Here is a 288,358-nt window from a genome sequence, read left to right on the forward strand (position 1 = left end):
GAACTGTTTAAGATGTCTGAATTCTGTTTTTGTCCAAATGAATTGTGAAAAAGTCCTCACTGAATGACAGTCTCTATTCACAGCTATATAAATTGCAAAGATATTCCAGAGTGAATTTCCTTCTTGGAAGATTAAAACTGTGCACCAGACTCGACCCGAACCCACGACATTTCCCATTCATGGGCAAGTACTCTACCAATGGAGCTACCCGAACACAACTCGAGACCCATTCTCATAGCTTTACTTCCTCCCATAATTCATCTCCTATCTTCAAAACTTCACAGAAGTTCTCACGCATAACTTGCAGGACTAGCACTCCTGGAATAAAAGATATTGTAGGGACACGGCTTAGACACAGCCTAGGGCAATTTTTTTGCTTTGCAGCACAGTATATGCTGATGTGAACCTTTCTGGCAGATTAAAACTGTGTGCCGGACTGAAACCCGAAACAAGACCTTTTGTTTTCTGGGCAACTGCTTAACTGACTGGGCTATCTGAGAATGTCTATCAACTGACACACACACACACACACACACACACACACACACACACACACACACACACACACACACACACAGCGAGCATGCCAGTACCTCATTTCATGCCTTCCACACTTCACAGAAGTTCTTCTGAGATACTGACGAAAGTAAAGCTGTGAGAATGGATCATGAATTGTACTTGAGTAGCTTAATTAGCAGAGAACTTGCCTGCAAAAGGTTCTGTGCTCAGGTACGCGTCTGGCACACAGTTTTTATCTGCCAGGAAGTTACAAAGATATTGCTATCAATGTTGTATTTTCAAAAAGAACTATGGTAATTTCTGCAGCTAGTATCATAGTTCTAAAAGAGGAGACTTCACTGGAATTTCATTTTTCAGAATCTGATTATAGTTTCAGGGAAATTACAATACTTAGAACTTGGGATTTATCTGTTTTGAACAAGAAACTGATTGTCATCTTATGTAGAAGATTGTGTTGTTATACAGAATTGTCGCATCAGGCTGATGAGATGCTCCAGCTTGTGTCACAGTTACAGGGGTCTACTTAAAAAGGTGGACTAGTGATGAAAAGATTAATTTAAAATGGTTACTAATCACACTTGACTACAAGTGGCTAGACCAACACACCAACTGCTGGCAAAGAATGTGGCATTTATGAATGATTCACCACTTAACTAGAGTAACAATCCGTGCTTGTTTCTGCCAGAGACTAGAAAGAAACATGCATGTCAAAAATCGAACAATCTGTAAAAACAGGAAACTGAGGTATTTTCGACTGAAAAAAGGTAAATCTACATTTGTACCATTTGTTGATTTAGAGAAATCTTTTGACAATACTGACTGAAATAAACTTTTTGAAATTCTGATATTAATAAAGATAAAATATGGGGAGCAAATGGTTATCTGCAACTTGTACAGAAACCAAACTGCAGCTTTTAAGAGTTCAAGGACAAGAAAGAGAGGCAGTATTTGAAAGAACGTACAGAGACAGGGTTGTAACCTATCTTACATGTTATTCAACTTGTACATTGAGTAAACGTCTGAAACAGAATTAAAGTTCAGGGCGAAGAAATAAAAATTTTGTAAGATACTGATTACATTGTAACTCTTCCAGAGATGGCAAAGGACTCAAATTAAACTCTGAAATGAGACACTAACAGTAGATGACTTTTGCTGTTTGGGCAGCAAAATAACTGATGATTGTGAAAGAAATGGGAATTAAAATCCATACAGACAATAAAAATGAAGTCTTTATGACAAGATAAACATTTCATATCACTTTGCAATATTACACCTAGATATCGAATCAACATACCTGTGTCAAGCAGCACACTACTAATGCCGTATTTGAACATTACGGGACTATTTTTCCTGCTTATCTGCATTATCTGACATTTTTCTACATTTAAAGGTAGCTGCCATTCATCACATCAACTAGAAATTTTGTGTAAGTCATCTGGTGTCATACTACAGTCACTCAGTGACAACACCTTCCCATACACTACAGCATCAACAACAAACAGCCACAGACTGCTGCTCACCCTGTCTATAAGACCATTTATGTATACAGATAACAACAGTGGTCCCATCACACTTTCCTGGGGCACTCTGGATAATACCCTTCTCTCTGATGAATACTCACCAGTGAGGACAACGTACAGGCGAGCCACTCACATATCTGGAAACCTACTCTGTCATATGCTCATACCTTTGTTATCAGACTACAGGAGGCACTGTGTCAAATGCTTTCCAGGAAGCTCAATGGTATCTAATCATTAATGAGTTTCTTCAGCTCAATGTGACATACCTGAAGCAACTGGAGCCACTATCAAAGTAGAGGAGAAAGCAAGGTAATGGCAGTACGTACAAAGACCAACATCAACAAAACAGGGGAGAAAAGCAATGGTTTCATTTCAGGCCTACCATTTGTAAATATACAGGGCATGCCAGGTGGAATGGTCAACATTCAGGGTTACAACGGGAACTAGCATTTGTAGCAAAGACTTGCAAGGCCCACACTGGAGTGCTTGTAGTAGCTGAAGGCTGTGGTAGAATGTAGTAATAAGGGTGAACATATCGTAAAGGCCCACACTAGAGCTCCTATAGTAGCCAACAGCTGTGTCAGAACATAGTAGCAGTATGCATCTCCTCAAGTCCCCTACTAGAGGATTTTTGCAGTAGCGATGTTTGTATCAGGACATAATAGAAATGTACTTCTCCTCAGGGTCCGCAATAGAAAACTTTTAGTAGCTGATGGTTGTGTCAGAACGTAGCAGGAGTGCGCATCTCAGCAACATCTCTATTAGAGGACAGCCAATGGCCATGTCAGAATGCAGGTATGGAAATCAACTCTCAAGGCACCTACTAGAAGACATCTGATGTCTGCATCATAACATAGAAGGCGATAACATCTCAATGGCCTTACTAGACGACTTTTAGTAGCAGACAGCTGGGTCAGAACATACTAGCAGTAGACATCTCCTCAAGATCTCTACTGGAGGATGTCCAGTACTGATGGCTGCATCAGAATGTAGCAGGTGCGAACACCAACTCAAGGTTTCTAATAGAGGACTTCTGGTAGCCAATTTCTACATCAGAATGTAATAGGTATGAACAACTCCAGGCTCCTACTAGAGGACTTCTGATAGCTGTTTCAGGAAAGGAGTAAACACCTCTCAAGGCACAGAGGAGTAGTTGTAGCTGATGGCAGGGTCGGGGATATAGTAGGAGTGTGCGTCTCCTAATGGCCAACTAGTTAAAGATCAAGAGCTGCAGATTGAGTGGATGTGAGAAAGCAAACACTAACAGCTGCACACAAGAACAGTTGTTTCAGTACCTCTAAAATTTATTACGATAGCATAAGGAACTTCAGAAGATGGATGCAAAATTATCTGAAGCTGTTAATTTTTGAAACACAGAACAATAAGTAGTTGCTGTATCATTTTTTCAGTATTATTACCACAGCTGAGCTGTTTGACCTATTCAACTCTGATAAATTCATGTGAATATTGATTTCTGTGTAAAGCAACAGAACCACCACAGTGCAACTGTATTTTGCAAGCATTGCCACCAATAACACGCAAACTCTATTTTTGATCTCGAAATTTATTTACTATATTTTACATGTCCAGGACATTGAATTAATACAATACTGACAGAGCGTTAATAACATACATATTGAGATTGAATACATATAAAAAATCAGTTACAGAGGAAATTCAGTAACATACAAATAGAAATTAATAACAGTAAAAATACAGGGAAAAATATGTACCACAAGTATTGATAAAATATAGACAGGAAGATTTAAAAAAACAGCAAGATAATTCTCTTCAAATTCTGTGGAGAGCTCACTATTTGACAATTTTGGCTGCTTTCTTAGCTGCAGCAAGATCACTTGTAGTAGTGTGTCCAGCAGGTTCCTGTTAACAGACAAATAGATGTTGATGCTCCTGCAGGCCACCACAATGGCAAATTTCATCATCACTGCTGAAGCACTATTTTGTGAAGTTGACTTTGCATTGTGAAACCCCAGTTATCAATCTGTTTAGCATTTTTTCTTATCACATAAGGTAGGTCTGAACCTGCCACTGGTTCTCCTTTGACATTTGTTTCATTTGCTTTGGGTCAAGGATCTTGTCAAAGTTCCACTAGGCGAGCACCAGGAAATGAAGGCATTGCGGTAGTTGTCTGCAGGAAGTTCTTTCACAATTCTGGGACCTGGTCGCCGATGCTCGTGGTCAAATAAGGGATGTCTGGAATCAGTTTTCTGTTTCTTTCTATTAATTTCTGAAGTTGGTTTCATGAGGATACCTGTTGGAGCTGTACCCACAATTTGGTAAAGTTTACTGACAGGAGCTGCCTCCACTCTGAGCAGATCCTTCCACCTCCAGGACCAGGACATCTAAAAAGAAACAGGTTTCTTGTAAAATCGATACCACACTAACATTTATTAACAAAAAATATGATTATATGCGACATCAGAAACAAGGGAGACTGAATTGAGGATTTCTCAGCAAGAAGAACACAGCCTGTTATTTTGGATGCAGAAGTAACTTAGGTGTATGCAAGGGAAAAGTGTTGGGACCTTTGCTTTTCATGTTATATATTTATTACCTGGCAGACAATATTATTAGTAACCTCAGAGTAACCTGCACAAGGTGAAGTTTTGGAACATGAGTTAATGTTTGAACAGGACCTGATGGGAAAAGCATTCACAAGTTCTTCCCCAAATTCCAATTGACAGGCAGCAAGGTTGATGGTCTAGTGGGGAATGATTGGCTCAGGCAAGCTGTGGTTATTCCTGAAAACGTCACAAAGGTTTCTGGGATTACTAAGCAAAATCCAAGGAAACCCATCCGAAGAATTGTAGCAGAGACTGGTCTGAAGCATTCCAGTATGCAGAAAATACTGAGACAGAGCCCAAACATATTTGCATTCAAAATCCAAAGCCAGCAGGACATAAGTATACGAGCTGTGTGACAGACTTTGCAAACCAGATTTTCACAATGATTGATAATGAAGAAGGATTTGATGTTTGCTGCATCTGGTTCACAGATGAAGTGCACTTCCACCAGAATGAAAGTCATGAACAAGGAAAACTTGTTATTTTGGTGTTTCAAAAATTTCAATTTGCATGAAGCAAAACCACTGTATTCTCCCCAAGTTATTGCTTGGGCTGCAGTATGTAGCAGGGGCATTAGTGGCCCATTTTTCATGCAAGAAACGACCACTAGTGAAGGTTACGTTGCAATTCTGGAACAATTAGTCTCTACACAGCTAGTGTTGGGAGTACTGACCAAGCACTGGGCAATCCATGCGAGATGGGGCCACACCACATACCACTGAATGGGTGCTTTGCTTTCTTGATGAATACTTTGGAAACAGAGTCACTGCATTGGATAACTGCAAATTTACTGGTGCAGAGATGGAGTGTCCTCACTCCTTGTGACTACTTTTTGTGGTGCACACTGAAAGAAACTGTCTACTGGACCCATACTACCATGCTAAACAAGTTCGAATTGGCAACCTGTGCAGCATCTGAATCCATTGGCCATTGAGACATGGCAGGATACGATGGCAACTTTTTTTATTATTATTATTTCAATTTATTGGCTTTCGGTTCATGCCCATGTAGCCATCTCAATAATAGAAAGATGATATGACAGCGTATTGGAGACAACACTCTTCTCATTTATGATGATACAAAAATGAGGACAACACAACACCCAGTCCAGGACTCGAGCAATATCTCTGACCTGGCCATGAATTGAACCCAAGCCCTTTCAGTTAGCAGTATGTCTTGCTGATCGCAAAGGTACAGGTACCGAGGCAGATAAATTTCATTGTTCTTTTGCACCACCTCCATACTGCGAGTTGTGGACATTCCATAAATTTACAGTTTGTGAAAAATAGTGATAACCTACATTAGCTAAGACTGGAGATATTCAGTTGAAAAAGTCTCAAAAAATGTTTCCATGCAGGAGTTACTGACATTTTATTATTAATGTGAATTGTGTACACTGTTCAAAGACTTAAGCACACAAATCAATGGCAAAAAATATGAACTTTGTATTAATAATGTACAAATTTTTATATTTTCTTAGCAGTGATGAATATATTTTGTGGCATACCATTGTTTTCCTGTAACTATCACAGCACTACTGTCACTTCTCATATCTCGTCTGCAAAAGCATCTACACACACTTATCATTTGTAGATGTCTTCTTAGTTTTTACGACTCTGTAAAAGTTCTGATAAATATGTGATATCCAATTCAGTGCTGATATGCAGTCTTGTTTCTTCTTTGGGTCAAATGAAAGTGACCCGAAGTACTTCTTTCAAAAACTGGTTAAGATGCTGGAGGACGACCTTGTTTGTTTAAGTTGACTTTCTTCCTATCTTCCCCATTGCACAAATTGCACACATCAGTAAACATACTTCTCAATAACAGCAAAACCTCAATCACTTGGTAACATGGAATGTCCAGAAAGTGGTAAGTGGTACTGAATGGAGGAAAACCTTCCTTTTGCAATTAGCAGCATCCAAACATACACAATGTTGCAGTTTTTGTTTTGCTTGGAGCAGTTGTTTGAAAGTGCAATCAACTTATTCCCTTTTATGTTGTGATCTTCAAAATACTTCAGTAAGCAGCTGTCTAATTCCTCTAAAGCCACTGATGCTACTGTTTCATCCCAAACAAAGAAATTACCGGGTGACAAATTACAGGGATGACTGCTGAAATATACACATATAAAATCTTCATTTTTTACATGTCTTTTTGACAGCTTTCAATTCAATTTCCTTTGAATCACACATTGGGCAAGTAAGTGATTTTGGCAGTTTGAATGAAATGTTGAAATCTTCAATAAAAATGAGATGATACTTATCAAAAGATACAGGCTTTGCTTTGATATCATGACAGTATTCATTTTTATAGTGGTTGTAGTAACTTAGTACAGAATATTGCATCGACACATGAGATTTATGAATATTATCTTTTCTACTGCAATGACTTTTTTATTTCAGAATACTTTCCATATTTTCCTTGACTAATTGCACATCTTCCTCTGAGAAGGCGTGTGGACTATGCTTGTATTTACCTCTTCTATCTTCTCATGGAGTAGTAGCCCCTGTTCGAAATTTTCATTGCATATTTTTTACTCTGCCTCTGTTGTGCTGCAAACCAGGGATGCTTAAAAATGCAACTTTGCAAATTTCAGTGCTTCTGCCATCTTTTAGAGCTCTGTATCACACAGTGTTGTTATGCCTGCTAATTTTGTTGCCTGTACATTTGCTTCTTATGGGTTCTAGCTGCATGGAAAAAAATAAATAAGCATTCTACCTAATGAAGTCCCCTATGTCCCAGAATGGCTGTAGAAATCTCTCCCCAACCCATTCAAAACATATTTAGACATTCACAAGAAGCACCAACTAAATTTCTTACCTCAATCACTGTATCTTTTTAGTAGAGTATTCGAGTCCACTAGTCCTTGCAAGTTTTCTCAGTTGTTGTTTCTTCACTTTGTTTGACATTTTCATTGGGATGTCTTTATTCCCACGATAAATTCTGTTGTGGTAGCACCATCTAAGAATAAAGCCATAAAGCCTCTACATTGTCTTTGGAATCACTCGTCACATAAGTGCTACAGGTCATAACAAACAAAGTGAGATATGCACTGGCAGCAGTTTATCTGTTGTGGTATGTAGATTGTGAACCTAACACAGAGAAGAAATTTGAATTGTTTTATTTAAAGTAGTATTAAAACTATATCATACAGATGCTGTATGCCTGCTTGTAGAGGCTTGGTGGGTTGGTTGGGGGGGGGGGGGGGGCAAGGTCCCATGACCTACAGTGGCAGAAACCAAGGGAGAAACAATGCAAACAGCACATTCCAGACCAGGAAAAATGAAAACAAGCAAACAAACAGGGAAAAGGACCATTGGGGCAACAGGACAAGGAAACAACAGGAAAGTTGGGTGGAGCAGAGGATGGTAGATTCCTACTGAGTGAAAAATGTCACGTGGTGGGAGTCTCCTTGATTGCATGAAGTTTATTGGACAGGGGGTGGAGGTAGCCTCCCAAGAGTTGGCCTGCAACTGAGCAAAAAGGGATTTACCATACTGCTGCAAATCCACCTCTGGTGGTATAATGGGGAATGGTGGGGTAGGTGCCTACTACCCCTAGCCAGATGATCAGCCAGTTCATTACCCAAGACACCTATGTGGCCAGGAACCAAAAGGAAATCAACCAAACAAACAGCATCGCCAAGATCGACAGTATTGTGAATGGCAGAGACCAAGAAGTAGCAGCCAAAACACCAAGTTATAGCCTGAAGGCCACTCATTGAGTACATACATAATAAAACTCGGGTGAACATCATTTAATAAAGCAGAGGGGCCCAATAGATGGCTATCAATTCTGCAGTAAACACACCACACGTGGCAAGAAAGAGATGGTGTTCTGTGCCAACAGAAGACGTGAAGCCACATCCCATGTGATCAGCAGGTTTAGAGCCACTGGTTTAAGAAACAATGGCACCCTGACATTCCCATAGGAACATTCAGAACAAACAACACAATTGGGGGGATGGAGACTTTTGGACCCCGGAAGACATCCATCTGAATCCGGGGCCAAGGAACTAATCTGGGGTGGGGGGTTGGATGGTGGAGAGAACATGGGGGAGAGGCCAAGGAGGAGAGATGGAAATCATGGCAGAGAGAAGCGAGGCACAGCCCAACCAGTAAACACACCCAAGGACAGGTAGTGAGGGCAGGCAACAGCCCAAAGCAGCAAAAAGAATAGAATAGAAGGGGTGAGCAGGAGAAGAGCACGTAATGATGGTGTACAAAACCAGGAGCTCATACCGCCAACGAAAAAAGCCAATATTTAGATGACGGTCATGGAGCAACCAAACAAGCTTGTTGTTAAAAAGGCGCAAGAAACAGAACTGTTGGGTGTCAAGGCAGAGCTCCAGATCAGGCTGGGCCATAGTATGGTGACAGAAATGCACCACCCTTGAGAGAATTGAAAACCGTGCAAGTGTGTCCATGTTGAAGTGTGCCGGATGGACCCCTGGAGTTGTCGTTCCTCAAAGGCCACTGAGTGGGAGCTAGCCCAAATACAGAAAACAGCCACATACAGAATAGGAGTGACAAACGGTCCATCAGAGGCCATAAGACCATTAATAGGGATGAGAGAAAGAAGTACACTAACACAGAGCCCTGTGGAACACCATTCTCCTGGGTCCACAGAGATTCGAGAATGGTGCCAACCTGAACTCTGAACAGCTGTTGGGATAAGAACTGGCAAATAAAAATTGGGAGGGTGCGGCCTCAAAGGCACCACTCATGGAGTGTAAGGACGACGTGATGGCACCAAACTGTGGTGTAGGCCTTACAAAGAGCAAAGAAAACTGCGACAAGAGGGTGGTGCTGAGGAAAGGTCTGCTGAACTGCAGTTACCAATTGAAGCAGATGATTTATCAGACGCCATCCCTCCCAGAAGTTGCACAGGGAAGGACATAAAATATCCAGAGGTTCAAGGATCCAACTTGCAGGGGACACTGATCATGCTGATTGGCCTGTAACTATCAAGGGATGACAGAGCCTCACTGGGCTTACATACAGGACCCACAATACTGTCTTTCCATTGAGAAGGGAAAATGCCTTAAAGACAAATATGGTTAAACACCAGAATATTGGCATTGTGGAGGCATGAGGTGTTGAAGCAATTGATTATGGACAGAATAAGAGCCTGGGGCTGAATTGTGAGAAGAAGAAACGGCCTGAAGAAGCCCCCATTCAGTGAAAGGTTCATTGTAGGTTTCTGCCTGACAAGGAGTAATACATAGGCGGGAAGCTTCAGACTGCTGTTTCCAGAGGAGGAACACAGCAACACCATGCCATAACAAAATGGGTTGTGAGGTGTTCCGTGAGAACTGATGGATCTGTACAAAGGCCACCTGGAAGGAGAAGGCCCAGAATGGAAGATTGCTGCTGACAACCTGGGAGGGTGCGGAGTGTAGTCTACACCCATGACGAATGGACAGAAGAACCTAGAGAAGAGAAATCAATCCCAAACACACACACACAAGTGCTCCTTTTTTTTGTTTTTGTTACGGTTTTAGAGCGCAAAACTGCTACGGTCATTAGCGCGTGGTCTGTGACTTGGGAGGAACAACAAAACTGGAAACCAGCAGCAATGGGAACAAAACTCACAAAACTGGAAAAACTGAAAAGCTTTAAAAAACCACTATAGAATGGGGTTGGTTGTCCCCAAAAAGAGCTTCAAATGACTGACGTCATCTCGCTGGCACTAATAAACTCGAGAACGCGATCGGCTGAGCGCGTGCCATCTGCTAAAATGGAAGATATATCAGGTGACAGCTGTAGACGGGCACATAACGGAGTAAAATAGGGGCACTCAAGTAAAAGGTGTCTTACCGTCCACAGCTGAGAGCAGTGGGGATAGAGTGGGGGAGGATCGCCACTTAAAAGATGTTGATGGCTGAAAAGACAGTGCCCTATCCCGAGTCTAGTTAAAATTACCTCCTCCTGATGACGTGTTTGGGAGGAAGAGGTCCAAGCACAGGAAAGAGCTTTCATGTCCCACAATTTATTATTGGGAAGTGTCGACCAATGTGCGTGCCATTAAAAGACAAAACGACGACATAAAACACTCCGTAGATCAGCAAAAGGAATCATGCGAATAGCTGGCCGAAGAAGAGAGACTGCTGCCTTGGCCGCTATATCGGCTGCCTCATTTCCACGGATACCAACGTGTCCTGGGATCCAGAGGAACGCCACAGAGATGCCCCCCAAGTGGAACAAGTGAAGGCAGTCCTGAATCCGGTGGACCAGAGGGTGGACAGGGTAGAGAGCTTGGAGACTGAGAAGAGAGCTGAGAGAATCTGAACAGATAACGTACTGTATCCGCTGATGGCGACGGATGTATTGGACAGCCTGGAGAACAGTGTAAAGCTCTGCAGTATAAACCGAACACTGGTCGGGAAGCCGAAATCGATTTGGGGTGTCGCCAACAATATAGGCACTCCCAACACCTAACGATGTTTTTGAGCCATCAGTGTAAATAAATGTGGCATCCTTCATTTGTGCGCATAGAGCAGCAAATGCCCGACGATAAACAAGTGAAGGGGTACCATCCTTGGAAAACTGACAAAGGTCACGGAGCAGGCAGGTCCGGGGACGGAGCCAAGGCGGTGCTGTACCCCAAGTTGTCAAGAAAGTTTTAGGAAAGCGGAAGGAAAGAGAATGGAGCAATTGACGGAAGCAGACTCCCTGTGGTAGTAGGGAGGAAGGGCGGCCTGCATACCCTACATCCAAGGAGGCGTTGAAAAAAATGTCACGGACCGGATTTGCAGGCATGGAAGACAGATGGCTAGCTTAACAACTCAGAAGGACAGCTCGCCGATTGGACAACGGAGGTTCAGCAGTCTCAGCATAAAGGCTTTCCACAGGGCTGGTGTAAAAAGCTCCAGACACTAAACGTAATCAACGGTGGTGGATAGAGTCAAGACAACTAAGAATAGACGGCTGAGCAGAGGAGTAAACGATGCTTCCGTAGTCCAATTTTGATCGCACTAAGGCGCGATAGAGGCGGAGAAGTGCCACTCGGTCCACTTCCCAGGAGGTACCATTCATGACATGGAGGGTGCTGAGGGATCGCAGACAGCGAGCCGAAAGATAGGAAACGTGGGAGGACCAGCACAGTTTTCTGTCAAACATAAGACCCAAGAATTTAATGACATCCGAAAACGGAAGGTTGACAGGTCCTAGATGTAAGGAAGGTGGAAGAAACTCAGTACGACGCCAAAAATTAACACAAACAGTCTTACTGGGAGAAAAGCGGAAGCCGGTTTCGATGCTCCAAGAGTGGAGGCGATCAAGACATCCTTGAAGACGTCGTTCAAGAAGGCTGGTCCGTTGAAAGCTGTAGTAGATCGCAAAATCGTCCACAAAAAGGGAGCCCGTGACATCAGGAAGAAGACAATCCATAATAGGATTTATGGCAATGGCAAACAGTACAACACTTAGCACAGAGCCCTGGGGTGCCCCGTTTTCTTGGGAGAAAGTACGGGAGAGAGTAGTGTTCACCCGCACTCTGCCATAAATTTGCGAAGAAAAAGGGGCAGCCGACCTCGAAAGCCCCAACAGAACAGTGTGCGGAGGATGCCTGTCCTCCAACAGGTATCATATGCTCTCTCTAGATCAAAAAATATTGCTACCGTTTGGCGTTTCCGGAGAAAATTGTTCACGATACAAGAGGAGAGGGCAACAAGATGGTCAACTGCAGAACGATGCTTCCGGAAACCGCATTGGGCAGGTGTTAAAAGACTGCGGGACTCCAGCCACCAAGCTAAACGGAAATTCACCATACGCTCCAAAACCTTACATACACTACTCGTGAGAGAAATGGGGCGATAGCTAGAGGGGAGATGTTTGTCCTTTCCAGGTTTCGGAACAGGAACGACGATAGCTTCCCGCCACCGTCTGGGAAAAGTACTGTCGGTTCAAATTCGATTATAAAGGTGAAGGAGGTAACGCAGACTATGGTATGGTAAACGCAGCAACATTTGGATGTGGATACCATCCAGTCCTGGGGCGGAATAGCGAGAAGAAGAGAGTGCATGTTGGAGTTCCCGCATGGAGAAAACAGTGTTGTAGCTTTCACGATTTTGAGAGGAGAAGGCAAGAGGTTGCATTTCCGCAGAGCGTTTCTTCGGGAGAAATGCTGGTGGGTAATTAGAAGAGCTCGAAATCTTAGCAAAGTGTTGACCCAATGAGTTAGAAATGGCGACCGGGTCCACTAATGTATCATGCGCGACAGTGAGCACAGAGACCGGCAAGAAACTAGGCGCGCCAGATAACCGTCGAATCTGACTCCAAACTTCCAAGGAGGGAGTGAAGGTGTTAAATGAGCTAGTAAAGAAGTCCCAGCTTGCCTTCTTGCAATCGCGGCATTGCGCACGGAACTGCTTATAGCAGATACAGTTGGCCAATGTAGGATGGTATCTGAAAACGCGAAGAGCATGCCGCCGCTGACGTGTTGCATCACGGCATGCCTCGTTCCACCAAGGAACTGGGGGGCGCCGGGGCAAGTCGGAGGTGCGAGGTATTGAACATTCCGCAGCTGAAAGAATAACGTCTGTAATATGAGTGACCTCATCATCGACGCTAGGAAAGTGAATGTCATCGAATGTCGCTAGAGACGAAAGAAGTGTACGATCGGCTTTGGCAAACTTCCAGCATCGTGGGCGCATATATGGCAGATGTGGCTGCAATCGAAGGACACATGGAAAGTGATCACTCGAGTGTGTATCAGCAAAGGCGAACCATTCAAAGTGCCGAGCTAGCGGAACAGTACTGACCAAAAGGTCCAAATTAAAGAAATTTGTCATGGAGGCAGACAAAAATGTAGGGTCCCCAGTGTTGAGGCAAACAAGATCCACTTAGTGGAAGACATCTATCAACAGTGAGCCACAGGGACAAGGATGTGGAGATCCCCAAAGCGGGTGGTGGGCATTGAAGTCCCCATCCAGCAAGTAGGGGGGTGGAAGCTGACCAAGAAGATGAAGGAGATCAGCTCGTGCCATTGGTGTGGACAATGGAATGTATACAGTACAAAGAGAGAAGGTGTATCCAGAAAGGGAAAGACAGACAGCGACAGCTTGGAAAGAAGTGTTTAAGGGGATTGGGTGATAATGGAGAGTATCATGGAGAAGAATCGTGAGCCTTCATGTGCTGGAGTGCCTTCAACAGAGGGGAGATTAAATCGGACTGACGGAAAATGGGGGAAAAGAAAGCGGTCGTGGGGACGCAGCTTTGTTTCCTGAATACAGAAGATGACCGGCGAGTAGGATCGTAACAGGATTGACAATTCATCCCGATTGGATCGAATGCCGCGTATATTCCAATGGATAATGGACATAGGGTGGACAGAAAATGGAATAATTTGACCAACGTTGCCCTCAACAGCTCAGAGCTTGCGACTGACAGTGTGGAACGGCAGTCAGCCGAAGGCAGAAGATCCTGATCCATAGGTTGTTCAGCAGCAGCTCCTGCCACCAGCGATCGGCTGGTTGATAGGCTGCCAGCAGTGTGCCTCGGCGACACAGAAGACGGACAAGGGCGGCTACCGCCAGGTGGTGCTGTAGATGAGACACGCCATGGCGGAGAAGGAGAGGAACTGGGTTTCTTATTAGCCTTCTTGGAAACAGGATGTTTAGATGAAGGAGGAACTGATGGTTGTGGATTTGGGGTACGTAAAAAATCTTCGCGTGTAGGCTCTTTTTTGGAGGTCCGGGTGTCTGACTTTTTGGCTCGAGATTTAGCAGAACCCGATGAAGGGTGAGCGTTAGAGTGAGCAGGCGAAAGTGGGGAGGTTGAATGGGCGATCTTTGCGCTGGCCGATCTGACGACTGTGGCACTAAAGGTGAGATCACAAGTCTGCGTGGCCGCCTCCTTTGTTGGCCGAGGAGAGGCAAGGACAGTGCTGTATTTACCTGTCTGAGGCACAGTGGACTTTCAACTGGCGAATAATTTTCGAGCACCAAAGGTCGACACCTTTTCCTTCACTCTGATTTCCTGAATGAGCTTTTCATCTTTAAAAATGGGGCAATCTTGAGAGGAAGCAGCGTGGTCACCCATACAGTTGATGCAACGAGGGGATGGAGGTGGACAAGCACCCTCATGGGCATCCTTGCCACACGAAACACATTTAACCAGATTGGAACAGGACTGGCTTGTATGATTGAACCGCTGACACCGATAGCAACGCGTAGGGTTTGGGGTGTAAGGGCGAACGGAAATTATCTCATAGCCCGCTTTGATGTTCGATGGGAGTTGAACTCTGTCAAATGTCAAGAAGACAGTACAGGTTGGAACGATGTTTGTGTCAACCCTTTTCATGACACTGAACAGCCGTTACACCCTGGTCAGACAGATAGTGTTGAATTTCCTCGTAGGACAATCTTTTGACGGAGCGGGTATAAACAACCCCACGTGAGGAATTTAAAGTGCAGTGCGCTTTCACCCGGACAGGGAAGGTGTGTAGCAGTGAAGTATGCAGCCATTTTTGGGCCTGGAGGGCACTCACTGTTTCCAACAAGATGGTGCCATTTCGTAATCTGAAACAAGCCTTTACAGGACCTGCAATTGCGTCGACACCTTTCTGAATAATGAAAGGGTTGACCGTGGAGAAGTCATGACCTTCGTCAGACCGAGAAACAACAAGGAACTGTGGCAACGATGGAAGAACTGTCTGTGGCTGAGACTCATTGAAATTACGCTTGTGAGGAGACATAGTAGAAGATAAGGAAACCATTGCGGAAGTATCCCCCATGATTACCGGCGTCTCCGATGGCGTGCTCCTCCCTTGTGGGGGCCCTCTCTGAGGGCACTCCCGACTTAGGTGTTGTTCACACCTCAGGCCACACCTCCCGAAAAACGGATGGAGGGACCAATCGGCACTTTCGGAAGGTATCAGCTCAGGTAATCACCCCTCCCTGGGTCTGGCTGTTACCAGGGGGTAACATACGTGTCCTGCCTGTCTACCCGGGGCGGGGAATTACGCGTTACCCCGTCAGTGGCTACGCATGGAAATGCGTGGGTCGGCCTTCAGACACACACAGGGAGGAAAAAAGAGAAAGGGAAAAACAAAGAAAGGGAAAGGAAAGAAGAGAGGTCTCAAACGCCACAGCGGAGGAAAGGGTAAAGGGAAGAGGTAAGGAAAAGGGAAGGACAAAGGAAGGATGAAGACTTGCAGGCAGAGAAAGCGAAGAATGTGTTACATTTTCGAGCGTCCGTCTCCGGACGTAGGCACAAAACATACTCCCAGAGGGGGAGAAAGAGAAGGAAAGAGCTGGAGGTGAGGGGAGGGGAGGCGAAGATTGGAAATAGGGAAGGATGCAGAATAGGAAGGTATGCAGCCCGGAAAGGAAGGAGGGCCACATTAGCTCGGGGTCCCGTGCTCGCTACGCACGTATCCACAAAAGAGTTGTGGACCCCCTGGGGGACACAATTGCTCCGTTTGATTAAGTAATGTACTTTGCACCAAAGACATTTAAGGGTAATAAGACTGGCAGTTAACAGGTGCCGAACAAGATGTTGCAAGTCATGATGACGATCGCAGGTGGTGGTGGCAATGGCTGTGCTCCACCAGGGGACTGGCTGACAGAAAACAGGTCCCATCGAGTGGGGGACAGCAATATTAGCAGTGTCTATTATCTTATTGGACAGATTACATAATGACTTCATCAGTACAATGTGACAAAGTAAACATGACCTGGGAGATGTATAGACACCAATCAGCATGATGAAAAGCCCAGTGGAGTAACCTGGCCATCAAGAGGGGAAGGAGAGAATCAACGGGAAATGGTCACTATGATAGAGGTCATCGCATTGTGAATCACGCAAGAAGAAAGAAGGGGAGGGGGAGGGAGTGAAAGATCAATGGCAGAGAAAGTGCCACATGCAGCACTAAAACTAGTGTGAGAACTCTCATTAAGAAGGCACAAGTTGTGGCCTAAAAGAAATTGGTCAATGAGGAGCCCACAACTAAATGATAAGCACTACTCCACATAGAGTGGTGGGCATTAGAATCACCAACTTGGAGGAGGAGGAGGAGGAGCAGTTAGGGCAACACATGTAGGTGGACTGTTAGGAAGGAGATAAGAGACCACAAACCATGACCGCAGAGTCTGAGTGGATCCGGACGGCAATTGCTCCCAATGTGGACCAAAGGGGGATCCATGTACTAATAACGCCAGCAGATGCCCTTGAAGTGCTGACCCAGTGCTGACAAAGCACAGAACGCACAAACGGTCAGTGAGTGAGCATCATTAAAATGAGATTCTTTGAGAATGACACAAACTGCCAAGTAAAAGGCAATAGGGGATTAAGGCACTGCAACTCCAGGAGGTGATGGTAGTATCCATTACAGTTCGATTGAATAAGCACGGAGTGGGTATCCCAACAGGAGGCAAATGGGCTGGAGCCAATCACCCTGCCAGGTCACCATCTGTCACCGAAGATGATGTGGTGACATCCATACATAAGAGGTCAGAATCAGGTTGCGAGAGGGGAGATGGCATCTCCAGGGGCACCTAAGGGGGGGGAGGTTGAATGTCCTGGGACCTATGTTTCTACTTCTTCTCTTTCAGAGGTCGAGGAGGGCAGGGCACAGACAGAGAGCAGGCTTCTGCAAGGTCTGGCACTAAAAGAGAGGGGGAAATCTTGGGGCACACTGACTGTGTGTTACATGGCTGAGTTGTGGTAAGAGGCCTCTGACCTGAGATGCTGGGGTGAGAGGTCATGGGAGGGCGCCCCATCACCAGCAGATGCTGAAGAAAGGACACACGTCTCCAGCTGGGGAGTATGAGCAGCATCCTGAGGGGAGGTTGTGGGAACCAAAGGGGGGGGGGGGGGGGGGGAGAAGAGGCAGGGATAGGACTTGGGTAAGGAAAAGGGAGGAGTGTGAAAGGACATAACATTGGCAAATGCTGAAGTCATTGACGCAGCGAAACCAATCATTTCTGATGAGCCTCAGTGTAAGATAAACGATTGAGGAACTAATCTCCTGTATCTTCTTTTCCTTCTTATATGCCAGGCAATCTCGTGAGCGTGGAGAGTGACGGTCATGACAATTAACACACATGGACAGCGGCACACAGTGGCTTCCCTCGTGGAGTGGGTGTCCACATTCAGCACAGAGGGTCTCCCACACATTGAGAAGACACGTGCCCAAAACGCAAGCATCAAAAACATCTCTTGGATGGTGGGATGTATGGCTTCACATGACACTGATAACACATAACCTTGATCTCCAGAAAGATCTCTCTCAGAAGCTAGAATTAAGGTGCCAGTGTCCTTACGGTCTTTCTGCACATGCCGAGCAAAATGAATGTCCTGTCATTCAAGATTGGCCCGGAGTTCCTCCTCAATGAGGTCCCAATAAAAAAATGACTCCTTGAACCATGTTAAAAGACTGGTGAGCAGTGAGGGACAGGGGACATTGCCAAGCTGAGCATAATCACAAAGGGCTGCAAACTGGGCACCAGAAGTAGTTGTGATCAACAGTGAACACGACCGCATCTTACCAAGTGACTCCACTTTGCCTAACTTTTCTTTGATATTTTCCACAAAAAAAGTGAACGTGTCCCCATCCATCCTAGTGCAAACCAGGTAGCCCCCAGGGTGTAGCCAGGAAAGGAAGGCTGCAGGGTCATAACAAGCAGCATTCAATGATCCATTACCAACTGAAGAAATGGTCATAGAGGAACAGCCAGTTTTTTGGAGCTTAATAAATTTCATACGCAAAGCATGCTACCTGATACCACCCACTCCAATCAAGGGCTTTCCCCACGGGTGCCACACAGTCACAGCAAGGGCCTTCTGGCTCCATGGCTACTGCCGGGCAGTTCTTATGCTCCCAAATGACAAGCAACACTCCTACACATACATGGGGAGGCAAAAGCTCAGATGTCAGAAGTGTGATCCCTTGCGTTGCCAGGGAGCTTAGTCCAGTTGGGTACATATCAGCCCCACCACACAAACTAGCTACATATGCTTGTTTTGTTTTGTTTTAGGGCGCAAAAACAACCAATGTCATAAGCTCCCATGTCCTAACCCTAGAACATTAATAAGAAAAATAGTTAAAAGTGACTATACGTTAAGCCCAATTGATGGGAGGAAAGAGAGCTAAGAACAAGGACTTCCTTTTGGGGGAAACATCCACAAAATACACTGTAGAGACAGCAGAGGTCCCGAACTAAATTAAATATCCTTCACCATACTGCTACAATGGATAAAAAGTAAAACGTGATCAACAGCCCATGTGCCACTCGCTAAAATGGCCGATAACTCAGATGGCAAACATACACTAGAACATATGTGGTTAAACAAGGGGAATTCGGTCAGGAAATACAGAACCATCAAAGGTCGACAGTAATGAACACAGTGGTGGGGGATCACCACCTTAGAAATGATTATGGCTAAAAAAACAGTGCCCAATAGGCAACCTAGCTAAAATGATCTCCTCTCGGCAAGAGAAGGTCGGCCAAGCTACTGTGAGAGGTTTAATTCCGTGGAGCTTGTTCTCATGAAAACAAGACCAGTGCTGATGCCAAAGTGACACTACATGCCGACAGACGGCAACAATGAGCTCATCAAAAGGAAAGGAAGAACCAGCAAGCTGAGGTAGGAGGACTGCAGCCTTGGCAACAACATCGGCAGCCTCATTTCCTGTCAGACTGGCATGACCAGGAACCCACATAAACATCACAGCGGCTCCCTCAAGAGCAAGAAAGTGAAGGCTTTTTTGGACCCGTTGCACTAAGGGATGGACTGTGTATGACATACAGAGGCTCTGAATAGCACTGAGACAATCTGTGTATGTTGTTGTTGTTGTCTTTAGTCTGAAGACAAGTTTACTCTATCCATGTTACTCAATCCGTGTGAGCCTCTTCATATCCGAATAACTACTGCAACCTACATCTTTCTGAGTCTGCTAACTGTATTCATCTCTGTCTCCCTCTACAATTTTTACCCCCAACACTTCCCTCAAATACTAAATTGGTGAGCCCTTGATGTCTCAGAATGCGGCCTATCAGCCAAGCCCTTCTATTGGCCAAGTTGTGCCACAAATTTCTTGTATTCCTATACTATTCAGTATTTCCTCATTAATTACATGATCGGCCCATCTAATCTTCAGTGTTTTTCTGTAGCACCACTTTTTGAAAGCTATTTTCTTCTTATCTAAATTGTTTATTGTCCATGTTTTATTTCTATATATGGCTACACTATAGACAAATACCTTCAGAAATGACTCCCTAAAGCTTAAATATATATTCAATGTTAACCGATTTCTCTTCTTCAGAAATGCTTGTCTTGTCAGTGGCAGTCTATTTTATATCCTCTCTACTTGTTCCCATGAAAAGAAAACCAGTTATTTTGCTTCCTAAATAGCAAAACTCATCTACTACTCTTAAGTGTCTTGTGTCCTAATCTGATTCCCTTAGTATCACCTGATTTACTCTGACTACATTCCATTATCTTTGTTTTGCTTTTGTTGACGTTCATCTTATATCTCCTTTCAAAACACTGTCCATTCTGTTCAACTGCTCTCCCAAGTCTTTTGCTGCCTCTGACAGAATTACGTCATCAGCAAGCCTCAAAGTTTTTATTTCTTTTACCTGAACTTTAATTCCTACTCCAAATTTTTCTTTGGTTTTGTTTACTGCTTGTTCAATGTGCAGATTAAATAACATCAGGTATAGGCTACAACCCCGTCTCACTCTTTTCTCAACCACTGCTTCCCTTTCATACCCCTTGACTCATAACTGCCATCTGGTTTCTGTAAAAATTGTAAATAGCCTTTTGCTTCCTGTATTTTACCGCTGCTAGCTGCAGAATTTCAAATAGAGTGTTCCAGTCAACACTGAAAATCTTTTCTAAGTCTACAAAAGCTATAACTGCGCCACTGCTGGTCCCAAGCCCGGGGCCTCATCTCACAAATGATGAGGAAGGAGGAGGGGGAGGAGTAACACCTCGTAAAAAAAAAAAAACCTGGGTCCATCTGGCTCCGGATGGTAGCACCCTGTGAGGGCCCCTGTATAGGGTTACATGTGAAGCCCCAAAATCCAGACACGTCTGCGTGGCATCCACCGGTACTCTGGTCAGCGTCTGTTGGCTCTGTTAGCTCGGCTGTAAGTTAATCTTCTGGAACTCAAAACTCCAGTCGAAATTATGTGAGATCCTTCGTGATTTCACCACCAATACCTCAACACAAACCAATAATCATGACAGGACAACAGGAAAGAATCCACAATCCTGGACCCCCGTCAGTAAGACTGGGAAATAGACCTGATCATTGGATTCCAGGGGATCAGGCATGTCATGAAGAGAAGAATCGGAGCCTCTCAAAAACCCTCAAGATGAAGAAAGTATTTTACATGGGAACACTCAACACCAACACACTACTGAGGCCAGGTAAACTGAAACAATTAACAAACGCCATGGATAAATACAACATCAAAGCTATGGCAATACAGGAAACACGATTTGCAGATGAGAACCACTTTGATTCTGAAAATTACAGAATATATAAGGGGAAACCAGCCATAACCATCCCAGGAAGAAATCTCAAACTCTTCGGAACTGGTTTTGTAGTACATAAATCGATACTGGACTCCGTAGTAGATTTCACCTCAAAATCAGAAAAAATGTCGACACTCACGATAAGATCTGGAAACAAAGCCTATACATTAATCAATGGACATGCCCCCACAAACAATTATAACAAGAAGAACCCAGAGATGATTGAGGAATTCTGGGAAGATCTGGAAGAAACTACCAGCAAAATCCCCAAGAATTACATAAAAGTGTTACTAGGAGACTTCAATGCCCAGTTAGGCAAGGAAAGAAAATTCCGAGACACGACAGGGAAACACACGGCCCACATGAGAACAAACAAAAATGGAGAGAACTTGATAAACTTCTGCAGAAATTTTGATCTGAAAATCATGTCAACACAATTCCAGAAACCACACTTGTAACTTGGAAATCCCCCAACCATGCTCTAGGAGAATTTCAGATAGACCACGTAGCAATATCCACAAAAAACACCAGAGAAATAATGAACATAAGAACAAGGAAAGGAGTTTTCGAATTTGATCATCACCTTCTCCAAATTAAAGTAAAATTTATACCCAATAGACAAATCAAGAGAACAAAGAGATCTTTCAGAACAGATCCAGAGCACCTACAAATAAACAAGAAAGAAATAATAGAAGATATTACGAAAATCAATAGCAACAACTGGACAGCACTGTCAGAAAAAATAAAAGAACTGATAAAATTGGGGCAGCCACCGAGAAAAAGGAATCACCGATGGTGGAACATGACATGCGACAGGGCCATAGAAGACAGAATACAAGCCTGGAAAATATTTAACAGCCATAAAACACAAGAAAAATGGGAAGACTTCAACAGGATACAGAAAAACACTTCAAAAATAATCCGAAGGGAAAAAAGAGGTTACGAAAACAGCAGGTTGAAGGAGATACAAGAAGACTTCACCAGAAACAACACACGAATTTTTTACAGAGTATTCCGAGAAAATATGACAGGATATCAGTCACCAAGCTTATGCTTCAAAAGACAAGATGGAACACTGGAGACAAATCCGAAGAAAAACTGTGAAATATTAGCCAGATACTTTGACACATTACTTAACTGTGATAAACCAAAATAGAGACTACAGTTTACAAAACCAGAACCCAACCGGGACTCCAAACCCCCAACATATGAAGAAATCGTGAAAATAATAAAATCCTTGAAAAATAACAGAGCACCAGGAGAAGATGGACTGATTGCAGAAATCTGGAAATTAGACCATGAAAACATTACACCCAAAATTCATAGTATAATCAAAAACATCTGGGAAACAGAAAAGATATCAGAAGAATGGAAGTCAGCCCTAATACACCCCCTCCATAAGAACGGAGACAAAACAGATCCTAATAACTATAGAGGAATTTCGTTACTGCTGGTGGCATACAAAATTCTATCAAAAGCTCTGTTAAATCACCTAGAACCTCAGATAGATCCACAGATCGGAGAATACCAAGGAGGGTTCAGGAAGGGAAGATCATGCAGTGAGCAGATCTGGTGTCTGAGAACATTATTAACAACGAGAAAGTCCAGAAACTCCACAGTAACACTTGTTGATTTCAAGAAGGCCTACGATTCCATAGATAGAGAAACACTTTTTAATACACTAGAAGAAGTGAAGGTAGACAATGAGACCAGAAAACTAATTCAGGAAACAGTAACAAATACATAGTCAAAAGAGAAGTTCATGAGCGAGATCTCAGAATCTTTCGAAATCAAGACAGGAGTGAGACAGAGAGATGGCCTGTCGCCCATTTTATTTAACGCTGTTTTAGAGAAAATAATCAGGACGTGGGACAAAGGAGTCAATGGGGTAAAGATGGGGAGAGAGAAAAATAGAACCGTCAACATAAAATGTCTGGCCTTTGCCGACGATATAGCCATCATTACAAATGACAGAAAAGAATGTTGTGACAGTGCCACGAGATTTAAAAGTGCCGTTACATCAGTACGCGAACACGGCAATAGAGGCACTCCGCAGCTCGGCTGAGCGTGGGAGCGCCACCTAGCTATGAACGGCGCTGGCCGCATGTCACGGCACGGCAGTTGAGTGACATATACGGAGTTGGTAGTATGTAACTCACTATTGTTTCTATGTTTGTACATCCACGCAAATTATTAGTGAATTAAAGGTTATAACACTTTTTGGCGACGAGGTCGGATATTTTTTTTCCTGCGTTGGGGAATTGTGCGTTCGTGTCTGGGCAGACATGGAACAGCTTCTGCAAGCGCTCATTGAACAACAAACGCAGCTGACGGCTGCTATTCAGGCGTTGTCGACGTCGCTTACTCATCGTCTGTCTTCCTCTTCGCCGCCTCCATTCCCTTCTTACGACGAGGCCGTTGAAGACTGGGAGGATTATGAGAAGCGTTTGCGGCAACACTTCTTGGCTTTCGGCGTTGTCAAAAATGGCTCTGAGCACTATGGGACTCAACATCTTAGGTCATAAGTCCCCTAGAACTTAGAACTACTTAAACCTAACTAACCTAAGGACATCACACACACCCATGCCCGAGGCAGGATTCGAACCTGCGACCGTAGCAGTCCCGCGGTTCCGGACTGCAGCGCCAGAACCGCTAGACCACCGCGGCCGGCTTCGGCGTTGTCGACACTCCTATGTGTAAGTCGTTATTTCTATCTTGGATTTCCCCACGGATCTATCAGCTGCTATCTCAGTTAGCCCCTCTGCGGGAACCTGCCTCTCTGTCTTTCAAGAAATGTGTGACTTATTGTCTAACTATTACCGAAAAAACACCCACGTCGTTGCCGCCCACGTGGCGTTCTACCAGTGTCGTAAACAGCCCCATCAATCTTACCGGGCTTGGGCGGCGGAACTACACGGTCTGAGTAGGAAATGTCAGTTTGTCACGGACACTCATCATGAGTCTTATGCTGATTCAATGGTTAGGGATGCTATTCTACGGCTTGCTCCTGATAAAGAAGTTCGACAACGTGCCTTACAACTGCCAAACCCGTCGTTGTCGGAAGTTCTAAGCATCGCTCAATCTTTTGAAGTGTCCCACGCTGCTGGTGCGCAAATAGACGCGTGGTGTGATGTAGGCGCTATACAGACCACTTTCGACACTGACAATTTGCCTGTTTCCCAAGGGACCGACGATGTGGCGGCGGTTCACTCACGTCAACAACGTCGCGTTGGGCCGCCACGCTCGCAGCAAAAACAGTAGCCACAGAAGCAGGTTCGTTCCGCACTTCCTTCTTGTCCACGTTGTTTCGTACAGCATGACAGGGCCGCGTGTCCAGAGCGTTGGGCCACGTGTAATTCATGTAGGAAAAAAGGCCACATTGCTTCTGTGTGTCAGTCCCCTAAAGTTCCTGTCGACGAGGACGAGGCATCGGACATGGATGTTAACTGTGTGCTTTCTCAAACAAGTAAGTTTTTTGTTACTGTTCGTGTTCTGGATAAAGACATTCGCATGCAAGTGGACACTGGCTCTGCAGTAACTCTTATTAATTCTCGCACGTATTTGGAGTTGGGCTCCCCTCCCTTGTCTCCAGTTACGCGAAATCTGAGGACTTATAATAAACAGAAAATTCCTATCGTTGGCCAGTTTGATGCTTCCACTGCCTACAAGTTTGTTGTTCGGCCCCTCACGTTTTATGTGGTGGATCATGCGGGCACCGAAAATCTGATCATGCGGGCACCGAAAATCTGTTCGGTTAGCAGCCACAGAAGCAGGTTCGTTCCGCACTTCCTTCTTGTCCACGTTGTTTCGTATAGCATGACAGGGCCGCGTGTCCAGAGCGTTGGGCCACGTGTAATTCATGTAGGAAAAAAGGCCACATTGCTTCTGTGTGTCAGTCCCCTAAAGTTCCTGTCGACGAGGACGAGGCATCGGACATGGATGTTAACTGTGTGCTTTCTCAAACAAATAAGTTTTTTGTTACTGTTCGTGTTCTGGATAAAGACATTCGCATGCAAGTGGACACTGGCTCTGCAGTAACTCTTATTAATTCTCGCACGTATTTGGAGTTGGGCTCCCCTCCCTTGTCTCCAGTTACGCGAAATCTGAGGACTTATAATAAACAGAAAATTCCTATCGTTGGCCAGTTTGATGCTTCCACTGCCTACAAGTCTGTTGTTCGGCCCCTCACGTTTTATGTGGTGGATCATGCAGGCACCGAAAATCTGTTCGGTTATAATGCTTTCCAGTTGTTTGGGTTCTCCATTGATGATGATGTGCACCTCATATCTGAGGATATTCCGTATCAACAGCTGGATGGATTGTGTTCTGATTTCTCGTCTGTGTTCTCTGCTGGTCTGGGTCATGCCAAGGATTTTGAAGCCCACATTACTCTTAAACCTACAGCTCGCCCTAAGTTTTTCCGGGCACGCCCTATTCCGATGGCGTTGCGTGCACCTGTCAAGGCTGAGATAGACCGGTTAACAGCTTCAGGGATTCTCCTTCCTGTTACCTCCAGCAAATGGGCATCGCCAATCGTGGTGGTTTCTAAACCAAACGGGAGTCTGCGATTGTGTGGCGATTTTAAAGCCACTGTCAACGCTCAGAGCCTCATTGACACTTATCCTCTTCCCCGTCCTGAGGAGTTATTTACCAAGCTCGCTGGGGGCCAGTTCTTTTCCAAACTTGACTTATCGGAGGCGTACCATCAGTTGCCGTTGGATGCGTCTTCCAAGGAATTTCTCGTCATCAACACTCCTTGTGGGTTGTATCAGTACCAGCGGTTACCATTTGGGGTCGCTAGCGCGCCGGCCATTTTTCAGCGGTTTTTGGAACAGCTCACCGCTTCTGTTCCTGGCTGCATCAACTACCTGGATGACATTGTTGTCACGGGGGCCTCCACTGAGGAGCACCTTCGCAATTTGCGTTCATTATTTCGGGTTCTGCATTCGGCTGGGTTGAAGTGCAATCTGGACAAGTCACAGTTCTTCCAACCCTCCATTGTGTATCATTGTTTCCACTTGTCCCGTGAGGGTATACGTCCTCTACTTCAGCACGTTGCGGCCATTACCGCTCTACCCCGGCCGTCTACGGTCAAAGAACTTCAAGCGTTTCTAGGCAAGATTGCTTATTATCACAAATTCATTCCATCTGCGGCGCCGGTGTCTCATCCTCTGCATCAGCTGTTATGCAAAAACGTTCCTTTCTGTTGGTCCGACGAGTGTGAGCAGGCTTTTGTCCGCCTGAAGGCTCATTTGCAGTCGGCGCCTTGTCTTGCCACATTCCGTCTGGGTCAGCACTTGGTTCTGGCGACTGACGCGTCACAGTATGGCCTAGGGGCTGTTCTCGCCCATCGGTATGAGGATGGGTCGGAACGACCCATCGCCTATGCTTCCAAGACCCTCAATGATGCCCAACGGCGTTACTCTCAAATCGAAAAGGAGGCGCTCGCTATCATTTATGCTCTAAAAAAGTTCAGCGTTTTTTTGTATGGTTCTAAGTTTCACCTCATCACCGACCACAAGCCGCTGGTCTCTCTGTTCAGCCCCTCGGCGTCGCTTCCAGATGAGGCAGCTCACCGCCTGCAACGTTGGGCCTTATACTTGTCTCGTTTTCACTATGAGATTCACTATCACCCCACAGCCCAGCACGCCAACGCTGACGCGTTGTCGCGTTTGCCGATGGGCCCCGACCCGGTTTTCGATCGAGATGAACTACTCTGTTTCCACATTGATGAGGAAGAACGTCGTGCGGTCGAGGGTTTTCCGCTTACAGGTTCGCAGGTCGCGTCGGCTACTGCGCGGGACCCGGTCCTGTGTCAGGTGATCGGTTTTGTTCAACGGGGTTGGCCGGACAGGACCAAGGGCTGGGCATCGGATCCCCTCCACAACTACCATGCCTTGCGCCTTCATCTGTCTGTTCATGAGGGTGTTATTCTTCTGGCCACGGATGGCGCATCTCCGCGGGTCGTGGTGCCAGCTTCTCTTCCTAAAGATGTTCTCAAACTACTGCATGAAGGCCATTGGGGGATTTCTCGGACTAAGTCCCTGGCCCGCAGGCATGTTTATTGGCCCGGTATCGATTCGGACATCACCCACATGGTCGCTGCGTGTGGTCAGTGTGCTCAACAACTGACTGCACCCCGTACAATGCCCTCTCCGTGGCCTGATCCGGCGCAGCCATGGGAACGGGTGCACGCTGACTTTGCCGGCCCCTTCCTCGGCACATATTGGCTACTGTTGATTGACGCCTTCTCGAAGTTCCCGTTTGTTGTTCGATGTCCGTCGCCCACCACTGCGGCGACGACGCTGGCTTTGTCCAAAATCTTTGCTCTAGAAGGTCTTCCATCCACAATTGTCACGGACAACGGCCCTCAGTTCTCTTCACAGGACTTCCGTGATTTATGTACTGGACAAGGGATTCATCATGTTACCGCACCGCCCTTCCATCCCCAATCGAATGGGGAGGTCGAGCGCCTTGTCCGCACTTTCAAAAGCCAGATGAAAAAATTCCTTACTGATTTTTCTACCGATGACGCTCTGTTGCACTTTCTGAGTTCTTATCGCTTCACGCCTCTGGGTGATCGCAGCCCTGCTGAACGTTTGCATGGCCGCCAACCGCGCACTCTACTGTACCTGCTTCACCCTGTCAGGCCTAGTACTGTGTCCCCTAGTGCGGGAAAATACTCGGTGGGCGCCGACGTGTGGGCACGAGGTTATGGATCTCGCCCTAAATGGATTCCAGGGGTGGTCAAGTCTCTTCGCGGCCACCGGCTTTGTGAAATACGTACGGACGACGGCATGGTTGTTTGCCATTACGACCAGATGCGCCCACGAGTGGTGGCCACGCCGGTGCCACCGCCCCTTCTTTCGGCTCCACCAGCCCGAGAGGCCAGTCCTGTCACTGCTGCCGATCTCCCGTGCGTGTTGCTGCAGACAACGTCACTGCCGCTTCCGAGTACGCCGAAACCGGCCCCAGTCGCGACGCCGCCTTCTCCGGGACCCATCTCGCTGGAGCACACCCCCAGGTCCACGACACCTATGGATGCTGCTCCGGAGTTTTCACCCATCATCTCGTCCAGGAGGCATGCTCCACACACAAGCTTCCGTCCTGGACATTTTCGACCATATTCTCGTGTTTCTTCGCAGGATCTTCTCTGGGTCTCCCACGAGGCCATGGATGTCTCCGCACTGTCCGTGTCTCCAAGGAAGTGAGTGTCTTTTTTTTTTTCAATGGGGGAAAAGTGTTGTGACAGTGCCACGAGATTTAAAAGTGCCGCTACGTCAGTACGCGAACACGGCGATAGAGGCGCTCCGCAGCTCGGCTGAGCGCGGGAACGCCACCTAGCTATGAACGGCGCCGGCCGCATGTCACGGCACGGCAGTTGAGTGACAGATACGGAGTTGGTAGTATGAAACTCACTATTGTTCCTATGTTTGTATATCCACGCAAATTATTAGTGAATTAAAGGTTATAACAAAGAAGCCAGAGAAGCCCTAGAGATATTGCATGAAATCGCAGCCAGAACAGGACTACAAATATCATATGAAAAAAACCAGTACGTGGACACAAAATCTACAGACAGAAACCCATTGATAACAAAGTATGGAAAGATAACACAAGTAGAAAGTTTCAAATACCTGGGGGAGATTATACAGAAAACAGGACTGAATTCAACAGCCAATGAAGAAAGGGTTACAAAACTACAAAAAGCATACAGACTTACATGGAACCATTACAATAAAAGAAATATTTCCGTCAATGCCAAATTAAGACATTACAAAACAGTAGTCTTACCTGAGGCCTTGTATGCCTCAGAAACAACAGTAATGAGAGGAAGAACTAAAATCAAAGAAATGGAAAAGCAAGAGAGGAAAATTCTGAGAAAGATCTGTGGGCCAGTTCAGAGGCAGGGGATCTGGATAAAGAGACCAACAAAGGAATTGTACAAACAGGCAGAGACAATTACAGACAATATCCAAAAAAGAAGGGCAAAATTCTATGGGCACATTCATAGGATGAATGAAAATAGGCTGACCAAGAAGATTTTTAACATAGTGGTGACGAATAAGGTGAAAACTAACTGGGTAAAGGAAACCATGGAAGACCTCAAAAATCTAAACATCTCCACAGAAGAAATATCAAACAGAGGAAAATACTGAGAACAAATCAACAAACAGAAATTCGAAGAAACACCAAAAGAGAAGAAACCAGGAAAGTGGACAGAAGAGAGGACGAAGAAACACAGTGAATTTATGAAAGGTTTTTGGGAAGAGAAAAGAAAGAGACAGAAAAAAGTGCCATGAATTTGAAATGTACCAATTTATGTACCATGTTGTCATTGTGAATATTGATTGTGTTTTAACGCTCTCCTTAATGGTCAATTAACGATAATAATAATAAAAGCTATAAATGTAGGTTTGCCTTAAATCAACCTCATGTGTTCTTTGATTTATCTGTAATCCCACCTAATCTTCTACCAGTTTTTCCATTCTTCTGTAATGAATTTGTATAAGCGTCTTGCAACCATGACTTATTAAACTGGTAGTTTGGTAATCTTCATACATGTCAACAACTGCTTTCTTTGGAATTGGAATCACCACATTCTTTTTGAAGTCTGAGGGTATTTTGCCTGTCTCATACATCTTGCATGCCAGATGTAAGAGTTTAGTCACGGCTGGGTCCCCAATGCTATCAATAGTTCTGACGGAGGGTCATCTACACCCAGGGTCTTACTTCAACTTAGATCTTTCAGAGCTTTGTTGAAACTCTTACTGCAATATTGTATCTTCCATCTCCAGCCATGTCCACTTCCCTTTCTATAATACTGATTTCAATTTCATCTCCCTCTCTATACTCCTCCTGCCTTTCGGGCTTCCCTTCTTTGCTTGGGACTGGTTTATCAGTCCTACAATGGTAAACGAATCGGAGCATATGACAATTAAAATAATCTGTGTCACTAGATGTACTGTGTGGCCTGATACAGGGTGAAGATCTCTACTGTAAATACTGACCAGTGTTTTGGAAACTGATACTGAAAATAGTCAGTGGCAATGACAAAGGCACACCGGACAAAGGTCAGTCTTAGAGCCATCAGCGTACACAAAGGTGCTATTGCTAATTTTTGTACGTAGTTGGAGCAACTTACAGCGATAGAATCCGGAATACTTTCCTTAGGAAGCAAATAAAGTCAAAGATGAACATGGGTGTGAATCTTTCACAAGCTCGGCTTTCGCGCAAAGCCAAGGTTGAGAAGGTTCACACCCATTGTGAATGTGGTAGGTAGCATGAAGTTAAGCTGCTGGAGCAATAGCCAAAAGCGAACTCTGAGAGGTAACAGAGGAAGACACACCCCATACTGTTGGTAAAGGCGATAGTTTGGCAGCGTGTGCATAGAGACTCAACAGGGCTAGTGTAAAAGGCGCCAGTGACCGAACGGATTCCATTATGCTGGATCATATTAAGATGGCAGATGGATGGACATGAGATGAATTAACGAAACACCCACAGCCTAGTTTTGAACGGACATGGGATCAGTACAAACAGAGGACGGTGGTCTACCTGCTCCCCAGGAAGTACCGCTTAAGACACATGCAACACTGATGGACCGGGTATAGTGGGTGGCCAGGTAAGACACATGGGAGGACCAAGAAAATTTTTTACCAAGCATGAGCCCCAGGAATTTCACAGTTTCAGTGAATGGAAGAGCAACATGCCCAATATGTAAAGAAGGTGGAAGAAGTCCACTGCGCCACCAGAAATTCAAACAAACAGTTTTGTCAGTGGAAAAGTGAATGCCATTGTTGATGCTCCATGTGTAAAGATGATCAAGACATCGCTGCCTCACAAGGAGGCATGTTCATGGAGAACTACAATAGATCACCAAGTTGTCAAAGAAAAGGGAGCGGTAGCTGCCCAGTGAGAGATACTTCCATAATAGGGTTAATGGCTATAGCAAAGAGAACACTGAGGTGAAGCCTTGAGACACTCTGTTCTCCGGCATGAAGGTGTCCAACAATGTCGAATCTGCAAGTACCTTGAAACTTTGGTCTTTTAAAAATTCCTGAAGGAAATGGGGCAGGTGGCCTCAGAAACCCCACGTGTATAGAGTGGGGAGGATACCAGTACTTCAGCAAGTGCTGTAGGCTTTCTCTAAATCAAAAAACATGGCCACAGTCTGGTATTTCCACAGAAAACCATTCATTACATGGGTTGACAAAGTGACGAGATAGTCAATTGCAGAATGGCGTGCTCAAAATCCAAAATGTGCAATGGATAGTAGATTGCAAGATTCAAGCCACCTTACCAGCAGGCCATGAACTATACATTCCATAACCCTGCAAACACAGTTGGTGAGAGAAATGGGGTGGTAGTTAGAATGAAGGCTTTTGTCCTTATCGGGCTTAGGTATGGGTACGACAAGGGCTTCACGCCATGTTCAGGGAAACATGCCATCAGCCCAAATGCAATCATACGTATGAAGCATGATTTAGCTCCTCACAGTAAAGGCAGCATTGTAGCAGTCACGATTCTGAGAGGAGAAGGCTATCATCTGGGCCTTCTGCACTCATCTACAAGGGAGTAAGGTGGGGTGATGGGCAGAGTTCTAAATCTCCACAAAGTAGCGACCTAAGGTGTTAGAGATAGCAACAGGGTCCACAATGACATCACCTGCTATAATTGAGTGGAAATTGCGGACTGGACCTTGATCCCAGAGAGCCAACAGAGGTTACCTCACATGACAGAAGAGGGATTGAAATTGTAAAAAACCCTAGTAAATGAAATTTAGCTAGCTTGTTTGTATCCCAAAGAATGAGATGACACTGCGCATGCATCTGTTATAATGAATACAGTTTTCCATCGTAGGATGACGGTCAAAATATGGGGACCACGACTCCACACGTGACTCACGTCATAGCATACCTCAGTCCACCAAGGGACTGCGACACGGTGCGGTAAAGACAAAATGTGAGGTACAGAACGTACTGCAGCAGTAAGGATAACATTTGTAAGGTACTCAACCTGGTCATCACAACTGGCAAAATGTTGTTTGTCAAAGGTTGTCGAGTATAGCCTTCAGGTGGCCTTAGGAAGCTGCCAGTTGGGTTTAGATGTATGTGGGGTAGGCGTCAGCAACCGCATAGCACACAGGAAATGGTTACTTGTGAACGTGTCAGACAGAACAGAGCACTCGAGATGACAGGCAAGCTAACCAGTGCAGAATGAGAGGTCCAAGTGGGAATAGGTGTGCGAGGAGTCTGAAAGGAACGCGGCTACTCCAGTGTTACAACAAATCAGGTTGAGTTGATGGAGATCAGCCAAGAGGACACCTCTCGGACAGGTTATGGAAGAGCCCCAAAAGAGGATTGATGTGCATTAAAGTCACTGAACAGCAAAAAAGGGACAGAGACCCGAAAAATAAGCTGGAAAAAGCCTGCCCTGGTGACACCAAATGATGGAGGGATATAGGCATTACAAAGAGGAGAGGTGAAGCACGGAACGATTAGGCAGACTGCAAGAGCTTGCAGCCCAAGGTTCAGTGAAATGGTTTGGCTATGATCATCATCCTGTATGAGCAGCAAGATCCCCCCCCCATGAGATGGAATGCCAAGCGGACCATAATGAAATGCAAACACGAGGATGCGATTTTGTTTCTCAGAGGCAGAAAACAAGCAGACACTAAGATTCCAAGAGCAGCTGTAATTCCTCCTTTTTGGATTTAATGCCACAAACATTCCATTGGAGAGTCATAATGGGGAAAGTGGAGGAGGGAACAAATGACAAATGAAGGGTTGTCACCTCAGCAGTCGCCTTTGAAGACTTACTGCTAAAGGGTGCAGAGGCTGAAGGAGCCTGTTCCCTGAGATCTACAGACGCACTGGAATTCTCTCTGGGTCAGCCTGTGGATTCCAGGGTAGAAAAATGGTAGGCAGTGCACACCGGCATAATGGAGGTTGGCCAGTTGAGGGTACCACATGGCGATGCCGTTTTAGAGGATCTTCAAGTCATGGCAGATGAAGATAGAGATGTTTGTTGGTTGGTTGATTGGGGTTGAAGGGACCAAGGAGCAAGGTCATCAGTCCCTTGTTTCAAAGGTGGCCCATTCGGACAGATTTACATCTCAGAAGACTCAAAACGATAAAAGGCAAAAGGCTAAAAAATGTAAAAGTGCAGTCATGTTGTCAACGGTGAAAACAAAAGGAGTGAAGTCAACAAGTAGGCAACACCAAGGCTATGCTAGAGGCAGAAAATATGACACCTCTGATGCAGTACAGGCAAGACCACCTGCTATTCAAAAGCATTCAACTGCTAGAATGTAAAAGTGTGTATTGTAAAAGGAGACTAACCAAATCTAAAAAGTGATAAAAATAGAGTAAAGGGGAGAGAAAAGAGGATCTTGGCCAGGGAGAGGCGTCAGGAATCTCCAAACACAGCTTACAATGGGAGACACCCCAACCCTCACCAACCTGCCCCTACTCCAGAGGGAGATTACAAACCTTAGAACTGAAAATAAAAACCACTTTCACAAAGGAAACAGAGAACCAGTTCAACCATCTGAGAATCGTCTGCCAATATTAAAGGTAAAGTGCGGGGAAGTCTGTACTTAGTACGCAGAGCCAAAAGAAGGGGACATTGCACCAAAATGTGGGCTACTGACTCAAAGGCTCCACAACCACAAAGTTGGGGTGGCTCAATACGCAAAAGAAAACCATGGGTCAGCCTGGTATGGCCGATGCAGAGACGACACAGGATAGTCGAGTCCTTTTGGGAGAGGTGGAAGGAATAACGCCATGGAACAGGTGTCACTTTAAGTGCTCGAAGTTTATTAGACAGGGAGGTAGCCTCCCAAGAGTTGGCCCATGATTGTGCGAAGTGGGATTTGATATGAAGCCGTAAATCTGCCACAGGAGGGGTTACAGAGAAGGGGCTGGGGGTAAGTGTCTACTCCCCCAGCCAAACAATCAGCAAGCTCATTACCTGGGATACCCACAGGGCCAGGGACCCAAAGAAACTCAATGGTACAAGCAGCATGGTGAAGATAAGCGAGACGGTCATGGATGGCCGAGACCAAGGGATGTTGGGAAAAAACACCAGTCAGTAGCTTGAAGGCCACTCATTGAGTCCGTACATAACAAAACGCAGTTGGGTTGGGACTGTTAAATAAAGGTAAGGGCCCGGGAAATTGCCATCAATTTTGCAGTAAATACCCCACATGCAGTTGGCAGGAGATGATTTTCCATGCCAACAGAGGATGTGAAGGCATATCCCATATGATCAGCAGACTTAGAGCCATCGGTGTAAAAAACAACAGCATCCCGAAACCCCCATAAAATTTGGCAGAAAAAACAATGGAACACCATCAGGGAAATGGAATCTTTTGGACCTCGTCGGAGATCCATCTGAATCCTGGGATGAGGAACTAACCGGGGCAGGGGGAGGGAATGTGGGAGACAGGACAAAGAAGGAAGCTGAAAATCGCAGTGAAGAGACCCAAGTTGGAGCCCAACCGGTGATCTTGCCTGAGGGCGGGAATCAAGTGGGTGACGTCCTTGGTCTGGGAACAGAATAGAATAGGAAGGATGAGTGGGAGAGGAATGGACAGTGATTGCATAAGAAACCAGAAGCTGGGACCGCCGAACAGAATGATGGGGTGGGGATCCCAGCTTCATCTAAGAGACTATCAACAGGGCCAGTAGGGAAGACACCAGTGGCCAAACGGATACCACAATGGTGGACCAGATCCAGGAGGCGCAGTGTCGAAGGAGCAGCTGAACCATAAACTTCACAACCATTGTCCAAGCGAGACAGCACTACAGCCCGATAAAGGCAGAGAAGAGTGGAACGATCAACACCCCAAGAGGTGTTGGCGAGAAAGCGAAGGACATAGAGTTTACAGAAACATCCTATCTTCACAAGCCTGATATGAAGCAGCCAAGCCTGCATCTCGTGGTCGTGTGGTAGTGTTCTCGCTTCCCACGCCCGGGTTCCCGGATTCGATTCCTGGCGGGGTCAGGGATTTTCTCTGCCTCGTGATGGCTGGGTGTTGTGTGCTGTCCTTAGGATAGTTAGGTTTAAGTAGTTCTAAGTTCTAGGGGACTTATGACCACAGCAGTTGAGTCCCATAGTGCTCAGAGCCATTTGAATTTTTTTTTTGAAGCAGCCAACTGAGCTTGTTGTCATATAGATGACCCAGGAAATGAAACTGTGGGACCACAGGTAATTGTCGTGCATCGAGTTAGAGCTCCGGATTGGGATGGACCGTAGTACTGTGACAGAAGTGGACCACCCATGATTTTGAAGGAGAGAATTGAAACCCGTGTGAGAGGGTACATGCAGAGGCACGCCGTATAGCAGCACCCTGGAGATGCCGCTCTACAGAGGCCATCGAAGAGGAACTAACCCAAATGCAGAAATCATCCATATATAGAGCAGGGGTGACCAAAGAACCGACAGAGGCCCCAAGTCCATCTATAGCAATGAGGGAAAGAAGTACACTCAATATGGAACCCTGTGGGATGCCATTCTACTGGGTCCATGGAGAACTAAAAACAGTACCAACCGAAACTGAATGACCGAGGGAACAGGCCCTGAAGACCCCACTCATGAAGTGGAAGAAAGATATGATGGCACCAAGCCATATCATAGGCCTCGCGAATGTCACAATATACTGCAACCAAATGGCGACGCTGGGAAAAAGCCTGCCGAACTGTGGATTCCAATCGAAGTAAATGATCAATCTGAGGCCGTCCACTCTCAAAGCCACACTGGTAAGGGGACAATAGATATCAAGATTCGAGGACACAATTGAGCAAACGGGTTACCATCTGTTCAAGTAACTTGCAAACAACGCTTGTCAGAGTAATTGCCCAATAGCTTTCGACAAAGGGGGTTCTTACTAGGCTTAAGAACGGGCACCACGATGCTATCCCTCCATTGAGAAGGGAAGTCACCTTGGATCCAAATACGGTTAAGCACCCGGAGAAGATGTCGTCGTCATGGAACAATTGGTTATGAATGGAGTCTGGACCAGGGCCGTATCATGAGAAGAAGAAAGTGCAGAAAGAAGTTCCCATTCAGTAAAAGGTTTGTTGTAACATTCTGACTGACAAATGGTAAAACATAAGGCGGAAGCATCGGCCCGCTGTTTCTGGTTAAGGACACAGGCGGATAGGAGGTTGATGCTGTTGCAAAATTGGTCGCAAGATGCTCCGTAAGAATCAACAGGTCCGTGCAAAGGCCATCTTGGGGGGGGGGGGGGGGGGGCAAGGCCCGAGAGGGTAGACTGCCGATGGCAACCTTGGAGAGAGCAAAGTGTAGCCCATACCTGTGACATAGGGACAGTAGAACTGAGGAAGAAACAAAGCGTTCCCAATGCACCTGTTTGCTCTGTTTAATTAAGTAATGGCCTTTGGTGCAAAGGCGTTTAAAGGTAATAAGATTGGCAGCGAATGGGTGCCTCTTAAGCTGTTGCAAAGCTTGACGGCAATCATGGATGGCAATGGCCGTACTCCACCATGGGACTTGCCAGCGGCGAAATGGTTCAGATGAGCATGGGACGGCAAGGGTAGCAGTGCGAACAATCGCATCAAACACATCATGTAGGACGTCATCAATACAACCCAACAAAGAGGGAGAAAAAACGACCTGTGCAGTATATAAAGGCCATTTGGCATGTTGGAAAGACCCACAAGGTAACCTGCCCATCACTATCAAAGTTTGTCATGTGGCGACCAGTGTAATGAAGGGAGGAGGGAGGGAGAAGAAAGACAAAGATTAATGGCAGAAAAGGAACCATGACTGGCACTGAAATGGGTAGGTAAGAAGGCACAAGTCGTGGTCTGCAAGAAACTGGTCTATGAGAAGACCCCGACTAGATGGAAATCCACTGCCCCACAAGGGATGATGAGCATTAAAATCCCCAAGAAGGAGGAAGCTGCTGAAGAAATGCAGTTAAGGCAGCAGGTGTGAGAGTCCTGCCAGGGGGGAGATAAAGATTGCGAACTGTGACCCCATAGTCCAGGTGGACCCTAACAGCAACCGCTTCCAGAACCACACAAGCTGCAGAGTAAAATGAAATAAGGGATTTCAACTCCGGAAGGTGACGGTAATATCCATTCGAATTACAATAGATACCCACAGAACGATGATTCAAATGGGGGGGGGGGGGGGGGTCAGACAGGCTAAAGCCAGCCAGTCATGCCACTGGGTCACCATCCATCACCGACAAGGAGGGGAGGCGACATCTATCAACAGCAGGTCAGAGTCAGGTTGCAAAGGTGGGGACGGGACCCCTGGTGACACCAGAGGCTCCTTGTCCTGAGACTTATGCTTCTTCTTCTTCTTCTTCTTCTTCTTCTTCTTCTTTTCTGTTTGAGATCGAAGAGGGCTGTGCTGCAAAAAGGAGCCAGCTGCAGCAAGATCTGGAACAAGAAGAGAGGGTGCAACCTGGGGCCCACAGACTGTGGTTCTTGTGGTTGTTGCATGGCAGCAGACCTTTTGCCTGGAAGGTACTGGGAAGGGGGGTCCCGGGAGGGGCACCCTTGACCGGCAGACGCCAAAGAAGTGGGACACTTCTCCGGCTGGGGAGGGGGAGCGGCACACGGTGGGGAGGGGGGGGGGGGGAGAGGAGAGGGGTTCGGGACTAGGGGGAGGAAGGGGTGAAGATGTAACTAAAGCATAGCTAGACGTCATTGACACAGGATGAAGACATGCATACTTCTTACGAGCCTCAGTGTAGATTAGATGATCAAGGGACTTATACTCCTGTGTCTTCTTTTCCTACTTATAAGCCGGGCAATCCGATGAAAGTGGAGAATGACTGCCATGACAATTAACAGACACAGGAGGGGGACACACAGGAACTCCCCTCATGGAGTGGACGTCCACAGCCACCACAGAGAGGGGTCTGCAAGCAGTGAGGAGATGTGTCCAAAACGCAAGCACTTAAAACATCTCATAGGTGGTGGGATATACGACTTCACCTCACATCGATAAACCATTATCTTGACATTCTCAGGGAGGGTATCCCCTTCAAGGGCCAAGATAAAGGCACCAGTATCAATGTGATAGTCCTACAGGCCATTCTGAACATGCCAACAAAGTGAACACCCCACCGTCCTAGCTTGTCCCCAAGTTCCTCATCAGTTTGAAGGATGAGGTCCCTGTGAAAAATTACACCTTGAACCGTATTCAAAGACTGGTGGGGGTAATGGTCACAGGAATTGTGCCAAGATGGTCACAGGCACAAAGCGCCACAGACTGGGCAGTCGAAGCAGTTTTGATCAATAAAGGACACGACCACATCTTGTTCAGAGAGTCCACTTCACCAAACTAGTCTTCAATGTGTTCCACAAAAAAAAAAACTTTGGTATTGGTGAAAGTATCCCCATCAGTCCTGGTGCAAACCAGATAGAGGGGAAAAGGTTTTGCCCCTAAGCTGACAAGCCTGACCCTCCTCCCAGGGGGTAGCCATGGAAGGGAAGGCCGAAGGGGCACGAGAAGCAGCACTAGAAGAATCATTTTAATTCAAAGAGACGGCCATAGAAGAATGGCCAGCGTTCTGGACCCATATGCATTTCATTTGCGTAGCATTTGCCCTGATAGCACTCACGCTGATCAGGGTCTCTCCATGGGCACCACCCAGCCAAAGCAAAGGTCGTCTGGCATGGCGGCCATTGCCGGGAGTTCTGACGCTCCAAAATGACAAGCAACCACTCCTAGGATTACATGAGGTGGTCACGGCTCAAGTATCAAGTGTGATCCCCGTGTTTCCAGGGGGCTCAACCAAAAGGGTACATACCACATAGTGATTCCACCACACGGGCTGGCTATATACCCTACAATCGGACAACGACTTGAAGGAAAAGATGGAAGGACTAGGAGGGCACATGCTGGAGACGCTAGGTAAGGTGTTCTTCACCAAATGACTCACACTACAGAATAGAAATTTAGTAAACGAGGTCAAACCCCAGAGGGGGACCAAAGAATGCCAAAAGGAAGAAGTAATTAGTCAACAAAACCAACTTGCAAAGCCAACATAACCAGGAGGATAGGAGGGCCAACATAAACTAGGACACCGAAAGAGGGAGAGGAGAGGGTGGAGAGGAAGGAGCAAGGAGGGGCAGGGAAAGGAAAGGAAAGAAAATGCAGCCCAGGAAAGGAAGGAAGGCTGCAATAGCTCGGGGCCCCATACTCACTACGCATGTATTCATGAAAGGACCGTTAGCCCCCTGGGGGAGGGGGGGCAGGGGGGATGTGTGTTGACTGGAGGGACATCATAAGAAGTTTCACGAGTGTTCCATTTGTCCTTTCCGGCCTGCTGTTGGGGCAAAGATTAGGTGGCTTGTTGCGCATCTGGAGGAGGAGGAGGACACTGAAATGATATGATGATACTGGGCTACTTTACAACTGCAGTGCTGAATTTGGAGTTGCAAGCCAGTGGGGCCACGTCCTTCATGGGGCTAGGAGCAAGGAGTAGCAAGAACGGTTGTTGTTGTTGTTGTTGTGGTCTTCAGTCCTGAGACTGGTTTGATGCAGCTCTCCATGCTACTCTATCCTGTGCAAGCTTCTTCATCTTCCAGTACCTACTGCAACCTACATCCTTCTGAATCTGCTTAGTGTATTGAGCTCTTGGTCTCCCTCTACGATTTTTACCCTCCACGCTGCCCTCCAATGCTAAATTTGTGATCCCTTGATGCCTCAAAACATGTCCTACCAACCGATCCCTTCTTCTAGTTAAGTTGTGCCACAAACTTCTCTTCTCCCCAATCCTATTCAATACCTCTTCATTAGTTACGTGATCTACCCACCTTATCTTCAGCATTCTTCTGTAGCACCACATTTCGAAAGCTTCTATTCTCTTCTTGTCCAAACTGGTTATCATCCATGTTTCACTTCCATACATGGCTACACTCCATACAAATACTTTCAGAAACGACTTCCTGACACTTAAATCTATACTCGATGTTAACAAATTTCTCTTCTTCAGAAACGATTTGCTTGCCATTGCCAGTCTACATTTTATATCCTCTCTACTTCGACCATCATCAGTTATTTTACTCCCTAAATAGCAAAACTCCTTTACTACTTTAAGTGTCTCATTTCCTAATCTAATCCCCTCAGCATCACCCGATTTAATTTGACTACATTCCATTATCCTCGTTTTGCTTTTGTTGTTGTTCATCTTATATCCTCCTTTCAAGACACTGTCCATTGCGTTCAACTGCTCTTCCAAGTCCTTTGCTGTGTCTGACAGAATTACAATGTCATCGACAAACCTCAAAGTTTTTATTTCTTCTCCATGAATTTTAATACCTACTCCGAATTTATCTTTTGTTTCCTTTACTGCGTGCTCAATATACAGATTGAATAACATCGGGGAGAGGCTACAACCCTGTCTCACTCCTTTCCCAACCACTGCTTCCCTTTCATGCCCCTCGACTCTTATAACTGCCATCTGGTTTCTGTACAAATTGTAAATAGCCTTTCGCTCCCTGTATTTTACCCCTGCCACCTTCAGAATTTGAAAGAGAGTATTCCAGTTAACGTTGTACCTCATGGTAAAATAGCGGGCTTTCAATTAGCCAACAACTTGCAAGCCAGAGGGTAAGGTACTTTTTCCTTCTCCCAGACCACCAGGATGGCCTGCTCATTGAGATACATGGGACATTCTCGGGGTGAGGCTGGAGGGTCACCACTGCAACTCACATAGCGGGGAGAAGGTGGCAGGCAATAGCCCTCTTGAGTATCCTTCCCAAAAGTAACACATTTGTCCATGTTTTCAATAGGACATGTGAGTGTGGTTCTAACATTGACACTGGTGGCAATGCATTGGGTTTGGAATGTACGGGGTTCGACCATGATGATTTCATAGCCTGCTTTGATCTATGATGGCAGCACTACTTGATCAAATGTGAGAAAAAGACTGTGTTTACGCAGGAAGTGTGCACCAACCTTTTTCATTACCCAATGGACTGCAGTGACACTGTAATGGCTCTTTATTTACGTGAGCATTACGGCACTCTAACCCCAGTTCTTGATACCAATAATGTCTTACTACTTTTCTGCGAAGTAACACACATTTCTGTGACAATATTCACATTTGGTTTTATTAATGTATAGGTACTACGATGTATCGATATATTACAGTGATATGGTTCTTATGTGTATTCATTTCTGTGAGACTGTCATAATCTTTGACTTACTTGTAACCGTTTTGGTGCGAATGCGCACAGAGCAGTTTTTGTTTCACTTTGCAGAAGTTAAGTTGTTATTTCGCTTTGTAAAAGAAGTCAAGTCTTGTGTTTGGTTAAAGTGGAAATTCAATACATGAAGATTGATACAAAACTGTTTTCTTGATGATGTGTAAATTAAGAAGTATATGTGAATTTACAAGAAGTTTAATAAAAATGTGGATCGTGAACACCAAGTCAAAAATTATTTCTACCATACCATTATTCTGATCTGCGATTGTTTGATCATTAAGAATTTCCTGAAAAACACATTTGTTAGGTCTTCAAATATTGCTAAAATACAGATCTGGACCTTCTAGCAGTCAAAGTGGAATCACTCTAGAATCAAAAAGATGAGCCATAACAACTTCGACGAAATCTACGTGGGAATCCACTCAAGATAAGTGCCAGAATTAATGACTTTTTTTACAGTGACTTCATTATTTCCATTCTGACGATACCATCCACAGTCAATAACTTTGTTGTTGCCCGATACACGAACATATGCTGCATGAGCAACATTATTAAATCTTATTTCTAACCTACTTTGCAAGTGGTGGTATTGTTAGAACATTCTGATCAGAGAGGTTAGTTTTGATTTCTCCCTCAGTCAGACCATCAAGCAGCCAAGTGTAAATAGCACCTCACAAAGAATTCAGCACTCAAAGGGCCTCAACGTGAACAGGATAGCCAAGGAGGAGCAGAACTGTAAGCAGTTGTTGGGCTTGAAAAATCACAACTGGACTCCAGAAGCACAGATATATTATGTAAACGAGAGCAGCATGTCACAGGACTGGCAACTGCATGAACAGCGTTCTGAATAATAAATGGATTAACCATAGCAAAGGACTGATCTCCTCCATTATGTGATTCCACAAGGAACTGAAGTGCAGCTGGGAGATTCTTTGAATTTTTAGCCTGATTCCATTTACGTTTAGAAAACACAGACTGAGGCTGAGATGATGACTGGCTCATTGTGAAAAAAAATCCCCACGATTGCTAGTGTCTCCGATGGCCCACTCCTTCCAACTGGCGGCCCCTCACAGATGGGCTAACCTGTCTTAGGTGACTGTTCACACCTCAGGTCACACATCTCGAACTCCTGACAGAGGGCCAAATGGCAATTTGGAAAGGCAACAGCTCAAGCAATCACCCCTCCCTAGGCCTGGCTTGTACCAGGGAGTACGTATGACTCGTACCTGTTACCCCAGGTCTGGGAATTACGCATTACCCAATCACCTGTTACACGTAAAACAGCATGGGCCAGCCTTCAGGAGCGCACAAGGAGGAAGAAGTAATTGAGAGGAACCTCAAACAATGATGCGGGGGAATGGTAGAAGATGAAGAACGAAGAAAGAGAATCTACATGACGGGGTTGTTCTCATGTCATGCTATTAAAACCTCAGAACACATTCCCAAAAATGTTCCAGACGTGTCCCCCCAAGGAAGAGGACGAAGAATACCAGAATGATAAGACATGCAGCAGGGAAGGGGTGCTGCAAATGTTGGGGCCCTGTGGTAGCCGAGCACAAACTTACCAAAAAGTGGTCAGCAACCCCCCCCCCCCCCCCCATGCCATAGGTACTAGGAAAGGAGTTATTCCCCAAATGGCTCACACTATGGAGAAATGGCAGTCAAACTCCAAAGGGGAATCAAAAAGGAAGGTGAAAAAGAAAAGGCATAGGGAACAAAACGAGGTGGATAGCCAGGTCGACATAAGTAAGAACACTAAGAGAGGGGAAGCAGGGGGCAGAGGAGAAGGACTGAGGACAAGGTAGGGAGGGGCATGGGGAAGGGAAATGCAGCCCAGGAAGGAATATAGCCTGTGCCACCATGTGCGCCCCACACAAACTCATGAAAGATCCGTGAGCCCCCGGCAAGGGGAGGGGCCTTGTAAAGGCAATTATAGTACTCAAGAAAGAGTAAGTATATTCCATTTCCCACATGATGAAGATGCAAGGAGAAAATTGGTAAGTGCAGTTCATCACAATAATTTTACTCCTACATATGATTCTGTGGAAAGCAGCGGCTTTAGTAAACAAATACATTAAATATTTTTATTTAGCTCAGGCATTAACTGTAATTTATAAACATAACCTATATATGGGAACTGTTTTGTCACACTAATGCAACCTACTCTATTATTTTCAACAGTTTTGTGATTGGCACTTTCATGCACACGATACAGAAAGAAGTACATCAGCATATGAGGCTAAGACTCGAAAATTTATTACATCACCTCTTGACCATCCACAGCTAAGGAAAGGTTTGTTGGGTGTTTACGGACTGTGTTAGGATATATAATTAGTGAATGAATCTGTTGACCTTACAATGTATAAGGTAAGATAATGGCAGTTAATATATTTATTACAGGTGCAGTACCATCACTACTACTTGGAGGTCTTGGATATTTATCTACACCTTCAACATCAAGAGAATCTCCTGAGGACTGAAGACAGCATATAGAAAATGCTTACATCATTTGTGTTCTAAAGGAAAGTTTGACTAGTCATGAAGAACATATGAAGTCTGTATCCTTCTCAGCCCTGAATGAATCAATTATAAAATTAATACTTTTGATTTGAGGGAGTGGATCTGTGTTGTTAAGAAGACTATTGTACATTTCCTTTTAATTAGTGAAGCGTCATTTCAGAAAGTTTTTGTCATATTAGGGCAAACTTAAATCTCACTGTTCATGTAAATGATCTGCAGACTGATCAAATAGAGAAATTCAAGTTCCCAGTAATTGTAAATAATACAACGCAGTTAACTACTATGCTTAATATGGCGAACTTACAATTTAGCAATAGAGAAGAGTATTCATTTTATATTTAATGTTTTGAACAATTTATTTGAAAAGTTGCCAGATAAACAAGAAATAATTATATTTTTGAAAGAACAGCTTTCAATGCTAAAATGTAAAAAGAATATGGCAAGATATTCATGGTCTATTTTGTTGGTATGGTCATTAGTTCGCTCAATTTCTCCTCACTGTTGTGTGCCTTTAATAATGATGTCTTGTCCAGCTACTCTGACTAGAATATGTATTGGATTTTCTATTAATCCTGTTCTTAGGCAAGTTTCTGCATATTTTCTAGAATACACAGCTAACAAAGTGTCATTTTTGACTGAACAAGATTGAACAGTCCTCATTTTGATGGAAGGCATTTAAAATCACTAATGCATTTCAAAAGGTGTTATATCGTGGGTCAGGCCTAAAGTAGCAGTAGCAGCAGAAGTGAATGTGCATTTACAGCCTATGTATTTATGGTGTGTCATTTGGATACACAGTACAATGATGTAGCTCATGATCTACCTGTCAAAGTCATGCAGGCCCCTGCTGTTTCTACCTTTCTTAAAAAGGTTGTATTGAAATTGCAGAGCATATGCTCTGAGGTTCTTGGTAACGATTATGATAATGATATCAATAATAAGATTGTATCGAACTTCAGTGATCCACCTGAACTTAAAATTAAGTACCCACACCCTTCTCCAGGTGCTGGATGCAGCCTTTGGTATTTTCTGTTTGATAGTGTGCACCTATTAGAATATATACATAACTGGCTAAAACAGAAAGAAGAGATTACAGTTTCCAGATTTTAGCAATGAGGCTGATGGCAATTTTGCATTTTTAAGCAGTTGGAAATCTCTTCACTCACTTGAAAGGGAAAATTTATTGAAATTTGCCAACAAACTGTGTCTTAAATCACAGTATCCATCAAGCACAGAAACGGAGAATGTAAAACTTGGTCTTCATATTTTTCACCACAATGACAGTGCAAGTTTCATTGAGATAATTTGCAAGTGGTGACATGCAGTTAACATTCAAACTTTGTTAAAAGGTCAGAGGTAATTAAATATGTTCCAAGAGCCAATAACCAAGAATTCTAAACACACACTAGAGTTACTACATCAGTTTGCAAATTGGTTAATGATGGAACATTCAGGTCAACCGAAGCATCCAATTCCACTCATCTGCTTTGACCCATGACGTAATGGAGTGGTGTGTGATGTCATTATGGTGTGGAGTATTTGAGTTGGTTGTGTTTGTAGAAGTTGTGTTGTATTTGATGGTGCCCTCTGGTGGTGGATGTGGATGTGCCGAGTTTAACTTGTGGCAATGGGTTCATTTGAGTTTTGGTTGTCATTGTGCTAGCATGGTTTCGAGTTTAGGTACTTGGTGCGGGAACGAGGGTTGTGTACGTGTTTTCAGCGAATGATTATGGTTCTTTTTTGTTTATGTGTTTGGCATTTTTATTAGGCCTGATTAGTTTGGTGTTTGTTTTGCAGAAAGAAGTTAAGTTTTTATTGGTTTCATTTGGTATGGATATTACAGTGAAGTTCATGGGGGTATCATTAGGTTCAGAGATGTGTGACGATACAATGTCTGTCATTCAGTTTGCAGATGTTCGGTCTTATGCTGCATATGTTAGGTATTACATTTGGTGAGAGAGAGAGAACAGTTCCTAACAGGCAAGGTTCAAGCTGATGATCTAGATAGTAGGTTTGGGAAGTATCGTTCATTGAATGGTGGTAATTACCATGTCTCAATCAGAAGATTTTTGAGACAAAGTAAATTAAGGGTACAAAGCTGTGTCATTAATATTAAAGTCACAGAAAAATAAGTGAGGAAGTTTTCAAGAATGATATTTGGTCTAATGAGTGAGATATAAATGACCTTTCACAAGTGACATTTAATTAAGAATTGAATTTAGTTGTAGATGATGCTAACAAACAGAGGTTAGATGAGGACATGCGGCCTGTACTTCATTACATACATGGCTACTGCTCATATTGTCATTAAGAAAAATAAATGTAATTATTGTAAACTGTATCTAATAGCACACGATGAGGATGTGAAAGATAACCAAATCATTAAACAGCTGTTATCAGTAGAGGTGGACTGTTATCCTCGTCAGGATGTTTTAACGTGTAGAATATACATATGTTACTGCACAGAAATTACTTACAAAAAAAGAGTCGTTTCTTCACGAAAGATGCCAAAGAAATGTATTGTTTTGTGCATGTTGTAGCAACTTGCCTGGCGATATATTTGTTGGGTTTGATTGTACTGCAAATTACATAGTACATGAAATCATCGACTATATACTTGGTCCTGAGGTCAATATTCTTTAAAATAATAAGGGGCTTATTTTTTAAGTAATAAGGGTCACTGATACTGTAAATATAGTGTTACGACACTCAAAGAGTATGAGAAAAAATACTGAAAATTTGGTTCTGTGAAGATTTTTGTATTTTTCGGCACAAATAAAAAATAAATAATTGTGTAAATATAAATACTAACTCATTACTTTTCGAATTTCCAAACATTTCATTGATTTCCTGAAACACATATTCGTACAGATAATTCAAAATTTCACTTAACTTCAAATTAAGTTTCAATGCGATCTTGTGAAAAAGAGACAGTGTATCGTATAAATAAGAGAACAAATATTATTTGAAGTATCGGATTATTTTTTTTATTTCAGATAAGAATTTGATGAACGTCAAGATCAATATAGGCTAGCAGCTGAAAGTGTCTCGCGCAGCAGTACGACCACTGGCGATGATGTCATGCACGGTTGTGGACATTTTCCTTTTAGTCAAGCCATATCATTGTATAGAAAGTGCAATTTGAAAAAAGTTCTCTTAAACCAATAACTTCATCAATGACATAGTAACCCAAAAGTACGAGTATGCTCTTTTTTGTTAACAAAGTTGATTCACACAACAGAAAGTAGTTTTATTAAAAGGCGTATTGATTGTATCTTGGTGAAAAGTGCTTGTAAAACAGTTCAATACAAAAATAAAAACACATAGCCTAACCATCCAGCACAAAGGGAATGACATCCAGCAAATAACATGTCAAAACATACCTTACCTCATATGTACTGGAATTAATATTGGTAGAATCTTCCATCACCTGGTTTAAACTGGAATCTGAATCATTAATGTCGGCATTAAAACTGTCGGAATCACCACACAATTCACTTAAAATTGAAGAAACACCACAACTTATGTCACTCCTGTCAGCTATTGCCTCCATTTTGAAGGTATCTGGGTTTTCAGTTTCATTGTCTCTCACCAGAGTGTGTGGGTTCTCATAGAAACGAAACAACATTGTGCTGCTATCTGTCATCAATTAGACAAAGTCGTTGCATCAACTTGTGCACATCGGGGAAGCCTAACACACACATCATTGTGGTCCAAAACCACTCGGAAGTGACGTCAAAATGACGTATAAGCAAACGCGCTGCACACTTGTCGAGTATCGAGATCCGTGGTCGAGTCGAGTTACGTGAAAGTTTTCGGACCACACTGGAGTGTATGTTAAAACGTCGGTGCGTGTCTGCTGAATCGTCCTGAAACGAGTGTGATCCGCTGATATGTGACCGTAATGTGAAAGAAAGGTGGCTGTTATCCACGTACACTGTAACGGAGAAATGGAAATGTATTTATAAATTACGTAGAAGTAAATAAATCGTACGGATTCTCAGCTTATTGGATTTTACCTGTTTCTTGACCATGCTGTGATTGATCTGCTTATTCTATCGAGGACCAAATAGGTAGCATAAAATGTTATACACCGAAATAATAAATGCAGTATTTCCGTTACACATTCCATAAACCATCATGTATAACCGTTGAGAGAAGCTAAACATTGCCATTGCTTACGAGAAATAGCATTTGTTGTCGAGTACGCAGCTCATACTGGGGGAAAAAACAAACTGTTAAGAATAGTGTCGTGACAAGGCTATAAATTTTCGTTTCCTGAGATACGTAAGATTCCAGTGCAGTTATAATGAAATATTGGTTTACCAACAGCTGTTACTTGTGTTAAAAATATATATATATATATGTTTTCTAAATTATGCCTCACAGGAAGTTAATGCCTTTTGCCGTCTTCTCAGTTAATTGTGAAAACAACTTTTCAGAAGAAGCAGGCTTTGTTATACATTTAAGGGGTAGTTGTTTGGCTATACATAGGACAGCCAATCTTTTATATTAATAATAGTTTCTATGATCATACAAATGAATTTTGATCATGCAAAAGCGGCCTCAAAGGATCATGAAAGAAACCTCCAAGGGCAAAAACTACTTCCTGTGTTCATTATACCACAGTTAAATTAGTAAGAATACTTGTGTGTTGTGCCATGCAGTGTCACACAAAAACTATATATGATTTAACGAGAATGGGTAAATAACTTGACTGCATAAGAAACAAGGCAGTTTGCTATGGGGTGCATAGCTCACTCAGCAAGAAAGAAGAGTGAATGACAGGCTGTGTTACAAAGAGTGTTGTCTTAAACCTTTCACATTATTTCCACTTTCCTGGCAATTTAACTATGCACAATTCATAGCTGAATGAAATATTTCATTTTGTATATGAATCCAGGTCATGTGGACTTTCTTCTCATGTGGCTGTGACTTCAGTTTTGGAAAATTTTACTAAAAATTTACAAACAACAGAACGCTATGAAGCTTTCCATAAAGCATTCTTGTAACCATTCTTACTGTGAGAGCATATAAAAATTAGTTCTGCACCCCTCCAGTATCACAGTACATTTACATTTTGCACCACATAATGCATAGTAACTGTAGATTTGATTCAGATGTTCAAATACTGAGAGATGTAAGGTATTTATTGTGCTACACAGTTTTGATTAAGAAATTGTCTCCAGAAAACATTTGTTTTACTAATGCATCTGGTATCCTGTAAATAATGATAAGATAATCTGATACACTACAGTCTGACAAGACGACCAAATTTAAAGAGACTACAGTAACAGCTATGTTACATTAACTGTGATTAGGAAGACAGGCTACTGTTTGCCTTACAGATAACACTGAAAGAAAATAATTTCTGCTGCCATCTGTAAATTAAGTAGCAGTCTGACTTCCTATTGAGATAAAGCCATGTGTTATTTAAACTTGTTGTTGATGCTGTGATACATACAGGTTTTGAATTTTGAAAATTCCAGTAACACTTCAAATTAAAGTAAATGAGACATTGGTAACAAATGCATGTAGTGTTGCAAACTTCTTAAATAGGTGCAGTACTTTGTATCTGTTACTGACAGCTTCAGGTTATCAGGTTCAGTTAACAGTGCAATTGAACATCTGAGACCACTCCCTACAAATAACTTCAGTAAAATGGAAATGACACTTACTTCTCCCTAAGTAGCAGCATCCATCATAAAATCCTTAAAGTATTCTAGTGAAGTTTTTCAAAGTGTATTCATGTGAGTTGAGTTGTACCTCAAATTATTTGTGTAATCAATCTCTTATCAGTGGAACATTTCCAGGCTGGCTGAAATATGCCTAAGTTAAGCCTCTGTACAAGAAGAGCGTTAAAGAGATACTATCAAATTATTGATCATTTTCACTTTTGCTGGCGTCTTCAAAAATATTTGAAAAGGTTGTGTCTAAGCATCTTCTTAAGCATCCGACTGCAAACAATATATCATCCAAGTCACAGTTTGGGTTCCTTATGCTTACTGATATAGAGAAGGGTATTTGCACATACAGTGGGAATAATTCATAAGAAAACAAGTTAGAGGCTACTGGCATTCTCTGTGACCTGTCAAAAGCCCTTGACTATGAATCACAGCTTTCTCTCAAGAGAATTAGAATATTGTGATGTCACTGGCAGTGCTGCAAAATGGTTAGAGTCTGACCTAACTAAAAGGAAACAAGGGTGTCACTGCAAATACATGCAGAGTAAGCAAATAGTCTAAGTCTGATTGGGAAGTAATTACATGTGGTGCTCCTCAAGGTTCCATCTTGAATCTGTTGTTTATTCCTGTCTACAGTAATGACCTCATCTGTTAAATTGCCAGATGCTAAGTTTGTTTTGTTGGCACATGACACAAACATTGTAACAAATAGCAAGTCAAGTACAGATTTAGAAATTGCTACTAATCAAATTTTCACTTACAATAAATGGTTTAGAAGTAATTTACTGTCATTAAACTTTTGGAAAGACCCACTATATGCAGATAAGAACCTGTAAGAAATTTGTTTCCAGGATGTGTATAATGTACGAAGACATGCAGATAGAAGCAGTTGACAGTGTTAAATTTCTCGGGTTACAACTCAGTAATAAATTCAGTTAGGAAGGGTGTGTACCACAAAATTGCTGAAGCACCTAAACAAGTTTGTATTTGCAATGGGAATGATGTCAGATGTAGGAGATAGAAAAAAAAACTTGCTTACTTCATTTGCTTTCATATTTTGAGGTACCTCGTCAAACCGAGCAAAAGTTTTTAGACTGCAGAAGCATGTAATAAGACTCAATTGTGTTGTAAATTCCATATAATCATGTACAAATCTGAGCAAGGAAGTGGGTATTCTAACCAATGCTTCAGTATATTTATCCCTTAAAGAAATTGGTTGCAAATAACGTTTATTTCCAGACAATAGCTCAGCACATAGTAAAATACTAGGAACAATAAGACCTAAAATTGCTTACCTTGGTCCAAAGAGGAGTCCAGTTTACGAGAACACACATTTTCAATAAATTGCCAGCTACCATTAAAAAGTTTGTTTCAGAAACAGCACAGTTTAAACAGAGTTTGAAAGATTTTTAGGCAGGCAGCTCCTCTATAAATGAATATCTTAACAGGGACTGTTAGACCAGCTTAAGTAAAAATGTCTTGGATTTGGTTTTACAACAGTTAAGATTAGGTGTTGTGTGTATGATAAATTTGTTAAAAGTTCATAACTGTTTCATTCTGAGTGTATTAATTCTGTAAACGTTGGCAGTCCCAGTTTATCTGTTATGTATTCACATATCTTTAAAGTATCCTGACATGTGATCAGGGAAGTGTTATATTCAGATGGTCTTTGTTTTTTATGTTGTACTTTGACATATTCCATAGCCAAGAAACCCATCTCATTTTTGGGTCTATAGAATGAGAACTGAATGTAATGTAGTAAAATACATCTGAGGATGTTAAACATGGCTTCAGTTATCAGCATAGATGTGTAGCCATTTCAGTTGCTAAGATGAGTACTTAAAGATACCAGTGATATTTATTATGGGTTTATTATGTTGATCATACCTGTGTACACCCAATTCAATTGATAATCAACTCGTATGGCTATAATTTATATGTAAAATATTGTCAGGATAGAACAATTGTCATATCCAATCGCTCAATGAACACTACTTTTATGTCAGGTCTTTCGTTCCACTGTTGAATCTTCGAATTGTGTGTAATGAACTGGCAAGAGCTACAGACAGTGCCATGATGTACAGCCAAGCATTTTAAATGCATGTTGAATCAGAGCTTGAAGATGATACTCATTAGTTAAAAACCTTTGTTGAATTTGTATACCGTTACTTTAATATTTCCATTCCCCTCAAAACATTGGTAATACAAATCACAGTAAGGATTGTACACTAAATTAATTCCTCTGCAACAGGAACAACACCCCTTTAAACATACATCTGCAAGTCGTGGTTTCACCTTCTACAATACTTCACTCCCGGTCTCACTCCCTTCCCAAGGACTGCACACTTTTCATGTCTTTACACATACTGTTACATCAGTGTGCAAATTTTAGTCTTTGTATTTTATCCTTGCTACCTTCAGAATTTCCTAGCGTATAGTCCAGCTAACAGTGTCAAAAGCTTTCTCTATATCCTCTTGTAAGATTTTTCGTAGGACCAATACTGCCTCATGTGTTGCTACTTTTTCCCAGATACCAAAGTAATGTTTCCTGAGGTCAGTTGGCACCTACCAGTTTGTCCACTATTCTTTACTTAATTTGTGTCAAACTACAACCATGACTTGCCACACTGATAGTTCTGTAATATTTCCAACTTTCAGTGCCTGGTTTTCTTGGAATAGGAATTATTACTTCCTTCTGAAACGTGAAGGTTTTTCACTTGTCTCTTATCTTGCATACCACATGAAATAGTTCGACTTGGCTGTCTGTCTGAAGGATCTCCACAAATGTGAGGGAATGTCTACTCCAGGTGCCTTGTTTGGGTGTAGGTCTTTCATCACCATGTGAAATTATTCTCTTAGTCTATCTCCCACCTAGTCTTCATCTGTCTCTTATAATATTGTACTCTAATTTCTCTTGTTATAGTAAACAGTTTAAGTAAGAGCCCGTATTTACTCTTTTGATGAATTTCATACACAATCTAATGTACCTTAGGTTAAAGGTAAGTTAAACAATCCCCATTCTTCCTGCTACAATAAAAATATTCAGAAAGAATATGTACAATCTGAATGCCTTGACACAGTGTATTTTTTGGAAAGTGGTCCATACATGAAGGTAGTTACCAGTCCTTTGTGTATTTAATAAAGTTTTTTCTGCTCTGTTCATATAACACTAAGGTTCTTGGTTAGTCTATCTCTACAATAGGATGCAGCTGGCTGAAATATCCAGAAAGGATATGGAAATAACTTAATCCAACAAAAGTGACTGCTTATGGCAACCTTTATACTTTTGGGGAACCCTGCCTCCTTTTCACGAGTTTGTAAATGACTTTTTTCTTAATCTTCCTTAATGTGGCACAAATCAACTCTTCCATCATAAGTTACCAGCAACAACAGAGTGAAACTGAAATAAGGTTGTGATACATAAGGAATATCAGTCACACGTTACCTATGTGGATTGCTAGTGTTTGTAACAGAAGCCTCTTTAAGAAATTTAATAAATCTAAAAGGAAAACTTAGCAGCAGAGTGCAAAATCACATGACATTCAAGGCAAAGATTTCTTAGTTGCCTGTGAAACATACCTTGAAGAATATACTTTGCTCCTGCTGATCTAAACCACTTAAAGGGTTCAAAGTTGTACTGAAGTATCACCATTATGTAGTACTACTACTGAATGCAGCCTGTTTTGTCGGCTTTGGTGAATAATAGTCAGTAAAAACCTTACTAATTTATATGAAGCTGGTATCTGTACAGATACCATTGGTGGTCTTGCAGCTCTCTAAGAATGAAATTATAATGAAATCCAGACCTTTAGCTGCTTACAGGTGTTGATAATTAGGTATATTCTGCACACAATTTCTGATCTGTTATTGCCACATTTCCCATGAAATGATAATATCTTACACACACACACACACACACACACACACACACACACACACACACACACACACACACACACACACAACTCAGGTCACCAAGCTACAGAATTATTATACAGAAACAAAAAATATAAATATCAATCTATTTTATTGGGCATTTACATATTATTACACCTTACTACAATCAATGTTAAAAATATTACATGAACATAAATTTTGATACCATTGACATTACAAGTGGAGTTGACGCCATGAACAAGATTGTAAACATTTTTTTTCCTAAAATGGAACACAGATGGGACCTTCAATGGGGCTACTAGGGATATAAGAAATCAATTTCTTCCAAGCCTAATTAGAAAGTACTGTCTGCAGAATTCTGCCATCAAATCATAACAGACATGTTCCACTGTTTTTTCATTTTTTTTTTTTTTTTTGAAAAAAGCAAGTTTGTGAAACATGTCATGCAGTGATACGCACCAGGGAAAGTTGAATTAACTGCAAGATTAGTGAATGTGAAGTTGGACAATGTTTTATATGGAGAGTACAATGTTCAAAGACTAATTATGTTGTAAGCTTTGCTCTACCAAACTGCGCATGTGAAGATTTTGAGATATATAAATACCCATGCAAGCATTTCTGTGCAATCTTTATTTTCTATCCAGAGTGGGGTTTTGATAAAATACCAGAAAGCTGCAGGAACAGCCCATTAATCTGTCTTCACAAGATGTACAGGTTTGGTTTCAGAAGTGTGTCTGCAGTAATTTCACATGAAGACAGTAGCAATGAGGACACAGTTGAGGAAACACATATAGAGCATCACACTGATACCTTAACCATTTCTTTGCAGCAATTTGAAGTGAAGGTGGTGTTCAAACAGGTTTATCATCTCACATACAACTGTATCAACAGTGAAACATTATGAAAAGTACTTGAATCACTCAGCAACTGTGTGCCAGATTTGCAGTTAGCAAACCCTGAAATTTGTGGTCTCCCCACAGCTGTGCCATCAAATTCCCAACAATAATATTAAGTAAGATGCCATTACTTTTACAGGGCCTAGCATAAAGACCCCTCTCATTGTAATGTTCATATATTTGTGCCTTAATGGATAATTAACTACTAAGGAATAGATCACATGGAGGTCATAGCATTCCATTTGAAGGATCAAACAATAAGAGCTACCTAAAAAATACTAATAAGGGAGATCTTTATGCCAAGTTCTGTAAGCAAACTTTGTCACACATTTGAATTTTTAAGTAGCAGTAGTGAAAAATATTTCTCTGTGGAAAGTTAATAAGGTAGTTATATTGACCGTGATTTGTATTTCCTTTACCGAAGCAACAATGTCTACTTCTCATTACAAGAAATCCTTGGACTGTTGAGGAACTGTTCGAAAATTACAATCAAATTGCAAACATTTATGTGCCACAACAAATGGCAGTTTGATACACACGTGAAATACTATATGGATTGTTTTCCTTCAGGAATACTATCAATCTTCCAAGATATCCTTGGAATATAACAGTCTTGATGCAATCTGGTGTGAATTTTCCCATGGACTGAAGGCCAGAAATCCATCATAACTGAACCTAACAAATAAATTAACAACAAGTAATTGAGTTATGCAACATGAAGACAACTGATACACATGTTTTCAAGGCACAATTCCAAAATTTAGTACTCACTTCTTTTGGTGCCCAATGACATTGCTCGCCAGCTGCAATGCCCAGAACTACTTTACAACTGAATTTAATAAACATTACTGGTATTCCAGTAACAGTAATTGCTTCTGTGTGGTATCTGCAGTAACTCTGCAAAGTTATTAAGAACATTAGAACCAGGGTGGTAGATATCCAATATGTAGGTAACTGATACACATTAAGCTTCCAAAGCAAATAAAAAAAGTCAATACTTACTTCATTTGGTCCCAATGACATTGCTGACCAGATACCATATCAAGGAAACACCATACTCTTCTGTCAGAGTGATACTGGGCAATCTCATGTTCATTAACAGGGCAGTATCTTTTTCTCTGTTTCACATGAATCACTAGACATGTTTTGAAGCAAGTGAGAGCAAGTGCATTCTTACTTGGAAAAAGAAATGCAAAATCTTTCCTCCATCAGTCATACGACATCTCAATGCCACTAAGATATATCTTATTTATTTTTTCCACCTTTTCAATTCTCAACATTGTCCCATATTTGAATTAACCTAATTTAAAGTTAAAATCTTTTACTTCATATTTTAAAAAGTTTGCAAGTTCTACACTACCATCTAGTTTAATTCCTCAGAAAAATCTTTTCTCTGATGAACAACGAAAAATCCAGGATGGAATGTAACAATATTATGAAAAGGATAGTTGTTGCTGCTCACCAAATGGTGAAGATGCTGAGTCACAGAAAGGCACAACAAAAAGACTGTTGGACTTATCTTTCGGGCAACAAGGGCCTTTTCAAAAGCGCGCGCGCACACTCGCTCACTCACAAACACACACACAAATGTAGCAACTACCCGTTTTATAATATTTTATCTATTGCTACTTCGAAATTCAAATGTGCAACAAAGTTTAAAAGCAGAGACCAACATAAAGACCTCATAGCATTCCATCTCGAGGATCAGAAATGACGGAGCTTATTTGTATTTTACATAGACAAAGAGCTATCTAAAATTCAAATAAACAGTCATTTCTTACCCTTCAAATGGGATGTTATAATGTGTTTAAGACAGATCTTGTAAGGCTTTTGGCATTGTTCTTCGCTATTGTTTGGAAGTTGATGGCACTGCTAATGGGAGACCACCAACTTCAGGATTTGCTAATTGCAAATCTTGCACACAGTTGCTCAGTGATTCAAGTACTTTTTGTAATGTTTCGCTCTTGCTGCAGTTGTATGTGAGATTATAAATCTGTTTACACAGCTCCCTTGCTTCAAACTGCTGCAAAGGAATATTCTTGGTTTGAACAACACCATCTGTATTTGCTGCCTCGACAGCCTCCTCAACCTCGACAGCCTCCTCAGCTGCTTCAACTGCCTCCTCAACAGCTTCGTCACTACTACTGCCTTCATATGAAATTACTGAAGAGCCACTTCTAAAGCCCACCCCATACATTTCATCAAGACAGATTAATGGACTAGTCATAACTTTCTGGCATTTTATCAAAACCCCACTCTGGGTAAAAAATAAAGATTGCACAGAAATGCTTGCATGAGTATTTATATCTCCGAAAATCTTCACATGTGCAATCTGGTATATCAAAGTTTACTACATAATTACAGTTTTTGGACTTTGCACTCTCCACACAAAATGAACCATCCGATCTCCTACTCACTGATCTTGCAGTTAACTCAACTTTTGCTGATGCATATCGCTGCATGACATGTTTCACAAACTTGTTTGTTTTTTTATGCAAAAACAGTGGAACATCTTTGTTATAAGCTTTGATGGCAGAATTCTGCAGACAGTACTTTCTAATTAGGCTTGGAAGAAACTGGTTTATTATAACCTTAGTAACCCCAGTTAAAGTCCTGTCTGAATTGTGTTTAAGGAAAAAAATGTTTTACAACCTTGTTCATTGCTTCAACTCCATTTGTAGTGTCAATAGTTGCAAATCTGCCCTTGTCCTCATACGCTTTCACCCATCTTTCACATACCGTTAGCCATTGCTGTTGAAAGTATGGCCATGCACGCTCTTTTCTCCGAGAAACCTCATGCGTTCGCAACTCTTCTACACGATCTCTAAATTCTCTCTCTGTTGGTGATTCTGAAATTTCTTGCCACATATCCAGAAATGTCTTCATGTCATTTGGTACACGTAGATTATCCTTTTTTTTTCAACCATCTTCCCCATGCCTGTTTTCGATGGAAAAGGCACAAGTAAACTTTCGTCTGAGGGAATGCTTGCTCAATTGCATTTATCTCTGACTCCGAGAAATCAGTAACCCAATATAGGGGATTCCAATCCTTGTTCCAGTCCTTGAAAATGTCTAGTGCTTTATGAATGGATCTTGCATTTTCAATCTGAATGGAAAAAAAAACCAACAACCGAATAGTCCACATTACTCTTCACAGCTATAAAAAATAAAGGAATATCATATGATGATGTTTTGTATGTTGCATCTAACAAACAACTACCCCCATACTTCTTCAAAAGATCTCTCTGCCAACTGCTCTGATAGCAAAAAAGTAATGGTTTCACTTCTCCATTCGCTCCCGTACAATGTCTATAATAAATCATGTGATTGCTCGAGTCTTTGTGCCACTCATCAACCTGATTCTGCAGTCTAGTCTCGTCAAATAATACTTTATTTGTACCATAAAGGGTCCGATAAATGTGACTAAATAGTTTTCTCTGTGGGGTAAAAGGTAGTATTCATTTGACCTGGTATGTGTGTCCCAGTGAAATTGATTTCAACAAATCTGTCTAGAGCCAACTTAATGACTCTGAGAGATGTCATGCCACTGAGTACTAAGTTTTTGATTTCCTTTACATGTGAAGGATGTATGTACCCACTTGCTTCAACACTTTCAGTAGCATGTGTGTGTGCACTTGCTGGGGAAGCAGTCAAATAATAATGTAGATAGCTCTTAGGCGGGCATGGCAATGCCAAATCTTTCTGTAGACTTGCAAGAACCTGTAAGACAAAAATGTATCAATTATTTAACTAAGAGCATTAAAAACAACAGATTTTAAAGTATACCGTCAACTGATCATGTAAAATTTTCTCCAAGCAGAACCCAAACTGGATACTTACTTTTGCCTTGGTATCCCTGTGTTCATTTGCTGAGTGCATACTGTAATCAGGATACACCCTTATACACTTCATATTTAAAGTTGCTGGGCAGTTGGATTTTCTAGTATCCATGATCCTCAATCTCTTACGAGGAGTCACATGGTCTTCCTAAAGAGGGTAAAGAACTACTATAAAATTTATTTAATAAACTTTCCCTGTAACGAACTTGTTTTATGGAAAGTAAGTATATCTTAACACAGCATGATATTACCAAGTGCTCAGGTACACTAGACTCTTTACTTTTATAGTATTTTGGCCCCAAAACACAGTGCCTCGACCACACACTCTCCACTGCAAATGCACAACCAAAAAAGGGGATAGGGACATGTCCCTGCATTTGCTTGAAGAAATGCTTTGTTTTACATGGAACAGTTAATATATTTCTCACAGACAAAAAACATTGTTATTGTTAAATAATTCACGTATGTTATTGTTAATTAACTAAATACAATGTGAGAAAACATTTCATTCATTTGACAGGTATTGTCAAAGTTCTGAACTGATGGAAGCAGATTGTCTATCTACTTTACATAGTACTGGAGCAAAATTTTACAGGATGTCACACCTATTGTATCTAGCAAATAAATGGAACTGTCTGCCATGTGCAATGAGGATACCATACTGATTTCGGGCAACTGAAGTGTTTTATTGTGGTTCCAATAAATGTGGAATTAATATTCTTTGTAAACAAAGGAGATGTGAAGAACACATATGTAGAAAAATATAATTACTATAAATGTGGAATTACAAAAAATAAACTTAACTAGGAAGACAATAAAGCTAAACATGCCTGTCAATAGGTTCAATGAGCTGACTACTGCTTTACATATCAACACCACAATTATCGAAAACCATAGAAACCATTCAACATGAACACAGCAGTATAGATTCATTAAAATTATTTGTTAGTTGGCATCTGTCACTTGTTGACAAAGTGTTAGCACACCGGCTGCTGCTGTATTATAGGCAACAAACAGAGCAGGTCACTCAGCAAGTGCTGTTCAATTTAATTTTCATGTTAAAAAAAGTAGGTTTAGCTCAGTAGAGGCAGAGCACAGGTTGGGATTACGAAAGGATGGGAGACGTATACATGTAACTCTGTGCAGTGTTGGAAGTGGCCATTATGAAATAACATGAATATGACATGCTCTGCTGACAACTGGTTTTGGAGTGACCAATGGCATAACTGTGGCAGATACGACATTTTATAGCCCAGAATTTAAACTCATTTGATAACCTAACCATAACATGATGTGCAATATATCCTAGAAAATGGCTGTCAGCATTCTACAGAAGAACTGTTAATCATACTTTGTTCACAATTAATACACTGACTACGGGCAGTCGCAGCAGAGCCTCACACCTAACGCTGTTGCCTGGCCTGGCTTGATGGTGAAATATCAAACACTAAGCATGTGGCAGGGAACTAGCTGAAGCTATTCTCTATAGGCAAACTCAAGACAAAAAAAAATTGTATTTCAATGCTAAAAGCAAACTAATTTCTTCCTTTCATTAATTATGGCACCTGAAACTGTCCTCACACAAGCTGCATGGACTGCCAAATTACCAACTAATGAGCAGTCCTGGTTTGTATTCAGTTACAGGTTATAGGTGACAAGCTGATTTCAAATGAAATAATGATATGAAGAAGAAATATAAGGAATTAAAAAGTAAATACAATGTCAAAAATGACACAGCAGAGTGTTAGAAATAAAACTGCATCCAAACCTATTAACTAAATAAAAATAATGAAGTAATTTTGGTATAAAAAATATGAAAGAATCTGTCAAGACTCAAATCCACAAGTTTATATGGATCAGGAATGTTTCTTATCCATTGCACTATGCCACCACTCTACATTACACTAATGTAAGATTATTTGGTCCCAATGATCATGTGCTACCTTCAACCAGATCAGCCTTTCACATTATGTTACGATGTGAAAGCTAGCTCTAGCACCATAAAGATATTGTAAGGATACATAGTTATGCCTACTGTCTGAAAATGTTGATTAAGGCCAATCTTGTTGAAGGCAGCAAATGATTGCATGGTGTTCAAACACATCAAGAAAGGAAGTCAGACAAGAAAATGGAAGTGGATTGATCAGCTGTTGTGGCAGTCAGGAAATGGCGAACAGAGATAGTTTGGACCTGACGCATTCAGCACTCTGGAGGAAACCAGCTCCGACAGGAATTGTCAACCAACTAATAATTTTAATCAGCCTATTATCAAATGCAAGTGTGTAAAAATTACTGAGTGTATGGCTGTGAAAATGGATAAATGACAAACAAGTCAACACAGAGGAAAATAATTAATACAATTCTGCCTTGCATATCACAACAACTATTAACAATAACAAAAACAGTCAATTCCATCAATTGTTAGTGCAGCTTAGAAAGAAATGTCCACTTAAAGTAGCCTATATATACTATCCCTAATTCCAGCAAACTAAGTTCTTCCTTCAAGTATACATATATGAACTAAAATGGTAAACCACAGAAAGTAATTAATGCAGCAGTTCACTTACTTTTCATAACATCTGAAGAAGGCTCTTTAAAACGACTACTTCTCACGCAGTATGAAAACCCCACAGTTTTCAGCTGATCGAGAAGTGTTTCCACCTGAGAATAAAGTGACCAGTAGCATAAACTGAGGGTAACTACACTTAAGGTTAACTGGGAAACATGAATGAAGAGGGAAATTTTAGGCTTTACAAAATTCAGTTATTTAATGTACACAGCCTTTCATCACATCTGATGTTTTTGACAGCTAAAGTAAGTGTTATGTTATTAATCATGGATGAGTTAACAAAATTGGGAGTTCATTTGTTTGCTCTTTTGCTTTTATTCCATTGTTATTCACTGACCACAAATTATGTTACTGTTGACTTCAGTTAAAATTGTGATCATAAAATGTTCTTTCAGTTGTGATTATGATGATGAAAAATATTTTCCAAGTGCACATGAAGTTTAATGACCTAGTTTTGGGGTTAACTGATCAGTGCTTCAGTTAACCTCATTTCAAGCACGCCTTGCCTTATGTCAACAAAAGCTTTATTAAGCATACTATGAATTCCAGGTTGTATATACTAAGAATAAGAATCACCAATCAAAACTATCCAGTACAAAAGTTGAAACTGGTTAATACATCCATGAAAAAGTTTTTGTAAAAATTACAAAATGATTTCTCTCCTACAATTGAAAAATATCAGTTTTCGGCTGTCAAACTCTTAACAAACGTGAAAGAAAGACCTCTGACTACATTACTTCAATACAACATCCATTAAGCTTAATCACAAAATCTGCAAGCATCTTGGCACATTAATTTGCAAAGGGATTGAAATCTGTGACAAAGACCTGGGAAGGAGAGCATGATACGACGAACTGCTCACACAATTCATGAAACTTCCATTACGTACATGAGACACTCCCCTCAAGGACCACAACTTATGATTCTGCATAATCATCATATAAAAAAAACAGCATAATTTTGCATACTCTGCCACATCATACAAGCCATAAGCTTTGACTTCTTGTCTTGAAGTCTTACTTAAGTTATTGTATGATACAGGAAATTATCTAATGACAAATAGAGCAAAATCAATCACGATCTGGGCTGGTTAGCCAGAATTCCTCCTTATCACCAACAGAAATAATACAGCACTTTTAAGGCTTATTTGACTGATACACTCCAAATTTAAAAATAATTTGCCATCTATTTCTACTATTGGTATTCCTGACAAGGTTATAGATGCAGACCTCAACATTTCTCCTCCTCGAGAAGTCAACACTATCCAGTAGAAGAACTGAGATAATATATCCAGAAGACATTTTGCCTCATCCCAAGTCCTATGTTGTGAGACGAAAAACTAAGAAAAATAAATAAATGACTTAATAACTCACTCCCATCATCATTATCTCCCGTAAAAACCAGATCAATAGAAGAAATTAAAATAAAATCTAGCAGGGCAATAAGAAGAGTGTAGATGTAAAAGAACACCTGTAAGAGAAGTTTAACTTTGAGGGCTTCAAAGCGTCATAACGTTCTATACCCTATGAGGACCCATATTCACCAACAAGTATTTCTAAAGACTAAAACAGCTTACATTATCATCAAAATTTCAGTGTGGTGCTGAGAAAATTTTAGATCCTGACAGACTCTGTCTACCAATATAATCCAGGAATCCCAATAGACTTCCAACATTATCCACACATACTTAAGCAGCCACCTAAGCAGTGGTAATAATTGAAACATCGTAACATGTATTAATTAAGCGGACAGTTATTACTGAGCAATGGTATCCTGAACAAAAAGCTCTCACTCAGCATCCATCAACAATACACCTTTGCTCAGAATTCAGTAGGGAGGCCAAATGTGGTCATGTTGCAACATTTGCATAAAGTGGCATTCATTACAGTGCTATTGATGAAAAAAGTTGTTTCATAGTTGATGTCACTGACCTTGCTGAAACTTTGGTGAGAAACTAAGGATCTTACAGTCATTTGAATTACAGAGCTCCATATCCCTGCATAGACAGTTTTCTAGCTAATCTCTGAATTCAGTACCTCAATGAAATTCAGATCAGTGCCAGCACAAAGAAAACAGCAGTAATGGATTTGTGCAATTATGCACTGGAGCTGATAGTGCAATTAGAAAGAACTACGTAAAATTCCTGGGAAAATGCAGGATACATTTATGTGGAATACAGAGCCCACGCTCTGGCAATGACATTAGCTGCAAACATACTGCTTTTTATTTTCCTTTTGCATGATTGTTCCCAGGCCCTGAGTCCCATTTTCATGTGTGTCTTCTAAATTATGCCATTTACTCGAGACGACGTTTGCGCTTGAGCTGCTGCAATGTTCAGTTTCTCTTACTGTAAAACATAGATGACGAACTCACAAACGGCGAATTTTGAAACAAAGTTGCCATTAACTTCCTAAACACCGATCATTAATTACAATATTCCACGTGTATATGTTACAGTAAAGGTAATGTAACAATGCAGCACCTCACAACGAAAACAAAGAAAAAACTGCATAATACATAAAAAAACTCACTTAAAAATTGGAATCAGATCGCGGAAAGCGACATATAAAATTTATTAAAATGAAATCTTAACTGGCAGCAGAAAAAAAGTTATTTTCTAAGGCGCATATTTTTGCCAGCCAATTCTAACATAAAATTATTATTACCTCCTCCAACGAATTACAGTAGCCTGAAATCAGGCAATCCTCCGAAATTCTGAAATCTTTCGCAGCGTCACGAAAGATGTTTTCATACACCTGAGACATTTTGCTCGATAGCGAAAACACAACCACTCAAGATACACGGTCAGTATGACAGTGCAGAAGAAAGCAGACGCTTTTCCCGCTAACTCGATTCGACCACAGATCTCGATCAGTCGACAAGTGTGCAGCGCGTTTGCGTATACGTCATTTTGACGTCACTTCCGAGTGGTTTTGGACCACAATGATGTGTCTGTTAGGCTTCCCGGTTGCGTCCCACTCGTAAACTGAATGCGCGGGAAATATAACTGCGCTATGGGTAGGGATGGGCTAAACTGTGACTGCTCAGTATCAGTGATTGGGCGAATGCTTCTTTCGGTAACTGCAATTCTTAGACAGTTTACAATTACAGTTCATGCACTCTACCAATCCTATTTTCGCGATTTATAACGGTAGATGTGACGGTCACAAATATCTAAGAAGCAGTTTCATGAACACGAATGCTTATTTCCCCGTCCTGTAATACATTCCATTCTAAAGTTATTTGCTGCAATTCGCAGTCAACTAAATGACGACAGAGCTTACAATCAGCCAATAAAAATTGTGATACGAGTGGCGTATTTTGTAGATTATCTTGGTTGACATGGTTCAGATACGGATCAGACGTGTACATCTTTGGGTAGATTTGTGTCCACAATCATAACTTACTATACATGTGCGTTTGCCAAGGCGACAGCAAGGAAGGGAAAAAAACATCAGATTCGTGACAGCTCAAAACACATGAAAACACGCAGGTCTACGAAAGGACATGTAAGGAACGTTTTCAATATAATATGATGGTGTGTTGTAGTGTTGTGGATGTATCTAAGACTATGTATTAGTTTCCTTAAGAACATGCTTAAAATGTATCTCGTTACTTTGTTAATAATGCATTATTTACTTTGCTATATGAAAATGCTTACCACATATCCTATTTCTTTTTTTAAGTGTCGTGCATACAGAGTGTTAAGTTCGTACATTCTCAAAATGGTAGAAGTTAGGATCCCATTTGGAAAATTTACCTGGACAAGGAGTGGTGATAAAACTGGAGTTTGCCTTGGCAGGTAACGAAACGTATTTACAGGTTTTGTTAAGAGTGTACATGACAGGATTTGAGGTGCATGAGAGTTCACTACCTTCGCCATTACGCTATGAAACCAGACTGTTTTAAGTCATTATCATTTTTAAATCTGTTCATCAATACACGAAATTTCGAAATTTTTGGTATTAATGAGTGCCCACCAGGTAGAAAGGCTGGAGGGAGGCTCAATATTGCAAGGGCCTCATGGTAGGAGCACGTAATGCATCCCAACAACAGTGCATAAAATGATAGTTTTGGTGATGCAGTTGTTAAACTGGAGGTGGGCACAATGTTGCAAGGGCAGATTGCCATATGTCAACCTAGCTTAGATCATAAAGTCCCTTACAGATAAGTCGGTCACCTCACAGATAAGTCTGTCATCTCAGCTAGTGTTCCATGGCATTGTGATGGACACTATCACACTCTAGCCATATTTTACAGATTAAAAGAAAGGCTAGAACAGTGTTTGTAAGAACCAGTAGTTAACTGTTTGTTACTTTCATGTAGTTTATTTCACTACATACAGTCTTTAGCTTGTAAAGCTTTCCCCCTTTTGTCAATTAGTATGATATTGACAGCGCATCGCATTCCGCCCATCCCTCCCCTCCTCCTCCTCCTCCCCCCTCCCCCCCCCCCCGCCAAAATTCTTGATTCCGGTATAGCTGTTAGGTTGAGGAATCAAACTTGTGTTCCCGTTATGGTGTAAAGTCTTTGCACAATTATGTGATGCAATTATATTGATTTTAGTTGAGAATTAAATGTATTTTCTTCAGAAAAGCAATTTTACAAAATTGTTTTCGACTATTACTTTATCATAATTGATATTTATATTTTTAGAGTTGCAAGCAGAACTCTGTACATTTCAAAAGGAAGGACATGTATCTTTTGATCGCCATCGATGGCAATGCATTGCAAAGTGCTCCCCTGCTGGCCTCTAGTTTGGTATGTAGTTGTCATGTTACGGCTTTCCATTCACTGGCACAGTTGACAGTTGCAGGATCGTTGTTAGTGCATGTATATGTGCTGCAGTATGTTTCCTCAACACATCCACCTGTGCTAAATGGGAATTAAGATGGAAGTGGGCAGGCCAGACCAATCGACAAATATCTTTTCATTCCGAGATCTCTTGCACCTGTGCTGTTTGATGCAACTATGCATTGTCATCCAGAAAAATGAAGTCAGGGCTGCATACATTTCTGAAAATACAAACAGATTGAAGGAATAGTGTATCACAATGATGCAACATTATGGCTCTCCATACCATAACAACTAGACCACTGAAATGATCATGTTCGACAATGCTCCTGGGTGCATTATGTGAGGCCTCATGGTTGCAGCACTTACTGCACCCCTACAACACTGCCTAACATGATAGTTTTTGTGGTCTAGTTTTTATGCTGGAGGGAGGCACAATGTTGCAGGGGCATACTGCCTTCAGATCTCTGAACACAGTACACTCAACAGTCAACATCATTCTGACAATGTACTCGTTTCCAATGTTTGGTTTCTCACAAGCACATTTGGCCATTTTTATAGATGACCATACGTGACCACATTGAACAGTGGAGCGATCGAGCATGTTGGGAGGTGGGAGGGACACATTGCAGTATGGTCACATGCACCAATGACCATCCAGCTGAGGAGGAATGGAACATCCTATCACAAGAACTCTCTACTAGGCTCGTGACTATGTGGGAGCACATTGTAGATTATGCATTACCATCCTCGGTGATCACACACCCTATTAAGAACTGTTGCGTTTCTTTTGTAATCTCCAGGGAACCATAATAAATGATATCAACTTCAGGGTAATTATTATCTTTGCATGAAAGCATCATTTATGTTTATGTCATACTGTATTTCTTTCAGTTACCTTCAGTACTGTAATCAAGTAGTAATTTATATATATTGTCTCATCGAGCTATCTTACTTGGCATTGACACATAAAGTGAAAGTTACTTTTTCCTTATATTCTTCAAGCCAGTGTAGTATGAATGTATGTGTCTGAATGCTTTTGGGACCCTATTGTTGTTTACTGTGGTGTGAAACTAATATGTGTTGTACAATCTATTGCATGTACAACATGGTCACCATCACAAGATCCTGAAGAGTATGGAGAGCCATGTTCCTATTGCCATCCCCATGCTGTCAACAACTTGTTGCTCTTACTTACCTGCCGCAATTGTTAGCCTGCTGTAGTCATCAACCAGAAGATGCCCTCAAGAGATTGTAATAAATTAGAAATCAAGTGCAAGAGAGATTGCCAGATGTCATCCTGTTGTCAGTTTTCTGAAGGCGACATTTTCCCAATAACCTGTTGACAAAGCCATGTAAAGGTTTGTCCCTCTCACTCCCACAGAAGCCAACTCTGAAGAAATTTCTCACATTTTCCCAGAAAAACAGCTTCTATCAAAATCTGTATTAATTCAAAGTGTGTATTGTATAACCCAACGCTGAGATGCTGTTTGACAACACACTAAGTCACTCCAGTATGAACACTTGAGTTAATTAATACTACGAAATATTAATACCATTTAAAAAAAAGAAGATAATTGGAGATTATTTTGTGTTTGAATTACTCCCTGCTTCAAACAGTTGGTGATTAGACTTATTAGAAACATCATTAATGCTCAAACTATCATGTTTCATGTTTTAATAATGCAAATGGTAAAAGCAAGTTAGTGTCTCATGTAATAATAAAGTAATAAGTAGATTTATGAAAATTGCACAGAGTCTACGATTCATCAGTCTTCTTGTTAATATTATGAATTGACATGTGATTGTTGTATGTAAGTTTATTGGTACAATAAATTGATGAGTCTTGCAAGGAGTGTGAAAATCAGTTTTGGTTGTTTGATAAAAAAGCATTCAAGCTGGTGGTCAACTGTTCTGTTTGTATTAAATAAAGATGCACCACCCTACTGCATTCAGATACAGAGGAATAATCATCCTATAGGTATAAATCAAAGGTGGTGCCCGGTAATAGTTGATATGAATGTAGTAGTAGTAAACATGGGGAATAGTGTTCCACTGATGAGGGGTACCCAACAAAAACATTTTACAACAAAGAATTGTCAATATCTAATCATGAATGGTGCTCATCAGTTATCACATGCCTTCAGTATATTGAGATATAAAGCTAACAATTCCATCAGGTCCTAATAAAGCATTCATGATGGCTTATGATTGTTGCTAAAAGTATTGTGTTTCACTATAGAACAAGTTTATGAAACCAGCACACATCCACTCAAACAGCCCAACAACTGCTCTTATTGGTGTTGAGTACACAATATGCGTTACATATTCCTGCAGTAAAAAGTTACAGATGTGATCAGGAAAACGCAGATGAGGAAGTTGGTGTCTAATACCAGGAGGAAGATGGGCCTGCATTATGAATCAAAAATCCTTACTATTGTACAAAAAGGAGTCCATTACATGAGCTGCAAGGTGTTCAATGCTCTCCCACCATCACTGAAATTACTTATCGATGAGCTTCCCAAATTTAAACAACAGCTCAAACAGTATTTATTAGATAATTCCTTCTGTTCGGTAGAAGAATATTTCAGTAGAGTTAACTGTAATTAATTTTTTCATTTACTAACTTTTTGTGCTATTGTGCCTTACGATACTCACAATCATTGTTAACATTTCTGTGTCTTTCATTTAGCTATTAAGATCTAGCATTTTTTTAATGTAATTTTTTCTATACCTATTAATGTGTATTTTGTCTCATACCAGATATCCTTTTGCAAGAGGTACTTTTATGTATTCCTTTTGTATTCTTTGTAATAATTCTGACACGTCCTACATCCATGCGAATGTCTCGCTGTAATGGATTTATGGGATATAAATAAATCAATAAATAAATAATACTTCTATTTACTCACCAACTGAAAGCAGTACAATACTCGAATTGGAGATTGTGACTGTACAACCATCTTGAATGAAGTATCCAATAAAGAATGTTTTGCAACTGATGACTTATTGAAGCAGCAGTAAGTGGTTGCCACACAAAGCATGTCACTATTTGACATATAGTGTACTGAAAACATTATATCTAAAAGGGACTGCCAGTGACTGTATTTGTCATTGTGGTACTGTTCAATGGAGAGAGACACACATCTAAAGCTACGAATGTGAAGGTGTCACCAACCAAGTAGCAATAGGGAAAGAAAAGTTAAATAATTTTGTCTCTTCCAGATTTGCCTGTTGCATATATTTTTATTAATATTAGTGTTTGTATTATGATTTGAAACAATTAATTGGTAATTACTGTGAAGGTTGTGCATGTGACAGGAACATACAGGTGCGTAGAAGTTCTATACAAGAAGACCATAGCTTCTCATCCAGGTAGTATGTACAGAGCAGTCTGTAGAACTGAAAACGTCCAATGAGTTTACAAGGATAATTTCGAAAGTAGTGTGAATAAACTATATGACTGGCAAATTGTGGTGAATAACATGAAATAGGTAAGTCTGATAAACATCAGCACCACCAATGTGTTTTGGAAAATAATTGTCGAAAATAAACTTGTGAAAAATATGAAAGTTCAGAAGATGCAAAATCATTTGGGGTTCAAAACTACGCAAGTGATCTTACTATAATAAAATGCTAAAGTCCCAAAAGTGGCATCAAATCTAAAGACTAGCACCCAGCGAACGGCATACCCGATGGGAGGCCGTAGTTACACGATGACCAATTTTTTAGCTATTCCATGTAGGATTTTTTCCAGAGAGCTATTATTTTATTTTATGGTCTCCCTTATGATGAATTTCAGCATTGCCATTATCAGATCTGTATAAAAGAGGTACAAATGTTAGAAGTAAATGGTAAAATACGTAAGCTTGAATAGAAAATGACCTACCAGTAATAAATAGAGATTAAATATTGGTACAACGTAGCTCTAGCTCGCCAGTGAGTACCAGTACACAAGTAAGTGCCAACTGAATACCATATCAAGTAATTTCTGAAACAACTGCCCTCCAGATGGTGCTAGTAAAGCAACTCTTAAATAATTGAAACCTTCCTCAAAATACTGTGACTCAAATATGTTTAGTCCCCTCCACAAATGTATTAATTCCACGAATTTTATGTTTGGGATGGTGAATGGAATTTGTATGAAGTTATCTACTGTCCGAGTTAGTTTTCTATAGAGTTTGTGTTCTCAAGCCCCATCAGTTTCTAATTACCATGTAAGGGGCACCAGCTCTTTCATATGGAGGCGCTTACCAAAAACAAATATTGGTGTTACAGTTAGTATAGATGTTAAAAGTTCTTTTTCATAAATTAAATGTTGTAATATCAGTGCTTAAGTATGGATATATTCATTTACAATTTCGTCTGTTACATGTAATTTGACTAGTGAGAAAAAATTTATGCTGGCTCGTGAACATTATAAGAAAAGGTAAATCGTTTTGTAATATGAAATTTCTCAAATTGTGTGTTCCTTCCCATTCAATGATGCTTCCATGTTTTGGTAATTCCGAACGTTAATTATCAATTGTGGTTCGTAACAGACTAGTCTAACATTCATTGTGCATTAAACTGCTTCGCTGTTTATTGATACTTTTTGTTACGTAGCTTCAGTCATTATAGAAATTTTGGTTTGTCATCCAACGTCACTAATAGGAAGAAGTTAATTAGTCTGTTATGTTAATAAGAACATGTTAGCATCCCACATGGCGTATAGGAAGTTATTATTCCAATTACAACTGTTAATTTTTAATTTACAGCAAAAAAATGTCAAATGCACGTACTGAGACCAATTCTGATAATTATTGTTGCTTGGCCTCAGATCTAACTATAAAATAAAAGGTTCAATATCACAGAAACAGTGTTACAAGCTGTACATGCAAAAATAAAATTTGTCTTCTATTTCGTTTTCCATTGTGAACTTTATATTAAAATTAATATACGAGTGTCATTCAAATAAACTTGAACTTTGTTCATCTGACCAATATAGTGACATGAACAGCTAGGTGCACTACAGAACTGCTTTCAAGAGAAAGGAAGGGGGGGGGGGGGGGGGGAGGTAGCCATGCACATGACTTGACACTCACCAAGAGTGATCAGAAGGTCCCACTGCCTGTTTAGAAACACATTATTATTTGTTCTCTCTCCAGCAAAGGTATGAAATCAAGTGACATTTTGGAAGGACTCTAAACATTGTTCATGAACACAAGAAAGCTGTTACCAAAATTTTATCACAAGTGGTGATACGTTTTGGAAGTTCCCATACCATTTTATTGGATATATTAGAACAGAGAAAAATATTGGCAAGGTGGGTTTCACAACCTCCCACTAAGCCACAAAAGGTTGTATGCAAAAATATCTGTCAATTACTTCTGAATCACTATGACAAAGAAGTAAGAGAAGCTTTTCTGTGTCATATCATGACCTGCAATGAGATATGGGTCACTGCTACACCTCAGATAACAAGGGGATGAGTATGGAGTGGAAAAAGTTGGAGACATGCATTGATCAATGTCAAGAATGAACTTTCTGCTAGGCAAGTTTTGGTAGTTTTGTTTTGGGACTCAAAAGGTGTGTATATATGTTTAATTACCTGCATGGGGGAAGGAAAGAGAATGTGGAGTAATATTGCAATCTACTTGTTGATGCTAAGGCTGCCTATTGCAACAAATGATGCCAGCAGCCAATTCTCAATGTCCTCCTCCTGCATGACAACACGTGACATGTACAGCAGCTCTAACGCAAGAACAACTCTTAAAGCTACAAAGGAAACTCTTTAACACTCCCTTGCACCGCAGAATTGTCCCCATTTTAGTACATCTACATCTACATACAAACTCCCCAATCCACCATACGGTACGTGGCGGAGGGTACCTCATACCACATCTAGCATCTTCTCTCCCTGTTCCACTCCCAAACAGAACGAGGGAAAAATGACTGCCTATATGCCTCTGTATGAGCCCTAATCTCTATTATCTTTGTGGTCTTTCCACGAATTGTAAGTTGGCAGCAGTAAAATTGTACTGCAGTCAGCCTCAATTGATGCTTCTCTAAATTTCCTCAGTAGCGATTCACGAAAAGAACGTCTCATTTCCTCTAGAGACTCCCACCCGAGTTCCTTAAGCATTTCCATAACACTCACGTGATGATCAAACCTACCAGTAACAAATCTAGCAGCCCGCCTCTGAATTGCATCTATGTCCTCCCTGAATCCTATCTGATAGGGATCCCAAACGCTTGAGCAGTACTCAAGAATAGGTCGTGTTATTGTTTTATAAGCCGTCTCCTTTACAGATGAACCACATCTTCCCAAAATTCTACCAATGGACCGAAGACGACTATCTGCCTCCACCACAACTGCCATTACATGCTTGTCCCACGTCATATCCCTCTGCAATGTTACACCCAAAAATTTAATCGATGCGACTGTGTCAAGCGCTACACTACTAATAGAGTATTCAAACATTACAGGATTCTTTTTCCTATTCATCTGCATTAATTTACATTTATCTATATTTAGAGTTGGCTGTCATTCTTTACACCAATCACAAATCCTGTCCAAGTCATCTTGTATCCTCCTACAGTCACTCAACGACGACACATTCCCGTACACCACAGCATCATCAGCAAACAGCCGCACACTGCTATCCACCCTATCCAAAAGATCATTTATGTAGATAGAAAACAACAACAGACCTACCACACTTCCCTGGGGCACTCCAGATGATACCCTCACTCCGATGAACACTCAACATCGAGGACAACGTACTGGGTTCTATTACTTAAAAAGTCTTCGAGCCACTCACATACTTGGGAACCAATCCCATATGCTCGTGCCTTAGTTATGAGTCTGCAGTGGGGCACAGAGTCGAATGCTTTCCGGAAATCAAGGAATATAGGATCCGTCTGATACCCTTCATCCATGGTTTGCAAGATATCATGTGAAAGAATGGCAAGTTGCGTTTTGCAGGAGCAATGCTTTCTAAAGCCATGCTGATGCATGTACAGCAACTTCTCTGTCTCAAGGAAATTCATTATATCCTAACTGAGAATATGTTCGGGAATCCTGCAACAAACCGATGTTAAGGATATTGGTCTGTAATTTTGAGGACCCGTCCTTCTACCCTTCTTATATACATATATACGTATATAGTACAAAATATTTAGTCCATTGAGGAAGGAATTATGGTGGGAACACTGGATGATGTCACTGGGGTTGAACAGTATGTGCTCAGGTGGCTACAGGGGTATCCAGTTTTTTGTTCCATGAAAGTATCATGAAAAGCATTGTTATGACCTTCCAATTTAAATTTTAAATGACGCTTGTAATATTTAAGTTCAATAATGGTCTGATCATTATTGTGTTAGGATGGACAGAGAAGTCACAGAAATTCAAAAACAACTTTAAGAGATAGGGAATGAGACTGAAATTAAACAAACTGTTGGCCTTAATGCTAAATAAACCAAACAGTGACAACACTTCTGCAGTACAAGCTACGTAACATGCAGGCATAACTCCACAATCTTAGTCAGCAGTTCGCTGATGTCACAACCCAACGATTGTTTCATTTAGCTGACAGGTATTTCAAACAATTTACATCTATGTGACTCCAATCAGGCAACATAAAAGCCATCAGCAAAATGAAAGGGAAGTGGAATACAAGGAGTACATCATTCCCAAAGTGTGCATAACTACTCACAATACCAATGTATTTCATAACCGCATCAAGTCAGCTACACATCAGCACCCATCAGTGTTTTCTCGACATGCTGATCAAAGTCTGACAAAGTGACTCAAAGGATTTGATCAAGTCACCAAATACAATAGGTGGGGTGATATGATGCATTTGGAAAATGTGTACCTTTACTTGAACAGCAGCAGTTGCAGACCAATAAAGAGAAACTTGATAGCTGCGACAAATTCCAGACTGAACTGAAGAAAGCATCTGGTGACAACCAGCAGCTAGTCCTCTTAGCAGAAGAGCAATTGACGAACATGGTCCAATGTCATAGGGGGGGGGGGGGGGGGGTCAGGGATTTTCTCTGCCTCGTGATGGCTGGGTGTTGTGTGATGTCCTTAGGTTAGTTAGGTTTAATTAGTTCTAAGTTCTAGGGGACTGATGACCATAGATGTTAAGTCCCATAGTGCTCAGAGCCATTTGAACCATTTTTTTGTCATAGGGAAACAACAAAGTTCTACACAGACAGAAGCCTACAAAATGTCACACACGATGAAAGGGTTTGCCGAAGAAAGGCACAAAGCTCTTCTGATAAAGTATGTCACAATAATCAAGGAACTCATCAAATGATGCCAGTATATGGAGGAAATGCAGCAGAAAAGAGTCAGAAGAAAGAAATAGGACCAACTCCTGAATGTGGTCTCTACAGTAGTTGTGTCTCTCATACACCGGACAGTGAGAAGAAGAGATACCTCTTTTACGGCAACCATGGATCACTTATTGTCATGAGCATCCACAACTCATCCCCAAAGGTATACATATAGGGATAGCTGAAGTAGTCCATGGAGGGCAGCTTAGTGCCATAAATGAAGAATCATTCTCTGCTACCACTACAGACAACATAGAAGAGGAAGCCATGTCAGGAAGAACATCTGGGAGTGTTAGCTGATCTGCGCCAGTTTTTGGATGCTTTCAGATACTGGGTGGAGGAAAGACAGACTAAGTGACCCATGGTAAAACATGGTATCAACACTGAGGATCATGCAACAATTAGCCAGCACTCGTTTAGGGTGTCACTGCTTGAATGATGGACAATCAGATAGCGGGCAAAGAAGACACTGCAAGTCAACATTATTGAACCTTCAGAGAGTACTTTGTCCTCTCCTGTGGTCCTTGTGAAGAAGCAGTTGGTGTACGATTGTGTGTGGACTACGGATAACTGAACAAATTCAGAAAAAGTCGACTCCCCTGTACTGGTGACACCCTAGACTGCTTGAAAGGACCAAAGAATTTCTAAACTGTAGACAGACAATAGGAAAATCAAGGTTGCTGGTGCTCAAAGGCAACATACTGCTTTCGTATCATTTACGAGTTCAAAGTTATGCTATTTTGACTATGTAATTTTCCAGCAAACTTTGAACAAATGAGCGAAAAACCTGCTTTAACCCCTTAAATGGGTGACATTCCTTTTCAATGTGAAGGACATTCTCCAGGTTATATTATCTCTCCAGGTTATATTATCTGGGCACCCTACCTTCTGAAGTTTGTAGATTAGGCCATCAGGCCAGATGTGGTCAAATGCTTTTTGTATGTCTACTGCTCCTGTTGCTTCTTTCCGTGCCCTGGCTAGACGAATGTGTTCTACCAAGTGAAGGGATTATTGGATGGTGGAGTCCTCAGCACAGAAACCAAACTATTCAGGCATAAGGATGTTCTATTCAGTCAGAAACTGATGGAGGGGTGAAAGGAGTATTAATTCCTGGATTTTCCCCAGGCCTGTTAGGAGAGAAATGGGCCTTTAGCTTTTGGGAAGTATCAGGTATTTATTGGGTTTTGGTAGGGCGATGACCTTTGCAGTTTTCCACACTGACGGGAAGTATGTAAGTTTCAAGCAAGTATTATAAATGCTTGCCTGGTAGGATATAGCGGGAGGGGGAAGGTGTTTTTGGAGTGTGGTGCAGACGTGGTCAGGGCCAGGAGCTTTGGGGTTACCCTGCCACTTGACGAGTGCACATATTGTGAGCTCGTTAATGGGCTCAAATTCTGTTATTGGGCCTGTATTTCATATCTGAGCCACTCGTACGGTAACTATTCTCTCCTGCCTATCGCTCACCTCATTGTGGATGACGTGAGTCTGGTATTGTGACTCCAGTGATTTTGCCATTATTTCTGCCTTTACTCATTTGTCATATGCAAGACCATTCTTGCTGTGGCATGGCTTGTTTTCTCTGGTGGGGTCTTTCTGCTGCTGGGTTATTTTACAGACGGTTTCTGCAGGTCACTCAGCTCGTCAAGGAACATCGCCGCTTGAGTGCAGGGGGAAGACTGTGGCTCTGTGGTAGCAGTCTCTGTGACCTGGGGTGGGGAGGTCTGTGGTGGTGGGGCACAGGGCGGCCGGGCGACAGCAGCCATCAGGGCACATGGTGGGTGAAGTGATGGGTAGGGTTCTGGCACTGGCATATTCGGTCTGTGGCTTTTGGTGGCAGCTGCACTGGTGCCTGTGGCTGTGGCTGCAGGAGCAGAGCTCATAGTCATTGCCGCAGCTGATGTAGCAGTTCATAAGGACGACCATGTGGGATGGCTAACCATCAGCTTCATTCTTGTAGGGCAGTGGCTGCAGTTTGCTGGATGGCAGTTACTGCAGAGAGCGCATTTTTCTGGCGTGTCCCGTTTCTTGGTACACGTTTTACTGAGATGGGGGCTGCACATTTTACGCGCTTTCTTGGTTAGTTACAGTTTTTGGCACTGTGGAAGAGCTGCTGGAATTGGTGGCATTGTACAGGACCTACAGGCTGCCGATATTTTTTAATTGTGACTCCGCAATGCAGCATGAGCTTTATCACGTGTAGTTCGCAGTTTGTCTGGTCAGGATGGAGAATGACCTTGAAGGACACACGTTTCTTGCAACCTTCTCCTGATCTTGCCAGATCAGAGGCACGTGTTTCTTGTTTGACCTCTATGACCTTGAACCTGGAGAAGAGTTGGGGAGACCTTTTATCACTGCCTTGAATGTGTCTCATTCCAACATCAGATATGTGTGATGGCGGATGTTATGTCTCTGAAAGTAATCTTTTATTGTTCTGTAGTCTCAATGTGCGGACATCTGAAAATTTATTGACGAGACCCTACATGAGGTGTTGAGGCCACCACCTTTTAACATCGGTGCAATCTCCTTGATTACTTTCATAGTGCCAATTTGAATGGTAGCTATGATGGGAGGGATCTTGTCCTCCTCCTGTTTAGGCTGGGTCCCTGATGTGGAGGGATGGTTCTTCTTCACCACAATTTCATCCACTTCTGGCAATGCAATTGGGGCATAGCTATTGGAGGCGGGGATGTTGGTGACTACAGTCTCCTCACTCAGCTCCGTGTCATCTTCGGTGGTGGTACACTCCAAAGCGAGCTGGCTGGGTGCCAGATGCTTTGTCACTGGCATTATGTCCATGTCTGTGTGTTTTCGAGTTTTTCTCTTTGTAACATTTGTGGAGGAATGGCTGGGGGAGCCTAGAGACTGGGCACCACAGTGCGCCCAGTGGACTGGGGCTTTGGATTTACTGAGAGTGTCGGGAGCGGTTTCCAGAGTCAGACTGACACTGCCAAGGGGTGCTTAATGTTCATTTGTTGGCACTGTTAGGTCTCCCTGAACAGCGCCATCCCTAGCATAAACTACACACGGGTATCTGGGTAGTATCATGGGCACTGGTGTAGGAATTTCTCCACTCTTAGAGGAGCAGAGAGGATGCCCGGCGGCAGTTTCTGACTGCGACACACTGATGGCAGATCAGATAACTCAAAACGAGAGCAGTATGATGCCCGCAGCCCCTGCGCTGCCAGTAGACCGGCAGGTGCTGTGCCACAAAGGGACCACACATAGGTATTACCATGACAAAGTAGCTGTGCACAGGCAAAGCATGGGCTTCCGCACATAACAGTTGTGCTGCACTGTGTATACACGACGAATTTTCCTCCACTATGGCAAGTGTAAGCATTCCCCAAGAACAGCAGCCAGCAGCACAGTGACCATTCGCCACAAGTCCTCACCCTCGAACGAAAGACGTGGAAGAAAGATCTTTCCTCACCCTCAAGGAGGCACTAACATCATCTCCATTCATATCATTGTATGATGAGACAGAACTTCACACAAAGAGTAGCAGTTAAGGTACAGGTGGCAGTTAAGGTACAGGTGGCAGTTCTGTAACAAATTCAGAAAGATATAGAAAAGGTGGTAACTTATTCTTCCACAGTACTCTTCAAGTCCATGATGAACTACTGTCAAACAGACTGAGTGCTTTGCAGCTGTTTAAAACAAGTTTTGGCCGTATTTATTTGGTGAACAATTCACTTTTGTGATGGACCACCACTCTCTATGCTGGCTGATGAGCCAGAAGGACCCATCGTGACTAGCTCAGGGAATCTTTAAGTTTCTTGTAGAAGACATCATTTTGAAACACAGAATCCCATGTGATGATCTCTGATCATGGAAAAGTTTTGCAGACCAGTATCAGAAGTAATTTCACACTTCAATATCACCCACAGAATAACAGTTGCCTAACATCTACAAGACGACTGCCCCCCAAGAATGCTTTCATAAGATATTGGCTGATATGCTCTAGATGTATACTGACTTTGAATGCAGAGATTGGGATACAATACTGCCTGTTGTGACAGTCTAATACAACACACTGAAGCAAGACACTGCAGACTTCACACTGTTCATTCTGCTCGACGGTTGCAAGGCCGATGCAGTAATGGATACATTGTTCCCGTTTCAACTCAACGATACTCAGGATGACTACATGGACACCTAATCACCAAGACTGAAGAAGCAAGACAGATGGCTAGTATACAAATTCTGGACACCTAGGAGAAAGACCGAGAGTATTATAACGCCAAGCACCAGCCAGTAAGGTACAGCCTGGGAGAGTTGAGATGGATTTTTGCACTACTGCAGGAAGTGCGACTATCAGAGAAGTTATTAAAGCACTACTTTGCGCTGCATCATATCCTTTATCATTGTCAGATGTCACATATGAAGTCTAAGACAAGAGCGAAGAGATGTGGTCCATATCCTCTTTATGAAGCTGTACTACAGTCCCAAGGTGCATATTGATCATGGGGCTTCTTGTTCAAGGGAAATGAAGGCCCACTTGACAATGAGAAAGCTTCAATGATAATGGTTGTGATTATGATTTTAACAGGACTAAACACCTGGATTATCAGTTCCGCATTGCGCTGGGAATTCACGTGAAATTATATGGAAGGAGAAATGACATCAAGGTTTGTGATCTTGTCAAAATGGTTGAAAATTCACATCACACTAACCTAACTCAGATGGTAAAATATGAGATAAAATTCAGAATGCTAAAAAGTGTAGCTGGTCACTGAAGGATACCCCATGGAGGGCCATCATAGTCAGTACTACGAAAAATGGGTGAGAAAATGAAATCTTTATGAACAACAGAGTCAATTAATGTAAACTATTAAATAAAATACACACAAAAAGTTAAAGAATGCATAACAATGCAGAGGTAGAATGTAGCTGGAGGCCATTCAGGGCACATGTTGCAGTTAGAGATGCTTCCCTTCTCACCCACATCTGGACACCACATCTTTAGATGCATTACATTTTATAATGAAACCAACTTTCCCTCAGGAATTTGTTATCAGGCATCACATCGTCTTCAAGTACCCATGTCAGAGAAGTAGACAGGTTGATGTCCTGTCTCACAGCAATCAGCAGGGCTACCATGAGATGAAAACCATACATTGAGCTTGACACAAAAGGAACCTGTGGATAAGCCTGGAGCAGCCAATACACAGCTGCCACAGTATGATGACATCTTTCAAAGAGCCTTGGAGAGAAGTACTCCATCCCTTGGTGGTCCTCTAGATTGGACTCAGCTTGCTTAGGGCATGGTAGCTTGCCACTGCGTAACGGAGGTTTTCAAAATCAGCTGTTGCATTTGCAGTCGTAGGTTTGTATCTGGTACTCGAAGTTCAAGTTTGTCTATTGTGGTGGCTTCTTTAGCTAATTTGGCAGTGAGTTCATTTTCTAGAATGCCCATGTGGCTTCGTGTCCACATCAATGTTACTTTCATTGTGGAACTGTGAAGGTCAACTAATAGGTATTGGTTGATATTGACCAAAAACTTTTCTGGAGTAGCACTGAGATATGTTTTATAAGTAGCTCAAGGAGTCACTACTAACAAAGATTTCCCTTATGGCGTGAATTGTATGTACTGCAGAGGCCATGATATAGTGCATGCCCTTGTGCCCCTTTGTATGGTAAAAGCGTAACCTACCCTGTGATTGACTTTTGATCCATCTACATCTACATCCATCCTCCGCAAGCTACCTGATGGTGTGTGGCGGAGGGTACCTTGAGTAACTATCGGTTCTCCCTTCTATTCCAGTCTCGTATCGTTCGTGGGAAGAAAGATTTTCGGTATGCCTCTGTGTGGGCTCTAATCTCTCTCATTTTATCCTCATGGTCTCTTTGTGAGATATACGTAGTAGGGAGCAATATACTGCGTGACTCCTCGGTGAATGTATGTTCTCGAAACGTGAACAAAAGCCTGTACCGAGCTACTGAGCGTCTCTCTTGCAGAGTCTTCCACTGCAGTTTATCTGTCATCTCCGTAACAGTTTCACAATTACTAAATGATCCTGTAACGAAGCGCTCTGCTCTCCGTTGGATCTTCTCTATCTCTTCTATCAACCCTATCTGGTATGGATCCCACACCAGTGAGCAGCATTCAAGCAGTGAGAGAACAAGTGTACTGTAACCTAGTTCCTTTGTTTTCGGACTGCGTTTTCTTAGGATTCTTCCAATGAATCTCAGTCTGACATCTGCTGTACCGACGATTACTTTTATATGGTCATTCCATTTTAAATCACTCCTAATTCCTACTCCCAGATAATTTATGGAATTAACTGCTTCCAGTTGCTGACCTGCTATATTGTAGTTAATTGATAAACGACTTTCCTTTCTATGTATTCACAGCACATTACACTTATCTACATTCAGATGCAATTGCCATTCCCTGCACCATGCGTCATTTAGTTGCAGATCCTAATGCATTTCAGTACAATTTTCCATTGTTACAACCTCTCGATATACTACAGCATCATCCGCAAAAAGCCTCAGTGAACTTCTGATGTTATCATCAAAGTCATTTATATATAATGCGAATAGCAACGGTCCTACCACACTCCCCTGCGGCACACCTGAAATCACTCTTACTTCGGAAGACTTCTCTCCATTGAGAATGACATGCTGCGTTCTGTTATCTAGAAACTCTTCAATCCCATCACACAATTGGTCTGATAGTCCGTATGCTCTCACTTTGTTCATTAAACGACTGTGGTGAACTGTTTCAAATGCCATGTGGAAGTCAAGAAACACAACTTCTACCTGGAAACCCGTGTCTCTGGCCCTCACAGTCTTGTTGACAAATAGTGCGACATGATAATCTTTTTAGAAACCCATGCAGATTCCTACAGACTATATTTCTCGGTTGGTTAGTTGGTTTGTGAGATTGAACGGACCAGACTGCTAGGGATATCAGTCCCTTCTTCCATGGACGCGAAACACCCACAAAGAAAAAAAACTAACAATGGAGTTCACAAGAGATGACACAGGACAATGAAAACTCTGACAGAGACCAGACAAAGGGAATTAAAATCATAAAGAGTGTGACAGTGGATGGCCGACCATAGAGACAAAAAAGTAGAAGCCAACCACCAAGAAACACACTAAAAAAAAAAAACAGTCTAAAATCGTAGTCAAAAGGCCACACTAAACACAAAATAAGGACAAACACTTAGATGAAGTAATAAAAGCCCACTGCATGAATAAAATGCAAAACTAAGCCTGCCATGGCAGTGTCATCTATTAGAAGTGCAGGGAGAGGTATCAGGCAGCACAAACGTCTGCCTGAGCGCAGTTAAAAAAGGACAGGTCAATAAAATGTGGACCACCGTCAAAGCTGACGCGGAGCGACATGGAGGTGGGTCCTCACGGCGCAATAAATTGCTGTGCGTCAGACGAGTGTGGCCAATGCGCAGCTGGCACAGAGAACAACAGACTCCTTGCGAGGGACCGCAAGGAAGTGCAGAATGCACCAGTAGCATCCCTGATGGCCCAAAGTTTATTGGGTGAAGGAAGGGTGCGCCACTCTTCACACCAGGTGTGAAGTACCTTCTGATGCAAAACTGACCTGAGGCCACCCTCCGGAAGGCCAATAGCCCAGGCTTGTGCAACGACAGCGTGTTTGGCCAGCATGTCAACTCGTTCATTTCCTGGTATGCCAAAATGACCCAGGGTCCACAAAAAGACCACAGAGCAGCCGCAACAGGCAAGATTATGGAGGGAATCTTGGATAGCCATCACCAGACGAGAGCAAGGGAAACACTGGTTGATAGCTCATTAATCGCTCAAGGAGTCTCTACAGATAACGAAGGATTCATCTGAGCAGGAACGGATATAGTCTAAGGCGCAAAAGATGGCGACAAGCTCGGCAGTGAAAACGCTGCAGCCAGCCAGCAATGAGTGTTGTTCATAATGATACCCTGGAGTAAGAGCATAACTGACACAGTTAGCAACCATTGAACCGTCAGTATAGTCTACGTCAGAGCCTTCAAAGCTGCAAGGAATGAAAGAAAATGGCGGCGGAGTACCTCAGGAGGGACTGAGTCCTTCGGGCCCTGTGCCAAATCGAGCCAAATCCATGGGTGGGGCACACACCAGGGGGTGTACACAGAGGGGCCCGGACAAGAGGTGGAAGAGGGAAAACCTCAAGCCCAGAGAGAAGAGCTCTGACGAGAACTGCGATTGCACAACCCAACCGGGGCCGCCGTTCTGGAAGATAGACGACAGACTGAGGGAACAGGAGACAGTAATTGCCATGCCCGGGGAAGCAACAAACGTGTGTAGCATAAGCAGCCACTAATCGTTGGTGCCAGAACCGCAATGGAGAGACACCTGCCTCCACAAGTATGCTGTTGACAGGGATTGTCCGGAAAGTTCCAGTGGCGTGTCGGATCCTGCTGTTAAGGATAGGGTCCAGCAACTTCAATGCGGGAGGGTATGCCAAAGCATAAGCCATACTCCCATAATCTAGTCGAGACTGAATTAATGCCTGGTACAGCCGTGGAAGGGTAGACTGATCGGCACCCCAGCTGGTGTGGCTTAAGCAAGAAATGGCGTTAAGATGCCGCCAGCACGTCTGTTTAAGCTGCCGAATATGCTTCAGCCAAGTCAACTGGGTATCGAAAACCAATCCCAAAAACCGTCGTGTCTCTACCACAGCAAGAGGTTTGCCGTCAAGTTAAAGCCGTGGCTCAGGGTGAACAGTGCGCCACCAGCAGAAATGCATAACGCAGGTCTTGGCAGCTGAAAACTGGAAGCCATGCGCTACAGCCCAAGACTGTGCCTTGCGGATAGCGCCCTGCAGCTGCCGTTCAGCAGCTGCAATGCCAGTAGAGCTATAGCATAGGCAAAAGTCATCAGCATACAAGGAAGCTGAGGCAGACGTTCCCACCACCGCAGCGGGCCCATTAATTGCAATAAAAAAGAAGCAGACACTCAAGACATAAACTTGCAGTACCCACTCTCCTGAACATGGGAAGAACTATGGGAGCCCACAACTTGCATGTGAAAGGTACGAAGCGACAGAAAATTTTGTATGAAAATCGGCAGCGGACCCCGAAGACCCCATCCATGAAGCTTAGAGAGGATTTCTTATCATATTGTATGCCGTCTGCATGTCAAAAAAGACGGCAACCAGTTGCCGACGGCAGCCAAAGGCCGTACGGATGGCGGACTCCAGGCTCACCAGATTATCGGCGGCAGAGTGGCCCTTAAGGAACCTGCCCTGAGGCGGAGCCAGAAGGCCCCATTACTCGAGTAGACAACTCAACTGCCGGCTCACCATGCGTTCGAGCAACTTGCAAAGAACGTTGGTGAGGCTAATGGGGTGGTAGCTGCCTACCTCCAGTGGGTTCTTGCCAGGTTTCAAAATGGGGATTCTGATGTTTTCCCGCCATTGCGACAGGAACTCACCCTCAACCCAGATGCCGTTGGAAAGGTCTAAAAGGCGTCGTTGGCAGTCAACCGAGAGGTGTTTGAGCATCTGACAGTGGATGTGATCTGGCGCGGGAGCCGTATCAGGGCAAGCGGCTAGGGCAGTTCAGAATTCCCACTCACTGAACAGAGCACTGTAAGATTCAGGGTGGCGTGTGTGAAATGAACGGCTCCGACGTTCCAACCACTCTTTCAGCGAATGAAAGGCCAGTGGGTAATTTTCAGAAGCTGAACTCTGAGCAAAATGCTCCGCTAAGTGGTTGGCAAATGTGGCGGAGTCAGTACAGACCGCTCCATTCAGCGAAAGCGCAGGGACACTGACGGGGGTCCAATAGCTATAATTTCGCTTTATCTTGGCCCAAACCTGCGATGGAGAGGTACGGAGGCCAATGGTGGAGATATACCTTTCCCAACACTCCTGCTTGCATTGGAGAATGAGGCAGCGAGCTCATGCACGGAGCCGTTTAAAGGTGATGACGTGTTCCAATGAGGGATGCTGCTTCTGATGCTGGAGGGGCCACCTGCGATCTTTAATCGCCTCAGCGATCTTAGGCGACCACCAAAGCATAGCCCTCCACTGAGGGGACCCAGGAGAACAGGAACAGGAAATGGCAGATTCTGCAGCAGTAACGATGCTGGTGGTAACCGAGTGGACCACCCCATCAATGGAATCATTGGGAAAAGGCTCAATAGTGGCAATGGAGGTGGAAAAGGCTTAATAGTGGCAATGGAGGTGGAAAAGGCTCAATAGTGGCAATGGAGGTGAAAAAGTCCCAGTCAGCTTTATTTATAGCCAATCTGCAGGGGTGCCCAAAAGAGTGACACTGTGGGAGTGACAAAGATCGGAAAGCGGTCACTACCGCACAAGTCGTGCACACTCCATTGGACAGATGGTAATAAGCTAGGGCTGAAGATCGAAAGGTCCATGGCTGAGTATGTGCCATGCACCACAATAAAATGTGGGGGAAGATAGAGACTGCAGACAGTAACAGCCTGAGGCATCCACACCCGAACAGCGACAGCCTCTAAAGGTGTTTGTAGAGGGACAGACTCGCTGCGAAGAAAGTGAAGGACAAAGATGCAGATGCCATCAGATACCCTCTCGTAAGCTCCCCGGTTATTATAACAACTCCAATAGCTACAGAGGGCGGGAGTTCACATTTCTGGAAACCAAGTTTGCTGAAGAGCAATGCAGAGGGAAGGGTGAAAGCTGAGAAGTTGTCAGAGTGCAGCAAGATGGTGGAAGAAACCACTACAGTTCCACTGGATGATGACATTGTACATGGCTAAGGAAGGCGTGAAGTGACAGAGGAGGCACATTAAGCCACTGGGTCACCTGCCACCACCAACTGAGTACCCATGCAAGTGACATCCATTGCGTCTGATGGTGGTGGTGGTTGTTAGTATTTAACGTCCCATCGACAACGAGGTCATTAGAGACTGAGCGCAAGCTCGGCTTAGGGAAGGATTGGGAAGGAAATCGGCAGTGCCCTTTCAAAGGAACCATCCCGGCATTTGCCTGAAACGATTTAGGGAAATCACGGAAAACCTAAATCAGGATGGCTGGAGACGGGATTGAACCGTCGTCCTCCCGAATGCGAGTCCAGTGTGCTAACCACTGCGCCACCTCGCTCGGTGCGTCTGATGGTCCGGCGAGATCTAGGTCCTCAGCGGATACCAGTATCTCCACCTCATCCTCAGACGCAGAGCTTTAAGGTTGTGGAGGGGTGGATGCCAACCCAAGTTCGCTGGTCTTAGAGGTCTTCTTCTTGGACTTATCTCGCTGCTCCTTGCATATCACTGGCTGGGAGGGATTCACAGATTCAGCTCCGGGACAAGCGCTATCATACCAGCCAGGCACAGATCACACATTCCATCACCTTGCTAACACAGCTGGTGACAACTGGAACAGCAACTAGAAGGAAGGTGTTTGTCCTCATCAGTCTTAGGTACAGGTACGGCAGTGGCTTCTTGCCAGCAACTGAGAAAGGTGCCATGTATGCAGATGCGACTGAATGTATGAAGAAGAAAGTACTTGCCTACAAGAGAAAGGTCCTGCCAAATCTGAATGTTAACATTGTCCGGTCCTGGGGTGGAAGATCAGGATGAAGTGAGAGCATGATCTAGCTCCATCAGAGTAAAGGTGGCACTATAACATTCACTACTGAGAGGAGAAGGCTATCATCTGAGCTTCCTCCACTCATTTCTGATGGGGAAAGGCAGGTTGATAGTGAATAGACCTAGAAATATCTGCAAAATAGCAGCCTAAGGTGTTGGAGATAGAAGTTGAGTCCCATAGTGCTCAGAGCCATTTGAACCATTTTTTGTTGCAGATAGCAATGGGGTCCAGAATGACATCATCTGCTATGGTTGGGCAACAAACTTAGGACTGGACATTGGTCCCATAGAGCCGCTGGAGGTTGGCCCACATGATGGAAAAGAGAGTGGAACTGTTGAAAGTACTAGCAAATGAAATTAAGCTAGACATTTTGCTATCCTGAAGAACGTGACAACTCTGTGCATTCAAATGTTTGTAACGAATACAGTTTGCCATCATAGGATGACAATTTAAAACATGAAGAGCACATCTCTGTGTGTGAATCACATCATGGCATGCCTCAGTTTATTAAAGGGCTGGGACACAGTGTGGTAAAGATGAAGTGTGATGAATGGATGTTCTGTTGCAGCAAGGATAAAGTCTGTAAGGTATTCTACCTGATCATCACATCTGAGAAAATGTTGTTCAGCAAAGTTCATCGGGGAGGAGTAAAGCCTCCAGTGAGCCTTATAAAGCTGCCAATTGGATTTACAAGCAGGTGGGTCAGGAGTCAGCAAATGGGCAGCACATCGGAAATGGTCGCTCGAGTACATGTTAGAACGGACCACTCAATATGACAGGTAATCTGGGCAGTGCAGAACAAGAGGATGAAATGGGAATAGGTGTGTGTGGAGTCTGAAAGGAATTCGGGTGCTCCAGCATTGAGGCAGATAAGGTTGAGGTGGTCAGCCAAGAGAGCACCTCTCTAACAGCTTCTGGAAAATCCAGAAAAAGGATGGTATACATTAAAGTCACTGAGCGGCAGAGCGGGGTGAGGGAGTTGACCAATAAGCTGGAGGAAGTCTGCCCTGGTGAAATTGAATGACCAATAGGGATGGAGATGTTACAAGGAGAAAATATGAAGCGAGGAAGGAAAATGTGGACTGCAGCAGTTTGTAGAAGGGTGCTCAGTGAGATTGTTTGACTATTATCATCATCATGCTGAATCAGCTGCATGATTCCCACACAAGATGGAATGTCATATGCCATCCTTGTGGGACTGTCTAAGCGGATTAGAAAGAAATGCGAGAGGTCAGATCAGTTGCAAGGGCACAAATGCTGTGATTCCAAGAGCAATTGTAACTCCTCCATGTCTGATCTAAGGCTGCAAATGTTCCACTGGAGGAGAGTCATATTGGGGAACCAGGAAGAGGGGAAAAAATGAAAGGTTGTGATTTCAGTGGCTGAAGAGGATCTACAAATCAGCGAAGGGGAAGACCAATCATCTTTGTTTGGGGCTCCTCTTATCCCTACTGGCCTGCTGGTTGTGAAGCATGGGATTTTGTCACTGGGGCAAAGAAGTGGTGGCTTGGTGTCCAGCTGGAAGATAAGGCTAGAGGGATGCTACTGCGATACTGGGTGATTTGATAATTACAATGCTGAATTTGAGGTCGCAAGTCTGCGTGGTCTTGTCCTTCATAGAGTGAGGTGTAACAAGTACAGAACTGTAATTCCCGGATGGTACAACTCAAGGGTTTGGACTAGCCAATAACTCGCGAGCAACAGGGTAAGGTACTTTTTCCTTCATCTGGATCTCCTGGACAGCCCCTCATCAAGATACATTAGACATTCCTGGGATGAGGCACCACAGTCTACGTTACTACTGATACAACATGGAGCAGGAGGCACGCAATAGCCCTCGAGAGCATCCCTGCCACATGTAACATCGGGCAGTGTTTTCTACAGGACATTTGAGTGTGGTTGTAATGTTGCCATTGGTAGCAATGAATTGTGTTTGGAATGTATGGTCAGAATTTGACAACTTCATAGCCTGCTTTGATCTTTGATGGCACCACTAGCCGATCGAAACTGAGAAAAAGTGTGCCCATAGGAACTGAGGGGTGGCATCAACTGTTTTCATTACCTGATGCACTGCACTGACACCCTGATCAGAGAGGTAAGTTTGGCTTTTTCCCTTGGTCAGATAATAAAGCAGCTGAGTATAAATAACCACATGCAAAAAATTCAATGTTTGATGGGCCTTGACACAAACAGGTTAACTATGGAGGAGAGAAGCTGTAAGCAGTTGCCAGGCTTCAAAATCACTATTGGTTGCAAAAAGCAAAGCCCCATTATGCAGACAAGATCAAGGTTTCACAGAGCCAGCAAGTGCATCTACGCCTTTCTGAAGAATAACCTGATTTACAGTAGCAAAGGACTGACCTCCTTCAGTATGTGATACCACAACAAACCAAGATGTGACTGGAAGAGTTTTTAAATCTTTATCCCCATTCCATTTACATTTAGCAGACACAGACTGTGCTGAAGGCGAGTGGCTCACCGTGAGAAAATTCCCCCATAGTTGCCAAAATTTCCAATGAAGCACTCCTTCCAACTGGGGGGACCCTCTGAGGGGGGCTCTCCTGCCTTAGCTGACTGTTCACACCTCAGGTCACACCTCCGAAACTACTGACAGAGACCAATTGGCTATTTGGGAAGGTCAAACTCAGGCAATCAGAGGGTACATGTGAACCCAACCAGTTGCCCCAGGGCTGGGAATTGTGTGTTATTAAGTTACCTGTTGCACATCAAGTGCATGGGCTGGCCTTCACGAGTGCACAGGAAGGAAGAAAAATAAAGGAACCTCAAACACCGAAGTGGAGGACAGGTATGAGACAGAGAATGAAGAAAGGAAGAAAACAAATGAGGGACTGTTCTAATGCTTGCCTACTGAAAAATAAGAATAAATTCCCAAAAATATCCCAGACATGGTCCCCAAACAGAAAGACAAACATGCAAACGGAAAGGGAAGGGATATGGCAAAGGCTAGGGCCTCGTGGTAGCCAAGTACAAACTCACCAAAGAGTTGTGAGCCCCCTGAAGGAAGGGGGGCAGGGGCAAGGAAGTGACAGGACCATCAGAAACTGGTCACTGTCACAATGATCTTCAAGTGGCAGCCATGATAGTGAAGCCACAAAATGGGGAAAGAGAGAGAATTAGGTCAATATCTGAAAATGTGCCTTATCTGGCACTGGAGTGGGTAAAAGTACTATCATTGACGAGATGCATATCAATGATCGAAAAGAAGCTGGTCAATAAGGCCTCTACCGGACAAAGGGTACTTCCCTATAGCAGGTGGCATGCATTGAAATCTGCATGTTGCAAAAAATGGAGAGGCAACAGAGTTATTGGGTTAAGGTGGTCACCTCAATGTAAATAAATGGTCTGCCTGGAGATTGATAAACATTACAAATGGTTTTCACTGGGACCTTTTGCACCCATATTGCTATTGCTTCCAATGTGGTAGAGAAGGGAATTCATTCACGGATGACGTATGTGCAAACCAATAGAAAGATACCTTCACATGCCCTCTAGGGGCCACACAGTTCTGAGAGAATGTGAAGTAACCTTGAAGCATTGGAGAGTGGTGAAGTGTGTTTCTTGGAGAGCAACAAGGACCAAATAAAAAAAGGAAATTGTTGTAGTTCTACTGTGACTGTAATATCCATTACAATTTCATTGGGTCATTGTGTTATGGGTGTCCTTGTTAGGTGTGAAGAGGCCAGGAGGACGAGTCATGGCCCAGCATTACTGCCCATCACAAGTAGAGATGGAACAACATCTACTACCACTACTAGTCATTTCCTTTCCTGTTCCACTGACAAATACGGCGGAAGGAGGGGGGGGGGGGGGGACGCCTATCTATATGCCTCTATATGAGCCCTAATTTCTCTTATCTTAGTTTCATGGTCCTTATGCACAATGTTAGTGGCATACAGCTTAAAATGCCAGTTCTCTACATTTTCTCAATAATGTTTCTCAGTAAGAATGTGACCTTCCCTCCAGGGATTCCCATTTGAACTCCTAAAACATCTCCATAGCACTAATGTGTTGTTTGAACCCACGAGTAGCAAATCTAGCAGCCTGCCTATGAATTGCATCAATGACTCCTTTCAATCCGACCAGGTACTGATCCCAAACACTCTAGCACTATGCAAAAATAGGTCACTCCTCTGAAGTTGAACCACTCTTTCGTAAGATTCTCCCAATAAACCAAAGCTGACCATTCACCTTGCCTACTACAGTACTCGCATGCTTGTTCCATTTCATATCGCTTTGCAACGTTACGCCCAGATATTTAAATGACTTAACCATGTCAAGCAGGACAGTAGTAATACTATGTCTGAATGTTACAGTTATGTTCTTCCTAATCATCCTCATTAACTTAAATTTTTCCATATTTAGAGCTAGCTGCCATTCATCACACCAACTAGAAATTTTGTCTAAGTCATCTAGTATCTTCCAACAGTCACTCAACTTCAACACCTCACTTACACCACAGTATCCTCAGCAAACAACTTCAGATTGCTGCACACCCTGTCCATCAAATCATTTATGTATACAGAGGACAAAAGCCATCCTTTCACACTTTGCTGTGGCACTTCTGATGATACCCTCGACTCTTCTATTACTTAAGAAGTCTTTGAACCACTTACGTATCTGTGAACTTATTCCGTATGGCTGCACCTCTGTTAACAGCCTGCAGTGTGGCACTCAGTCAAATGCCTTCGGGAAAAATAGAAATATGGCATCTGCCTGTTGCCCTTCATCCACAGTTTGCAGTATGCCATGTGAGAAAAGGGCAAGCCGACTTTCGCATGCGCAATGCTTTCTAAAACCATGCTGATTCATGGAAATGAGCTTCTCAGTCTCAAGAAAGTTTATTACATTCAAACAAAGAATATTTTCAATAATACTTCAGAAAACCAAGGTTAGGGATACTGATCTGTAATTTTTCAGATCCATTCTCCTACCCTTCTTATAAACCGGAGTCATCTGTGCTTTTTTTCCAGTCATTTGGGACTTTGTGCTGGGTGAAAGACTCACGATAAATGCAAGCTAGGTAAGGTGCTAATGCCATAGAGTACTCTTTGTAAAAACAAATTGGGATTCCATCTGGACCTGGTTATCTATTTGCTTTCAATTCTTTCAGTTGTTTCTCTATGCCAAGGATGCATATTGCTACGTTGTCCACATAGGAGTCTGTCCAATGGTGAACTGATGGTATGTTTGATTCTGTGTGAATGGTTTTATGAATGTGAAATTTAGAATTTCAGCTTTCATTTTGCTCAACATTACATTACAACATAAATACTCAATGCTTTGCTGTATTTGGAAATCTAAACATGGAAAATACGAAGAGATGAATCACAAAAGATAATACAAAACCACAGACAGAAGTAAAAATGGCATACAAAAATTGATACATAAACCAAGCTACAGCCAGTCTTTGACACTTATTAAGACATGTAAAGAGCTTACAGTGTGCTAGGAAGTGAAACAAAACCTTAATTTTATTAAAATTAAATTTTGGGTTCCTGTTACATCTCTGAAGACAGTATAGTTCCACATCAGGTTCTTATAGGAAAGAGGCAATGCCAGGAAAAGATGGGAAGAAATATAGGGAGGCAAATGAGGTCAGTAACAGTTTTAATGAACACAGTGTTTAGGTACAGGCAAAACTTGAAGATACCATTACACCAAAACCTTTGTTTTAAATAAAAGAAACAACGTGAGAGAAAAAGTATGATGATCATTTCCAGTATCACAGAATGTGTTTTTCTGCTGCCAACAAATGTATCAGAGATAGCAAAAATGATACGCAGTCTAGTGCCCAGAAACACAGAGGGTCTTGATGCAATGCACTGCTTGGTTAAACAGACACACAAAATGATTACTATTACATAAAATGGCTATGATATTTATCTGCATCTACAATTTTACTCTGCAAAACAACAAAGTGCACAGTGGAGGTACTTACCATTGTATCACTCAGGGCTCCTTTCTGTTCCTTTGCTATACAGAGCATGCAAAGTAAGATTTCTTAAATGCACTCAGTATGCACTGTAATTAGTACAACTTTGTCTTTGCAGTCCCTACTGAAGTATACACAGCGTGCTGTGGTATAGTTCTAAATTTATCATTTAGTAATTGGTTGGTTTTGGGGTTTGATGGGGAGCTAAACATTGACGTCATCAGTCCCCTGTTCCAAACAGACATACTTGTAAAAGGCCTACACAGTAAAATGGAACCTCTGCACCCAGAGGGAGGGAACACCAAGGGGTACAGAGCTAAAATGAACACTGCAATAACACAGAACAGAGGACATTTAAAAGGAGCAGAGCAAATAGTTGACTAGAGTAAAACAGACTTCAGTGGTTGATGGATTAGGTAAAAGGTCAACCTCTCAACTACAAATGAAGAACCTCCAGCTGGAAAGCGTTGATAGAGGTACCAACACAACTTGCCGGCCGAAGTGGCCGAACGGTTCTAGGCGCTACAGTCTGGAACCGCGCGACCGCTACGGTCGCAGGTTCGAATCCTGCCTCTGGCATGGATATATGTGATGTCCTTACGTTAGTTAGGTTTAAGTAGTTCTAAGTTCTAGGGGACTGATGACCTCGGTAGTTAAGTCCCATAGTTCTCAGAGCCATTTGAACCAACACAACTTGTTACCATGAAAGGCCATATTTTGCTATCCAGGTCACAATTAGAAGTCGCTGGAGTGGGTGTGGCCTGAGAAATCACGCGAGAGCGCCCACACTAGAGCGAGTGATAAAACGCAGCTGCACAGATAAAACGTAAAACTGAGTCAGCTATAGAGGCATTGTCACCTAGAATTAAAATAAGTGCAACTGCTAAGTTAAAGGACTGCCGCAAAGGGGCTAAAAGGGGGAACTCCATCAGAAGATGGACCACTGTCAGCACTGCATCAAAGCGACACTTGGGCGGGTTCTCACAGCGAAGGAGGTAACTGTGGGTGAACCACCTATGTCCAATTCGGAGATGGCAGAGAACAACTGAGTCCCTACGCGTGCACCTCAAGGATGAGTTCCATATGGCTGTGGATGACTTTACCATGCGGAGCTTATTTGGCGTGTTCAAGACAGACCATTCAGAGGTCCAGACATCGCGGACCTTGCGATGTAGGGCTGACCGGAGGTCTCTTTCCACGAGACCAAGCTCTAGGGGTGGCATAGTGGTGGCCTGCTTGGCCAACCTATCAACACCTTCCTTTCCTGGAATGCCGATGTGGTCCGGGAGACACACACACGTTGCTGAACGACCACACTCTGCAAGAGCAAAAACAGCATCTTGAATACTGTGCACCAAAGGGTCCCGAGGAAAACACTGGCCGAGTGCTTGCAATCCACTCAGGGAGTTACTGCATATGACAAATTTTTTTTTTTTTTTTGTGGTTTTCGGGCGCACAACTTCAATGGTCATTAGCGCCCTGACTACTCTAAGAATGCACCGCGAGGCACAAGTTGACAACAACAACTAAAATGGAAAACACAATAAAAGACAGACTGACAGGCATAGGATTAAAAAACATCGCAAATGTCCTTAGCGAGGTTTGTCAAATTGATAAAACAAAGAACACGAGCAGCTGCTCGTGGGTCATCCGCTAAAATGGCATCTAAAGTAGTAGGCAGGTGAAGATCGAGGCGCAGTGTGGACAGGACATTAAAATGTGACGAACCGTCAGCAAGTGCCCACATGGGCAGAACGGCGCCGGCGCCGGCGCAGCCGTCAGCAGATGGCGATGGCTGAACCGGCAATGTCCAATTCTTAACCTTGCTAAAACGACCTCCTCCCGCCGAGAAGGGCGTGAGGAGGACGTCCAAGCCACGGGAAGAGGTTTTAAGGCCCGAAGCTTGTTGTCGGTAAGTGCAGCCCAAGCGGCATGCCACAGCGACACAACGCGCCGACAAATGACCCTGCTAAAATCGGACGAAGGGACACAACAAGAAGCTGTCCGAGGCTGGAGGACCGCAGCCTTGGCCGCGGCATCTGCAGCTTCGTTCCCAGGGATACCGACATGGCCAGGAACCCACATAAAGCTAACCGGCGTACCGACGTCCACCAGCTGCTGAAGAGAGCGTTGGATCCGGTGTACGAAAGGGTGAACCGGGTACGGATCACTGAGGCTCTGGATGGCGCTCAGGGAATCTGAGCAGATGACATAAGCAGAATGTCGGTGGCGGCAGATGTACAGAACAGCCTGGTAGAGGGCAAAGAGCTCAGCTGTGAAGACCGAACAATGGCCATGGAGCCGGTATTGGAAACTTTGTGCCCCGACAATAAACGAACACCCGACCCCGTCATTGGTCTTAGAGCCATCTGTATAAATGAAAGTCATGTTGTTGAACTTCGAACGAAGTTCCAAAAAACGGGAGTGGTAGACCGAACCGGGGGTGACCTCTTTTGGGAGCGAGCTGAGGTCGAGGTGAACGCGGACCTGAGCCTGGAGCCAAGGTGGCGTGCGGCTCTCGCCCACTCGAAAGGTTGCAGGGAGTGAAAAATGAAGGTGTTGAAGGAGGCGACGAAAGCGAACTCCAGGGGGTAGCAAGGCAGAGACATACAACCCGTATTGAAGGTCAAGAGAGTCGTCAAAAAAGGAACGATAAGAAGGATGGTCGGGCATTGACAGTAGCCGACAGGCATACCGACAAAGCAGTATATCGCGCCGGTAGGTGGGTGGCAATTCGCCAGCGTCAGCATGAAGACTCTCTACGGGACTGGTATAAAATGCTCCGATCGCAAGTCGTAAACCCCGATGTTGTATGGAGTTGAGGCGGCGTAAGATGGATGGCCGTGCAGAGGAGTATACGAAGCTCCCATAATCCAGCTTGGAGCGGACGATCGACCGATATAGACGAAGTAGGACGGTTCGATCCGCTCCCCACGACATACCACTGAGAACACGGAGGACATTTAAAGAACGGGTACAACGGGCGGCCAAATATGACACATGTGGAGACCAGCTAAGTTTCCTGTCAAAGGTAAGGCCTAAAAATTTGATTGTCTCCACGAGTGGGAGAGCAACGGGACCGAGTCGTAAGGACGGTGGGAGAAACTCTTTGTAGCGCCAGAAGTTAATACAGACCGTCTTCTCGGCAGAAAAACGGAAGCCATTGGCGACACTCCAGGAGTAAAGACGGTCAAGAGAACGCTGAAGACAGCGCTCCAAGACACGTGGACACTGCGCGCTGCAATAGATGGTAAAATCGTCCACGAAAAGGGAGCCTGATACATCAGCTGGGAGGCAATCCATTATTGGATTGATCGCGATGGCGAAGAGAGCGACGCTCAAAACTGAGCCCTGTGGCACCCCATTCTCCTGGCGAAAGGTGTCGGACAGGACAGAACCCACACGTACCCGAAACTGTCGATCCATTAAAAAGGAACGAATAAAAAGAGGGAGGCGACCGCGAAAGCCCCACGTATGCATGGTGCGGAGAATGCCCGCCCTCCAACAGGTGTCGTAAGCCTTCTCCAAATCAAAGAACACAGCCGCGGTCGGGCACTTCCGCAAGAAGTTATTCATGATGAAGGTCGACAAGGTAACCAGATGGTCGACAGCAGAGCGGCGCCTTCGAAATCCACATTGTACATTGGTAAGTAGGCGGCGAGACTCGAGCAGCCAAACCAATCGAGAGTTAACCATTCGCTCCATCACTTTACAGACACAGCTGGTAAGCGAGATAGGTCGATAACTGGAAGGCAAGTGCTTGTCCTTCCCCGGCTTAGGAATCGGGACAACAATAGACTCGCGCCAGCATGCGGGAACTTGTCCCTCAATCCAGATGCGATTGTATGTACGAAGAAGAAAACCTTTACCCGCAGGAGAAAGGTTCTTCAGCATCTGAATATGAATAGAATCAGGCCCTGGAGCGGAGGACCGTGATCGGCCAAGTGCGGTTTCGAGTTCCCGCATGGTGAATGCGGCATTATAACTTTCACAATTCGAGGAGCGGAAGTCACGTGGCCTAGCCTCCTCGGCCTGTTTGCGGGGGAGGAAGGCAGGGTGGTAATGAGCGGAGCTCGAAACCTCGGCGAAAAAGCGGCCGAAGGCATTGGAGACAGCCTCAGGGGCCACAAGGACTTCATTCGCGACCTTCAAGCCAGAAATTGGGGAGTGGACCTTAGTGCCAGATAGCCGGCGCAGGCTACCCCAGACAACAGAAGAAGGAGTAGAACTGTTGAAGGTGCTGGTGAAAGCAGCCCAGCTGGCTTTCTTGCTTTCTTTAATAATACGACGACACTGAGCACGTAATCGTTTATAATTAATACAATTCGCCACTGTAGGGTGGCGTTTAAAGGTGCGTAAAGCACGTCGACGAGCACGTATAGCGTCCCTACATGCTGCGGTCCACCAGGGGACCGGTACGCGACGTGGAGAAGAGGTAGGGTGAGGGATGGAATATTCAGCAGCAGCGAGAATGACTTCCGTGAGGTGTGCGACCTGACTATCGCAGCTTGGGAATGTTTGATCCTGAAAGGTCGCCCTGGAAGAGAAGAGCCCCCAGTCTGCCTTGGAGATGGTCCAACGAGAGGAGCACGGAGAGGGAGTATGCTGCAGGAGATGGATAATACACGGGAAGTGGTCGCTCGAATATGTATCAGCAAGGGCATACCACTCAAACCGGCGTGCAAGTTGGGGAGTACATATAGAGAGGTCTAAATGGGAATAGGTATGAGATGTGTCCGAAAGAAAAGTAGGGGCGCCAGTATTGAGGCAGACAAGATTGAGCTGGTTGAAAAGGTCGGCTAACAGGGAGACCCTCAGGCAGGATGCTGGAGAGCCCCAAAGGGGATGGTGGGCATTGAAGTCTCCAGTTAACAAAAATGGTGCAGGTAGCTGAGCAATAAGCTGCATCATGTCTGCCCTTGGGAACAGCAGATGACGAGGGAGTGTAAACGGTACAAATGGAAAATGTAAAAGTGGGGAGAGTAATTCGGATGGCAACTGCCTCCAGGCCGGTGTGCAATGTGATGGGATCGTAGTAAATATCATCCCGGACCAGCAACATAACCCCTCCATGAGCTGGGATACCTACCACAGGGGGTAGGTCAAAACGCACAGAGGTGTAGTGTGCCAAGGCAATTTGATCGCATGGGCGTAGCTTCGTTTCCTGGAGGGCTACGACGAGCGGACGATGCGAGCGGAGCAGCAACTTCAAGTCCTCTCGGTTGGAGCGAACGCTGCGAATATTCCAGTTAATAAGTGCCATCGGAAGAAAAGGAAGATGAGAGAAGGGGTCACCTCGAAGGCCGCTGAGGGCCTGGCTTCGAGCGAGCACTGCCGCCGCTATCAGTAGGCGGACAGTCATCGTCCATTGGTTCTATAGGTTCATCGGCCATCTTGGGAAGATGGCCGGGAGGGGGAGCTTCCTCCGCCGGTGAACGCCCAGATGTTCGGCTACCAGCGGTGCGGCCAGGCGAAAGGGATGACGGCCTGGGGCGGCAACCGCTGGGTGGCGCAGGAGAAGAAATGCGCCGTGGCGGAGAAGGAGAACTGTGCTTCCTATTAGCCTTCTTGGATGGTCGTTTGGTGGAAGTACCGGACGAAGGCTGGGAGGTCGAGGTACGTAGGAAGTCTGCACGGGACGGTTCCTTCTTGAAGGCCCGTGCATCTGACTTCTGGGTCTTCATCTTAGCAGAAGCTGATGAAGGGGCTGGTGTCTGTGGGGTGGTGGGACGAAGAGGAGACGTCGACCGCGCGATCTTAGCACTGGCCGAACGGACGACCGTGGTGCTGAAGGTCAGATCGCATGTCTGGGTTGCTACCTCCCGGGTAGTCCGAGGAGAGGCGAGGACAGTGCTGTATTTCCCCGCTGGGAGCAGCGTGGGCTTCCTACTAGCCAATAGCTTGCGAGCAGCCGAGGTGGACACTTTCTCTTTGACTCGAATTTCCTGGATACAGCGTTCTTCCTTATAGACAGGACAGTCGCGGGAGGATGCGGCATGGTCACCCTGACAGTTCACACAACGAGGAGACGGAGGTGGACAGTCACCCTCATGGGCATCCCTGCCACAAGTGACACATTTAGCCGCATTGGAACAAGACTATCGAGTGTGATTGAAACGCTGACACTGGTAGCAGCGCGTAGGTGTCGGGACATAGGGGCGAACAGAAATAACCTCGTAGCCCGCCTTAATGCGCGATGGCAGCTTAACACTATCGAAGGTTAAGAAAAGTGTCCGGGTCGGTAAAAGGTCATTGTTGACCTTTTTCATGACCCGATGGACAGCCGTCACGCCCTGCTCAGCGAGGAAAGATTGAAGCTCCTCGTCAGTCAATCCGTCGAGAGAGCTACTATAGACTACACCACGAGACGAATTCAAAGTGCGGTGGGCCTCCACCCGGACAGGGAACGTGTACAAGAGTGTGGCCCGAAGCAGTTTTTGTGCCTGAAAGGCACTCTCAGTTTCTAGTAATAAGGTACCGTTACGCAACCTGGTACAAGATTTGACAGATCCGGCTATGGCATCTACGCCCTTCTGGATAACGAAAGGGTTGACAGAGGAAAAATCCTTTCCGTCCTCAGATCGAGAAACTACGAGGAACTGTGGGGCAGGCGGTAGTATTTTTGTCACTGTTGGCTGGTCACGTTTCCGTTTGTGGGTCGAAGTCGAAAGCGATGGAGTAGAATCCATTGCGGAGGAATCCCCCATGATTGCCAGCGTCTCCGATGGCGCGCTCCTTCCTTGTGGGGACCCTCTCAGAGGGCACTCCCGCCTTAGGTGAATGTTTACACCTCAGGTCACACCTCCCGAGAAACAGACGGAGGGACCAATCGGCATGGTCAGAAGGTATCAGCTCAGGCAATCACCCCTCCCCGGGCCTGGCCTTTACCAGGGGGTACGCGCGTGCCTTACATGTCTACCCAGGGCGGGGACTTACGCGTTACCCCGTCACCGGCTACACGTGCGAACGCGTGGGTCGGCCTTCAGACACGCACAGGGAGGAAGGAAGAAGAGGAAAAAGAAGAGAGAGGGAGAAAGAGGACAGACTGTCTCAAACGCCGAGGCGGAGACCAGAGAAGGCAAGGAGAAGAAGGCAATGAGAAAGCAAGGAGAAGGAGGCAAGGAGAAGGCAAGGAGAAGAAGGCAATGAGAAGGCAAGGAGGAGTCAAGGGAAAGAGTAAGGAAGACAGTGAAGTGGAGAAGAGCAAAGAAAGGAACCAACAAAAGGAAGGAAGAAACGAGAAGTGAAAAACCAAAAAGACCACGATTATAGGTCGTGAAACCGTCCGTCTCCGGACGCAGGCGCTAACTACCCCCGTGAGGGGGATGGACTCCTTTTAGTCGCCTCTTACGACAGGCAGGAATACCTCGGGCCTATTCTAATCCCCGGACCCGCAGGGGGGGCATATGACAAATGACTCCCCAGGGCAGGAGGAAAGGTGAGCGAGTGCACGATAAAGAGCAACCAGTTCCGCAGTGAAAACACTGCTCCCACAAGGCAGGGAATACTGCTCCCACAAGGCAGGGAATACTGCTCAATGTAGTCGCTGTCGATTAAAGCAAACCCAGTGCGTCCATCGACCACAGAACCATCGGTGTAGACTACATCTGCATCGCGAAATGAGGCAAGAAGAGCGATGAATTGTTGACGAAGACTGGCAGGTGGAACGTAGGACTTGGAGTCACAGCACAAATCCAAGCAAAGCCGCAAGCGAGGGAGGTACCAAGGAGGACTAGAAGAAAAGGGCAGGAAGGATGGAGGAAGGCGAAAGGACTAGTGACGAGAGAAGGGAATGAATGCAGACCGCAATCGGGAGACCCGACCTAGGCCGCTATCGTTGGGAGGGGACTGCAGAAGATGGAAATAGGAGCCTGCAGTTTGGGTGGTCAGGCGAGGCATGGACGCGAGTGATGTGAGACACAAGCAACTGTTGTCAGCAGAATCGTAGGGGAGGGATTCCAGCTTCTACAAGAAGGCTAGCCACCGGATTAGTGCAGAAGGCACCTGTCGCCAGTCTGACGCCACAATGGAGAATCAGGTTGAGGATCTGCAACGTTGAAAGTGCTGCTGAGTAGTACACCACGCTCCCGTAGTCGAGACAGGACTGGACTAAGGCCTTGTAGAGCTGTAGGAGGGTTGTTCGTGCAGCCCTCCAAACAGTGTGGCTGAGGCAGCGAAGGATGTTGAGGTGCTGCCAGCACTGTTGTTTAAGCTCGCAAAGATCAGATGTCCAAGTGAGCTGAGCATCAAACAGCATTCCAAGAAAATGATGCATCTCCACAATATGTAGGAGTTCATTGGCAAGGTAGAGCTCTGGATGGAGGTGGACCATTCAACGGCGACAGAAATGCATCACTCGGGTCTTGGAGGCTGAGAACTGAAAACCATGGTTAGATGCCCAAAAATGTGCCTTATGGATGGCTCCCTGCAGCCACCGTTCAGAGACACTGATGCTTGGGGAACTGTAATAAAGACGTAAGTCATCAGCATATAGAGGAACAGACCGAAGAGCCGACTGCAGCCTCAAGGCCGTTAATGCCATCAAAAATAGGGGAACAATGAGAACCGAGCCCTGTGGGACACCGTTCTCCTGAATATGAGCAGAGCTAAAATAAGTGCCAACTCTAACCCGAAAAGAGCGATTGGAGAGAAAATTCCGTAGAAAACTCTGAAGTGGACCCTGTAAGCCCTACCCGTGCAGCATAGCAAGGATATGATGGCGCCAGGTGGTATCGTATGCCTTCTTAAGATCAAAGAAAACAGCAACTACATGTTCTCGCCGGGTAAAAGCTGTGCGAATAGCCGACTCTAGCGAGACTAAAATGTCGATCGCAGAGCGGCCCTGATCAAAGCCCCCCTGTTGCTGGGCCAGGAGGCCCCGAGCTTTGAGGATCGCCTCCGCATCATCCCTTCCAGGAGTTTGCACATAACGTTGGTAAGGCTGATAGGGTGATAGCTATCAACCACCAGCGGATCTGCACCAGGTTTCAGCACCGGGATGGTAACGCTATCCTGCAAACGAGTTGGGAAAATGCCCTCGGTCCAGATGCGGTTAAACAGGGCGAGTATTTCACCCTGACAGTGCTCTGAGAGATGGCGAAGAAATTGGTGGTGAATTCCATCTGGACCTGGAGAGGTATCAGGGCAAGGTGTAAGTGCACTTTGGAACTCCCATTCACTAAACGGGCTAATGTATCATTCTCAATGGTGCGTGTGAAACTACAACTGCGTATGCTCAGCGTGCTCTTTAATGGTGCGGAATTCTGCACCGTAGCCTGCTGTCGCGGAAATACGAGCAAAGTACTCTGCCCTATGTTCAGCGATGGCGATTGGGTCAGTAAAAAGTGTACCCCGAAGAGAAAGGCAAAGGACAGATGCATTAGGGCGAAACCCAAAAATGCACCGAACCCGCGACCACACCTGAGATGGGGAGGTGCGAGAACTTATGGTGGCAACATATCGTTCTCAGCAGTCCTGTTTGCACCGCCGGATTAACCGCCGAGCCCAGGCCCGCAGCCGTTTAAATGCATCCAGATTCTTTAGCGGAGGATGACGCCGGTGTCGTTGCCGGGCTCGCCGGCGGTCCCAGATAGCTTCTGCAATCTCTGGTGTCCACCAATGGACTGACATACACCTTAGGGTACTTGACAAATAGGGGACAGTTGCGTCGGCAGCAGAAACAATGGCCATAGTGACCTCGTCCACTGCCAAATCAATGTCAACAGGAAGTGAACCAATGGCCACAGTTGCTGAGGTATAGCCTGGCCAATCGGCTCCATGAAGACACCATCGTGGCAGCTGGTCAAGGGGTTGGAAGTGAAGAAGAAAAACCAGGATAGGAAAGTGGTCGCTACCACAGATCGTCGTGGACCCTCCAACTGAGGTATGGAAAAAGACCTGGGCTACTAAGAGAGAGATCAATGGCCGAGTATGTGCCATAAGTCAAGCTAAAATATCTGGCAGCACCAGTGTTAAGGAGGGAAATGTCCTGCTGTGCCAAGAGAGCCTCAATGTTCCTACCCTGGCCCGAGATCTGGGCCCCACCCCATAGAGGGTGGTGGGCATTAAAGTCCCCCAAAAGGAGGAATGGCGGGGGGAGCTGGGCAAACAAGACAGCTAGGTCAGCAAGAGGGACAACCTCATCTGGGGGAAGGTAGAGGGAACAGATGGTAAGCTCCATTCCTGCCCGGATTCTAACAGACACAGCTTCGAGAGCCGTGTCAAGTGGCACTGGGGCACTACAAACAGTGGCAAGAACATAAACACAGACACTGCCACACACCACGTCGTATTCTACGCAATTCTTATAGTAATCCCGGTAGCCACAGAGGAAGGCGGTCCGCCGAACAGGAAACCAGTTTTCCTGTAGGGCCGACAAGTGGCAGGGAAGCGACACAAAAGCTGCTTCAACTCAGCAAGGTGGTGGAAAAAACCACAGCAATTCCATTGAAGGATAAGGGTATCTGACTATGGAGACATGAAAGAACCTGAGGGGGGCGGAGGGGAGGGGATAGGTCACGCCTTAGAAGTGCTCGCCGCCACCGATTGTGAAGTAGCCTGATCAACTTCCATAGGAGCTGTGAGTCGAGCAACATCTAGTTCCTGAGTGGACGCTAAACACTCCACATCAACTTCAGGTGCAGTGGTGAACTCCTTTTCTGTCTCTATCTCCTCCTTTTGCTTTTTCTTCTTTTTGGTAGGGTTCTGTTTGTCCCTCGGTTTATCAGGCTGGGTGTGCTTTTCTGATCCAGTCTCATGGACCGAGGAAGATCTGGAAGCCCTACGGCCCTCAGCCACTGGCTGACATCTGGAGGGGCAGTAACCGTGGAAGGGAGGGCACCAAGGGGATCCAGAGGAGGCGGGCACTTCTCCGGCGCAGAGGTGGTGACTGAAGCCCCAAAGAAGGAGGGGTTGTTACTCTTGATGTTGAAAACAGGGGAGCAACGGAAGAGGGTGTTCCCCAACTACCAGGGGGGCAGGAATAGACAGCCGGGGTGGATGACCCACGAAAGGTTGCTGAGCTTGGGGGCTCATCACCAGGGATAGTGACATCGAAGCTTCTGCAGCGTAAGTCGATGAAATGCGCACAGGGTGAAGTCGATCGTACTTGCATTTAGCCTCTGTGTAAGTGACCCTGTCCAAGGTCTTATACTCCATAATCTTCCGTTCTTTTTGATAAACTATGCAGTCTGACGAGAAAGGTGAATGTTTCTGTCCACAGTTGACACAAACAGGGGGCAGCAAACATGGGACGTTTGGGTGGGAGGCACGTCCACAATCCCGACAGGTAGGGTTGGCATCACATCTCTATGACATATGGCCAAACCTCCAGCAGTTGAAGCAGCACATGGGAGGAGGGACGTAATGCTTAACATCACATCGATGTATCACCACCTTGACCTTCTCGGGCAGAGTGTCACCCTCAAAAGCCAAGATTAAGTCACTGGTGGTGACCCTACTATCTTTACGTCCCCTGAAGACACGTCGTACAAAGTGGACACTGTGGCGTTCCAGATTTGCACGGAGCTCGTTATCAGACTGCAACAACAGGTCATGATGAAAAATAAGTCCCTGAACCATATTGAGGCTCTTATGAGGCGTAATGGAGACTGCAACATCACCGAGCTTGCCACAAGCGAACAATGCCTCTGACTGTGCTGGGGATGCTGTCTGTATGAGGACTGCTCCAGACCTCTAAATTTTCCACAAAAAACTGAGGCTTAGTGGTCAGAAATGTGTGCCCATCTGTTCGGCTGCAAACCAGAAATCAAGGTGAGTGCTTTCACTTCACTGAGTATCTTGTCACTGAAAATTCTCTAGTTCTGTAAAGTTCATTGCATACACAAGTCAATTTCCGCAAACAGTGCTGAAGAGGTGTTTTGAGATATCTCTCTTCCTTGAATGAAATAAGCTGAGAAGGGGGCCTGCAGATACTGTACACAAGGATGGGTTTAGAATTCGTCACAGGTACTGTTCCATTTCTGAAATTCCTGTTCATCCAACTGAGCCTAGCAGAAGCTTTTTAGTGAAACACAAACTCCTCAAAGTGACTGCTACCTTACCGATGACAACATCTTAGGTGGAGTGATCTTTCTCTACCCTGAACAGAAACTTTTCTGCAAAGTACTATGAGTCAAGAGTAGCTAATAGCACTAGCAGTGTTTTACATCGAAATGGGCTTTGTATGCAGCATCACCAACTTCAATGAATGCACTATTGACAGCTTTGCTGCTTTTAAGGAGAGGAGATTGGATTCTTCATATGTTCATCTAAGGCAAGTGTATTTTCACACAGCATTTCTTTTGTTATTCATTTTTAGCTTTGTTATATTAGTTATTCGAAACTGTAGTCCATTTTCCAGTGAATCCCCTTGAAAAAGCTCCACTAACTGCTACTGTAGTAAACTAACACACAGGACAAAATGTATAAAGAATATATCTGTATTCAGAAATAAGTTAAGAGGTTACTTAGTCTAAACTTTTCTATACAGCCTAAATCAATACCTTGGAGTCAAACACTAATAATAATGAGCTTGCTGCTGCTCTTCTGGATTTTCTAGGTACCTTTGGACACACACTATTCTGCACAAGTGAAGATGCCATAGAGCAGAATTCTGAAGATGAATTAATGAAGTACTGAAGGCATCCAAGTTTGGTTTAATTGTAATTTTTACCCTCCTTTGGTTATGTCTGCAAAACCTTGAATTGAATTTTTTATAAACGTAGGAGTGATTTAGTTTTGTTTCAACTGATATGTTTGTGAAATTGTCGATGGTCTGAATCAGAGTTAACACCAATTCTGCAGGCTGCAGATTCCTTGACCAGCATCATGTGGTGGAGGTATCAGGGTCTTAATATTTCCTAGGTCCTCTACACACCTTTCTGCAATTGACCATGTCATCTTTATGGTGAGGAGAGTGTTTCATAATATTGTTAATAATTGGTTCCTTTTACTGACCACTGACAAAGACAATGTAGTTGCTGATAGGTTCAAGAAAAATCTGAGTTTCATCTCTATTAGAGATGCAACTCACACAATTATAGCAGGTGGTGGCTTAAGTCTACTATCGGTATGCTGTCAAAATACATGTTTCAAGGAAATGGTAGGCACAAAACATTTTATGAAATTTCTGAAAATTGATTTCAGCAGGTAGTTTGGATGCCCACACCAAGTGCAAAAGGTTGTGATAACATACTAGAGCTCTTAGTGACATACAATCCTTAGGTAACTGAGAACCTCTTGACACAGGAATCAGTAAAATGCAGGAAGATCTGCTGATGATTGATGCTTGGTGCAGGGAGTGGTAACTGACCTCAACATAAACAAATGAAACATATTGTTAATGCAGAGAAATAAACCTTATTTTATGACTACACATCTACACAACAATAACTGGAAGCCATTACTCCCACAAAATATCTAAAAGTATGCTTACACTGTGATCTGAAGTGGAACAACCACATAAAATTAATCACAGTAAGGCAGATGCCACACACATTCATTGGAAAAACCATCAGGAAATGGAGTCAATCAACAAAGAAAGTAGCTTACAAAACATTTGTTCAATCAATGCTTGAATACCGATCATCATCTGGGATCCACATCAGATATGATTGATTGAGAAAACAGAAGAGACACAGAAGAGCACAGGTTACAGGTTCATTTAGTAAGCATGAAAGTGTCATGGAGACTCCAGTCAGAGACCCTGCAAGATAAAATTCCAAGAATGTACCATTCCTAGAGGAGTCAATCAATATACTGCTTCCTCCCATATTTGTCTCACAAAAAGACCACCAAGATATAATTAGAGAGATTTGATTCCACACAGAGGCTTAACAGCAATTGTTCTTCCCGTGAATCATACGCAACTCGAGTAGAAAAAGTAGGAAGTGACAGTTGTACACAAACCACTTTGATCATAATGGCTTGCAGAGCATAGATGTAGTTGTGACCACAAGATCACTGCAGTGAAACTGAACACCATAACATTTAAATCCACCAAAACTAAATACAAAATACATCTAAATTAGGAAAAATTCAATTGATGCCTTCCTGAGAAAAAAATACCCAACCTTTCCAAAATAACAATGCACTGAAACTTCTTGGCAGATTAAAACTGTGTGTGCCGGACCGAGACTCGAACTCGGGACCTCTGCCTTTCGTGGGCAAGTGCTCTACCAACTGAGGCACCCAAGCGCGACTCACGCCCCGTCCTCACAGCTTTACTTACGCCAGTACCTCACCTCCTACCTTCCAAACTTTACAGAAGCTCTCCCACGAACCTTGCAGAACTAGCACTCCTGAAAGAAAGGATATAGCGGAGACATGGCTCAGCCACAGCCTGGGGGATGTTTCCAGAGTGAGATTTTCACTCTGCAGTGGAGTGTGCACTGATATGAAACTTCCTAGCAGTGCATTGATTGGTTTGATCGTGAGGCACCAAAGAGTCACGAGTCTGACACTGGACGAGTCTGTGGGTGATAAAAATTATATTGGGACACCAAGGCTAGACTACATTAACCATTTTAAAATGGATGTAGGCGGCAGTAGTTACATAGATATATAGAGGCTTGCACAGAACACGCTAGCAAGGAAAGCCGCATTATAGTGTTCAGACTGAAGACCACAAGAACGACATCGTAACATTCTTATGACATACTTGCCAATGTTTTTGGAGCTAGGTGACAAGTATCTTTGAAGTTCCTCCTGGAAAAGTATGTGCAAATTGTACTACTGTAGAAATGGAAAACTATCAGCACCTTAACAGGAACCTAACTACAAATTAACATATAGACACGGCATGTCAGTTTCCGTAAGAATGAGCTTTTCTGATATCACAGTGTTAAAGAACTCGAATAAAGACCAAGAATATTGTTTGAATCAGACGCTATTTGTTATACTGCATATGTGAGCAGTACCTTCCACTTTCAATCGATTAAGCAACCAAAACACAATACATAAATGTATCTATTTTGTATACTTTTGCCAGTAAATTTTCCTCAATAAGACCTCAGATTTGAACCCATAGTACATTTTGCGATGTATACACAGGTTTAGCAAGTTTTCTACAACATTTGTAGTTTTATCTATTACGTTTAAGAAACATTAAAACATGATAGATGCAACAGAGACTACAGTATCTAATTTTGAGTAGTTAGTTAAGTATGGGAGCTGTTTTTCGCACTGATCGGGTGCTCATACGTTCACAGAAAAATTAATGGCCTTCCTAAAGTTCTGCCAAACAATCATTACATCTCACTTATATTAACATGATAAAAACTTCTACCACAAGCTCATCATATTGACTGAAAAATATTAATTTACCGTCTATAATTCAATAAATTTGGTAATTTGTGCCATACTACTCACTGAACACAATGCCTCTCCACACACAGCCTAAAAGAGAACCAGCCAGAACAAACAGCAACACCAAACTGAACCCAATACACCACGCAACACGGAAGCCCTGAACACACCACCAGAGGGCACCACGTACAGCAAGGTTTACCTCTGTCAGAAGATTCGATTGAAAAACTTTCCTTCGATCCGTAATTAACGACCTTGGGGCACCGTGTTTTAATACATTGTCTTCCACTATGAATTTAGCTACCTCGGATGCTTTGGCTGTTTTCACGGCTTTTGTAATGACGTAGCGTGCCAGATAATCAGTGCAAACAATAATCCGACTATTGTCACTAGCAGACGTAGGAAATCGTCCAAGGAGGTCAATCCCAAAACGCTGGAAAGGCGTTTCGGCTGGTGGAATTTGTATAAGTTGGCCAAGTGGTTTCTGATCAGCTGCCTTTTTCCTCTGTCACTCTCGACAGTGCGACACAATGACGGACACTCCTAAATAAACCTGGCCAGAAAAATCTCTGGTGGATTCTATGCTATGTGTTAATAAATCCTGAATGTCTGGCCTCAGGTGTGTCATTGAATTTCTGTAGAACGTATAAGCGAATGTGTTTAGGAATCACTGGTAGCCACCTCTTTCCAAACGGATCCAAATAATCCATTAACTATCTTTAATTGTCCTTTCACATCCTCTAACCGATTTAAGGCAAGCATAATTTTACATATCTTGGCGTCCTTCTTCTGCTCAGCAGAGAGATCCTGGAGTGCAGCCACACAGTCACTATCTTCATCAAAGTCTTGATGGTCTTGCACAGGATTTCTTGAGAAACAGCTGGCAGCTTGGTGGTTTCTTCCCCTTTTGTACATTCTGGTAATATCACACTGTTTATGATGTAGCGCCCACCTTATGAGTCGTCCTGTTGCATCCCTAAGATCTGTCAACACACAAAGTGAATGATGGTCTGTAACAACTGTGAATGGCCTTCCACAGAGCTACTGTCGAAATTTGCAAATGGGCCAGCTGTACCTCCACCAAAATAATGTCACGTAGAGGAAGGTCTAATTAGACGAATGGAGTTTTCTCACGATCAGCCTCATCTACTTCGATTCGCCAGTATCCCGAGTACATGTCCATAGCTGAGAAAAACTTACCCCCCATTCAGGCAATCTAGTGTATCCTCAATTCGTGGAAGAGGGTAAATGACCTTTTTAGTTATTCTATTAAGCTTCCTGTAATCAGCACAATTGCGTCAACTTCCATGCTTTTCCTGATGAGAACCACTGGTGACGACCATGGGCTGTGCGAAGGCAACAGGATGTCATTCTTCATCATTTTCTCTACCTTGTCGCCAATTATTTGAAGTTCCGTTGCTGACACATGGTATGCTTTCTGGCTTGTTAATTGATGGTCTCCAGTGGTAATCCGGTGCTTCACCGTCGATTTGTCTAATCTGCTCTTCACCTGTGGATTGATGCATTCAGAGAACTCTTGAAGAATGGCAAGTAGCTTCTTCTGCTGTTCCTTAGTGAGATCTGGCGATAGTCGAGCTAGAAGATCTTGTCTCTTGGTGGTAGTGCTAATGCTAATTTCGCTCATAGACTCGGCATGGGAGGTTTCTATGACGGTGAGCTGTTCTTCAATTAATGGCTCAGCATTTGCTACACACATGCGTCTTCGATGATTCTTGGCGACAGTTAGCTATCCACAGTTCACCGAACCCGCTCTTAAATGAGACAACAGAGGCTGGGATGACTTAGTTATTCACTGGTATACTTCTCTTACATTCCTCTACAAGATCCATGGATTGATGCATGGCATGACACATGACATTTACCTTTCTAGCGCTGACTGCAGGAATGAACACTTCATCCAGCACACATATTCTCCACACACTCTGATGTACATATGCCTGTCCACAGTATCTCATCTCATCTAGCATAATCTTCAAGTGACCACAATCTATAATTGCCTGAAAAGCCTTCAGAAAGTCCCATCCGAGAATGACGTCATGACTACACTCTTGGAAGATGTTGAATTCTCAGGGTTGTGTATGGCCACTTATACCCACACAAATGGTACATCTTCCTGTAGGTTTCCCATTTGCCACCCTCAGCAGAGACGTTTTTTGCATCGGTTATCTGCAAACTGGCGACAGTGATTTTCGGAAATGACTGAATATGATGCACCAGAGTTCACAAGAGCTTGGGCTGGTCGGATATTCAAGAGGATATCTATGTAGTTTCCTATCATTTTTGTAGTGATCGACAGTGAAGAATCTCTCTCTTCGGCGGCCTCACCTCCAAGGAAGGTCGCACCCTTTGGTTTTCCAGGTTGCGGCGGCTAGGTGATCGGCTGGAGCTTCTAAACGGCGATGGAGACCTTGATCTGCGTGTTGGGGAGCGTCCTCTCCAGTGGCTAGTCTGCGGCGGTGGTGACCTACGACGTCCTCCACCCACTACTTGTTGTTCATCTTCGTCGTCCCGGGGTTGGCGTCGGCTAAGATCTGTCTGTTGTCTTCTGGTGGAGGCGCCGGGTATTGGAACTTGTGATAGCGCACATCATCAACGACACAGTGGCTCCCATCAGGCCACAACAAAGCCGCCGTTTACGTGGCGAGAAACCAGAGTTCGAGCCATATTCAATAGATAGGAGACAGAAGAAGAAGAAGAAGAGGACGTTATGGCGACAGCAACTGTCGCCCCCACATGAGACTTCCTTCCGGGTTCTCTGTGACGATGGTCAAGATCCAAACAAGTGGCTGAAGGTATATGAACGTATAGCCAAATTTAACAAATGGGGTGACACCGTGTGTTTGGCTTACGTATTTTTGTACTTGGAGGGCACTGAGGAGCACTGGTATGAGAACAACGAGGAGAAATTCACTAGCTGGCGGAACTGCGCTAGTATTTCGGCGACACACAACGAAGTCATGGTATGACAGTGTAGAGGATTAACTGGGGGCGCGGGAACAGGAGCATTGACTGTCTGCTTGTTCCTGTTCCTCTTCTGTAATGATTTCGCTAGGCAGTGGCCTCTCAGCGATTGCACGCAGTTCTAGGTCTCGGTCAATCTGTGAGACATCAAAACCAGATCGAGCTATAGACCTCCCACCTAAATTTTTAAAATATTGTAAACATACAACGAAAATATGCATCGTCACTAGTTTTTAGTTAAAATCTTCAATGATCGGTGGAAAGGAGTCAAATATTTAAATGCATATGCAACATGCAAATGCATATAATTGCAGTCTCTAAATTATAACCAAACGGAAGAAATAAAATGAGCAGAACATACAGTGAGCACATATACGTATAATGTAGATAAAAATGGATGAAAGGTAGATGGAGAGAAACAGTTCATCATATTCCAACCTTGCTTAGATTCAGTATTATGGGACAGAGCACTCATGCGTGGCCTCATCCTCTGAAAAAATTGACATGTCCATCCTCACTGTCCAACCTTGCCTGTAAGGAGAGGTTCCCACCAGTGGGACAGACTTTTTGAAACAATCTATGCAGTGATTCAGGTAAAGGTCCAAGGAAATCACACCCTGCAACCATTCACCCTGGTGGGCCCTCATTTGCGAGTAATGGACGAAATAAAGATTCAGAATTTCGTGTCATGATCTATACATTTAAAAATGAAAGCACTTCACATAGTGGTTGCATAGTGTAATGGTGAAGGTATCGACCTCACGTACAGTGTGTTGTTGGTTTGAATCTCGGCAGATGTACTTAATTTATTTCTATTTTAAACCTTCATCGAAATGACTTTGATCATTATTTTTATTCAGTTAATTGGTGTAAATGTAATTTTTCTATTCATTGGTCACATTATTTTAACAACGTTTTAATTTCATTTGCTCTTATTTTTTCTTCCTTTCGTTTTTTGCACTTGGAATCTTCGTGCATGTGAATCTAGTTAATTTTATGTATATATCATTATGTTTTAACATTTGAAGATGACGATCTGTGGGTTAAAAGCAGAAAGCAAATGATGAAATAATCTGTAAACGTAGTCTTCCCCGGCCGTTGTCACAGTCAATAAAATTCTTCAGAGTTTGAGGCCGCATTGTCATCTGTAAATTTAGCAATACACCCTGAGAAAGGCGCTTTGCAACAGTCGTCGAAACGTCGGAATTTTACAGATGACAATGGGGCCTCAAACCCAGAAGAACTTTATTGACGATGAAATAATCTATTTATATGACTGTGCAATGGATTGAAGAATGTATATTTCGTTAAAAGATTTACATCTATTTGGATGGCTATCGTCATAGAAACATTCAAAATATACATTCTTATTGCGCTATTTACAAATTAACATAGATAATGATTTAAACGAAAGCAGGGATTATAAGTAAAACGAAATTCAGGCAAAATGAGAGACATAAATGATGAATGCAATAACACTGATGAGAAGTCAGATGACAAAATGAAAGTAATTAAATCGAAATTAATAATACCAATAATCAAAATCACATGAACTATGATTCCAAATGAAAAAGGCGAATAGGTAGAAATATGAGTGCAAATGATGAACCTTATACGATGATAAATATGACTGGCAAATGATAAAAAATACATTTAAACCAATTAATTGAATAAAAATAATGATCAAACTCATTTCGATAGAGATCTAATAATAAATAAGTGTATATCACGAGATTTGAACTGCATGGGATGTCAGTACCTTCGCCATTACGCTATGTAACCGGACTGTAGGCCCTCATCGCTATTAAATCTTTACACCAATATGCGAAATATTTATTAATATTTACTTTCAAATCAGTGCACACCAGGATGAAAGACAATACGGCACCTCCATCCCTTACGGATAGATTTGAAGAGTCGATTCTCCACTATCTACGACATTATGTTAAATTCAATGTTGCGGGACGGACCACGTATCTGCGGTCACGTCCTCCAAAAATTGATATCACGAACTCTGATTCCCTACCCTAATAGCTTGCAACAGATTTGTTGGCCACAAATATTATATGTTACTACAAATGTTGTTGGGTGCGTATTACGCATGTCAGAAACAGTTATGTTCCACGGGAGCTTATAGCTATTTTGTTAGCAAAACTGAAAACCTTGTAGCTATAGAGACTTATTACTGTCACTTCTTCCTTGAAAAACTTCTGTTTGCTGTATGAAATCAACTTGCTATGAGCACTGCCTCAGGCGGCACGTGATACTTAGGTAGCGTTGTCGGTAGATGGCAGCTCGCACGTTACCTCTTAGCGAGACGGGGGAGCGTCCCACACGTAAACTGAATGCGCGGGAAATAGAACTTCGCTATGTGTAGGGATGGGCTAAACTGTGACTTTTCAGTATCAGTGATTTCTGCGAGTGCTTCTTCCGGTAACTGCAATTCTTAGACGCAGCTTAAAATTACAGTTAACGCACTCTACCAACGCTATTTTCGCGATTTATAACCGTAGATGTGAAAGTCTCAAGTAAGAACTAAAGCTGGGTTTAGACTAGCAAGACGCTTGCAGAAGTTATTGCTGCAAGTTATTGCTAGCCGCTTGCAGCTGTGTTTACACAGCAGCTCAAGAATTAAGCAAGATTCTTCCGCAAGTTCTTTGGCAAGAAACTTGCGTCAATAAGTTGCTGATACTGTTTACATATGCTTTCAGTACCACTACGAGTGTCAGCCAAAGTGTAAAATGACAAGTAGGCGGGTGAGATATGCTGCAGCTCTTGTAATGCAAAACGTGAAAAAGAGAAGTATTTGGGTGAGAGAGTGGATAATGAGAAGATCGCAAAATGGTGCCTGTAATAACCCTTTGCAAGAACTTAGTATCGAGCGCATGTATACTTTTGAAAACTTTTGCAGAATGTCCTCAAACGATCTGGAGTATTTGTTGATGTTAATCAAACTTCGGTCATGCTATTTCAGCAAAGGAACGTTTGCTACTCACTCTGATTTATAGCTACCGGTGAGCTAGGAATAAAATAGGCATTTCATTTATTTATGTGAAACATACAACCAAAAAAAGTTTGAATTTTGGAATCTTTTCTTTGTAGGAGACTCATACAAGTCCCTAATGTACTTGTTTCATATCCCCGTCAGCGCGATTTCTCTGATCGTACCCGATGTATGTAGAGCCATTTTTAACGTTTTGAAAAGGGAAAATTATTTGAAGGTATGTGAAAACACAACAATGAAATTAAATTTTTATTGAAATAAACTGCATTTTACAGAATGATATGCTTATAAAAATGTTTTTTTTTCTAATGCTCATAAAATGGAAGGTGATAAGCTAAGTAAATAGAACATGTAATAATTACACATCATCTTTTTCTAGACTCCTAAAACAACAAGCGAGTGGATGCAGGTGGCAAAGGGGTTGTGTCTTCAAGTTATGCTACTTTCTATGTACTTCTTTTATAGATGTGTCGAATATCGACGAGATTTCACTTAATGCGCTCATCTTCTTCACTCTATCCTTAAAGTCTCGGTTATGCACGTTCTGTATTTCGGGGTAGCTCTCCACGGCTTCAGTAAAATGTTCTGCATCATGTTTCATCCATTCCCGTTTCTCCTCCATTTCTGAAATTTGTTTGCATATAATACATAAGATTGTTGCATAGAATTAAGTCACCACATTAAGTAAAATGTTAAATATGAGTGTTATCCAGATGAGATACATACTATAACTTGCGCTTCCTACTTGCAGGAAATAGAAATAAATCCTAAAAGCTGCAAGTTACTTGCAGATACTTCTTGCGTGGCGTTCACACTGGAAGCGGAAAACGTACAGCAAGTCACTTCTGCAATAAATTGCTACGGTCGCAAGTCGACTTGGCGATATGTTTACACTCGCAAATCGCACGGCAAGTTCCTCCGCGCAAGTAAATTGCTGCAATAACTTGCTGGTGTAAAACGAGCATAAGAAGCAGTTTCATATACAGGAATGCTCATTTCCCCGACCTATAGCTTCGAAGAGTCGATTCTCCACTTTCTACGACATTATGTTAAATTCAATGTTGCGGGACGGACCACATATCTGCGGTCACGTCCTCCAAAAATTGATGTCTTGAAATCTGATTCCCTAGCCTAATAGCTTCCAACAGATTTGTTGGCCAGAAATATTATACGTTACTACAAATGTTGTTGGGTGCGTATTACGCATGTCAGAAACAGTTAAGTTCCACGGGAGCTTATAGCTATTTTGTTAGCAAAATTGGAAAGGTCGTTGTTGTGGAGGTTTGTTATAGTCATTTCTTCCTTGCGAAACTTCTGTTTTCTATTTGAAATCGACTCGTTACGAGCGCTGCACGCGGTACTTGTTCAGCGTCGTCGGTAGATGGCAGCTCGCACGTTACCTCTTAGCGAGACAGGGTTGCGTCCCACTCGTAAACTGAATGCGCGGGAAATAGAACTTCGCTATGTGTAGGGATGGGCTAAACTGTGACTGCTCAGTATCAGTGATTTCTGCGAGTGCTTCTTCCGGTAACTGCAATTCTTAGACGCAGCTTAAAATTACAGTTAACGCACTCTACCAATCCTATTTTCGCGATTTATAACGGTAGATGTGACGGTCGCAAATATCTAAGAAGCAGTTTCATGAACACGAATGCTTATTTCCCCGTCCTGTAATACATTCCATTCTAAAGTTATTTGCTGCAATTCGCAGTCAACTAAATGACGACAGAGCTTACAATCAGCCAATAAAAATTGTGATACGAGTGGCGTATTTTGTAGATTATCTTGGTTGACATGGTTCAGATACGGATCAGACGTGTACATTTTTGGGTAGATTTGTGTCCACAATCATAACTTACTATACATGTGCGTTTGCCAAGGCGACAGCAAGGAAGGGAAAAAAACATCAGATTCGTGACAGCTCAAAACACATGAAAACACACAGGTCTACGAAAGGACATGTAAGGAACGTTTTCAATATAATATGATGGTGTGTTGTAGTGTTGTGGATGTATCTAAGACTATGTATTAGTTTCCTTAAGAACATGCTTAAAATGTATCTCGTTACTTTGTTAATAATGCATTATTTACTTTGCTATATGAAAATGCTTACCACATATCCTATTTCTTTTTTTAAGTGTCGTGCATACAGAGTTTTAAGTTCGTACATTCTCAAAATGGTAGAAGTTAGGATCCCATTTGGAAAATTTACCTGGACAAGGAGTGGTGATAAAACTGGAGTTTGCCTTGGCAGGTAACGAAACGTATTTACAGGTTTTGTTAAGAGTGTACATGACAGGATTTGAGGTGCATGAGAGTTCACTACCTTCGCCATTACGCTATGAAACCAGACTGTTTTAAGTCATTATCATTTTTAAATCTGTTCATCAATACACGAAATTTCGAAATTTTTGGTATTAATGAGTGCCCACCAGGTAGAAAGGCTGGAGGGAGGCTCAATATTGCAAGGGCCTCATGGTAGGAGCACGTAATGCATCCCAACAACAGTGCATAAAATGATAGTTTTGGTGATGCAGTTGTTAAACTGGAGGTGGGCACAATGTTGCAAGGGCAGATTGCCATATGTCAACCTAGCTTAGATCATAAAGTCCCTTACAGATAAGTCGGTCACCTCACAGTAAGTCTGTCATCTCAGCCAGTGTTCCATGGCATTGTGATGGACACTATCACACTCTAGCCATATTTTACAGATTAAAAGAAAGGCTAGAACAGTTTTTGTAAGAACCAGTAGTTAACTGTTTGTTACTTTCATGTAGTTTATTTCACTACATACAGTCTTTAGCTTGTAAAGCTTTCCCCCTTTTGTCAATTAGTATGATATTGACAGCGCATCGCATTCCGCCCATCCCTCCCCTCCTCCTCCTCCTCCTCCTCCTCCTCCTCCTCCTCCTCCTCCTCCTCCACCCCCCACCCCCGCCAAAATTCTTGATTCCGGTATAGCTGTTAGGTTGAGGAATCAAACTTGTGTTCCCGTTATGGTGTAAAGTCTTTGCACAATTATGAGATGCAATTATATTGATTTTAGTTGAGAATTAAATGTATTTTCTTCAGAAAAGCAATTTTACAAAATTGTTTTCGACTATTACTTTATCATAATTGATATTTATATTTTTAGAGTTGCAAGCAGAACTCTGTACATTTCAAAAGGAAGGACATGTATCTTTTGATCGCCATCGATGGCAATGCATTGCAAAGTGCTCCCATGCTGGCCTCTAGTTTGGTATGTAGTTGTCATGTTACGGCTTTCCATTCACTGGCACAGTTGACAGTTGCAGGATCGTTGTTAGTGCATGTATATGTGCTGCAGTATGTTTCCTCAACACATCCACCTGTGCTAAATGGGAATTAAGATGGAAGTGGGCAGGCCAGACCAATCGCCAAATATCTTTTCATTCCGAGATCTCTTGCACCTGTGCTGTTTGATGCAACTATGCATTGTCATCCAGAAAAATGAAGTCAAGGCTGCATACATTTCTGAAAATACAAACAGATTGAAGGAATAGTGTATCACAATGATGCAACATTATGGTCTAGTTTTTATGCTGGAGGGAGGCACAATGTTGCAGGGGCATACTGCCTTCAGATCTCTGAACACAGTACACTCAACAGTCAACATCATTCTGACAATGTACTCGTTTCCAATGTTTGGTTTCTCACAAGCACATTTGGCCATTTTTATAGATGACCATACGTGACCACATTGAACAGTGGAGCGATCGAGCATGTTGGGAGGTGGGAGGGACGCATTGCAGTATGGTCACATGCACCAATGACCATCCAGCTGTGGAGGAATGGAACATCCTATCACAAGAACTCTCTACTAGGCTCGTGACTATGTGGGAGCACATTGTAGATTATGCATTACCATCCTCGGTGATCACACACCCTATTAAGAACTGTTGCGTTTCTTTTGTAATCTCCAGGGAACCATAATAAATGATATCAACTTCAGGGTAATTATTATCTTTGCATGAAAGCATCATTTATGTTTATGTCATACTGTATTTCTTTCAGTTACCTTCAGTACTGTAATCAAGTAGTAATTTATATATATTGTCTCATCGAGCTATCTTACTTGGCATTGACACATAAAGTGAAAGTTACTTTTTCCTTATATTCTTCAAGCCAGTGTAGTATGAATGTATGTGTCTGTGAATGCTTTTGGGACCCTATTGTTGTTTACTGTGGTGTGAAACTAATATGTGTTGTACAATCTATTGCATGTACAACATGGTCACCATCACAAGATCCTGAAGAGTATGGAGAGCCATGTTCCTATTGCCATCCCCATGCTGTCAACAACTTGTTGCTCTTACTTACCTGCCGCAATTGTTAGCCTGCTGTAGTCATCAACCAGAAGATGCCCTCAAGAGATTGTAATAAATTAGAAATCAAGTGCAAGAGAGATTGCCAGATGTCATCCTGTTGTCAGTTTTCTGAAGGCGACATTTTCCCAATAACCTGTTGACAAAGCCATGTAAAGGTTTGTCCCTCTCACTCCCACAGAAGCCAACTCTGAAGAAATTTCTCACATTTTCCCAGAAAAACAGCTTCTATCAAAATCTGTATTAATTCAAAGTGTGTATTGTATAACCCAACGCTGAGATGCTGTTTGACAACACACTAAGTCACTCCAGTATGAACACTTGAGTTAATTAATACTACGAAATATTAATACCATTTAAAAAAAAGAAGATAATTGGAGATTATTTTGTGTTTGAATTACTCCCTGCTTCAAACAGTTGGTGATTAGACTTATTAGAAACATCATTAATGCTCAAACTATCATGTTTCATGTTTTAATAATGCAAATGGTAAAAGCAAGTTAGTGTCTCATGTAATAATAAAGTAATAAGTAGATTTATGAAAATTGCACAGAGTCTACGATTCATCAGTCTTCTTGTTAATATTATGAATTGACATGTGATTGTTGTATGTAAGTTTATTGGTACAATAAATTGATGAGTCTTGCAAGGAGTGTGAAAATCAGTTTTGGTTGTTTGATAAAAAAGCATTCAAGCTGGTGGTCAACTGTTCTGTTTGTATTAAATAAAGATGCACCACCCTACTGCATTCAGATACAGAGGAATAATCATCCTATAGGTATAAATCAAAGGTGGTGCCCGGTAATAGTTGATATGAATGTAGTAGTAGTAAACATGGGGAATAGTGTTCCACTGATGAGGGGTACCCAACAAAAACATTTTACAACAAAGAATTGTCAATATCTAATCATGAATGGTGCTCATCAGTTATCACATGCCTTCAGTATATTGAGATATAAAGCTAACAATTCCATCAGGTCCTAATAAAGCATTCATGATGGCTTATGATTGTTGCTAAAAGTATTGTGTTTCACTATAGAACAAGTTTATGGAACCAGCACACATCCACTCAAACAGCCCAACAACTGCTCTTATTGGTGTTGAGTACACAATATGCGTTACATATTCCTGCAGTAAAAAGTTACAGATGTGATCAGGAAAACGCAGATGAGGAAGTTGGTGTCTAATACAGGAGGAAGATGGGCCTGCATTATGAATCAAAAATCCTTACTATTGTACAAAAAGGAGTCCATTACATGAGCTGCAAGGTGTTCAATGCTCTCCCACCATCACTGAAATTACTTATCGATGAGCTTCCCAAATTTAAACAACAGCTCAAACAGTATTTATTAGATAATTCCTTCTGTTCGGTAGAAGAATATTTCAGTAGAGTTAACTGTAATTAATTTTTTCATTTACTAACTTTTTGTGCTATTGTGCCTTACGATACTCACAATCATTGTTAACATTTCTGTGTCTTTCATTTAGCTATTAAGATCTAGCATTTTTTTAATGTAATTTTTTCTATACCTATTAATGTGTATTTTGTCTCATACCAGATATCCTTTTGCAAGAGGTACTTTTATGTATTCCTTTTGTATTCTTTGTAATAATTCTGACACGTCCTACATCCATGCGAATGTCTCGCTGTAATGGATTTATGGGATATAAATAAATCAATAAATAAATAATACTTCTATTTACTCACCAACTGAAAGCAGTACAATACTCGAATTGGAGATTGTGACTGTACAACCATCTTGAATGAAGTATCCAATAAAGAATGTTTTGCAACTGATGACTTATTGAAGCAGCAGTAAGTGGTTGCCACACAAAGCATGTCACTATTTGACATATAGTGTACTGAAAACATTATATCTAAAAGGGACTGCCAGTGACTGTATTTGTCATTGTGGTACTGTTCAATGGAGAGAGACACACATCTAAAGCTACGAATGTGAAGGTGTCACCAACCAAGTAGCAATAGGGAAAGAAAAGTTAAATAATTTTGTCTCTTCCAGATTTGCCTGTTGCATATATTTTTATTAATATTAGTGTTTGTATTATGATTTGAAACAATTAATTGGTAATTACTGTGAAGGTTGTGCATGTGACAGGAACATACAGGTGCGTAGAAGTTCTATACAAGAAGACCATAGCTTCTCATCCAGGTAGTATGTACAGAGCAGTCTGTAGAACTGAAAACGTCCAATGAGTTTACAAGGATAATTTCGAAAGTAGTGTGAATAAACTATATGACTGGCAAATTGTGGTGAATAACATGAAATAGGTAAGTCTGATAAACATCAGCACCACCAATGTGTTTTGGAAAATAATTGTCGAAAATAAACTTGTGAAAAATATGAAAGTTCAGAAGATGCAAAATCATTTGGGGTTCAAAACTACGCAAGTGATCTTACTATAATAAAATGCTAAAGTCCCAAAAGTGGCATCAAATCTAAAGACTAGCACCCAGCGAACGGCATACCCGATGGGAGGCCGTAGTTACACGATGACCAATTTTTTAGCTATTCCATGTAGGATTTTTTCCAGAGAGCTATTATTTTATTTTATGGTCTCCCTTATGATGAATTTCAGCATTGCCATTATCAGATCTGTATAAAAGAGGTACAAATGTTAGAAGTAAATGGTAAAATACGTAAGCTTAAATAGAAAATGACCTACCAGTAATAAATAGAGATTAAATATTGGTACAATGTAGCTCTAGCTCGCCAGTGAGTACCAGTACACAAGTAAGTGCCAACTGAATACCATATCAAGTAATTTCTGAAACAACTGCCCTCCACATGGTGCTAGTAAAGCAACTCTTAAATAATTGAAACCTTCCTCAAAATACTGTGACTCAAATATGTTTAGTCCCCTTCACAAATTTATTAATTCCACGAATTTTATGTTTGGGATGGTGAATGGAATTTGTATGAAGTTATCTACTGTCTGAGTTAGTTTTCTATAGAGTTTGTGTTCTCAAGCCCCATCAGTTTCTAATTACCATGTAAGGGGCACCAGCTCTTTCATATGGAGGCGCTTACCAAAAACAAATATTGGTGTTACAGTTAGTATAGATGTTAAAAGTTCTTTTTCATAAATTAAATGTTGTAATATCAGTGCTTAAGTATGGATATATTCATTTACAATTTCGTCTGTTACATGTAATTTGACTAGTGAGAAAAAATTTATGCTGGCTCGTGAACATTATAAGAAAAGGTAAATCGTTTTGTAATATGAAATTTCTCAAATTGTGTGTTCCTTCCCATTCAATGATGCTTCCATGTTTTGGTAATTCCGAACGTTAATTATCAATTGTGGTTCGTAACAGACTAGTCTAACATTCATTGTGCATTAAACTGCTTCGCTGTTTATTGATACTTTTTGTTACGTAGCTTCAGTCATTATAGAAATTTTGGTTTGTCATCCAACGTCACTAATTGGAAGAAGTTAATTAGTCTGTTATGTTAATAAGAACATGTTAGCATCCCACATGGCGTATAGGAAGTTATTATTCCAATTACAACTGTTAATTTTTAATTTACAGCAAAAAATGTCAAATGCACGTACTGAGACCAATTCTGATAATTATTGTTGCTTGGCCTCAGATCTAACTATAAAATAAAAGGTTCAATATCACAGAAACAGTGTTACAAGCTGTACATGCAAAAATAAAATTTGTCTTCTATTTCGTTTTCCGTTGTGAACTTTATATTAAAATTAATATACGAGTGTCATTCAAATAAACTTGAACTTTGTTCATCTGACCAATATAGTGACATGAACAGCTAGGTGCACTACAGAACTGCTTTCAAGAGAAAGGAAGGGGGGGGGGGAGATAGCCATGCACATGACTTGACACCCACCAAGAGTGATCAGAAGGTCCCACTGCCTGTTGAGAAACACATTATTATTTGTTTTCTCTCCAGCAAAGGTATGAAATCAAGTGACATTTTGGAAGGACTCTAAACATTGTTCATGAACACAAGAAAGCTGTTACCAAAATTTTATCACAAGTGGTGATACGTTTTGGAAGTTCCCATACCATTTTATTGGATATATTAGAACAGAGAAAAATATTGGCAAGGTGGGTTTCACAACCTCCCACTAAGCCACAAAAGGTTGTATGCAAAAATATCTGTCAATTACTTCTGAATCACTATGACAAAGAAGAAAGAGAAGCTTTTCTGTGTCATATCATGACCTGCAATGAGATATGGGTCACTGCTACACCTCAGATAACAAGGGGATGAGTATGGAGTGGAAAAAGTTGGAGACATGCATTGATCAATGTCAAGAATCAACTTTCTGCTAGGCAAGTTTTGGTAGTTTTGTTTTGGGACTCAAAAGGTGTGTATATATGTTTAATTACCTGCATGGGGGAAGGAAAGAGAATGTGGAGTAATATTGCAATCTACTTGTTGATGCTAAGGCTGCCTATTGCAACAAATGATGCCAGCAGCCAATTCTCAATGTCCTCCTCCTGCATGACAACACGTGACATGTACAGCAGCTCTAACGCAAGAACAACTCTTAAAGCTACAAAGGAAACTCTTTAACACTCCCTTGCACCGCAGAATTGTCCCCATTTTAGTACATCTACATCTACATACAAACTCCCCAATCCACCATACGGTACGTGGCGGAGGGTACCTCATACCACATCTAGCATCTTCTCTCCCTGTTCCACTCCCAAACAGAACGAGGGAAAAATGACTGCCTATATTCCTCTGTATGAGCCCTAATCTCTATTATCTTTGTGGTCTTTCCACGAATTGTAAGTTGGCAGCAGTAAAATTGTACTGCAGTCAGCCTCAATTGATGCTTCTCTAAATTTCCTCAGTAGCGATTCACGAAAAGAACGTCTCATTTCCTCTAGAGACTCCCACCCGAGTTCCTTAAGCATTTCCATAACACTCACGTGATGATCAAACCTACCAGTAACAAATCTAGCAGACCGCCTCTGAATTGCATCTATGTCCTCCCTCAATCCGATCTGATAGGGATCCCAAACGCTTGAGCAGTACTCAAGAATAGGTCGTGTTATTGTTTTATAAGCGGTCTCCTTTACAGATGAACCACATCTTCCCAAAATTCTACCAATGGACCGAAGACGACTATCTGCCTCCACCACAACTGCCATTACATGCTTGTCCCACATCATATCCCTCTGCAATGTTACACCCAAAAATTTAATCGATGCGACTGTGTCAAGCGCTACACTACTAATAGAGTATTCAAACATTACAGGATTCTTTTTCCTATTCATCTGCATTAATTTACATTTATCTATATTTAGAGTTGGCTGTCATTCTTTACACCAATCACAAATCCTGTCCAAGTCATCTTGTATCCTCCTACAGTCACTCAACGACGACACATTCCCGTACACCACAGCATCATCAGCAAACAGCCGCACACTGCTATCCACCCTATCCAAAAGATCATTTATGTAGATAGAAAACAACAACAGACCTACCACACTTCCCTGGGGCACTCCAGATGATACCCTCACTCCGATGAACACTCAACATCGAGGACAACGTACTGGGTTCTATTACTTAAAAAGTCTTCGAGCCACTCACATACTTGGGAACCAATCCCATATGCTCGTACCTTAGTTATGAGTCTGCAGTGGGGCACAGAGTCGAATGCTTTCCGGAAATCAAGGAATATAGGATCCGTCTGATACCCTTCATCCATGGTTTGCAAGATATCATGTGAAAGAATGGCGAGTTGCGTTTTGCAGGAGCAATGCTTTCTAAAGCCGTGCTGATGCATGTACAGCAACTTCTCTGTCTCAAGGAAATTCATTATATCCTAACTGAGAATATGTTCGGGAATCCTGCAACAAACCGATGTTAAGGATATTGGTCTGTAACTTTGAGGACCCGTCCTTCTACCCTTCTTATATACATATATACGTATATAGTACAAAATATTTAGTCCATTGAGGAAGGAATTATGGTGGGAACACTGGATGATGTCACTGGGGTTGAACAGTATGTGCTCAGGGGGCTACAGGGGTATCCAGTTTTTTGTTCCATGAAAGTATCATGAAAAGCATTGTTATGACCTTCCAATTTAAATTTTAAATGACGCTTGTAATATTTAAGTTCAATAATGGTCTGATCATTATTGTGTTAGGATGGACAGAGAAGTCACAGAAATTCAAAAACAACTTTAAGAGATAGGGAATGAGACTGAAATTAAACAAACTGTTGGCCTTAATGCTAAATAAACCAAACAGTGACAACACTTCTGCAGTACAAGCTACGTAACATGCAGGCATAACTCCACAATCTTAGTCAGCAGTTCGCTGATGTCACAACCCAACGATTGTTTCATTTAGCTGACAGGTATTTCAAACAATTTACATCTATGTGACTCCAATCAGGCAACATAAAAGCCATCAGCAAAATGAAAGGGAAGTGGAATACAAGGAGTACATCATTCCCAAAGTGTGCATAACTACTCACAATACCAATGTATTTCATAACCGCATCAAGTCAGCTACACATCAGCACCCATCAGTGTTTTCTCGACATGCTGATCAAAGCCTGACAAAGTGACTCAAAGGATTTGATCAAGTCACCAAATACAATAGGTGGGGTGATATGATGCATTTGGAAAATGTGTACCTTTACTTGAACAGCAGCAGTTGCAGACCAATAAAGAGAAACTTGATAGCTGCGACAAATTCCAGACTGAACTGAAGAAAGCATCTGGTGACAACCAGCAGCTAGTCCTCTTAGCAGAAGAGCAATTGACGAACATGATCCAATGTCATAGGGGGGGGGGGGGTCAGGGATTTTCTCTGCCTCGTGATGGCTGGGTGTTGTGTGATGTCCTTAGGTTAGTTAGGTTTAATTAGTTCTAAGTTCTAGGGGACTGATGACCATAGATGTTAAGTCCCATAGTGCTCAGAGCCATTTGAACCATTTTTTTGTCATAGGGAAACAACAAAGTTCTACACAGGCAGAAGCCTACAAAATGTCACACACGATGAAGGTTTGCCGAAGAAAGGCACAAAGCTCTTCTGATAAAGTATGTCACAATAATCAAGGAACTCATCAAATGATGCCAGTATATGGAGGAAATGCAGCAGAAAAGAATCAGAAGAAAGAAATAGGACCAACTCCTGAATGTGGTCTCTACAGTAGTTGTGTCTCTCATACACCGGACAGTGAGAAGAAGAGATACCTCTTTTACGGCAACCATGGATCACTTATTGTCATGAGCATCCACAACTCATCCCCAAAGGTATACATATAGGGATAGCTGAAGTAGTCCATGGAGGGCAGCTTAGTGCCATAAATGAAGAATCATTCTCTGCTACCACTACAGACAACATAGAAGAGGAAGCCATGTCAGGAAGAACATCTGGGAGTGTTAGCTGATCTGCGCCAGTTTTTGGATGCTTTCAGATCCTGGGTGGAGGAAAGACAGACTAAGTGACCCATGGTAAAACATGGTATCAACACTGAGGATCATGCAACAATTAGCCAGCACTCGTTTAGGGTGTCACTGCTTGAATGATGGACAATCAGATAGCGGGCAAAGAAGACACTGCAAGTCAACATTATTGAACCTTCAGAGAGTACTTTGTCCTCTCCTGTGGTCCTTGTGAAGAAGCAGTTGGTGTACGATTGTGTGTGGACTACGGATAACTGAACAAATTCAGAAAAAGTCGACTCCCCTGTACTGGTGACACCCTAGACTGCTTGAAAGGACCAAAGAATTTCTAAACTGTAGACAGACGATAGGAAAATCAAGGTTGCTGGTGCTCAAAGGCAACATACTGCTTTCGTATCATTTACGAGTTCAAAGTTATGCTATTTTGACTATGTAATTTTCCAGCAAACTTTGAACAAATGAGCGAAAAACCTGCTTTAACCCCTTAAATGGGTGACATTCCTTTTCAATGTGAAGGACATTCTCGTTTTTTTTAAAGTCAACTGAAGAGTATCTATGCTGCTTGAGTGCTGTCTTGAGAAACATTTAGACCACAGCCCTACACCTGATGCCAGAAAACTACCTCTTTGTCACCCAACGAAATAAGATTTTGAAGCACCTGATGAATGGTGATTGATTCTGCTTGATCCAGAGAAAATAAACTCCATCTCAAATTTTATGACTCCTTGATCTATCTGCGAAGTGAGAAGTTTTTTGGAATGTGCTCGTACTAGCAGTAATTCATAAAGAACTTCTATACCAACAAACAGTTGCAGGGAGATGCCAAATTTTCATGGAAAGAGGTGGACGACAAGGCTATTGGTGTTCCAGTTGTACACGAAGTACCACTGGGCTGTGCCTGCCTGACTTTGAAATGCACTAGGGGTTTTCATGAAACTGAGGGATTGGTTTTTTTGTGCATAAGCTTGTGTTTGGTGTTTTACGAATGCGTCACTGGTGTCTAAAGAGGCATGTATGGATTAATTTTCAGCGTTTGTGAGAAACTTCTGGTGGTTTGTTTCCTAAATTTTGTATGAGAAAGTGGGGCAAAGTTTGTGTTGTTCCGTAAATTTTTTAGGTTTTTCTTGAGTACGTGTGTAAACGGTGAGTTGGCCTACGAAGTCTCGTATGTGTGTGTGTGTGTGTGTTTTGGGGACGTATTTGCCAGCACCACAGATGGCATGGAAAACTTTGTTCTGGAGATGATGCTGTCGGAAGAGTGATGTGACACCATAGACCATACCTCCGAGCCATACAGGATGACTGGAAGTATGAGCTGGTGCCAGAGATGTAGTCTGCACTGGATGGTTATACTGTCGCCTTTCAGGAGTGGATATAGCCTACAGGATCTATCTGCGAAGTGAGAAGTTTTTTGGAATGTGCTCGTACTAGCAGTAATTCATAAAGAACTTCTATACCAACAAACAGTTGCAGGGAGATGCCAAATTTTCATGGAAAGAGGTGGACGACAAGGCTATTGGTGTTCCAGTTGTACACGAAGTACCACTGGGCTGTGCCTGCCTGACTTTGAAATGCACTAGGGGTTTTCATGAAACTCAGGGATTGGTTTTTTTGTGCATAAGCTTGTGTTTGGTGTTTTACGAATGCGTCACTGGTGTCTAAAGAGGCATGTATGGATTAATTTTCAGCGTTTGTGAGAAACTTCTGGTGGTTTGTTTCCTAAATTTTGTATGAGAAAGTGGGGCAAAGTTTGTGTTGTTCCGTAAATTTTTTAGGTTTTTCTTGAGTACGTGTGTAAACGGTGAGTTGGCCTACGAAGTCTCGTATGTGTGTGTGTGTGTGTGTTTTGGGGACGTATTTGCCAGCACCACAGATGGCATGGAAAACTTTGTTCTGGAGATGATGCCGTCGGAAGAGTGATGTGACACCATAGACCATACCTCCGAGCCATACAGGATGACTGGAAGTATGAGCTGGTGCCAGAGATGTAGTCTGCACTGGATGGTTATACTGTCGCCTTTCAGGAGTGGATATAGCCTACAGGAGAGCGCACAGCCCTAATTTGCAGGGGTAGTGAGGTGCCTGTTCCATGTCAGGCATCGATCTACTTCAACCCCAGGTAGATGACTGAATTTCTCCCAGTTATCTCTCGGCCATCAATTGTGAGTTGACGTTCTGGGAATTTGATTTTACGGGTGAAATAGATTGCTTGGCACTTTGTAAGGTTTATCTTAATTTTCAAACGGTTGCACCACAGGGTTCTTTTGTGGAGATGCTGCTGGAGGTAGCAGTGTATCAGGAGGCGGCTGCAACTGCTTCTGTATGTGGCGTTGTCATCCGCATAGAGAGCAGTCTCTCAGCCCATCAGCCTAGGGATGTCATTCGTACATATGCAATAGACTACAGGACCTAAAACCGAGCCTTGTGGGACTCCTGCCACAATCTGTCTGTCTGGCTGGACTTGTCTCCATTCCTTACGAAGAACTGATGTCCTCTAAGGAAGGAGTCAATGATCCAGGTTATATTATCTGGGCACCCTATCTTCTGAAGTTTGTAGATTAGGCCATCAGGCCAGATGTGGTCAAATGCTTTTTGTATGTCTACTGCTCCTGTTGCTTCTTTCCGTGCCCTGGCTAGACGAATGTGTTCTACCAAGTGAAGGGATTATTGGATGGTGGAGTCCTCAGCACAGAAACCAAACTATTCAGGCATAAGGATGTTCTATTCAGTCAGAAACTGATGGAGGGGTGAAAGGAGTATTAATTCCTGGATTTTCCCCAGGCCTGTTAGGAGAGAAATGGGCCTTTAGCTTTTGGGAAGTATCAGGTATTTATTGGGTTTTGGTAGGGCGATGACCTTTGCAGTTTTCCACACTGACGGGAAGTATGTAAGTTTCAAGCAAGTATTATAAATGCTTGCCTGGTAGGATATAGCGGGAGGGGGAAGGTGTTTTTGGAGTGTGGTGCAGACGTGGTCAGGGCCAGGAGCTTTGGGGTTACCCTGCCACTTGACGAGTGCACATATTGTGAGCTCGTTAATGGGCTCAAATTCTGTTATTGGGCCTGTATTTCATATCTGAGCCACTCGTACGGTAACTATTCTCTCCTGCCTATCGCTCACCTCATTGTGGATGACGTGAGTCTGGTATTGTGACTCCAGTGATTTTGCCATTATTTCTGCCTTTACTCATTTGTCATATGCAAGACCATTCTTGCTGTGGCATGGCTTGTTTTCTCTGGTGGGGTCTTTCTGCTGCTGGGTTATTTTACAGACGGTTTCTGCAGGTCACTCAGCTCGTCAAGGAACATCGCCGCTTGAGTGCAGGGGGAAGACTGTGGCTCTGTGGTAGCAGTCTCTGTGACCTGGGGTGGGGAGGTCTGTGGTGGTGGGGCACAGGGCGGCCGGGCGACAGCAGCCATCAGGGCACATGGTGGGTGAAGTGATGGGTAGGGTTCTGGCCCTGGCATATTCGGTCTGTGGCTTTTGGTGGCAGCTGCACTGGTGCCTGTGGCTGTGGCTGCAGGAGCAGAGCTCATAGTCATTGCCGCAGCTGATGTAGCAGTTCATAAGGACGACCATGTGGGATGGCTAACCATCAGCTTCATTCTTGTAGGGCAGTGGCTGCAGTTTGCTGGATGGCAGTTACTGCAGAGAGCGCATTTTTCTGGCGTGTCCCGTTTCTTGGTACACGTTTTACTGAGATGGGGGCTGCACATTTTACGCGCTTTCTTGGTTAGTTACAGTTTTTGGCACTGTGGAAGAGCTGCTGGAATTGGTGGCATTGTACAGGACCTACAGGCTGCCGATATTTTTTAATTGTGACTCCGCAATGCAGCATGAGCTTTATCACGTGTAGTTCGCAGTTTGTCTGGTCAGGATGGAGAATGACCTTGAAGGACACACGTTTCTTGCAACCTTCTCCTGATCTTGCCAGATCAGAGGCACGTGTTTCTTGTTTGACCTCTATGACCTTGAACCTGGAGAAGAGTTGGGGAGACCTTTTATCACTGCCTTGAATGTGTCTCATTCCAACATCAGATATGTGTGATGGCGGATGTTATGTCTCTGAAAGTAATCTTTTATTGTTCTGTAGTCTCAATGTGCGGACATCTGAAAATTTATTGACGAGACCCTACATGAGGTGTTGAGGCCACCACCTTTTAACATCGGTGCAATCTCCTTGATTACTTTCATAGTGCCAATTTGAATGGTAGCTATGATGGGAGGGATCTTGTCCTCCTCCTGTTTAGGCTGGGTCCCTGATGTGGAGGGATGGTTCTTCTTCACCACAATTTCATCCACTTCTGGCAATGCAATTGGGGCATAGCTATTGGAGGCGGGGATGTTGGTGACTACAGTCTCCTCACTCAGCTCCGTGTCATCTTCGGTGGTGGTACACTCCAAAGCGAGCTGGCTGGGTGCCAGATGCTTCGTCACTGGCATTATGTCCATGTCTGTGTGTTTTCGAGTTTTTCTCTTTGTAACATTTGTGGAGGAATGGCTGGGGCAGCCTAGAGACTGGGCACCACAGTGCGCCCAGTGGACTGGGGCTTTGGATTTACTGAGTGTGTCGGGAGCGGTTTCCAGAGTCAGACTGACACTGCCAAGGGGTGCTTAATGTTCATTTGTTGGCACTGTTAGGTCTCCCTGAACAGCGCCATCCCTAGCATAAACTACACACAGGTATCTGGGTAGTATCATGGGCACTGGTGTAGGAATTTCTCCACTCTTAGAGGAGCAGAGAGGATGCCCGGCGGCAGTTTCTGACTGCGACACACTGATGGCAGATCAGATAACTCAAAACGAGAGCAGTATGATGCCCACAGCCCCTGCGCTGCCAGTAGACCGGCAGGTGCTGTGCCACAAAGGGACCACACATAGGTATTACCATGACAAAGTAGCTGTGCACAGGCAAAGCATGGGCTTCCGCACATAACAGTTGTGCTGCACTGTGTATACACGACGAATTTTCCTCCACTATGGCAAGTGTAAGCATTCCCCAAGAACAGCAGCCAGCAGCACAGTGACCATTCGCCACAAGTCCTCACCCTCGAACGAAAGACGTGGAAGAAAGATCTTTCCTCACCCTCAAGGAGGCACTAACATCATCTCCATTCATATCATTGTATGATGAGACAGAACTTCACACAAAGAGTAGCAGTTAAGGTACAGGTGGCAGTTCTGTAACAAATTCAGAAAGATATAGAAAAGGTGGTAACTTATTTTTCCACAGTACTCTTCAAGTCCATGATGAACTACTGTGAAACAGACTGAGTGCTTTGCAGCTGTTTAAAACAAGTTTTGGCCGTATTTATTTGGTGAACAATTCACTTTTGTGATGGACCACCACTCTCTATGCTGGCTGATGAGCTCGAAGGACCCATCGTGACTAGCTCAGGGAATCTTTAAGTTTCTTGTAGAAGACATCATTTTGAAACACAGAATCCCATGTGATGATCTCTGATCATGGAAAAGTTTTGCAGACCAGTATCAGAAGTAATTTCACACTTCAATATCACCCACAGAATAACAGTTGCCTAACATCTACAAGACGACTGCCCCCCAAGAATGCTTTCATAAGATATTGGCTGATATGCTCTAGATGTATACTGACTTTGAACGCAGAGATTGGGATACAATACTGCCTGTTGTGACAGTCTAATACAACACACTGAACCAAGACACTGCAGACTTCACACTGTTCATTCTGCTCCACGGTTGCAAGGCCGATGCAGTAATGGATACATTGTTCCCGTTTCAACTCAACGATACTCAGGATGACTACATGGACACCTAATCACCAAGACTGAAGAAGCAAGACAGATGGCTAGTATACAAATTCTGGACACCTAGGAGAAAGACCGAGAGTATTATAACGCCAAGCACCAGCCAGTAAGGTACAGCCTGGGAGAGTTGAGATGGATTTTTGCACTACTGCAGGAAGTGCGACTATCAGAGAAGTTATTAAAGCACTACTTTGCGCTGCATCATATCCTTTATCATTGTCAGACGTCACATATGAAGTCTAAGACAAGAGCGAAGAGATGTGGTCCATATCCTCTTTATGAAGCTGTACTACAGTCCCAAGGTGCATATTGATCATGGGGCTTCTTGTTCAAGGGAAATTAAGGCCCACTTGATAATCAAAAAGCTTCAATGATAATGGTTGTGATTATGATTTTAACAGGACTAAACACCTGGATTATCAGTTCCGCATTGCGCTGGGAATTCACGTGAAATTATATGGAAGGAGAAATGACATCAAGGTTTGTGATCTTGTCAAAATGGTTGAAAATTCACATCACACTAACGTAAGTCAGATGGTAAAATATGAGATAAAATTCAGAATGCTAAAAAGTGTAGCTGGTCACTGAAGGATACCCCATGGAGGGCCATCATAGTCAGCACTACGAAAAATGGGTGAGAAAATGAAATCTTTATGAACAAGAGAGTCAATTAATATAAACTATTAAATAAAATACACACAAAAAATTAAAGAATGCATAACAATGCAGAGGTAGAATGTAGCTGGAGGCCATTCAGGGCACATGTTGCAGTTAGAGATGCTTCCCTTCTCACCCACATCTGGACACCACATCTTTAGATGCATTACATTTTATAATGAAACCAACTTTCTCTCAGGAATTTGTTATCAGGCATCACATCGTCTTCAAGTACCCATGTCAGAGAAGTAGACAGGTTGATGTCCTGTCTCACAGCAATCAGCAGGGCTACCATGAGATGAAAACCATACACTGAGCTTGACACAAAAGGAACCTGTGGATAAGCCTGGAGCAGCCAATACACAGCTGCCACAGTATGATGACATCTTTCAAAGAGCCTTGGAGAGAAATACTCCATCCCTTGGTGGTCCTCTAGATTGGACTCAGCTTGCTTACGGCATGGTAGCTTGCCACTGCGTAACAGAGGTTTTCAAAATCAGCTGTTGCATTTGCAGTCGTAGGTTTGTATCTGGTACTCGAAGTTCAAGTTTGTCTATTGTGGTGGCTTCTTTAGCTAATTTGGCAGTGAGTTCATTTTCTAGAATGCCCATGTGGCTTCGTGTCCACATCAATGTTACTTTCATTGTGGAACTGTGAAGGTCAACTAATAGGTATTGGTTGATATTGACCAAAAACTTTTCTGGAGTAGCACTGAGATATGTTTTATAAGTAGCTCAAGGAGTCACTACTAACAAAGATTTCCCTTATGGCGTGAATTGTATGTACTGCAGAGGCCATGATATAGTGCCCCTTTCTATGGTAAAAGCGTAACCTACCCTGTAATTGACTTTTGATCCATCTACATCTACATCCATCCTCCACAAGCTACCTGATGGTGTGTGGCGGAGGGTACCTTGAGTAACTATCGGTTCTCCCTTCTATTCCAGTCTCGTATCGTTCGTGGGAAGAAAGATTTTCGGTATGCCTCTGTGTGGGCTCTAATCTCTCTCATTTTATCCTCATGGTCTCTTTGTGAGATATACGTAGTAGGGAGCAATATACTGCGTGACTCCTCGGTGAATGTATGTTCTCGAAACGTGAACAAAAGCCTGTACCGAGCTACTGAGCGTCTCTCTTGCAGAGTCTTCCACTGCAGTTTATCTGTCATCTCCGTAACAGTTTCACAATTACTAAATGATCCTGTAACGAAGCGCTCTGCTCTCCGTTGGATCTTCTCTATCTCTTCTATCAACCCTATCTGGTATGGATCCCACACCAGTGAGCAGCATTCAAGCAGTGAGAGAACAAGTGTACTGTAACCTAGTTCCTTTGTTTTCGGACTGCATTTTCTTAGGATTCTTCCAATGAATCTCAGTCTGACATCTGCTGTACCGACGATTACTTTTATATGGTCATTCCATTTTAAATCACTCCTAATTCCTACTCCCAGATAATTTATGGAATTAACTGCTTCCAGTTGCTGACCTGCTATATTGTAGTTAATTGATAAACGACTTTCCTTTCTATGTATTCACAGCACATTACACTTATCTACATTCAGATGCAATTGCCATTCCCTGCACCATGCGTCATTTAGTTGCAGATCCTCCTGCATTTCAGTACAATTTTCCATTGTTACAACCTCTCGATATACTACAGCATCATCCGCAAAAAGCCTCAGTGAACTTCTGATGTTATCATCAAAGTCATTTATATATAATGCGAATAGCAACGGTCCTACCACACTCCCCTGCGGCACACCTGAAATCACTCTTACTTCGGAAGACTTCTCTCCATTGAGAATGACATGCTGCGTTCTGTTATCTAGAAACTCTTCAATCCCAACACACAATTGGTCTGATAGTCCGTATGCTCTCACTTTGTTCATTAAACGACTGTGGTGAACTGTTTCAAATGCCATGTGGAAGTCAAGAAACACAACTTCTACCTGGAAACCCGTGTCTCTGGCCCTCACAGTCTTGTTGACAAATAGTGCAACATGATAATCTTTTTAGAAACCCATGCAGATTCCTACAGACTATATTTCTCGGTTGGTTAGTTGGTTTGTGAGATTGAACGGACCAGACTGCTAGGGATATCAGTCCCTTCTTCCATGGACGCGAAACACCCACAAAGAATAAAAACTAACAATGGAGTTCACAAGAGATGACACAGGACAATGAAAACTCTGACAGAGACCAGACAAAGGGAATTAAAATCATAAAGAGTGTGACAGTGGATGGCCGACCATATAGACAAAAAAGTAGAAGCCAACCACCAAGAAACACACTAAAAAAAAAAACAGTCTAAAATCGTAGTCAAAAGGCCACACTAAACACAAAATAAGGACAAACACTTAGATGAAGTAATAAAAGCCCACTGCATGAATAAAATGCAAAACTAAGCCTGCCATGGCAGTGTCATCTATTAGAAGTGCAGGGAGAGGTATCAGGCAGCACAAACGTCTGCCTGAGCGCAGTTAAAAAAGGACAGGTCAACAAAATGTGGACCACCGTCAAAGCTGACGCGGAGCGACATGGAGGTGGGTCCTCACGGCGCATAAAATAGCTGTGCGTCAGACGAGTGTGGCCAATGCGCAGCTGGCACAGAGAACAACAGACTCCTTGCGAGGGACCTGCAAGGAAGTGCAGAATGCACCAGTAGCATCCCTGATGGCCCAAAGTTTATTGGGTGAAGGAAGGGTGCGCCATTCTTCACACCAGGTGTGAAGTACCTTCTGATGCAAAACTGACCTGAGGCCACCCTCCGGAAGGCCAATAGCCCAGGCTTGTGCAACGACAGCGTGTTTGGCCAGCATGTCAACTCGTACATTTCCTGGTATGCCAAAATGACCCAGGGTCCACAAAAAGACCACAGAGCAGCCGCAACAGGCAAGATTATGGAGGGAATCTTGGATAGCCATCACCAGACGAGAGCAAGGGAAACACTGGTTGATAGCTCATTAATCGCTCAAGGAGTCTCTACAGATAACGAAGGATTCATCTGAGCAGGAACGGATATAGTCTAAGGCGCAAAAGATGGCGACAAGCTCGGCAGTGAAAACGCTGCAGCCAGCCAGCAATGAGTGTTGTTCATAATGATACCCTGGAGTAAGAGCATAACTGACACAGTTAGCAACCATTGAACCGTCAGTATAGTCTACGTCAGAGCCTTCAAAGCTGCAAGGAATGAAAGAAAATGGCGGCGGAGTACCTCGGCAGCGACTGAGTCCTTCGGGCCCTGTGCCAAATCGAGCCAAATCCATGGGTGGGGCACACACCAGGGGGTGTACACAGAGGGGCCCGGACAAGAGGTGGAAGAGGGAAAACCTCAAGCCCAGAGAGAAGAGCTCTGACGAGAACTGCGATTGCACAACCCAACCGGGGCCGCCGTTCTGGAAGATAGACGACAGACTGAGGGAACAGGAGACAGTAATTGCCATGCCTGGGGAAGCAACAAACGTGTGTAGCATAAGCAGCCACTAATCGTTGGTGCCAGAACCGCAATGGAGAGACACCTGCCTCCACAAGTATGCTGTTGACAGGGATTGTCCGGAAAGTTCCAGTGGCGTGTCGGATCCTGCTGTTAAGGATAGGGTCCAGCAACCGCAATGCGGGAGGGTATGCCAAAGCATAAGCCATACTCCCATAATCTAGTCGAGACTGAATTAATGCCTGGTACAGCCGTGGAAGGGTAGACTGATCGGCACCCCAGCTGGTGTGGCTTAAGCAAGAAATGGCGTTAAGATGCCGCCAGCACGTCTGTTTAAGCTGCCGAATATGCAGCAGCCAAGTCAACTGGGTATCGAAAACCAATCCCAAAAACCGTCGTGTCTCTACCACAGCAAGAGGTTTGCCGTCAAGTTAAAGCCGTGGCTCAGGGTGAACAGTGCGCCACCAGCAGAAATGCATAACGCAGGTCTTGGCAGCTGAAAACTGGAAGCCATGCACTACAGCCCAAGACTGTGCCTTGCGGATAGCGCCCTGCAGCTGCCGTTCAGCAGCTGCAATGCCAGTAGAGCTATAGCATAGGCAAAAGTCATCAGCATACAAGGAAGCTGAGGCAGACGTTCCCACCACCGCAGCGGGCCCATTAATTGCAATAAAAAAGAAGCAGACACTCAAGACATAAACTTGCAGTACCCACTCTCCTGAACATGGGAAGAACTATGGGAGCCCACAACTTGCATGTGAAAGGTACGAAGCGACAGAAAATTTTGTATGAAAATTGGCAGCGGACCCCGAAGACCCCATCCATGAAGCTTAGAGAGGATTTCTTATCATATTGTATGCCGTCTGCATGTCAAAAAAGACGGCAACCAGGTGCCGACGGCAGCCAAAGGCCGTACGGATGGCAGACTCCAGGCTCACCAGATTATCGGCGGCAGAGTGGCCCTTAAGGAACCTGCCCTGAGGCGGAGCCAGAAGGCCCCATGACTCGAGTAGACAACTCAACTGCCGGCTCACCATGCGTTCGAGCAACTTGCAAAGAACGTTGGTGAGGCTAATGGGGTGGTAGCTGCCTACCTCCAGTGGGTTCTTGCCAGGTTTCAAAATGGGGATTCTGATGTTTTCCCGCCATTGCGACAGGAACTCACCCTCAACCCAGATGCCGTTGGAAAGGTCTAGGAGGCGTCGTTGGCAGTCAACCGAGAGGTGTTTGAGCATCTGACAGTGGATGTGATCTGGCGCGGGAGCCGTATCAGGGCAAGCGGCTAGGGCAGTTCAGAATTCCCACTCACTGAACAGAGCACTGTAAGATTCAGGGTGGCGTGTGTGAAATGAACGGCTCCGACGTTCCAACCACTCTTTCAGCGAATGAAAGGCCAGTGGGTAATTTGCAGAAGCTGAACTCTGAGCAAAATGCTCCGCTAAGTGGTTGGCAAATGTGGCGGAGTCAGTACAGACCGCTCCATTCAGCGAAAGCGCAGGGACACTGACGGGGGTCCAATAGCTATAATTTCGCCTTATCTTGGAACAAACCTGCGATGGAGAGGTACGGAGGCCAATGGTGGAGATATACCTTTCCCAACACTCCTGCTTGCATTGGAGAATGAGGCAGCGAGCTCATGCATGGAGCCGTTTAAAGGTGATGACGTGTTCCAATGAGGGATGCTGCTTCTGATGCTGGAGGGGCCACCTGCGATCTTTAATCGCCTCAGCGATCTTAGGCGACCACCAAAGCATAGCCCTCCACTGAGGGGACCCAGGAGAACAGGAACAGGAAATGGCAGATTCTGCAGCAGTAACGATGCTGGTGGTAACCGAGTGGACCACCCCATCAATGGAATCATTGGGAAAAGGCTCAATAGTGGCAATGGAGGTGGAAAAGGCTTAATAGTGGCAATGGAGGTGGAAAAGGCTCAATAGTGGCAATGGAGGTGAAAAAGTCCCAATTAGCTTTATTTATAGCCAATCTGCAGGGGTGCCCAAAAGAGTGACACTGTGGGAGTGACAAAGATCGGAAAGCGGTCACTACCGCACAAGTCGTGCACACTCCATTGGACAGATGGTAATAAGCTAGGGCTGAAGATCGAAAGGTCCATGGCTGAGTATGTGCCATGCACCACAATGAAATGTGGGGGAAGATAGAGACTGCAGACAGTAACAGCCTGAGGCATCCACACCCGAACAGCGACAGCCTCTAAAGGTGTTTGTAGAGGGACAGACTCGCTGCGAAGAAAGTGAAGGACAAAGATGCAGATGCCATCAGATACCCTCTCGTAAGCTCCCCGGTTATTATAACAACTCCAATAGCTACAGAGGGCGGGAGTTCACATTTCTGGAAACCAAGTTTGCTGAAGATCAATGCAGAGGGAAGGGTGAAAGCTGAGAAGTTGTCAGAGTGCAGCAAGATGGTGGAAGAAACCACTACAGTTCCACTGGATGATGACATTGTACATGGCTAAGGAAGGCGTGAAGTGACAGAGGAGGCACATTAAGCCACTGGGTCACCTGCCACCACCAACTGAGTCCCCATGCAAGTGACATCCATTGCGTCTGATGGTGGTGGTGGTTGTTAGTATTTAACGTCCCATCGACAACGAGGTCATTAGAGACTGAGCGCAAGCTCGGCTTAGGGAAGGATTGGGAAGGAAATCGGCCGTGCCCTTTCAAAGGAACCATCCCGGCATTTGCCTGAAACGATTTAGGGAAATCACGGAAAACCTAAATCAGGATGGCTGGAGACGGGATTGAACCGTCGTCCTCCCGAATGCGAGTCCAGTGTGCTAACCACTGCGCCACCTCGCTCGGTGCGTCTGATGGTCCGGCGGGTTTCTAGGTCCTCAGCGGATAACAGTATCTCCACCTCATCCTCAGACGCAGAGCTTTAAGGTTGTGGAGGGGTGGATGCCAACCCAAGTTCGCTGGTCTTAGAGGTCTTCTTCTTGGACTTATCTCGCTGCTCCTTGCATATCACTGGCTGGGAGGGATTCACAGATTCAGCTCCGGGACAAGCGCTATCATACCAGCCAGGCACAGATCATACATTCCATCACCTTGCTAACACAGCTGGTGACAACTGGAACAGCAACTAGAAGGAAGGTGTTTGTCCTCATCAGTCTTAGGTACAGGTACGGCAGTGGCTTCTTGCCAGCAACTGAGAAAGGTGCCATGTATGCAGATGCGACTGAATGTATGAAGAAGAAAGTACTTGCCTACAAGAGAAAGGTCCTGCCAAATCTGAATGTTAACATTGTCCGGTCCTGGGGTGGAAGATCAGGATGAAGTGAGAGCATGATCTAGCTCCATCAGAGTAAAGGTGGCACTATAACATTCACTACTGAGAGGAGAAGGCTATCATCTGAGCTTCCTCCACTCATTTCTGATGGGGAAAGGCAGGTTGATAGTGGATAGACCTAGAAATATCTGCAAAATAGCAGCCTAAGGTGTTGGAGATAGAAGTTGAGTCCCATAGTGCTCAGAGCCATTTGAACCATTTTTTTGTTGGAGATAGCAATGGGGTCCAGAATGACATCATCTGCTATGGTTGGGCAACAAACTTAGGACTGGACATTGGTCCCATAGAGCCGCTGGAGGTTGGCCCACATGATGGAAAAGAGAGTGGAACTGTTGAAAGTACTAGCAAATGAAATTAAGCTAGACATTTTGCTATCCTGAAGAACGTGACAACTCTGTGCATTCAAATGTTTGTAACGAATACAGTTTGCCATCATAGGATGACAATTTAAAACATGAAGAGCACATCTCTGTGTGTGAATCACATCATGGCATGCCTCAGTTTATTAAAGGACTGGGACACAGTGTGGTAAAGATGAAGTGTGATGAATGGATGTTCTGTTGCAGCAAGGATAAAGTCTGTAAGGTATTCTACCTGATCATCACATCTGAGAAAATGTTGTTCAGCAAAGTTCATCGGGGAGGAGTAAAGCCTCCAGTGAGCCTTATAAAGCTGCCAATTGGATTTACAAGCAGGTGGGTCAGGAGTCAGCAAATGGGCAGCACATCGGAAATGGTCGCTCGAGTACATGTTAGAACGGACCACTCAATATGACAGGTAATCTGGGCAGTGCAGAACAAGAGGATGAAATGGGAATAGGTGTGTGTGTGGAGTCTGAAAGGAATTCGGGTGCTCCAGCATTGAGGCAGATAAGGTTGAGGTGGTCAGCAAAGAGAGCACCTCTCTAACAGCTTCTGGAAAATCCAGAAAACGGATGGTATACATTAAAGTCACTGAGCGGCAGAGCGGGGTGAGGGAGTTGACCAATAAGCTGGAGGAAGTCTGCCCTGGTGAAATTGAATGACCAATAGGGATGGAGATGTTACAAGGAGAAAATATGAAGCGAGGAAGGAAAATGTGGACTGCAACAGTTTGTAGAAGGGTGCTCAGTGAGATTGTTTGACTATTATCATCATCCTGAATCAGCTGCATGATTCCCACACAAGATGGAATGTCATATGCCATCCTTGTGGGACTGTCTAAGCGGATTAGAAAGAAATGCGAGAGGTCAGATCAGTTGCAAGGGCACAAATGCTGTGATTCCAAGAGCAATTGTAACTCCTCCATGTCTGATCTAAGGCTGCCAATGTTCCACTGGAGGAGAGTCATATTGGGGAACCAGGAAGAGGGGAAAAAATGAAAGGTTGTGATTTCAGTGGCTGAAGAGGATCTACAAATCAGCGAAGGGGAAGACCAATCATCTTTGTTTGGGGCTCCTCTTATCCCTACTGGCCTGCTGGTTGTGAAGCATGGGATTTTGTCACTGGGGCAAAGAAGTGGTGGCTTGGTGTCCAGCTGGAAGATAAGGCTAGAGGGATGCTACTGCGATACTGGGTGATTTGATAATTACAATGCTGAATTTGAGGTCGCAAGTCTGCGTGGTCTTGTCCTTCATAGAGTGAGGTGTAACAAGTACAGAACTGTAATTCCCGGATGGTACAACTCAAGGGTTTGGACTAGCCAATAACTCGCGAGCAACAGGGTAAGGTACTTTTTCCTTCATCCAGATCTCCTGGACAGCCCCTCATCAAGATACATTAGACATTCCTGGGATGAGGTAGCACAGTCTACGTTACTACTGATACAACATGGAGCAGGAGGCACGCAATAGCCCTCGAGAGCATCCCTGCCACATGTAACATCGGGCAGTGTTTTCTACAGGACATTTGAGTGTGGTTGTAATGTTGCCATTGGTAGCAATGAATTGTGTTTGGAATGTATGGTCAGAATTTGACAACTTCATAGCCTGCTTTGATCTTTGATGGCACCACTAGTCGATCGAAACTGAGAAAAAGTGTGCCCATAGGAACTGAGGGGTGGCATCAACTGTTTTCATTACCTGATGCACTGCACTGACACCCTGATCAGAGAGGTAAGTTTGGCTTTTTCCCTTGGTCAGATAATAAAGCAGCTGAGTATAAATAACCACATGCAAAAAATTCAATGTTTGATGGGCCTTGACACAAACAGGTTAACCATGGAGGAGAGAAGCTGTAAGCAGTTGCCAGGCTTCAAAATCACTATTGGTTGCAAAAAGCAAAGCCCCATTATGCAGACAAGATCAAGGTTTCACAGAGCCAGCAAGTGCATCTACGCCTTTCTGAAGAATAACCTGATTTACAGTAGCAAAGGACTGACCTCCTTCAGTATGTGATACCACAACAAACCAAGATGTGACTGGAAGAGTTTTTAAATCTTTATCCCCATTCCATTTACATTTAGCAGACACAGACTGTGCTGAAGGCGAGTGGCTCACCGTGAGAAAATTCCCCCATAGTTGCCAAAATTTCCAATGAAGCACTCCTTCCAACTGGGGGGACCCTCTGAGGGGGGCTCTCCTGCCTTAGCTGACTGTTCACACCTCAGGTCACACCTCCGAAACTACTGACAGACCAATTGGCTATTTGGGAAGGTCAAACTCAGGCAATCAGAGGGTACATGTGAACCCAACCAGTTGCCCCAGGGCTGGGAATTGTGTGTTATTAAGTTACCTGTTGCACATCAAGTGCATGGGCTGGCCTTCACGAGTGCACAGGAAGGAAGAAAAATAAATGAACCTCAAACACCGAAGTGGAGGACAGGTATGAGACAGAGAATGAAGAAAGGAAGAAAACAAATGAGGGACTGTTCTAATGCTTGCCTACTGAAAAATAAGAATAAATTCCCAAAAATATCCCAGACATGGTCCCCAAACAGAAGGACAATCATGCAGCACGGAAAGGGAAGGGATATGGCAAAGGCTAGGGCCTCGTGGTAGCCAAGTACAAACTCACCAAAGAGTGGTGAGCCCCCTGAAGGAAGGGGGGCAGGGGCAAGGAAGTGACAGGACCATCAGAAACTGGTCACTGTCACAATGATCTTCAAGTGGCAGCCATGATAGTGAAGCCACAAAATGGGGAAAGAGAGAGAATTAGGTCAATATCTGAAAATGTGCCTTATCTGGCACTGGAGTGGGTAAAAGTACTATCATTGAGGAGATGCATATCAAGATCGAAAAGAAGCTGGTCAATAAGGCCTCTACCGGACAAAGGGTACTTCCCTATAGGAGGTGGCATGCATTGAAATCTGCATGTTGCAAGAAATGGAGAGGCAACAGAGTTATTGGGTTAAGGTGGTCACCTCAATGTAAATAAATGGTCTGCCTGGAGATTGATAAACATTACAAATGGTTTTCACTGGGACCTTTTGCACCCATATTGCTATTGCTTCCAATGTGGTAGAGAAGGGAATTCATTCACGGATGACGTATGTGCAAACCAATAGAAAGATACCTTCACATGCCCTCTAGGGGCCACACAGTTCTGAGAGAATGTGAAGTAACCTTGAAGCATTGGAGAGTGGTGAAGTGTGTTTCTTGGAGAGCAACAAGGACCAAATAAAAAAAGGAAATTGTTGTAGTTCTACTGTGACTGTAATATCCATTACAATTTCATTGGGTCATTGTGTTATGGGTGTCCTTGTTAGGTGTGAAGAGGCCAGGAGGACGAGTCATGGCCCAGCATTACTGCCCATCACAAGTAGAGATGGAACAACATCTACTACCACTACTAGTCATTTCCTTTCCTGTTCCACTGACAAATACGGCGGAAGGAGGGGGGGGCGCCTATCTATATGCCTCCATATGAGCCCTAATTTCTCTTATCTTAGTTTCATGGTCCTTATGCACAATGTTAGTGGCATACAGCTTAAAATGCCAGTTCTCTACATTTTCTCAATAATGTTTCTCAGTAAGAATGTGACCTTCCCTCCAGGGATTCCCATTTGAACTCCTAAAACATCTCCATAGCACTAATGTGTTGTTTGAACCCACGAGTAGCAAATCTAGCAGCCTGCCTATGAATTGCATCAATGACTCCTTTCAATCCGACCAGGTACTGATCCCAAACACTCTAGCACTATGCAAAAATAGGTCACTCCTCTGAAGTTGAACCACTCTTTCGTAAGATTCTCCCAATAAACCAAAGCTGACCATTCACCTTGCCTACTACAGTACTCGCATGCTTGTTCCATTTCATATCGCTTTGCAACGTTACGCCCAGATATTTAAATGACTTGACCATGTCAAGCAGGACAGTAGTAATACTATGTCTAAATCCTCATTAACTTAAATTTTTCCATATTTAGAGCTAGCTGCCATTCATCACACCAACTAGAAATTTTGTCTAAGTCATCTAGTATCTTCCAACAGTCACTCAACTTCAACACCTTACTTACACCACAGTATCCTCAGCAAACAACTTCAGATTGCTGCACACCCTGTCCATCAAATCATTTATGTATACAGAGGACAAAAGCCATCCTTTCACACTTTGCTGTGGCACTTCTGATGATACCCTCGACTCTTCTATTACTTAAGAAGTCTTTGAACCACTTACGTATCTGTGAACTTATTCCGTATGGCTGCACCTCTTAACAGCCTGCAGTGTGGCACTCAGTCAAATGCCTTCGGGAAAAATAGAAATATGGCATCTGCCTGTTGCCCTTCATCCACAGTTTGAAGTATGCCATGTGAGAAAAGGGCAAGCCGACTTTCGCATGCGCAATGCTTTCTAAAACCATGCTGATTCATGGAAATGAGCTTCTCAGTCTCAAGAAAGTTTATTACATTCAAACAAAGAATATTTTCAATAATACTTCAGAAAACCAAGGTTAGGGATACTGATCTGTAATTTTTCAGATCCATTCTCCTACCCTTCTTATAAACCGGAGTCATCTGTGCTTTTTTTCCAGTCATTTGGGACTTTGTGCTGGGTGAAAGACTCACGATAAATGCAAGCTAGGTAAGGTGCTAATGCCATAGAGTACTCTTTGTAAAAACAAATTGGGATTCCATCTGGACCTGGTTATCTATTTGCTTTCAATTCTTTCAGTTGTTTCTCTATGCCAAGGATGCATATTGCTACGTTGTCCACATAGGAGTCTGTCCAATGGTGAACTGATGGTATGTTTGATTCTGTGTGAATGGTTTTATGAATGTGAAATTTAGAATTTCAGCTTTCATTTTGCTCAACATTACATTACAACATAAATACTCAATGCTTTGCTGTATTTGGAAATCTAAACATGGAAAATACGAAGAGATGAATCACAAAAGATAATACAAAACCACAGAAGTAAAAATGGCATACAAAAATTGGTACATAAACCAAGCTACAGCCAGTCTTTGACACTTATTAAGACAAGTAAAGAGCTTACAGTGTGCTAGGAAGTGAAACAAAACCTTAATTTTATTAAAATTAAATTTTGGGTTCCTGTTACATCTCTGAAGACAGTATAGTTCCACATCAGGTTCTTATAGGAAAGAGGCAATGCCAGGAAAAGATGGGAAGAAATATAGGGAGACAAATGAGGTCAGTAACAGTTTTAATGAACACAGTGTTTAGGTACAGGCAAAACTTGAAGATACCATTACACCAAAACCTTTGTTTTAAATAAAAGAAACAACGTGAGAGAAAAAGTATGATGATCATTTCCAGTATCACAGAATGTGTTTTTCTGCTGCCAACAAATGTATCAGAGATAGCAAAAATGATACGCAGTCTAGTGCCCAGAAACACAGAGGGTCTTGATGCAATGCACTGCTTGGTTAAACAGACACACAAAATGATTACTATTACATAAAATGGCTACGATATTTATCTGCATCTACAATTTTACTCTGCAAAACAACAAAGTGCACAGTGGAGGTACTTACCATTGTATCACTCAGGGCTCCTTTCTGTTCCTTTGCTATACAGAGCATGCAAAGTAAGATTTCTTAAATGTTTATTTATTTATTTAGTCCTTCAAATCCTATATGTATAGAATATATACAAGGATATTGGACATGGTTAGGTATTTACAAGATAAAATACAGTTTGTATTGCAATCTTAAGGACTAGATATTGAAGTAATTTAGCACAGATTCATAAATACAACAAACATTACAGGCAACATACAAATTAGAATATTAATAATGCATCTTTATTTTTGTTGTTTGGCTTTTATATATTCTGTCAGACTGTAAAAGCAATGATCAATTAAATATGCCTTTACTTCAGCCTTAAAACTACAGAGTTTACCTATTGATTTAATATGTTTAGGTAGATTATTGAAAATCTTTATCCCAGTATGTAGTGTGCCTTTTTGGCACAATGATGTTCTCACCCGTTTCACATGAAGGTCAGATTTTTGCCTTGTATTGTGTGCATGTATATCTTCATTTTTTAATAAGATATCTGGGTGTCTATTGAGATATTGTTTGATGAAAACTGATGTTTCATAGATAAAAATGCAAGGAAGAGGAAGAACTGACAGTTTCTTGAATATGGGTCTGCACGATTTCGTATTGTTTACCCCTTCAATAATTCTTAGTATTCTCTTTTGCATCCTGAAAAGTTTAATATTTGTTGTTGTATTGCCCCAGAAGATTATGCCATATTTAATTACAGAATGCACATAGGAGTAGTATACATTTAACAGGCTGGCTTTGCTGCAACAAGTTTTTAAGATCCGTATCATGTAACAGGTTTTGCTTAGTTTTCTTTGCAAATATTCAATATGTACCGCCCATTTTGTGTTGTTCTGGAGCCAGAGTCCCAGAAATTTATTGCTGTCAACACTTTCAAGAACTCTGTCCCTAAGTTCTATTTCTATGTTTGGGTGGTGTCTTCCTTTTACATTATAGAAATTCAGTGCTACTGTCTTTTCTTTGTTTATAATTAGCTTGTTGTAGCTGAACCACTGTTCTACACTGTTCATTGTTTGGATAGCGGAGTCTTTTAGTTTTTCTTCTGTTTTACCACTAATAAGGAAGCTTGTATCGTCTGCAAATTGGAGGGTAGTTTGGCAATACTTGTTGTACATAAGATCGTTGACATAGAGGAGAAACAGAATGGGTCCTAATACTGATCCTTGAGGGACCCCATATTTCACATTTTCATATCCTGAATAGTAGTAGCTGATTTTGTTATGATCAGTATATTGCACTTCAACCACCTGTTTGCGACCATATAGGTATGTCTTGAGCCACTCATTGGATATACCTCTAATTCCTAACTGGTCAAGCTTCTGCAGTAGGGCACTATGGTCAATGACGTCAAAAGCTTTAGATAAATCAAGACATATGCCTGTCACAAACTCACCTGCATCCAGTTTAGTATAGATTTCATTAAGAAATTCAAATATTGCACTTTCAGTTGAATAGCCTATCCTGAAGCCATGCTGTGAAGGAGAGAGAATCTTATTTTTATTTAGGAAATCAGACAATCTCTTATAAAAAACTTTTTCTAAAATTTTAGAAAATACAGGCAGTAGGGCTATTGGTCTATAATTTGAAACACATTCTGGATTTCCTTTTTTGAACAGTGGTTTCAGCTTTGCTGTTTTTAAGCATGAAGGGAAGGTTCCTGATGCCAGTGAGCTGTTGCACAAATGTGTCAAGGGTTCAGCTAAGGCAAGACAGCATTTTTTAATAATTGCATCTGGTATTCCATCAATTCCACATGAGTAGCCTGTTTTCAAGGTTTTTATAACTGATAAAATTTCTTCAGAATTTGTGGGTGAAAGGAACAAAGATGTAGACACATTTCTCACACTATTGCATGTTGGAGGTGATATTTTGTTGTGTTCTTCCAGTCCACTCACCAACTGTTCACTTACGTTTGCAAAATATTTGTTGAAGGTCCCTGCAATTTCTGTTGGGCAAGAAATCATTTGTCCTTCATAACATAAGTTCACATTTTTATATTGTTTAGTTTCACTTGTTGTTTGATTTTTTATAACTTCCCATATAGCTTTAGATTTGTTTTTTGAGTTTTCAATGTATTTGTCATTTGCCATTGTTTTAGCTTTCCTTACAACATTTTTGAGGATCCTCTTGTAATTCTTCAGGTACAAATGAAATTCATGAGGCATGTTCTGTGTCTTTGCTATATTGTGTAATCTTCTTTTCTCTGCACAAGATATTCTAATACCTATTGTAATCCATTTGTTCTTCTTGAAGTTAGGTTGACATTTTTGCTTTTTTAATGGAAATGCAGCTTCAAAGTATGACATGAAGATTTCCATGAATTTTCCAAACTTTTTGTTAGTATTCTCACAGGTATACACTTCATACCAAGTTTCTTCACTTAGTCTCTGTACAAAAAGGTTTATTTGTTTGTTAGTGAATTTCCTTGCTTCTTTTACAAGTTCCTCTTTCTCAGTTGTTTCACTTGGGGTGTGCAAAGCAATAAACTGTGCATAGTGATCACTGAAGCCAGTATTAAGATTTCCGGCACATAAATTGTGATTTACATTTGTGTTTATTAATATCTGATCAATTGTTGAGCTAGTTGTTGGTGTAACTCTTGTAGGAGAGTCTATGGTGGCTTTTATGTTATATGTTTCCAGTAGGGTCATCAAGCTTTGCTGGTCTTTTGAGATTTCTTGAAAATCAATATTAAAATCTCCACATATGATCACTGTTTTGTTGAAGTTTTTTATAGTATTTAAAGCTGCTTCTAGTTGGTGACAGAAATCATTTAAGTTCCCATCAGGGCTCCTATATACACAGATGATTATTAATTTTAATGCAGAGAGTTCAACTGCGGATACTTCAAAAATTTTCTCTTCAGCTAACAGTTCAATGCATTTTATGTTACAATAATCAATGCCACTTTTAACAAATATACATGAGCCTCCATGACTGGATGTAATTCTAGAAAATGATGAAGAAAGATTGAAGTCTGCAAGTTTTGTGACTGACATTGCATCTTTAGGCAGCCAGTGTTCAGTTATACACACTACAGAAACGTTTTTTAGCTCATCAGTACATAAAATTTCAACTTCACTTAATTTGTTTAGCAATGATTGGACATTTTGATGAATCAGCATGAAATTAAAGGGTTTGTTAGGCTTTGGCATATTGTTAGACTTTGGCATATTTAATTGATCACTTACCTTTACCCTGTCAATAAAAAATCATTCAGGTGTGCTGGAAGTACTGCTTTTCTTTTCCCGAGTGCACCTATTCTTCTATTATCATCTGCAGCAGCATTTTCTTCTGTGTCTGGTTCCCCTGGTAGTTGTTCAGCTGCTGCACCTGCTGTTGATAATATTGCTGCTGGTGTTTGAGCTGGGTCTGCAATTGGTAGAGCTGTTACTGCATTCATTGTGCCTGAATATTGGAGGCACCTAGTTCCTTCTTTTGTTGTTGATGTTGGTGAGTGAGGTCTTGCTGGCGTTGTTTCCTTCGAATATTTGGGGGGCCAATCCAGGATGATTTTACTTTTCAGTGTTTGATGCCTCTTGGTGATAATTTCTTCAATTTTTCCGACGAGCAGTTTTTTCCCCATGTTGTTAACGTGCAATCCATGTAATGTGTGGAATCTGCGCCCAATATTATTAACATTTACGAGTTCTACATTTCTGAAATGTTTGCAAAGTAATGAAATTTGTTGGTTGGCATTGATTATTTCTTTATTTACGCATGACCAATACGGTAAGTCATGCCGATGTGGAATGTTCAGCACTAAAACATTTGTGTGTGTCAACTGTCCTAAGCACCTTTTTAGTTCTTGTTTTGCTTTGTGGGTTTCGTTTTTATATACGTCATTTGACCCACCAATTAGCACAACAAAGTCTTCAGAGGATAAGTCAGCAACGTCTGTGGATCGTACATGATTGCAAACTTCCGACATAGAAGCACCAGGCTTTATGTAAGCGATTGTTTGTAAACTGGACTGACCGTTCAGAAGGCGAGCAAATCCACGACCATGACTGTCTGCCATCAAAACTACTTTACTTCGTTTAGGTTTCTCTGCCTGTTTAGAAGGTCCACCGTCGTTATGGCCAAACAATTTAGTATCAGCGCTGGACATATACTTCATATTTGGGTCACGCAAGTGTTCAGGTCTTTCAGTTTCATTTCCTTTCATAACAGTAGTTGAGTTGTTAGGCATTCTTTTGGATGTATCACTCCGCGTATTTGTAGTTTCATATTCAGCTCGGAAGTTAGTTTTATCACATGCACAATGTTTCTTACCTTGCACGGTTGATTGCACACTGAACCTGCTTGTAAACGCGGTATTAGGGTCATACAATAACCTTCGTTGAGAATGAGGCACTTTGTTTTTCACTTTGCCTGGAATTTCGTGGTTACTGTGAGGCAAGATTGATTTAGGTTCACACTTTCAGGTCGTAAGTTTTTTTAGTTCGCTCATCAGAGTATTAATGGTTAATTGCAGACTACTTAAACGATCATTTAACTTTCTGATTTCATCACTACAATTCGTGCACACGCTGTTTTTATCGGTGTAATTTTCACTTTTTTCCGCATGAACACTATGCATATCAACACTAGCCGCCATCTTCTACCCACCTACTCAGTATGCACTGTAATTAGTACAACTTTGTCTTTGCAGTCCCTACTGAAGTATACACAGCGTGCTGTGGTATAGTTCTAAATTTATCATTTAGTAATTGGTTGGTTTTGGGGTTTGATGGGGAGCTAAACATTGACGTCATCAGTCCCCTGTTCCAAACAGACATACTTGTAAAAGGCCTACACAGTAAAATGGAACCTCTGCACCCAGAGGGAGGGAACACCAAGGGGTACAGAGCTAAAATGAACACTGCAATAACACAGAACAGAGGACATTTAAAAGGAGCAGAGCAAATAGTTGACTAGAGTAAAACAGACTTCAGTGGTTGATGGATTAGGTAAAAGGTCAACCTCTCAACTACAAATGAAGAACCTCCAGCTGGAAAGCGTTGATAGAGGTACCAACACAACTTGCCGGCCGAAGTGGCCGAACGGTTCTAGGCGCTACAGTCTGGAACCGCGCGACCGCTACGCTCGCAGGTTCGAACCCTGCCTCTGGCATGGATATATGTGATGTCCTTACGTTAGTTAGGTTTAAGTAGTTCTAAGTTCTAGGGGACTGATGACCTCGGTAGTTAAGTCCCATAGTTCTCAGAGCCATTTGAACCAACACAACTTGTTACCATGAAAGGCCATATTTTGCTATCCAGGTCACAATTAGAAGTCGCTGGAGTGGGTGTGGCCTGAGAAATCACGCGAGAGCGCCCACACTAGAGCGAGTGATAAAACGCAGCTGCACAGATAAAACGTAAAACTGAGTCAGCTATAGAGGCATTGTCACCTAGAATTAAAATAAGTGCAACTGCTAAGTTAAAGGACTGCCGCAAAGGGGCTAAAAGGGGGAACTCCATCAGAAGATGGACCACTGTCAGCACTGCATCAAAGCGACACTTGGGCGGGTTCTCACAGCGAAGGAGGTAACTGTGGGTGAACCACCTATGTCCAATTCGGAGATGGCAGAGAACAACAGAGTCCCTACGCGTGCACCTCAAGGATGAGTTGCATATGGCTGTGGATGACTTTACCATGCGGAGCTTATTTGGCGTGTTCAAGACAGACCATTCAGAGGTCCAGACATCGCGGACCTTGCGATGTAGGGCTGACCGGAGGTCTCTTTCCACGAGACCAAGCTCTAGGGGTGGCATAGTGGTGGCCTGCTTGGCCAACCTATCAACACCTTCCTTTCCTGGAATGCCGATGTGGTCCGGGAGACACACACACGTTGCTGAACGACCACACTCTGCAAGAGCAAAAACAGCATCTTGAATACTGTGCACCAAAGGGTCCCGAGGAAAACACTGGCCGAGTGCTTGCAATCCACTCAGGGAGTTACTGCATATGACAAATGACTCCCCAGGGCAGGAGGAAAGGTGAGCGAGTGCACGATAAAGAGCAACCAGTTCCGCAGTGAAAACACTGCTCCCACAAGGCAGGGAATACTGCTCAACGTAGTCGCTGTCGATTAAAGCAAACCCAGTGCATCCATCGACCACAGAACCATCGGTGTAGACTACATCTGCATCGCGAAATGAGGCAAGAAGAGCGATGAATTGTTGACGAAGACTGGCAGGTGGAACGTAGGACTTGGAGTCACAGCACAAATCCAAGCAAAGCCGCAAGCGAGGGAGGTACCAAGGAGGACTAGAAGAAAAGGGCAGGAAGGATGGAGGAAGGCGAAAGGACTAGTGACGAGAGAAGGGAATGAATGCAGACCGCGATCGGGAGACCCGACCTAGGCCGCTATCGTTGGTAGGGGACTGCAGAAGATGGAAATAGGAGCCTGCAGTTTGGGTGGTCAGGCGAGGCATGGACGCGAGTGATGTGAGACACAAGCAACTGTTGTCAGCAGAATCGTAGGGGAGGGATTCCAGCTTCTACAAGAAGGCTAGCCACCGGATTAGTGCAGAAGGCACCTGTCGCCAGTCTGACGCCACAATGGAGAATCAGGTTGAGGATCTGCAACGTTGAAAGTGCTGCTGAGTAGTACACCACGCTCCCATAGTCGAGACAGGACTGGACTAAGGCCTTGTAGAGCTGTAGGAGGGTTGTTCGTGCAGCCCTCCAAACAGTGTGGCTGAGGCAGCGAAGGATGTTGAGGTGCTGCCAGCACTGTTGTTTAAGCTCGCAAAGATCAGATGTCCAAGTGAGCTGAGCATCAAACAGCATTCCAAGAAAATGATGCATCTCCACAATATGTAGGAGTTCATTGGCAAGGTAGAGCTCTGGATGGAGGTGGACCATTCAACGGCGACAGAAATGCATCACTCGGGTCTTGGAGGCTGAGAACTGAAAACCATGGTTAGATGCCCAAAAATGTGCCTTATGGATAGCTCCCTGCAGCCACCGTTCAGAGACACTGATGCTTGGGGAACTGTAATAAAGACGTAAGTCATCAGCATATAGAGGAACAGACCGAAGAGCCGACTGCAGCCTCAAGACCGTTAATGCCATCAAAAATAGGGGAACAATGAGAACCGAGCCCTGTGGGACACCGTTCTCCTGAATATAAGCAGAGCTAAAATAGGTGCCAACTCTAACCCGAAAAGAGCGATTGGAGAGAAAATTCCGTAGAAAACTCGGAAGTGGACCCTGTAAGCCCTATCCGTGCAGCATAGCAAGGATATGATGGCGCCAGGTGGTATCGTATGCCTTCTTAAGATCAAAGAAAACAGCAACTACATGTTCTCGCCGGGTAAAAGCTGTGCGAATAGCCGACTCTAGCGAGACTAAAATGTCGATCGCTGAGCGGCCCTGATTAAAGCCCCCCTGTTGCTGGGCCGGGAGGCCCCGAGCTTTGAGGATCGCCACCGACTCATCATCCCTTCCAGGAGTTTGCACATAACGTTGGTAAGGCTGATAGGGTGATAGCTATCAACCACCAGCGGATCTGCACCAGGTTTCAGCACCGGGATGGTAACGCTATCCTGCAAACGAGTTGGGAAAATGCCCTCGGTCCAGATGCGGTTAAACAGGGCGAGTATTTCACCCTGACAGTGCTCTGAGAGATGGCGAAGAAATTGGTGGTGAATTCCATCTGGACCTGGAGAGGTATCAGGGCAAGGTGTAAGTGCACTTTGGAACTCCCATTCACTAAACGGGCTAATGTATCATTCTCAATGGTGCGTGTGAAACTACAACTGCGTATGCTCAGCGTGCTCTTTAATGGTGCGGAATTCTGCACCGTAGCCTGCTGTCGCGGAAATACGAGCAAAGTACTCTGCCCTATGTTCAGCGATGGCGATTGGGTCAGTAAAAAGTGTACCCCGAAGAGAAAGGCAAAGGACAGATGCATTAGGGCGAAACCCAAAAATGCACCGAACCCGCGACCACACCTGAGATGGGGAGGTGCGAGAACTTATGGTGGCAACATATCGTTCTCAGCAGTCCTGTTTGCACCGCCGGATTAACCGCCGAGCCCAGGCCCGCAGCCGTTTAAATGCATCCAGATTCTTTAGCGGAGGATGACGCCGGTGTCGTTGCCGGGCTCGCCGGCGGTCCCAGATAGCTTCTGCAATCTCTGGTGTCCACCAATGGACTGACATACACCTTAGGGTACTTGACAAATAGGGGACAGTTGCGTCGGCAGCAGAAACAATGGCCATAGTGACCTCGTCCACTGCCAAATCAATGTCAACAGGAAGTGAACCAATGGCCACAGTTGCTGAGGTATAGCCTGGCCAATCGGCTCCATGAAGACACCATCGTGGCAGCTGGTCAAGGGGTTGGAAGTGAAGAAGAAAAACCAGGATAGGAAAGTGGTCGCTACCACAGATCGTCGTGGACCCTCCAACTGAGGTATGGAAAAAGACCTGGGCTACTAAGAGAGAGATCAATGGCCGAGTATGTGCCATAAGTCAAGCTAAAATATCTGGCAGCACCAGTGTTAAGGAGGGAAATGTCCTGCTGTGCCAAGAGAGCCTCAATGTTCCTACCCTGGCCCGAGATCTGGGCCCCACCCCATAGAGGGTGGTGGGCATTAAAGTCCCCCAAAAGGAGGAATGGCGGGGGGAGCTGGGCGAACAAGACAGCTAGGTCAGCAAGAGGGACAACCTCATCTGGGGGAAGGTAGAGGGAACAGATGGTAAGCTCCATTCCTGCCCGGATTCTAACAGACACAGCTTCGAGAGCCGTGTCAAGTGGCACTGGGGCACTACAAACAGTGGCAAGAACATAAACACAGACACTGCCACACACCACGTCGTATTCTACGCAATTCTTATAGTAATCCCGGTAGCCACAGAGGAAGGCGGTCCGCCGAACAGGAAACCAGTTTTCCTGTAGGGCCGACAAGTGGCAGGGAAGCGACACAAAAGCTGCTTCAACTCAGCAAGGTGGTGGAAAAAACCACAGCAATTCCATTGAAGGATAAGGGTATCTGACTATGGAGACATGAAAGAACCTGAGGGGGGCGGAGGGGAGGGGATAGGTCACGCCTTAGAAGTGCTCGCCGCCACCGATTGTGAAGTAGCCTGATCAACTTCCATAGGAGCTGTGAGTCGAGCAACATCTAGTTCCTGAGTGGACGCTAAACACTCCACATCAACTTCAGGTGCAGTGGTGAACTCCTTTTCTGTCTCTATCTCCTCCTTTTGCTTTTTCTTCTTTTTGGTAGGGTTCTGTTTTTCCTTCGGTTTATCAGGCTGGGTGTGCTTTTCTGATCCAGTCTCATGGACCGAGGAAGATCTGGAAGCCCTACGGCCCTCAGCCACTGGCTGACATCTGGAGGGGCAGTAACCGTGGAAGGGAGGGCACCAAGGGGATCCAGAGGAGGCGGGCACTTCTCCGGCGCAGAGGTGGTGACTGAAGCCCCAAAGAAGGAGGGGTTGTTACTCTTGATGTTGAAAACAGGGGAGCAACGGAAGAGGGTGTTCCCCAACTACCAGGGGGGCAGGAATAGACAGCCGGGGTGGATGACCCACGAAAGGTTGCTGAGCTTGGGGGCTCATCACCAGGGATAGTGACATCGAAGCTTCTGCAGCGTAAGTCGATGAAATGCGCACAGGGTGAAGTCGAACGTACTTGCATTTAGCCTCTGTGTAAGTGACCCTGTCCAAGGTCTTATACTCCATAATCTTCCGTTCTTTTTGATAAACTATGCAGTCTGACGAGAAAGGTGAATGTTTCTGTCCACAGTTGACACAAACAGGGGGCAGCAAACATGGGACGTTTGGGTGGGAGGCACGTCCACAATCCCGACAGGTAGGGTTGGCATCACATCTCTATGACATATGGCCAAACCTCCAGCAGTTGAAGCAGCACATGGGAGGAGGGACGTAATGCTTAACATCACATCGATGTATCATCACCTTGACCTTCTCGGGCAGGGTGTCACCCTCAAAAGCCAAGATTAAGGCACTGGTGGTGACCCTACTATCTTTACGTCCCCTGAAGATACGTCGTACAAAGTGGACACTGCGGCGTTCCAGATTTGCACGGAGCTCGTTATCAGACTGCAACAACAGGTCATGATGAAAAATAAGTCCCTGAACCATATTGAGGCTCTTATGAGGCGTAATGGAGACTGAAACATCACCGAGCTTGCCACAAGCGAACAATGCCTCTGACTGTGCTGGGGATGCTGTCTGTATGAGGACTGCTCCAGACCTCTAAATTTTCCACAAAAAACTGAGGCTTAGTGGTCAGAAATGTGTGCCCATCTGTTCGGCTGCAAACCAGAAATCAAGGAGAATACGTCTCACCAGGTAATTTAGACCACCTTTCCTCACCTGGTGTGGACAGGGAAGCGTTCCCTTCCCTTGGGGGTCATACTGTAAAGCATTCAACTTTCCTCTCTTAGAGACCTGTGCTTGCACACTATTCGTATTTCTTTTCATGGTCGTCCCGCGAGCAGCTAGGAGAAGGGATGTCCACCCTGACAGAGCCCCGCTAGCCTGGGTAAGCCTAATAAAACCGGAGGGTGGCAGGTTCCCCAGAGGTCGCCTGCTAGCAACTGTTCAACCTCAACAGCCATGTGCCTCCTCGGTGCGCAGCACACCTTGAGATAGAGGTTTTTTTTTTTATAGAGGTTTATACCATCCTCGCAACCCATGCAGTTAAGCCAAGATAACCAGGATCTGTACCACACAACATTCCACCATCGCGCCTTACGGTGGTCGTTTAAGCATGCTCAGAGGTTATGGTATTGAGGACTGGTGGCACTTCCCAGTCGCCAGCTCAGAGACCCCGGGGTCGCCAAGCCCATACCCAGCAACTAATGCTGAGCCCCCTGAGGGTATTGAATAGTTGTGCTTGAATTTTTTTAAGCAGAGTTTCACTGGATAGTTGGTGTCTATTTCCAAGGGTCTAACAATTTAGGTTTTTCAGCCTCTCCATGACAATCCCCCATGAGTGACAGAAAGTCATCGAGTAAAACAGAAGTGATTTCTGGCGTTCCCAAGGTAGCGTTATAGCCCCTTTGCTGTTCCTCCTCTATATACACAATTTGTGAAACAATCTGAGCAGCCGTCTTAGGTTGTTTGCAGATGATGCTGTCATTTATCGACTAATGAAGTCATCTGAGGATCAAAACAAATTGCAAAACAATTTAGAACAGATACCACAATGACGCGAAAATTGGCAGTTACCCTTAATAACGAAAAGTGTGAGGTCATCCACATGAGTGCTAAAAGTAATTCGTTAAACTTCGGTTACACAATAAATCAGTCAAATCTAAAAGTCGTAAATTCAACTAAATACGTAGGCATTACAATTAAGAACAACTAAAATTGCAAGGAACACATAGAATATGTTGTAGGAAAGGCAAACTAAAGACTGCTTTATTGGCAGGACACACAGAAAATTTAACAGATTTACTAAGGAGACTGCCTACACTACGCTTGTCTGTCCTCTTTTAGAATACTGCGGCATGGTGTGGGATCCTTTCGATATATGATTGACGGAGTACATCAAAGTTCAAAGAAGGGCAGCAGGTTTTGTGTTATCATGAAATATGGGAGAGAGTGGCACAGAAATGATACAGGATTTGGGCTGGACATCATTAAAAGAAAGGCATTCTTCGTTGTGACGGAATCTTCTCACGAAATTCCAATAACCAACTTTATCCTCAGAATGCACAAATATTTTGTTGACACCAATCTAAATAGGGAGAAATGATCACCATGATAAAATAAGGGAAATCAGAAATAGATGTTTGTTCTTTCCACACGCTACCCGAGATTGGAATAATAGAGAATTGTGAAGGTGGTTCTATGAACCCTCTGCCAGGCACTTAAATGTGATCTGCAGAGTATCCATGTAGATGTACATAAACATATTGATTCATCAAATGCAGTAATTTCCCATAATCTTATAAATTTCACTGCCGAATAACCTTTCAAAGGCTGCCGTTTCCAAAGGCACTTGGAAACACATCAAAATTATTTACTTTCCTGTATGTTACAGGTTTATCATGACCAAGTAAGAACGGAAATTGCTGCAACTGCTGATTTTGTGTCAGTTATTGCAGATGAGACAACTGACATTTGAAGAATTTCATGGTATGTTGTGGTTATCTGGTACATTATGTCCAAGATTAAACCTGTACAGAGGTTATGAACTTTTCTGACTCCTTATGAACATGATGCAAAAAGATTAGTAAAATTTATTGGATATAGTGAATAATTCAGACAAAGTTATTTCTGAGAGCTAAGAAGAAGCAGCTGTTATGAGTGGTCATTTTTCAGATATAGAGGATCTTCTGAAAGAGCATTTTAATCATGGCTATTTTGTTCATTCTTAGGCCCATAAGTTGAATCTGATTTTACACACTGACATATTGTATCATCAATTACAATTATAAGCTGATCCTTAACAAGCGGCAGAACATTTCAAAACAGCCACACAAGATATCCAAGGTAGAGTAATTGACAACTGCCACATGCAGAGAGCTGCCATATTCTGCGAAGAGAGAGACAAGAAAGCAAACTTCCAAAACCTGTTGCTGCAAAAGAAGTGTGTGATACTTTTGTCACTCAAGCTGGTGAGTGCTTTCACTTCACTGAGTATCTTGTCACTGAAAATTCTCTAGTTCTGTAAAGTTCATTGCATACACAAGTCAATTTCCGCAAACAGTGCTGAAGAGGTGTTTTGAGATATCTCTCTTCCTTGAATGAAATAAGCTGAGAAGGGGGCCTGCAGATACTGTACACAAGGATGGGTTTAGAATTCGTCACAGGTACTGTTCCATTTCTGAAATTCCTGTTCATCCAACTGAGCCTAGCAGAAGCTTTTTAGTGAAACACAAACTCCTCAAAGTGACTGCTACCTTACCGATGACAACATCTTAGGTGGAGTGATCTTTCTCTACCCTGAACAGAAACTTTTCTGCAAAGTACTATGAGTCAAGAGTAGCTAATAGCACTAGCAGTGTTTTACATCGAAACAGGCTTTGTATGCAGCATCACCAACTTCAATGAATGCACTATTGACAGCTTTGCTGCTTTTAAGGGGAGGAGATTGTTTTCTTCATATGTTCATCTAAGGCAAGTGTATTTTCACACAGCATTTCTTTTGTTATTCATTTTTAGCTTTGTTATATTAGTTATTCGAAACTGTAGTCCATTTTCCAGTGAATCCCCTTGAAAAAGCTCCACTAACTGCTACTGTAGTAAACTAACACACAGGACAAAATGTATAAAGAATATATCTGTATTCAGAAATAAGTTAAGAGGTTACTTAGTCTAAACTTTTCTATACAGCCTAAATCAATACCTTGGAGTCAAACACTAATAATAATGAGCTTGCTGCTGCTCTTCTGGATTTTCTAGGTACCTTTGGACACACACTATTCTGCACAAGTGAAGATGCCATAGAGCAGAATTCTGAAGATAAATTAATGAAGTACTGAAGGCATCCAAGTTTGGTTTAATTGTAATTTTTACCCTCCTTTGGTTATGTCTGCAAAACCTTGAATTGAATTTTTTATAAACCTAGGAGTGATTTAGTTTTGTTTCAACTGATATGTTTGTGAAATTGTCGATGGTCTGAATCAGAGTTAACACCAATTCTGCAGGCTGCAGATTCCTTGACCAGCATCATGTGGTGGAGGTATCAGGGTCTTAATATTTCCTAGGTCCTCTACACACCTTTCTGCAATTGACCATGTCATCTTTATGGTGAGGAGAGTGTTTCATAATATTGTTAATAATTGGTTCCTTTTACTGACCACTGACAAAGACAATGTAGTTGCTGATAGGTTCAAGAAAAATCTGAGTTTCATCTCTATTAGAGATGCAACTCTCACAATTATAGCAGGTGGTGGCTTAAGTCTACTATCGGTATGCTGTCAAAATACATGTTTCAAGGAAATGGTAGGCACAAAACATTTTATGAAATTTCTGAAAATTGATTTCAGCAGGTAGTTTGGATGCCCACACCAAGTGCAAAAGGTTGTGATAACATACTAGAGCTCTTAGTGACATACAATCCTTAGGTAACTGAGAACCTCTTGACACAGGAATCAGTAAAACGCAGGAAGATCTGCTGATGATTGATGCTTGGTGCAGGGAGTGGTAACTGACCTCAACATAAACAAATGAAACATATTGTTAATGCAGAGAAATAAACCTTATTTTATGACTACACATCTACACAACAATAACTGGAAGCCATTACTCCCACAAAATATCTAAAAGTATGCTTACACTGTGATCTGAAGTGGAACAACCACATGAAATTAATCACAGTAAGGCAGATGCCACACACATTCATTGGAAAAACCATCAGGAAATGGAGTCAATCAACAAAGAAAGTAGCTTACAAAACATTTGTTCAATCAATGCTTGAATACCGATCATCATCTGGGATCCACATCAGATATGATTGATTGAGAAAACAGAAGAGACACAGAAGAGTACAGGTTACAGGTTCATTTAGTAAGCATGAAAGTGTCATGGAGACTCCAGTCAGAGACCCTGCAAGATAAAATTCCAAGAATGTACCATTCCTAGAGGAGTCAATCAATATACTGCTTCCTCCCATATTTGTCTCACAAAAAGACCACCAAGATATAATTAGAGAGATTTGATTCCACACAGAGGCTTAACAGCAATTGTTCTTCCCGTGAATCATACGCAACTCGAGTAGAAAAAGTAGGAAGTGACAGTTGTACACAAACCACTTTGATCATAATGGCTTGCAGAGCATAGATGTAGTTGTGACCACAAGATCACTGCAGTGAAACTGAACACCATAACAATTAAATCCACCAAAACTAAATACAAAATACATCTAAATTAGGAAAAATTCAATTGATGCCTTCCTGAGAAAAAAATACCCAACCTTTCCAAAATAACAATGCACTGAAACTTCTTGGCAGATTAAAACTGTGTGTGCCGGACCGAGACTCGAACTCGGGACCTCTGCCTTTCGTGGGCAAGTGCTCTACCAACTGAGGCACCCAAGCACGACTCACGCCCCGTCCTCACAGCTTTACTTACGCCAGTACCTCACCTCCTACCTTCCAAACTTTACAGAAGCTCTCCCACGAACCTTGCAGAACTAGCACTCCTGAAAGAAAGGATATAGCGGAGACATGGCTCAGCCACAGCCTGGGGGATGTTTCCCGAGTGAGATTTTCACTCTGCAGTGGAGTGTGCACTGATATGAAACTTCCTAGCAGTGCATTGATTGGTTTGATCGTGAGGCACCAAAGAGTCACGAGTCTGACACTGGACGAGTCTGTGGGTGATAAAAATTATATTGGGACACCAAGGCTAGACTACATTAACCATTTTAAAATGGATGTAGGCGGCAGTAGTTACATAGATATATAGAGGCTTGCACAGAACACACTAGTAAGGAAAGCCGCATTATAGTGTTCAGACTGAAGACCACAAGAACGACATCGTAACATTCTTATGACATACTTGCCAATGTTTTTGGAGCTAGGTGACAAGTATCTTTGAAGTTCCTCCTGGAAAAGTATGTGCAAATTGTACTACTGTAGAAATGGAAAACTATCAGCACCTTAACAGGAACCTAACTACAAATTAACATATAGACACGGCATGTCAGTTTCCGTAAGAATGAGCTTTTCTGATATCACAGTGTTAAAGAACTCGAATAAAGACCAAGAATATTGTTTGAATCAGACGCTATTTGTTATACTGCATATGTGAGCAGTACCTTCCACTTTCAATCGATTAAGCAACCAAAACACAATACATAAATGTATCTATTTTGTATACTTTTGCCAGTAAATTTTCCTCAATAAGACCTCAGATTTGAACCCATAGTACATTTTGCGATGTATACACAGGTTTAGCAAGTTTTCTACAACATTTGTAGTTTTATCTATTACGTTTAAGAAACATTAAAACATGATAGATGCAACAGAGACTACAGTATCTAATTTTGAGTAGTTAGTTAAGTATGGGAGCTGTTTTTCGCACTGATCGGGTGCTCATACATTCACAGAAAAATTAATGGCCTTCCTAAAGTTCTGCCAAACAATCATTACATCTCACTTATAATAACATGATAAAAACTTCTACCACAAGCTCATCATATTGACTGAAAAATATTAATTTACCGTCTATAATTCAATAAATTTGGTAATTTGTGCCATACTACTCACTGAACACAATGCCTCTCCACACACAGCCTAAAAGAGAACCAGCCAGAACAAACAGCAACACCAAACTGAACCCAATACACCACACAACACGGAAGCCCTGAACACACCACCAGAGGGCACCACGTACAGCAAGGTTTACCTCTGTCAGAAGATTCGATCCGTAATTAACGACCTTGGGGCACCGTGTTTTAATACATTGTCTTCCACTATGAATTTAGCTACCTCGGATGCTTTGGCTGTTTTCACGGCTTTTGTAATGGCGTAGCGTGCCAGATAATCAGTGCAAACAATAATCCGACTATTGTCACTAGCAGACGTAGGAAATCGTCCAAGGAGGTCAATCCCAAAACGCTGGAAAGGCGTTTCGGCTGGTGGAATTTGTATAAGTTGGCCAAGTGGTTTCTGATCAGCTGCCTTTTTCCTCTGTCACTCTCGACAGTGCGACACAATGACGGACACTCCTAAATAAACCTGGCCAGAAAAATCTCTTGTGGATTCTATGCTATGTGTTAATAAATCCTGAATGTCTGGCCTCAGGTGTGTCATTGAATTTCTGTAGAACGTATAAGCGAATGTGTTTAGGAATCACTGGTAGCCACCTCTTTCCAAACGGATCCAAATAATCCATTAACTATCTTTAATTGTCCTTTCACATCCTCTAACCGATTTAAGGCAAGCATAATTTTACATATCTTGGCGTCCTTCTTCTGCTCAGCAGAGAGATCCTGGAGTGCAGCCACACAGTCACTATCTTCATCAAAGTCTTGATGGTCTTGCACAGGATTTCTTGAGAAACAGCTGGCAGCTTGGTGGTTTCTTCCCCTTTTGTACATTCTGGTAATATCACACTGTTTATGATGTAGCGCCCACCTTATGAGTCGTCCTGTTGCATCCCTAAGATCTGTCAACACACAAAGTGAATGATGGTCTGTAACAACTGTGAATGGCCTTCCACAGAGCTACTGTCGAAATTTGCAAATGGGCCAGCTGTACCTCCACCAAAATAATGTCACGTAGAGGAAGGTCTAATTAGACGAATGGAGTTTTCTCACGATCAGCCTCATCTACTTCGATTCGCCAGTATCCCGAGTACATGTCCATAGCTGAGAAAAACTTACCCCCCATTCAGGCAATCTAGTGTATCCTCAATTCGTGGAAGAGGGTAAATGACCTTTTTAGTTATTCTATTAAGCTTCCTGTAATCAGCACAATTGCGTCAACTTCCATGCTTTTCCTGATGAGAACCACTGGTGACGACCATGGGCTGTGCGAAGGCAGCAGGATGTCATTCTTCATCATTTTCTCTACCTTGTCGCCAATTATTTGACGTTCCGTTGCTGACACACGGTATGCTTTCTGGCTTGTTAATTGATGGTCTCCAGTGGTAATCCGGTGTTTCACCGTCGATTTGTCTAATCTGCTCTTCACCTGTGGATTGATGCATTCAGAGAACTCTTGAAGAATGGCAAGTAGCTTCTTCTGCTGTTCCTTAGTGAGATCTGGCGATAGTCGAGCTAGAAGATCTTGTCTCTTGGTGGTAGTGCTAATGCTAATTTCGCTCATAGACTCGGCATGGGAGGTTTCTATGACGGTGAGCTGTTCTTCAATTAATGGCTCAGCATTTGCTACACACATGCGTCTTCGATGATTCTTGGCGACAGTTAGCTATCCACAGTTCACCGAACCCGCTCTTAAATGAGACAACAGAGGCTGGGATGACTTAGTTATTCACTGGTATACTTCTCTTACATTCCTCTACAAGATCCATGGATTGATGCATGGCATGACACATGACATTTACCTTTCTAGCGCTGACTGCAGGAATGAACACTTCATCCAGCACACATATTCTCCACACACTCTGATGTACATATGCCTGTCCACAGTATCTCATCTCATCTAGCATAATCTTCAAGTGACCACAATCTATAATTGCCTGAAAAGCCTTCAGAAAGTCCCATCCGAGAATGACGTCATGACTACACTCTTGGAAGATGTTGAATTCTCAGGGTTGTGTATGGCCACTTATACCCACACAAATGGTACATCTTCCTGTAGGTTTCCCATTTGCCACCCTCAGCAGAGACGTTTTTTGCATCGGTTATCTGCAAACTGGCGACAGTGATTTTCGGAAATGACTGAATATGATGCACCAGAGTTCACAAGAGCTTGGGCTGGTCGGATATTCAAGAGGATATCTATGTAGTTTCCTATCATTTTTGTAGTGATCGACAGTGAAGAATCTCTCTCTTCGGCGGCCTCACCTCCAAGGAAGGTCGCACCCTTTGGTTTTCCAGGTTGCGGCGGCTAGGTGATCGGCTGGAGCTTCTAAACGGCGATGGAGACCTTGATCTGCGTGTTGGGGAGCGTCCTCTCCAGTGGCTAGTCTGCGGCGGTGGTGACCTACGACGTCCTCCACCCACTACTTGTTGTTCATCTTCGTCGTCCCGGGGTTGGCGTCGGCTAAGATCTGTCTGTTGTCTTCTGGTGGAGGCGCCGGGTATTGGAACTTGTGATAGCGCACATCATCAACGACACAGTGGCTCCCATCAGGCCACAACAAAGCCGCCGTTTACGTGGCGAGAAACCAGAGTTCGAGCCATATTCAATAGATAGGAGACAGAAGAAGAAGAAGAGGACGTTATGGCGACAGCAACTGTCGCCCCCACATGAGACTTCCTTCCGGGTTCTCTGTGACGATGGTCAAGATCCAAACAAGTGGCTGAAGGTATATGAACGTATAGCCAAATTTAACAAATGGGGTGACACCGTGTGTTTGGCTTACGTATTTTTGTACTTGGAGGGCGCTGAGGAGCACTGGTATGAGAACAACGAGGAGAAATTCACTAGCTGGCGGAACTGCGCTAGTATTTCGGCGACACACAACGAAGTCATGGTATGACAGTGTAGAGGATTAACTGGGGGCGCGGGAACAGGAGCATTGACTGTCTGCTTGTTCCTGTTCCTCTTCTGTAATGATTTCGCTAGGCAGTGGCCTCTCAGCGATTGCACGCAGTTCTAGGTCTCGGTCAATCTGTGAGACATCAAAACCAGATCGAGCTATAGACCTCCCACCTAAATTTTTAAAATATTGTAAACATACAACGAAAATATGCATCGTCACTAGTTTTTAGTTAAAATCTTCAATGATCGGTGGAAAGGAGTCAAATATTTAAATGCATATGCAACATGCAAATGCATATAATTGCAGTCTCTAAATTATAACCAAACGGAAGAAATAAAATGAGCAGAACATACAGTGAGCACATATACGTATAATGTAGATAAAAATGGATGAAAGGTAGATGGAGAGAAACAGTTCATCATATTCCAACCTTGCTTAGATTCAGTATTATGGGACAGAGCACTCATGCGTGGCCTCATCCTCTGAAAAAATTGACATGTCCATCCTCACTGTCCAACCTTGCCTGTAAGGAGAGGTTCCCACCAGTGGGACAGACTTTTTGAAACAATCTATGCAGTGATTCAGGTAAAGGTCCAAGGAAATCACACCCTGCAACCATTCACCCTGGTGGGCCCTCATTTGCGAGTAATGGACGAAATAAAGATTCAGAATTTCGTGTCATGATCTATACATTTAAAAATGAAAGCACTTCACATAGTGGTTGCATAGTGTAATGGTGAAGGTATCGACCTCACGTACAGTGTGTTGTTGGTTTGAATCTCGGCAGATGTACTTAATTTATTTCTATTTTAAACCTTCATCGAAATGACTTTGATCATTATTTTTATTCAGTTAATTGGTGTAAATGTAATTTTTCTATTCATTGGTCACATTATTTTAACAACGTTTTAATTTCATTTGCTCTTATTTTTTCTTCCTTTCGTTTTTTGCACTTGGAATCTTCGTGCATGTGAATCTAGTTAATTTTATGTATATATCATTATGTTTTAACATTTGAAGATGACGATCTGTGGGTTAAAAGCAGAAAGCAAATGATGAAATAATCTGTAAACGTAGTCTTCCCCGGCCGTTGTCACAGTCAATAAAATTCTTCAGAGTTTGAGGCCGCATTGTCATCTGTAAATTTAGCAATACACCCTGAGAAAGGCGCTTTGCAACAGTCGTCGAAACGTCGGAATTTTACAGATGACAATGGGGCCTCAAACCCAGAAGAACTTTATTGACGATGAAATAATCTATTTATATGACTGTGCAATGGATTGAAGAATGTATATTTCGTTAAAAGATTTACATCTATTTGGATGGCTATCGTCATAGAAACATTCAAAATATACATTCTTATTGCGCTATTTACAAATTAACATAGATAATGATTTAAACGAAAGCAGGGATTATAAGTAAAACGAAATTCAGGCAAAATGAGAGACATAAATGATGAATGCAATAACACTGATGAGAAGTCAGATGACAAAATGAAAGTAATTAAATCGAAATTAATAATACCAATAATCAAAATCACATGAACTATGATTCCAAATGAAAAAGGCGAATAGGTAGAAATATGAGTGCAAATGATGAACCTTATACGATGATAAATATGACTGGCAAATGATAAAAAATACATTTAAACCAATTAATTGAATAAAAATAATGATCAAACTCATTTCGATAGAGATCTAATAATAAATAAGTGTATATCACGAGATTTGAACTGCATGGGATGTCAGTACCTTCGCCATTACGCTATGTAACCGGACTGTAGGCCCTCATCGCTATTAAATCTTTACACCAATATGCGAAATATTTATTAATATTTACTTTCAAATCAGTGCACACCAGGATGAAAGACAATACGGCACCTCCATCCCTTACGGATAGATTTGAAGAGTCGATTCTCCACTTTCTACGACATTATGTTAAATTCAATGTTATTTGAAGAGTCGATTCTCCACTTTCTACGACATTATGTTAAATTCAATGTTGCGGGACGGACCACGTATCTGCGGTCACGTCCTCCAAAAATTGATATCTCGAATTCTGACCCCCTACCCTAATAGCTTGCAACAGATTTGTTGGCCAGAAATATTATATGTTACTACAAATGTTGTTGGGTGCGTATTACGCATGTCAGAAACAGTTATGTTCCACGGGAGCTTATAGCTATTTTGTTAGCAAAACTGAAAACCTTGTAGCTATAGAGGCTTATTACTGTCACTTCTTCCTTGAAAAACTTCTGTTTGCTGTATGAAATCAACTTGCTATGAGCACTGCCTCAGGCGGCACGTGATACTTATGTAGCGTTGTCGGTAGATGGCAGCTCGCACGTTACCTCTTAGCGAGACGGGGGAGCGTCCCACACGTAAACTGAATGCGCGGGAAATAGAACTTCGCTATGTGTAGGGATGGGCTAAACTGTGACTTTTCACTATCAGTGATTTCTGCGAGTGCTTCTTCCGGTAACTGCAATTCTTAGACGCAGCTTAAAATTACAGTTAACGCACTCTACCAACGCTATTTTCGCGATTTATAACCGTAGATGTGAAAGTCTCAAGTAAGAACTAAGAAGCAGTTTCTTAACCTCCTCAGATCCTCTACCCTCTAAATTTAATTTTGCTACAAAAAATTGCGTTTTATTTGATGTTATGGTTGATATTAGCAAGGAAACGTTGTTCTTTCAAAAAATTTTTGATTGGGTTTTTGAGAATCTGATGTGTCCTATCCGACACACGTGTACAAAGCCTTTTGTAGAACAGTGAAAAATATTATTTCGTGGTTTTAAAATGCTCACATACCGAGCATTAGTATTTGCGTCAAACATTATGCGCGTTAAGGTAACACAAAATGTAAATAACTTTACATAGATGGGTACTTACAATATCTCGACATCATTTTGTCCGCCTTTTCACGCATGCACTCAGGAAACAAAGCTCACACTCGTCAATTTACGCGCCAGACCGCTAAAACTCACAGGAATCCATGCTGACATCCCGCAGACGTCTGGGAAACAACTTAGACATGTGTCTCTGGCGTTACATCGGAGCTGTGGCTAAACAAAGTTCACCAATTTGGTGTGTCGTATACGACACGCGGGATCTGAGGAGGATATACAGGAATGCTCATTTCCCCGACCTATAGTTTCGAAGAGTCGATTCTCCACTTTCAACGACATTACGTTAAATTCAATGTTGCGGGACGGACCACGTATCTGCGGTCACGTCCTCCAAAAATTGATGTCTTGAAATCTGATTCCCTAGCCTAATAGCTTGCAACAGATTTGTTGGCCAGAAATATTATACGTTACTACAAATGTTGTTGGGTGCGTATTACGCATGTCAGAAACAGTTAAGTTCCACGGGAGCTTATAGCTATTTTGTTAGCAAAATTGGAAAGGTCGTTGTTGTGGAAGTTTGTTACAGTCATTTCTTCCTTGCGAAACTTCTGTTTGCTATTTGAAATCGACACGTTACGAGCGCTGCTCGCGGTACTTGTTCAGCGTCGTCGGTAGATGGCAGCTCGCACGTTACCTCTTAGCGAGACAGGGTTGCGTCCCACTCGTAAACTGAATGCGCGGGAAATATAACTGCGCTATGGGTAGGGATGGGCTAAACTGTGACTGCTCAGTATCAGTGATTGGGCGAATGCTTCTTTCGGTAACTGCAATTCTTAGACGCAGTTTACAATTACAGTTCATGCACTCTACCAATCCTATTTTCGCGATTTATAACGGTAGATGTGACGGTCGCAAATATCTAAGAAGCAGTTTCATGAACACGAATGCTTATTTCCCCGTCCTGTAATACATTCCATTCTAAAGTTATTTGCTGCAATTCGCAGTCAACTAAATGACGACAGAGCTTACAATCAGCCAATAAAAATTGTGATACGAGTGGCGTATTTTGTAGATTATCTTGGTTGACATGGTTCAGATACGGATCAGACGTGTAGATTTTTGGGTAGATGTGTGTCCACAATCATAACTTACTAAACATGTGCGTTTGCCAAGGCGACAGCAAGGAAGGGAAAAAAACATCAGATTCGTGACAGCTCAAAACACATGAAAACACGCAGGTCTACGAAAGGACATGTAAGGAACGTTTTCAATATAATATGATGGTGTGTTGTAGTGTTGTGGATGTATCTAAGACTATGTATTAGTTTCCTTCAGAACATGCTTAAAATGTATCTCGTTACTTTGTTAATAATGCATTATTTACTTTGCTATATGAAAATGCTTACCACATATCCTATTTCTTTTTTTAAGTGTCGTGCATACAGAGTGTTAAGTTCGTACATTCTCAAAATGGTAGAAGTTAGGATCCCATTTGGAAAATTTACCTGGACAAGGAGTGGTGATAAAACTGGAGTTTGCCTTGGCAGGTAACGAAACGTATTTACAGGTTTTGTTAAGAGTGTACATGACAGGATTTGAGGTGCATGAGAGTTCACTACCTTCGCCATTACGCTATGAAACCAGACTGTTTTAAGTCATTATCATTTTTAAATCTGTTCATCAATACACGAAATTTCGAAATTTTTGGTATTAATGAGTGCCCACCAGGTAGAAAGGCTGGAGGGAGGCTCAATATTGCAAGGGCCTCATGGTAGGAGCACGTAATGCATCCCAACAACAGTGCATAAAATGATAGTTTTGGTGATGCAGTTGTTAAACTGGAGGTGGGCACAATGTTGCAAGGGCAGATTGCCATATGTCAACCTAGCTTAGATCATAAAGTCCCTTACAGATAAGTCGGTCACCTCACAGATAAGTCTGTCATCTCAGCCAGTGTTCCATGGCATTGTGATGGACACTATCACACTCTAGCCATATTTTACAGATTAAAAGAAAGGCTAGAACAGTTTTTGTAAGAACCAGTAGTTAACTGTTTGTTACTTTCATGTAGTTTATTTCACTACATACAGTCTTTAGCTTGTAAAGCTTTCCCCCTTTTGTCAATTAGTATGATATTGACAGCGCATCGCATTCCGCCCATCCCTCCCCCCCTCCTCCTCCTCCTCCTCCTCCTCCTCCTCCTCCTCCCCCCCCCCCCCCCCGCCAAAATTCTTGATTCCGGTATAGCTGTTAGGTTGAGGAATCAAACTTGTGTTCCCGTTATGGTGTAAAGTCTTTGCACAATTATGTGATGCAATTATATTGATTTTAGTTGAGAATTAAATGTATTTTCTTCAGAAAAGCAATTTTACAAAATTGTTTTCGACTATTACTTTATCATAATTGATATTTATATTTTTAGAGTTGCAAGCAGAACTCTGTACATTTCAAAAGGAAGGACATGTATCTTTTGATCGCCATCGATGGCAATGCATTGCAAAGTGCTCCCATGCTGGCCTCTAGTTTGGTATGTAGTTGTCATGTTACGGCTTTCCATTCACTGGCACAGTTGACAGTTGCAGGATCGTTGTTAGTGCATGTATATGTGCTGCAGTATGTTTCCTCAACACATCCACCTGTGCTAAATGGGAATTAAGATGGAAGTGGGCAGGCCAGACCAATCGCCAAATATCTTTTCATTCCGAGATCTCTTGCACCTGTGCTGTTTGATGCAACTATGCATTGTCATCCAGAAAAATGAAGTCAGGGCTGCATACATTTCTGAAAATACAAACAGATTGAAGGAATAGTGTATCACAATGATGCAACATTATGGTCTAGTTTTTATGCTGGAGGGAGGCACAATGTTGCAGGGGCATACTGCCTTCAGATCTCTGAACACAGTACACTCAACAGTCAACATCATTCTGACAATGTACTCGTTTCCAATGTTTGGTTTCTCACAAGCACATTTGGCCATTTTTATAGATGACCATACGTGACCACATTGAACAGTGGAGCGATCGAGCATGTTGGGAGGTGGGAGGGACGCATTGCAGTATGGTCACATGCACCAATGACCATCCAGCTGTGGAGGAATGGAACATCCTATCACAAGAACTCTCTACTAGGCTCGTGACTATGTGGGAGCACATTGTAGATTATGCATTACCATCCTCGGTGATCACACACCCTATTAAGAACTGTTGCGTTTCTTTTGTAATCTCCAGGGAACCATAATAAATGATATCAACTTCAGGGTAATTATTATCTTTGCATGAAAGCATCATTTATGTTTATGTCATACTGTATTTCTTTCAGTTACCTTCAGTACTGTAATCAAGTAGTAATTTATATATATTGTCTCATCGAGCTATCTTACTTGGCATTGACACATAAAGTGAAAGTTACTTTTTCCTTATATTCTTCAAGCCAGTGTAGTATGAATGTATGTGTCTGTGAATGCTTTTGGGACCCTATTGTTGTTTACTGTGGTGTGAAACTAATATGTGTTGTACAATCTATTGCATGTACAACATGGTCACCATCACAAGATCCTGAAGAGTATGGAGAGCCATGTTCCTATTGCCATCCCCATGCTGTCAACAACTTGTTGCTCTTACTTACCTGCCGCAATTGTTAGCCTGCTGTAGTCATCAACCAGAAGATGCCCTCAAGAGGTTGTAATAAATTAGAAATCAAGTGCAAGAGAGATTGCCAGATGTCATCCTGTTGTCAGTTTTCTGAAGGCGACATTTTCCCAATAACCTGTTGACAAAGCCATGTAAAGGTTTGTCCCTCTCACTCCCACAGAAGCCAACTCTGAAGAAATTTCTCACATTTTCCCAGAAAAACAGCTTCTATCAAAATCTGTATTAATTCAAAGTGTGTATTGTATAACCCAACGCTGAGATGCTGTTTGACAACACACTAAGTCACTCCAGTATGAACACTTGAGTTAATTAATACTACGAAATATTAATACCATTTAAAAAAAAAGAAGATAATTGGAGATTATTTTGTGTTTGAATTACTCCCTGCTTCAAACAGTTGGTGATTAGACTTATTAGAAACATCATTAATGCTCAAACTATCATGTTTCATGTTTTAATAATGCAAATGGTAAAAGCAAGTTAGTGTCTCATGTAATAATAAAGTAATAAGTAGATTTATGAAAATTGCACAGAGTCTACGATTCATCAGTCTTCTTGTTAATATTATGAATTGACATGTGATTGTTGTATGTAAGTTTATTGGTACAATAAATTGATGAGTCTTGCAAGGAGTGTGAAAATCAGTTTTGGTTGTTTGATAAAAAAGCATTCAAGCTGGTGGTCAACTGTTCTGTTTGTATTAAATAAAGATGCACCACCCTACTGCATTCAGATACAGAGGAATAATCATCCTATAGGTATAAATCAAAGGTGGTGCCCGGTAATAGTTGATATGAATGTAGTAGTAGTAAACATGGGGAATAGTGTTCCACTGATGAGGGGTACCCAACAAAAACATTTTACAACAAAGAATTGTCAATATCTAATCATGAATGGTGCTCATCAGTTATCACATGCCTTCAGTATATTGAGATATAAAGCTAACAATTCCATCAGGTCCTAATAAAGCATTCATGATGGCTTATGATTGTTGCTAAAAGTATTGTGTTTCACTATAGAACAAGTTTATGAAACCAGCACACATCCACTCAAACAGCCCAACAACTGCTCTTATTGGTGTTGAGTACACAATATGCGTTACATATTCCTGCAGTAAAAAGTTACAGATGTGATCAGGAAAACGCAGATGAGGAAGTTGGTGTCTAATACCAGGAGGAAGATGGGCCTGCATTATGAATCAAAAATCCTTACTATTGTACAAAAAGGAGTCCATTACATGAGCTGCAAGGTGTTCAATGCTCTCCCACCATCACTGAAATTACTTATCGATGAGCTTCCCAAATTTAAACAACAGCTCAAACAGTATTTATTAGATAATTCCTTCTGTTCGGTAGAAGAATATTTCAGTAGAGTTAACTGTAATTAATTTTTTCATTTACTAACTTTTTGTGCTATTGTGCCTTACGATACTCACAATCATTGTTAACATTTCTGTGTCTTTCATTTAGCTATTAAGATCTAGCATTTTTTTAATGTAATTTTTTCTATACCTATTAATGTGTATTTTGTCTCATACCAGATATCCTTTTGCAAGAGGTACTTTTATGTATTCCTTTTGTATTCATTGTAATAATTCTGACACGTCCTACATCCATGCGAATGTCTCGCTGTAATGGATTTATGGGATATAAATAAATCAATAAATAATACTTCTATTTACTCACCAACTGAAAGCAGTACAATACTCGAATTGGAGATTGTGACTGTACAACCATCTTGAATGAAGTATCCAATAAAGAATGTTTTGCAACTGATGACTTATTGAAGCAGCAGTAAGTGGTTGCCACACAAAGCATGTCACTATTTGACATATAGTGTACTGAAAACATTATATCTAAAAGGGACTGCCAGTGACTGTATTTGTCATTGTGGTACTGTTCAATGGAGAGAGACACACATCTAAAGCTACGAATGTGAAGGTGTCACCAACCAAGTAGCAATAGGGAAAGAAAAGTTAAATAATTTTGTCTCTTCCAGATTTGCCTGTTGCATATATTTTTATTAATATTAGTGTTTGTATTATGATTTGAAACAATTAATTGGTAATTACTGTGAAGGTTGTGCATGTGACAGGAACATACAGGTGCGTAGAAGTTCTATACAAGAAGACCATAGCTTCTCATCCAGGTAGTATGTACAGAGCAGTCTGTAGAACTGAAAACGTCCAATGAGTTTACAAGGATAATTTCGAAAGTAGTGTGAATAAACTATATGACTGGCAAATTGTGGTGAATAACATGAAATAGGTAAGTCTGATAAACATCAGCACCACCAATGTGTTTTGGAAAATAATTGTCGAAAATAAACTTGTGAAAAATATGAAAGTTCAGAAGATGCAAAATCATTTGGGGTTCAAAACTACGCAAGTGATCTTACTATAATAAAATGCTAAAGTCCCAAAAGTGGCATCAAATCTAAAGACTAGCACCCAGCGAACGGCATACCCGATGGGAGGCCGTAGTTACACGATGACCAATTTTTTAGCTATTCCATGTAGGATTTTTTCCAGAGAGCTATTATTTTATTTTATGGTCTCCCTTATGATGAATTTCAGCATTGCCATTATCAGATCTGTATAAAAGAGGTACAAATGTTAGAAGTAAATGGTAAAATACGTAAGCTTAAATAGAAAATGACCTACCAGTAATAAATAGAGATTAAATATTGGTACAATGTAGCTCTAGCTCGCCAGTGAGTACCAGTACACAAGTAAGTGCCAACTGAATACCATATCAAGTAATTTCTGAAACAACTGCCCTCCACATGGTGCTAGTAAAGCAACTCTTAAATAATTGAAACCTTCCTCAAAATACTGTGACTCAAATATGTTTAGTCCCCTTCACAAATTTATTAATTCCACGAATTTTATGTTTGGGATGGTGAATGGAATTTGTATGAAGTTATCTACTGTCTGAGTTAGTTTTCTATAGAGTTTGTGTTCTCAAGCCCCATCAGTTTCTAATTACCATGTAAGGGGCACCAGCTCTTTCATATGGAGGCGCTTACCAAAAACAAATATTGGTGTTACAGTTAGTATAGATGTTAAAAGTTCTTTTTCATAAATTAAATGTTGTAATATCAGTGCTTAAGTATGGATATATTCATTTACAATTTCGTCTGTTACATGTAATTTGACTAGTGAGAAAAAATTTATGCTGGCTCGTGAACATTATAAGAAAAGGTAAATCGTTTTGTAATATGAAATTTCTCAAATTGTGTGTTCCTTCCCATTCAATGATGCTTCCATGTTTTGGTAATTCCGAACGTTAATTATCAATTGTGGTTCGTAACAGACTAGTCTAACATTCATTGTGCATTAAACTGCTTCGCTGTTTATTGATACTTTTTGTTACGTAGCTTCAGTCATTATAGAAATTTTGGTTTGTCATCCAACGTCACTAATTGGAAGAAGTTAATTAGTCTGTTATGTTAATAAGAACATGTTAGCATCCCACATGGCGTATAGGAAGTTATTATTCCAATTACAACTGTTAATTTTTAATTTACAGCAAAAAATGTCAAATGCACGTACTGAGACCAATTCTGATAATTATTGTTGCTTGGCCTCAGATCTAACTATAAAATAAAAGGTTCAATATCACAGAAACAGTGTTACAAGCTGTACATGCAAAAATAAAATTTGTCTTCTATTTCTTTTCCGTTGTGAACTTTATATTAAAATTAATATACGAGTGTCATTCAAATAAACTTGAACTTTGTTCATCTGACCAATATAGTGACATGAACAGCTAGGTGCACTACAGAACTGCTTTCAAGAGAAAGGAAGGGGGGGGGGGAGATAGCCATGCACATGACTTGACACTCACCAAGAGTGATCAGAAGGTCCCACTGCCTGTTGAGAAACACATTATTATTTGTTTTCTCTCCAGCAAAGGTATGAAATCAAGTGACATTTTGGAAGGACTCTAAACATTGTTCATGAACACAAGAAAGCTGTTACCAAAATTTTATCACAAGTGGTGATACGTTTTGGAAGTTCCCATACCATTTTATTGGATATATTAGAACAGAGAAAAATATTGGCAAGGTGGGTTTCACAACCTCCCACTAAGCCACAAAAGGTTGTATGCAAAAATATCTGTCAATTACTTCTGAATCACTATGACAAAGAAGAAAGAGAAGCTTTTCTGTGTCATATCATGACCTGCAATGAGATATGGGTCACTGCTACACCTCAGATAACAAGGGGATGAGTATGGAGTGGAAAAAGTTGGAGACATGCATTGATCAATGTCAAGAATCAACTTTCTGCTAGGCAAGTTTTGGTAGTTTTGTTTTGGGACTCAAAAGGTGTGTATATATGTTTAATTACCTGCATGGGGGAAGGAAAGAGAATGTGGAGTAATATTGCAATCTACTTGTTGATGCTAAGGCTGCCTATTGCAACAAATGATGCCAGCAGCCAATTCTCAATGTCCTCCTCCTGCATGACAACACGTGACATGTACAGCAGCTCTAACGCAAGAACAACTCTTAAAGCTACAAAGGAAACTCTTTAACACTCCCTTGCACCGCAGAATTGTCCCCATTTTAGTACATCTACATCTACATACAAACTCCCCAATCCACCATACGGTACGTGGCGGAGGGTACCTCATACCACATCTAGCATCTTCTCTCCCTGTTCCACTCCCAAACAGAACGAGGGGAAAATGACTGCCTATATGCCTCTGTATGAGCCCTAATCTCTATTATCTTTGTGGTCTTTCCACGAATTGTAAGTTGGCAGCAGTAAAATTGTACTGCAGTCAGCCTCAATTGATGCTTCTCTCAATTTCCTCAGTAGCGATTCACGAAAAGAACGTCTCATTTCCTCTAGAGACTCCCACCCGAGTTCCTTAAGCATTTCCATAACACTCACGTGATGATCAAACCTACCAGTAACAAATCTAGCAGCCCGCCTCTGAATTGCATCTATGTCCTCCCTCAATCCGATCTGATAGGGATCCCAAACGCTTGAGCAGTACTCAAGAATAGGTCGTGTTATTGTTTTATAAGCCGTCTCCTTTACAGATGAACCACATCTTCCCAAAATTCTACCAATGGACCGAAGACGACTATCTGCCTCCACCACAACTGCCATTACATGCTTGTCCCACGTCATATGCCTCTGCAATGTTACACCCAAAAATTTAATCGATGCGACTGTGTCAAGCGCTACACTACTAATAGAGTATTCAAACATTACAGGATTCTTTTTCCTATTCATCTGCATTAATTTACATTTATCTATATTTGGAGTTGGCTGTCATTCTTTACACCAATCACAAATCCTGTCCAAGTCATCTTGTATCCTCCTACAGTCACTCAACGACGACACATTCCCGTACACCACAGCATCATCAGCAAACAGCCGCACACTGCTATCCACCCTATCCAAAAGATCATTTATGTAGATAGAAAACAACAACAGACCTACCACACTTCCCTGGGGCACTCCAGATGATACCCTCACTCCGATGAACACTCAACATCGAGGACAACGTACTGGGTTCTATTACTTAAAAAGTCTTCGAGCCACTCACATACTTGGGAACCAATCCCATATGCTCGTGCCTTAGTTATGAGTCTGCAGTGGGGCACAGAGTCGAATGCTTTCCGGAAATCAAGGAATATAGGATCCGTCTGATACCCTTCATCCATGGTTTGCAAGATATCATGTGAAAGAATGGCAAGTTGCGTTTTGCAGGAGCAATGCTTTCTAAAGCCGTGCTGATGCATGTACAGCAACTTCTCTGTCTCAAGGAAATTCATTATATCCTAACTGAGAATATGTTCGGGAATCCTGCAACAAACCGATGTTAAGGATATTGGTCTGTAATTTTGAGGACCCGTCCTTCTACCCTTCTTATATACATATATACGTATATAGTACAAAATATTTAGTCCATTGAGGAAGGAATTATGGTGGGAACACTGGATGATGTCACTGGGGTTGAACAGTATGTGCTCAGGTGGCTACAGGGGTATCCAGTTTTTTGTTCCATGAAAGTATCATGAAAAGCATTGTTATGACCTTCCAATTTAAATTTTAAATGACGCTTGTAATATTTAAGTTCAATAATGGTCTGATCATTATTGTGTTAGGATGGACAGAGAAGTCACAGAAATTCAAAAACAACTTTAAGAGATAGGGAATGAGACTGAAATTAAACAAACTGTTGGCCTTAATGCTAAATAAACCAAACAGTGACAACACTTCTGCAGTACAAGCTACGTAACATGCAGGCATAACTCCACAATCTTAGTCAGCAGTTCGCTGATGTCACAACCCAACGATTGTTTCATTTAGCTGACAGGTATTTCAAACAATTTACATCTATGTGACTCCAATCAGGCAACATAAAAGCCATCAGCAAAATGAAAGGGAAGTGGAATACAAGGAGTACATCATTCCCAAAGTGTGCATAACTACTCACAATACCAATGTATTTCATAACCGCATCAAGTCAGCTACACATCAGCACCCATCAGTGTTTTCTCGACATGCTGATCAAAGTCTGACAAAGTGACTCAAAGGATTTGATCAAGTCACCAAATACAATAGGTGGGGTGATATGATGCATTTGGAAAATGTGTACCTTTACTTGAACAGCAGCAGTTGCAGACCAATAAAGAGAAACTTGATAGCTGCGACAAATTCCAGACTGAACTGAAGAAAGCATCTGGTGACAACCAGCAGCTAGTCCTCTTAGCAGAAGAGCAATTGACGAACATGGTCCAATGTCATAGGGGGGGGGGGGGGGGGGTCAGGGATTTTCTCTGCCTCGTGATGGCTGGGTGTTGTGTGATGTCCTTAGGTTAGTTAGGTTTAATTAGTTCTAAGTTCTAGGGGACTGATGACCATAGATGTTAAGTCCCATAGTGCTCAGAGCCATTTGAACCATTTTTTTGTCATAGGGAAACAACAAAGTTCTACACAGACAGAAGCCTACAAAATGTCACACACGCTGAAAGGGTTTGCCGAAGAAAGGCACAAAGCTCTTCTGATAAAGTATGTCACAATAATCAAGGAACTCATCAAATGATGCCAGTATATGGAGGAAATGCAGCAGAAAAAGAGTCAGAAGAAAGAAATAGGACCAACTCCTGAATGTGGTCTCTACAGTAGTTGTGTCTCTCATACACCGGACAGTGAGAAGAAGAGATACCTCTTTTACGGCAACCATGGATCACTTATTGTCATGAGCATCCACAACTCATCCCCAAAGGTATACATATAGGGATAGCTGAAGTAGTCCATGGAGGGCAGCTTAGTGCCATAAATGAAGAATCATTCTCTGCTACCACTACAAGACAACATAGAAGAGGAAGCCATGTCAGGAAGAACATCTGGGAGTGTTAGCTGATCTGCGCCAGTTTTTGGATGCTTTCAGATCCTGGGTGGAGGAAAGACAGACTAAGTGACCCATGGTAAAACATGGTATCAACACTGAGGATCATGCAACAATTAGCCAGCACTCGTTTAGGGTGTCACTGCTTGAATGATGGACAATCAGATAGCGGGCAAAGAAGACACTGCAAGTCAACATTATTGAACCTTCAGAGAGTACTTTGTCCTCTCCTGTGGTCCTTGTGAAGAAGCAGTTGGTGTACGATTGTGTGTGGACTACGGATAACTGAACAAATTCAGAAAAAGTCGACTCCCCTGTACTGGTGACACCCTAGACTGCTTGAAAGGACCAAAGAATTTCTAAACTGTAGACAGACGATAGGAAAATCAAGGTTGCTGGTGCTCAAAGGCAACATACTGCTTTCGTATCATTTACGAGTTCAAAGTTATGCTATTTTGACTATGTAATTTTCCAGCAAACTTTGAACAAATGAGCGAAAAACCTGCTTTAACCCCTTAAATGGGTGACATTCCTTTTCAATGTGAAGGACATTCTCGTTTTTTTTTTAAAGTCAACTGAAGAATATCTATGCTGCTTGAGTTCTGTCTTGAGAAACATTTAGACCACAGCCCTACACCTGATGCCAGAAAAGTACCTCTTTGTCACCCAACGAAATAAGATTTTGAAGCACCTGATGAATGGTGATTGATTCTGCTTGATCCAGAGAAAATAAACTCCATCTCAAATTTTATGACTCCTTGATCTATCTGCGAAGTGAGAAGTTTTTTGGAATGTGCTCGTACTAGCAGTAATTCATAAAGAACTTCTATACCAACAAACAGTTGCAGGGAGATGCCAAATTTTCATGGAAAGAGGTGGACGACGAGGCTATTGGTGTTCCAGTTGTACACGAAGTACCACTGGGCTGTGCCTGCCTGACTTTGAAATGCACTAGGGGTTTTCATGAAACTCAGGGATTGGTTTTTTTGTGCATAAGCTTGTGTTTGGTGTTTTACGAATGCGTCACTGGTGTCTAAAGAGGCATGTATGGATTAATTTCCAGCGTTTGTGAGAAACTTCTGGTGGTTTGTTTCCTAAATTTTGTATGAGAAAGTGGGGCAAAGTTTGTGTTGTTCCGTAAATTTTTTAGGTTTTTCTTGAGTACGTGTGTAAACGGTGAGTTGGCCTACGAAGTCTCGTATGTGTGTGTGTGTGTTGGGGACGTATTTGCCAGCACCACAGATGGCATGGAAAACTTTGTTCTGGAGATGATGCCGTCGGAAGAGTGATGTGACACCATAGACCATACCTCCGAGCCATACAGGATGACTGGAAGTATGAGCTGGTGCCAGAGATGTAGTCTGCACTGGATGGTTATACTATCGCCTTTCAGGAGTGGATATAGCCTACAGGAGAGCGCACAGCCCTAATTTGCAGGGGTAGTGAGGTGCCTGTTCCATGTCAGGCATCGATCTACTTCAACCCCAGGTAGATGACTGAATTTCTCCCAGTTATCTCTCGGCCATCAATTGTGAGTTGACGTTCTGGGAATTTGATTTTACGGGTGAAATAGATTGCTTGGCACTTTGTAAGGTTTATCTTAATTTTCAAACGGTTGCACCACAGGGTTCTTTTGTGGAGATGCTGCTGGAGGTAGCAGTGTATCAGGAGGCGGCTGCAACTGCTTCTGTATGTGGCGTTGTCATCCGAATAGAGAGCAGTCTCTCAGCCCATCAGCCTAGGGATGTCATTCGTACATATGCAATAGACTACAGGACCTAAAACCGAGCCTTGTGGGACTCCTGCCACAATCTGTCTGTCTGGCTGGACTTGTCTCCATTCCTTACGAAGAACTGATGTCCTCTAAGGAAGGAGTCAATGATCCAGGTTATATTATCTGGGCACCCTATCTTCTGAAGTTTGTAGATTAGGCCATCAGGCCAGATGTGGTCAAATGCTTTTTGTATGTCTACTGCTCCTGTTGCTTCTTTCCGTGCCCTGGCTAGACGAATGTGTTCTACCAAGTGAAGGGATTATTGGATGGTGGAGTCCTCAGCACAGAAACCAAACTATTCAGGCATAAGGATGTTCTATTCAGTCAGAAACTGATGGAGGGGTGAAAGGAGTATTAATTCCTGGATTTTCCCCAGGCCTGTTAGGAGAGAAATGGGCCTTTAGCTTTTGGGAAGTATCAGGTATTTATTGGGTTTTGGTAGGGCGATGACCTTTGCAGTTTTCCACACTGACGGGAAGTATGTAAGTTTCAAGCAAGTATTATAAATGCTTGCCTGGTAGGATATAGCGGGAGGGGGAAGGTGTTTTTGGAGTGTGGTGCAGACGTGGTCAGGGCCAGGAGCTTTGGGGTTACCCTGCCACTTGACGAGTGCACATATTGTGAGCTCGTTAATGGGCTCAAATTCTGTTATTGGGCCTGTATTTCATATCTGAGCCACTCGTACGGTAACTATTCTCTCCTGCCTATCGCTCACCTCGTTGTGGATGACGTGAGTCTGGTATTGTGACTCCAGTGATTTTGCCATTATTTCTGCCTTTACTCATTTGTCATATGCAAGACCATTCTTGCTGTGGCATGGCTTGTTTTCTCTGGTGGGGTCTTTCTGCTGCTGGGTTATTTTACAGACGGTTTCTGCAGGTCACTCAGCTCGTCAAGGAACATCGCCGCTTGAGTGCAGGGGGAAGACTGTGGCTCTGTGGTAGCAGTCTCTGTGACCTGGGGTGGGGAGGTCTGTGGTGGTGGGGCACAGGGCGGCCGGGCGACAGCAGCCATCAGGGCACATGGTGGGTGAAGTGATGGGTAGGGTTCTGGCACTGGCATATTCGGTCTGTGGCTTTTGGTGGCAGCTGCACTGGTGCCTGTGGCTGTGGCTGCAGGAGCAGAGCTCATAGTCATTGCCGCAGCTGATGTAGCAGTTCATAAGGACGACCATGTGGGATGGCTAACCATCAGCTTCATTCTTGTAGGGCAGTGGCTGCAGTTTGCTGGATGGCAGTTACTGCAGAGAGCGCATTTTTCTGGCGTGTCCCGTTTCTTGGTACACGTTTTACTGAGATGGGGGCTGCGCATTTTACGCGCTTTCTTGGTTAGTTACAGTTTTTGGCACTGTGGAAGAGCTGCTGGAATTGGTGGCATTGTACAGGACCTACAGGCTGCCGATATTTTTTAATTGTGACTCCGCAATGCAGCATGAGCTTTATCACGTGTAGTTCGCAGTTTGTCTGGTCAGGATGGAGAATGACCTTGAAGGACACACGTTTCTTGCAACCTTCTCCTGATCTTGCCAGATCAGAGGCACGTGTTTCTTGTTTGACCTCTATGACCTTGAACCTGGAGAAGAGTTGGGGAGACCTTTTATCACTGCCTTGAATGTGTCTCATTCCAACATCAGATATGTGTGATGGCGGATGTTATGTCTCTGAAAGTAATCTTTTATTGTTCTGTAGTCTCAATGTGCGGACATCTGAAAATTTATTGACGAGACCCTACATGAGGTGTTGAGGCCACCACCTTTTAACATCGGTGCAATCTCCTTGATTACTTTCATAGTGCCAATTTGAATGGTAGCTATGATGGGAGGGATCTTGTCCTCCTCCTGTTTAGGCTGGGTCCCTGATGTGGAGGGATGGTTCTTCTTCACCACAATTTCATCCACTTCTGGCAATGCAATTGGGGCATAGCTATTGGAGGCGGGGATGTTGGTGACTACAGTCTCCTCACTCAGCTCCGTGTCATCTTCGGTGGTGGTACACTCCAAAGCGAGCTGGCTGGGTGCCAGATGCTTCGTCACTGGCATTATGTCCATGTCTGTGTGTTTTCGAGTTTTTCTCTTTGTAACATTTGTGGAGGAATGGCTGGGGGAGCCTAGAGACTGGGCACCACAGTGCGCCCAGTGGACTGGGGCTTTGGATTTACTGAGAGTGTCGGGAGCGGTTTCCAGAGTCAGACTGACACTGCCAAGGGGTGCTTAATGTTCATTTGTTGGCACTGTTAGGTCTCCCTGAACAGCGCCATCCCTAGCATAAACTACACACGGGTATCTGGGTAGTATCATGGGCACTGGTGTAGGAATTTCTCCACTCTTAGAGGAGCAGAGAGGATGCCCGGCGGCAGTTTCTGACTGCGACACACTGATGGCAGATCAGATAACTCAAAACGAGAGCAGTATGATGCCCGCAGCCCCTGCGCTGCCAGTAGACCGGCAGGTGCTGTGCCACAAAGGGACCACACATAGTTATTACCATGACAAAGTAGCTGTGCACAGGCAAAGCATGGGCTTCCGCACATAACAGTTGTGCTGCACTGTGTATACACGACGAATTTTCCTCCACTATGGCAAGTGTAAGCATTCCCCAAGAACAGCAGCCAGCAGCACAGTGACCATTCGCCACAAGTCCTCACCCTCGAACGAAAGACGTGGAAGAAAGATCTTTCCTCACCCTCAAGGAGGCACTAACATCATCTCCATTCATATCATTGTATGATGAGACAGAACTTCACACAAAGAGTAGCAGTTAAGGTACAGGTGGCAGTTCTGTAACAAATTCAGAAAGATATAGAAAAGGTGGTAACTTATTCTTCCACAGTACTCTTCAAGTCCATGATGAACTACTGTGAAACAGACTGAGTGCTTTGCAGCTGTTTAAAACAAGTTTTGGCCGTATTTACACTCCTGGAAATTGAAATAAGAACACCGTGAATTCATTGTCCCAGGAAGGGGAAACTTTATTGACACATTCCTGGGGTCAGATACATCACATGATCACACTGACAGAACCACAGGCACATAGACACAGGCAACAGAGCATGCACAATGTCGGCACTAGTACAGTGTATATCCACCTTTCGCAGCAATGCAGGCTGCTATTCTCCCATGGAGACGATCGTAGAGATGCTGGATGTAGTCCTGTGGAACGGCTTGCCATGCCATTTCCACCTGGCGCCTCAGTTGGACCAGCGTTCGTGCTGGACGTGCAGACCGCGTGAGACGACGCTTCATCCAGTCCCAAACATGCTCAATGGGGGACAGATCCGGAGATCTTGCTGGCCAGGGTAGTTGACTTACACCTTCTAGAGCACGTTGGGTGGCACGGGATACATGCGGACGTGCATTGTCCTGTTGGAACAGCAAGTTCCCTTGCCGGTCTAGGAATGGTAGAACGATGGGTTCGATGACGGTTTGGATGTACCGTGCACTATTCAGTGTCCCCTCGACGATCACCAGTGGTGTACGGCCAGTGTAGGAGATCGCTCCCCACACCATGATGCCGGGTGTTGGCCCTGTGTGCCTCGGTCGTATGCAGTCCTGATTGTGGCGCTCACCTGCACGGAGCCAAACACGCATACGACCATCATTGGCACCAAGGCAGAAGCGACTCTCATCGCTGAAGACGACACGTCTCCATTCGTCCCTCCATTCACGCCTGTCGCGACACCACTGGAGGCGGGCTGCACGATGTTGGGGCGTGAGCGGAAGACGGCCTAACGGTGTGCGGGACCGTAGCCCAGCTTCATGGAGACGGTTGCGAATGGTCCTCGCCGATACCCCAGGAGCAACAGTGTCCCTAATTTGCTGGGAAGTGGCGGTGCGGTCCCCTACGGCACTGGGTAGGATCCTACGGTCTTGGCGTGCATCCGTGCGTCGCTGCGGTCCGGTCCCAGGTCGACGGGCACGTGCACCTTCCGCCGACCACTGGCGACAACATCGATGTACTGTGGAGACCTCACGCCCCACGTGTTGAGCAATTCGGCGGTACGTCCACCCGGCCTCCCGCATGCCCACTATACGCCCTCGCTCAAAGTCCGTCAACTGCACATACGGTTCACGTCCACGCTGTCGCGGCATGCTACCAGTGTTAAAGACTGCGATGGAGCTCCGTATGCCACGGCAAACTGGCTGACACTGACGGCGGCGGTGCACAAATGCTGCGCAGCTAGCGCCATTCGACGGCCAACACCGCGGTTCCTGGTGTGTCCGCTGTGCCGTGCGTGTGATCATTGCTTGTACAGCCCTCTCGCAGTGTCCGGAGCAAGTATGGTGGGTCTGACACACCGGTGACAATGTGTTCTTTTTTCCATTTCCAGGAGTGTATTTGGTGAACAATTCACTTTTGTGATGGACCACCACTCTCTATGCTGGCTGATGAGCCAGAAGGACCCATCGTGACTAGCTCAGGGAATCTTTAAGTTTCTTGTAGAAGACATCATTTTGAAACACAGAATCCCATGTGATGATCTCTGTTCATGGAAAAGTTTTGCAGACCAGTATCAGAAGTAATTTCACACTTCAATATCACCCACAGAATAACAGTTGCCTAACATCTACAAGACGACTGCCCCCCAAGAATGCTTTCATAAGATATTGGCTGATATGCTCTAGATGTATACTGACTTTGAATGCAGAGATTGGGATACAATACTGCCTGTTGTGACAGTCTAATACAACACACTGAAGCAAGACACTGCAGACTTCACACTGTTCATTCTGCTCCACGGTTGCAAGGCCGATGCAGTAATGGATACATTGTTCCCGTTTCAACTCAACGATACTCAGGATGACTACATGGACACCTAATCACCAAGACTGAAGAAGCAAGACAGATGGCTAGTATACAAATTCTGGACACCTAGGAGAAAGACCGAGAGTATTATAACGCCAAGCACCAGCCAGTAAGGTACAGCCTGGGAGAGTTGAGATGGATTTTTGCACTACTGCAGGAAGTGCGACTATCAGAGAAGTTATTAAAGCACTACTTTGCGCTGCATCATATCCTTTATCATTGTCAGACGTCACATATGAAGTCTAAGACAAGAGCGAAGAGATGTGGTCCATATCCTCTTTATGAAGCTGTACTACAGTCCCAAGGTGCATATTGATCATGGGGCTTCTTGTTCAAGGGAAATGAAGGCCCACTTGACAATGAGAAAGCTTCAATGATAATGGTTGTGATTATGATTTTAACAGGACTAAACACCTGGATTATCAGTTCCGCATTGCGCTGGGAATTCACGTGAAATTATATGGAAGGAGAAATGACATCAAGGTTTGTGATCTTGTCAAAATGGTTGAAAATTCACATCACACTAACCTAAGTCAGATGGTAAAATATGAGATAAAATTCAGAATGCTAAAAAGTGTAGCTGGTCACTGAAGGATACCCCATGGAGGGCCATCATAGTCAGTACTACGAAAAATGGGTGAGAAAATGAAATCTTTATGAACAACAGAGTCAATTAATGTAAACTATTAAATAAAATACACACAAAAAGTTAAAGAATGCATAACAATGCAGAGGTAGAATGTAGCTGGAGGCCATTCAGGGAACATGTTGCAGTTAGAGATGCTTCCCTTCTCACCCACATCTGGACACCAGATCTTTAGATGCATTACATTTTATAATGAAACCAACTTTCCCTCAGGAATTTGTTATCAGGCATCACATCGTCTTCAAGTACCCATGTCAGAGAAGTAGACAGGTTGATGTCCTGTCTCACAGCAATCAGCAGGGCTACCATGAGATGAAAACCATACATTGAGCTTGACACAAAAGGAACCTGTGGATAAGCCTGGAGCAGCCAATACACAGCTGCCACAGTATGATGACATCTTTCAAAGAGCCTTGGAGAGAAGTACTCCATCCCTTGGTGGTCCTCTAGATTGGACTCAGCTTGCTTAGGGCATGGTAGCTTGCCACTGCGTAACAGAGGTTTTCAAAATCAGCTGTTGCATTTGCAGTCGTAGGTTTGTATCTGGTACTCGAAGTTCAAGTTTGTCTATTGTGGTGGCTTCTTTAGCTAATTTGGCAGTGAGTTCATTTTCTAGAATGCCCATGTGGCTTCGTGTCCACATCAATGTTACTTTCATTGTGGAACTGTGAAGGTCAACTAATAGGTATTGGTTGATATTGACCAAAAACTTTTCTGGAGTAGCACTGACATATGTTTTATAAGTAGCTCAAGGAGTCACTACTAACAAAGATTTCCCTTATGGCGTGAATTGTATGTACTGCAGAGGCCATGATATAGTGCGTGCCCTTGTGCCCCTTTGTATGGTAAAAGCGTAACCTACCCTGTGATTGACTTTTGATCCATCTACATCTACATCCATCCTCCGCAAGCTACCTGATGGTGTGTGGCGGAGGGTACCTTGAGTAACTATCGGTTCTCCCTTCTATTCCAGTCTCGTATCGTTCGTGGGAAGAAAGATTTTCGGTATGCCTCTGTGTGGGCTCTAATCTCTCTCATTTTATCCTCATGGTCTCTTTGTGAGATATACGTAGTAGGGAGCAATATACTGCGTGACTCCTCGGTGAATGTATGTTCTCGAAACGTGAACAAAAGCCTGTACCGAGCTACTGAGCGTCTCTCTTGCAGAGTCTTCCACTGCAGTTTATCTGTCATCTCCGTAACAGTTTCACAATTACTAAATGATCCTGTAACGAAGCGCTCTGCTCTCCGTTGGATCTTCTCTATCTCTTCTATCAACCCTATCTGGTATGGATCCCACACCAGTGAGCAGCATTCAAGCAGTGAGAGAACAAGTGTACTGTAACCTAGTTCCTTTGTTTTCGGACTGCGTTTTCTTAGGATTCTTCCAATGAATCTCAGTCTGACATCTGCTGTACTGACGATTACTTTTATATGGTCATTCCATTTTAAATCACTCCTAATTCCTACTCCCAGATAATTTATGGAATTAACTGCTTCCAGTTGCTGACCTGCTATATTGTAGTTAATTGATAAACGACTTTCCTTTCTATGTATTCACAGCACATTACACTTATCTAAATTCAGATGCAATTGCCATTCCCTGCACCATGCGTCATTTAGTTGCAGATCCTCCTGCATTTCAGTACAATTTTCCATTGTTACAACCTCTCGATATACTACAGCATCATCCGCAAAAAGCCTCAGTGAACTTCTGATGTTATCATCAAAGTCATTTATATATAATGCGAATAGCAACGGTCCTACCACACTCCCCTGCGGCACACCTGAAATCACTCTTACTTCGGAAGACTTCTCTCCATTGAGAATGACATGCTGCGTTCTGTTATCTAGAAACTCTTCAATCCCATCACACAATTGGTCTGATAGTCCGTATGCTCTCACTTTGTTCATTAAACGACTGTGGTGAACTGTTTCAAATGCCATGTGGAAGTCAAGAAACACAACTTCTACCTGGAAACCCGTGTCTCTGGCCCTCACAGTCTTGTTGACAAATAGTGCGACATGATAATCTTTTTAGAAACCCATGCAGATTCCTACAGACTATATTTCTCGGTTGGTTAGTTGGTTTGTGAGATTGAACGGACCAGACTGCTAGGGATATCAGTCCCTTCTTCCATGGACGCGAAACACCCACAAAGAATAAAAACTAACAATGGAGTTCACAAGAGATGACACAGGACAATGAAAACTCTGACAGAGACCAGACAAAGGGAATTAAAATCATAAAGAGTGTGACAGTGGATGGCCGACCATAGAGACAAAAACGTAGAAGCCAACCACCAAGAAACACACTAAAAAAAACAGTCTAAAATCGTAGTCAAAAGGCCACACTAAACACAAAATAAGGACAAACACTTAGATGAAGTAATAAAAGCCCACTGCATGAATAAAATGCAAAACTAAGCCTGCCATGGCAGTGTCATCTATTAGAAGTGCAGGGAGAGGTATCAGGCAGCACAAACGTCTGCCTGAGCGCAGTTAAAAAAGGACAGGTCAACAAAATGTGGACCACCGTCAAAGCTGACGCGGAGCGACATGGAGGTGGGTCCTCACGGCGCAATAAATAGCTGTGCGTCAGACGAGTGTGGCCAATGCGCAGCTGGCACAGAGAACAACAGACTCCTTGCGAGGGACCTGCAAGGAAGTGCAGAATGCACCAGTAGCATCCCTGATGGCCCAAAGTTTATTGGGTGAAGGAAGGGTGCGCCATTCTTCACACCAGGTGTGAAGTACCTTCTGATGCAAAACTGACCTGAGGCCACCCTCCGGAAGGCCAATAGCCCAGGCTTGTGCAACGACAGCGTGTTTGGCCAGCATGTCAACTCGTTCATTTCCTGGTATGCCAAAATGACCCAGGGTCCACAAAAAGACCACAGAGCAGCCGCAACAGGCAAGATTATGGAGGGAATCTTGGATAGCCATCACCAGACGAGAGCAAGGGAAACACTGGTTGATAGCTCATTAATCGCTCAAGGAGTCTCTACAGATAACGAAGGATTCATCTGAGCAGGAACGGATATAGTCTAAGGCGCAAAAGATGGCGACAAGCTCGGCAGTGAAAACGCTGCAGCCAGCCAGCAATGAGTGTTGTTCATAATGATACCCTGGAGTAAGAGCATAACTGACACAGTTAGCAACCATTGAACCGTCAGTATAGTCTACGTCAGAGCCTTCAAAGCTGCAAGGAATGAAAGAAAATGGCGGCGGAGTACCTCAGGAGGGACTGAGTCCTTCGGGCCCTGTGCCAAATCGAGCCAAATCCATGGGTGGGGCACACACCAGGGGGTGTACACAGAGGGGCCCGGACAAGAGGTGGAAGAGGGAAAACCTCAAGCCCAGAGAGAAGAGCTCTGACGAGAACTGCGATTGCACAACCCAACCGGGGCCGCCGTTCTGGAAGATAGACGACAGACTGAGGGAACAGGAGACAGTAATTGCCATGCCTGGGGAAGCAACAAACGTGTGTAGCATAAGCAGCCACTAATCGTTGGTGCCAGAACAGCAATGGAGAGACACCTGCCTCCACAAGTATGCTGTTGACAGGGATTGTCCGGAAAGTTCCAGTGGCGTGTCGGATCCTGCTGTTAAGGATAGGGTCCAGCAACTTCAATGCGGGAGGGTATGCCAAAGCATAAGCCATACTCCCATAATCTAGTCGAGACTGAATTAATGCCTGGTACAGCCGTGGAAGGGTAGACTGATCGGCACCCCAGCTGGTGTGGCTTAAGCAAGAAATGGCGTTAAGATGCCGCCAGCACGTCTGTTTAAGCTGCCGAATATGCAGCAGCCAAGTCAACTGGGTATCGAAAACCAATCCCAAAAACCGTCGTGTCTCTACCACAGCAAGAGGTTTGCCGTCAAGTTAAAGCCGTGGCTCAGTGTGAACAGTGCGCCACCAGCAGAAATGCATAACGCAGGTCTTGGCAGCTGAAAACTGGAAGCCATGCGCTACAGCCCAAGACTGTGCCTTGCGGATAGCGCCCTGCAGCTGCCGTTCAGCAGCTGCAATGCCAGTAGAGCTATAGCATAGGCAAAAGTCATCAGCATACAAGGAAGCTGAGGCAGACGTTCCCACCACCACAGCGGGCCCATTAAAAAAGAAGCAGACACTCAAGACATAAACTTGCAGTACCCACTCTCCTGAACATGGGAAGAACTATGGGAGCCCACAACTTGCATGTGAAAGGTACGAAGCGACAGAAAATTTTGTATGAAAATCGGCAGCGGACCCCGAAGACCCCATCCATGAAGCTTAGAGAGGATTTCTTATCATATTTTATGCCGTCTGCACGTCAAAAAAGACGGCAACCAGTTGCCGACGGCAGCCAAAGGCCGTACGGATGGCGGACTCCAGGCTCACCAGATTATCGGCGGCAGAGTGGCCCTTAAGGAACCTGCCCTGAGGCAGAGCCAGAAGGCCCCATTACTCGAGTAGACAACTCAACTGCCGGCTCACCATGCGTTCGAGCAACTTGCAAAGAACGTTGGTGAGGCTAATGGGGTGGTAGCTGCCTACCTCCAGTGGGTTCTTGCCAGGTTTCAAAATGGGGATTCTGATGTTTTCCCGCCATTGCGACAGGAACTCACCCTCAACCCAGATGCCGTTGGAAAGGTCTAGGAGGCGTCGTTGGCAGTCAACCGAGAGGTGTTTGAGCATCTGACAGTGGATGTGATCTGGCGCGGGAGCCGTATCAGGGCAAGCGGCTAGGGCAGTTCAGAATTCCCACTCACTGAACAGAGCACTGTAAGATTCAGGGTGGCGTGTGTGAAATGAACGGCTCCGACGTTCCAACCACTCTTTCAGCGAATGAAAGGCCAGTGGGTAATTTGCAGAAGCTGAACTCTGAGCAAAATGCTCCGCTAAGTGGTTGGCAAATGTGGCGGAGTCAGTACAGACCGCACCATTCAGCGAAAGCGCAGGGACACTGACGGGGGTCCAACAGCTATAATTTCGCCTTATCTTGGCCCAAACCTGCGATGGAGAGGTACGGAGGCCAATGGTGGAGATATACCTTTCCCAACACTCCTGCTTGCATTGGAGAATGAGGCAGCGAGCTCATGCACGGAGCCGTTTAAAGGTGATGACGTGTTCCAATGAGGGATGCTGCTTCTGATGCTGGAGGGGCCACCTGCGATCTTTAATCGCCTCAGCGATTTTATGCGACCACCAAAGCATAGCCCTCCACTGAGGGGACCCAGGAGAACAGGAACAGGAAATGGCAGATTCTGCAGCAGTAACGATGCTGGTGGTAACCGAGTGGACCACCCCATCAATGGAATCATTGGGAAAAGGCTCAATAGTGGCAATGGAGGTGGAAAAGGCTCAATAGTGGCAATGGAGGTGAAAAAGTCCCAGTCAGCTTTATTTATAGCCAATCTGCAGGGGTGCCCAAAAGAGTGACACTGTGGGAGTGACAAAGATCGGAAAGCGGTCACTACCGCACAAGTCGTGCACACTCCATTGGACAGATGGTAATAAGCTAGGGCTGAAGATCGAAAGGTCCATGGCTGAGTATGTGCCATGCACCACAATGAAATGTGGGGGAAGATAGAGACTGCAGACAGTAACAGCCTGAGGCATCCACACCCGAACAGCGACAGCCTCTAAAGGTGTTTGTAGAGGGACAGACTCGCTGCGAAGAAAGTGAAGGACAAAGATGCAGATGCCATCAGATACCCTCTCGTAAGCTCCCCGGTTATTATAACAACTCCAATAGCTACAGAGGGCGGGAGTTCACATTTCTGGAAACCAAGTTTGCTGAAGAGCAATGCAGAGGGAAGGGTGAAAGCTGAGAAGTTGTCAGAGTGCAGCAAGATGGTGGAAGAAACCACTACAGTTCCACTGGATGATGACATTGTACATGGCTAAGGAAGGCGTGAAGTGACAGAGGAGGCACATTAAGCCACTGGGTCACCTGCCACCACCAACTGAGTACCCATGCAAGTGACATCCATTGCGTCTGATGGTGGTGGTGGTTAGTATTTAACGTCCCATCGACAACGAGGTCATTAGAGACTGAGCGCAAGCTCGGCTTAGGGAAGGATTGGGAAGGAAATCGGCAGTGCCCTTTCAAAGGAACCATCCCGGCATTTGCCTGAAACAATTTAGGGAAATCACGGAAAACCTAAATCAGGATGGCTGGAGACGGGATTGAACCGTCGTCCTCCCGAATGCGAGTCCAGTGTGCTAACCACTGCGCCACCTCGCTCGGTGCGTCTGATGGTCCGGCGAGATCTAGGTCCTCAGCGGATACCAGTATCTCCACCTCATCCTCAGACGCAGAGCTTTAAGGTTGTGGAGGGGTGGATGCCAACCCAAGTTCACTGGTCTTAGAGGTCTTCTTCTTGGACTTTCCTTGCATATCACTGGCTGGGAGGGATTCACAGATTCAGCTCCGGGACAAGCGCTATCATACCAGCCAGGCACAGATCACACATTCCATCACCTTGCTAACACAGCTGGTGACAACTGGAACAGCAACTAGAAGGAAGGTGTTTGTCCTCATCAGTCTTAGGTACAGGTACGGCAGTGGCTTCTTGCCAGCAACTGAGAAAGGTGCCATGTATGCAGATGCGACTGAATGTATGAAGAAGAAAGTACTTGCCTACAAGAGAAAGGTCCTGCCAAATCTGAATGTTAACATTGTCCGGTCCTGGGGTGGAAGATCAGGATGAAGTGAGAGCATGATCTAGCTCCATCAGAGTAAAGTTGGCACTATAACATTCACTACTGAGAGGAGAAGGCTATCATCTGAGCTTCCTCCACTCATTTCTGATGGGGAAAGGCAGGTTGATAGTGAATAGACCTAGAAATATCTGCAAAATAGCAGCCTAAGGTGTTGGAGATAGAAGTTGAGTCCCATAGTGCTCAGAGCCATTTGAACCATTTTTTGTTGCAGATAGCAATGGGGTCCAGAATGACATCATCTGCTATGGTTGGGCAACAAACTTAGGACTGGACATTGGTCCCATAGAGCCGCTGGAGGTTGGCCCACATGATGGAAAAGAGAGTGGAACTGTTGAAAGTACTAGCAAATGAAATTAAGCTAGACATTTTGCTATCCTGAAGAACGTGACAACTCTGTGCATTCAAATGTTTGTAACGAATACAGTTTGCCATCATAGGATGACAATTTAAAACATGAAGAGCACATCTCAGTGTGTGAATCACATCATGGCATGCCTCAGTTTATTAAAGGGCTGGGACACAGTGTGGTAAAGATGAAGTGTGATGAATGGATGTTCTGTTGCAGCAAGGATAAAGTCTGTAAGGTATTCTACCTGATCATCACATCTGAGAAAATGTTGTTCAGCAAAGTTCATCGGGGAGGAGTAAAGCCTCCAGTGAGCCTTATAAAGCTGCCAATTGGATTTACAAGCAGGTGGGTCAGGAGTCAGCAAATGGGCAGCACATCGGAAATGGTCGCTCGAGTACATGTTAGAACGGACCACTCAATATGACAGTGCAGAACAAGAGGATGAAATGGGAATAGGTGTGTGTGGAGTCTGAAAGGAATTCGGGTGCTCCAGCATTGAGGCAGATAAGGTTGAGGTGGTCAGCCAAGAGAGCACCTCTCTAACAGCTTCTGGAAAATCCAGAAAAAGGATGGTATACATTAAAGTCACTGAGCGGCAGAGCGGGGTGAGGGAGTTGACCAATAAGCTGGAGGAAGTCTGCCCTGGTGAAATTGAATGACCAATAGGGATGGAGATGTTACAAGGAGAAAATATGAAGCGAGGAAGGAAAATGTGGACTGCAACAGTTTGTAGAAGGGTGCTCAGTGAGATTGTTTGACTATTATCATCATCCTGAATCAGCTGCATGATTCCCACACAAGATGGAATGTCATATGCCATCCTTGTGGGACTGTCAAAGCGGATTAGAAAGAAATGCGAGAGGTCAGATCAGTTGCAAGGGCACAATTTTCTTTCCTGGAGGCAGAACACAAGTGGATGCTGTGATTCCAAGAGCAATTGTAACTCCTCCATGTCTGATCTAAGGCTGCAAATGTTCCACTGGAGGAGAGTCATATTGGGGAACCAGGAAGAGGAGAAAAAATGAAAGGTTGTGATTTCAGTGGCTGAAGAGGATCTACAAATCAGCGAAGGGGAAGACCAATCATCTTTGTTTGGGGCTCCTCTTATCCCTACTGGCCTGCTGGTTGTGAAGCATGGGATTTTGTCACTGGGGAAAAGAAGTGGTGGCTTGGTGTCCAGCTGGAAGATAAGGCTAGAGGGATGCTACTGCGATACTGGGTGATTTGATAATTACAATGCTGAATTTGAGGTCGCAAGTCTGCGTGGTCTTGTCCTTCATAGAGTGAGGTGTAACAAGTACAGAACTGTAATTCCCGGATGGTACAACTCAAGGGTTTGGACTAGCCAATAACTCGCGAGCAACAGGGTAAGGTACTTTTTCCTTCATCCAGATCTCCTGGACAGCCCCTCATCAAGATACATTAGACATTCCTGGGATGAGGCACCACAGTCTACGTTACTACTGATACAACATGGAGCAGGAGGCACGCAATAGCCCTCGAGAGCATCCCTGCCACATGTAACATCGGGCAGTGTTTTCTACAGGACATTTGAGTGTGGTTGTAATGTTGCCATTGGTAGCAATGAATTGTGTTTGGAATGTATGGTCAGAATTTGACAACTTCATAGCCTGCTTTGATCTTTGATGGCACCACTAGCCGATCGAAACTGAGAAAAAGTGTGCCCATAGGAACTGAGGGGTGGCATCAACTGTTTTCATTACCTGATGCACTGCACTGACACCCTGATCAGAGAGGTAAGTTTGGCTTTTTCCCTTGGTCAGATAATAAAGCAGCCGAGTATAAATAACCACATGCAAAAAATTCAATGTTTGATGGGCCTTGACACAAACAGGTTAACCATGGAGGAGAGAAGCTGTAAGCAGTTGCCAGGCTTCAAAATCACTATTGGTTGCAAAAAGCAAAGCCCCATTATGCAGACAAGATCAAGGTTTCACAGAGCCAGCAAGTGCATCTACGCCTTTCTGAAGAATAACCTGATTTACAGTAGCAAAGGACTGACCTCCTTCAGTATGTGATACCACAACAAACCAAGATGTGACTGGAAGAGTTTTTAAATCTTTATCCCCATTCCATTTACATTTAGCAGACACAGACTGTGCTGAAGGCGAGTGGCTCACCGTGAGAAAATTCCCCCATAGTTGCCAAAATTTCCAATGAAGCACTCCTTCCAACTGGGGGGACCCTCTGAGGGGGGCTCTCCTGCCTTAGCCGACTGTTCACACCTCAGGTCACACCTCCGAAACTACTGACAGAGACCAATTGGCTATTTGGGAAGGTCAAACTCAGGCAATCAGAGGGTACATGTGAACCCAACCAGTTGCCCCAGGGCTGGGAATTGTGTGTTATTAAGTTACCTGTTGCACATCAAGTGCATGGGCTGGCCTTCACGAGTGCACAGGAAGGAAGAAAAATAAAGGAACCTCAAACACCGAAGTGGAGGACAGGTATGAGACAGAGAATGAAGAAAGGAAGAAACAAATGAGGGACTGTTCTAATGCTTGCCTACTGAAAAATAAGAATAAATTCCCAAAAATATCCCAGACATGGTCCCCAAACAGAAGGACAAACATGCAGCACGGAAAGGGAAGGGATATGGCAAAGGCTAGGGCCTCGTGGTAGCCAAGTACAAACTCAGCAAAGAGTGGTGAGCCCCCTGAAGGAAGGGGGGCAGGGGCAAGGAAGTGACAGGACCATCAGAAACTGGTCACTGTCACAATGATCTTCAAGTGGCAGCCATGATAGTGAAGCCACAAAATGGGGAAAGAGAGAGAATTAGGTCAATATCTGAAAATGTGCCTTATCTGGCACTGGAGTGGGTAAAAGTACTATCATTGAGGAGATGCATATCAATGATCGAAAAGAAGCTGGTCAATAAGGCCTCTACCGGACAAAGGGTACTTCCCTATAGGAGGTGGCATGCATTGAAATCTGCATGTTTCAAAAAATGGAGAGGCAACAGAGTTATTGGGTTAAGGTGGTCACCTCAATGTAAATAAATGGTCTGCCTGGAGATTGATAAACATTACAAATGGTTTTCACTGGGACCTTTTGCACCCATATTGCTATTGCTTCCAATGTGGTAGAGAAGGGAATTCATTCACGGATGACGTATGTGCAAACCAATAGAAAGATACCTTCACATGCCCTCTAGGGGCCACACAGTTCTGAGAGAATGTGAAGTAACCTTGAAGCATTGGAGAGTGGTGAAGTGTGTTTCTTGGAGAGCAACAAGGACCAAATAAAAAAAGGAAATTGTTGTAGTTCTACTGTGACTGTAATATCCATTACAATTTCATTGGGTCATTGTGTTATGGGTGTCCTTGTTAGGTGTGAAGAGGCCAGGAGGACGAGTCATGGCCCAGCATTACTGCCCATCACAAGTAGAGATGGAACAACATCTACTACCACTACTAGTCATTTCCTTTCCTGTTCCACTGACAAATACGGCAGAAGGAGGGGGGGGGGGGGGGGACGCCTATCTATATGCCTCCATATGAGCCCTAATTTCTCTTATCTTAGTTTCATGGTCCTTATGCACAATGTTAGTGGCATACAGCTTAAAATGCCAGTTCTCTACATTTTCTCAATAATGTTTCTCAGTAAGAATGTGACCTTCCCTCCAGGGATTCCCATTTGAACTCCTAAAACATCTCCATAGCACTAATGTGTTGTTTGAACCCACGAGTAGCAAATCTAGCAGCCTGCCTATGAATTGCATCAATGACTCCTTTCAATCCGACCAGGTACTGATCCCAAACACTCTAGCACTATGCAAAAATAGGACACTCCTCTGAAGTTGAACCACTCTTTCGTAAGATTCTCCCAATAAACCAAAGCTGACCATTCACCTTGCCTACTACAGTACTCGCATGCTTGTTCCATTTCATATCGCTTTGCAACGTTACGCCCAGATATTTAAATGACTTGACCATGTCAAGCAGGACAGTAGTAATACTATGTCTGAATGTTACAGTTATGTTCTTCCTAATCATCCTCATTAACTTAAATTTTTCCATATTTAGAGCTAGCTGCCATTCATCACACCAACTAGAAATTTTGTCTAAGTCATCTAGTATCTTCCAACAGTCACTCAACTTCAACACCTTACTTACACCACAGTATCCTCAGCAAACAACTTCAGATTGCTGCACACCCTGTCCATCAAATCATTTATGTATACAGAGGACAAAAGCCATCCTTTCACACTTTGCTGTGGCACTTCTGATGATACCCTCGTCTCTTCTATTACTTAAGAAGTCTTTGAACCACTTACGTATCTGAACTTATTCCGCATGGCTGCACCTCTGTTAACAGCCTGCAGTGTGGCACTCAGTCAAATGCCTTCGGGAAAAATAGAAATATGGCATCTGCCTGTTGCCCTTCATCCACAGTTTGCAGTATGCCATGTGAGAAAAGGGCAAGCCGACTTTCGCATGCGCAATGCTTTCTAAAACCATGCTGATTCATGGAAATGAGCTTCTCAGTCTCAAGAAAGTTTATTACATTCAAACAAAGAATATTTTCAATAATACTTCAGAAAACCAAGGTTAGGGATACTGATCTGTAATTTTTCAGATCCATTCTTCTACCCTTCTTATAAACCGGAGTCATCTGTGCTTTTTTTCCAGTCATTTGGGACTTTGTGCTGGGTGAAAGACTCACGATAAATGCAAGCTAGGTAAGGTGCTAATGCCATAGAGTACTCTTTGTAAAAACAAATTGGGATTCCATCTGGACCTGGTTATCTATTTGCTTTCAATTCTTTCAGTTGTTTCTCTATGCCAAGGATGCATATTGCTACGTTGTCCACATAGGAGTCTGTCCAATGGTGAACTGATGGTATGTTTGATTCTGTGTGAATGGTTTTATGAATGTGAAATTTAGAATTTCAGCTTTCATTTTGCTCAACATTACATTACAACATAAATACTCAATGCTTTGCTGTATTTGGAAATCTAAACATGGAAAATACGAAGAGATGAATCACAAAAGATAATACAAAACCACAGACAGAAGTAAAAATGGCATACAAAAATTGATACATAAACCAAGCTACAGCCAGTCTTTGACACTTATTAAGACACGTAAAGAGCTTACAGTGTGCTAGGAAGTGAAACAAAACCTTAATTTTATTAAAATTAAATTTTGGGTTCCTGTTACATCTCTGAAGACAGTATAGTTCCACATCAGGTTCTTATAGGAAAGAGGCAATGCCAGGAAAAGATGGGAAGAAATATAGGGAGGCAAATGAGGTCAGTAACAGTTTTAATGAACACAGTGTTTAGGTACAGGCAAAACTTGAAGATACCATTACACCAAAACCTTTGTTTTAAATAAAAGAAACAACGTGAGAGAAAAAGTATGATGATCATTTCCAGTATCACAGAATGTGTTTTTCTGCTGCCAACAAATGTATCAGAGATAGCAAAAATGATACGCAGTCTAGTGCCCAGAAACACAGAGGGTCTTGATGCAATGCACTGCTTGGTTAAACAGACACACAAAATGATTACTATTACATAAAATGACTACGATATTTATCTGCATCTACAATTTTACTCTGCAAAACAACAAAGTGCACAGTGGAGGTACTTACCATTGTATCACTCAGGGCTCCTTTCTGTTCCTTTGCTATACAGAGCATGCAAAGTAAGATTTCTTAAATGCACTCAGTATGCACTGTAATTAGTACAACTTTGTCTTTGCAGTCCCTACTGAAGTATACACAGCGTGCTGTGGTATAGTTCTAAATTTATCATTTAGTAATTGGTTGGTTTTGGGGTTTGATGGGGAGCTAAACATTGACGTCATCAGTCCCCTGTTCCAAACAGACATACTTGTAAAAGGCCTACACAGTAAAATGGAACCTCTGCACCCAGAGGGAGGGAACACCAAGGGGTACAGAGCTAAAATGAACACTGCAATAACACAGAACAGAGGACATTTAAAAGGAGCAGAGCAAATAGTTGACTAGAGTAAAACAGACTTCAGTGGTTGATGGATTAGGTAAAAGGTCAACCTCTCAACTACAAATGAAGAACCTCCAGCTGGAAAGCGTTGATAGAGGTACCAACACAACTTGCCGGCCGAAGTGGCCGAACGGTTCTAGGCGCTACAGTCTGGAACCGCGCGACCGCTACGCTCGCAGGTTCGAACCCTGCCTCTGGCATGGATATATGTGATGTCCTTACGTTCGTTAGGTTTAAGTAGTTCTAAGTTCTAGGGGACTGATGACCTCGGTAGTTAAGTCCCATAGTTCTCAGAGCCATTTGAACCAACACAACTTGTTACCATGAAAGGCCATATTTTGCTATCCAGGTCACAATTAGAAGTCGCTGGAGTGGGTGTGGCCTGAGAAATCACGCGAGAGCGCCCACACTAGAGCGAGTGATAAAACGCAGCTGCACAGATAAAACGTAAAACTGAGTCAGCTATAGAGGCATTGTCACCTAGAATTAAAATAAGTGCAACTGCTAAGTTAAAGGACTGCCGCAAAGGGGCTAAAAGGGGGAACTCCATCAGAAGATGGACCACTGTCAGCACTGCATCAAAGCGACACTTGGGCGGGTTCTCACAGCGAAGGAGGTAACTGTGGGTGAACCACCTATGTCCAATTCGGAGATGGCAGAGAACAACAGAGTCCCTACGCGTGCACCTCAAGGATGAGTTCCATATGGCTGTGGATGACTTTACCATGCGGAGCTTATTTAGCGTGTTCAAGACAGACCATTCAGAGGTCCAGACATCGCGGACCTTGCGATGTAGGGCTGACCGGAGGTCTCTTTCCACGAGACCAAGCTCTAGGGGTGGCATAGTGGTGGCCTGCTTGGCCAACCTATCAACACCTTCCTTTCCTGGAATGCTGATGTGGTCCGGGAGACACACACACGTTGCTGAACGACCACACTCTGCAAGAGCAAAAACAGCATCTTGAATACTGTGCACCAAAGGGTCCCGAGGAAAACACTGGCCGAGTGCTTGCAATCCACTCAGGGAGTTACTGCATATGACAAATGACTCCCCAGGGCAGGAGGAAAGGTGAGCGAGTGCACGATAAAGAGCAACCAGTTCCGCAGTGAAAACACTGCTCCCACAAGGCAGGGAATACTGCTCAACGTAGTCGCTGTCGATTAAAGCAAACCCAGTGCATCCATCGACCACAGAACCATCGGTGTAGACTACATCTGCATCGCGAAATGAGGCAAGAAGAGCGATGAATTGTTGACGAAGACTGGCAGGTGGAACGTAGGACTTGGAGTCACAGCACAAATCCAAGCAAAGCCGCAAGCGAGGGAGGTACCAAGGAGGACTAGAAGAAAAGGGCAGGAAGGATGGAGGAAGGCGAAAGGACTAGTGACGAGAGAAGGGAATGAATGCAGACCGCGATCGGGAGACCCGACCTAGGCCGCTATCGTTGGTAGGGGACTGCAGAAGATGGAAATAGGAGCCTGCAGTTTGGGTGGTCAGGCGAGGCATGGACGCGAGTGATGTGAGACACAAGCAACTGTTGTCAGCAGAATCGTAGGAGAGGGATTCCAGCTTCTACAAGAAGGCTAGCCACCGGATTAGTGCAGAAGGCACCTGTCGCCAGTCTGACGCCACAATGGAGAATCAGGTTGAGGATCTGCAACGTTGAAAGTGCTGCTGAGTAGTACACCACGCTCCCGTAGTCGAGACAGGACTGGACTAAGGCCTTGTAGAGCTGTAGGAGGGTTGTTCGTGCAGCCCTCCAAACAGTGTGGCTGAGGCAGCAAAGGATGTTGAGGTGCTGCCAGCACTGTTGTTTAAGCTCGCAAAGATCAGATGTCCAAGTGAGCTGAGCATCAAACAGCATTCCAAGAAAATGATGCATCTCCACAATATGTAGGAGTTCATTGGCAAGGTAGAGCTCTGGATGGAGGTGGACCATTCAACGGCGACAGAAATGCATCACTCGGGTCTTGGAGGCTGAGAACTGAAAACCATGGTTAGATGCCCAAAAATGTGCCTTATGGATAGCTCCCTGCAGCCACCGTTCAGAGACACTGATGCTTGGGGAACTGTAATAAAGACGTAAGTCATCAGCATATAGAGGAACAGACCGAAGAGCCGACTGCAGCCTCAAGACCGTTAATGCCATCAAAAATAGGGGAACAATGAGAACCGAGCCCTGTGGGACACCGTTCTCCTGAATATAAGCAGAGCTAAAATAGGTGCCAACTCTAACCCGAAAAGAGCGATTGGAGAGAAAATTCCGTAGAAAACTCTAAAGTGGACCCTGTAAGCCCTATCCGTGCAGCATAGCAAGGATATGATGGCGCCAGGTGGTATCGTATGCCTTCTTAAGATCAAAGAAAACAGCAACTACATGTTCTCGCCGGGTAAAAGCTGTGCGAATAGCCGACTCTAGCGAGACTAAAATGTTGATCGCTGAGCGGCCCTGATTAAAGCCCCCCTGTTGCTGGGCCAGGAGGCCCCGAGCTTTGAGGATCGCCACCGACTCATCATCCCTTCCAGGAGTTTGCACATAACGTTGGTAAGGCTGATAGGGTGATAGCTATCAACCACCAGCGGATCTGCACCAGGTTTCAGCACCGGGATGGTAACGCTTTCCTGCAAACGAGTTGGGAAAATGCCCTCGGTCCAGATGTGGTTAAACAGGGCGAGTATTTCACCATGACAGTGCTCTGAGAGATGGCGAAGAAATTGGTGGTGAATTCCATCTGGACCTGGAGAGGTATCAGGGCAAGGTGTAAGTGCACTTTGGAACTCCCATTCACTAAACGGGCTAATGTATCATTCTCAATGGTGCGTGTGAAACTACAACTGCGTATGCTCAGCGTGCTCTTTAATGGTGCGGAATTCTGCACCGTAGCCTGCTGTCGCGGAAATACGAGCAAAGTACTCTGCCCTATGTTCAGCGATGGCGATTGGGTCAGTAAAAAGTGTACCCCGAAGAGAAAGGCAAAGGACAGATGCATTAGGGCGAAACCCAAAAATGCAACGAACCCGCGACCACACCTGAGATGGGGAGGTGCGAGAACTTATGGTGGCAACATATCGTTCTCAGCAGTCCTGTTTGCACCGCCGGATTAACCGCCGAGCCCAGGCCCGCAGCCGTTTAAATGCATCCAGATTCTTTAGCGGAGGATGGCGCCGGTGTCGTTGCCGGGCTCGCCGGCGGTCCCAGATAGCTTCTGCAATCTCTGGTGTCCACCAATGGACTGACATACACCTTAGGGTACTTGACAAATAGGGGACAGTTGCGTCGGCAGCAGAAACAATGGCCATAGTGACCTCGTCCACTGCCAAATCAATGTCAACAGGAAGTGAACCAATGGCCACAGTTGCTGAGGTATAGCCTGGCCAATCGGCTCCATGAAGACACCATCGTGGCAGCTGGTCAAGGGGTTGGAAGTGAAGAAGAAAAACCAGGATAGGAAAGTGGTCGCTACCACAGATCGTCGTGGACCCTCCAACTGAGGTATGGAAAAAGACCTGGGCTACTAAGAGAGAGATCAATGGCCGAGTATGTGCCATAAGTCAAGCTAAAATATCTGGCAGCACCAGTGTTAAGGAGGGAAATGTCCTGCTGTGCCAAGAGAGCCTCAATGTTCCTACCCTGGCCCGAGATCTGGGCCCCACCCCATAGAGGGTGGTGGGCATTAAAGTCCCCCAAAAGGAGGAATGGCGGGGGGAGCTGGGCAAACAAGACAGCTAGGTCAGCAAGAGGGACAACCTCATCTGGGGGAAGGTAGAGGGAACAGATGGTAAGCTCCATTCCTGCCCGGATTCTAACAGACACAGCTTCGAGAGCCGTGTCAAGTGGCACTGGGGCACTACAAACAGTGGCAAGAACATAAACACAGACACTGCCACACACCACGTCGTATTCTACGCAATTCTTATAGTAATCCCGGTAGCCACAGAGGAAGGCGGTCCGCCGAACAGGAAACCAGTTTTCCTGTAGGGCCGACAAGTGGCAGGGAAGCGACACAAAAGCTGCTTCAACTCAGCAAGGTGGTGGAAAAAACCACAGCAATTCCATTGAAGGATAAGGGTATCTGACTATGGAGACATGAAAGAACCTGAGGGGGGCGGAGGGGAGGGGATAGGTCACGCCTTAGAAGTGCTCGCCGCCACCGATTGTGAAGTAGCCTGATCAACTTCCATAGGAGCTGTGAGTCGAGCAACATCTAGTTCCTGAGTGGACGCTAAACACTCCACATCAACTTCAGGTGCAGTGGTGAACTCCTTTTCTGTCTCTATCTCCTCCTTTTGCTTTTTCTTCTTTTTGGTAGGGTTCTGTTTTTCCTTCGGTTTATCAGGCTGGGTGTGCTTTTCTGATCCAGTCTCATGGACCGAGGAAGATCTGGAAGCCCTACGGCCCTCAGCCACTGGCTGACATCTGGAGGGGCAGTAACCGTGGAAGGGAGGGCACCAAGGGGATCCAGAGGAGGCGGGCACTTCTCCGGCGCAGAGGTGGTGACTGAAGCCCCAAAGAAGGAGGGGTTGTTACTCTTGATGTTGAAAACAGGGGAGCAACGGAAGAGGGTGTTCCCCAACTACCAGGGGGGCAGGAATAGACAGCCGGGGTGGATGACCCACGAAAGGTTGCTGAGCTTGGGGGCTCATCACCAGGGATAGTGACATCGAAGCTTCTGCAGCGTAAGTCGATGAAATGCGCACAGGGTGAAGTCGAACGTACTTGCATTTAGCCTCTGTGTAAGTGACCCTGTCCAAGGTCTTATACTCCATAATCTTCCGTTCTTTTTGATAAACTATGCAGTCTGACGAGAAAGGTGAATGTTTCTGTCCACAGTTGACACAAACAGGGGGCAGCAAACATGGGACGTTTGGGTGGGAGGCACGTCCACAATCCCGACAGGTAGGGTTGGCATCACATCTCTATGACATATGGCCAAACCTCCAGCAGTTGAAGCAGCACATGGGAGGAGGGACGTAATGCTTAACATCACATCGATGTATCATCACCTTGACCTTCTCGGGCAGGGTGTCACCCTCAAAAGCCAAGATTAAGGCACTGGTGGTGACCCTACTATCTTTACGTCCCCTGAAGATACGTCGTACAAAGTGGACACTGCGGCGTTCCAGATTTGCACGGAGCTCGTTATCAGACTGCAACAACAGGTCATGATGAAAAATAAGTCCCTGAACCATATTGAGGCTCTTATGAGGCGTAATGGAGACTGAAACATCACCGAGCTTGCCACAAGCGAACAATGCCTCTGACTGTGCTGGGGATGCTGTCTGTATGAGGACTGCTCCAGACCTCTAAATTTTCCACAAAAAACTGAGGCTTAGTGGTCAGAAATGTGTGCCCATCTGTTCGGCTGCAAACCAGAAATCAAGGAGAATACGTCTCACCAGGTAATTTAGACCACCTTTCCTCACCTGGTGTGGACAGGGAAGCGTTCCCTTCCCTTGGGGGTCATACTGTAAAGCATTCAACTTTCCTCTCTTAGAGACCTGTGCTTGCACACTATTCGTATTTCTTTTCATGGTCGTCCCGCGAGCAGCTAGGAGAAGGGATGTCCACCCTGACAGAGCCCCGCTAGCCTGGGTAAGCCTAATAAAACCGGAGGGTGGCAGGTTCCCCAGAGGTCGCCTGCTAGCAACTGTTCAACCTCAACAGCCATGTGCCTCCTCGGTGCGCAGCACACCTTGAGATAGAGGTTTTTTTTTTATAGAGGTTTATACCATCCTCGCAACCCATGCAGTTAAGCCAAGATAACCAGGATCTGTACCACACAACATTCCACCATCGCGCCTTACGGTGGTCGTTTAAGCATGCTCAGAGGTTATGGTATTGAGGACTGGTGGCACTTCCCAGTCGCCAGCTCAGAGACCCCGGGGTCGCCAAGCCCATACCCAGCAACTAATGCTGAGCCCCCTGAGGGTATTGAATAGTTGTGCTTGAATTTTTTTAAGCAGAGTTTCACTGGATAGTTGGTGTCTATTTCCAAGGGTCTAACAATTTAGGTTTTTCAGCCTCTCCATGACAATCCCCCATGAGTGACAGAAAGTCATCGAGTAAAACAGAAGTGATTTCTGGCGTTCCCAAGGTAGCGTTATAGCCCCTTTGCTGTTCCTCCTCTATATACACAATTTGTGAAACAATCTGAGCAGCCGTCTTAGGTTGTTTGCAGATGATGCTGTCATTTATCGACTAATGAAGTCATCTGAGGATCAAAACAAATTGCAAAACAATTTAGAACAGATACCACAATGACGCGAAAATTGGCAGTTACCCTTAATAACGAAAAGTGTGAGGTCATCCACATGAGTGCTAAAAGTAATTCGTTAAACTTCGGTTACACAATAAATCAGTCAAATCTAAAAGTCGTAAATTCAACTAAATACGTAGGCATTACAATTAAGAACAACTAAAATTGCAAGGAACACATAGAATATGTTGTAGGAAAGGCAAACTAAAGACTGCTTTATTGGCAGGACACACAGAAAATTTAACAGATTTACTAAGGAGACTGCCTACACTACGCTTGTCTGTCCTCTTTTAGAATACTGCGGCATGGTGTGGGATCCTTTCGATATATGATTGACGGAGTACATCAAAGTTCAAAGAAGGGCAGCAGGTTTTGTGTTATCATGAAATATGGGAGAGAGTGGCACAGAAATGATACAGGATTTGGGCTGGACATCATTAAAAGAAAGGCATTCTTCGTTGTGACGGAATCTTCTCACGAAATTCCAATAACCAACTTTATCCTCAGAATGCACAAATATTTTGTTGACACCAATCTAAATAGGGAGAAATGATCACCATGATAAAATAAGGGAAATCAGAAATAGATGTTTGTTCTTTCCACACGCTACCCGAGATTGGAATAATAGAGAATTGTGAAGGTGGTTCTATGAACCCTCTGCCAGGCACTTAAATGTGATCTGCAGAGTATCCATGTAGATGTACATAAACATATTGATTCATCAAATGCAGTAATTTCCCATAATCTTATAAATTTCACTGCCGAATAACCTTTCAAAGGCTGCCGTTTCCAAAGGCACTTGGAAACACATCAAAATTATTTACTTTCCTGTATGTTACAGGTTTATCATGACCAAGTAAGAACGGAAATTGCTGCAACTGCTGATTTTGTGTCAGTTATTGCAGATGAGACAACTGACATTTGAAGAATTTCATGGTATGTTGTGGTTATCTGGTACATTATGTCCAAGATTAAACCTGTACAGAGGTTATGAACTTTTCTGACTCCTTATGAACATGATGCAAAAAGATTAGTAAAATTTATTGGATATAGTGAATAATTCAGACAAAGTTATTTCTGAGAGCTAAGAAGAAGCAGCTGTTATGAGTGGTCATTTTTCAGATATAGAGGATCTTCTGAAAGAGCATTTTAATCATGGCTATTTTGTTCATTCTTAGGCCCATAAGTTGAATCTGATTTTACACACTGACATATTGTATCATCAATTACAATTATAAGCTGATCCTTAACAAGCGGCAGAACATTTCAAAACAGCCACACAAGATATCCAAGGTAGAGTAATTGACAACTGCCACATGCAGAGAGCTGCCATATTCTGCGAAGAGAGAGACAAGAAAGCAAACTTCCAAAACCTGTTGCTGCAAAAGAAGTGTGTGATACTTTTGTCACTCAAGCTGGTGAGTGCTTTCACTTCACTGAGTATCTTGTCACTGAAAATTCTCTAGTTCTGTAAAGTTCATTGCATACACAAGTCAATTTCCGCAAACAGTGCTGAAGAGGTGTTTTGAGATATCTCTCTTCCTTGAATGAAATAAGCTGAGAAGGGGGCCTGCAGATACTGTACACAAGGATGGGTTTAGAATTCGTCACAGGTACTGTTCCATTTCTGAAATTCCTGTTCATCCAACTGAGCCTAGCAGAAGCTTTTTAGTGAAACACAAACTCCTCAAAGTGACTGCTACCTTACCGATGACAACATCTTAGGTGGAGTGATCTTTCTCTACCCTGAACAGAAACTTTTCTGCAAAGTACTATGAGTCAAGAGTAGCTAATAGCACTAGCAGTGTTTTACATCGAAACAGGCTTTGTATGCAGCATCACCAACTTCAATGAATGCACTATTGACAGCTTTGCTGCTTTTAAGGGGAGGAGATTGTTTTCTTCATATGTTCATCTAAGGCAAGTGTATTTTCACACAGCATTTCTTTTGTTATTCATTTTTAGCTTTGTTATATTAGTTATTCGAAACTGTAGTCCATTTTCCAGTGAATCCCCTTGAAAAAGCTCCACTAACTGCTACTGTAGTAAACTAACACACAGGACAAAATGTATAAAGAATATATCTGTATTCAGAAATAAGTTAAGAGGTTACTTAGTCTAAACTTTTCTATACAGCCTAAATCAATACCTTGGAGTCAAACACTAATAATAATGAGCTTGCTGCTGCTCTTCTGGATTTTCTAGGTACCTTTGGACACACACTATTCTGCACAAGTGAAGATGCCATAGAGCAGAATTCTGAAGATAAATTAATGAAGTACTGAAGGCATCCAAGTTTGGTTTAATTGTAATTTTTACCCTCCTTTGGTTATGTCTGCAAAACCTTGAATTGAATTTTTTATAAACCTAGGAGTGATTTAGTTTTGTTTCAACTGATATGTTTGTGAAATTGTCGATGGTCTGAATCAGAGTTAACACCAATTCTGCAGGCTGCAGATTCCTTGACCAGCATCATGTGGTGGAGGTATCAGGGTCTTAATATTTCCTAGGTCCTCTACACACCTTTCTGCAATTGACCATGTCATCTTTATGGTGAGGAGAGTGTTTCATAATATTGTTAATAATTGGTTCCTTTTACTGACCACTGACAAAGACAATGTAGTTGCTGATAGGTTCAAGAAAAATCTGAGTTTCATCTCTATTAGAGATGCAACTCTCACAATTATAGCAGGTGGTGGCTTAAGTCTACTATCGGTATGCTGTCAAAATACATGTTTCAAGGAAATGGTAGGCACAAAACATTTTATGAAATTTCTGAAAATTGATTTCAGCAGGTAGTTTGGATGCCCACACCAAGTGCAAAAGGTTGTGATAACATACTAGAGCTCTTAGTGACATACAATCCTTAGGTAACTGAGAACCTCTTGACACAGGAATCAGTAAAACGCAGGAAGATCTGCTGATGATTGATGCTTGGTGCAGGGAGTGGTAACTGACCTCAACATAAACAAATGAAACATATTGTTAATGCAGAGAAATAAACCTTATTTTATGACTACACATCTACACAACAATAACTGGAAGCCATTACTCCCACAAAATATCTAAAAGTATGCTTACACTGTGATCTGAAGTGGAACAACCACATGAAATTAATCACAGTAAGGCAGATGCCACACACATTCATTGGAAAAACCATCAGGAAATGGAGTCAATCAACAAAGAAAGTAGCTTACAAAACATTTGTTCAATCAATGCTTGAATACCGATCATCATCTGGGATCCACATCAGATATGATTGATTGAGAAAACAGAAGAGACACAGAAGAGTACAGGTTACAGGTTCATTTAGTAAGCATGAAAGTGTCATGGAGACTCCAGTCAGAGACCCTGCAAGATAAAATTCCAAGAATGTACCATTCCTAGAGGAGTCAATCAATATACTGCTTCCTCCCATATTTGTCTCACAAAAAGACCACCAAGATATAATTAGAGAGATTTGATTCCACACAGAGGCTTAACAGCAATTGTTCTTCCCGTGAATCATACGCAACTCGAGTAGAAAAAGTAGGAAGTGACAGTTGTACACAAACCACTTTGATCATAATGGCTTGCAGAGCATAGATGTAGTTGTGACCACAAGATCACTGCAGTGAAACTGAACACCATAACAATTAAATCCACCAAAACTAAATACAAAATACATCTAAATTAGGAAAAATTCAATTGATGCCTTCCTGAGAAAAAAATACCCAACCTTTCCAAAATAACAATGCACTGAAACTTCTTGGCAGATTAAAACTGTGTGTGCCGGACCGAGACTCGAACTCGGGACCTCTGCCTTTCGTGGGCAAGTGCTCTACCAACTGAGGCACCCAAGCACGACTCACGCCCCGTCCTCACAGCTTTACTTACGCCAGTACCTCACCTCCTACCTTCCAAACTTTACAGAAGCTCTCCCACGAACCTTGCAGAACTAGCACTCCTGAAAGAAAGGATATAGCGGAGACATGGCTCAGCCACAGCCTGGGGGATGTTTCCCGAGTGAGATTTTCACTCTGCAGTGGAGTGTGCACTGATATGAAACTTCCTAGCAGTGCATTGATTGGTTTGATCGTGAGGCACCAAAGAGTCACGAGTCTGACACTGGACGAGTCTGTGGGTGATAAAAATTATATTGGGACACCAAGGCTAGACTACATTAACCATTTTAAAATGGATGTAGGCGGCAGTAGTTACATAGATATATAGAGGCTTGCACAGAACACACTAGTAAGGAAAGCCGCATTATAGTGTTCAGACTGAAGACCACAAGAACGACATCGTAACATTCTTATGACATACTTGCCAATGTTTTTGGAGCTAGGTGACAAGTATCTTTGAAGTTCCTCCTGGAAAAGTATGTGCAAATTGTACTACTGTAGAAATGGAAAACTATCAGCACCTTAACAGGAACCTAACTACAAATTAACATATAGACACGGCATGTCAGTTTCCGTAAGAATGAGCTTTTCTGATATCACAGTGTTAAAGAACTCGAATAAAGACCAAGAATATTGTTTGAATCAGACGCTATTTGTTATACTGCATATGTGAGCAGTACCTTCCACTTTCAATCGATTAAGCAACCAAAACACAATACATAAATGTATCTATTTTGTATACTTTTGCCAGTAAATTTTCCTCAATAAGACCTCAGATTTGAACCCATAGTACATTTTGCGATGTATACACAGGTTTAGCAAGTTTTCTACAACATTTGTAGTTTTATCTATTACGTTTAAGAAACATTAAAACATGATAGATGCAACAGAGACTACAGTATCTAATTTTGAGTAGTTAGTTAAGTATGGGAGCTGTTTTTCGCACTGATCGGGTGCTCATACATTCACAGAAAAATTAATGGCCTTCCTAAAGTTCTGCCAAACAATCATTACATCTCACTTATAATAACATGATAAAAACTTCTACCACAAGCTCATCATATTGACTGAAAAATATTAATTTACCGTCTATAATTCAATAAATTTGGTAATTTGTGCCATACTACTCACTGAACACAATGCCTCTCCACACACAGCCTAAAAGAGAACCAGCCAGAACAAACAGCAACACCAAACTGAACCCAATACACCACACAACACGGAAGCCCTGAACACACCACCAGAGGGCACCACGTACAGCAAGGTTTACCTCTGTCAGAAGATTCGATCCGTAATTAACGACCTTGGGGCACCGTGTTTTAATACATTGTCTTCCACTATGAATTTAGCTACCTCGGATGCTTTGGCTGTTTTCACGGCTTTTGTAATGGCGTAGCGTGCCAGATAATCAGTGCAAACAATAATCCGACTATTGTCACTAGCAGACGTAGGAAATCGTCCAAGGAGGTCAATCCCAAAACGCTGGAAAGGCGTTTCGGCTGGTGGAATTTGTATAAGTTGGCCAAGTGGTTTCTGATCAGCTGCCTTTTTCCTCTGTCACTCTCGACAGTGCGACACAATGACGGACACTCCTAAATAAACCTGGCCAGAAAAATCTCTTGTGGATTCTATGCTATGTGTTAATAAATCCTGAATGTCTGGCCTCAGGTGTGTCATTGAATTTCTGTAGAACGTATAAGCGAATGTGTTTAGGAATCACTGGTAGCCACCTCTTTCCAAACGGATCCAAATAATCCATTAACTATCTTTAATTGTCCTTTCACATCCTCTAACCGATTTAAGGCAAGCATAATTTTACATATCTTGGCGTCCTTCTTCTGCTCAGCAGAGAGATCCTGGAGTGCAGCCACACAGTCACTATCTTCATCAAAGTCTTGATGGTCTTGCACAGGATTTCTTGAGAAACAGCTGGCAGCTTGGTGGTTTCTTCCCCTTTTGTACATTCTGGTAATATCACACTGTTTATGATGTAGCGCCCACCTTATGAGTCGTCCTGTTGCATCCCTAAGATCTGTCAACACACAAAGTGAATGATGGTCTGTAAAAACTGTGAATGGCCTTCCACAGAGCTACTGTCGAAATTTGCAAATGGGCCAGCTGTACCTCCACCAAAATAATGTCACGTAGAGGAAGGTCTAATTAGACGAATGGAGTTTTCTCACGATCAGCCTCATCTACTTCGATTCGCCAGTATCCCGAGTACATGTCCATAGCTGAGAAAAACTTACCCCCCATTCAGGCAATCTAGTGTATCCTCAATTCGTGGAAGAGGGTAAATGACCTTTTTAGTTATTCTATTAAGCTTCCTGTAATCAGCACAATTGCGTCAACTTCCATGCTTTTCCTGATGAGAACCACTGGTGACGACCATGGGCTGTGCGAAGGCAGCAGGATGTCATTCTTCATCATTTTCTCTACCTTGTCGCCAATTATTTGACGTTCCGTTGCTGACACACGGTATGCTTTCTGGCTTGTTAATTGATGGTCTCCAGTGGTAATCCGGTGCTTCACCGTCGATTTGTCTAATCTGCTCTTCACCTGTGGATTGATGCATTCAGAGAACTCTTGAAGAATGGCAAGTAGCTTCTTCTGCTGTTCCTTAGTGAGATCTGGCGATAGTCGAGCTAGAAGATCTTGTCTCTTGGTGGTAGTGCTAATGCTAATTTCGCTCATAGACTCGGCATGGGAGGTTTCTATGACGGTGAGCTGTTCTTCAATTAATGGCTCAGCATTTGCTACACACATGCGTCTTCGATGATTCTTGGCGACAGTTAGCTATCCACAGTTCACCGAACCCGCTCTTAAATGAGACAACAGAGGCTGGGATGACTTAGTTATTCACTGGTATACTTCTCTTACATTCCTCTACAAGATCCATGGATTGATGCATGGCATGACACATGACATTTACCTTTCTAGCGCTGACTGCAGGAATGAACACTTCATCCAGCACACATATTCTCCACACACTCTGATGTACATATGCCTGTCCACAGTATCTCATCTCATCTAGCATAATCTTCAAGTGACCACAATCTATAATTGCCTGAAAAGCCTTCAGAAAGTCCCATCCGAGAATGACGTCATGACTACACTCTTGGAAGATGTTGAATTCTCAGGGTTGTGTATGGCCACTTATACCCACACAAATGGTACATCTTCCTGTAGGTTTCCCATTTGCCACCCTCAGCAGAGACGTTTTTTGCATCGGTTATCTGCAAACTGGCGACAGTGATTTTCGGAAATGACTGAATATGATGCACCAGAGTTCACAAGAGCTTGGGCTGGTCGGATATTCAAGAGGATATCTATGTAGTTTCCTATCATTTTTGTAGTGATCGACAGTGAAGAATCTCTCTCTTCGGCGGCCTCACCTCCAAGGAAGGTCGCACCCTTTGGTTTTCCAGGTTGCGGCGGCTAGGTGATCGGCTGGAGCTTCTAAACGGCGATGGAGACCTTGATCTGCGTGTTGGGGAGCGTCCTCTCCAGTGGCTAGTCTGCGGCGGTGGTGACCTACGACGTCCTCCACCCACTACTTGTTGTTCATCTTCGTCGTCCCGGGGTTGGCGTCGGCTAAGATCTGTCTGTTGTCTTCTGGTGGAGGCGCCGGGTATTGGAACTTGTGATAGCGCACATCATCAACGACACAGTGGCTCCCATCAGGCCACAACAAAGCCGCCGTTTACGTGGCGAGAAACCAGAGTTCGAGCCATATTCAATAGATAGGAGACAGAAGAAGAAGAAGAAGAGGACGTTATGGCGACAGCAACTGTCGCCCCCACATGAGACTTCCTTCCGGGTTCTCTGTGACGATGGTCAAGATCCAAACAAGTGGCTGAAGGTATATGAACGTATAGCCAAATTTAACAAATGGGGTGACACCGTGTGTTTGGCTTACGTATTTTTGTACTTGGAGGGCACTGAGGAGCACTGGTATGAGAACAACGAGGAGAAATTCACTAGCTGGCGGAACTGCGCTAGTATTTCGGCGACACACAACGAAGTCATGGTATGACAGTGTAGAGGATTAACTGGGGGCGCGGGAACAGGAGCATTGACTGTCTGCTTGTTCCTGTTCCTCTTCTGTAATGATTTCGCTAGGCAGTGGCCTCTCAGCGATTGCACGCAGTTCTAGGTCTCGGTCAATCTGTGAGACATCAAAACCAGATCGAGCTATAGACCTCCCAGCTAAATTTTTAAAATATTGTAAACATACAACGAAAATATGCATCGTCACTAGTTTTTAGTTAAAATCTTCAATGATCGGTGGAAAGGAGTCAAATATTTAAATGCATATGCAACATGCAAATGCATATAATTGCAGTCTCTAAATTATAACCAAACGGAAGAAATAAAATGAGCAGAACATACAGTGAGCACATATACGTATAATGTAGATAAAAATGGATGAAAGGTAGATGGAGAGAAACAGTTCATCATATTCCAACCTTGCTTAGATTCAGTATTATGGGACAGAGCACTCATGCGTGGCCTCATCCTCTGAAAAAATTGACATGTCCATCCTCACTGTCCAACCTTGCCTGTAAGGAGAGGTTCCCACCAGTGGGACAGACTTTTTGAAACAATCTATGCAGTGATTCAGGTAAAGGTCCAAGGAAATCACACCCTGCAACCATTCACCCTGGTGGGCCCTCATTTGCGAGTAATGGACGAAATAAAGATTCAGAATTTCGTGTCATGATCTATACATTTAAAAATGAAAGCGCTTCACATAGTGGTTGCATAGTGTAATGGTGAAGGTATCGACCTCACATACAGTGTGTTGTTGGTTTGAATCTCGGCAGATGTACTTAATTTATTTCTATTTTAAACCTTCATCGAAATGACTTTGATCATTATTTTTATTCAGTTAATTGGTGTAAATGTAATTTTTCTATTCATTGGTCACATTAATTTAATCAACGTTTTAATTTCATTTGCTCTTATTTTTTCTTCCTTTGGTTTTTTGCACTTGGAATCTTCGTGCATGTGAATCTAGTTAATTTTATGTATATATCATTATGTTTTAACATTTGAAGATGAAGATCTGTGGGTTAAAAGCAGAAAGCAAATGATGAAATAATCTGTAAACGTAGGCTTCTCCGGCCGTTGTCACAGTCAATAAAATTCTTCAGAGTTTGAGGCCGCATTGTCATCTGTAAATTTAGCAATACACCCTGAGAAAGGCGCTTTGCAACAGTCGTCGAAACGTCGGAATTTTACAGATGACAATGGGGCCTCAAACCCAGAAGAACTTTATTGACGATGAAATAATCTATTTATATGACTGTGCAATGGATTCAAGAATGTATATTTCGTTAAAAGATTTACATCTATTTGGATGGCTATCGTCATAGAAACATTCAAAATATACATTCTTATTGCGCTATTTACAAATTAACATAGATAATGATTTAAACGAAAGCAGGGATTATAAGTAAAACGAAATTCAGGCAAAATGAGAGACATAAATGATGAATGCAATAACACTGATGAGAAGTCAGATGACAAAATGAAAGTAATTAAATCGAAATTAATAATACCAATAATCAAAATCACATGAACTATGATTCCAAATGAAAAAGGCGAATAGGTAGAAATATGAGTGCAAATGATGAACCTTATACGATGATAAATATGACTGGCAAATGATAAAAAATACATTTAAACCAATTAATTGAATAAAAATAATGATCAAACTCATTTCGATAGAGATCTAATAATAAATAAGTGTATATCACGAGATTTGAACTGCATGGGATGTCAGTACCTTCGCCATTACGCTATGTAACCGGACTGTAGGCCCTCATCGCTATTAAATCTTTACACCAATATGCGAAATATTTATTAATATTTACTTTCAAATCAGTGCACACCAGGATGAAAGACAATACGGCACCTCCATCCCTTACGGATAGATTTGAAGAGTCGATTCTCCACTTTCTACGACATTATGTTAAATTCAATGTTGCGGGACGGACCACGTATCTGCGGTCACGTCCTCCAAAAATTGATATCTCGAATTCTGATTCCCTACCCTAATAGCTTGCAACAGATTTGTTGGCCAGAAATATTATATGTTACTACAAATGTTGTTGGGTGCGTATTACGCATGTCAGAAACAGTTATGTTCCACGGGAGCTTATAGCTATTTTGTTAGCAAAACTGAAAACCTTGTAGCTATAGAGGCTTATTACTGTCACTTCTTCCTTGAAAAACTTCTGTTTGCTGTATGAAATCAACTTGCTATGAGCACTGCCTCAGGCGGCACGTGATACTTATGTAGCGTTGTCGGTAGATGGCAGCTCGCACGTTACCTCTTAGCGAGACGGGGGAGCGTCCCACACGTAAACTGAATGCGCGGGAAATAGAACTTCGCTATGTGTAGGGATGGGCTAAACTGTGACTTTTCAGTATCAGTGATTTCTGCGAGTGCTTCTTCCGGTAACTGCAATTCTTAGACGCAGCTTAAAATTACAGTTAACGCACTCTACCAACGCTATTTTCGCGATTTATAACCGTAGATGTGAAAGTCTCAAGTAAGAACTAAGAAGCAGTTCAATATACAGGAATGCTCATTTCCCCGACCTATAGTTTCGAAGAGTCGATTCTCCACTTTCAACGACATTACGTTAAATTCAATGTTGCGGGACGGACCACGTATCTGCGGTCACGTCCTCCAAAAATTGATGTCTTGAAATCTGATTCCCTAGCCTAATAGCTTGCAACAGATTTGTTGGCCACAAATATTATATGTTACTACAAATGTTGTTGGGTGCGTATTACGCATGTCAGAAACAGTTAAGTTCCACGGGAGCTTATAGCTATTTTGTTAGCAAAATTGGAAAGGTCGTTGTTGTGGAGGTTTGTTACAGTCATTTCTTCCTTGCGAAACTTCTGTTTGCTATTTGAAATCGACTCGTTACGAGCGCTGCACGCGGCACTTGTTCAGCGTCGTCGGTAGATGGCAGCTCGCACGTTACCTCTTAGCGAGACAGGGTTGCGTCGGGAAGCCTAACACACACATCATTGTGGTCCAAAACCACTCGGAAGTGACGTCAAAATGACGTATAAGCAAACGCGCTGCACACTTGTCGAGTATCGAGATCCGTGGTCGAGTCGAGTTACGTGAAAGTTTTCGGACCACACTGGAGTGTATGTTAAAACGTCGGTGCGTGTCTGCTGAATCGTCCTGAAACGAGTGTGATCCGCTGATATGTGACCGTAATGTGAAAGAAAGGTGGCTGTTATCCACGTACACTGTAACGGAGAAATGGAAATGTATTTATAAATTACGTAGAAGTAAATAAATCGTACGGATTCTCAGCTTATTGGATTTTACCTGTTTCTTGACCATGCTGTGATTGATCTGCTTATTCTATCGAGGACCAAATAGGTAGCATAAAATGTTATACACCGAAATAATAAATGCAGTATTTCCGTTACACATTCCATAAACCATCATGTATAACCGTTGAGAGAAGCTAAACATTGCCATTGCTTACGAGAAATAGCATTTGTTGTCGAGTACGCAGCTCATACTGGGGGAAAAAACAAACTGTTAAGAATAGTGTCGTGACAAGGCTATAAATTTTCGTTTCCTGAGATACGTAAGATTCCAGTGCAGTTATAATGAAATATTGGTTTACCAACAGCTGTTACTTGTGTTAAAAATATATATATATATATGTTTTCTAAATTATGCCTCACAGGAAGTTAATGCCTTTTGCCGTCTTCTCAGTTAATTGTGAAAACAACTTTTCAGAAGAAGCAGGCTTTGTTATACATTTAAGGGGTAGTTGTTTGGCTATACATAGGACAGCCAATCTTTTATATTAATAATAGTTTCTATGATCATACAAATGAATTTTGATCATGCAAAAGCGGCCTCAAAGGATCATGAAAGAAACCTCCAAGGGCAAAAACTACTTCCTGTGTTCATTATACCACAGTTAAATTAGTAAGAATACTTGTGTGTTGTGCCATGCAGTGTCACACAAAAACTATATATGATTTAACGAGAATGGGTAAATAACTTGACTGCATAAGAAACAAGGCAGTTTGCTATGGGGTGCATAGCTCACTCAGCAAGAAAGAAGAGTGAATGACAGGCTGTGTTACAAAGAGTGTTGTCTTAAACCTTTCACATTATTTCCACTTTCCTGGCAATTTAACTATGCACAATTCATAGCTGAATGAAATATTTCATTTTGTATATGAATCCAGGTCATGTGGACTTTCTTCTCATGTGGCTGTGACTTCAGTTTTGGAAAATTTTACTAAAAATTTACAAACAACAGAACGCTATGAAGCTTTCCATAAAGCATTCTTGTAACCATTCTTACTGTGAGAGCATATAAAAATTAGTTCTGCACCCCTCCAGTATCACAGTACATTTACATTTTGCACCACATAATGCATAGTAACTGTAGATTTGATTCAGATGTTCAAATACTGAGAGATGTAAGGTATTTATTGTGCTACACAGTTTTGATTAAGAAATTGTCTCCAGAAAACATTTGTTTTACTAATGCATCTGGTATCCTGTAAATAATGATAAGATAATCTGATACACTACAGTCTGACAAGACGACCAAATTTAAAGAGACTACAGTAACAGCTATGTTACATTAACTGTGATTAGGAAGACAGGCTACTGTTTGCCTTACAGATAACACTGAAAGAAAATAATTTCTGCTGCCATCTGTAAATTAAGTAGCAGTCTGACTTCCTATTGAGATAAAGCCATGTGTTATTTAAACTTGTTGTTGATGCTGTGATACATACAGGTTTTGAATTTTGAAAATTCCAGTAACACTTCAAATTAAAGTAAATGAGACATTGGTAACAAATGCATGTAGTGTTGCAAACTTCTTAAATAGGTGCAGTACTTTGTATCTGTTACTGACAGCTTCAGGTTATCAGGTTCAGTTAACAGTGCAATTGAACATCTGAGACCACTCCCTACAAATAACTTCAGTAAAATGGAAATGACACTTACTTCTCCCTAAGTAGCAGCATCCATCATAAAATCCTTAAAGTATTCTAGTGAAGTTTTTCAAAGTGTATTCATGTGAGTTGAGTTGTACCTCAAATTATTTGTGTAATCAATCTCTTATCAGTGGAACATTTCCAGGCTGGCTGAAATATGCCTAAGTTAAGCCTCTGTACAAGAAGAGCGTTAAAGAGATACTATCAAATTATTGATCATTTTCACTTTTGCTGGCGTCTTCAAAAATATTTGAAAAGGTTGTGTCTAAGCATCTTCTTAAGCATCCGACTGCAAACAATATATCATCCAAGTCACAGTTTGGGTTCCTTATGCTTACTGATATAGAGAAGGGTATTTGCACATACAGTGGGAATAATTCATAAGAAAACAAGTTAGAGGCTACTGGCATTCTCTGTGACCTGTCAAAAGCCCTTGACTATGAATCACAGCTTTCTCTCAAGAGAATTAGAATATTGTGATGTCACTGGCAGTGCTGCAAAATGGTTAGAGTCTGACCTAACTAAAAGGAAACAAGGGTGTCACTGCAAATACATGCAGAGTAAGCAAATAGTCTAAGTCTGATTGGGAAGTAATTACATGTGGTGCTCCTCAAGGTTCCATCTTGAATCTGTTGTTTATTCCTGTCTACAGTAATGACCTCATCTGTTAAATTGCCAGATGCTAAGTTTGTTTTGTTGGCACATGACACAAACATTGTAACAAATAGCAAGTCAAGTACAGATTTAGAAATTGCTACTAATCAAATTTTCACTTACAATAAATGGTTTAGAAGTAATTTACTGTCATTAAACTTTTGGAAAGACCCACTATATGCAGATAAGAACCTGTAAGAAATTTGTTTCCAGGATGTGTATAATGTACGAAGACATGCAGATAGAAGCAGTTGACAGTGTTAAATTTCTCGGGTTACAACTCAGTAATAAATTCAGTTAGGAAGGGTGTGTACCACAAAATTGCTGAAGCACCTAAACAAGTTTGTATTTGCAATGGGAATGATGTCAGATGTAGGAGATAGAAAAAAAAACTTGCTTACTTCATTTGCTTTCATATTTTGAGGTACCTCGTCAAACCGAGCAAAAGTTTTTAGACTGCAGAAGCATGTAATAAGACTCAATTGTGTTGTAAATTCCATATAATCATGTACAAATCTGAGCAAGGAAGTGGGTATTCTAACCAATGCTTCAGTATATTTATCCCTTAAAGAAATTGGTTGCAAATAACGTTTATTTCCAGACAATAGCTCAGCACATAGTAAAATACTAGGAACAATAAGACCTAAAATTGCTTACCTTGGTCCAAAGAGGAGTCCAGTTTACGAGAACACACATTTTCAATAAATTGCCAGCTACCATTAAAAAGTTTGTTTCAGAAACAGCACAGTTTAAACAGAGTTTGAAAGATTTTTAGGCAGGCAGCTCCTCTATAAATGAATATCTTAACAGGGACTGTTAGACCAGCTTAAGTAAAAATGTCTTGGATTTGGTTTTACAACAGTTAAGATTAGGTGTTGTGTGTATGATAAATTTGTTAAAAGTTCATAACTGTTTCATTCTGAGTGTATTAATTCTGTAAACGTTGGCAGTCCCAGTTTATCTGTTATGTATTCACATATCTTTAAAGTATCCTGACATGTGATCAGGGAAGTGTTATATTCAGATGGTCTTTGTTTTTTATGTTGTACTTTGACATATTCCATAGCCAAGAAACCCATCTCATTTTTGGGTCTATAGAATGAGAACTGAATGTAATGTAGTAAAATACATCTGAGGATGTTAAACATGGCTTCAGTTATCAGCATAGATGTGTAGCCATTTCAGTTGCTAAGATGAGTACTTAAAGATACCAGTGATATTTATTATGGGTTTATTATGTTGATCATACCTGTGTACACCCAATTCAATTGATAATCAACTCGTATGGCTATAATTTATATGTAAAATATTGTCAGGATAGAACAATTGTCATATCCAATCGCTCAATGAACACTACTTTTATGTCAGGTCTTTCGTTCCACTGTTGAATCTTCGAATTGTGTGTAATGAACTGGCAAGAGCTACAGACAGTGCCATGATGTACAGCCAAGCATTTTAAATGCATGTTGAATCAGAGCTTGAAGATGATACTCATTAGTTAAAAACCTTTGTTGAATTTGTATACCGTTACTTTAATATTTCCATTCCCCTCAAAACATTGGTAATACAAATCACAGTAAGGATTGTACACTAAATTAATTCCTCTGCAACAGGAACAACACCCCTTTAAACATACATCTGCAAGTCGTGGTTTCACCTTCTACAATACTTCACTCCCGGTCTCACTCCCTTCCCAAGGACTGCACACTTTTCATGTCTTTACACATACTGTTACATCAGTGTGCAAATTTTAGTCTTTGTATTTTATCCTTGCTACCTTCAGAATTTCCTAGCGTATAGTCCAGCTAACAGTGTCAAAAGCTTTCTCTATATCCTCTTTTAAGATTTTTCGTAGGACCAATACTGCCTCATGTGTTGCTACTTTTTCCCAGATACCAAAGTAATGTTTCCTGAGGTCAGTTGGCACCTACCAGTTTGTCCACTATTCTTTACTTAATTTGTGTCAAACTACAACCATGACTTGCCACACTGATAGTTCTGTAATATTTCCAACTTTCAGTGCCTGGTTTTCTTGGAATAGGAATTATTACTTCCTTCTGAAACGTGAAGGTTTTTCACTTGTCTCTTATCTTGCATACCACATGAAATAGTTCGACTTGGCTGTCTGTCTGAAGGATCTCCACAAATGTGAGGGAATGTCTACTCCAGGTGCCTTGTTTGGGTGTAGGTCTTTCATCACCATGTGAAATTATTCTCTTAGTCTATCTCCCACCTAGTCTTCATCTGTCTCTTATAATATTGTACTCTAATTTCTCTTGTTATAGTAAACAGTTTAAGTAAGAGCCCGTATTTACTCTTTTGATGAATTTCATACACAATCTAATGTACCTTAGGTTAAAGGTAAGTTAAACAATCCCCATTCTTCCTGCTACAATAAAAATATTCAGAAAGAATATGTACAATCTGAATGCCTTGACACAGTGTATTTTTTGGAAAGTGGTCCATACATGAAGGTAGTTACCAGTCCTTTGTGTATTTAATAAAGTTTTTTCTGCTCTGTTCATATAACACTAAGGTTCTTGGTTAGTCTATCTCTACAATAGGATGCAGCTGGCTGAAATATCCAGAAAGGATATGGAAATAACTTAATCCAACAAAAGTGACTGCTTATGGCAACCTTTATACTTTTGGGGAACCCTGCCTCCTTTTCACGAGTTTGTAAATGACTTTTTTCTTAATCTTCCTTAATGTGGCACAAATCAACTCTTCCCTCATAAGTTACCAGCAACAACAGAGTGAAACTGAAATAAGGTTGTGATACATAAGGAATATCAGTCACACGTTACCTATGTGGATTGCTAGTGTTTGTAACAGAAGCCTCTTTAAGAAATTTAATAAATCTAAAAGGAAAACTTAGCAGCAGAGTGCAAAATCACATGACATTCAAGGCAAAGATTTCTTAGTTGCCTGTGAAACATACCTTGAAGAATATACTTTGCTCCTGCTGATCTAAACCACTTAAAGGGTTCAAAGTTGTACTGAAGTATCACCATTATGTAGTACTACTACTGAATGCAGCCTGTTTTGTCGGCTTTGGTGAATAATAGTCAGTAAAAACCTTACTAATTTATATGAAGCTGGTATCTGTACAGATACCATTGGTGGTCTTGCAGCTCTCTAAGAATGAAATTATAATGAAATCCAGACCTTTAGCTGCTTACAGGTGTTGATAATTAGGTATATTCTGCACACAATTTCTGATCTGTTATTGCCACATTTCCCATGAAATGATAATATCTTACACACACACACACACACACACACACACACACACACACACACACACAACTCAGGTCACCAAGCTACAGAATTATTATACAGAAACAAAAAATATAAATATCAATCTATTTTATTGGGCATTTACATATTATTACACCTTACTACAATCAATGTTAAAAATATTACATGAACATAAATTTTGATACCATTGACATTACAAGTGGAGTTGACGCCATGAACAAGATTGTAAACATTTTTTTTCCTAAAATGGAACACAGATGGGACCTTCAATGGGGCTACTAGGGATATAAGAAATCAATTTCTTCCAAGCCTAATTAGAAAGTACTGTCTGCAGAATTCTGCCATCAAATCATAACAGACATGTTCCACTGTTTTTTCATTTTTTTTTTTTTTTTTGAAAAAAGCAAGTTTGTGAAACATGTCATGCAGTGATACGCACCAGGGAAAGTTGAATTAACTGCAAGATTAGTGAATGTGAAGTTGGACAATGTTTTATATGGAGAGTACAATGTTCAAAGACTAATTATGTTGTAAGCTTTGCTCTACCAAACTGCGCATGTGAAGATTTTGAGATATATAAATACCCATGCAAGCATTTCTGTGCAATCTTTATTTTCTATCCAGAGTGGGGTTTTGATAAAATACCAGAAAGCTGCAGGAACAGCCCATTAATCTGTCTTCACAAGATGTACAGGTTTGGTTTCAGAAGTGTGTCTGCAGTAATTTCACATGAAGACAGTAGCAATGAGGACACAGTTGAGGAAACACATATAGAGCATCACACTGATACCTTAACCATTTCTTTGCAGCAATTTGAAGTGAAGGTGGTGTTCAAACAGGTTTATCATCTCACATACAACTGTATCAACAGTGAAACATTATGAAAAGTACTTGAATCACTCAGCAACTGTGTGCCAGATTTGCAGTTAGCAAACCCTGAAATTTGTGGTCTCCCCACAGCTGTGCCATCAAATTCCCAACAATAATATTAAGTAAGATGCCATTACTTTTACAGGGCCTAGCATAAAGACCCCTCTCATTGTAATGTTCATATATTTGTGCCTTAATGGATAATTAACTACTAAGGAATAGATCACATGGAGGTCATAGCATTCCATTTGAAGGATCAAACAATAAGAGCTACCTAAAAAATACTAATAAGGGAGATCTTTATGCCAAGTTCTGTAAGCAAACTTTGTCACACATTTGAATTTTTAAGTAGCAGTAGTGAAAAATATTTCTCTGTGGAAAGTTAATAAGGTAGTTATATTGACCGTGATTTGTATTTCCTTTACCGAAGCAACAATGTCTACTTCTCATTACAAGAAATCCTTGGACTGTTGAGGAACTGTTCGAAAATTACAATCAAATTGCAAACATTTATGTGCCACAACAAATGGCAGTTTGATACACACGTGAAATACTATATGGATTGTTTTCCTTCAGGAATACTATCAATCTTCCAAGATATCCTTGGAATATAACAGTCTTGATGCAATCTGGTGTGAATTTTCCCATGGACTGAAGGCCAGAAATCCATCATAACTGAACCTAACAAATAAATTAACAACAAGTAATTGAGTTATGCAACATGAAGACAACTGATACACATGTTTTCAAGGCACAATTCCAAAATTTAGTACTCACTTCTTTTGGTGCCCAATGACATTGCTCGCCAGCTGCAATGCCCAGAACTACTTTACAACTGAATTTAATAAACATTACTGGTATTCCAGTAACAGTAATTGCTTCTGTGTGGTATCTGCAGTAACTCTGCAAAGTTATTAAGAACATTAGAACCAGGGTGGTAGATATCCAATATGTAGGTAACTGATACACATTAAGCTTCCAAAGCAAATAAAAAAAGTCAATACTTACTTCATTTGGTCCCAATGACATTGCTGACCAGATACCATATCAAGGAAACACCATACTCTTCTGTCAGAGTGATACTGGGCAATCTCATGTTCATTAACAGGGCAGTATCTTTTTCTCTGTTTCACATGAATCACTAGACATGTTTTGAAGCAAGTGAGAGCAAGTGCATTCTTACTTGGAAAAAGAAATGCAAAATCTTTCCTCCATCAGTCATACGACATCTCAATGCCACTAAGATATATCTTATTTATTTTTTCCACCTTTTCAATTCTCAACATTGTCCCATATTTGAATTAACCTAATTTAAAGTTAAAATCTTTTACTTCATATTTTAAAAAGTTTGCAAGTTCTACACTACCATCTAGTTTAATTCCTCAGAAAAATCTTTTCTCTGATGAACAACGAAAAATCCAGGATGGAATGTAACAATATTATGAAAAGGATAGTTGTTGCTGCTCACCAAATGGTGAAGATGCTGAGTCACAGAAAGGCACAACAAAAAGACTGTCGGACTTATCTTTCGGGCAACAAGGGCCTTTTCAAAAGCGCGCGCGCACACTCGCTCACTCACAAACACACACACAAATGTAGCAACTACCCGTTTTATAATATTTTATCTATTGCTACTTCGAAATTCAAATGTGCAACAAAGTTTAAAAGCAGAGACCAACATAAAGACCTCATAGCATTCCATCTCGAGGATCAGAAATGACGGAGCTTATTTGTATTTTACATAGACAAAGAGCTATCTAAAATTCAAATAAACAGTCATTTCTTACCCTTCAAATGGGATGTTATAATGTGTTTAAGACAGATCTTGTAAGGCTTTTGGCATTGTTCTTCGCTATTGTTTGGAAGTTGATGGCACTGCTAATGGGAGACCACCAACTTCAGGATTTGCTAATTGCAAATCTTGCACACAGTTGCTCAGTGATTCAAGTACTTTTTGTAATGTTTCGCTCTTGCTGCAGTTGTATGTGAGATTATAAATCTGTTTACACAGCTCCCTTGCTTCAAACTGCTGCAAAGGAATATTCTTGGTTTGAACAACACCATCTGTATTTGCTGCCTCGACAGCCTCCTCAACCTCGACAGCCTCCTCAGCTGCTTCAACTGCCTCCTCAACAGCTTCGTCACTACTACTGCCTTCATATGAAATTACTGAAGAGCCACTTCTAAAGCCCACCCCATACATTTCATCAAGACAGATTAATGGACTAGTCATAACTTTCTGGCATTTTATCAAAACCCCACTCTGGGTAAAAAATAAAGATTGCACAGAAATGCTTGCATGAGTATTTATATCTCCGAAAATCTTCACATGTGCAATCTGGTATATCAAAGTTTACTACATAATTACAGTTTTTGGACTTTGCACTCTCCACACAAAATGAACCATCCGATCTCCTACTCACTGATCTTGCAGTTAACTCAACTTTTGCTGATGCATATCGCTGCATGACATGTTTCACAAACTTGTTTGTTTTTTTATGCAAAAACAGTGGAACATCTTTGTTATAAGCTTTGATGGCAGAATTCTGCAGACAGTACTTTCTAATTAGGCTTGGAAGAAACTGGTTTATTATAACCTTAGTAACCCCAGTTAAAGTCCTGTCTGAATTGTGTTTAAGGAAAAAAATGTTTTACAACCTTGTTCATTGCTTCAACTCCATTTGTAGTGTCAATAGTTGCAAATCTGCCCTTGTCCTCATACGCTTTCACCCATCTTTCACATACCGTTAGCCATTGCTGTTGAAAGTATGGCCATGCACGCTCTTTTCTCCGAGAAACCTCATGCGTTCGCAACTCTTCTACACGATCTCTAAATTCTCTCTCTGTTGGTGATTCTGAAATTTCTTGCCACATATCCAGAAATGTCTTCATGTCATTTGGTACACGTAGATTATCCTTTTTTTTTCAACCATCTTCCCCATGCCTGTTTTCGATGGAAAAGGCACAAGTAAACTTTCGTCTGAGGGAATGCTTGCTCAATTGCATTTATCTCTGACTCCGAGAAATCAGTAACCCAATATAGGGGATTCCAATCCTTGTTCCAGTCCTTGAAAATGTCTAGTGCTTTATGAATGGATCTTGCATTTTCAATCTGAATGGAAAAAAAAACCAACAACCGAATAGTCCACATTACTCTTCACAGCTATAAAAAATAAAGGAATATCATATGATGATGTTTTGTATGTTGCATCTAACAAACAACTACCCCCATACTTCTTCAAAAGATCTCTCTGCCAACTGCTCTGATAGCAAAAAAGTAATGGTTTCACTTCTCCATTCGCTCCCGTACAATGTCTATAATAAATCATGTGATTGCTCGAGTCTTTGTGCCACTCATCAACCTGATTCTGCAGTCTAGTCTCGTCAAATAATACTTTATTTGTACCATAAAGGGTCCGATAAATGTGACTAAATAGTTTTCTCTGTGGGGTAAAAGGTAGTATTCATTTGACCTGGTATGTGTGTCCCAGTGAAATTGATTTCAACAAATCTGTCTAGAGCCAACTTAATGACTCTGAGAGATGTCATGCCACTGAGTACTAAGTTTTTGATTTCCTTTACATGTGAAGGATGTATGTACCCACTTGCTTCAACACTTTCAGTAGCATGTGTGTGTGCACTTGCTGGGGAAGCAGTCAAATAATAATGTAGATAGCTCTTAGGCGGGCATGGCAATGCCAAATCTTTCTGTAGACTTGCAAGAACCTGTAAGACAAAAATGTATCAATTATTTAACTAAGAGCATTAAAAACAACAGATTTTAAAGTATACCGTCAACTGATCATGTAAAATTTTCTCCAAGCAGAACCCAAACTGGATACTTACTTTTGCCTTGGTATCCCTGTGTTCATTTGCTGAGTGCATACTGTAATCAGGATACACCCTTATACACTTCATATTTAAAGTTGCTGGGCAGTTGGATTTTCTAGTATCCATGATCCTCAATCTCTTACGAGGAGTCACATGGTCTTCCTAAAGAGGGTAAAGAACTACTATAAAATTTATTTAATAAACTTTCCCTGTAACGAACTTGTTTTATGGAAAGTAAGTATATCTTAACACAGCATGATATTACCAAGTGCTCAGGTACACTAGACTCTTTACTTTTATAGTATTTTGGCCCCAAAACACAGTGCCTCGACCACACACTCTCCACTGCAAATGCACAACCAAAAAAGGGGATAGGGACATGTCCCTGCATTTGCTTGAAGAAATGCTTTGTTTTACATGGAACAGTTAATATATTTCTCACAGACAAAAAACATTGTTATTGTTAAATAATTCACGTATGTTATTGTTAATTAACTAAATACAATGTGAGAAAACATTTCATTCATTTGACAGGTATTGTCAAAGTTCTGAACTGATGGAAGCAGATTGTCTATCTACTTTACATAGTACTGGAGCAAAATTTTACAGGATGTCACACCTATTGTATCTAGCAAATAAATGGAACTGTCTGCCATGTGCAATGAGGATACCATACTGATTTCGGGCAACTGAAGTGTTTTATTGTGGTTCCAATAAATGTGGAATTAATATTCTTTGTAAACAAAGGAGATGTGAAGAACACATATGTAGAAAAATATAATTACTATAAATGTGGAATTACAAAAAATAAACTTAACTAGGAAGACAATAAAGCTAAACATGCCTGTCAATAGGTTCAATGAGCTGACTACTGCTTTACATATCAACACCACAATTATCGAAAACCATAGAAACCATTCAACATGAACACAGCAGTATAGATTCATTAAAATTATTTGTTAGTTGGCATCTGTCACTTGTTGACAAAGTGTTAGCACACCGGCTGCTGCTGTATTATAGGCAACAAACAGAGCAGGTCACTCAGCAAGTGCTGTTCAATTTAATTTTCATGTTAAAAAAAGTAGGTTTAGCTCAGTAGAGGCAGAGCACAGGTTGGGATTACGAAAGGATGGGAGACGTATACATGTAACTCTGTGCAGTGTTGGAAGTGGCCATTATGAAATAACATGAATATGACATGCTCTGCTGACAACTGGTTTTGGAGTGACCAATGGCATAACTGTGGCAGATACGACATTTTATAGCCCAGAATTTAAACTCATTTGATAACCTAACCATAACATGATGTGCAATATATCCTAGAAAATGGCTGTCAGCATTCTACAGAAGAACTGTTAATCATACTTTGTTCACAATTAATACACTGACTACGGGCAGTCGCAGCAGAGCCTCACACCTAACGCTGTTGCCTGGCCTGGCTTGATGGTGAAATATCAAACACTAAGCATGTGGCAGGGAACTAGCTGAAGCTATTCTCTATAGGCAAACTCAAGACAAAAAAAAATTTTATTTCAATGCTAAAAGCAAACTAATTTCTTCCTTTCATTAATTATGGCACCTGAAACTGTCCTCACACAAGCTGCATGGACTGCCAAATTACCAACTAATGAGCAGTCCTGGTTTGTATTCAGTTACAGGTTATAGGTGACAAGCTGATTTCAAATGAAATAATGATATGAAGAAGAAATATAAGGAATTAAAAAGTAAATACAATGTCAAAAATGACACAGCAGAGTGTTAGAAATAAAACTGCATCCAAACCTATTAACTAAATAAAAATAATGAAGTAATTTTGGTATAAAAAATATGAAAGAATCTGTCAAGACTCAAATCCACAAGTTTATATGGATCAGGAATGTTTCTTATCCATTGCACTATGCCACCACTCTACATTACACTAATGTAAGATTATTTGGTCCCAATGATCATGTGCTACCTTCAACCAGATCAGCCTTTCACATTATGTTACGATGTGAAAGCTAGCTCTAGCACCATAAAGATATTGTAAGGATACATAGTTATGCCTACTGTCTGAAAATGTTGATTAAGGCCAATCTTGTTGAAGGCAGCAAATGATTGCATGGTGTTCAAACACATCAAGAAAGGAAGTCAGACAAGAAAATGGAAGTGGATTGATCAGCTGTTGTGGCAGTCAGGAAATGGCGAACAGAGATAGTTTGGACCTGACGCATTCAGCACTCTGGAGGAAACCAGCTCCGACAGGAATTGTCAACCAACTAATAATTTTAATCAGCCTATTATCAAATGCAAGTGTGTAAAAATTACTGAGTGTATGGCTGTGAAAATGGATAAATGACAAACAAGTCAACACAGAGGAAAATAATTAATACAATTCTGCCTTGCATATCACAACAACTATTAACAATAACAAAAACAGTCAATTCCATCAATTGTTAGTGCAGCTTAGAAAGAAATGTCCACTTAAAGTAGCCTATATATACTATCCCTAATTCCAGCAAACTAAGTTCTTCCTTCAAGTATACATATATGAACTAAAATGGTAAACCACAGAAAGTAATTAATGCAGCAGTTCACTTACTTTTCATAACATCTGAAGAAGGCTCTTTAAAACGACTACTTCTCACGCAGTATGAAAACCCCACAGTTTTCAGCTGATCGAGAAGTGTTTCCACCTGAGAATAAAGTGACCAGTAGCATAAACTGAGGGTAACTACACTTAAGGTTAACTGGGAAACATGAATGAAGAGGGAAATTTTAGGCTTTACAAAATTCAGTTATTTAATGTACACAGCCTTTCATCACATCTGATGTTTTTGACAGCTAAAGTAAGTGTTATGTTATTAATCATGGATGAGTTAACAAAATTGGGAGTTCATTTGTTTGCTCTTTTGCTTTTATTCCATTGTTATTCACTGACCACAAATTATGTTACTGTTGACTTCAGTTAAAATTGTGATCATAAAATGTTCTTTCAGTTGTGATTATGATGATGAAAAATATTTTCCAAGTGCACATGAAGTTTAATGACCTAGTTTTGGGGTTAACTGATCAGTGCTTCAGTTAACCTCATTTCAAGCACGCCTTGCCTTATGTCAACAAAAGCTTTATTAAGCATACTATGAATTCCAGGTTGTATATACTAAGAATAAGAATCACCAATCAAAACTATCCAGTACAAAAGTTGAAACTGGTTAATACATCCATGAAAAAGTTTTTGTAAAAATTACAAAATGATTTCTCTCCTACAATTGAAAAATATCAGTTTTCGGCTGTCAAACTCTTAACAAACGTGAAAGAAAGACCTCTGACTACATTACTTCAATACAACATCCATTAAGCTTAATCACAAAATCTGCAAGCATCTTGGCACATTAATTTGCAAAGGGATTGAAATCTGTGACAAAGACCTGGGAAGGAGAGCATGATACGACGAACTGCTCACACAATTCATGAAACTTCCATTACGTACATGAGACACTCCCCTCAAGGACCACAACTTATGATTCTGCATAATCATCATATAAAAAAACAGCATAATTTTGCATACTCTGCCACATCATACAAGCCATAAGCTTTGACTTCTTGTCTTGAAGTCTTACTTAAGTTATTGTATGATACAGGAAATTATCTAATGACAAATAGAGCAAAATCAATCACGATCTGGGCTGGTTAGCCAGAATTCCTCCTTATCACCAACAGAAATAATACAGCACTTTTAAGGCTTATTTGACTGATACACTCCAAATTTAAAAATAATTTGCCATCTATTTCTACTATTGGTATTCCTGACAAGGTTATAGATGCAGACCTCAACATTTCTCCTCCTCGAGAAGTCAACACTATCCAGTAGAAGAACTGAGATAATATATCCAGAAGACATTTTGCCTCATCCCAAGTCCTATGTTGTGAGACGAAAAACTAAGAAAAATAAATAAATGACTTAATAACTCACTCCCATCATCATTATCTCCCGTAAAAACCAGATCACTAGAAGAAATTAAAATAAAATCTAGCAGGGCAATAAGAAGAGTGTAGATGTAAAAGAACACCTGTAAGAGAAGTTTAACTTTGAGGGCTTCAAAGCGTCATAACGTTCTATACCCTATGAGGACCCATATTCACCAACAAGTATTTCTAAAGACTAAAACAGCTTACATTATCATCAAAATTTCAGTGTGGTGCTGAGAAAATTTTAGATCCTGACAGACTCTGTCTACCAATATAATCCAGGAATCCCAATAGACTTCCAACATTATCCACACATACTTAAGCAGCCACCTAAGCAGTGGTAATAATTGAAACATCGTAACATGTATTAATTAAGCGGACAGTTATTACTGAGCAATGGTATCCTGAACAAAAAGCTCTCACTCAGCATCCATCAACAATACACCTTTGCTCAGAATTCAGTAGGGAGGCCAAATGTGGTCATGTTGCAACATTTGCATAAAGTGGCATTCATTACAGTGCTATTGATGAAAAAAGTTGTTTCATAGTTGATGTCACTGACCTTGCTGAAACTTTGGTGAGAAACTAAGGATCTTACAGTCATTTGAATTACAGAGCTCCATATCCCTGCATAGACAGTTTTCTAGCTAATCTCTGAATTCAGTACCTCAATGAAATTCAGATCAGTGCCAGCACAAAGAAAACAGCAGTAATGGATTTGTGCAATTATGCACTGGAGCTGATAGTGCAATTAGAAAGAACTACGTAAAATTCCTGGGAAAATGCAGGATACATTTATGTGGAATACAGAGCCCACGCTCTGGCAATGACATTAGCTGCAAACATACTGCTTTTTATTTTCCTTTTGCATGATTGTTCCCAGGCCCTGAGTCCCATTTTCATGTGTGTCTTCTAAATTATGCCATTTACTCGAGACGACGTTTGCGCTTGAGCTGCTGCAATGTTCAGTTTCTCTTACTGTAAAACATAGATGACGAACTCACAAACGGCGAATTTTGAAACAAAGTTGCCATTAACTTCCTAAACACCGATCATTAATTACAATATTCCACGTGTATATGTTACAGTAAAGGTAATGTAACAATGCAGCACCTCACAACGAAAACAAAGAAAAAACTGCATAATACATAAAAAAACTCACTTAAAAATTGGAATCAGATCGCGGAAAGCGACATATAAAATTTATTAAAATGAAATCTTAACTGGCAGCAGAAAAAAAGTTATTTTCTAAGGCGCATATTTTTGCCAGCCAATTCTAACATAAAATTATTATTACCTCCTCCAACGAATTACAGTAGCCTGAAATCAGGCAATCCTCCGAAATTCTGAAATCTTTCGCAGCGTCACGAAAGATGTTTTCATACACCTGAGACATTTTGCTCGATAGCGAAAACACAACCACTCAAGATACACGGTCAGTATGACAGTGCAGAAGAAAGCAGACGCTTTTCCCGCTAACTCGATTCGACCACAGATCTCGATCAGTCGACAAGTGTGCAGCGCGTTTGCGTATACGTCATTTTGACGTCACTTCCGAGTGGTTTTGGACCACAATGATGTGTCTGTTAGGCTTCCCTGCACATCGGGGTTATCATTGCTTTACTGTACTTGGTTTGAAAAATTCAAATTTGAGTGTTACCGTTGTCTTTCCCCATATCCTTCAAATCCTGTGATGTGACTGGAAATAGTGTTTGCAGAGGAAGACTTAAATTATTTACGTTGATACTGTTCGAGCTGCATAACGAACAGCGTCATCTGTTAGCAGCTTTTTGAACTATTTCGAAAATTTTCTATAAAATTCACAATAAACGTACCTTTTGTTGCAGTCGTCCATCGATATTATTTTTTGACATATTTAATTTTAAAACAGTGACTCATTCGCTGGACACCCTGTATGTCAACGCGTCTTCTATGCCAGGAACGACTTCTTCTGGCTCTGTCCCTCTGACAAAATTGTTTGAGGTGTTATGTTAAACGTGGCTTCGCCTTCTAGACTAATGCATGCCATTATTAATTAATGATGCAAATATGTTGCATGTTCTCCACAATAGCGTCAATAAAAGATTAATTTGTAGGATAGTGGGAAAGTGCTGTTGGTCTACAAAGGAGATTGCTGACAAATCACTTGCAGGTCCAATTTTAGAATACTGCTCAGTTGTGCGAGACCCATAACAAGCTGGACTAACTGCGGATATTGAACATCTATGAAAAAGGCAGTGCGATTGGTCACAAGTTAGTTTGACCCATAGAAGAGTGCCACGGATATGTTAAATCACCTGAATTGGCAGATGGTCGCGAAAGCCTGCTGAACGAAATTGACTTTTCCTTATTTTTGTTTAGAACAAGTACGTCCTTTATTGACATTACCATACACCTGTCAGCCCGTTTATAACGATACGCCAATCTGGAAAATAAATTATGAACTATGTAGTTGGTTTTGTGTTCAATGTTATTGCACGCCGTTTTGCTGTTCCACTCGATAATTAATCTAAAAAGATTACGAAACAATCAGAAAACTACTTTGTCGAGTGCAGAGCACTCTGTCGAGTTAACGTTTCTCTTTGCAGTAACATACGTATACCACACACGTAACTGCATGCTTGACATGCTCAAGCGTGCTTGAGCAAGCATGCACAGATTTCTGGCTCTTACATACGATTCAAGCATGCTTATATAAACATTAGTTTGTTCACAAGAAAATGCCGAGCTAAGACGACAATGAGCTGGCTTTGGCAACCTTTTTGCTTGTGTTAAAAGAAAGGGGAGAAAACGAGATTAGTGGACTAGAGTGGTTAAAGAAACGAAAACATCATTCCTGTATTAACAATTTGTGATAGACACACTACGGAAACTACCTCACAGAACTGTTGATTTTCTTCTTTCTCCATGTATGAGTGATATTGTATTCTATGACTTGACCTACAATACAGTACAACATTTGTACAGAACGTTATTTATCAGGACCAAATAAAAATTAAATCGAACCAGATGACCGACAAACGCTTGCCCAAGCATCCCTATTCTTGGTACACACGCTCAAGCATACACACGCTTGAACGCTTGCACAAGCATGCATATTCGAAATTCGATCAAGCATCAAGGTGGTTGTGTAGTACTGATGCTTGCGCAAATTTATTTCAATCACTATCAAGCATGCTTGGGCAAGCACGCTTGCACAAGCGTGTTGTCAAGCGTGCTGTTACATGTGGGGTCGCTGTTGGCTACCTAGTGACGTCATGCCACGCTAGATGGGGCCAACGAAATACTGAACTTGGCCTCGGTCTCATCAGTAGACAGGAGAGGGGGAAACCAAGCAAAAACCTAAGAAACACCTTGTCTTGGCGTACAGCCACAACAATGCGTGAAGCCGAGTGCTTAAAGTTTGTGATTTTGTGCCGTTGTAATGCTGTGTGCTTTGATTCTTGCTGAGTGTTGTTTATTGATGTTTACGTTACTGCTATTTTAGGTTCTTGGTACCTGTGATTGTGCTTCGGATGTAAACGTCCACTGAATCGCTGCAGCGTCTGCACTGTATTCTAAGCTTGCAGTGCGATTCTCAGATCCTCGAAACATGGCCGAATATACTTGCGTGGGTTGTTGTGCAACATTCAGTATCAACAGTAACTTGCAAAGACATATTAATACTAAACATCTGAGTAATGGGGCTTTGAAATTTGCGTGTAACATTTGTAATTCTAGTACTTCTAGACATGACAATTTCAGCAGTCACTGTCACCAAAAGGTACGTGGAGATAGCATTTTGTGTCCACTGTGTAAATACAAGTGTGCAGAACTAAATGAGACGCATCAGAATTATTCCGTTTACCACAAGAAACTCTTGGATTTTCTAACGAAAACGAATTTGAATCTATGTAAGGCTGAAATGACAGTTAGATGTCACGAGAAGCAGATGTACCAGTATAAATGAAAGCGGGAAGTACGCAGTGTCAGTAGCTAAGCAGTATCAACAGAATGGGTCGGTGTGGATTAATCACTGGATGTCACCTGAGTAACAAATCCATCGGGCACATTTCAACCCTTCTAAAGCTGTTGTTGTTGTTCTTGGGGGAAGAGACCAAACTACGTGGTCATCGGTCTCATCGGATTAGGGAAGGACGGGGAAGGAATTCGGCTGTGCCCTTTCAAAGGAAACATCCCAGCATTTGCCTGGAGCGATTTAGGGAAATCACGGAAAACCTAAATCAGGATGGCCGAACGCGGGATTAAACCGTCGTCCTCCCGAATGCGAGTCCAATGTTTCTAATTCTGTCCAAGTCGAATGCAGATGATGAATAGAATAGAATCTTTATTTGCCTCTCGATATATTTTCCATACAACTGGTTTCATTGGTGTGTTTAATACATAAAACAATAAAATATAATTACATAAATATGCATGTGCAGTACAAGTAGATATATATGCTAAAATGATGGTGATACTATACTTTGTTAATATAATAGTAATAACTAGGAATAATACATTATATTAATTACATATATGATTGTATCATTATGCAATTATGTTTTAAATTAAGTACTATGTAGAAAAATGTGTAAACACTTATACGTTACTGTAACACACACATATAGGCATATTTGATAATGTAGTTACTGACTGTTTATTTTGTGCCTCCTGTGTGTCACTGTTTAGCAACTCATAAATTGAGTAGTATGGCATACATTTGAAGCAAACTTTTATCGTATACTTAAAACTATTCATGGGTAGATCGCTCACTGTCTTTGAGAGATCGTTGCAGAATTTCAAATATAGGTACTTATGGTTCTTATGTGTTAATGTCACTCTCGAGTATGGAAGACCTAGGTCACTATTACTTCAAGTATTATGGAGATGGACTTGGGATATTAACTTAAAATTGCTTGTGTTTTCTTTAGTTTGTATTAAACAGTTGTGGATATACATACTAATCAGTGTCTTTATCTTGAGTTCTCTAAACAAGGTTTTTGCAGCCTTGTGTTGGTGCTAGGCCTAATATACATCTAACTGCTTTCTTCTGGCACTTGAAGATGGTACTGGAACCCACTGAGTTACCCCAAAGTATTAATCCATACTGCAGTTGTGTTTGAAAAAAGCAGTGTATGCAGGAATTAATAAATTTTTGCTAATAATGTGTCTCAGCTTGTGCTGTAGGAACAGAGTACGAGCAAGTTTGCAACATAGATAATTTGTGAGCTTATCCTATGTACCTTCTTGATCTAAATGCAACCCCAGTAATTTTTCTATCTTAGTTGGATGTATTTAGGATGAAGCAAATTTCTTGAGCTTTTATTCTATTTATACCTAAAAGACTGGCCCTGTGTCAGTCACTGCTCATTTCAGTTACCACTTTGTGGTGTTCTGAGACATCTTGCAGATTTTCATCATCCATAATTAGTGTCATGTCATCAGCATCCATGACTTTGTCACATGGCATTTATATTGGCAAGTCGCTGATATACACAATGAACAGGAAAGGCCAAAGCACTAACCCTTGTGGAACTCCTATCTTTATTTTAATGGGTGTTGACATTTAGTTGTTTACCTTTACTAATTGTATCTTGTTGCTTAAATATGACTGAAATAATGTAATGGCTTATCTACAACACATAATGTTCTAGCTTTTTTATCATATATGTCACATGTGACAGAATCAAAAGAATTGCTTAAATCTAACAGTGTTGGGCAAATCAGTTTCTCGTTATTGAATGACACAACACGTTTACTGTTAACAGTCGCTGTTTATTTATATCGACGAGGTGTTTCAAAGATTTAAATCTCCATTGTCAGGTGGATTTACATGTGCTAGTATGATATATCTGTGTGCTGTGTTACGATTTTGGGGTAGCTTGTGGCACTGTCTCCTGTGGTTACATGTTCCTTTCTCTGTGGTAACACATCATGTGTAAACTGACATATTTTGTAAACAAAGATGGTGTCTGGAAACTGCTAGGTGTAAAGAACCACCTATTAGTTTCCAGAAACCATGTTTGTTTACAAAATATGATAATTTACATGTGATGAGTTATCACAGAGGAAGGAACCTTTGCCCAAAGCAGACAGTGCCACAAGTTACCCCAAAATCATAACACAACCCACACATGTGTCACACTAACACATGTAAATCTACCAGTTGATGGAGGTTTAAACCTTCGAAAAGGGATTGTGAATATGAATGAACAGTGACTGGTAACAGTGAACTTGTTATTTTACGAGGGTAAGTCAATTATTATCCGCAAAGTAGTTATAAAAATTTATTGTAATCAAATTAGGAAACTTACAAGAACATCATTTTTCGACGTAGTCTCCTTGGGTTTCAACGCACTTGGTCCAACGTTGTACAAGCTTCCTGCTGCCCTCATCAAAGAAGGTTCTCGGTTGAGCTGCGAGCTAGGAATGCACGGCTTCTTTCACTGCTTTGTCAGAGGCAAATCGACGGACCCTTAATGCCTGTTTGAGTGGACAAAACAAGTGATAGTCAGAAGGGGCAAGATCGGGACTATATGGAGGATGGTCAAGTGCTTCAAATTTGAGTTTCTGGACTGTTTCAGCAGTGTGGGCAGCAGTATGCGGACGGGCATTGTCGTGCAACATCACAACACCTTTTCGACACCAATCCTTGGCGTTTGCTTCGAATTGCAGAAAAGAATACAGAAAAGGAACAGTTCGGAGACGATGACTGAGTGTATCAGCATGATTGTATGATTGTCTACCTCTACGTACATACTCTGCAAGCCACCATATGGTGCATGGCGAAGGGTACTTTGTACCACTACTATAGTTCGTGTCATGTAGGACAGTGGCCCTATTTTCAGACGTTCTGCGCATCCCCCGAGATTAACTGCTAGCAGCTAATAAGACTTTTCCCCTTTTTGGGCGGCTAGCCGCAAGTTACAAAGTAGACTGCGAGACTCTCTCTCCATCGTGCTGCGCTGTTGCCGTATTTAGCGACAATGCAGTTTCATTCACAGAGCGACCGAATTATTCACTGAGACGTCGATGTTACTTTGGTGTAGTAGAATAGTTGTGAACATGTATCTGTAAATGTTTTAGTATGATTTCCAAATGAATAAGTCAGGTGACGGCAATAAACGTGAAGTTCCTCACAAGTGTGCCTATGGAGTCTTAGCTGAGCGGCTGGATTGGTGATTTCCTGTCAGAAAGATCACAGTATATAGTAATCGACGGAAAATCATAGTGTAAAACCTAGGTGATATCTGGCTTTTGCAAGGAAGTGTTATATGCTCTCCTCTGTTCCTGATCTAATAAACGATTTAGGAGATAATCTAAGCAGCTTCTTAGACTGTTTGCAGATGATGTTGTGACTTACCGTCTTATAAAGTCATCAGATAATTGAAATAAATTACAAAACGACTTAGACAAGACGGCTGTGCGGTGAGAAAAATGGCAATTGAGTCTAAATAATGAAAAGTCTGAAGTTATCCCCATGAGTACTAAAAGGAATCAACAAAATTTCGGTTTACGAGATAAAACACACAAATCTAAAGGCTGTAAATTCAACTAAATACTTAGGGATTACAATTACTAATAACTTAAATTGCAACTATCACATGGCTAACGTTGTTTGGAAATCAAACCAAAGACTGCGATTTATTGGTAGAATACTTAGAAAATGCTACGGGTCTATTAAAGAGACTACTTACACCACGCTTTTCCGCCCTTTTCTGGAGTATTGCTGTCCGGTGTGCGATCCACGGCAGGTAGAATTGATCGAAAAAGTTCAAAGAAGGGCAGCTCGTTTTTTACTATTGCAGAATAGGGGAGAGACTGCTGCGAATATGATACACTAATTGGTGTGGCTGTCATCAAAACAAAGGTGTCTTTCATTGTGGCAGGATCTTCTCATGACATTGCAGTCTCCAGCTTTCTCCTCAGAGTGTGAAAATACTTTACCTACATAGAAGGAATGCTCACAATAATAAAATAAGAGAAATTAGAGCTCACACGGAAAGATTAAAGTGTACGTGTTTCCCGCGCAACATTCGAGAGTGGGACAGTAGAAAAATAGTTTGAAAGGTGGTTCTATAAACGCTCTCCCAGGCATTTATCTGTGAATTGCTTAGTAGTCATGTAGATGCAGATGTAGATGCTTCACAAGCAGTCGAGGAGGTCTATGTCCCGCGTTTATAACTGTTTGAAATGTGAACCTGAGACCGGTACATCTATTTTTGACATTCTGAAGACTCAAGAAGGAACTGCAGAAGCACATATCGGGAAGAGAACTCTACCGAGAGTGTCGCCAGACAGCATCGAAATTGCCAGAAGCCTGTAACACAAATAGTTGGTTCTGACAACGATTTTTTAAAGCTCTCCGTGTCTGAAATGTATAAAAGGAGGAAATACCTAACATCACGAAAACTTGTTACATTTATGCCTGAGCAAACTGGCCTCAAAGGTAGCACTTCGTCAATGCAAAGAATTTTGAAAGACATTGGTTTCAAATACGTTAAGAAAATAGTTTTTATTTTAATGAAGTGACATAGAAGCTGCACGAATCATGTCCCTTATAAAGATGCACTACACAAGATGACGTGGTAGTTCTACAATGTTATCTTGATGGAACATGGGTCCATGAAGACCCGATGGAAATTGAGTTATGGTACTGTCAGTTTTAAAGTACACATAGGGAATGGTTCTCGCCTAGTTATTCTGCATGCTGGCTCTTCTTCTGATTTGGTTCCTGAGAGTAAACTCGTATTTAGGTGTAATAAAAACCGTAGTGACTACCACGCAGATATGAACGCTGTCACTTTCAAGAAGTGGTTCACTGAACAATTCTTGCCATACCTTGCTTCGAAGTAGGTCGTTGTAACTACCAAGCCAGTTATGGTACAGAGAAATGACCAAGTACGAGCACCAGGAAAGGGGACATTGTGCTCTGGCTGAAAAATACTAATACTCTATACAATATAAGCCAGACTAGTGCTGAACTCCTGCAGCTCATTAATTTGTAAAACTCACGCAACAGAATGTACAAACTTGACTTTCTTGCATGTGAATGTGGTCACAGAGTTTTGCGTTTATCCACAAATCACTGTCAATATAATTAAATAGAATTAATTCGTGCACAGGTTACAAGCTATGTGGAAAAAAAAAACAATCAAGATAACAGACACTGAAATGCTTGTGCCCTTCAGTGTGGGCACGCTGAAAAGTTTCCGGAATAAGACTCTGACAGGGAGGTGAAGCCTTGAACCGATCATCCTAAATTTACGGTCACATGGTTAGGACATGGGCTCGAATGGTAGATGGTATTACGACGTAGACTTCGAAACAAAGTAGAGTAATGATCTTTCTTGGTTTTAAAGGCCCATGGTTTAAAAATGTTTTTGTCAGCATATCAATTGCATATACATACTACATGAGAACTTCCTAACTTTTATTGATTAGGAATACATTTTCTATGATGTATTCAGACTACAATGTTCAACACATTGCTCAAGGAGACATTAAGCTTTTCGTTAATTACTCGAGAGAATGCAGCCGGATACATTCGCCATAAACTCCAATATTTCGACACATAAACCCCAGTCATTTTCAAGGCACGAATTTTAAAACGCCTTAAAATGAAAGGGAGGGTTACCTGTTGAGATATCGGTGGTTTTCTGCGTTATCGGTCAGCATTCCGTCGAGTTATTTACAAAAAGTGGTTAACTGTTAGCTTGTTCAATGGGTCATAATGTCGAACAAATTAGTTTAAACTGTTAACGCCCATTGACACATAAAAATATGATAACGTACTGATAATTTTTACGATAGTCTTTTGCACTTGTCTTTGCTACAAGTAATTCTTTTTTCCACGTACATTTACATTGAGCTGCAGTGAGACACATCTATATACGCGCATTATACACACTGGAAAAAAATTATATTTAGTAGAAGCAGTTGTCCAACAAATACAATGATTTCGGTTTCAGTCTGAAGATTTTACTTATAATGTAGTCCAAATCGCAATAAATGGCAGTTATTGCAACCATTTTCGATGACCTTGTCGTTAGACAGTACTCGTTTGGAGAAAAATAGTACTTGACGTCTTCACAAAGCTGCGTCAGCTGTTCTCACATTCCGACGTCACACAGACGATTACTATGAAGCAGTGGACACAACCTCAAGACGTAAAGTAATATTTATTTCATGTAGACGTCTGATCGAAATCGGCTTTAAAATGTACTATTCCCTCGTACATTTGAACGTATAATACGATGTACCAAAGGCAAATGGACCTGCCTGTTGTCCGCAGTAACACAGTTTGGCAACACGGACTTTTGTTTGCCCGCTCTCTGTCATCTGCCATGCGCAAACCTTATCCCCTCCACGCTTCCCTTTCGTTCTGCCTCTATGTGCGGAAGCGACATCCTACGTGACATGGGCTATAGTCATTTTGCTTCCTCCCCCACTCGCAAGTAGAGCGAGAGAAAACCAATTTATCTTTTCTTATGTTCTCGGTCTGTACGCAAAAAGAAAATAATTAATATTTCCTGCAAATGCGAGCTAAGGTACCATGACTGTCAAACCTGTATTCATGTTTTCGCACACAATTGTATCGATTCGACAAGAAAGATGAAAATTTGTTAACACGCCCATCTTATTTGATGAGTCACAGCTACCTAAAATGACAGTGATGCCGAATGCTCGAACAGCAGTTTGGTTATAAATTCATCGGGCCGTTCTGAACACCAAAGCATAATAACGAAACAGCTACCAAATACAAATACGGCGAAAGTATCTACAAGCAAAGGATCTAAACGAGAAAGATTGGTTTGATATTTTCTTCAGCTTGCGAATGAAGCTGAATCTGACGAAGAATTTGAAATTATTAACAAAGCAGAAAGACGCCTATTACCAAGGATTCGGACCCTGAAATCCTCGTTGACTTTTGCACCACTTTCGCCGACAAAAAAAATATAAGTTCGAACCTCAAAGAAGGTTTGTGTCTACGAAATAAATCACGCAATAGGCCACCTGTGTCGGTTGTGAATCCCGATGCCTGTGAACAGGAAACAATTACAACTTAATTGTGACTGAAGAAACATAATGAGGGAGAGAAAAATGTGTCCAGTTCTTAGTGTTGTCTTACCGAAATAGACCAAAAAACTTTCGAGATGGTAATGGGTAGAGAGTACTTCTTCATGCGGTAAGTAGAAGCGGTTCTCTAGACTTGACTATTTTAAGTAAGTTACTAGTGCAGAGAAATAACACTTAAAGTGTAGTTCGGTCGTACGTTCGTGGTTGATGGCGCGGACCGATCTAGGACAAGGTAACGCAGTTTTACAATGCTACATGAGTTATGTCACATTTTCCAATCTGGTTGCTCTGCATTACTCCCACAAATTCCTTAACTTTCATCAGATCGTTTCTCTGTGCACCGGTGATAAAATGTACTTGTTGCTAGAATGTTCTGTAATCTGGGTTGTACGAAAGAAATGCCAATGTCCTTGTCTCGTTGGACACACCGGTTCTTGTCAGATCACAGAAGTTAAGCAAAGTATGTCGTGGCCAGCATGTGGTTGGGTAACTGCATGGGTACGCCAATTACTATTGGCATATAGCCTACCCCTCAAGGCTAGTCGATACCAAACGTAACGTCCCCATCCTACAGACGGATCACAATCAGTGCCAGCATCGGGTTTCACCCTCTCCCTTCTTCATCATTATCCAACATAAACATGATACCACACTACACACACCGGTTACAGTCACCTACACTTCTCGGATACACTTAAACACACAACTCTCACACTTTGCGAAGGATCGAAAAAGTTCAAAGAAGGGCAGCTCGTTTTGTACAATCGCGAAATAGGGGAGAGACTGCCGCTGATATGATACGCGAATTGCGGTGGCTGTTATCAAAATAAAGGCGTCTTTCATTGTGGAAGGATCTTCTCATGAAATTGCAGTCTCCAGCTTTCTCCTCAGAGTGTGAAAATACTTTACCTACATAGGGAGGAATGCTCACCATAATAAAATAAGAGAAATTAGAGCTGGTATATAGTACTATTGACCTTTACGGCAAAGGGGAGGAAGGAGTGGCGTAAAGATCCTGATTATCAGACTTTGTGCCAGTGGCTTGCATTAAATTCAGAGACCTTTCCGGAGTCTCTCATGTGATACTATGCCGGCTGACGGATAAAAATGTTTTTGTTTATAAAGTCAGTACTGCACTTAACGACTGAGTGTCCGCTTGAAATTTGCACATTAGTTGAACAACGTTCAGTGATCCGTATTTTGCTTTCCGAAGATGAAATGTTTCCTCGAACAATTTTACATTATGGTGAAAGTTGAATGAACGGCGAACATTTTTAAAAGTGGATAGAAGAGTTCAAAAACTGCTGAACCTCAGTGACTGACGAGCAACTTTCTGGCCGGCCAGAAGTGTCAACTCCTTCGCTTGAAACCCGCATTGATGACGTTATTGGTGAAGAACGACATGTTACAGTTGAACACATAGCAAAAATAGTTGCAGTAAGTGTTGCCACAGTTCATAACGTTATCAGTAACAAGCTCAAGTACAGCAAAACAAGTGCAAGGTGTCCCCCCGAAAGGGTTTACGCAACACCACAAGGAAACGGGAAAGATTATAACGTGTGATGAAACTTGGGTTCACGATTTTTGATCAGAGTTCGAAAGAGAACGCATGGAACGGAAGCACCCTAATTCACCTGTTCGAAAGAAATTCAGAACGCAAGCATCAGCGGAAATGTCATATTGACCGTTTTTGGGATGCCCAAGATGGCGTCTTTTGTGATTACTTAGAAGATTAGTTTACAAAAAACACTGCAAACTACCCAGACATGTTGATGAACAAAGTTAAGCCAGCAATGAGAGAACAAGAAAAGGCGTGATATCGCTACACGTGAGTATTCACCCTCACACAGCACAGCTGACACAAGAACCATTGAAAAAATGGGTAGGGAGGTACTTACTCATCCACGCTTCATTCCAGGTTTGACGTCCTTGGATTTTCATTTTGTTGGTTCAATCAAGGAGCCATAACGTGGTAAAAGAATAGCAACGAGGAGGTCAAAGAATTTATGGGAAAGTGGCTCAAACTACAGGAAAAATACTTCTTTGCATCAGGTATAAAAATTAGTTCATCGTTGGGACAAGTGTATTAATATTGGTGGGGATTATGTTGAGAAGTAGTAAAGCCTCATCTTGCAAAAATATACAGTTTTTCTCCATCAATGCGTCTAATTACTGAATGTCCCTCGTATAAATATTCATCATTGCCATAGATGTGAAATTTGGAACAACAGGTGGCTTACAATATGTTCATGTTATTTGTGTGTAAGGTCGTGACGCATTTTCAACAATATATGCTGCATTATGAACTGATCTGGAATATCAGAAGTTAATAAATACGTTGTTGTTAAGCTGTGCAATAAAGTTACTGCTAACACGAAGCACATTAACGAATTAGTTGTGCTCTACTGTATTTATCTACTTTAGAACTAATAGTAAAGATGTTTATTATATACTACTACTCCTGGTTCAGACAAAACCGCAAATAAGTTTTACAGAGACAATATGGTCGCGTGCGCAACAGTTGTAGCATTCAGTTCTGAATTTCTTCATACGTTTCTCGTTAAAATGCAGGACTCAGGCCGTCTTGCAAGCTGGTAATAGTCTTCTAACTTTACTACTTACTATCAGTGGTGGCTGCAGACATTCTTTTGGGTATTATAGCCGGCCGTTGTGGCCGAGAGGTTCAGGCGTTTCAGTCTGGAACCGCGCTGCTGCTACGGTCGCAGGTTCGAATACTGCCTCGGGCATAGATGTGTGTGATGTCCTTAGGTTAGTTAGATTTAAGTAGTTCTAAGTCTAGGGAACTGATGACCTCGGATGTTATGTCCCATAGTGCTCAGAGCCATTTGATCCATTTTTGGGTATTATAAGCACCAAATAACAAAGCACATGGCGAAAAGGAAACCCAACAGTTATGTTAACCGCCGTAATTGTCGTCCACAGAGCGATATGTAAACGGGGAACAAAACAGAAGGCGCGACCAACACTTTCTGTGGTTGATTATTGCTATGGTAGCTCTCGTGTAAGCAATGAACACTCAATCTCTTTCTTGCTCTGATCCGGGTAGAGTTCTGGGATCTTTCCACTGTCGCTTCTGCAATTAAGTAATACTATATTAATATTCTCTTTCTCCAGTCTGCTATGACAAATACTACTCCTGCAATTAATGGAGCTTAACTAACAAGGGAACCTCCCCATCGCACCCCCCTCAGATTTAGTTATAAGTTGGCACAGTGGATAGACCTTGAAAAACTGAACACAGATCAATCGAGAAAACAGGAAGAAGTTGTGTCGAACTATGAAAAAATTAAGCAAAATATACAAACTGAGTAGTCCTGGGCAAGATATGCAACACAATAGGTGTTCAGCAGCGCCCTGGTCCCGTGGTTAGCGTGAGCAGTTCCGGACCGAGAGGTCCTTGGTTCAAGTATTTCCTCAAGTGAAAATTTTACTTTATTTATTTTCGCAAAGTTATGATCTGTCCGTTCGTTCATTGACGTCTCTGTTCACTGTAATAAGTTTAGTGTCTGTGTTATGAGATCGCACCGCAAAACCGTGCGATTAGTAGAAGAAAGGAAGTGCCTCTCCAATGGGAACCAAAAACATTTGATCGCAAGGTCATAGGTCAACCGATTCCTCCACAGGAAAACACGTCTGATATATTCTATACGACGCTGATGACGTCATGTGCGTCACATGGCAGCTATATGTTGTCGACCCACATAACTTGTACACTTGGCGAATGGGTAAAAAGATTCTTCTACCTTGCCTGATTTAGGTTTTCTTGTGGATGTGATAATCACTCCCAAAAAAGTGATGGCATCGAACGGACAGATAATAATTGGCTGAAAATAAAAGATTAAATTTTTACTCGAAGGAATCCTAAAACCACGGACCTCTCGTGCCGCAATTGCTCACGCTAACCACGAGACCACGGCGCTGCCGAGATTTCTCTGTCCTTGATGTTGCATATCTTGCGCATGGACTACTCAGTTTGCATATTTTGCTTATTTTTTTTTCATAGTTCCACACAACTTCTTCCTGCCAGATTGTCTCCGTCCTGCAGTACACTTGTCGAGGAGCTGTTCCCCTGGAATACGACGGATTTTCGCCCTCTCATCGGCATAATGAAGGAGGTATAGGAATTCATCAGACCATGCAACGCTCTGCCACTGCGCCAACGTCCAGTGCCGGTAGTCACATGGCCATTTCAGTCACAGTTGCCGATGACATGGTGTTAACAATGCATATAAATGGATCATCGGCTGTGGAGGCCCATTGTTAGGAGTATTTGGTTCACTGTGTGTTCAGATGCACTTGTACTCTGTCCGGTACCAAAGTATAATGTTAGGTCTGCCACAGTTCGTCGCCTGTCCTGTTTTACCAGTCTGCCCAACCTACGACGTCCGACATCTGTACATGAGCGGTGGCCGCCCAACCTCACAACGTCTGGACGTGGTTTTGCCATGTGTTGAAGAGTCTCACCACCTTGGAAGAGCAAACTATGCAAAACTATTCCACCTGGTGTGCAAGATGCATTAAGATAGACGAATTACGCATAGACTTTAAGAATAACATAGTAACCTAAATTCCAGGCCCGCCCGGTTATCCGTGCAGTCTAACACACTGCTTTCCTGGCGGGAAGGCATGCCTGTCCCTGGCACGAATCCGCCCAGCGGATTAGTGTTGGGGTCCGATGTGCCGGCCAGTCTGTGGATGATTTTTAAGGGGCGGTTTTCCATCTGCGTTGGTGAATGCTGGCTGGTTCCCCTCATTCCGCCTCAGTTACACTATGTCGGCGATTGCTGCGTAAACACTGTCTCCACGTACGCGTACACCATAATTACTCTACCACGCAAACATTGGGGTTACACTCATCTGATGTGAGACGTTCCTGGGGGGGTGGTGTCCACTAGGGGCCGAACTGCACAATAACCCTGGGTTCAGTGTGGAGCGGTGGTGGGGTGGTGGTGGGGCGGTGGTGGGGTGAGTGGACCTCTGTAGCCTGTTGTGAGGTTAAGTACCACTGAGGCCTACGGCGGGGACTAAGCCTCTCCGTCGTTTTTAGGTCCCCAGTTCAATACAATACAATACAATCTAAATTTCAAAAATGGCAGGTCATGACAGGTTTGAATACTACCGAACCATCTATACCTACATATCATTTTCCAAACGAGTGAGTTAGTATTACATTTTTCCAAATTGTTGTTTGTGAGATACAGAAAACTATCAATCACCATCATCATCATTTAAGACTGATTATGCCTTTCAGCGTTCAGTCTGGAGCATAGTCCCCCTTATAAAAATCCTCCATGATCCCATATTCAGTGCTAACATTGGTGCCTGTTCTGATGTTAAGCCTATTACTTCAAAATCATTCTTAACCGAATCCAGGTACCTTCTCCTTGGACTACCCCGACTCCTCCTACCCTCTACTGCTGAACCCATGAGTCTCTTGGATAACCTTGCTTCTCCCATGCGTGTAACATGACCCCACCGTCTAAGCCTGTTCACCCTAACTGCTACATATATAGAGTTCATTCCCAGTTTTTCTTTGATTTCCTCATTGTGCACACCCTCCTGCCATTGTTCCCATGTACTAGTACCTGCAATCATCCTAGCTACTTTCATATCCGTAACCTCAACCTTATGGATAAGGTAACCTGAATCCACCCACCTTTCGCTCCCATACAATAAAGTTGGTCGAAAGATTGAATGGTGCACAGATACCTTAGTCTTGGTACTGACTTCCTTCTTGCAGAAGAGAGTAGATCATGCATCCTAAGTGCTTGAAACTGTCCACCTGTTCTAACTTTGTTCCTCCTATTTAGCACTCAATCCGTTTATATCTCTTTCCCACTGACATTACTTTTGTTTTGGAGATGCTAATCTTCATACCATAGTCCTTACATTTCTGATCTAGCTCTGAAATATTACTTTGCAAACTTACAATAGAATCTGCCATCACAACTAAGTCATCCGCATATGCGAGACTGCTTATTTTATGTTCACCTATCTTAATCTCACCCAGCCAGTCTATTGTTTTCAACATATGATCCATAAATAATATGATCAACAGTGGAGACAGGTTGCAGCCTTGTCTTACCCCTGAAACTACTCTGAACCATGAACTCAATTTCCGTCAACTCTAACTGCTGCCTGACTATCTATGTAAAGACCTTTAATTGCTTGCAAAAGTTTGCCTCCTATTCCATAATCACGTAGAACAGATAATAACTTCCTCCTAGGAACCTGGTCATATGCCTTTTCTAGATCTATAAAACATAGATACAGTTCCCTATTCCACTCGTAACACTTCTCCATTATTTGCCGTAAGCTAAAGATCTGGTCCTGACAACCTCTAAGAGGGCTAAAGGCACACTGATTTTCATCCAATTTGTCCTCAACTAATACTCGCAGTTTCCTTTCAACAATACCTGAGAAGTGGTTCATGATGTGGGTTCCTGGTATCCTATCCTAGTTCATGAACCACGGGCAACGTATAAGTGGCCAAGTAAGTGGTCCTGACAGTCGGGATACCAGTTACTTTGGAATAAGGCTGGGCATCTCGGACATATTCCGAGTCGTGGCCACCTTTGTGCTCAGACGGCAAAGACTACCAAATCCACTGGTTAGTCCCTCAACCGTTAGGGGTAAAATTCAATGGGACCCAGGGCAAGTAAGGCTAGCAACCTGTTTCCCTGGTACTATAAATTTGATGCCAGCAACAATCAGAGCAAAAATTATCAATAGATCCATAAATAATAGTTTACATGAAGAATGGTCCATAGCTCTTCGAATGCATTCAGCATTTTCTGTACATCTTTTGCTTTTCGATACGCATCATGCTTTTTTTGTTTTTTAGTTAGCTAAGCACTTACAAATTTGCGCCGATGCATTTCCTCAAGAACGCAGGATGTTGTTTATGTGTACTTCTCCGCTTCAGATTTGGAATTGTCACTCTGTCTGGCACATTCATCGACCTAAAAAAAAGCAAGCAAATGAAGAAAGATAAAGAAAGTTGTTTCAGAAATTTTCATAATTTCTCAAACAAGGCGTACATGTACATAAATTGTTGTTCATCACACTTACCAGATGCAACATGTCCCGCTTCCTAACTCACTTTTTGTGGTGTCACCGCCAGACACCACACTTGCTAGGTGGTAGCCTTTAAATCGGCCGCGGTCCGCTAGTATACATCGGACCAGCATGTCGCCACTATCAGTGATTGCAGACCGAGCGCCACCACACAGCAGGTCTAGAGAGACTTCCTAGCACTCGCCCCAGTTGTACAGTCGACTTTGCTAGCGATGGTTCACTGACAAATTATGCTCTCAATTGCCGAGACGATAGTTAGCATAGCCTTCAGCTACGTCATTTGCTACGACCTAGCAAGGCGCCATTATCATTTGCTATTTATCTTGTGATGCATGTACCGTCAAGAGCGATGTTCACCAATTATGGATTAAAGTTAAGTATTCCAGAAGCTACATACTTTATTTGCTAGTCTCCATTACTTGTCCTGTTCCAGACCTCACGCCATCCTGCGTGAGCTTAAACACGTGCCTTTCGGCTTCCCGTCATAGTGGACTGGCTGTCTTGCCAGACCACAACAGTTGGCGACGAGAATTTTGCGTTCGTGTTGCTATTGCCCTGATTTACTTGTGTCATGGCTTCGCCACAATCTCCAGATGTACTGTCCAAATTTTATCGCTTGCAGAATCAGCAGACGCAGGCCTCATTGGATGTCCTTGGACAGCTCGTCCAGGGTCAACGTGCAATGCAAAACGATGTGGCAGCCGCCACTCCACCGCTACCGCAGCCACAACACGCTGTTGCACCACCATTTCGTCCGTTTGATGCTGCACTGGAAAGCTGGACGGAGTAGTCACGCCAATTTGGATTCCATCACGCCGCCTACAGAATTCAAGGTAATGAGCGGCAGCCTTTTCTCCTTTCTGGCGTCGGAGTGGCCACGTACCGTGTGATAGTCAAATTAATTCCCCGACGCGACGTAGCAACTCTGTCCTACGACGAAGTTTTGTCTACATTAGACGCATATTTCAAAGAATCAGTCAATGTAGTTGCAAAAAGGTATACCTTCTTTCGTACAAAACGTACGGCAGGTCAGACTAATAGGGAGTGGGTTGCAACTTTGCAAGGCCTTACTAGGTATTGTGCTTTTGAGTGTCAATGTGGCCTCCCTTATTCAGATACTATGGTATGTGATGCAATTGCACAGAACGTTTCTGATGTTCGTAGAAGGGAACAGATTTTGAAACTAGTCAATCCCTCCCTTCAACAAGTGATAGACATATTGGATCGGCAGGACACACTTGACTTTGCTCAGAAATCATTTGATACTTCACCAGCCGTGTGTCACATTAACCGGCCCGCCGGGCGCGCTGCACGCAACAGTCAACAGCCCTCGCGCCCGTCCGTGCAGCTGCCACCACGATCTCCACCACGTGTCCCGCGCCGGCAAGCAAATGCAGTGAAATCATGCCCGCAGTGTGCTACTAGACATTCGCGTGAGAATTACCCATCCCGCCAGGCTATTTGCTTTTTCTGTCATAAAAAAGGAGCTCATTCCACTCCGCCAAGTGCCACTCACTCCAACTGTGACTGTGTTCGTCCCACAAATAGTGTGCATCGACAGCGCCGGAAATCCCGTCAAGTCGCAAGTGATTCTGTACCAGTGTCAGTTCACGTTGCACGAGACAGTCGCTCTTGTCGTCAGCAGGACAATAAACTTTTTGTAGATTTGGACATTAACGGCAAAGTGATACCGTTCCAGCTCGATACAGGAGCTGCAGTTTCACTAATCAATCAAGACACGCACAAACAGCTGGGCACACCTCCGTTGCGTGCCGCAAATGTTAAGTTAAGTAGTTATTCAAGACAAGCAATCACTGTGTTAGGACAGTGCAGCCTTCTTGCAACATACAAGTGACAAACAAAACTTCTGTCATTGTACGTCCTGCATTCTTTTTCTGCAGTGAACTTGTTTGGTTTAGATTTATTTCAGTTGTTTAACTTGTCTATAGTCAATCAGGTCCTATCAGTGAACCTGACTGTGCCTTCAGACAGTGTTTCTCGTCTATGTGAAGAGTTTGCAGACATTTTTGCACCGGGCCTTGGTTGCGCTAAGGACTATAAAGCACATTTGGAACTGAAAGTAAACGCGCAACCGAAATTTTTCAGAGCGCGCAATGTTCCCCACACATTGCGTGATGAGGTCGCAAGAACATTACACGATTTGGAATCACAAGGTGTAATTGAACGTGTGCAGGCTTCTCTCTGGGCCTCACCCTTAGTAATTGTGCCAAAACCTTCCGGAAAATCGAGACTTTGTGTGGACTTCAAGGCAACAGTGAATCCACAACTAGTGATTGCAACTTTTCCTTTACCCCGCCCGGAAGATCTTTTTGACAAACTGTGCCCGGGTAAATATTTTTCGAAGTTGGACCTCGCAGATGCATACTTGCAAATACCGGTGGACGAAGAATCCCAGCGCGTTTTGGTGGTTAACACGCATCTTGGTTTGTACCGATTCACACGACTGCCATTCAGGTGTGCATCCGCCCCTGCATTGTTTCAGCAATATCTACAAACTGTTTGTGCAACGGTCGCTACTGCAGCAAACTATCTGGACGATATTGTGATCTCCGGAAAGACGGAAGAAGAACATTTAGCCAATCTCAGAACATTATTTCAGGTCTTGCGACAAAATGGTCTTCGCTTGCAGAAGGACAAATGTGTGTTTTTTGCTCGTGACTTACCCTGTCTGGGACACGTACTCAATTCCCAAGGCATACATCCCAGTCCCGAGCACCTCCGTGCCATACAGGACTTGCCTTCGCCGCAGAATTTGAAGCAGCTACAGAGTGTGTTGGGAAAAATCAATTATTGTCATCGCTATGTGCGCCACGCCTCTTCCATTTCAGCTCCGCTTCATCGCTTACGCCGTAAGGCTGTTCCGTTCGTCTGGACGACGGAATGCGAACGCGCCTTTCGCCAGTTGAAATCGGCGTTGCTTTCCAATACTTGCCTTACGCCATTCGATCCCCAGAAACCCTTTTTGTTGATGGTAGATGCATCAGATTTCGGGATCGGTGCAGTGCTTGCGCACAAAAATGGGTCGCATGATCGCCCTATTGCCTTTGCATGCAAATTGCTCTCGTCAGCGCAAAGAAATTATTCACAGATCGAGAAAGAAGCTTTGGCTCTCGTCTTTGGTGTTACCAAGTTTCATGATTTCTTGTATGGTCGTCACTTTACCATCATCACAGACCACAAACCTTTGACGTCGCTTTATCATCTGAACAAGCCTGTACCTCCGCGTACAGCGCAGAAATTCATCCGCTGGTCTATTTTCCTCTCGCAGTACCGCTATGATATCTTGTATCGGTCCACTGCTAAGCACGGAAACGCCGATGCGTTGTCCCGTTTGCCTGTTGCTGAGGATAGAGCATTCGATTCTTCCGAACTTGCTTGCATGTTCATTGATTCGGAATCCGATGACGTGGTAGAATCGTTTCCGATTCATTTTCGTCGTGTAGCTACAGCCACAGCTGCTGACCCTGTCCTTGCTACCGTTCTGCGTTTTGTTGCTATGCAATGGCCCTTGTCAAAGTCACGGATCGAGGATCCGTTGGTTCGCCGATTTTTTGCTCACAAGGAGAGACTTTTTGTACGACGTGGTGTTTTGCTGTTGCGATCTGATAATGATCAGTCCAGGGTCGTTGTCCCACGTTCGTTACAGTCCTCTGTCTTACAGCTTCTCCACCAAGGACATTGGGGTATAGTGCGAACGAAACAACTTGCTCGTCAGCACTGTACTTGGTTCGGAATCGATGCTGCGATTACGAATATGTGCTCTTCTTGCATGGCGTGTGCCGAACAACAATCCGCACCACCGCGGACATTCTTTGCATGGCCAAAAGCCACTTCCCCTTGGCAACGCTTACACATCGATTTTGCTGGTCCATTCTGTAATGCTCGATGGTTGGTTCTGGTCGATTCATTCAGTAATTTTCCTTTTGTTGTCCGGATGTCTTCCACGACGTCTTCTGCCACCATCCAACCGTTATCCGCTATCTTTTGCATTGAAGGTCTGCCACAGACTATTGTTTCCGACAATGGCCCACAATTTATGTCCGCAGAATTTCAGTCATTCTGCAAGGCCAATGGCATTCAACATCTGACATCCGCGCCGTTTTCGTCTCAGTCAAACGGTGCCGCTGAACGATTAGTCCGGACTTTCAAGTCACAGATGTTGAAGTTGAAAGAGTCGCATTCTCGGGAGGACGCGTTATTGCTCTTTTTGTCCTCGTATCGCTCTCAGCCCCGAGATGGTCGCTCGCCGGCTGAGTTGCTCAATGGTCGTCCTCATCGAACCTTAATGTCTTTGCTACATCCGCCGCATCAGGTTCCTGTGCAGCGGCAGACACCTGCTTTTGCTCCTGGCGACGTTGTCTACTATCGTCACTATCGAGGTACCCGGCGTTGGCTCGAAGGGCGCATTCTTCGCTGCCTCGGCCGGGCTATGTATCTGGTTTTGGGGGCCTCTGGTGAGGTGCGTCGGCATCTCAATCAGCTGCGCCTCTGTCGTCGCCTGGGTTCTGCCGCTCCCCGTCTGCTTTCAGCGACGGTGCCGTCCGGTCAGCGCCCTGGGGACCCATTTACTGGCTCGCCTCAGCCCCAGGTGTTACCGCCGCTGCCTTCCATTTTGCCCCATGGCGACGCACCGCCGCCGCCGCCGCCTGTTCTCCCGCCGGCGACGCCCGAAGTGGACGCGTCGCTGCAACCGCCGGGCGCGTCCCTGGGTCACGCGCCGCTGATCGCATCCCGTGACCCGTTGTCCTCCGCCATGGAACTCTTGCCCGCTCCGGACCACATGGCGTCTTCGCCCGTCGGGTGCCCCGACCCGATGGACGTCGACCCTTCGGCCCCTCCTGTCTCTATACGGGCGCATACACCGCATGTTGGCGTGCACCGTGGAGTAGGTTTTCAGGCGTTTCCCAGCTCCCCTCAAACCGAATGGCAGGGTGCGGGTGGCACAGCCTCGCCTGTTGTTAGGCTCCCCACCTCGTCACATACGTCAACATGGGGTCCTCCCCACGGCGGGCGGAAGCCTTAATACACAACCGTTCGCCGATTTGCGGGGGAGGAATGTGGTGTCACCGCCAGACACCACACTTGCTAGGTCGTAGCCTTTAAATCGGCCGCGGTCCACTAGTATACGTTGGACCCGTGTGTCGCCACTATCAGTGATTGCAGACCGAGCGCCGCCACACGGCAGGTCTAGAGAGACTTCCTAGCACTCGCCCCAGTTGTACAGTCGACTTTGCTAGCGATGGTTTACTGACAAATTACGCTCTCAATTGCCGAGACGATAGTTAGCATAGCCTTCAGCTACGTCATTTGCTACGACCTAGCAAGGCGCCATTATCATTTGCTATTTATCTTGTGATGCATGTACCGTCAAGAGCGATGTTCACCAATTATGGATTAAAGTTAAGTATTCCAGAACCTATGTACTTTATTTGCCAGTCTCCATTACTTGTCCTGTTCCAGACCTCACGCCATCCTGCGTGAGCTTAAACACGTGCCTTTCGGCTTCCCGTCATAGTGGACTGGCTGTCTTGCCACACCACAACACTTTTCAAAATCGCAGAATACATTCGTCTGTCCGCTTTGACTGCCTGTAGCATCTCCGATTTGAAAATGAAAAAAAAAAAAATGGGATGCAGAAGTCACTTTTACATTCTCACAGAGCATCAAGGTAAGGTAATGTTAAAGCGCGTTGGTCTCTCACGTCGTGCTTCAACTCACGGGAAAGTTTTCAACAGCATCACACCCTAGATCGGCACCTAATTATAATGTCCAAGGCAAATTAATATTTGTGGAGTGATTAAAAACGACCGATTTCTTGCCACTCGTTTACAAATTGGGACTTCTGAAGCGTGAAAGAGACGTTTGGGTTTAATTTCTCCTTTTACTGCGAGAAACGACGTACAAGACTCTCGCAAGAAAAAACCTAACACTACTGTTCGTGAATAATTCAAGCATACTGAAGCTAATTTGACTATCGACGTGACAGTTATATAGAGCTACAGAGCTATAGAAGATGCACGGGCTAAACAGAGATTCGGAACTGCCTCATTACGGGTATGTTGTGCGTAAACATTACCTTAAAGGGCAGTTGAGACTCGGTGAACTTTATATATTGTTATCATTATGAAAATAATTTATTGGCTCACCACTGCCTGACATTCTGCATAGGATGTGCCATTCAAGTAGTCCCTGGCGCACTTTTTGAGTTCATCGTATGCATCTGGTACCTGTGATTAAAAAGTAATTAAAATACAGCTGTAGTTCTTCTCCGAAAAACATGGGAAAACATAACTATTTATCTTATTTGTAAGGAAATAAGATTTGTCTATTTCTCCCCAAGTAAAAGAAAGCGAAACAAAATGATAAATTTCTGCAACATATATTTTAAACCGGAGTGGGTCATATGGCCTCGACCGCGCGGGGTAGCCGCGGCTCCCCCCGTAGGAGGTTCGAGTCCTCCCTCGGGCATCGGTGTGTGTGTTGTTCTTGGCGTAAGATAGTTTAAATTAGATTAAGTAATGTGTAAGCTAGGGACCGATGACCTCAGCAATTTGATTCCATAGGAACTTACCACAAATTTCCAAAACATTCATATGGCCTCAAATTTCCGTGAAAGGGAAGACGAGCATGTAGAAGAAGTTTGATTCAGCTACAGCAAAGGATGTCGCGAGCACTGAACGGAGTAGCTGGAAGGAAGCTTAATAAGGGTCAGTAGAAATGGTTTTTCTGCTAGATCAATGTATGTAACTTGAGTCTGCTGGTTGAATGTTCGCCTATTAGAAGGTCGGTGTCGTCCTATAGCAGAATGAAACCAATGCCGGAAGGTACGCTTCGTCCGCAATTTTAATCTGTGGGGACCTCAGGGGAACTGGATGAAGAACTTTTCTGTTGATACATCTTTTTATGTTGACGCCCAGCTGTCATGGAGACAGCTGCTGTAACGCATGGACTGTTCTCCACCCACGGTGTTCATTAACACGAAATTTTTTGTTTTAACTGTCAGGATACAAAAGTGATGCACCGTTTCAGTGCCATATTTATACATCAGATTGAGAAAAAAAGATGACATGAGACAAATTTCATGGTGATTGTTAGGTTATTAGATATTACATGTTAGTAGATAATGTAGTTTAGGAACATTTGCGCAACAGGGAACCAGTGACACACAAGGCAGCTAACTGGACCAATTCATCCATTCTTGCCCTGGGCATATTCATTTGAGTCTGCCAATACCAGGACGCATGAGAAGTAGAAAGTGCAATGAATAGTTAGATATTACATGTAGATTAAATTTATTTCATATAAACTTTTGTCATATATCAGGTAGCAATTTAATAATTTATATAGCATATTCTAGAAATAAAATATACTATTATACCTCTCTTTTTTCTGTCGTAGAAAACACACTTTTCCACAGCCACTAGAGGAGCAACACTTGCGTATGATCACAAATAAATAAAAACTATGTAAATAAATGTTCGTTAACACACTAAGGAGAGAATACTATTTATAGTTTGTAATATTATCTCTTAGAAGGCAGAATGTCGTTTTTTTGTTTTTCTTTTGTTAGAAAGCTGTCACATTTTCCATATCTGTCAACCTATATACACTACCTGCCTCATCCTGGCGTAGCGCGCGAAGCAGCCGTAGCACGCGTCATTGGTCGTGGATTTTGTGCACAGCGGCTGCACTAGGTCGTCGAACAGCAGGCTGCCAACACACAGGCAAAGCGTCACTTTGTTAGCCACTTTCTTAAGAGTGCAGTAAAAACAGTGCGAATTCCCACACGTGACAGGCCTGTAGAGGTGAAGCTACCCTAGTATCCACAAACTAGGGAAAATTATTTTACTAATCATTCACTATCACCAATACGGTAAAGCAGGTTACATATGGCACTTCAATTCGAAAACAAGCTTCTACATAAACAATACATAAGTACAGATGAACGTAGCGAAAATACCTACAGAACTTTACGTTACTGTAATATGCCGGTCTATGTAAAGCCGGCGCCAGAACCTAAAACCTTTCGCTCTAATAAAGTTAAAAAAACCACACTAATTCAAACACAAATAACCAATAAAAGAAAATTCAAAACAATGAAACTAATAACCTTCAAAGTCATAATGAAAGGAATAATCTTTTAGGCCTTAGTAAAACTTTATACGCGGCATTCGGCGATCGCAGAGCAAGTGCCCACCAAATTCTGAATAGGCGAGGTATTTACGGAGGTGTCGATGAGTACTCGCCAGATTTATGCAGAATGTCTAATTGAGATTTTACTACCTGCTTTCTGAAGTGCAATCAATGATCAATAAGAAAAATATAAAGTCGAGAAGATAGGTAGCTGTTACAAGCTATGGTACCTATTACAAGCTTTGAAGGCGTGATAGCGCTTTGGGAATAAAAAAATATCGCAAAGAAAATAGGAATTTATTGAAGTCGTTGGTCATAAACACAGGGAGTCTACAGCAGCCATAAAATCTTTGTAGTCAGGACAAAACTGTGAAAAATATAGACCTTTATGTAAGAAATTCGATGCGCTCAATATCGCAGAAATCATTGCCCTTAGGGAAACTGTACAAGGACCATAGAAAATGCTGTTCTCTTTTACTTCAGGCCATTAGTTTGGTCAGAATAAACTTTTTTTAACTTTTCTGGAAATTATTTAGATCGAATAATGGCAAGAAGGGGTGCCGACAGTACTTTTTCCTCAATCCATGTCTGACAGGGAGAACCGTTCACCACACACTGTACAGTGGATTGTGCAGTATATGTATCCCGACATAGAAACATGTAAGCGATAAAATGAATCATTCAAATCAGAAAAGTATGAATGATAAGTTCAAAATCAAAGAATTTACCAATGGAAGAAAATAACAGCCCTGAAATACAAATTAACATAAATTTGAAGGCATAATTTGTTACATAAATGTTTTGATTACATCCTCACAAGAGTGAATGCAATAACGAATGGTTGCTCACCCAGAATGCTTGTGAGCAGAGGCGACGGGTGGACAACATTCACGAACATGTATAAACTATTATTCATCCAGTCTGATATGGCACCAAAGTCCAACACAGTGGGAGAATGGTGAGCACATAACGTGAGTAGAGGATGAAGGCAGTTTCTAGAACAGTTCTAGGTCCCCGGTACAGATTACAATACTTATCACAGATCATTTTCAATTCCATATGTGGTAAAAAGAGGTGAAGGAATAGAGAAGCATAAAATCAGTGACGCACTGATGCCTAATTATAAGGATAAGAGTCATACCGTAATGACATAAAGCAAAACTGGCCACTTTACCTTGGAGTTTTGTTTCTCTTCAAGAGACTAAGACTGTAAAGAGCGCAGTAAATATTACATGCTTCAAAGGCCTGGTCGGAAGGGGAAAGAAGACAGTGTGTGTGTGCAGCAGAAGAGGTCAGAGACAAAATATTTTGTAACAGAGGCATTAATGCTGTGATGCTGCCAGTATGTAGGATGCACGCTGACTTCATTCCCTTGTAGAGGGCTGCCTGTGAAGTTTCTCTGGGAAGGACAGCTGGTGCAGCCTTATTGGCACATCTGACTCACATCTGAGTGCAAGGCTCATATCTACAAAATCCAGATGCAGTGAGATAGACTGCAAAATTTTACTTCCAACTAAACTAATGCTGTACTGTAAATACATGTATATTCAGTACAGAAAGTAGAGTAAGAAGAGTCCTTTGCTAATGGAGACTGATTCAGACTAAACAGCACTTTTCATATAACAAAAAGACTTGAAGACATGACCATTAGTAAGATAGAGAGATTTCCACTAACAGCTGCTTGAGAAATGAGGCAACTGGCTAAACTTCCACAAAGTGTACCTGACCCAGCACTGTACTAATAAGAGAAAGACATGAAACATCAACACAAATACTGATACATTACCTACGTTTGAATCGATTTCTCTACTCAATAACTGAGACACATTCGTGGAAAGTTGATGCAGACAAAAGGTCATCATTTTTAAGTATTACAAGTACATTATGTTCAACATAGTACAAGATATAAAAGGTTGATTCAGCCATTTTAACTGACCTATTTCTACCACCTTGAATGTTTTAAGCAACCCTTGTTGGCTAAATCCGCTATCTTGGAAGAGATATGGCAATGCTGCATGTGAGAATAGAGAGGGAGAGGTGGTAGGAGAGGAGGGGCTGACCTTGAAGGGGGAAGGTGGAGAAGGTGACATGGGGGAGGGGGGGTGGCGGTAGGGATCAGATCCTCGTAACACTGTTGTTGTTGGGTGACCCTGAACTGTCCTGGAAATCACCTTCATCCTTTGCTAATTTGGGTGCTAGGTCAGCAACTACTTGACTTTCAATGCGCACTCAGTCTCATGTGTGACAGCGCCTTAAGCTATACTTAATTTAATGTAAGGCAAGAAAGGGACAGTCCAGAGCCACTGTCAACGATAGACCGTTTCAGGCAACCAGTGTAGCACACTACACTTGGCACTGTTCGACCAGTCTTTTATGTCGGGTGATAGAGTGTATTCAGAATTAAAATATATGCTCAGGTGCACGAAAAATCTTCCCAACCCCTGGAGACATCACGCTAATACATTGTAACACCGCCTCTAGCCTTGATAACAGCCTCATTATGACAAAGAGGAGAATCCAAAAGTTTCTTCATGTACGATATATGTTCAGCTGAAGCTGCTCATTGATGATCAGAACATATAGAGCTACCAAACTGCGGAGATGTTGATTGCTACATTTCATCCACCGTTCCCAGTTGTTCTAGACATTTTACATGGGATTAAGATCGGGTGATCTGGCGTGCCAGACGAGGTGTGGTACGGAGCCTGAGTGTTAGACAACCCAGGAATGAGCACGTGCAGCCCTACGAACACAGCTGCTGGCATCTTGGAAGATGGGAGTGTTTCCAGAAAACTCATCATGAAGATACAGAAGAAAGAGCAAAATCGAGAATGTTGAAATAAACACAAGAGACTCTTTTTATGGTCACTATTCACACGCCAAGCTAAATGACTGGCTCAACACAACAGCTCCGTTGTGCCATTCTGTCACGCATCCACTTCGACCCATCTTACTGCACTTACTTCCATACTACCGACTGGCATGAATATCTCATTGCCCTGACTTACGTCAGCGTTTGACGTTACATGACAGCCTGGTGCCAACTGAACGTCATATACAGCCCTCCAAAGCGGCTAGTATGTTCTTCTAAGGGTGTGACTGTTTTTTCTCCTGAGCTTATATCAGGATGGAGCAGTCTTCTTCCACAGTAATAACCACGGATGAAAATAGACGCTAGTAATAGAAACAACACAAAAAAGACTGCCACTCATACATACTATGGTCAGCGACTCCATGAGGCGCCTTATTAAAAAAAAAAAAACTGTATGTACATACCAAACTCCCTCACGTTTCTCACCAATTTACAAAGCCCATCACAAGTTGCATGCCCTTACAGTAGTTTCAAAATCTATTACATTAACCTTGCAAATGACAGTTAAAAGATTATTAACAAATCACTATTGTCAGCAAAAAGTAAGATAATGGCAGTACGTACATAGCCCAACATCAACAAAACAGGTAAAATAGCAATGGTTTCATTTTAGGCCTAGAGTCTGATAATGTAAACATACAGGGCGGCCCAGGAAGGAAGGTCAATATTCAGCAATATGACAGGAACGAGCATTCGAAACAAAGAAGTCTAGCAAACTTCGGTTCTGAAATGCAAACCTTAAGAGCTATGAGGACTTTTTCATTTTCGATACTGTGAAACAAATCTCTTCTACTGCAAGCTCTTCCCTTTCTATATATTGTGAGGAGGTAGTACGGTCCCAAGCAAGAATAAAATTGTATAGTAAACGTGGTCTCTAAAATGCATACCTTAAGAGCTATGAACACTTGTTCAGTATAAGATCAAACAATGGAAAATCCAGGATGGAATGTAACAATATTATGAAAAGGGAAGTTGCTACTCACCATATAGCGGAGATGCTGAGTCGCAGATAGGTACAACAAAAAGACTGTTACAGATAAAGCTTTCGGCCAGTAAATTCTTCGTCAAAAATAGACCACACACACACGCACGCACACACACGCACACACACATACACACAGACACACACACTCACGCAAACGCAACTCACACACACGACTACAGTCGTTTCAGTTGCCTGAGACTGCAGCCCTGTGTGTGAGTTGCGTTTGCGTGAGAGTGTGGCTGGCTCTGAGCACTATGGGACTCAACATCTTAGGTCATAAGTCCCCTAGAACTTAGAACTACTTAAACCTAACTAACCTAAGGACATCACACACACCCATGCCCGAGGCAGGATTCGAACCTGCGACCGTAGCAGTCCCGCGGTTCCGGACTGCAGCGCCAGAACCGCTAGACCACCGCGGCCGGCATGAGAGTGTGTGTCTGTGTGTGTGTGTGTGTGTGTGTGTGTGTGTGTGTGTCTGTCATCTATTTGTGACGAATGCCTTACTGGCTGAAAGCTTTATTTGTAACAGTCTTTTTGTTGTGCCTATCTTCGACTCAGCATCTCCATAATATGGTGAATAGCAAACTTCCTTTTTATAATATTGTTCAGTAGAAGAGATGTGTTTCACAGTATTTAAAAAATATGGTTCAGATGGCTGTGAACACTATGGGACTTAACATCTGAGGTCATCAGTCTCCTTGAACTTAGAACTACTTAAACCTAACTAACCTAAGGACATCACACACATCCATGCCCGAGGTAGGATTTGAACCTGCGGCCGTAGCAGTCGCGCAGTTCCGGACTGAAGCGCCTAGAACCGTTCGGCCAGATACCGACCCACAGTATTGAAGATGAAGTGCTCATAGGTCTTAAGGTATGCATTTTTGAGCCCTTGTTTACTAGATTTTTACTTTGAATACGTTTTCCTATCATATCCCTGAATAATGACCATGCCTCCTAGGACATACTGTATACTTAATATACCATGGATAAATCCTGATTTGTTGCCCATGACAAACTGGAGCAAGAAATATCAGCTTTAGGGAAGAGAGTTGTATCTCCAAATACTTTTCTGACTTTTGCCTCTTTTCCTAGCCAATAATAGAGTTGTAATATTTTTATTCTATTTTTAAATGATAGGATTGTCCATTTGCAAGGCCAGTAAAATTGTTAACACATTAAAGAAACTCAGTTCATTTAGCAATGTCACATGTTTCGTGGTAGGAAACCTCCTTCCATTTCAGGGTACAAGATGGTGCAAGACCGACGAAGTGTGGTCCACAGGTTATATAATTTGTTTTAAAAATATACATAATTTTACTTGCTGTAATATTCTGTAACTAAAGGCTTAATAATGTCTTCCAATATATTATATAGCACTTAAATTTGTAGAACTCTAAGTATTTTCAAATGCTACACGAAACACAACCCCGTGTCTCACAACGACAGAAACAGAATAAAATGATGGAAACTGCTTCTGGCGGTCTCTAGTGCCCATTCTTTCCACGTAATTATGAAATCGGTCACTAGATTAAAACACCGACCAGGATACTCCATGTGTTCCTAAATACACTATCCTCAAGGTACAACACCATCCTCTACTGCAAATAACAAACAGCTACAGAAACGTCTTTATTAATATTAAGATATGTATTTTGTTAGTAATATTACAAATATAAATAGCGTAATCTCACATCTGTACATATTATTATACAAAAATTTTACATGTTATTCACAGAAAATACAATGAACCCTGATGATGGTGAAACTTCACCGAAAAACGTATGAGTGTTAAAGAAGTATTTACGTTTGCTCAAGACAGAATACTGTTACTGCAATTATATATTTGAAAGCAAAAACCGAAAAAAGTAAGCTTCAGCCAAAGGACGAATGTATTAAGAAATCACTTAAAGGGTCAGAATGTTTCGATATTTTCAGCTGAGAATGTGTATTAGAATCGTACTTTTTACGCAACACAGCGAGAGCTCGTGATTATGACACAAGGAACATGCAAATAACTAACTAATTATCTGGATTCGTGTACTCTTTTCATTTCATAAAGGAAAAAAGTACTTGTTGACAACTGTTGTTGTGGTCTTCAGTCCGGATACTGGTTTGATGAAGCCCTCCATGCTAGTGTATCGTGTTCATGTCTTGCCTCTTTGCGTTACTACTGCAACCTACATACTTTTGAGCCCGCTTACTGTTTTCGATCCTCGGTTCCCCTCTTCAGTTTTAACCCCACACGCTTCTTTCCTTTACCATACTGACGATTCCTTAACGTCACAGGATGAGTGTTATCAATCATCTTTTAGTCCGATCGTGCTATAAATTTCTTTTACCTCCATTTCGATGCCGTAACTCAGCATCTAATCTTCGGCTACTTCTGTGGCACCAAATTTCAAAAGTTTCTATCTTCTTCTTGTCTGAACTCTTTACCGTCCATGTTTCGGTCCATACAAGGCTACACACTCCCGAAAAATACCTTCAGCAAGTACTTAATAATATTCAATTTACATTCACTGTCAACAATTTTCTTTTTTTAGATCCTTTTCATTTGCTATTGACAGTCTGCATTTTATACCCTTTCTACTTCGGTCATTGTCAGTTATCCTGCTCGCCGAATAGGAAAACTCTCAACAATCAAATATAGAAGATGAATCACTTTCTCGTCAGTCCAGTGTTTAAGGCAACATTTAAAAAAATCAAGCCGCAGCCTGACGCATGACCACTATTTTAATGCAGTAGAACGTTTATATGGAGCCGAACGCCGATTGTGGAATATGGAATCTGGCAGCCAAAATCGAATTTCTAGAATAGCTATTGGAGTGCAAAATTGTTGAAGTTTCTGTAAAAGAAGGAAAGAAGATTAGTGTTTAACGTCCTGTCGTCAACGAGACGAACACAAGTTCGGATTAGAAAAAGAGTGGGAAGGAAGTCGGGTGTGCCATTTTCAAAAGAACCATCCCTGATTTGGCTCGAACCGATTGAGGAAAATCAAGGAAAACCTAAGTCTGGTTGATCGGTCGAGGATCTGAACAGTCGTCTTCCCGAATGCGAGTACAGTGTGCTAATCACTGCACCACCTCTCTTGGCGAAGCTTTCGTGGCTACTTATTCACGTATTGCTTGTTGGCTTTGGTCTCGTGATCCTCTTCCGATGTTTGTTTAATAATTTATCTGACGTTTGGCCAGCACAAGTCGCTGGCATTGTCAGAGATTCACACACTTGCTCGCCACCAGCAATGTCTGTCAGTCGTGTTGACGAAACGTCAGAAAGGTCGTAAAGAAATTAAATACGGGTCCACCTTTCTACTAGTACATAATTATTGTTTTGCTTTAATACCCAAACATGTTCCACCACAGTTGTGGCTTCCTCAGTGGGCTGTTCTCTTTTATTGTATATTGTTTATGTCCTGTGGCTGCCAACCGAAGTCAGCAACAGGTCATTAATACAGCACGCCATCATTGCTGTATTTGGCTTGTCCTGAGCTTCGGCTGGTTTATATTTATGTGTCAAAAGTGTTTTTGTTGTTTTTGTATAGATGAAGTGACGTTTTCTACAGCTCATTTATGAATCCTGCATCTTGTTATGTTACCATGGGTTGCAGATACGTTTCATTGCACAATTTACCTTTGTGTGTCCAAGCGACAGCAGCGTAACAAGACGCAGGATTCACAAATGAGCAGGAGAAAACGTCATTCCAACTACACAGAAACAAAAAATACGTTTTTTTACGCAGATATAAACCACTGTATTAAGGGTCCATTCCCATCAGTCAATCTATAAAATTAACGATTTTACGATTTGTTTTGGGAAAACCAATGAAGCAAGCAACGTAAGTCTTTTTGAACATTATTCATTGATTATTGGACAACATCTTCCGATTTCTTTAAATAAATTCAGTCAGCATTAAGCCCCCCATCCTAGCAGTTACAGTTGCTCTGTCCAAACTGAACTGTGTTCTGTCAAAGATGTAGTTTTGTCGTGTGTTTTTGGCCACTCTTTTTGCAATAACTAAATAAATTAAAATAAAAAATTAGACTATTACTCCTTGCGGACACGTCCGAAGAGTAATTCAGCCAAATTTCAAAAAGATATCGATATTAGCATGCACGCAATCCATTACGTCAACTTGAAACACACTTCATCTTAAGCTGACGGAATGTATTACGGGCACACTAAGAAAGATATCTTTCTGAAATTTGGCAGAATTACTCCTCGGGCATGTCCGCGGGGAGTAGTAGGCTAATTTTTATTTTAATTTATTCATCAGTTATTGGAAATAGCATGACCAAAAAAAGTCAAAACTATATCTTTGTCTCAAACCTGTGCAATTTGATATTTTTTTCAAGTTTCAAAGAAACTGTGTTATTACTACGCGCGCAATATTCTATGGATTAAAGAAATTGTGCTGGCCAGTGTGGCCGAGCGGTTCAAGGCGCTACAGTCTGAAACCGCGCGACCGCTATGGTCGCAGGTTCGAATTCAGCCTCGGGCATGGATGTGTGTGATGTCCTTAGGTTAGTTAGGTTTAAGTATTTCTAAGTTCTAGGGGACTGATGACCACAGCAGTTAAGTCCCATAGTGCTCAGAGCCATTTTTTAAAGAAATTGTCTTTTGATTACAGATAAGATTTCCAGACTACAGCACTTCGATCATGGGCACACCTCATTTTGGACAGAGCAACTTTAACTACTGGGACGGAGGGCTTAGTGATTTCCGAATTTCTTTAAAAAAAATCAGATGTTGTGCAAGAATCAATAAATAATGTGCAAAAAGATTTACGTTGATTGCCTCCTTAGTTTTTCCAAAATAGTCGTAAAATCTCTTATTGTAAAGGCTGACAGAGGAGAATGGACCCTTAATTTAGACCTGAGGCTGATTTCAGTTGGCAGTCACAGGATACACACAATGTAAAATGTAAAGCCCACTGACGGTGCCACAACTGTGATGAACCCTGCTTACTATCAAGGCAAAACAATAATTGTGTACTTGCAAAATGGTGGACCTATGCCTAATTTCATTATTATTTTCTGAAAGCACGGGAGGAGCTGAAAATTCCAATATGATAGTCAGAAAAAGCATTTAACAAACGTCGGCCGAACATACCGAAACGAAAGCCAACAGACCGTACGGCATTGGAGCGTTTGGACGAGCAACCAAATGTGATATTGGAAAGTCAGTTTGCTAAATACAGTGGTCGGCAGGGCACACGAAGGTCGCGATTATGAGGAGCCACAGCGAATACGTGCCTGGTGGTGAACTCAGAGGCCATCCCCAGCCCCTGTGCGTTGAAAGCACTGGCGGAAGCAGCAAGCAACGTAACGGCGCCGGCGAGCACTGCAGGTACGGCGGCCATGGCTGGGACTGTGAGGTGGCGCCCCGCGCTGCAGCTATATACCCACACACACACCCGGATGCGCAGCCTTCAGCTACCGACCTGACGTCACGGCGTTCGCAGAAAAAAGAACGCCCGCTTCGTTACCTGCACTTATACCCTTGAGCCTAGTGTTTTCCCGTGCTGCTCACAGCTCGGTGCCGCCGTGTCTACCACCACAAAATTATTTTCAGACAGAGCAAGAAGGGCTGTGATTGCGTGTACACTTGGATCCTACCATACCCAGGTCAGATTTTCGATGCTAGTGACCCGTTATCTCAAGTGAAGGTAAAGATTACGATTATAAATATGTACCATGTAACTCATCACGCAAAATATTAGAAACTCGCTAACATGAGCAATGGGCCACTTGCGAGTATCGTAGGTGGTGAAGATCTGGTACCAGGCGGTCATGTCGCCCTCTACTACTAGTCATGGTAGTGAAGTGGTGTGCACATTCCAGTCGCTTTTATGGATTAGCGCAGTAACACGTGGAGACGTGACGGAGTGGAAGAGAGGTGTTGCCGTGTTTGGGGATGCCCCTGACCACACCGTGAATGAAGTTGGCCGATTTCGATTTTATCAGTACTGGATGAGAGATCGTGGTTGTGAATGTCAATGTTAAAAAATGTATCGGCTCAACCACGTGTTTATAGTGTAAAACACTAAGATTGACGCGTTTCGGAAGTCAAGCTTCCATCATTAGAATAATAAAAAGTAAAAGGACCTGTTAAAACTCGCTAAAATGGAACATGCACAAGGCACAATAAAATTGATAATAAAATTAAAACATCGTGGCTACTTCCCTTGTTGCAGCCGTGTTGATACAAAATAGTTCCTGCCATCCCAATGGCCAGAAACTTTCTGCTTTTAGATCTTTGATAGATAGAGCCTTAGGGTCCCTATGAATGAAGAAGACAGAATGACTGAGCTGAGCATCGGGAAGCAACCAGCCAGAGCTAACGGATATCACCAAAACGTTGTAAATAAACTAATACGACAGAAACAGCTCACGAATGCAAGGAAGAATACAGCAAATAATATTACGAGAGTCACATTACCATACTTCGGTGATATTTCGCAAAAAGTGGCTAACATTTTCAAACCTTTTAAAGTTGATACCGCTTTTCAGACCAATAATACGCTGCAGTTTAAACTAAGAAATAATTTACAGCAGGAAAGCGATAAATATGATAAATATGAGAGAGCTGGCGTCTATAAAATTCAGTGTAACACGTGCAAGGCGAGCTATGTAGGCCAAACTGGTAGGTCCTTAAAAGTACATTACAAACAACATAGCGATGCTTTCCGGCTTAATAATTTCGAAAAGTCAGCTGTAGAAACACATATTTGGGAAACGGGACACCCCATCTTGGGAATAGATCAGGATCTCGTTATTTTACATAGACAGGACAAAGGCAAAAAGCTGGATCTACTAGAACAGCTGGAAATTACGATACATAGCGTGGATAATCAGAACACACTGAATGAACAGCTAACTGGTGATACAAATAACTTTTTTAAACATTTCACTGGTTTCTTTTAGCAACTACATTTTTAGCAATTGGCAGGATACCATCATATCATGAGGTCCTTGCAACAAGGGAAGTAGCCACGATGTTTTAATTTTATCATCAATTTTATTGTTCCTGGTGCATGTTCCATTTTAGCGAGTTTTAACAGGTTCTTTTACTTTTTATTATTCTGATGATGGAAGCTTGACTTCCGAAACGCGTCAATCTTAGTGTTTTACACTATAAACAAGTGGTTGAGCCGATATATTTTTTAACATTGAAGTTTTTGGCTTATCAATGCGGACTGACTAACGTATATGCAATGGATGGTGTACCACTCGCAGCAATGTAACATAGTGTGAGAAAAGTGGTCGTCATAAGATACTAACGGTCAGTGACTGCAGATATGTGTCACGCCTCGTCAGTGACAATCGGTTTCAAACGCGACAGTAATTGCCGCTGTCAGTAAGAGTAGATCCATTTCAAAGAGTTTCCTTGTAGCTACAAATAGGCCGGAACTTATCGACAACATCAGTATAGAAACGAGGATTAGCCATCATGATTTCATTATAGCAAATATGGCTACGAAAGTTAATAAATCAGTCAAGAAGGCAAGGGAAATTTTTTTCTGACAGATAGAGCAGATAAGCAGTTGTTAGCATCTCACTCAGACAGTAAATTGAGGTCACTAAGTTTCAGTAAGATCGGCGAAGTTAAAGCAGATTGTAAACTGCGATCTGGAGAGTTATCTGCCTAGTAAGTGGATTAAGGCTAGAAAAGACCCACCATGGTTTAATAACGAAATTCGGAAAATGCTGAGGAAGCAGAGGCTGTTGCACTCTCCGTTCAAAAGAGAACACGCAAATGGCGGTAGGTGAAGGATAGTAGAATTTTGGGCGTCTGTGAAAAGATTTAAGCGTAAAACATACAACAGCTGCCACTGTCATGCCATAGCAAAAGATCGGGCAGGGAAACAGAGTATGTAAAACCGCTAAGCGTGTCTAAGGCTTTCATCCAGTTGCTCATTGATCAGTCTGATGTTGCAGTTGAAGACAGCAAAACTAAAGCCGTTCACGCAGGAGAATCATACAACATACGATCGTTTGACCAGCGAACATACTCTCGTATGGATGACATAGTAATAAGCATCCCTGGCGTAGAGAAACAACTACGAGAGTTGGAAACAAATAAGTTGAGCTCCCGAGAATTGGTTCAAATGGCTCTGAGCACTATGGGACTTAACATCTGGGGTCATCAGTCCCCTACAACTTAGAACTACTTAAACCTAACTAAGGACAACACACACATCAATTCTCGAGGCAGGATTCGAACCTGTGACCGTAGTGGTCGCGCGCTTCCAGACTGTAGTGCCTAGAACTGCTCGGCCACTCCGGCCGGCCTGCCGAGAATTCTTCCGGGTCGTATGGTCGTGGTCCATGGAAGTCTTCTATCCCTGGCGTTTCGTCCAAAGCTACGTTCGATATCTTCGGAGGTGCTCCTGGTTGTGCTGAGTCTTGCCGACTGACTAGTCAGACGTCGAAGAACGGCCTAAATATCGTGGAAAGTAGGCGTGGTCTGGATTTCATGTAATAGCAGAGATAAACCTTTTCAAGGATAAATAAGGACAAATAAGTTGCCAGGACCGAATGGAATCTCAGTTCAGTTTTACAAGGAGTACTCTACGGCTTTGGCCCATTACCTAACTTGCACTTACCGCTAATCTCTCACCCAGCGCAAACTCCCATGCGACTGCAAAAGAGCGCAGGTGATTCCTGTACATACAGGGTGACAATTATTGAACTATATGAAAAAAACTTAAATTAGTACAAACTACGGCGTGCACACACTTTATTCAACATGTAAACGTCACTAAACATACTCGTATTTAGGTTATGACATGTTCGATATCCCTGCCATCATTGGCGATGATGTGACGCAGACGAATAGCGAAATTCTGCATGACCCGCTGAAGTGTCGGGATATCGATGCTGTCGATGAGCTCCTGAATAGCTGTTTTCAGCTCAGCAATGGTTTTGGGATTATTACTGTACACCTTTTCTTTAATGTAGCCCCACAGAAATGAGTTGCATGTGCTCAGTACCGGAGAATATGGCGGCCAATCGAGGTCCATGCCAGTCCCCAAAGTGCACCTTCAGGACATCAAACACTCTCCTGCTTCGATAGGGTCGAGCTCCGCCTTTCATGAACCATGTCTTGTCGAAATCAGTCTCACTTTTGATAATGAGGAAGAAATCATTTTCCAAAACTTCACGTACCGTTCGGAAGTCACCGTGCCATCAAGGAATATCGCACCGATTATTCCGTGACTGAAGATTGCACACTACACGGACACCCGTTGAGGGTGAAGAGACATCTCGCGGATTCTCAGTCCCCCAAATGCGCCAGTTTTGCTTATTGACGAACCCATCCAAATAAAAGTGGGCTTTGTCGCTAAACCAAACAACAATTCGCATATTAATTCCGATAATGCCCCGCGGCCTAACGTGCAGTTTGAACGTCGTAACGCAACCGTTCAGAAGTTATGACGATTTGATTTCACATAGTTCAATAAATGTCACCCTGTAAGAAGCTTAAAGAGATGGACCCCCAAAATTACAGAGCAATATCCCTAACATCGGTTTGCTACAGAATCCTTGAACATATTCTCAGTTCGAATATAATATACTGTCTTGAGACGGAAAAGCCTCTGCCTACGAATCAGCACGGTTTTATGAAGCATCCCTCATGTGAAACTCGGGTTGCCCTTGCTCAACAGGCAGAGTCCATATTTATACACTACTGGCCATTAAAATTGCTACACCAAGAAGAAATGCAGATGATAAACGGGTATTCATTGGACAAATATATTATACTAGAACTGACATGTGATTACATTTTCACGCAATTTTGGTGCATAAATCATGAGAAATCAGTACCCAGAACCACCACCTATGGCCGTGTTAACGGCCTTGATACGCCTGGGCATTGAGTCAAACAGAGCTTGGATGGCGTGTACAGGTACAGCTGACCATGGAGCTTCAACACGATACCACAGTTCATCAAGAGTAGTGACTGGAGTATTGTGACGAGCAAGTTGCTCGGTCACCATTGACCAGAAGTTTCCAGTTGGTGAGAGATCTGGAGAATGAGCTGGCCAGGGCAGCATTCGAACATTTTCTGTATCCAGAAAGGCCCCTACAGGACCTGCAACATGCGGTCATGCATTATCCTGCTGAAATGTAGGGTTTCGCAGGGATCGAATGAAGGGTAGTGTCACGGGTCGTAACACATCGGAAATGTAACGTCCACTGTTAAAAGTACGCCAGTATGGTGATGACGAATACATGCTTCCAATGTGCGTTCACCGCGATGACGCCAAACACGGATGCGACCATCATGATGCTGTAAACAGTACCTGGATTCATCCGAAAAAATGACGTTTTGCCATTCATGCACCCAGGATCGTCGTTGAGTACACCATCGCAGGCGCTCCTGTCTGTGATGCAGCGTCTAGGGTAACCGCAGCCATGGTCTCCGAGCTGATAGTCAATGCTGCTGCAAACGTCGTCGAACTGTTCCTGCAGATGGTTGTTGTCTTGCAAACGTCCCCATCTGTTAACTCAAGGATCGAGACGTGGCTGCACGATCCGTTACAGCCATGCGGATAAGATGCCTGTCATCTCGACTGCTAGTGATACGAGGCTGTTGGGATCCAGCACGGCGTTCCGTATTACTCTCCTAAACCCACCGATTCCATATTCTGCTAACAGTCATTGGATCTCGGCAAACGCGAGCAGCAATGTCGCGATACGATAAACCGCAATCGCGATATGCTACAATCCGACCTTTATCAAAGTCGGAAACGTGATTGTACGCATTTCTCCTCCTTACACGAGGCATCACAACAACGTTTCACCAGGCAACGCCGGTCAACTGCTGTTTGTGTATGAGAAATCGGTTGGAAACTTTCCTCATGTCAGCACGTTGTAGGTGTCGCCACCGGCGCCAACCTTGTATGAATGCTCTGAAAAGCTAATCGTTTGCATATTACAGCATCTTCTTCCTGTCGGTTAAATTTAGCGTCTGTAGCACGTCATCTTCGTGTTGTAGCAGTTTTAATGGCCAGTAGTGTAGGTTTCCGAAAAGCGTTTGACACGGTGCCCCACTGTAGACTTTAAAGGAAGGTACGAGCATATGGAATAGGTGCCCAGATATGCGAGGGGCTCGAAGATTTCTTAAGCAATGGAACCCAATATGTTATCCTAGACGGCGATTGTTCATCAGTAAGAAGGGTATCGTAAGAGGTGCCCCAGGGATCTGGGTAGTAATCCTCGAGTGTTTGCTAATGGCTCTGTGATGTACGGGAATGTGTCAAAATTAGGTGACCGTAGGAGGATCCAAGGTGACTTAGACAAAATTTATAGTTGCTGTTATGAGTGGCAGCTAGCTCTAAATGTAGAAAAATGTAAGTTAATGCGGATGAACAGGGAAAAAACCAGTAATGTTCGGGTACAGCATTAGTAGTGTCCTGGTTGACATCTTGTTTAAATACACTCCTGGAAATGGAAAAAAGAACACATTGACACCGGTGTGTCAGACCCACCATACTTGCTCCGGACACTGCGAGAGGGCTGTACAAGCAATGATCACACGCACGGCACAGCGGACACACCAGGAACCGCGGTGTTGGCCGTCGAATGGCGCTAGCTGCGCAGCATTTGTGCAGCGCCGCCGTCAGTGTCAGCCAGTTTGCCATGGCATACGGAGCTCCATCGCAGTCTTTAACACTGGTAGCATGCCGCGACAGCGTGGACGTGAACCGTATGTGCAGTTGACGGACTTTGAGCGAGGGCGTATAGTGGGCATGCGGGAGGCCGGGTGGACGTACCGCCGAATTGCTCAACACGTGGGGCGTGAGGTCTCCACAGTACATCGATGTTGTCGCCAGTGGTCGGCGGAAGGTGCACGTGCCCGTCGACCTGGGACCGGACCGCAGCGACGCACGGATGCACGCCAAGACCGTAGGATCCTACGCAGTGCCGTAGGGGACCGCACCGCCACTTCCCAGCAAATTAGGGACACTGTTGGTCCTGGGGTATCGGCGAGGACCATTCGCAACCGTCTCCATGAAGCTGGGCTACGGTCCCGCATACCGTTAGGCCGTCTTCCGCTAACGCCCCAACATCGTGCAGCCCGCCTCCAGTGGTGTCGCGACAGGCGTGAATGGAGGGACGAATGGAGACGTGTCGTCTTCAAAGATGAGAGTCGCTTCTGCCTTGGTGCCAATGATGGTCGTATGCGTGTTTGGCGCCGTGCAGGTGAGCGCCACAATCAGGACTGCATACGACCGAGGCACACAGGGCCAACACCCGGCATCATGGTGTGGGGAGCGATCTCCTACACTGGCCGTACACCACTGGTGATCGTCGAGGGGACACTGAATAGTGCACGGTACATCCAAACCGTCATCGAACCCATCGTTCTACCATTCCTAGACCGGCAAGGGAACTTGCTGTTCCAACAGGACAATGCACGTCCGCATGTATCCCGTGCCACCCAACGTGCTCTAGAAGGTGTAAGTCAACTACCCTGGCCAGCAAGATCTCCGGATCTGTCCCCCATTGAGCATGTTTGGGACTGGATGAAACGTCGTCTCACGCGGTCTGCACGTCCAGCACGAACGCTGGTCCAACTGAGGCGCCAGGTGGAAATGGCATGGCAAGCCGTTCCACAGGACTACATCCAGCATCTCTACGATCGTCTCCATGGGAGAATAGCAGCCTGCATTGCTGCGAAAGGTGGATATACACTGTACTAGTGCCGACATTGTGCATGCTCTGTTGCCTGTGTCTATGTGCCTGTGGTTCTGTCAGTTTGATCATGTGATGTATCTGACCCCAGGAATGTGTCAATAAAGTTTCCCCTTCCTGGGACAATGAATTCACGGTGTTCTTATTTCAATTTCCAGGAGTGTATATGGGCGTAACGTTGTAAATTGATATGAAATAGAATGAGCTTCTCAGTATTGTGGTAGGGAAGGTGAATGGTCGACTTCGGTTTATTGGGAGAATTTTAGGAAGGAGTGGTCCACCAGTAAAGGAGACCGCATATAGGACTCTGGTGCGACATATTCTTGACTACTGGTCGAGTTTTTGGGATCCGTACCAGGTCGGATTGAAAGAAGACATTGAAGCTATTCAGAGGCGGTCCGCTATATTTGTTCCCGGTAGGTTCGAACAGCACGTACGTATTGAGGAGATGCTTCGGGAAATGAAACGGGAATCCCTGGAGCGAAGGCGACGTTTTTTTCGAGGAACATTCTTGAGAAAATTTAGAGAACCAGCACCTGAAGCTGGCTGTAGAAGATTCTACTGCCGCCAACATACATTCAGCATAAAGAACACGAAGATGAGATACCAGAGATTAGGGCTCATACGGTGGCATATTGTCAGCAGTTCTAATTGCCAGTGGAACAGGAAAGGAAATGACTAGTAGCATTACGGGGTACCCCACCGCCACGTACAGTACGGTGGCTTGAGGTGTATTTATGTAGATGTAGTTGTCCTGTATGGAGTGCCCATGACCATACCGTGAATGAATTTGCACGATTTTTAGTGTATCAACGCATCTACACAGAATGGTGCACCACTCGCAGCATTATAACAGGGTGTTAGAAAAGTGGTCGTAATGAGATCTTAACGGACAGGGTGTGCAGACATGTGCCACACCTCGTCAGTGGCAATCTGTTTCAACCCCGACGGGAATTGCTGCTGTCAGTGAGCGCAGATCCATTTCAGTCTCCGAGTGAACACAGTTCATTAATCACAGTGGTACATAGTCTGAACGTCTTCAGTGGACCAAACAACACAGAAACTGGACGGTAGCTGACTGGACGTGTATACTGTGGTTCAAAGAGTAGCGATTTTACATTTGAAAACATGAAGCAAGGTGGAAAATGCAACGACGGCACAACGAATTGTTTAACCCACAGTGTTTGAAGGGCGTAGTTCAGGCTGAAGGTGGTTCCGGGGTGTTTCTGTTGTTTTTGTCCTCCCATGATTTTGTTCCCATTCAGTCAACTTACCGTGATTATGAACCAGGCCAATTACAACAACATTTTTTTTTTTTAAAAATAAGTGCTGCCATTTTACGTGCTATCTGTGGAAATAGTAGTTCAGGCTGGAGGCTGTTCTGTGTTGTTTTGGGGGCCATTTTCATAGCATGACTTGGGACACCTATTTAGGTTGTCGTGGACTCGGACGTTTGTCTCAAAAATTTCGGTCACCAACTGCAGTCCTCTCTTCTGCATCCTCATGATGATTATGTTGTGGATACTCCCGCCTTCCAAGATGACAGCAACCCTGTTCACAGGGCTCTACATCTATATCTACATATATACTCCGCTAGCCACCAAGCGGTGTGTGGCGGAGGGCACAATTGGCGCCAAAATCATATTTCTCCCCCCTCCGTTCCACTCGCGGATCGCGCGAGCGAAAAACGACTGTCTGAACGCCTCAGTACGAGCTCTTATTTCCCTTATCTTTGAATGATGATCATTACGCGATTTGAAAGTTGGTGGTAATAATATGTGCTCTACATCCTCGGTGAAGATTGGATTTCGGAATTCTGTTTAGCGCGTCGTCTATCTGCAAGTGTGTCCCACTTCAAACTTTCTATGAGATTTGTAACGCTTTCGCGATGGCTAAATGTACCAGTCTCGAATCTTGCCGCTCATCTTTGGACCTTCTCAATTTCTTAAATCAGACCCAACTGGTAAGGGTCCCATACACATGAACAATACTCTAAGACTGGACGAACTAACGTATTGTAAACTATTTCCTTTGTTGAAGGACTGCATCGCTTCAGGATTCTATCAATAAACCGCAATCTAGAGTTCGCCTTACCCGTTACTTGTGTAATCTGATCATTCCATTTGAGATCATTTCGAACAGTCACACCCAGATACTTGACTGATGTTACCGCTTCCAAAGACTGATCATTTATTTTGTACTCATACATTAATGGGGATTTTCGCCTTGTTATACGCAGTAGAATACGCTTACTAATATTGAGAGATAACTGCCAGTCATTACACCAAGCATTTATTTTCTGAAAATCCTGATTGATTTGTTCACACAACTTTTGTGTGATTCTACTTTCCTGTAGACTACAGCATCATCGGCAAACAGTCTAAGGCCGCTGTCAATACCATCAACCAGATCGTTTATGTAAATCGTAAAAAGCAGAGGACCTACTACGCTGCCGTGGGACACACCTGATGTTACTCTTGTTTCTGTTGAAGTTACCGCGTTCAGGACGACATACTGCTCCCTGTCTGTTAGAAAACTTTCTATCCAACCGCATATGCCATTGGATAGACCGTAAGCGCGCACATTTTGTAGCTCCACACTTACATTCCTCGCTCGACCGACACTCAGTCACCATATGCCACCTCGACTTGTCCTCTAAACCAGCCGATCTTAATCTCTTGAAAAATGTCTGGTATAATTTTGAACAGAGTATGAAGTGTAGCAGTCAACATCTTCCATCTATCTACCAGCTACATACATACGCCGTAAGCCACCATATGGTGCATGTCGGAAGGTACTTTGTACCACCGGTCACAAATAGAGCGAGGGAAAAACGACTGTTTTCACGCTTCTGCAATAGCTATACATTCTCTTATCTTCGAGGTACTTACGCGAAAGGCACGTTGGCGGCAATAGAATTGTTCTCAAGTCAACTTGAAATGCCGTTTTTCTAAATTTTCTCAACAGTGTCTCTCGAAAAGAAAGTCGTCTTCCCTCCAGAGATTCCCACTTGAGTTCACGAAGCATCTCCATAATGCTCGCGTGTTGATTAAACGTATCAGTAACAAGTCTAGCATCCCGCCTCGCAATTGCTACGATGTCTTCATTTAATCCGACACTGTCCTATGCGCAGTTACATTTACAGGTGAACCACACTTTTCTAAAACTTTATCAATAAACAGAAGTCGACCATTCGCCTTCTCTACTACCGTACTTACGTGCTCGTCCCATTTCATACCGCTGCCTAGATATTTAATCAACGTGACTGTGTCTAGCAGCATACCACTAGTACTGTTTTAGAACATTACGGGATTGGTTTTCCTACTCATCTGCGAACACTTACATTTTTCTACATTAAGAGCAAGCTGCCATTCATCAGACCAACTACAAATTGTGTCTAAGTCCTCTTGTATCCTACTCCAGCCACTCAAGAACCACACATTCCCGTATACCACAGCGTCATCGCAAACAGGCACAGATAGCTGCTCATCCTGTCAATCAGATCATTTATGAACATAGAGAATAAGAACGGTCCTATCACTCTTCCCTGAGGCACTCCTGACGATACCCTTGTTTCCAATGAACATTCGCCGTCGAGGATAACGTACTGGGTTCTGTTACTTAAAAAAGTCTTCGAGCCACTCACATATACGGGAACCTGTTCCGTATGCCTGTAACTTCGTTAACAGTCTGCAGCGGGACACTGTGTTAGGCGCTTTCTGGAGAGCTCGATGGGATCTAATCATTAATGAGTTTCTTCAGCTGGATAAGGCATAACTGAAAAACAATGGGGACTTTATCACTGAATTGAGGCCACTGTCAAGGCTAGAGGAGTTGTTACGCGGTATTAGCGTCATGTCTCCTGGAGCTGACAAATTTTTTTGTCTGGTATGGTCACTTAAGCCACAGTGTCTGCATTACTGGCAACACGCCTTGATCGACTGGAACAACAGTTGGAAGTAGAGTGGTATAACATCTCCCAAGATGATATCTGACACTGACTTCTCTATCCATGATTGTAGGTCTGCATTGTAGGAAGAGAAGGCTTGAAGTAACTTTTGTCTCCAGGTGTATGACCGTGTTATTTGAATGATATACACCGCCCTTCCAAAAGATCTGAGACCGATTTTATTCTTAGCGTATAAGCTACGTCAGCGCAGTAACTATGATGGCAGCTTCAACTAACAACTGTAAACAGCGTATGTGCATTCGACCAGTCGGTAGTGAGCAGGCAGTGTTAAGTAGTCTACATGCGGCTATAGTGTGTCAACTTCGTTGTTTGACAAATCGCAATGGAACAACATATTTAAATTAAGTGTTCAAAACAATTTCCAGAATGTTTTGAAGAAGAGAAACGTGTGCGTCAAGTTCGTCCTGTATAACTTGACTCCCGAACAGAAACGCCACGTGGACGCCTACCGCGACTTGATTGAAATGCAAGACGTGGAAAAATCTTTCCTGAAAAAATTCATCACAGATGACGATACTTGATGTTATCAACACCTGAAGGGTCAACGATTTGACAACGTTACCGACATTCACGCCGATGTGACGCATGATTTGAACAACATCCCAAAGAAGGACTTTTCTGGCAGTTTCACAGGGTTGTGCGAACGTTCTGTCCATTTTATTCAAGTGGACGGTAATTATGTAGAACATTTGAAGCATTGAACCACCATCTCATCTTTTCTTTATCTTTTCTTATTAATCCATGCTCGAAACGTTCTGGGCTGAGATGGTCCAGTGCCCAACGAATGTAATATGTGGCTGAAACTGATTCATTCGAGCCTATTGTCTCAGGGATTTCGTTTTAATTTTCCACTAGCGCTTCGGAATTTCCCCAGGTGCCAACGATTTCGTAAGACATCTAAGGACTGGCCAACACAAATTGTTACCAGGTTGGGGTCAAATCCTCTTTAGACTAAAGTTTCCCAAACTGATGCTACGCGATGTTCCGCAGGATGTGATTAAGTATGTAATATCTCTTTATATTCTACTAATTATCCCTGCACAATTCTATGAGTGAATTACGTTTCCTACTTGACCATTTATATAATCGCAGAATCGATGAGCAGAGTAGTACAGTACTATTAATATTCCATGAGCGCATAATTACTCTTTGTAATATTCTCTCTGGTGCGTTGAGAGGACATCTAGGATCTTCTCCGTGCCGAATAGCCGCATTGAATAACTGTAATTTTGCTATCGAGATTACTGGAAGAAAGAGATTGAAAATATATTCTACTCAAGTAAGTATATACTGAGCATTTATATCAAAGGTGTGCAAGGAATTTCATTATGTATGTATTCTCTAATAGGAAATTTGCATGGAGGTGTCGTTTCGATTGGTAATCAGAAGAGAACTTCCGATGAATTGGAAACGAACTTGCAATTATTAGATCCGAGAGCTCCATTATTTCATCGGATAATTAAACTCTATCAAAGCCAACTTTCCGCTCGATCTGAGGTTTCCCGACTTACTACACAACGCAAGAAAACCAAGACATTCTATTTACACAAGATTGAAGATCGCTTCGAATCATCGAGACTGCGGACAAGGAGAGTCATCGTCCGATTCTGATTAAACAAGTAAAGCTTAATTATAACTTTCTTGAGTGACTGTGAAGACTGTGATATGGCTGCTTATGAACGAGATCATTAATAAAATACTAATAACTAACTTTCCTCCAGCAATCAGTATAAACACAATATTAATTAAAATTATAAGTATTCCGCGAAAAATTGTAAACAATATGGCGTTTTTTCGACATTTTGACGTAATAATTGCTTCTTTTTTAAATTTTATTGTGATTTCTGTGTCATTAGTTGTGATTTAAAATTGAAGTCAGTACTGAATAAAACAAAGTTTTCTAAATTTTTAAGATTTTATTAACCTTCAGATTAAACAAAGTGTTCATCAGAGTATCAGGATTCTCAAAGTATTCCACCAGAGGAAAATTTAGGGAATCCCTGCTCTGCCAGGTAGGCTGTGTCTAGTGTCCTAGGTACCGGGCGGACGGGGTAGCCGCGCGGTCTAGGGGGCGTCTCGTCACGGTTCGCGCGGCTCCCCCCTTCGGAGGTGCGAGTCCTCCCTCGGGCATGGGTGTATGTATTGCCCTTAGCATAAGTTAGGTTAAGTTAGATTAATTAGTGTGTAAGCCCTGGGACCGATGACCTCAGCGGTTTGGTCCCATAGTCCTTACCACAAATTTCCATTTTTTTCCCTAGGTATTTATGCAGCCCGCTATCCGTCAGTGTAAAGTGAATACACGGACTGGGGCTGCGGGACGCTTATTATGTGGAGCAGGGCGCTAATTACCTCGCAGTTTAGCGTCCTCAGGCACTCGACACTTGTATGTGGAACAAGACGGTGAACTGGCCAGTTTTGAAGAGGGAAGCGATGTCTACAAATACATAGTTAGTGCCCTGTGGGATGTCAAATTTAGAGGAACTTTCCGATATTGTGATGGACCGATTTCCACATTTTGTTAAGAAATACGACAAGGGTGTCTGTATACTACAAAAGAGGTTCAAAATTTTGAGCTACAGCTTAATCCGGGCCCTGAGGACTGACATTCTGTCGCGCTGACCACTCAGCTACAGGGGGCGGACACCTCCAGATTACATTCGTAATGAAACACTGAAACTCACTAACACCAGGAAGAATTCCTCTAGTCTGGGATTCTGGACAAGTTGTAACCATTCAGAAGGATATAGTGGTTACAAAGAGCTACAAACCAATCTGTTTTCTTAGCACCTTGGGTAAAGTTCAAGAGCACTTCCTGTGCAGTAGACTACAGTCCCCTGGGTTCGATTCCTGGTGGGGTCAGGGATTTTCTCTGCCTCGTGATGGCTGGGTGTTGTGTGCTGTGCTTAGGTTAGTTAGGTTTAAGTAGTTCTAAGTTCTAGGGGACTGATGACCATAGATGTTAAGTCCCATAGTGCTCAGAGCCAGCCAGACTACAGTCCCATAGGGAGCTACATGACCTCAGCCAGAGCCATTTCGGCTTTAGAAAGGGCAGATCCAACGACGTGGCAATTAACTGTGCTGTCAGCATTGTGGACAACTGTAACAGCAAGTACGATACTGCAGTGCCTGCAATATTCTGATAACTATATACTGCGGTGACCACAGCCGTTACGAAACACATCAGATGAATTCGCAGTTGCGAATAATGACTACCATCAGCTGTAGAATGGAATGACGACAATGAAAATTTGTGCCGGACCAGGACACGAACCCGGATTTCCCGCTTATCACGAGCAGTCGCGTTACCATTTGGCTATCCATGCACATCTCACGGCCAGACCCAAACTTCCACATGTCGCCAACCATACGTCTACGGTCCGGCACAAATTTTTCATTGTCGCCATTCCATTCTACGGCTGATGGTAGTCATTATTCACAATTGCGAATTAATCTGATTTGTTTCGTTACGGCTGTGGGCGCCGCAGTGCATCGTCATCAGAATAACACAGGCACTGCAATATTGTATTTATCTGTCGATACCGGGCATGCGACTTTCAAGCACAATGTCTGATCTGTACGTGAATACACATAGTGGATGTCCAAGTACACATCGCAGACGTATCGTTGACGACATATGGAAGTTTGAATCTGGCCGTGAGTCGTGCACGGATAGCCAAATGGTAAGGTGATAAGCGGGAAATCCGGGTCCGGCACAAATTTTCATTGTCGTCATTCCATTCTACAGCTGATGGTAGTCATTATTCGCAATTGCGAATTCATCTGATAGTAGCAAGTATATCGTAGAGATCGTGGTTGACATTGTGGGTGCAATTGATAGTCTGTGGTGACAGGCAATGTTTGTAACAGACCTTCCTAGATTATTGGAAAGGGCGCAGTGTAGTGTGGGGCGCAACATCCAATAAAGTGAAGAGGCGAGTCATTAAGGGCTGTCCACAGAGAAAAAATTTTCTGGGACCTTACCCTTGAGCCATTGCTAACATCTCGGAATGAGGTGTCAGAAATATTAGGCTATGCTGATGAGATGCTGGTTGTAGTTGCAGAATACTCAAGAGCGAGACTGGAAAGGAAAGCATGTGGTGTGCTTGCACAGGTTGAAATGTCGCTGATGGATTTGGTACTCAGGTGACATCCAACGCCAAGTCCACATTCGAAGCAACTGAGTTCTCCTGGTAAACCAATTCTGCTATTACTGCTTCTCTGCTGAGAAGATGGTACTCTCTGCCTATATTTATATTGCAGGTTTTCCTCTCGTGACACTCTAGTCGTCAATTCCGCATTACATAAGGATATCCCCGAGGGAAATGGGACCTACAGTTTAACTTGGAATCCGAACCACTCGTCGTTTCTGGCAATACTTCACGTCTCTGAGAGGCGAATGCTAGGTTAAACCGTAAACTGAAAAATCCGTGGTCCAACTGGGATTCGATCAGGCGAGCTCTCGTTTTCCAGGCTCGCACTTTCCCTTTAGACCATCTGCGCCGAAGGCGTGTTTGTTGTCTGCATATAATAAATGTATGACTTTACAGATATTGCAGCGAGCTGTTGTTCTTGCAGTGTGTTGCACTGGTTAGGGTCGCTGACTGGCGTGCTGCGGGCTGCCAGTTCAAACTATCTATTATTTAGTATTTATCGTTTCTGGGTGGTGCTCGAAATATCTTACGTTTCTAATGTTTGTATTCTTGTGAATATTGGATGTTTGCATAAATGCCAGCAATCTGGAATACGGGATGCTTGTATAAATAGCTGTACTCTCCGTCGAGGAAGTTAGTTCTGTTCTGGCTGTATGTTGGTGCTCGTAATAAACTTGCTTTCAGTCCTAAGTGTTATATTTCTTTAATGAACCGGCTTTCGTATATGGACTGTGTGATTACACAGTGACATTGTTCGGTGGACGCACCTGGTGCTTCAAAACATCTACATCCATGTGTCTCCAACTGGGCAATGTAAAAGCTGTCACCTACCGGAATACAAACGGTTGTGGAGGACCACATTTACCTCGCTTCTCTCATACTCCAGGCTGTAAGAGAAGAGATACAGCATTTCATGGCAGCCGGAACTGTTGGTCCGAGTACAGAAGAGAGACCAGCCATGAACGTCGACCTCATACGTCTGAAGGTAATACAGAACGTCAATATTTGGCACCAATCTCCACCAGTCGAACACTCCATGAAGAGTGGAGTCCACCAACTTGGAGTTAGCCACTGCCGTCGAACGATAACCCACAATCCAACCAGGGCAGGTACATCATCTCTTCCACCAAGTTGAAACGCTACCCAGAAGAACAGATATTTGAAGGAAAGAGAACAACACACCAGTCTGTTTTCACTGTGGACGCTCTGGACACGTTGCTCGCTACTGCAGAGAAAGAAGCATAGTGTTCGACGACTATTACGCTGGAAGACGTCAACCACCACAACAGACTCATTCACGGCAGACAACTGCAAACGATTATAGCTGACCTGTGTGTCGAAGCTCATTGCCATACCCTGGACGAAGTCAGTCCCCAAGATGCCGTAGCAATTCACGTCGCCGTACGGTGCTACCAGCCGCTCGCTTAGCCACCTAATTCAGGAAAACTAAGCAAGGCGACAATCTAAGGAAGTGAAGCTGCTACCGATGAAAATCCTCCATGGATGACAGTTACCAAGATGACAGGAAATCTCATCGACGTCGTCATCGGCTGACAACTAATTCAGTCAGAGGCTTCTTTTGCTGTAATTGATAATGCTTATGACGGCCAGCTAAAGAAGACCGTGTTTCGTGATAAGAAAACGGTTGTGCTGAAGGTAGCAAATAGGAAATACGCCAGGCCGACAGGAACATGTATTGCAAGAATAACTGTCAATGACAGAATACAGTCCTTCGAATTTATTGTTTATCAGAAAGTATTCATGCTGTTATTCTCGAGTGGAACTCCTTACAGTGGTGCACTAACCAGTCATTGACGGTGGAAGATCAGAGCTCCTGACTGACGACATTATTCCAACATGCAAACATGACCAACATTGCCCTAGTCGGTTGTTTGCCCTTGAAGTCGTTGGTATTTCGCCATCACATACAAGACGAGTGTCAGCCTTCAATCGAGATGGTCAGTTAAACATTGAAGCCACAACTAATTTCTGAGAGAATGTGCACAGGGACAACCGAACCAATCGAGAAAGGGCAGATTAGTGGCATTGACGAAGAATCGTGCTCTCCTACCACTACAGACAATGCAGGGATGCAGGGGAGGAAGCTACTATCGAACTGCCAATAGGATCTGGCCTGACTGAGCAACAACGTCGGTGACCGATATAAATTCTGAGTTAATTTTAGAATGTTTTTAAATCCAAAGTTGAGAAAATACACACCAAGCGGCCCATGGTAAAACGCATGTCAATACTGAGGAGCCTTCACCAATTAGTTAGCGCTCATAAAGAGTGTCACCAGCTGAAAGATGGATAATCCAGGAGGACATGGAGAAGATGCTGCGAAATAACGTCACTGAAGAAGTTTGTTGGTTCTCCCCTATGATCCTGGGGAAGAAGAAGGACGGCACATGGAGTTTCTGCATCTACTACTGACGACTAAAATGTAGCGAAGAAAGATGTCTATCCATTGCTGTGCACTGATGACACTCTAGAGTTTCTGCAAAGAGGAAAAGTATTTCTCAATTATGGGCATGCAGACAGGTTACTGGCAAACTGAGGCTGTCGACTATGACGGGGAAAAAACAACTTCCACAACTCCTGACGGCACCTATGAGCTCAAAGTTATGCCGTTTGGGCTATATACTGCTCGAATGGGACTATCCCCCAGTTGTAGTGGTGGGCACTCTTCTCAGTAACTATTGATGTGACATTTGTTACTATCCACTGCCAGCATGCCGACAGTGATGTGCTGTCTTGGCCACCAGTGGAGCCTGATCTGGAGTTTGATTGGCAGGCAAACCCTTGCGGCAAACTCTGTCGGACTGTCTGTCGATGGCATATGAATTTGTGACCTCCGTAGCCATTGACCGATTTTTCTGGCATGTCATTTCAGTGGTCCAGCTGGGTTGGCTGCAGCACTTCTCTTTGGTGTGGATCAGATGTGAAATACGTTTTTTCTTGTTCATTATCAGCTCAGTGCTGTCCAGAAGGTTCTTATGCTTGCCACAGTGGAGCAATGCTGTCACGTGGCCATTCCCCGGCATTTCTTACTCCAATTGCCGCATGCATCACACTGGGGTATGAGTCATATGAAGGCAATGTGACGTCACGTCTACTGGCTGGTGATTGATTGTGGCATTGAACATTTGGTGTGTTCTTCCTGGGCATGTGTACAGGACCAGGCTGCACCAGTTCTCTCCTTAGCCAGTCCTGGATCACCCCTGGGACAGGGGGAACTCTTTGTGTGCAGCATGTGGTTGTTGCAGGTCAATGCGTTGTCCAGTTTCCCGTACATAGCCAGTCTGTCCTCCACATCACCAACTTTCATGGTTCATGCACTGTCGGTTATTTTTGCCATTGAGGGATCCCCCAGGACCATGGTATCTGACAACACTCAGCAATTTGTGTCACAAGAGTTTGAGGACTTTTGTGTTCACAGTGGTATCCAGCATCTGACTACCACTCCATTTCACCAGGCTTCTAACTCAGAGATGGAGTCCATTGTGCATAAGTTTAAGACCCAAATGAAGAAGTTCCATATCTGCCACTTCCCATTACAATGCATTGTCAAGCTTTCTGGCCATATACGGGGCAACGCCAGTCGATGGGTGCAGTGCAGCAGAATGTTTGAATGGGTGCCAGCCACAGCTTCTCCTGGACTTGCTGCACAATGAGTCACATCCCACTTACTGCCATGGACTGCCATGTTTTCCTACTGGGGGCTGCCATTTGGGCCCAGTCCTTTGGGCTGTACTGGGGGTGGCTACCAGTTGTAATGGTGGACCACAAAGGTCAGCAGTTGTTTGTTGTGTATGTTGGTAGGGAGCAGCTGACCCATCATGCAAATCAGCTAAACCTGCATCCTGTTGGAGCATTACTGTTGTGGTCTGCTGGTGTGATGGGCAGCTGGTTGGGTCACAATGTTGTTTTGTGTGATGGCTTGCACTTGCAGCAGCAGCCCACAGTGAAGCCCACACCTGCGCCTGCTGATGTGGAGCTCACGGAATTTGATCTGCCATCCTCCTCCCCCTCCTTGTGACACCTGTGCAGATAATGAAAAAGATTTTGACAAGATCATAAAATATACAAATAGTATAGTTTTTGTTCTTTATCTGCCAGGACTTACTTTTTCTCATCATGCAAGGAATTCTCCACAAAAAGAATCTCTTACAATAGCTGTACAGAGAGCAGTTACACTGCTCCGTGTAGCTGAATGAGGTTTTTTATTGTAAAACACTTTCTTGGACGTAATTGAAGGTGATTTTCATATATCCATTTGGATATACTGATGCCAATGTGGCATATTTGAAACTGTCGGTAAATATGCCTTGAGTCCCTGACTGTCGGCACAAGATTGTAGGCCTGATATTCTTATCATCAGTCATGGATTGGATAACTTCATGACCAGTAAATACTGCTGTATTCATGTATTTGTACCCACCTGATGTAATTAATTAGCTCGTTAGTGTCCATGTATTGTAGATCATATATTATATTCACAACAAATGTTATGATGCATAGCCTGTCAGTTGCACAGAGACAAGAGACAATTAGAGAAAGGCTGAGAGAGAGAGAGAGAACACACACACACACACACACACACACCTCCTGGCAGATTACAGGTTTGAGAAACAATTTTAATATTTGTTTGAATACACTTATACTGACTGTCAGACATTTTATTTCAATGGGCAGATCATTGAAGACTTCTATAGCTGAATGTTGCACTCTTTTCTGTGTAAAAGTTAAATTCACTAGAAGGCAGTGCTGTTTAATGTTTTCAATTGTTTAAACAGATGTCTGCAAGATGTACATTTTTGAACTTCATGTACAATTCTAATTACTATCTACAGCTAATTACATACTCCTCAAGCCACTGTAAGGTGCATGACAGAGGGTACCTTGAATCATTATTAGTCATTTACTTTCCTGTTCCACTTGCAAATAGAGTGAGGGAAAAGCTACTGGCTATGTGTCTCTGTGTGAGCCCTAATTTCTCTTATCATCAGGGCCCTTACTCGAAATGTACATTGGCAGCAGTGGGATCGTTCTGCAGTCAACTGCAACTCCCTTTTCTCTAAATTTTATCAACAGTATTCTGCAAAAAGAATGCCATCTTCCCTCCGGTGATTCCCATTTGACTTCACTCAGCATCTCTATAATACTATCGAACCTTCCAGCAACAAATCCATCAGCCCGTATTTGAATTGCCTTGATGTCTTCCTTTAAGCTGACCTCTTGGAGAGCCCAAACACTTGAGCAGTACTCAAGAATGGGTCATACTAGTGCCCTGTAAGTTGTCTCCTTTAAGGCTGAACCACAAAATATGAAAAACACTGTTCTGAAAACCCTTAGGATGACAAAGATAAAGTACCATAATATATTAACTACTCAGTGGAAATGAATGAAAGTGCAGTTGCCTGTTACCAGAAGATACCGAGTCATACACAGAAAGCTGGAAATCGTATGGCTTGAGGTCTGCATGACTGTAGTACCAAACAGGGATGCCCTGCAACACAAGGCAGTTGAAGGAATGGGAAAAGACAGTGTGTGTCTATCAGAAAGCAGTTGTGGTGATCTATGATTGCATCCTTGATTAGAGCACAGCCTGGAAACAATATCTGGATGACTTCACATTGGGGTGGATCATCAGGAAACTGGTAGAAGAGTGAAGTGTGACAAGTGTAGCCCAGTAGTTTGGTATTGCTGACAGCATTGTTTCACATTCGTGGGGAGCATGGAAGCATTCCTAACCATAGGCATTGCCACCTGAAGGAAAGAACGTAGTCAACCATGGCCACCTATAGAAGCAGATGACTGCTACGATGTGCAACAGGCAATAATGGACCCATATCAAACAACAGATGCAATTGCAACCATAGTTAACAGAGTTAATAAAATTCTTCTGGGTCTGAGGCCGTATTGTCATCTGTAAAATTCCGACGTTTTGGCCACTATTGCAAGGCGCCTTCCTCAGGGTGTATTGCTAACTGACTATGAGAATGGCTACAGAAGCCTATGTTTACATTTTTAACAGGACTGCAAGGATGCAATCTTGTGCTCCACAGCAAAAAGGCAATTGCATGGGGGTGGTTTCTTTGCCCAGTGATCATTATGTTGTGTTCCATTGACACCCGCACATTGGCAGCATCTTTTGTGATGGTGCCAAGAGCATAGGAACTGGACGAATGAGGGGTGAGCTCACATGCTCTTCTTGTATGACAGAGAATTCAGTCTGAGTAGTGATTCTAGACATGTCCTCATGTGGCGAGAGGTGGGAACACAGTAATACACCCAGGAACAGTGTCAAACATAACCGTTTTCATGATCGAGGCGATATTGTGTTGGGATACATAATGTTGCATGGGCACACTGACCTCCAAATTTTTGAACACGATACACTCACCAGTTGACATTATTGTGACTCTGTACTCCATCCACATGTGCGTCATTTGAGGGGTGTATTTGACCCTGACCCTATCCAAGGGATGACAGTGTGTAACTACATCAAATGGCACTGGTGGAGGAGCTCATTGAATCAGGGTACTCACCTCCAAATCCTTGAACGTGGTACACTTACTGGTTGATGTTATTGTGATACTCTACTCCTTCCCTATTTGCAACTTTTCAGGCATGTGTTTGGTGCTGGCTTCATTTTTATGGATGACAGTACACGACCGTATGGAACAGTACAAGAAGAGCAGCTCTTGGAATGAGAGCATATTCAGCAGATGGACTAACCTGCCCTTTCCCCCAATGTAAACCCCATTAAGAACATGTGGGATGCATAGGGAGACATATTTTAGTACATCCAGTTGTAGCACTGACCATCCAGCAGTTGTCAACTGCACTGTAGGAGGAAAGGAATGCCCTACCTCAAGAGCCCCTCACTAACTTTATTACTAGCATGGGAGCACACTGCACAGCATGCGTCGCTTTTTGTGGTGACCACACACCCTATCATAAAACCATGTCCCACCATTTGTAATGTCCAGGGGACCATCATAAATTTGTGCAAAACTAGCTAATACTTTAAGGAAAACATCATTTACCATTTTCACTATGGATTCTTCTGTCTTCAGTAGTCATGATTGTTAGGTTTAAAAACAAAATTGGAACTATATGGGTTCAAAAAAAAGAAATTCAGAATATTCATATGATTATACAGGACATTTATGTGAGGATTCTGATATTATGGACATGTAATGAGAAGATTGTAAGCACCATTTCAAGGAGCTGCAGCTGGTGAGGCACATTATTGCCTTCCATTACCTACCATACAGTGATAGCTCACCAACATGTTGATGTTTCTTTTGTGTTTATGCACTATCCAATAAATTTTATGTTACATTTACAAAAGGTGAGTTTAATATCACCGCCAGTGTACATGCTTATGGATGTAGATGAGCTGGTAGGGGTCTCGTGGCAGAGTAGCATCATAAGCTAGAAGGCACTCACAGAGTGTCATATGGGCATAACTGTCAACACAGATGTTTTCTTGTTGGCAGTGAAAAACTGGGCCAGTCAGTTCTTATGCTCTGGTCAACTAACACGAATGTGGCTGCAGTCGTGTGCCATGGTCTTAGTTCCAAGTGCTAGTTGTTTCAGTCATTCGCACTGATCATGTTTTGTGGTTTTCTCTGTGCCAGTCTCTTTGCAGTGTTCTGACCCTCTGCTGCTCCATAGATTGACTTGAATGTTGACTTTTTCTTCTTCTCCTGGAACCAGCTTTCAGGTCGAGCACACACCATTGGCTAGAATAGTGGTGGTTGTGCTGACAGCAAGGCTTTGGGGCATTGTCATGTCTGTGCCAACAAAAGTGGTGAATGAGGATGTTTTTCCACATGTGACACTTTTATTTCATTTTTTTTTTTCATAGTGTTCATTGGTGGCTACCACGGACCCAAAATTTTTGCAATGCTGGCAGGAACAGTTGTGTCTCCAGAAGCAACAGCACGAACTTTAGCATGAACAAATGCAGAAGCTACTCAAACAGAATACAGAATTGATCTACTATCACACCATACTGGTGGCAGGCCAGGGACCTGCAAAAAAGCCTCCTCTTCCACCACCCTCATACCATTAGACAGTTTTGATGAGTGTATGGAAAGGCAGAATTACCTGCACTAACTCTTGCTGCACTGCCTGGTAAGGTGTATTGTTGATACTGCTGTGCAAAATTTGAAACCCTCTACTGAGCCCAAGAAACTGATATTTCAGGATTCTGTCAGTTGCTGACACAGTATTTTGGATATCAAATGCATGTGGTGGTGGCACAGTTGCAGTTTAAACAGTATCACAACTGCCCAGGGCAGCCACTCACAGCCTGGATCACTGACTTGCCAAATCTCCTGTGCAATTAATTGTCTCCAGTGTGCTACCACCATGTATGTGGACTGATTAATTACTGACATGATGGTCCAATGAGCACACAGCCGTGAGGTCCAGACTAGGACCATGGACTTGTCCCACCCTTCTTTAACTGAAGTTGCCCAGATTGCTGAATCACATGGACTTACAGCAGCAGCAAGGGATTTAGTTTCAGACAATCGACAGGTGGTGAAGTTAGATACACATAGTAAGCAGTCCCCAGTGCACAAAGGGGCTGGCCAGGCGATCTGGCCTTCCGCTGAGCCTCAGTGTGATGATGCCATTGACTTGTAATCCACTTTAAATATGATAACCCAAATATATTACATTGTGAATTTTGTAATTTCCAGGGAATTATAATTGATGGCAGGTTAAATTGGTCTTGGCATATTCTAGACCATCAAAAAAGACTCAGTGTGGCAACTTACCCCGGCATCTGGTTACCGCAGTCAGTGATATGAATGCTATCAGAGCTGCTT

The 288,358-nt window shown here is 42.9% G+C and overlaps 1 protein-coding gene and 1 long non-coding RNA gene across 7 annotated transcripts; both read right to left on the reverse strand.

The window, feature by feature from the left end:
- Positions 1 to 3,643: 3,643 nt before the first annotated feature.
- LOC126248263 (uncharacterized) lies at positions 3,644 to 47,554 on the reverse strand. The gene is made up of 2 exons (XM_049949115.1): positions 47,224 to 47,554; positions 3,644 to 4,402 (listed from the first exon to the last, which is right to left on the reverse strand). The coding sequence occupies exons 1-2, from the start codon at positions 47,479 to 47,481 to the stop codon at positions 4,112 to 4,114; spliced, it is 549 nt and encodes a 182-aa protein (XP_049805072.1). The 5' UTR covers positions 47,482 to 47,554; the 3' UTR covers positions 3,644 to 4,111.
- Positions 47,555 to 53,557: 6,003 nt separating this feature from the next.
- On the reverse strand, positions 53,558 to 229,958 carry LOC126248269 (uncharacterized). 6 transcript variants are annotated; one of them, XR_007545446.1, is made up of 6 exons: positions 229,809 to 229,958; positions 60,719 to 60,812; positions 58,153 to 58,299; positions 55,315 to 58,032; positions 55,084 to 55,209; positions 53,558 to 54,987 (listed from the first exon to the last, which is right to left on the reverse strand). It is a non-coding gene; the product is annotated as an uncharacterized LOC126248269 (long non-coding RNA). The 6 variants fall into 6 exon arrangements; XR_007545447.1 differs by lacking the exon at positions 60,719 to 60,812 and adding an exon at positions 227,142 to 227,235; XR_007545443.1 differs by lacking the exon at positions 229,809 to 229,958 and adding an exon at positions 63,387 to 63,535.
- Positions 229,959 to 288,358: the final 58,400 nt, after the last annotated feature.

Source organism: Schistocerca nitens, chromosome 3 (genome assembly GCF_023898315.1).
Source record: "Schistocerca nitens isolate TAMUIC-IGC-003100 chromosome 3, iqSchNite1.1, whole genome shotgun sequence".
NCBI lineage: Eukaryota > Metazoa > Arthropoda > Insecta > Orthoptera > Acrididae > Schistocerca > Schistocerca nitens.

What these genes read in the sequence shown, in the direction of transcription:
- LOC126248263 (XM_049949115.1), bottom strand. Translation starts at nt 47,481, where the DNA reads ATGACAGATAGCAGCACAATGTTGTTTCGTTTCTATGAGAACCCACAC. An exon ending in TTAATTCCAGTACATATGAG is followed by an intron (nt 4,403 to 47,223) that starts GTAAGGTATGTT and finishes GTTTCTTTTTAG; the next exon opens with ATGTCCTGGTCCTGGAGGTG.